At 40.5% G+C, this 280,692-nt stretch overlaps 6 protein-coding genes across 24 annotated transcripts in view; 5 read left to right on the top strand and 1 right to left on the bottom strand.

Moving 5' to 3' along the window:
- Positions 1 to 37,787: 37,787 nt before the first annotated feature.
- Positions 37,788 to 112,892, bottom strand: kdm6a (lysine (K)-specific demethylase 6A). Of its 3 annotated transcripts, XM_086050862.1 has the most exons (30): positions 112,370 to 112,892; positions 112,149 to 112,212; positions 105,865 to 105,973; positions 105,738 to 105,787; positions 101,433 to 101,491; positions 86,306 to 86,426; positions 71,548 to 71,602; positions 71,102 to 71,136; positions 68,561 to 68,654; positions 63,058 to 63,184; positions 58,215 to 58,313; positions 57,586 to 57,805; positions 57,202 to 57,342; positions 56,433 to 56,525; positions 56,255 to 56,332; positions 53,014 to 53,121; positions 51,899 to 52,282; positions 50,663 to 51,492; positions 49,616 to 49,745; positions 49,385 to 49,490; positions 45,849 to 46,054; positions 45,668 to 45,720; positions 45,521 to 45,589; positions 44,264 to 44,412; positions 44,065 to 44,179; positions 43,796 to 43,983; positions 43,573 to 43,714; positions 40,117 to 40,243; positions 39,872 to 40,042; positions 37,788 to 38,614 (listed from the first exon to the last, which is right to left on the bottom strand). In XM_086050862.1, exons 1-30 carry the CDS (start codon positions 112,543 to 112,545, stop codon positions 38,588 to 38,590), a joined length of 4,326 nt encoding a protein of 1,441 aa, XP_085906988.1. In that variant the 5' UTR covers positions 112,546 to 112,892; the 3' UTR covers positions 37,788 to 38,587. The 3 variants fall into 3 exon arrangements, with proteins under 3 accessions (XP_085906988.1, XP_085906989.1, XP_085906990.1); XM_086050863.1 differs by lacking the exon at positions 57,202 to 57,342; XM_086050864.1 differs by lacking the exons at positions 86,306 to 86,426; positions 101,433 to 101,491; positions 105,738 to 105,787; ... (1 more) ...; positions 112,149 to 112,212; positions 112,370 to 112,892 and adding an exon at positions 78,375 to 79,610.
- Positions 112,893 to 113,376: 484 nt separating this feature from the next.
- Positions 113,377 to 121,562, top strand: fundc1 (FUN14 domain containing 1). The gene is made up of 5 exons (XM_086050865.1): positions 113,377 to 113,673; positions 114,129 to 114,282; positions 118,108 to 118,183; positions 119,535 to 119,663; positions 120,892 to 121,562. The coding sequence occupies exons 1-5, from the start codon at positions 113,655 to 113,657 to the stop codon at positions 120,967 to 120,969; spliced, it is 456 nt and encodes a 151-aa protein (XP_085906991.1). The 5' UTR covers positions 113,377 to 113,654; the 3' UTR covers positions 120,970 to 121,562.
- Positions 121,563 to 121,782: 220 nt separating this feature from the next.
- Positions 121,783 to 142,125, top strand: efhc2 (EF-hand domain (C-terminal) containing 2). The gene is made up of 15 exons (XM_086051738.1): positions 121,783 to 121,905; positions 124,971 to 125,159; positions 125,237 to 125,387; positions 127,516 to 127,739; positions 127,870 to 128,121; positions 130,251 to 130,358; positions 130,461 to 130,599; positions 133,399 to 133,564; positions 133,915 to 134,057; positions 134,176 to 134,372; positions 134,457 to 134,590; positions 136,213 to 136,407; positions 139,326 to 139,418; positions 139,513 to 139,612; positions 140,574 to 142,125. Exons 1-15 carry the CDS (start codon positions 121,864 to 121,866, stop codon positions 140,694 to 140,696), a joined length of 2,256 nt encoding a protein of 751 aa, XP_085907864.1. The 5' UTR covers positions 121,783 to 121,863; the 3' UTR covers positions 140,697 to 142,125.
- A 7,303-nt stretch (positions 142,126 to 149,428) lies between these two features.
- Positions 149,429 to 174,802, top strand: ndp (norrin cystine knot growth factor NDP). Its single transcript, XM_086052614.1, has 3 exons — positions 149,429 to 149,654; positions 166,311 to 166,769; positions 173,944 to 174,802. Exons 2-3 carry the CDS (start codon positions 166,560 to 166,562, stop codon positions 174,166 to 174,168), a joined length of 435 nt encoding a protein of 144 aa, XP_085908740.1. The 5' UTR covers positions 149,429 to 149,654; positions 166,311 to 166,559; the 3' UTR covers positions 174,169 to 174,802.
- A 7,800-nt stretch (positions 174,803 to 182,602) lies between these two features.
- On the top strand, positions 182,603 to 235,095 carry maoa (monoamine oxidase a). Its single transcript, XM_086052241.1, has 15 exons — positions 182,603 to 182,727; positions 202,878 to 202,972; positions 205,025 to 205,162; positions 222,206 to 222,310; positions 222,391 to 222,482; positions 223,125 to 223,266; positions 224,998 to 225,147; positions 226,862 to 227,021; positions 227,110 to 227,206; positions 228,647 to 228,700; positions 228,785 to 228,842; positions 229,706 to 229,803; positions 229,877 to 229,988; positions 232,817 to 232,879; positions 232,962 to 235,095. Exons 1-15 carry the CDS (start codon positions 182,673 to 182,675, stop codon positions 233,115 to 233,117), a joined length of 1,575 nt encoding a protein of 524 aa, XP_085908367.1. The 5' UTR covers positions 182,603 to 182,672; the 3' UTR covers positions 233,118 to 235,095.
- Positions 235,096 to 269,236: 34,141 nt separating this feature from the next.
- caska (calcium/calmodulin-dependent serine protein kinase a) overlaps positions 269,237 to 280,692 on the top strand; it is a 135,257-nt gene continuing 123,801 nt past the window's right edge. For 14 of the 17 annotated variants that reach the window (XM_086051244.1, XM_086051234.1, XM_086051229.1 and 11 more), the window contains exon 1: positions 269,237 to 269,959. In XM_086051244.1, the coding sequence (XP_085907370.1) occupies positions 269,901 to 269,959 (59 nt within the window). In that variant the 5' untranslated portion in view covers positions 269,237 to 269,900. The remainder of the gene's footprint in view (positions 269,960 to 280,692) is intronic. The other 3 variants (XM_086051241.1, XM_086051239.1, XM_086051237.1) reach the window with 1 other exon arrangement.

Here is a 280,692-nt window from a genome sequence, read left to right as displayed (position 1 = left end):
TCTATCCATACAAGAAAGGGTGTTTTCCTGTGTTTAATCTTTTTTTATTATTATTATCAATATTATTATTATTATTATTATTATTTATGAACAACCCCAATGCGCGATTTGTTATTCTATTTTGTGCTTTTAAAACAGGGAATGTTTTTTGCTTTATAGCAAATTGAATTGTAGCTTGCTCTCTGTTAAAACTAAATTTTAAAAATGCGTCTTATGCATTTGAGACTTATTGCTGTACCAAACCCATAACGAACCGTGACCCCCATGCTGAGGTTACACCCCTAATATATATATATATATATATATATATATATATATATATATATTTATGTTGAACCTTGACCTCAGGCTGCTATCGCAACTCCACTCGGCACTTCCAGTGGAAAAAAACGGGATTGTTTCATGTGGCGGCACGGCAGAGGTGTCAGCATCACCAAAGCATGGAAAGAAAAGTCAGAGATAAGACATAGCTAAGAGATTAGAACCTTTATCTCTCTCATTCCTGTGAGCAAACTCAACCTCAGCGATCTGGTCGAGTTAATATCACACCTGAACCTGCAACGCTGATGATATCTTTAACACAACAACATTGTAATGCATATTTTCTTTCTTCATATTATATATAACCATGATGTATTTTTTTTTCTTTTTATTGAAAACATTGACAAAAACAATGATTTTTTGGGGGGGAAGGCAAAACAATATTTGGGCATTTTATGGGACAAAAACAAACACTTTAGAGTGCAATAAGATCGTGCTGCAATGAGAAAATGGTTTTGCAGCAGCGATTATTATTATTATTAAACATTTGCAAGTAAAAGACCACTCGAGACAAATAATGTATTTTACAATGGTGACCTGGCCAAGGAAAGTGAAAAGCAAAGTGATTAGCAGCAGCAAAAGCACTCAATCATGCTATAACAAAACATACATGACAACGGTCAACAGGAAGAGATTCATGCTTTTCATTTGATAGTGACAATTAGTAAATGTTTGATGCTGATAAAAGAAACAGACAAGCACAAAGCCTAGTTGTATCCCATTCAGTATTCATTTCCCCCTCCAGTTATTTGGGGGCATCATTGCTCATTGCAAATTAACAAACAACTGAAGGACAAGCAGCCGTGTTGGTCATGTTGGAAATTTCTGAATCGTCATAAAATTTTAGTAGTTTCTTCTTTGGCTCAAAGTAGTTTTAGCGCGATCCTGCTAACAAACGCTAACACATTCGGCTCTATGTTCATAGACAGCGCATCTGCAGTGCAGCGCAAAAGACAATGGATCTCGATTTTTCATATGAGCGCAAGGCTAGCTCTGTGTGGCCGGTGCACTAGAAAGAGTGTCTTGGAGACGCGTCTGATTGAATGACAATTTGGTGATAGAAAGTCAAGCTAAACCTTAAACATGCTCAGCCCACACCTAACATGATCGGTGCATGACAGACAGCTGGTCTAATGCAACATTTCATTCATAAATATGTGAACAGAAGGCATCAATGCCCCTTAATCATTGTATTGTATTTTTTAGATCCTCTCACTGGGTGGCATTGTCGGGGGGCGGTCACACAAACGATTAGGGGTGGCAGGGCGGTCTCCAAGTGTCCACTTCATGGCACAGATGTGCTTCCACTATGGCAAGACTCTAGTGTGCGACCAGCGTGCCGCATTTAAAGGGAATGAAAGGAGCCGATTTGATTGGCCATCATCAAAGTCAGCTGTAACTACTCCCACATCGGTGCAGCGCTCCCTCTCGGTGCAGATCCACCGACATGCGCTCGTCTGCAAAATTACCAACATCGGGTCTAACCAACCTCGGCGCAGAGTTACGCCACAATTGTGGCTGCACAATTTGCCTCTAAAATTTCAGGTGCTGACGATTTTTTTTGTGTTTTGTTTCAGGTCAACACCGTCAAGTTTTTCCCAGAAGTTACATCAAGATAAACCATTCTGGACACCCTGTAGGAGAGGTAAATATTCAACTATGTCCTAGTTTTGTCCTTTGTTATTGCTTTTAAGGTAAAAACAAAAACAATGAATATTTAATGGGTTTTTTCTCTTTATGCATTTCACATACTAAGAAGTATAAAGAGGTTTTAGAGATTCTTGTTAAATAGGAACTACATCTTCCAAATTTTATGAATTTGTTGTTTTTCTTTTCATCCAAAACCTGAAGGAAAAAAAAATGTATGTACATTTCTTTCATTGCATGTCAACCTTTGATAAAAAGCATGTATCTTTTATTTATTTTTTTTAATCCATACGATAAAGACAAATATTTGTACATGCTAAATAAATAAAAGACCCATAATTTTGTTTGACAACGACTAAATAGATGCCAACCTGCATAAACTTGCTGTTCAGTAAGAAGCAAGTAATCGCTATATTTTTTTTTTCATTTCGATCTAAAACATAAAAAAAATACTCATAGATCTCTGGAATGCCTGCCCACCCATCACGCGTGAAATTACACAACAAAGTCAATTTTTTTTTTTATTGCCTATTTCCAAAATATGTCTGGAAGTGACCCATTTTGTATTGCCTCAATTTTTATCATATTGCGCTTACGCCAAGTTTGTCCGAGTTTCGAGAGATGGCCCTTCTCCATGAAAGTACTATCATGTCAAAGTGAAATGGTAAGCAGAGCTGCAATGTTAGCATAAATTGACTAAACGCGTTACGCCATACCTTAGCTTCCAATAACTGCCACATACTTGAATGTTTCATGAAGCTGGCGTAGGAGTGTCGGCATTTTTGTCGACAAGTGTAATTCGACAGCTTTGTGATGAAGTGCTGTCTCCACAAATGAAAATACACTTTGACTTCATCTTCATGGGGGCTTACTTTTCGATTCATACTCAGGACCGCCCGCTCCGCTCAAAACATCCTAATTCCAGCGAGGCAAAAATATGGTTGCTGTAATCTTAATCCTTGTGGTATTTTGGTATTCGAAGCAGAAAGTCACAGACAAGTTATTAGAACACCCGGAAACTGTTACAAATTGCAAAAAAATGTCTGCTTTAAGTGACTTGGAGGTATTTGTTGACTATAAATAAAATAATATAGATGGTTTTCATTGTACATGCACAGTAAAGCCCCATGTTTAGTGTCTACAATACAGAGACCATATAGTTTTTTTCATGTAGTTTTACGCCTCTCGCACACTTTGGACACATTTAAACTCATTACGACACATTTCAACATGTCCAAACACGGTTTTCAAAGTATTCCTTAGCACCTGTTCTCACTGTCATGCTTTCATGAAACTTTGAGGAAACAAAAATACTCTCTCACTCCCACACTTCTCCAAAGAAGGGGCGTGCTTGCTTCTCACTGTTGATTTGTCACAGTTGAAGTTTACTGTAAAACTGACACATGAAACACAAGAGAATTAAATATTATTTATATTTAAACACCAAATTGTTCAACAGTTAATGTCTGCTAGCTTAATGCTGGCATATAATATGAAATATAATAGATTGCGAACGGAAATGTTATGTTAATTATGAAGCTGCTATTATTATTGTTGTTTATTTTATTCAGCTTCTCTTTTTTCTTTTATTATGTTTCATGTGTTTGAGTAGACCTCAGCGCTACCCAGCACGTTGTGGTAGGAAGTGGTACTTCAATGACCTCAAAAGTCATACTTGTAGTCTTAAATGTAAAATCTGCATTAAAAAAAACACCAAATCTGCACCATAGCGGAAGTTGACTGTATCTCTAAGAGAAACTATTTAAAAAGCAAGCAAAAAACAGTGACCTGTGAGAGTCCGCTGTTGAAGGCGTTAGCTTAGCCTCTTATGACATTCCATATCAGCCTTGAAAGCTTTTTCGGATATTCCTACATGAGGCATTAGCGTGGCGCACAAGTGCAGCGTGACAATGACAACGTGACAGAGGGAGAGCTTTAATGGCTGGAATGTGGCGTTTGGGGCGAAGGCCAGCACATTTCGTCCTTAATAAAAGCAACATTGGAGTCAAGTGACCGTCAGCTGGCCGCCATGTATTTGATCAACGTGGCATTCGCGAGCTCTCAGGTATGCGGCGTTGGGCTCCTCACCTACGTGTTCGTGTGATATTTTATTAAGACCGGCTCAGTGCTTCCATTATGTGTCGTAGCTGGAGCCGGCATGGCCTCGGGGCTAATGGGAAAGAATGACAGGAATCTGCGACTGATAAAGCCATGCTTGGAGATGTTCGTCAGCGGATAATCTCCCATATCCTTCCCCGCCCTCGGGCTGCGCTCCATGACTTGTATTAAAGGGATGTCCCGTGCTCTTCTCCCGCAGACGGACTCAGCCCCGGATCACTTTGCCCACGGCAGCCGTCACTTGCTCAGTAGGCAGTGTAGATCCTGTGTAGCAATCAGCAGCTACATCTGGCTACTGGGTCTCTGGCGGCTCTGCCTACTTCCCGCTACGTTCCACACCCATTGGTCGCTCGGCGCGTTCCGAGCCTCCCAATTGGCTGCACCATCGGAGAGGCGGAGGGGGGGCTTCATCCTGTGACCCCCGCAGACAGGATGTTCTCTGTCACAACTCCACAAGGGGCCCTTGTCAAGGCTTTTGTGCTTTTCCACCATCTTTCTTTAAAGGCTTCCTGTTTGGCCTCCAGTAGCTCATCGATTTGCTTTGTCCTGAACCTGGCATACAATGTAGATTTCTGTGTGCTACAATTCTACAGCTACATTGTCTGCTGGGTTTCTGGCTAGCAATATAATCAGCAACCGATTCATGAGCCTGGATAATATCACAGATATGCACAGGAGGTAAGCTTACTATGATGTAACAAAATCAAACAGTCCTCTAATAAAAAGAAAATATTGCACATTAATTGTGGCTTCTGGTTTCATTTCTTCGGGTGAAGGTATTTGCTCAGGCATTGGCCTTATAATTGATTCGTTAATCATTAAGAATTATTTTGTATGTGTGGATTTCAGAAATGAATTGAGTGGACTACAGCTTGGTTTATGCTTGGCGTTCGCATGGCTCCATGCGGCAAAATGACATCATTTTAGCAACCACGCCCCTCCGCGTGACATCCACATTGCCCACATTTTCTGCACCGCGCACCTACGGAATTTTAACCGATGCGCATGGTGCGCCAAAACATGGCATGATAGCAAAAGTTGTTAGAAACAACAGTCTTATCATTATTTTGTTAAATGTATGTCGACTCTTCACCCCACTGTTGTTGTCGATAGTTTATTGAAAATAAAAAAATGCATAATTGTTTGCTACTTCTATCGTGTGAAGTGTTGTTCATATGCCATAAATGCTCTTCACTGCCTCCTATAGCCTGGGAGAATATTGATTATAAACAGTGGGCACAAGCCGCGCAGCATGAAGGTCTGCAAAAATCCAGCCGGATTCCGCACATATAATTTCCGTGCGGAACGTACTTGCGTCAAGCAAAAACCAAACCAAACTTATTTGCTACATCCACCCAATGGCAAGTGCTCATCTAAGCTAGGTGCTCAGAACATTCAGTATGAAATGGACCCATCTCGAGTTAAAAAAAACTAAGAATTGATCCACAATTTTCTCTGTCGTTAATGAAGGAAATTGCGATTATGTGGAATTGATTATAATTAATTTCCTTCTTGCTACAGTGTATCTGATAACCTTCTCTTCAGAATGCTGGCTAACTAGTAATTAAACCAACCCTGTGAGCTTGATTTATTCTACGTGTGAATTAAAAAATAATATTGATAACAATGTATTTGCTTGTGCGAACACAGGCACAAACTGGGTTGAGCGCGCAAACAGTGATGTTTGACTCCATTTCGCCAATCAAACACAGCCGGGTAGTAACATGACCTCTTTTGTCTCCATTGGACCCACGTACACTGAAATAAATGATGGTTGAATTTATTCAATTTTATTTGTCAAGTGGTTGCATACAACAAAATCATCTGTATCCAGGTAATTTTTTTAAAGATGTATAGTCTGCTTAAAAAAATCTGGATTCAGATGATTTTATTTCGTGCAACCACTTGACGAAATACATTTGTGTAGAAAAGAGATTTTCAAAGTGACTCGTTTACTGTATGGCAGATACAACAGTGGCGTGCATTTCGCAGTCTGAAAATCACAACGCCCCTGGCCTCACATCCACACCTAAAAATGTCAACATTTCGCGCTCCAAAAACTCTACTTCAAACTTCACTGAAAAAAATGATATGCATTGTTTACTCAATTTTATTTCTTCAAGTGGTTGCTTGAAATATAATCTATTTAAATTGACTTTACTTAAAAAATGTATCTGGATCCAGATTATTTTGTGAAACCACCTGACAAAATATAATTGAGTAAATTCAACTATCATTTTTTCCATTGTTGATGAGTATTTAGTGCTGCTGTTCCACAAGCGTAAACAAGGAATGTTAATTTAAGACCATTACTTGTGACTGAATTTGCCTTAATCTCTTTTTTTTTTTTTTACTATGATTTAATTTATTATTGTTATAGTTCTGTCATGTTTGGTCTGTTTTTGTTTTGGTTTTTTAGTTTCATGTTTTCCTCAGTGTTTGTGTGTCTGTCTCGTCATGATTATTGTGTCCACCTGTGTGCCTTGCACTCCCTACTGTTAGCCAATCAGCTCCCTCCTACCTTGCGTCTCTTGTCCAGGTGTTTCTCGTTGTCTCGTCAGTATGCCTGTATTTAAGTTCCTAGTTTTCCTTCATTCCTTGTTGGGTCAGTTTCTCTGCTTGTCCTAGTCTGTCTGTGGCATGGTTGAGTCTTTGTCAGTGTGTAACCTTGCGGTGTGAGTTCCATTTCGTTATGTTTCATGAGTTAAAGTCTAGCTTCCCACTTCCTGGGTCTCATCCAGCCCTGCTTCTCCAGTCACGTCCAGTGCTGGAGGTGAAGAAGCAGGCCGGCTTCTTCTGTCCCAGCGTATTAAACGTACCTGAATGCTCCTACCATCTCACTCTTGTGTTTTTGGGTTCCCCTTGCCACTTCCTGACACCCAACCAAGTTTAAATGATGTTTTCGCACAATATATATTTTTGCATATTCCGATTTTTCTTTCTATTTTTATTTCCATTATGATATAAATACATACATACATTATGTATACCGCTTATCCTCATAAGGGTCACGGACGTGCTGGAGCCTATACCAGCTGTCTTCGGGCAGTAGGCGGGGGACACCCTGAATTGGTTGCCAGCCAATCGCAGGGCACATAGAGACAAACAAAGATCCACACTCACAATCACACCTTGGGGCAATTCAGAGTGTCCAATCAACCATCCATGCATACCTTTGGAATGTGGGAGGAAACCGGAGTACCCGGAGAAAACCAACGCAGGCACGGGGAGAACATGCAAACTCCACACAGGGAGGCCGGGGCCGGGATCGAACCCACGACCTCTGAACTGTGAGGCGGATGTGATAACCAGTCAACCACCGTGCCGCGTAATATCTAAGAATGTAATTGTAACTAGAGCTGTGAGCAGCTATATAGGGCCTTTGAAACCCTGGCCACGTTGGGGTACCTGCAGATTGCGGTACTTGCAAATAGGACAAAAACCTTCTAAAATACAAATGATTTTGCCAGGTCTTGTGTGTGCAAAGTCTCATGAGTATGCACCCAGGTTTAGACCGTCAAAAACAGCATCATTTTTCTTTGCAAACAGCGCATCGCCACGGCAAAAGCATGTAACGAAATACAAAGCTTCCAACAACTTGTCATCTTAAATATGTTTGGATGAAACCAGAGGCGGAGCCAGAACGTGGCTAATGGGTGGCTCTGGAAAAATCAGGATGGGCCTGGATATTTCTTTCACTGAGCACAATCCTATCCCGACACATCGTATATTAAAATAAAATGACAAACTGAATAATATGAAGTTCAGATCTTCCTTAGACAAACACAATTATGTCATTCTTAATATTCAATAAAATAAAAAAACAACAAAACAGGGATTCAAAAATAATCTAATTAATAATTTACTAACAGTTTAAAAGTATCTTCTTTTCATGAATTTCACTGTGTGGGCAGTCTGTCACTCTAGGTGGGCCTGGGTGTGCACAGGCTCCGCCCCTGGATGAAACACTAAAAGTTTAGAGATAATTGGATGAATTCTGGAGGAGGAGTTAGTTAAAACATGACCTCTATATAAGGCCAAAAATGGTGCAAAGTTCCAAAATTAAGTCAAAATAGCGGACTTCCTGTTAGGTTTAGCATGTGGCTCCGAAGACTTTTGTGTAGGTCAAATTTTACAAATGTAGGTGAAACGCACAACCGGGACTGCTTCGTTAAAAATTTGTAGGGCAGACCATTGAGCCATTTTTGGAAAATCACTTAAGAAATCTCTAAAATTTAGATTTTTAATCAAGTCTGACGTGTGTGCAAAGTTTCATCAGTTTCCACCCCAGGGTTGAACCCTCAAAAACAGCATGATTTTTCTTTGTAAACAGACCGCAGCCACAGCAACAACGTGCAACGAAATGAAAAGATTTCACCAACTTTTCATCTTAACCGTATTTAGATGAAACACAAAATTTGAAGAGGATTGGATAAATCCCCTCGCAGTAGTTCATTACAATATGACAAATGATCAGCTCATCAGCAAGCTCTGGAGGAGCCTGATAACAATCCTTATCATTTGAAACAGGAAACATGCTTTCTCTCCCCCCCCCAAAAAACATTGACAGAAATTTTCAGTTAAAAGTAACATGCCAAATTAGCCATTTATTTTGTTAGAGGTTCTTTTTTTCCCGCCAAAATTGTTGCTGCCTTTGATGCTCAAATTTATGTTGCTATAAAGTCCTCTAAGGGTCACACAAAATACATAACAAAAATGACAAAACATGGCGGATGGAACAAATGTTTTTTGTTGTTATACAGTGTTTAATGATTTTAGTAGAATACTGTCATAAAAACAAGGAGTGCATCTTGAAGTGTTTTCATCCGTACTGTTTCAGTTTGTGAGCTATCGCCATTTTACTGTTTTGAACAGGAAGGAGGGATTTCAAAGAGTGTATATTTTTCTATTTTGGAAAAAAAATCATTTTAAAATTGATAGATTGATAGATAATTCCATTTCGGTATGCAGCAGGTCACACTGACAAGAAAAAACGAAACAGTCACTTGAACCCAAAACAATAATCATAATAATATTTAATAATAAAAATAATATGGGCAGTAAATTTTCATTAAATGCATCAAGTGCACAGACATAATACAGTGCAGATCATGAACAGTAGCTACGAGCTAAAGTGCAGTGCATGGTGTTTGAATAGTGTTTGATCAAGAAAAAAAAATAACAATGACTGACTACTGCTTAGCATATACACAGCAGCTGTACTGATTCAGGTTGCTACAATAAAAATAAAATAAAACAATTCACAGCACCAGTAACTAGAAAAAGAAAGAGACAACACAGACTGCCTCCTCCTTTCGGCAGCGTTTGGAGCCCGAATGGAGAGACGCACAAAGGCAAACTTGTATCTGTTTTTGGGTAGCTGAATGTTGAAAATTTAATTCACGCTGTTGAAATTAACCCCACTTATGCCCCAATCCTAGGTAGAGAGTTCTTGTCTTTGATAACAACAGGTTATGCAAAAGGAAATCACCGACTCAATAAACGCACTATGGCTGCACGGTGATCGATTGGTTAGCACGTCCGCTTCACAGTGCAGCGGTTGTGGGTTCAAATCCGGCCCCGGCCTTCCTGTGTGGAGTTTGCATGTTCTCCCCGTGCCTGCGTGCGTTTTCTCCTCCCACATTCCAGAAAGATGCATGGCCGCTTAATTGAACACTCTATTTTGTCCCGAGGTATGATCGTGAGTGTGAATGTTTGTTTGTCTGTGTGTGCCCTGCGATTGGCTGGCATCCAATTCGGGGTGTACCCTCGCCTACTTTGGAGAATGGATGGATGGATAAAAGCACTATCGAACATTTTCATTAAGCTTTTATCTACCTGAAATTCAGTAAGATTCCGTAGACCGCTGATTTTTAATTTTTTTTTTGCAAATCATCTCACGGTTTACATAGAATTTGAGTTTGTCATCAATTATAGTGCCGAGATATTTGTAGTTGTTCACCAGTTTGACTAGCTGGTTATGAACACTACCTGAAGGATTGGGGTTGAACGTCTAAAGTCAATACAAGCCTCCTTTGTGCGTACAGTATTTGTTAGTGTGACGGCTACGGCAGTCATTTAATTTTATAGAAAATGTAAAGAAGTGCAGATAAAACACAACTTTGAGGTGAACCCGGTTGACGATGATAGAGGGCTGGACTAAGTTCCGGTTGTTTGAAGAGCTTCTACGTAGTGATGTATTAAGCAGAGCTGAGCACTTGACCCTTTTTTGCCGGTCCATCCGCCGCCCACAACCTGGCCTTGTTCCGTCATCGTCCCTCCGTCCTTATTCGTAAAAATAATCATCCTCTGACCCGTCTGTCCTTGTCCATTTTAAAGAGATTCCGCCCTTCCATTCCATGCGTTATTTTGCAATTATTTTTATTGCAAAATAACGCAATGTTATTTTAGGAGGAGAACGAAAGACTTCCACTTTCAGGTTGTAGCTTTAAGTAAGTACGGCGGTGCTTGCATGAGCATGAATGATAGCTTGGAGAGATTTTTGCACTCTAGAGATGTCCTAGACAAGGACATACTGTACTTCTCATGCAAAGGGATAAGTTATGTACTGAATGTTAACAGTCAACAACTATGCCCGTGAGTACAATGTTACTGTAGGGAATGCACATGAAAAAGAAAAAAAAGGACTCCGGGGTTGTGCAGGCCGTTGAAGGCGGCTTTCTTTTAAAAATAATCCACGAATCCACATCTACTTGACCCGGTTAGGGACGATCACAGGGAAGGACGAAAACCCACTTCCGTCCTTGCTTAGTGTGTCCTTAGTTTCGTCCCTGGGACAAAATGCTCATCTGTGGTATCAACCATTACTGAAACAAACATTTATGGCAATAGCAATGCTTTTCGTTAAGGATAGTTGTGACACAAACCATACATTTGGGCTTTTTGAGGTTTTATTTCGATTTTTTTAAATAGCGTGCTTGCCGCACGCATGACCCACACTCCAAAGGTTTCCCACCATTGATCTTAAAATTGATTCACGTGCCATACAAAGATGGCAGAAGGAATAGAAAGAAGTGTGGCAAGGAAGGAGCACAAAGGCGGGTGGTTTTCTGTCAGGAGGTTGCCACATGCTGTCACGTTGGCTCCTTTTTAGCACCGCGACAATGTCTTCGCTGCACACACACGCACACACACAATAACTCACTAGCTTTTGTCACATACTTCTTGACATAAAACTTATGGAAGTTTGCCTTTTCCCCTTAAAAATTGAAACTTTTCATTTCACTTACATGCCAATATAATCTGGTGTTTGTTTCATTGTCTTCCACTCGATGGCGGCTTTAACTCTCCCAACCGCCCCCCCCCCTCAAAAAAAAAAAAAAACACAAGACAACAAGCCGAGACCACGTGCGCTGTTGGCCACTGAGCAATAAAGGCGAGCGAAAGAAGAACAGACGATGAAAATGAATCAATTCAGCAGGGAGTCAAGTCAGCACTCTACCTGTAACAAAATATAGATATATCACAGCACAGGCAAGGAAACAAAATAAGGACAACAATTTTGAGATATGGAAGCTTGTGAGGCTTCTATTTAAAAAATGGAGACTCCAATTATTCTGAGGAAACAAAAGGTTAGTGAGGTTATAAGACCTTTATTTCCCAAAAGACAACCCTGAAATTTTTATTTCAAAGAGACATCCAGTTCAGTGAAACAAATTTATTAATATTAGGTGTGGGAATCACGTTATTATCACGATGCAGTGATTAAGAAAGAATGGATGAACTGGAAGGCAGCTGGTGGCATCAAGAGGTGCTGGCTTCCTCTCACATTCCTAAAACATGCATGTTAGGTTCATTGAATTTGCAACTGTCCAGTGGATGTGGTGTCAAAATGGGCCTGGCAACCAGTCCAGGATGTCCACCTCCTCATACTCAAAGTCAGCTGGCCTCGGTTTCAGATCACCTACCACACTGATCAGCTAGACAAGATGGTGGCATGGATGGACGCACTGGAAGGAAACATCTACTAAAAAAGCACCATAAGCACCAAAAATGTCTAACACACCACAAAAAAAGTCATACACAGGCAAAAATTCTCACTTATACGAAAACCTTCTCACACTCACCAAAAAAAAAGAAAATAGTCAAGAAAACAAACTGACATGTCCTTGTCTTTCTCCACTTTTTCGATGATAATGATGATGATGATTAAAATGGTCATCGGTGAAGGCTTTAAGGCGGTCGTTTGTCTTTGTGACGTCCGCGTGTGTGAAGTGTGGCTGTGTTTGGAGGCCATTTTGTCTCAGATGTACGCCGCCGTCAAGGCCACGCGCTGAACCAACACAAGCATGTTGCCGTTAATGTTTGTACACTCAAGGTCCTTTTGGTAAAAGGTCACTTTTACATTGATGTTGTTGCTATGGTTACGTGGCCTGTCGTTTTCTATCATCAATGATGGATGATTTCTAAATAAATAATCCTCTATACTGTATCATTGTGAATAAAAAGGGGATACAAAATAGGTGTACCTTTCACAATCAGACAGAAAATTAAGTACAATCCTACTTCAGTCATATCAGTATTTTAATTGCTGATATTAGCATTTACATTGCCATTGTCTATTTTCTACACTCAAGCACAGAGAGGTTTTTACTAGGCTTTACGTGATCAGGGTTTTTGGGTCGATCAGAAGGTTTGAAAAAAAACAACGCTCGATCAGCGATTCCATTTAAAAAATGCTGATGAATTAATTAAATTAAATATAACATTCCGTTTGCGTTTCCGACTACCAACTTCGGCAAACTACCACCAGAAACAAAATGGATAAACCTGTGTGCCTGGAAGTTCGCGTAACTTACGCTGAGTGAGGTGTTAAAATTGAATTAATAACACACAAATTAGCTATTTCTTTTCTGGCATAAATCAAATGTTTTGGGGACTTTTTACCAGTCAAAAAAAAAAAAATTTTCACAAATGATATTACTTTGTGATTGGGTGGTCGAAGGCGAGGAGGCGGAACTTCTATCTCTTCCGCTCACACAATACATTACAAGACTAAAATTTGATTCACTTTCGGGCTGACATTTACACTACGGCATACTGAACGACTCCGGAATGAACGAGGTTGTTTGCTGTAAATTATGACATGACAGTTGATCAGCAATTTTCCATAAAATGCAAAATAGCGACCGATTTCGATCCACTTGATCAAATCGGTTTAAAGTCTAGCTTTTAAATTCATTTCTGGACTAGCATCACTTGTGAATTTCAACATTGTCAACAGCGTGTTACTTTCATCAATATACTTTTTCTTTGAGAGCACCCCAAAAGAAGACATCTATTGGGGTGAGATCTGGTATTATCTGCCATGGTTATCTAAAAAGAAATATATGTACTATATGGGCCATTCTACTGAATTGGTTCAAATTCAGAGTTGGAAATGTGTGAAATTTGTATTTTATTTCAGTAAAACCTTTATTGTATTCATGTTGCACCATATCTAAGGGGCACAAATATAATAAAAGTACAGTCAATTTTCAAATAATATTTTCTAGCTTTTCCCAAATATCTTGCCTGTCCCTAAAATGTGTCACTACCGAAACACACAATTACAGAAGAATAAAAATAATTCTACTAGCCGATTCACAATTCTTTTCCATTCCTCCCTCTACAAAGTATTTTTATAAATGAATATACATGTTTTTGACATCAAAATCAATCTAAATAAGTTTTTAATAGAATTTAATATGACTTTTACCAAAATAGATCAAAATTTATATGCTATTTTTCATTGTAAAATGTAGAACATTGATCATGTTGACTTCAAAAGTCGTCATTAATTAAAACAAACATACCCTTAAACAATCATTATCAAAAATTGTTGGTTGATAATTCAATCCTTTTTATTTTTGTTAAAACATCAGTTTTTTCGGTAGTGACTGCAAAATTTCAGATGTGGTCTTTTCCTCCATGCTCTTCTGACTTTCCTTTGCTCTTTGCTGGATAATTCATTGGTAGACTTCAGCTTTCCTTCTTCCTTCCATCTCTTATTTCTTTCTCTTTCCTTTATTAAATATTCTTTGGATTTCACTGGGTCATTGTAACCCTTCGCCTGTACTCTGTCTCTGCTAGGCTTTTGGGCATTTTGGTGTTTTTCCCTTCAAATTAAGATAAAATATGAAATAGAATATTGTTCAAATCAGAAAGATCTATGCATGACATATGTATCTATGTATCATATTATGTAAAACTTACTTTATTCAAAAATAAACATCATATTGTCACTACCGAAACCATTATGTCACTACCGAAACATTTCGGTAGTGACCGTTTCGGTAGTGATGTTTTATGATAGTTGTTGACAATACTCAACAATGCTAGGCACAATGTGGCTACCACAAACAATTTTGAGCATGTGTACAGAGATAGAAAACAGTACATTTAGCATTAAAATCAAAAGTGCTCATTTTATTGCCGAAATGAGGTGTTCGGTAGTGACGGTCCTGAAAACCACATGCTGATTTTCAGACTTTGGAGGGCACATAACTTAACAATGCTTGCCAACTAATTACTCGCCATATGGCCAGTGATGAACATGAAGGTAATGTCTCTTACTGGTGAAATTTCTGGGGATGTGGCTAAAACCAAGCCCTGCCTACAGACGAATACTTTTTGCGTTTCGGTAGTGACATGAAAAGTTGGGACAGGTTTTTTTTACACAAAAACTTCTAATTTGAAAAAAATCTACAAAATCAATGTAAATCTTTCACAATACATTTAAAAGCAACCAAAATGTTCTATTAAAGTCAAGTATTTTGTAAATAGGAAAAAATGTTCTACATTTTTTTTTCATGAATTTAAATTCAGGAGTAAGAGATTGGGACAGCCACCTCCCAATAGGAAGTGACATAGAAAAGATGACTTTTTATACATTCAGTTTAATAGTATCTCAATTAATGCCTTGTGGTAAAATAGATCATAACAAGATATGACTAAATATGCAAGGTCTGAACACTTCATTGCTTTTTAAAATTGGATTTTCATTGTGGGACAGCAATTTCAACCAATTCGATAGAATGGCTCATATATAATGAAATTATAGTAGTAAAGAAAGTAAAAAGTAAAGAGCTCAGTATAAGCTTTACAACTATATAGCTACCTTTGCACCCCATGTCTATATGACAATATATGGTTACGGTAGATATATTTGACATATTATATAATAAATAAAACATACTTCATTCTTTAACATGATGAAATATTGAAGAAAACATGACCGTCTGGATGAATAATATGTATCATTAAGTGTGCTTTCCTTTCAATAAAATCTCATTACATTTAAACTCCCTACGATACAATGGAAAGGAGAGTATATAAATAAAAAAGAAGAAATAAATGAATACGTCTCTGTCAGTGTTAATCAAAACTGAGCGTGATTTTGTTTGTCAAGGCCAAAGTTGGTTTGTATGGTCTTGGAGCGTGATGATAATGTTGCGAATGGTTGGACTGAAAAAAATAACATATAGTTGTTATTCTGTATGGAACTGTAATTGCATACATTATTTATTTCATTTAAAGTGCTGCCTTGAGACATAAGTTTAATTCATCCCGTGACTGTGCTCAGTATTCAAATCACTATTATCACAAATCCTCTTTCTCCATAATCTGATACACAGGAGTGCAATAAATAAAGGTCCATTCACAAAGTTCAACTTGAAGGACCTCAAATGTTCCAAAAGTATGTTATCGAATGTGCAAAACATAACATAACATAACATAAGCTATCAAAAGTATCGATACTCCATCAACGTATCGAAACTTGGTTTCGGCATAAAAAATATCACGATACATCGCGGTACGATACTTTTTCCCAGCCCTAATATGTTTTTTTTGAGTGACAATACAGGGTTAAGATGTCAGATCCTGCCCCTGTCCTTGAAAATATTCAGCAAATAAAAGGGGAAAAATGTGTGTGTGGTAAAAATAATAAACATATTTGACCAATTATCTAAACAATCATCCGTATCAGTGAGTGAGTGTGCTACATTGATGACGCACAATTACTCATCAAACGTTGAATAAACATCACTTTTCCACATGATCAGCTCGTGCCTGCGTGCGGGCATTCATCTGCTTCACTTCCATCAAATCTCACCAGCAACGGCAAACTCATGGCGAGGAAGGCAGATGACGGCACGTCTTCATACCCAACAAACGGACTCACCTCACAGGTGTCAAGACGACATCGACCCAAGACGGCAAAAGCATAGCGTTAAAATGAAGCCAGATCACAGCCTGATTCGCATTTTGGGCTCGTGGTTGATTGCATGCCTTGTTCTTGCTCGACATTTGGCAGCGGTGGTATGTACAAATTCTTTGTTAGATTTTTCAGGTATGTGTACTTTATTGGTGCCACCATGATGTAGGGGTTAGCACAACTGCCTCACAGTTCTGAGGTTGCGGGTTTGAATTCAGGCTTTAGCATTCCTGTTTAAGGTTTGCATGTTCCCTCTGTACGTCTCTGACAGTGTCAATGAAATGTTTGCATCTTAACACTAATGGCTAATATTTGAATGTTCTTCTTGACTGATGGTAAAATGAGAACTGTCATGTTGTCATGCATTGTATGATTAATCATAGCGGTCTTCATCACCGTGACAGACTGCTCCAGGTGACGTCTGGGTATTTCTATGGAGGTTAAACGTCACTGTTTTATGACAACCCCCCCCCCCCCGGCAAAAGCTTCCCTGTGGGAACGCGACCCCCCGTGCGCCGAGGTCGACACCGCGCTCCTCGGCTCGCGTTGTGTTTGAAGCCGTGCGGGGAAGTGCTGATGCCGCGAGAAAAAGAGAGAACCAGGCTGCACGTCAGCTGTCAATGTTAGACAGATGGACGGACAGCCATGACCTCATGTCATGTGACACCATCGGGTTGTCATGGGGACGCATCGCATTGACTTCACAATGAGTATGTGTGCGTGTGTTCGTGTCTGGGCACGTGCTTCTGTGCTAATGCATCTAACATTGACTTGTTGAACACCAGTTAGCTACTATGACTTAGAACGTCACTGGATGATAGCAATGATAAAATTGAGCATGATTGTTGTCTTATTTCATTTAATCATGTAATTTGATCAGAATAAAGTTGCAATTTTGCTTTTAGAAAAAAAAAATCATAATATTCTGAGAATAAAGTAAAAATTTTGCAAAGGTTAAGCTATTATGTGGTGATGAAGTTTCATTTATTGACATTTAAGTTATAATATTCTGAGAAAAAAAATGTTTTTGGACAAAAATATAGTCAGAATGTTGCAAAATGAAATATCAAGTCATTATATAGAAAATAGTTCTATGGTGGGTGAAAAAATCTATCTATCTATCTATCTATCTATCTATTGGCTACATCATGCACGGACCCCAGTGAGTATACAGCGTTCCCTCACTTTTTGTGGGTGATTCGTTCCAAGCTCATATCTCTCCCAAAATTGTTCATAGATAACGCTGAATCAATTTCCCATACAAGGAGTCAGTACCATAAAAAATGCAAAGATCCCTCTCAAATGCTTTGGCTCATTTACATTCACTTAGTGCTTTTGCCCAAAATAACATGTATGGTTCAGCACAACAGCAGGGATCACCCGTAAAAGCTCATATCTCTCCCCAAAACAGTTTACCCATGTGTCAAAACTTAATTCCTTTCTCATATAAATACTCACTGTCCCCAAAATGCATCGTTCCTTTGGCTTGTGTAAGCACTGCAAGTCAAAATGCCTACATGATTTGTCACAATGGCAGGTCTAGCTAACAGAATACAGTGATGTATAATTACGAAAAAGAAAAAAAAAAAGGATTTCACAGTAAGAGCAGCCTTCAAAGTTTGACGTCACACACAATGCACTCATGCTGCCAAGGAAATTGTCACCATCTTTATTCACTCACATAGAGTAGCTTTCACAGATTACTGTAGAGAACATTAAATGAAAATAGATAGACGGAGTCCTGAAACATGACACGAGAAACAACTTGTTATATTGTGTTTTATTTTTGACGGGGCAAGCAAGACATCAAGACAGTAAGAAGTGGTGGGGAGGAGAGAGGCATGAGATAAAAAAAAAAATATGTGAAATATATTTGGGGGGGAATTAGTTTGGGGGGGGCACAACATTTATTTGAGGGGGCCAGGCCCCCTTCCTAGACTCGGCTATGGTGCATATGATGATTTGCACAATGAAACAGTTGACATGTGGGAGAGAAGCAGTAGACTGATAATCAACTAAGTTTAGATCAGCAAGATCTATTTATTTGGAAAATGTGCTAAACGTGGGCTCACCGCGCTACCTGTACATAACCATTTGCAAAAAAGACACTTGAGGCAAATACTAAGACATTTGCAATTTGATGAAATCAATGAGAAATGACACTCTGTTATGAACAATTTCAAGGTGGTCTGGGCATTTGTCCGTGTTATATTGAGAATGGCATTTCTGTTTCAAGAAATGAGACAAAACAACGGAGAAAGAAATGCAGCAGATTAAAAATGTAAATTTTCAAAAATCTCTTCTTAATTTCTACAGAAGAAAGTCAAGTGGTAAAAGAAAAACTGTTGGGACTTTGCAAAAAGTAAATCAAAATAGTGCAAGGACAAAAAATATAATAATTGAAGAAAATAGTCATAATTTCAAGAAAATCAGTCAACATTCCAAAAGTCATCATTAATGAGAAAAAAATATTTTATTTGGGAATAACTTGTAATTTGGCAAAAATCTTATTGATGAGGGATAAAAAAAGGCTTCTGTAGTCTGGATTTTCCAGATTTTTTTTCCCCCTTACTTAAATTAGCCTTTTAGCAAGCTAATTTTCTATCGTCTTATGACACAATGATTTTATGACAAAAGAAACCATTTAAATTCAGGAATGATTTTTCGGGAATACTTTAATTTCCTGTTCAGAATGTTTGGTTGTGGTCATTTACGCTTTGAGGACCAAAGCGCTCGATTTCTTGTCGCCGCCATTGCATCGCTTTAACCTCACGCTTTTCTTTGACAGCTCACCGGCTTCCAAATGAGAGTCTTTTTGTGTGTCTGTGTGTGTGTGTGTCTTTGGTTTGGAATTTGTTGCCTAGCAACAGTGCACACAATACAACATGCTTTTTGTATGAAGACACCGAAACAGTGAGAGTGATGTGTACAAGCGTGTGAATGTGTGTGTCCACTAATAAGCTGAGCACAGTTTTTCCACTGTTTTACATTTGCTTCGGTTACATGTGGAAACCTGTCACACATGCACAAAGACACACACACACAGACACACACACGCATGGTGTAAATTCTTCATTCACAGAGGACAGCACTTCCTGACGTTGCATAAGCGCAAAAGAAGATGAAGAAGCTGAATGGAAAGTGGTGATAAGCAGTTGGCTGTTGTGTCACAGGGACGCAGCCAGTGACCATGAAAGTTCCACGAGTGTTAGAACTGGGAAAACAGATCCTGTTAGCACATCAGCCCCACTCTGAGGGTGCCGTTATCATTGGTGAGCGGTCAGGGCCAGCAAGCCTTTCTCCTTTCGCCCTAAACACGATCAGTAGTACGGACCTGCATTTACAACCTACCCATGAAACTGAGATATGCGTTTACTCTCAACAGTCTAATTTATTTATTTCACAGTGGTTCTTTTGGCTACACAAAAAAGAATAATTTTATGTCCATTCAAATTTCAGCCTCTACTGTATGTGTTGCCATGTTAATTAAAGCTTTCAGGGTGGAGTGGATGGAATAAAATCTATTGTCATTGCACGTCATGAGTACAACGAAATTCACTTAAAGCGCTAATCAATCCAAACACATTCTCTTCAGGAATATGCTTCCAGCAGGCCCGCGAGTTGAAACACAGCATTCTGAGTAATATTGTGTTTGTGGTATATGAGTTAAGCAGCAAAATCCACCCCTTTTTAGCCATCTCAGGGGGCGGCCATTTTGTCTCTTCTGTCGACTGAAAGTGACATCGGAAATGTTCATGGTTCAGATAACGACCAATCACGGCTCAGCTTCAGAAAACAAGTGAGCTGTGATTGGACGTTATCTGAGCCCTGATGTCATTTTCAGTTGACAGAAGTGACAAAATGGCCACCCCCAGAGATGACTAAAAACAGGTGGATTAACTCTTATTCCACAAACGCAAAATTTATGAGAATGCCTTGTTTCAACTAGTGGGCCTGCATAGGACATATTCTTGAAAAAAATATGTTTGGGTTGACTTCTAACATAGACATATTGCTCCATCTTGTGACCAGTTATCGTTTGTTTGTTTGTTTTTTAAGACTCGCTGATCGGTCACCTGTGAATGGCCTCAAAAACCCTCCATCCATTATCTATACCGCTTGTCCTCACAAGGGTCACGGGGAGTGCTGCAGCCTATCCCAGCTGTCTTCGGGCAGTAGGCGGGGGACACCCTGAATTGGTTGCCAGCCATTCGCAGGGCACACAGAGACAAACAAACATCTGCACTCACAATCACACCTAGGGGCAATTTAGAGTGTCCAATTAACCTACCAAGCATGTTTTTGGAATGTGGGAGGAAACCGGAGTACCCGGAGAAAACCCACGCAGGCACGGAGAGAACATGCAAACTTCACACAGGGAGGCCGGAGCTGGGATCGAACCCACGACCTCTGAACTGTGAGGCAGACATGCTAACCAGTCGACCACCGTGCCACCCCTCAAAAATCCTGAATGGGAAAAATTGGAAAACCTAGAAAAAGTATTACATCAGTTGTAAACTAACATAAGAAAAATGCTCAACTGGATGTTGTTCAAGAAAATATGGAAATTAAAAGTCAGATATAAGATGTTTATGATATGGACGTTCAGAAAAAAACATACTTTTTAAAGTTATTATGAGGCGGGTAGCAAAGCGATGAGAAAATTAGCATATAAATTAAAGAAGCAACAGGCTGTTTTGCTGGGGTTGGATGCTGAAAAAGCCTTTGACTCTGTCAATTGCTCCATTTTATAGCAGGTATTACTGAGGTTTAGATTGAGTGAAAATTTTGTGAGAACTATACAGGCACTATATGATAAACCTTTGGCCAGAGTAAGGCTAAATGATGGTTTAATGGATTCTTTTGGTTTAGAAAGGGGGTGTCGACATGTTTGCCATCTTTATAGAGCCCCTGAGTTAATGGATAAGGCAGAACGACAAGATAGTGGGGACTGCCCAGGATGATCATAAGTTATCCCTATTTGTAGAAGATATATTGATATATCTGGCAATCATCCATCGACTTCTTTCCCGGGATTGCTTACGACCCTGAGTGTATACGGAGGATTTTCAGGGTACAAATTTAATACCCACAAATCCCAGATAGTGTTATTTAAGTACACTCCATTAAATGACTTCATCATTTTTATGAAGGATATGTAAAAGAGTAAACATCCGTAAGCACACTTGAACTTTACTTTCAGCGTAGCCACCATTAAAATCAAAGAAGTCAAATGAGAGAAGTGTCGATAATAAATACAAACATAAATAATTAACCTAAATTTGAACATTAAAAAAAAAAAAACATTTAACTTGTCAAATGAACCATATTTTCGGTCACTAGGATTATTCATCAAAACAAATGTCTGACAGAAAGGCAAATGAATAATACTTAAAATATATAAACTGTAAAACTCAAAAATTCATAATTAACATAAATTTGGACTATTAACATTGCATCATCAAAGAGAGGAGTAACATGTTCAGCACTTTAGATTGGTCAATAATTTGTGTGTGGATTGACCAATGTTTGTGGAAAAATACGAAATGTATCAAATTATGACATAGGAGGTTTTGGCCCAACGCCAACGATAATTGTCATGCAGCCTGTAGGTAGTAAGTTTTCCTAAAAAATTGTTATCATGATACAATGCACTTTTTTCAATGAATAATTGGAGCATATTCAATGTGACGCCCTAACTCTACTCTGAGAGAAAGGCAGAGCAGGCTGCCTTTCTTTGAATTTCCAAACGTTTTGTTGTCATATCTATTCAAATCCCCTGTTGGCCCCCAATCCTGGCATCTTGCTTGTATAGCTTCAATCTTGCCCTGCCTGACGCTTTGTGTCCCCAGTCGGAGTGGCCAGAGCATGCTCCAACACCTCCAACAACGCTGTCAGTTTCCAAACGAGCAGAGCTCGCTTGGAGTGCATTTCCAAACGCTCCCTTAGTATCGATACTTTATGAGTGAAGTCATTATCCAACTGATGCTTGTGAGAGTATCGATTGTGGCTACCTTGGAATCAATACATCCATCACTACTGCACACATTTAATAATCAGCATCCCTGGTGAGTGTGCTGTAATAAAATGTACATTGCATTTTGGTTGAGTATTGATGGTTTTTACATATTAAAAGGTAACTTCAGTCCGGTAAATCCGCAATAAAGTCTGAGTTAGCAAATGCACGCCAGCGCCAGCGTTCTGCTTTTCCTTGTTTGCCCAAGACTGATTTCACGTTTACGCCGCTACCGCTACAGACGAGCTTCTTTCCCCTGCGCTGTTAAAGCCCAGGAGTAAGCGTTTCCCACTTCCTGCACTACGCTGAATCAGCCACCAAGAATGTACGAGCACTGACTCACACTTCCTCCTGGACATGACAGCGCTTCCTCTCGCCTGCCAACTGATTTAGCCTCTCTCTCTCTCTCTCTCTCTCTCTCTCTCTCTCTCTCTCTCTCTCTCTCTTCCATCTCCCTTTCACTCCCCCGCCTGACTTCCTTCCTCAAACAGTTCACGAGGCGACCCGGAGTGGAACAAGTGACTCCCGCCTGTTTGCTGACGGGCCGCAGGCCGACGGAGCGGAGTGTCGTGGTTAAGGGGGGAATCAGTCACTCGTCGCGGTCATTGAGCGACTGAGTCATTTGAATTTAATTTGTGCCGACTATATTTAGCTTCCGTCTGACCTGATGATCATTCATAGGGCGGCAACAGATGGCTCTCTGTTGTGTCGCACAGGCAAACAACCGACACGCCGCCGACGTCCACCGGGTGAACTTGAGTGTGGCCTTCATTGGGAAGCACACAAACAGAGCACTCAAATAGTTAATGTACAATGAGGCCATTGATACATTGATTGTGATACCATAAGTTCCATTTACCTGGAAACAGGGGATGTATTCTAAATTGAAAGTTGTGTTAATGGAAAACATTTCAACAGTTTTTGATGTTTACAAAAACGTGTGTACGTTTCGTTGGAAACTGAGTTGTCTTTACTATTAAAGAAAACACATACGCTGGGTTCGCGGAAAAAAACTAGATTGTCTTGTAAGATTACTATATAGCATGGATGTCTTATTTCTTGTAATTGAGATTATTACAAACACACGTATGTTATAGTCACTGAAAGCTGAATTGTCTGTTGTTAATGTAAACATGGATGGTATATCCATTAAAGAATTAATTGTCGTCATTGTTCAAGACAATATGTATGTTATCTTCATTGCAGTAGTCTTCAGTGAACCTAGGGTACATAATTGTCTGAACAAAAAAACTAAAAATGTTGTTAATTGATGACTAAATCGAGAATGATAAACTGGAATGAACACAATCCAAAATTAAAGAGTAACAAGGCTTTTTTGTGTGTGTTAGGAGTATAAAGTAACAATGTTTGCATAAAAATCAAAGGAGTAGAAGTACAAAATATGCTTAAAAATAACTACTCCAACTCAAGTATAGATACCCTAAATTTCTACTTAAAGAAAGGTCAAACATATTTTTTCAAGAATATACTCTATGCAGGCACACTAGTTGAAACACGGTACTTCGGTTAATATTTCGTTTGTGGAATAAGAGGTAATCCGCCCGTTTTTAGCCATCTCCGGAGACTGCCATTTTGTCACTTCTGTCGACCGAAAATGACATCACAACTGCTCAGGGCTCAAGTAATGTCCTATCATGGCTCAGCTTCAGAAAACAGGTGAGCTGTGATTCGACGTTACCTGAGCCCTGAGCAACTGTGATGTCTTTCTCAGTCGACAGAAGTGACAAAATGGCAGCCCCCTGAGATGGACAAAAACGGGTAGATTTTGCTGCTTAATTCATATTACACAATTGCAATATTAATCTGAATGCCGTGTTTAGACTAGTTGGAGTGCATCGATCGTAATACTGTAAAGAAAATAATTGAATTGACTTCCACTGTAATGTTTATGCAACACACCCTCATAAAAATGAAAGCTCTCCTTTGTCTCAAAAGAAAGTGGACCATGTGTCAGACAAGCTTTTTTTGTGTGAGGTCAGTGGAAAGTTTACTTTGTGACAAAGGTGCGCTGCTGTGCTGATTATGCAAACAGACCACAGCCAGCGCACACACGCACACGCACACACACACACACGCATGCATGCACCTGACCTCCGTGTGACGTTACATGTGACAGGTGCCTGTGTTGATAGAGCAAGATATGAGCTCAACAGGATTCTAGTGTGTGTATGTGTGTTGTTTATTTACACAAAACAGTGTAGTTGTTGGAGAGTGCATCACGGGAAGCTCCTGATGATGTCACACCACCATGAGCGAGGAAAATGTTGTGCAACACGTGCGTCAGAGAGGACAACAACAGGTCAGCGGCGAGGGTCTGGCTGAACCTCCGACGACCAAACAACATCTGTCAGAAGTAGACGACAGATCACGCAAGTTTTAGCCACTTCATGATAGGTGGAAAGTACAGACCTGTTACCAGACCGCCGCCTTACGGGAGGCACATAAAATGCTACGGGTGGGGTCATTTATTATTTTACCTTTTACTTTACTCGATTTTTTTGATGATTCTATACTGTATTCATGCAGCACTGATGCACACAGTCAGTAGTCTTAAATGGCGCCCTGTACGACACCCTGTGACAAGTATTACTACCATTGACAGCATATACACAGACCCCACTTGGAGTGTATGTGAAAGCCGCAGCTGTATTGGATGTGACAAAGTGAAACGATCTGTGAAGATGCCTCATTCATTTGCTCCTAGGAGATAAATCAACAAGCCAGAACTCATGGGATTAGGACTGAACCATTACATTTGATTATATAGGACATTCTACCACCATTTTACTAATATAACTAGTCGACATAACATGGCCACATCCAATATGGCGGATGCAGTGCCATATCACATTGAACAGGCCACCCGGCTCAGAAATAAAAATAAGCCTGAGACGGCTAAAAAGGGGTGGATTTTACTGCTCAACTCATATTCCACAAATGCAATATTAATCAGAAGACCGTGTTTCAACTAGTGGGCCTGCTGGGAACATAGTCTTGAAAAAATGTCTTTGGGTTGATGTCAAAGGGGTTTGTGGCTGTGTTTTCTTTTCTGTGTAAAACTTTGAATCGTCGACCCCCATTATAATATGTCCCCTTCACTTGCCATACTGTGAGTGTGTCGGTCAACCACAAAGTTCTCTCACTGTTTACAAATTGGTTCATATTTTACAGACATGTCATGCTATTATTACACAATGACACACAAAAAAAAACTTGCAAAAATGCGCACGACTGCTGTGTGTCAACATGCATTTAGCACATACAGCAACCTCTTGTATGATACTCATACTCATGATCATCTTGGTGTGAATGTAGAGGCTTCTTGTTTTTCTATAATGTATCTTGTTTATCTAGGCCTGGACCGCCCATAGAGACGGGTGGGGGAAAGTACCACAGTTTCCAGCAATGCCAGATAACTAACTAGATGACCAAATGTGATTGTAATGGTGACATCTCATACTGTAGTATGTAATCGAGATGGGTTATAAGGCTGTGGCTCAAAACCCGACTCACCAATGTAATAATTTAATGCTATATTAAGTGTATTCAGATGAAATATGTTTCCAAGTTGTAAAGGTTTAAGGTCAGTCAGTATCTTAAAGGGACACTTGGGTGAGCTTAACATTGGCACTTACATAATAGGTTTGCATGTAAAAATGACATCAGTCATTTATATATATATATATATGAGTTTTTAGAGGAGTTTTGTTAGTTGCTATTTGTTTTTATTTTTCAAAAATGCATCAACCCATCCATTATCCAAAGCGAGCACAATAAAAATAAAAACATATCAGACTCAGAATATAAAAAGTTCTATTAAAATCTCAAATTATATCGGCAACATTGATGTGAATCCGGAATAGATGTGTTTTTAGTTTAGTTCTGTATGCACGTACAGCAATACTGAAAAAAATACATTTCATTTTTTTAAGCATTTTCATTTATTTATTTTTTTTATAACATTGTTTTTTTTTCGTTTAGTTTAAGTTATTATTTTTTTTATTTAATTTTTGCTTACTATAATAAACGTGTTGTAGACTGACTGTCTTTATAGTTTTATATGTTTTGCTTGAAAGGAGCATTGACAGATCTGAATCCGGACATCTGAAATGGGGAGATTTGTGAAAACGGAAAAACGAAACACAAATTTGAAAACATTGTAAAAATGAAACAGTTTTGGTTGGGGAGCATCCTACATTGTGATCTCCACAGCTCACAGTTAGCTTATGCTTCATTACTACAATGTGTCAGCGAGTCGTTGGAGTAGCGGAGTTTCCCTGGCAGTCCGGCCACACCAGCACCTGCCTGGCACGTTTCCGTTACTGGCTCATGTCAACAACTTTTATTTTTTTCAATTTAAATATACGTGTGAGTCAGATCCTACTCATCATCTTCATTATCCCTTATGGTGACCTTTCCCCTACTTTAGTGCTGTTACTGCTGGTGCCACGTTCTCAACTACACAGACATGTTGGCAAAAAAAAAAAAAAGAAGCCGCAGTGGGCTCATTTCACCACTGGTTCAAATGAGCAACATGAGGCTGATGAATGAGTGAGTGAGTCAGGAACACTTTTATAAGGACATGGAGGGTGGTCGCCATTTGGAACATTTTGAAACATGCAATTATTAGTCATGTGAGCACACAGTATGTCACTGCCACCATGTGGCTCACCTCCAGGAGGCTGTCACCTTCTCATACATTGATGTCAATGTGCTGTACTGTGTCGGTAGTATTACATTCATATACTGTGCTACAGCTGAACTACATTTAATTATGTAACAGCTCTTCGATCTTCCATACACATATTTAGAAATACATTTTTTTTTTGTACTTACACTTATTGGCCACTTCGTTAGGTATACCTGCGCACATTCCATCCATGCATCCATTCATTTTTTATTAAGCTTATCCTGTTCAGGATCGTGGGGGATCTGAAACCCATCCTAGCTGACTTGGGAACAAAAAGTAGACTATTCCCTGGACAGGGCACATATTGCGAGAGACAACAATTCATACTCACATATAGTCGGGGTACACCCCGAATCGTTTACCAGCCAATCGCAGGGCACACAGAGATTGAACAAACAATATATATATATATATATATATATATATATATATATATATATACCCGGTTTAGGTACTCCATAATACCTAATAACTCATGTAACTATTTGTTTTAAGATTTATTGATGTATTTATTTTATTATTTTATTATTTATATTTATGTATTTTTCTCACATCAATTTATTTTTGACTAAAAGACAGGAGGTTTACAGATTTGTCTTCCACCATAAAAGCAGGTTGCTATTATGCAAAAGATGCGGATGTAATTGCTACGCAGTGTTATGTTTTTCGAGGTGCTGTGGAGGCGAAGATGGAAAATTAGTCAAAATGCCAAATTCAATTAAAAACAGTGTGAGAAAGTGAAAAAAAGACCAATGATAAACATTCTACAAAAAACTGAATGCCACCCAAGGCAGGCAGCTGATTGGCTCTGCGACAAGCGGATCCAGAATTTTAATGATAGACACAGGTGAAAGATGATTTATAAAGCATGAGGGAATTTCAAAACAAAACAACAAGGCAGCTCGATTGCAAGCGGAGGACCACAAATACCACACTCAATGAAAACATTTCCTTCTGCACATTTTCATCACATGACTCACATTTCCTCGAGTAAAGAATGCATCAATTCAACTTTCAACTGGAACTATTCAAACACTAAAAAACATGTGACCATACCAATCATGCCAAACATGAATACATTTTTATTGGATGACTGCATAAAGAAATGCATGCACATGGGGAGTATAGTAGGGGAGTATGCACAGTATACAGTATAGTATAATAGAAGTAAGTACAGTGTTCCCTTGTGACTTTGCAGTTCGGTTATTGCGGCTTCACTCTATCGCGATATATTTTTTCCTACATTGTGTCCTTTTTAATGCTAAAAAAATGAAATGAGAGCCGAAAGCATAATGATATTATTTATACAAATAATTATTATATGGTGCTAATTCATTCTTACACATACAAAGCAGGCAAGCAAATGGCACAAACTGAAATGTACAATTACAAAATGAGAACATTCCCCAGTGAGCTGCTGTAGGCCACAGCTCACTCCCAGATACTCGTATGTAGACTAACTGGTCAGGTTGGGCCAACCCGACTCCAGCTCCTGGTGTCACTCACTAAGCCACGCCCCTTAAAAGCAAACATCCAACACACTGCTTCGGTTTGTACAATAGCTACACTTAACAGAATCAGGTTATTTCTTTACATTCTCTTTTATTAAGTTATGTATTTATACAATGCATTATTTTTTATTTCATCCGATATTATTAGCGCATCCATCCATCCATTATCGATACCGCTTATCCTCACAAGGGTCGCGGGGCGTGCTGGAGCCTATCCCAGCTGACTTCAGGCAGTAGGCGGGGGACACCCTGAATTGGTTACCAGCCAATCGCAGAGATATTATTAGCATTATTATTATTGTTTTTTTTTTTTTAATGTAACCAAATAAAATTTGGGGGCGGGCTGGAGCAGAAACATGGCCATAAGACACTCAAATAACATAGCCACGTTACACAAAGTATGGCCACACACTCCAGAATCTGCATGATACAGGAAAATAATATATCATCGCTGTCCTGTGAAAAACGCTTTTGTCCATTTTTTTTTCATTTTTTTAATGTAGATTTTTATGTAAATGGGGTTTCCGCGTTACTGACATCCCATTAACGGGAATTTTTTTTAAAAAATTGACCAAATTGGACAAGTGTTTTTCACAGGACAGCGATGATATGTCAATGTTTATTTGTTAGTTTCTTGAATGAAAGTGTATAGTATATACTAAACCCACAAAACAAATGCAGTTAGTCATACTGTCTTCATGAGACCTCCGTAACATTCTTTAACAATTTAAGCTTCTTTTTCTCTCTCTCTCTCTCGCTTAATTGTGAGTGCGTGTGTGCGCGTGAGTGTGCGCGTGTGAATGTAAGAAGATCACAAGATGTTCATCAAGTTAACTCCATGCTTCCTGTGACTCACAGCTCCAACAGCTCTTGGACTCATCCGCAAGGAATTTGGGGGACTTTTACCGATGTCCGTGCTTCATTGGCACACACGCACACACACACGCACACACACATACACACGCTAAACAATGAGGGTGGCTGAGAGGGACACTTTGAAGACATGTCGGCAGTCAGGACAGTGGTACATGCTGCTGCTTGGCAACAGCAAATCCTGTGAGACTTCAGATCAGTGAGCAAGTGAAGGACTAACTCCACAAGTGTCATTTTTTTTTGGTATTCTATGGTACCAGCGATGCTCGAAAAGAGGGAAAGTGTGATGATAATCATGAAGCATGAAGTGGAACGTGGGGGTGCGTTTGGTGTGATGTCGCAAGTCGATTTGGTTCCTCTTTAAAACACATGCGACGTTGGCATGTTTGTTTGTGCTCCACATTGTGTCACTGTATAGTTCATGCATCTTTTACAGCTGACTTTGGACGATAAGCAGGAAACACTCTGGACTGGTTGCCAACCAATTGCAGGGCATGTATAGTTAAACAAGCATAACACTCACATTTACATGAGTCATCCATGAACCAAACATGCATGTTTTGGGAATGTGACAGTACCCATAGAAAAGCCACGCAAGCACGGGGAGTACATGTAAATGATGTTCGTGCCGAGATTTAAACCCAAGACTCGCAGCCACCTCGCCAGTTCTGAAGTTTCCAAAGATGTCGGTTGGCCTTTCAGGGACCAAAAAGCATTTTGTGTGTAAAAATTTAACTTGTAATGAGTTAGTCAGTTATTAGTAACATAGCCAGCAGAACCAGTAGGGGAGAGTGGGGTATTTTGTGCCAAGGAGAAAGTAGTGCCACGCCTGTTATTTAGACAGCCGTAGAAGAAGTTGGTCATGTGGCCACATATTTTTGAAGAGGCATCCATTTCATTCATCCTGCAAAGAAGGGATACACATGGCATGATAGGTAAGCACATTTAAAGCGGAAGTCAACCCACACATTTCTTTCCAGAATATATTCTACGTAGGCCCACTAGTCTAAACATGGCATCCTGATTAATATTACGTTTGTGGAATATGAGAAATCCACCCGTTTTTAGCAAGCTCAGGGGGCGGCCATTTTGTCACTTCTGTCGATTGAAGGGCTCAGGGCTCAGATAACAACCAATCATGGCTAAGCTTCACAAAACAGGTGAGCCGTGATCGATATCGGAGCCCTGAGCAACTTTGATGTCATCTTCAGTCGACAGAAGTAGCAAAATGGCCGCCCCCTTAGATGCATTTTGCTGCTTAACTTATATTCAACGCAATATTAATTAGAATGCTGCATTTCAACTAGTGGGCCTGCACATAATATATTCTGGAAAAAATATGTTTGGCTTGACTTCCGCTTTAAGCTCAGAATACATTTTTTGGACCTCGAAATTAACATTTCTATGATGAAGGTTTTTTCATTGCTGTGTTTGAACAAGTAAAGAAAACTTTGAAAACAGTTCACACATTTTGATGGTTTAGGAAGCTACATCATGAGTCGATACAATTAGCAGGATGCTAGCTCAAAACAGCTGGGGGATGTATTACTTTCAAAATGGTGGGCTAGGGGTAATTTATGCCAAAGGACCAGGGTCAGGTTGTGCCAATGACATAACTTCCCCCAACTTATTATTATTTACTATAAATTACTTTATTGTATTTTATTGAGGATAAGTGGATTGGATAATGGATGTTTGTAATAATGGTTGTTATTGTACATTGTATTCTTATATTTGATCACTAAAACTATGTGCCGTTCTTAATTTTAGACCAAAATCCATCATGCCACAGAGATACAAAAGGAAGACAAACACGGTTTCAATTCCTCTTGAGGAGTTGGAAAGAGCAGTGAAAGAGGTGCAACAGGGGAAGCCCATATGTCAGGTTAGAAAGGAGATGAACATCTGTAGTATGACCAGAAAAAGATATATATGGATAATAAAAAAAATAGGCTTGGTGGTACAGCTAGAAGGGAGCACAAGTTCACATTCCCCTGCAGCATTGACAAGTGGAATGTCTAGTAGTAGGCAGAATCTGTGACGATATTCAGATGCAGATGCAGTTTGTTGCTCATTTTGGAATATTCATTTTGTTATGACCATGTGCTCATGTGGCGTTAGACCTTGTTGCAGCAAATTGGCCTTTGATGATGATAACACTTTAAATAAACATTTAACAAGTACTTTTGTATTGAATTTGTCTTGCTTTTATATAACATTATCCTTTGTGAGGTTAAATGTATATTTTTTCCTTCAGTCATCAACAGCACAATTTACCCCAGTGATTTCTGACTAATGGCACAATTTACCCAGCACTCGGGGCAAATTGTCCTCAAACAGTTTCAAACAGATCCAAAGTGGTTGCTCCCAGGGATTCTCAACATCTTAATCTATATGTATACATATTTTAGTTGGAAGCATTCCTGTGATCCCCTTGCGTAAAAGGCGCTTTAAAAATGGGCACTAATTAACCCACTCTCCCCTACTGATTAACAATGTGTATAAAATATTGACCATAGGTGCTATATGATGAAATACCTTGACTGGAGGCTGACATTGTTGAACAATTCAACTAAATTGTGGAGTGAACAGGCTGTCATAATAATGATCTCAAGTATGCACTTTCACGAATGAGTCAGAATATGTAACCGTGGTGGATCTAGACGCACATTCCTGCACGATCCATCACTTCCACAACTGTGACTGTGGTTTCCTCGGCTGAAAAAAATAAAAATAAATGAAAAGAAGCACTTGACGGCATGCGACTGAAGAATGATAACTTTGTATTTCCTCTTCGAAAATCAGACCGCATATGGTTTTTTTTTGTGTGTCTTTTCTGTCAAATCCTGCCTGACTCATACACTTGAAAACCAATTGAAGAGGGAGTAACATAACACTATGAGTCAAATGAGTGACTAACACAACTGGAATACACACCTTTCGATGGATGTGTGTGGCATCTCCTTGATAACTACAGTGACATCTGCTGGTTCCACGGTCCACCATGTGTACACTATGTTATCAATTATGGCATGTTTACATTGGTGGTCATTATTTCCTACTTCCTGTGCTATTCCACACATGGCCTTCACCTGTCCACACATACATCCCCAAGCTGTTCCCTGTTTCCTGTAAGAAAAAATCCCCCCATTACAAAGATAGCAAATTAATTCATTAAAAACAAAAGAATTGTATTTAACAAATTCTTTATTATTAGGAAAGCACAGTGGACTTACGGTGGTTAACGCATCTGTCTTTCGTTAATTTGTTTTTCTTGTGATTTTATTTTGAATCTGATTTACTTATATGCTTATATTCATTTCTTTACCTGCATTTGCATGCGTGTACGTATGTGTGTGTGCGTATACACTATACATGTACTGTATAATTTTTTTCTTGCCCCACATTTGTAGCTAGAGTAACTGTGTGTGAGCTGGCAATGATGAGTTTTGTTTTGTTAATATGTCGTATAACGTAAATATTTCTTTACATGTCTGCCGCAAAGTTGAGAGGTCCTGGGTTCAAACTTTGACTCCTCCGGTATGTGTCGTTTGTATGTCTTCCATGGGTTATCTTCAACTTCCTCCTCCAAAAACATACATGGTAGGTCCATTGAAGTTTTTTTAACTTTCCATAGTTATGAATGTGAATGTGAATCCTTCGTTATCTTTTTTTTTTTATTGATACTTTCAAACATTTACAAATATAATTGTTGTATAACAAAGTGAACATATCAGTGTAATGCAACATATAAAAACATGAAAAGCCAACATTAAAAAAAATATTACAAGGCACAATAAAAGTTGATTCGAGATCAATCAGAGAGAATCCTTCTTTTTCTGCAGTGCACTGGCCTATACGACAGGGTTGGCACGTTTTGTAAAACCCATGGGACCTCTTGTGGTCAAACTTCTTTTCAAATGTAAATGTCATATGAGCAACTAACACCCCCCAACCCCCGACCCAATTTGAACTGATCCATGCGTCTATTTAATGTGATCGGCTCAGCCGCTCAGACGGCGAACATTATTGTTATGGGAAAAACGGAGGACAAAAAAAAAAAAATATGAATAAGTGCTGCTGCTCGGACCCGTGTCATCCCTGGCCTGACTGCTCTCATCACGACAGAAGAGATCCGTCGGCTTTGTACATTTGGCCGCACCCTCAAATAGTTTTAGCTTTTTTTTTGCCCTCCGTTTATCTGCACAACATATCTCCTTTTCTGGTGGTTTCTGTCTAATAATCATCTTTGCAATTGCAAATGTTATCTAACTTACTTTTTTTCTGGAAAAATAACGGTCGACGTCTGGGCGTCGGAGCCAATCACATTCAGTAAACACACAGGTCATTTCAAATTGGGGCGTCCGTCTATCCACCTTTTTGTCCAGTCCGACGACTGGTCCGCCTATCATTTTAAACGGGCTTCCATTAGCGTTTCCGTCTTCCAACTTCAATTTCCCCCTCTGGGCTGATACTCATTCTTGAAAATCGTCCCCCCACCCCCCACCCCCAAAAAAGTGCCTTCTCGCTACTTTCACGTTAATGGGGGAAATGCTTTAAAGAAAAACTGGGAACATTCAAAAGGGAGCACACATCGATTAAAGTCAAGTCTGTCAGCTCACCTGTTAGAAGGAGTGCTAATGAATGAAGTGTCAAGTGGGTGGTGGTCGCCTGCGGGCTTGCCGAACAACCAACCATCCCACACTTCATTTTTTTAAGATGCACAATGAACGTGGGCACAATGCATGTCCACAAAAATCACACCTCAGGTTTTGAGAGAAAGGAAAAGGAAGCGTGGGATGTAGCGCTCACCGCTTCTGTGAATAAAATTATAATAAGTCAGTCAATCAATTGAAACATTATGCATGCATATTTTACTCAGGTGCTCTTTTAAAAGGCTTGTCAAACATACCACATGTCATGTCTCATTTGTGCTTTTCTTGTTGGATGAAAATGGTGTGGCGTGATTAAAATAAATATAATACAATTGTTACAAAATGTACCGACTTCTATGGTGTGTGTGTTTTTTTTTGTTTTTTTTAACCATTAACGGAACGTAGTATCCATCTACCCATTTTATACAGCCCTTGTTGCCAGTGAGCTGGAACCCATCCTCACTGACCTTGGAGGAGCAAAGTTACACTCTGAGCTGGCATGGCACCTTCCAAACCGCTTATCCTATACAGGGTCGCGGGGAGGTGCCGGAGCCTATCCCAGCCATCAATGGGCGAAGGCAGACTACACCCCGAACTGGTCGCCAGCCAGTCGCAGGGCACACACACAGACTCCGTCACTGAGCGGGAATCGATCCCACGCTGCCCGCACACAACTCAGGCGTGTGTACCACTACACTATCAGTGACCGCCACTCTGAGCTGGTCACCAGATAATCACAGGACTATAGAAGCCCATTCCCGCCAGTAAAAAAAAAAAAAAAGTTTTTCTTTGGAAGAAGCCCATTCCCGCCAGTATTTTATTTTCTCACCAGTGGATTTTTTTTTTTTTTAGTCCCGCTGGTATAAAAAAAAAAAAACGTTCACGTGAAAGTCCCATCCACAGGCAATCACCGCTTGAGCTACAGAAAGTCGCACTCAAAGGGCATGCAAATGTTTACTTCATTAAGGTATTATTTTATACTCGTATTTGACAATGTGTGTTAAAATTGTGTGAGGTGTGGTTTTATAGGCCTTTATGCGATATAGCCCATTACATTGAAGCAAAGCGTTGCACGCACTAGGTGGGTATACCTACGGTCTCCCCCTCCCTTTTTTTTCTCCACTGGTGGAAAGGGGCTTCTGCAAAAAAAAAATTAAAATCCATTGGCGGAAACTTGGCTTCTGCAATATATATTTTTTTTTTTGACTGGCGGGAATGGGCTTCTTCCAAAGAATTATTATTTTTTTGACTGGCGGGAATGGGCTTCTTCCAAAGAATTTTTAAATTAATTATTATTATTTTTTTTTTACTGGAGGGAATGGGCTTCTTCCAAATAAAATCTTTATTTAATTTATTTATTTATTCTACTGGCGGAAATGGGCTTCCATACAGGACACATATAGTCTAGTCTAAAAAGCAGAGGTGGGCATTCTTGTCGGACTGGCGGACCGGCCCATAGTCCGTCACTGGCGGACGCCCGTTTTGCTTACGATTGACGAATGACAGGACACTTTTAAAAAATGACACATTAACAACTGATGGAAATGGATTTTTCAGCCATCAGAGTAATCATCAGTAACCGTGTCAAGTACCAATGGATCTCTCAGTCCGTCACTGACAGACGACTGTTTTGCTGATGTGTTTTTTTGGGCGGCGGGGATGGGTGGGTGTACGGACTTACGGAATGACTGACGGACCGATGGACTTCTGACTGACCAACTTAACTGACAGACTGCCTGACGAACTGACCAACTGGCTATTACAATTCGTTTCGGTGTCTGACGGATGACAAATGATGGACCGGATTGGACGATTACATGGACGGAAACAAATGGGCTTCCCACGATGCTTACTCAGACTATTTTTTTTAAGTTTCTCATCTATCGTTTATCGCCTAAAAAATGGACATCCGTCATTGGCAGATAGGCGGACCGGTCCGTCACATAGGCAGAATGCCCAGCTCTGATTATTGTTGTAATCTTGATTTCTGATGTTTACGCCACACTAGTGGAATTTTGTTAAACTGTTGTTATGAACGCTTAAAAGACTGCAAGTCAAAGCATTAAATAAGTCTAATTGAAGTAGATAAATAAATTGTCTTTCATATTAACTCATGGGTCATTTGCCTTAGCGAAAGCCTGACCTAGAAGACCAAAACATTTATGGATAAAAAACTTAATTTTCAGTCGCCGATTTGTGTGCAGGCAGTGTGAGTTCAGATCTCACTCAGGGACTGTGTGAATGTAACCAACTATGATTGACTGTTCATCTCTATATGTGCCCTGTGAATGGCTGGCAACCACTTCAATGGCTAATCTGCCTTTTGATCAAAGTCAGCTGGGATAGGCTCCAGCACCCTGACCAAGATAAGCAGCATTAAAAATGGATGGAAGGAATTCTGACATTATAATACAGATTCATTTATTGCTTGTGTTGGTTAAAAAAAATCATGCGAAGAGGACCTTGGAAAAAAAAATGCAGATTAAATCACAATTGCAATATTGAGGGCTAAAAACATTTGCAGTTATATTTCTCAATATTGTCAAGCCCTACTAAATAATGTACAGTATTGACTAATAAAAACGACTTAAAAAGAGAACTGCGACAAAATTATTTTGGAACATGATGGACACGATTGTTGTCTCCCTCAAGGTTTATATCTTGAATTTAGGTAAAAGGGTGTTCAAACTTTAATATTTGATGCATACAATTTTATCAAATTGTATGACTACAGTTCTATATGGCTTTTCAGTCTTATGTCACCTGTATTGCATGATTTATAGGTAGAATTAGTAGTATTCTCTGTTCCTCTTTTCGAAACTGTCACTTGTATGACTTCCTCCTTTCATCTCCTGGACATTAGGAGGTTATAAAATTGATATTGCCCTTTGGAGCAACGAACACACAAGGCCAGGATTAATAGAAATAAAACAAAATAAAAATGAAACACAAGACATGAGAAAATAGCTATTTCTTCCCCCCATTTTATTATTTTCACAGCATGCTCGTGGGCTCAATTCCGATGAAACCAGCGTAACCGCACGCACCCCAGAAGCATTTAATGAGGATGTGCATGCTATTTTTATGGGACTCTTGGCATTTTCAGAGATGGGAAGTAACAGTAAAGTAAGTACAAAAACTTCATTGCAGTACTTGAGTATTTTTTCCAGTACTTTGTAATTCACAGAATATTTTAGAATACTTTATACTTGTATCCTTTATATTTTACAGCTAGTATCCGTACTTTTCAATCGATACATTTTCAAAACAGACTTTTGTTTTACATGATACATGGCGATTAAAAAATAAATTAAACCAATGATCATGGCTCCGCCAATCACATGAAGTGTTACACCCGGTCCCGGACTTCCCAGCTCTTAGCTCTATCTCAAGTATGTATGGCTTATTTAATGACTTTTTTTGGTCATTGTTTTGAATTAGATGTCCTTTGAGGTCCCTATAGTTCACAAACTAAGTGGATATTACAGAATGTGGGGATCTTTCACAAAATAGTATCAGATCATTTTCCTTTAAACAAAGACACACACACGCACGCACACACATATTTACACTCACATCGATATAAAAAATTAAGATCACAGCTGTCAAACGTATTCAAACCCGGAACATCAACTGTAAGGCATATGTGCTAACCACTACTTCACTGTGCTGCACCTGCAACTATAATAACTCAACAAAAAAAAAAAAATCTCAAATATAAATAGAAACAATTTATTTATTGACGCATAAAACATCCTTCACACAACAAACCCAATTGAAGATCAGGTCTCTGCACAATGCTGTGAGCACTTATTTCTATACAAAACATATTAGGAGCTCTGCTTGAAAAAAAAAAAAAAAATCACAAGGCTCCTTTAAATGTAATGGCAGGTATTCTGGAGGAAAAAAAATGACAGCATTCCATCAACAAATATTTCCAAGCAATAAATATGCATTTATAAATAGTGTACATTTACATCAACATAATTAAAAACAAACAAACAAACCAAAAAACATTATTCAACTATGTGCAACTCTTTTTCTCTGTGACCTGGCCTTGAGTCTATAAATGAACATTGTTCCAGCAAAATTACCGGTATATATAAAAAAGGGAAATGTCGCAAAGACTGCATCACTCAACTGTTCACATTACAAACATGTTCTTTTGTTTTAACTAACGTATAAAAGATCAGCTAGGTGATGGCGAAGGGAACAAAAAAATAATCAAGAACAAAAGAGTCAGTAGTCAGATGATTTGAAACCATGTAATATGTACAACGCTTAGATTTGATGCTGGGAGTCCAGCAGTGGAACAGCCTTTAGGAGGAGCTGCCTTCCCTCTCCAGTCCACCGGGGGGAGGCCAGTTGCATAGACGCGCAGCTTACGCACAGCTAGCTGCCTTGGGGGAACGCTACAGAGCGTGCTTTAAGAGGACTGACGGCTTACTTCCTAAATGATGACAATGAAAAGATGCGTGGGGAGTCCTTTGTGGTTGAAAAATGTCCATAAGATCATCATCAAGACGAGGAAGGCAAGGGACTCGCCTGTGAAGATAAAACGGCAACTCATCACTTCAATGCTCGAAGGCGTGATTTCGAAAAGTGCACAGAGGCAGAAGAGATTGGAACTAAATGGTGGATTTGTGAATGATGTAGATCTGTGACTTTAAAACCTCCTGGGCCCAGGGACCCGTTACAGGGGAGACATTTTTTTTCAAGCCCCCCTGATAACGACCCTAATCATTTGAATCACGTGTGTTGGAGGAAGGAAACTTCTAAAACAAAGGACAGCGGCTGTCGAGGACCGTAGTTGCTTACACGTACTCGAATCCAATGATGGCACACGTGTTCAATGAACATGGCGGCCAGCTATGTTATTTCTTAAATTGTTTTTAAAGTTATCAAATGTACATGAAAAATAATGAAGTATCAAATTGGAGCCAAAATATTCACTTTTTACTGCTGCAAATGGTGGACTTATGTGAACCACCCTTTTAATTAACAAAGATGAAAACAAGAGACATTTTCACTACAAGTATAATTACTTTTAGTTTATTGATAAATGTAAAATGTAGTTTCAGTTAATTTTCGTTTTTGTACAAGTATTTACGTTTTCATTTTATTTTATTAAAAACATCTTTTCAATTTTAGCTACAGTCATTTCGCTAGTTTTAGTTGACTATACAGTAGGGCTGCTCGATTACGAAAAAAAGATCAATCATGATTATTATGGCAATAATTGAAATCACAATTACTTAAACGATCATTTTTTTTGGGGGGGGGGGACAAAACAAGAAAATGTGTCACTTTAAAATATTTAAGACAAATAAATGTAAGTCAGTTCCTTTTGGACCAAACAAAATTTATAACATTATTATAAAATTAAAAAAGGTGAAAATGTATTAATTCAACTATGATTTTTTTAACAAACAGTGCGTTGGATATAAATGAATATTAATAATAGATTTTTACGATTATGCCAATTTTGTTATCGTGGAGTGTAATAATCCTAATTGTAATTGAACTTGGATTAATTGCACAGCTTTACTATACAGTAATAACCTTGGTGCCAACTCACGCCCAGAATAAAGCCACATTCAGTGCCCAATTCTAACTTTTTGGTAAATGTGCTCCTTTTATGTACTCAACCACATTACAAAAACAAATGTGACGTCTAATGTTAACCGCGTCTTCGGCCTGTGTTCTAGAACCAGGTTTGAATTGGTTCTGAGCAACAGTTCCAGTGTAACAATATGGCCCCAAAAAAGCGTCATGAGAAAGTGACCATAAAGAAACACTTACCAGAGTGAAGTGGTCATAGACGTGCATGAGCTCTTCAACTTTGTATTGCTCCAGCACCACAAAGTTGTCCAGGTTGGGGCTCCCCCTACGGGCACAGTCCTGGCAGTGCACCACATAGGTTTTCCTGCTGTTGCTCTCGCTGGTCACAAAGAGCAGGTCGTACACTTCCACCTGTGTGGACAAGGAGACACCAGTATGAGCCAAGCAGACACCACAGTTGGAGGATGAAATACAAAATGGCCTACCTCACAAATACTGCAGTAGTGCGCAGGCTCGTTCTGGGTGCGTCCATGCCACACCAACTCCTTCCCGGCAGCCAACAGAAGCTCTCGCTGCATCTGACACTGCTTCAGAGTCCGCAGCAAGCAATACCTAACATGGACACATTGACTCGGGTTACAAATATCATAAGGCAGCTTAAAAATGCAGTCCTAATGATATACTTGACCCTGATTTCAGACTTTTCTTTGGCTGTTTATGTAAAGCAGAAAATGGATTTGCTGCGTTGAATAAGCAAAAAGGTGCTTCATATTTTTTGTAAGCAGGAAACATTTATTACATTTATGGTAAGTTTTAAATTACTATCCAATCTATTTTAGTACATCAATGGCAGTGAATGAGGTTTAATTAAAATACATGAACAATTATTTATTTACCACAGTATACCAGTAAATAACACAATTACGGAATAAAGAATTTAATTCCCAGGTCGCCCACCCAGCTCCAACCCCCGCTTCCTCCCACAACTGTTATATAAACTCAGATTTGTGAGTAAGACAAGCAACGGGGTACTGACTTTTAAGAATTATATATTGTATACTAGGGATGGGACGAGATCTCGTGCTACGAGATCTCACGGGATTAGAACGCCACGAGATTTCTCGTCCCTGCACAGCACGGGATCTATTTTCTTTTGACAGTGTTTTGGAGTCCGGGTGAATATAGCAGATGTCCTAAAAGGAGCAGTCACCGAACGGGAACTTCCGAGGCCAAATCACCGAGTCGCTGTTGTGACCGACAACGCTCGCAACATGGATGTGGCGATACGTGAGGCTGGCTTTGAGCCACACATTTAAGTGCTTATCGTGCAGGCAATGAACGCAACGCTAGTGCAGCTGGTCCAAAGTTGGCCGCATATCATGTTTGTTTAGACGTGTCAAGCGTATAGTTTCTTTTTTTCACTGATGCTCAACAGCAGCAGCACTTTTGACGACTAAATAAAGACAGCTCGAGCTACAATTTTATTTATATAGCGCATTTCATAACAGCTAGAGCTGTAACAAAGCACGTTAAAAAGAATACAATAAACAAAAAAAAACAATAAGAGGCAGTGATACATCTATTAATAAATATAATAATAAATATGAACAAATATATAAAATATAAATAAAGCCAATAAATTAACATAAAACACTATATACAATTGAGTTACTGCCCCACGAGCACAGTTGGATTTTGTCAAAGTATTCAGTAAGAGGAAGGACCTCAGCTTTAGCTGTTATCCCAGCAATATTTGAGAGCATGTAACAAAAGTGACTCCTGTTTGCATTTGCACTTTAGAGCTACATGATTAATTTTCTTGCAGTCTGTTCGATAAAAAGCATTTTGAAAACTGAAAAAATTACATTAGGTAATTTTTTATATTCAATATTTAGCAAAAATCTCATCTCATTCTCGCGGACTCAATCTCGTGAGACATCTCGTCTCGTGGGATTTTTGTCTCGTCCCATCCCTACTGTATACACAATGTGAAAGAAAGAAAAAATGTGAACCCTTTGGAATTTCTTAAATTTCTGCATAAATTGGTCATAAAATAATGTCCAATCTTCAGTCTAAGATAGTGCTGTCAAAACAACAAAACAACATTATTGCACATGCAAAGTTTGGTAAAAAGCACTTGGGTGTTCCACAGCCCTACTTGACAAGATATGCTGTGGACAGGTGAAACCAAAGTTGAATTGTTTCGGGGGGGAAACACACAACGACATGTGTGGGGGAACTATGGCAAAGCACAACAACATCTCAACACCAATCCAACTATGAAACATGGTGGCGGGAGCATCGCGGCCATGCTTTTCTTCCTCAGGGCCGAGACAGCTTGCCATCATCAATGCAAAAATACATTTACAAGTTTATCAAGATATTTTGTAGCCATGTGTCCAACAGCTGAAGCTCAAAAGAGGCTGTGTGTTGCAACAACACAATGATCCAAAACATAGACAAGCAAGACCTCAACAGAATGGCTTCAGAAGAAGAAAATAAGTAGTCTGCAGTGGCCAAGTCAAAGTCCTGACCTCAACCGGTTTGAGATGCGGTGGCATGACCTCAAGAGAGCTATTCACACCAGACATCCCAGGAATGTTGCTGAACTGCAACAGTTTTGTAAGGAGGAATGGTCAGTCCAAAATTCATCCTAATCATCCTTGTCTGATCTGCAACTACAATATGTGAACGTGGCACCCAGACTCTCATATCATATTATTTATTCAAACGGGAAGGATTTCACCTGACCCGCGTCACATACAGGCTTGCGGCTTCTGATGCGCTGCGGACCGGCTTCACTGTATTTAACTTTTTGAATGACCATAGGAACGAGTGTCATGAATACAGCCGTTTTTGCGGCGCGACCCCCATCTCGCTGTTGTTTTTTTCGGTGACCGACTTTCACCTAGCTATCGCTAACAGCTAGCCACGGAGGACAGCATTGCTGGCCATAGGGCGACATCCCCTGCATCTCCCAAACACATAAAAAAAAGGCCTTCCAAAGGCTGCACCTCATTGGCAAATTGCCCTCGTGTGACAAGTGTGACTGAGAAAGGTTACGGGACCTCACTGCGCAACTATGGCTGCATTGTTTTGGGGGAAGAGAGCATCTACCGGTGTTTAAATGAAAGTTTTTAAAAACCCATCTGTGCGACCTCTGTCTTTGCAAATATCCCATGTTATAATGTGGAGATCCGCGGCTGATAGTCCCAAGCGGTTAATGTATGTACAGCTGCTAAACTGCTAAACAACTGCTACATTTAGTTGTTGCAGCTTTTAATGAGGTGAGTTTTGTAGTCCGGAAATTACGGTATCGTGCTGTTTTGTATCAGCACAGTCATGCAAGGTAGGTTTACCTGCAGACAGACAGAGAAGTTTGAAACAACCAACTTTTGTTGGCACTTGTTCCTATGCTCATTAAACTTAACTCAAGATGCTTACTACCGCTTTACTAGATCCTCTGTATTCGCTCCCACCAAGCCAAATATGCTATGCAAACAGACTTCTGCATTTCAGGTAGCACATGTGCACACTCCAACCACACATAGCTAATGAATATTCAGAATGAGGGAGGACTCGGGACAGTGTCATTGGTTCACTGCGACATGTTCGGTAATTTCATCGGTCAGAAGTGACAAGAATGGTAAATCTATTCACAGCTCGTTAGTAAAAATCCATAAGTAAACCGCTTCATATTAAAAGCCGCTAGGTTCAAAATTTGGGGAAAAAGTAGCGTTTTATAATCTGAAAAGTACGGTAGTTCAAACGACAGTTACAGCATAAGTTTAAGCACCTGAGTTTCAAACCTTGCAACAAATGAATGAATTCCAAGTACCATAGGACACCGCAGGCAGTGCAGTGAACACACCACGCTCAAAAATATCACCATGAGCTAAAAAGAAAAGAAAGGTTTTTTGAGAGGAGAAGCAAGTTCTCACTTGATCATCTCAAAGAGCTTGTGGTCGGACACTTTGATGTTCCTGGCCAGGTTCCACGAGAGATGGATCATGGGAACAATGGACTTGACACTCTGCAGTTTGTTCCACTCGTAGCGCTCTACTGCCAGCTTGAACTGATGGGCTGGCGACGAGAAAAAAACCTCAGTTTCAGCCTCAAAACATCAGCACAATTGGGAATGACCAGTCCCTTTGTTGTACTCACCCGTGAGGGGTCCCACATTCCACGCAATGTTGTTGCACCAGCCAATAGCCTGTACCCAGTGGATAGCGCCCGTGTTGAGCCACACCAGGTCGCCGGGGCGCTGGATGAAGCGGTACACAGGCACATTGGTCGCATACAGGTCTTCTAAGTTCGGCCACCAGGAGCCCATCAGGAAGTTGATGTTGTTCCTGTCACAGTACCCCCCCAAAAAGTCAGCATTAGGCTGTAGATCAAACACCAAACAAGCATTAAATGATCTTCTAACGCACTTTTCGCAGAAGCTGTTGATGACACCCCAGTATGGTTCAGGCACAGCAAACCACTCGCAGTCGCCAGGGCCAATGTTGATATTCACCGAACAGAAGTTATTGTTCTCTTGGTGACCTAAATAACCACACGGACGCTTATTATTAGCAAAAGTGACCAAAAATGCCAAGTGGTGATCTATTATCCCAGTCCCATGTTTACCTGGTGTCCTGCTCCCGGGAACCTTCATGTAGAGCTGCACCGTGTTCATGCCCAGGATGGTGTGTCCCACGTGGCTGAGCAGGTTGCCGGCTGATACCACCCGGGCGAAGGCCGGCAGCTTGGTCAGCTCCTGGAGCTGCTGCTTCCACCTAAAACCGAGGGGAGCATTACAGAGAGCATGAGGAGACGACAAATGCATGGCCAGAACGACCACAATGTATCCCACCTGAAATGTTCGGGATCTTCTCATATGAACACTCCAATGCGCAACCAAAAGATAGACCACTTAGGGTGTGATCGATTAATGTTGAATAGAAGTCAACTGAAAAACTTTGTTGGTGTTTTCATTGTCGATCTTTATAAAAAAGAAGTTTTACAACACGCTGAACCATATTTACAATTTCATATGAATTAATGGATTAAATTTTGATGCTTGGGGTAAAAATGTTCCCAATTGCATGCCCGACTCGCCAGGTCACATTCATTTCAATGAGAGATGTCCAGCCGCACGGCATCTTGTCGCCGGGCCCCGGCAGGGCTTGGGATGCCGGAGAGCGAGAACGACAAGTCCTTCACTCAGCGAGGTGGCCAAATGAATGAGACCAAGCTATCTATTAAGTATGAAAGAGCGCTGGCAGCGAGCTTTTGAGTGTCGCTCGCAAAATCACTATTGCACTGTGTCATTTACATATGGTTCACTATTGATGTAAAATACAATATGTGTGGTGTAATGTATATTTGACCTGACGGCCAGCTATCTCACCGTCTTAAACCCAGAAATAGATTTTTCGTCTATATATGAAAGCTTCTGTACATTTGACGGGCTGTACTTGGTGATGTCGCCACATCATGCAACAGCAATTCATATTCTGAACCGCCGGAAAAACTGGCAGAGATTCGCCACTCGTGAAATAATATGTCAGAACCCCACATGCTGCAAGTGTACAGGCTTGCACAGTTCAACTGATCTGGCACCCATCCCGCCCGCACCTGTTGTAACGGAAATGCAAAGTAGGCGGTGTGGTGTGATGCCTGGCCAAGCGGAACAGTGTGGTGTGGGGCTAACAGAAAAGCTGCATTAGAGTCTTCAATAACATACTGTAGTTACCGATATGTACAATTTGAAAAGTGATCCAAATAAAATTGTTACCTCTTCTTAGGAAGTAGAAAAAATTTTCACTGCATTCCAGTGAGATACAATACACAGTATTTAACATCTTAATTTCATTGTTATCATGTATGCAATGGTCCACATACTTCTTTTCATCCGAGAGGTCTATGTTGGTGCCAAACTTGATGTGCTTGAAAGGACATTTCCTCCGCCGACTGACACAAGAGTAACAGCGTTAGCAACAGGAACAAGAAAATGGTTGATTCCATGAAGGCCGGCAGAAAGTCACCTACCTGTCAGATGAGGCTGCATCTGCTTCCATCTCCTTCTTCTTTTCATTCTCCTCCTATTTCAGAAATCAATGTCAACTTGAATGTATACCGTGTGGACAAAAGTATGTGTCCCAACACGTGGCCATTCCACCTACAGGAAGTGAAAATGGAAGGCAATTTGGACGTCCTCATTACTACTGACCCGTAGCGACTCCTGAAAAGACGAGGCCTGGTACTGGGCGTACTTGATGATCGTGGTGTGTGAGCGGCTGCTCTCACAGCGCCACATTTTGCGGCTGCCGCTGGGGTCCCAGTTCTCATCCGTGGGCTGGGCCAGCTGGGTGCGCACTTCCACCAGATGGTCGGGATTGGCCTCCACAAGTGTCTTGGTGGAGAAAAGGCCCAAGTCTGCGCAGAACGGAAGGAAAATGGAGGCACAGTCAACCATCGATATCTGTATCTCTGAGCTTTAAAACACAGTTTGACATGTGATTGACATTGCTTTTGTACAACATCAATTTATATATATATTTACATTTTTGTGTCATAAATTGATTTGCGCATATTAATTAAGAGGCGGGAAGTGTCAATCTTCTAGATTAAAAGAGGGGTGCATAACACGGGTTGTCAGTCTAACAAAGGCAACAACAAGCCTCACAAATAAACTGTCTCAGTGCTTAAGCTGCCAAACTATAGAAATTCACTTCTAGAACAATTTATCTGAAATTCTGGAGTAAAATCAAGACAATGCAATTGCCTATATTATATTCATATTAATACTTAAAAGAATAAATCAATCACAAAATTATTAAAATACTTACCTAGTACTGACATTCCCCAAATTCTCACGATGCACAGGGTTTTTTTTTTAACTCATTTAATGCCTACCTCGTAGTAACTCGTTTTTTATAATCCAATCGTTTAGCGCCACCCACAGTTTAACTCGAGAAATGCGTGTTTTCTCTGCATTTGACACTGAAGAGCCCGATGCAGTTAACCACAAAGTTTCAGGCTTGGGAAGCATTGTAATAATGTGCAATTTCCAGCAGATGTCATAAGTGTCGTTTATCAGATCATAGGCAGTACTGTTTTGAGGCTAAAATATGCACACTGAGAAGGAACTAACTGTTGCTGTCTGCACATTACTGGATATGATAGTCTCGATGCCTATGTCCCTCACCGCTGATATGAATCCATTAAGGCTAGTGGCGATCTGGATTTAGTTTACAGTTAATGTCAGACTCATTCGCTAGCTTCCACTGCGCATGTGTGAGCACAACTTTACTGGAGTGGACTGGCTGAATTACGCCATGTCTCCAATTAGCATATTTTTACACATATATTGTACTTGTACATACATACATAATTATATGTATTATATGTATATAATTATATTGTACAGATACATATATTGTATCATATTGTACACCACTGTGTTTAGCACACCTCTGGACTTAATAAAAAAAACTGTGGGTGCTCTTGAGAAGGCCTTGATGGACTGGTGTGACTGAGATGTTTGTCTCTGCACGAGTGGACACTTTGCAAGCTGTACTATGAACTGTAATGTACAGTTTTATTTACCAGTCAAACATGTGGAAACACTGGTATGCCTGTCTTTTTAATGTATGACTGTTTATTTTTGAATGTGTTTGTGTTTCTTTGAAGTGGACATTGAGTCCGGAATAAAATTGAACAGAAAATATCACAAATAACTCTTAAGTATTTTTGCCCCTTTCCAACCTGTTGGAGCGATGTGAATCTTGTTTTTTTTTTTTTTAACATATCCATATAATCAGTGCTAATGGTATCAGTGATTGTCATGGCGGCCAATCCGTAACAGTTGGCAGCTCTGCTTAAGCCTGCACTGTTCTGCATATGAAATGCATACAATCATGGTAAAAAAAAACCCCAAAAAAACCATCATCACTGTTCGTTCCCCTTTAACTGTTTTTCTCTTTATTTTCTCTTCAAAACAACACTTCGACTAAGCATTACATTTTGGCTCACTATCACCATGACAACAACTTCGTGTGGCTGCACACTGGTGACAATGACGAAGCGTTTTGGGCCGGAAATTCACAGGTCATAGCAAAGCCCGTAATGCATGTTCCACTGTACAAATGAGCTACACATTTCATGTCATGAAGCATGGTTTCCTGTCTTCAATCCCAAGTTTGGGTTAAGGGGAAAAAATGGTATGTGAAAATGTTGTCAACTGGTTTCCTGATCATCAAGGATACACACTAATTTTGGGCAATGGGCTAAAATCATGACTTCAGTATTCTTTTGTATTAGTTTGTCATTTAATCTGTCAAAGTTAAGACAATAAAGTGTATATTTCAGGAAGTTTGGGTCCTGTGGAGGAGCCAAATTGTGTCTTGAGGTAAAAATGTTTGTGAGACCCCAATTCTGATTAAAATAATAAATAATGAGCAGCACGGTTAGACTCTACTCTTGATTATTTCTGACATGCAGTAACATTTGTTCCCAGCAGGTGGTACTGTTGCCAGATGTGGCAAATACAACCACAGCACGCCATTTGAGACTTACTGCAGTATCCGCGAGGATAATACACTGGAGATCAACATTAGAGAACAATCTACAATTTACGAAATTTCAAGGTCACTGCATAATCATATTTGAAATTATCCAAGATGGATTAAAAGAGCAATATTTTAAGTATATTTAAAAAGTAACATATCCTGAAAGCACAGTATAAAAAACTCAAATACAATACAATTTTATTTATATAGAAAAAGAACACTGATCAACAGAGAACACTTCAGGACACATCCTTGTTATTGGTGTTAATCTGGAACCTGGTGTTAATTTCCTTGCTGACCAGACAACCCCTATTTAAGTGGCAGCCAAACTTCCAGTTTCTCTGACTCTATAAGATGGTTAGCCGTTCTAAAGTGACCGAAACCCTCCAGCAGCACGTTGTCCAGCTGAAGGCTAATTGGATGACTCTGTCAGCCATAGCAAGACAGTTCGGTCGTTCCAAATCTGTGATTTCAAGAATATTGCATCTTTACAACATCACAGACTCATTCAAGTTCTCATACAGTTACATGGCCGAGTAAATGCAAATGTTTACAAGAACCTTTTTCAATGCCATATGGTTCCTTTCCTGCGTTCATCGCCCAATCAGCTGGCAGTGTTTATGCAGGACAATGCTCCCTTGTCACACAGCGAAAGAGGTGAAACAGTTCCTTGAAACTGAAAACATTGAAATAATGAAGTGGCCTGCCCCTCTGGAAAATCCTTGGTGACAAAGTTATGGCCAGTCACTGAACTATGGAAAAGACTGGAATAAAAGTGGACCAAAATCACACCAGACCAGTGTGAGAGACTAGTGATGTCCTGTGGCCGCAGATGTGCTGGAGTCAAAGCAAAGGCCTCTACACTTCCCATTAATTGCTGACTGTTGTAACCTCCAGAATTTTTTTGTTATAATCTTTTCCCATGCTACGGTCATTGTTGTTCTCTAATTTTGGTCATTGCGTTTTCTTCTAAACAACGTTTTTTGTTCAAATGCCTTGATTATTTTGTGAAAAACTGTTTTACTTGCATAGTACAGCCATAATAGAAAAACATTTCAACTGTAGAGGAGTGTCGATGACTTCATTCCAGAAAAAAAATGTTCTCTAATTTTGATCTCCAGTGTAAATGATGCAAAGAGTAAAACAATTGAGAGGATTAATGTCATTTTTTAAAAGGCATCAGGTAGTTTCCTACCCAGTTTGAGGGCTCCTGCCAGGCCCCTGATGACGGTCACAGGGTTGGCAGGGTTGGTGCAGAACTGATGGAGAGGAGGGTAGAAGGCGTCCCTCTTGTTTTCCAGCTGTATCAGAGAGGAAGCATTAGGATTAATCACTATTTAAGACCCCTTTCAGGGAGGCTATCGGGGAGCTGTTTCGCAAACATTACAGCACAATATTGTGCATGTGTCTTTTGATCTTGACTCACGTAAATACTGGGTGTCGGTGGGTTGAGCTTGTCCTTTGGCAGGGGAGGGGAGGGTGTGCTCGGGGGTCGTGGCGGCGGGCACTTGTCCAGGATGATGCTGCTTGTCGATAGACCATTCTTGCCCAGGTTTCTGTGGCGTGGTGAGTCACGTCATTAGCTCAAATGTGAAGTTGCCATGAGTGAGAAACCAAAAACAGCCCAAATATACGAGATAATATTTGGTGAGTTTGGAAAAGCATCATGAACGCCACGTTAAAGAAATAAGAGTGAATGTCACATTTCTAATTTCTGATGTATTAATTAGCCAATAAATGACTTATGTCAAAAAGTATGATGAAGGTATGACCAAGTAGATGGCGTCAGGCTGTATGGATACTGTATGTTGTATTAAACTGCTATAGGCTTTGAACTTAAGTTATATTTATAGTTGAAACATGAAGTTTACATACACTATGTAACAAAAAAAAAGACATCCTCCCAAGAAATTCCAGTTCTAGGTCAATTATTACTGAAATTATTTCTATTTGCTGAATGCTAGATTAAAGGGGACAATTTTTTTTTTTTTTTTTTTTTTTTTTTTTTTTAATCAGAGGTTTATAAACAGTACAGTACAATTTCTATGCCTGGAAAAATCCAGATGCTGTCATGTCATGTCATGTCTTTGGAAGCTTCTGATAGCTTTATTGACAACATTTGAGCTAGAAACACACCGGCGGATGTATTTAAAGGAAAGTCAAAATAAATTAGCCAAGATATCAAAAAGAGAATTGTGGATTTGTACAAGTCTGGTTTATCCTTGGTTGCAATTTCAAGATGCCCGATGTGCCACGTTCATCTGTTCAAAAAATTAAACGCAAATATAAACACCATTGGAATGTGCAGCTATCAAACTGCTCAGGAAGGAGGTGGCTACCGTGGCCCAGAGAGATGAACGTGCTTTTATCCGAAATATTTGTATGGTATGTGGAAGAATAAATGCTATATTTGCATTAGTTCAGGTCTAAACATGTAACCACAGATGGAGTGAGAAAATAGGAAGCATTGTACCTGCACGCTTTGAGCACCTCGCTGGAGCTGGGGTAGATTGAAACAGAAGACCAGGGAGCCAGGTCAGCGGGGGCCAAGTGTCTATGCAGGACACCTTCAGGAGTCCCCACTTTTTGCGGGCTGCGAGAGTCCTCCTTCCCATTCACTCTGGGCCCCTGACTGTCGGTCTGGCTGTTAAGGCAGGAGAGGCTATTGTTGGAGTGCACAGCGGTAGTGGTGGTGGTGGACATTGGCGAGGATGCTATGAAGTGGTCCGACACAGCATTGGCAGCATCCGCATGGACGTTGTTGATTTTCTCTGAGAAAGGCCCTCCGTGGTTACTACAGTTATTATTATCGTCATTCGTGGTGGTGGTGGTGTTGGCTTTTCCCTTTAGCAAGGCTGAGAGTGGAGGATTGTCTAGAGCGGGCGCACCAGGGGCCGGAGAGCCAGGTCTGTCCGTCACCCGCAGCTGGACGTGATTAGTCAATCCCTGTGCGGGAGTGGAGCCGGGACTTGACGTTATCCCTGCAGCGGTGGTGGAGTCGGGACCTAACGGCAGAGTGGCAGCTGCTCCCGTGTTACCCCTGGAAGGCGCATTGTCTTTGGTGTGGAGCCCTGAGGTAGTGGTGGGGTGGGGAGGCGAGGACAAGTGGTTGGGGGTGGACCTGGGAGACGTGGGGGATAAGGAGGAGGCAGAGGACGAAGCAGTGCAGGGCCCAGAAGAATGTCCCACCTGATTGAGAATAGCCGAGGAAGAGAATGAGGTCTGAGGGAAGGAGGAGGAGGAAGAGAAAGGGGGTTCTCCATTGGGACCTGCCGAATGTGAACCTGGACCTTTGTGAAGCCCCTAGACAAAGAAGAAACACATTGAATCAATAGCAAAATAGAAAAAAATCTCTCCCTTGCGTTCTGAAAACATGAAGTGGTTTGAGCTGCTTTTTTATGACATTTGTTTGTGTCCTTTCGACGTGTTCAAATTGCCATTCAATGTTTTACGGGCAATTTGTACTGCCTATGAAATGTCTGGAGCATTTCTTTAAATGCGGTTTGTTATGTTGCAAATTTGCTCGCTTATGTGGGGTTCCGTTGGGGCTCAGTTAGTCTTTTAACAAGTAAGGAGTGTGATCTTTTATCTGCTCCATGTTTAAAGTAGCCTGAGACGACATTTGTCATGATTTGGCGCGACATAAATAAAATTGAATTGAATTGAGAAGTGTCCTAAAAGGGACACAAAAAAGACAATGGTGGTTTACCTGAGTGTTAGCGTTGCTATGCGGGCTCCTCCACGTCTCGTCTGGATGAGCGGGACTCGCGCTGCTGGTGCTGGGGCGACTGACGGCTGTGCAGTTGTGAGGTAGAGAGTTCTGCTGCGCGTAAGGCACGTTTCCATTGCTTGTGCTGCCACCTCCAGACACCGCCGCGTGATCCCCTCCAGGGGAACTGGTGTCGAGCGGCCCAGATAATGGACTTGAGCATGACCCGTTGGCCGTGGGCTGGATGACACACAGCGGTCTGATGGTTGCATGATTCAGGGGGGAGGAGCGGGGGAGGCCTTCGTGGCAGTTGGGGGACTTGGCCTGAGGACCATTGGGAAGGCTGGGCTGAAGCTGGGCACCCACCATTGCCTGTTGCCTCACCTGACAAGGAAAGAGTGAAAGACTGAGTTCTTTCTAGCTATCTATATATATGTATATATATACACACACACACACACAAGTTGCAGGCCCACTAGTTGAAATAAGGCGTTCTGATTAATATCGCGTTTATGGAATATGAGTTAAACAGCAAAAGTCAATCGTTTTTAGCCATCTCAGGGGGCGGCCATGTTGTCACTTCTGTCGACTAAAAATGTGAGGTCGGGAGGCCGGGAGCTCATAACCGAGTTTCTACCACTAGAGCCAGGAGCGCTGTTGTGTCTTTCGACTTTTACAGCCGGGAGAGCGTTTACGTCATTTTCTTTTTTTTTAATCCTATTCTCGGTCTCTTAGCCCAAAAAATGCATACGAATATACACGTGACGGTGTCGTGAGCCCTCTGACGATGTTCTAGAATTTTTTAGAGCAGTATAATGGCGGACGCAGATGATCACGGGAGCTCATAAATAAGTGACAAATGAGTGGCAATGATATAGACGACGCGCTTGTGGACTTTGAACCAGTCGAACGTGATATACCTGAATGGTTAAGATATACTTTATGTTTATGGATAAGCACTGTAGGCCTTAATGGGTAACTCATATATATACACAAATGCAATATTAATCAGAATGCCTCGTTTCAACTAGTGGGCCTGCATAGAACATAATCTTGAAAAAAAAAGTTGGGATTGACTTCCCCTTTAACAATATTGCAAAAGCAAAAATGTGTACCTGCTGCTGATGCTGCTGCATGAGTGAGAACTGGTTCTCCAGCTGATCCAGCATCTGCACCTGGAGGGGCTTGAGGATGGCTCTGTTGGTTCGCAAGTGTTCCAGAAGCTGCATAGAACACATTTTTATACCTTTTCACTTAAAAATCTACACAGACATCATGTCTGAAGAGCAAATAAAATTAGATATTATAGTTTGAAAGCGTGCAATGTTCTTTCTTTAACACTAGGGGGCCCTTTATCAACATGGTCAATAGATCATGTGTCCTCAAGTAGAGAATAGAGGTCCAGGTCAGGAAAATGTGACAAACAAAACGTATAGTGTGCATTATCTTCCATCCATAAATTCACTCTTAAAATTTTTGCTGACAAATATTCCATTCATCAATTTTCTATATCCAGGATTCCTACAAGTTTCTTCAAGTTATAAGACTTTTTAAGACCCATTTAAGTCGATTTTTGGAAAAAAATATAGAAGCAGAGGCGTGTGTGTCCCGTATTTTCCGGACTATAAGCCGCGACTTTTTTTCCTAGATTTTGAGCCATGCGGCTTATAGTCCGGTGCGGCTATTCTGTAGATTTTTCTTCCACCGCTTGGGCGCTGTAACCGGAATGACAGTACAATTCAATACAAAACATTTCCCATTAACTGGATGTGACTGCAGGTGGAGGAGTTCAACAGGCGAGGGCGCCATAGACTATTATTGCATTAGGTGCAGTAATGCTTTGATTTTATGTTTTCCTAGAGGTCCCTGAAGTGCACATGAATGCGATTGGCTGATGTTACGTCTGTTCTGTTGTTTCGATGTGAAATGTTATTGTTGATTTAGCACGTCGTGTGTTAGATTGGCTGACTATTAACATAAAACAAGACAGGTGCATATGTAGAATGTAGTAGAACAATAGATGGTGGAGTCTGGTGGACATTAGCTGACAAACTGGAGCGGCAGTCGGCAGTGAAATGAAGATAAGTACTGTTTATTTTCTCTTGGTTCTCTGTTTTAATCAGCAACGTTGCTGCAGTGTTAAAAAGTACTGTTAGGAAAGAATCTGCTCAGGAAAATACGGTGTGTGTGTGTGTGAGTGTGAGTGTCACACACACCCCCACGCACACGCACACACACACATATACATAATATATATATATATATATATATATATATATATATATATATATATATATATGTATATGTATATGTATATGTATATATATATATATATATATATATATATGTATATGTATATATATATATATATATATATATATGTATATATATATATACATATATATACATATACACATATATATATATATATACATATACATATATACATATATATATATATATATATATATATATATATATATATATATATATATATATATATATATATATACATATATATATATATATATACACACACACACACACACACACACACCGTATTTTCTGGGCTCTAAGCCGCACCGTTATATAAGCCGCACCCACTCTATCTTTTTTTCTTTTTAAATATTTGGGAAAAAAACTTAAATAAGCTGCACCGTTATATAAGCCGCAGCAGATCTATCTATATCTATATCTATATATATATATATACCTCCACACACACACACACACACCCACCCACACCCACACCCACACACTTCACAGCCATATGGGCAAAGACAATAAAAAGTGAATTTGTGTTAATTTATTTCTTGAACGTGGAAATGTGGAATGTGTGCAGGATATAAGAATGCAGTATATTGAGTATACTACTCACATGACACCACCACCCCACAGACAGGGACCAAGTACAGGTGTGAAAAATCAAAGAAAGTCTCAGCCGTTTGACTAACAATTCAGTTGTTTTTTTGAAAATGGGTTGCATTGTTTTTAGAAAAAAAAAAAAAAAAAAAACTAAATCTGAACTCCATATATAAATGAAATTAAGATCAGGAACAATCAACTCCTTTCCTTAGATATTCACGAGAGATCGAAGCTGAGCTGGAATAACGCTAGCAGATAACTGGCTAGAGTTAGGTGCTGTTGCTTTGCTTACATTAACAGCTTGCTGGCTGCCTTTAGCTGCTGCATCCTCAGGCTCGTAAAGTAGCTGACTGGATTAAACAGGCAGATTGAAAAACGTATGTGATGGAGGAAGTTTGTTCTTTACCTCTCATTGAGGTTATGTGCTTTGATAACTTGGCATGGGACTTGAGCATCTTCATGCCCATTGTCCCCAGCTGAATTATTTTGTTTGGCTAGGATGCAAAAAGCCTCAAACACATAGCTATCAACCAGTTTGAGGCAAAGGTGAAAGGATTGTTTATTCAACCAAGCTTTGTTGAATTTACATTTCCCCATATCTGTAATAAGTAGTGTGCGGCTAGGCTAGCTCAGGGGCTAAAGCAAAAAATAAAATGAAATAAAATAAAAGAACTTCACTGAAACTTACGCTTAAAATGACTGTGGTCAATTAAGCAACATTTTTCAGTGCAGTGGGGTGCACACGGACTCTTTTTAAACAATATTGTTTTTTAAAAGGCAAATTTTGTGCATTCCCTTTAATTTTAATGGGTACAAGGTTCTCTATAGGGCTGCCATGATTAGTCGACGACAACGTCGACGATCAAAATCGTCGCCAATTTTAATCGTCGACGCGTCGTTTATTTATATATTTGGCACATTTTTCTTCTTTCGTGACTGCTGCGTCTGGCTCTTCTCCCGCTGACTATTTTCCTATCTGCAACGCACATGCGCAGTGGTGGTAATCCGGGTGATGTAAACAGAAGCATTGTGGTTAAAGTAGTGTAAGCCTTACACTGTAAGGGCTAATTCGTGTTGGCAATAGAGTCCGAAAGTTACGGCGCATTTCACCAAATATAATCAATACAATGCCAATCTGCCTTTCATGGCAGCACGATGGGGTCAGGGAGTAAAAGTTTAGTTGGACTCGCCGACGGATGACCGTTTAAAAATAGAAGTGGACCGGCCTATAGATGGGTACTATTCCAAATTTTCTCTACCCACAAAAAGCTGCTCTGGACAAACCATTTGATTTACTTAGTTTGCATTGCCCCTTCTCCACGATTCATCTGTATTTTTTTTGTGTGCACCCATGTACAGAATTAACGAAATGAGTGGAAAAGGCTAATGCCACCGAAGTTGTGCAGCTTAAATTGAGAGCGTTCCATCAGAACAGACTACTGACGACCTCTGCGATTGAATGTACAATGATTTAAAACACACGTTTCCTACCTGAAGCTTCTGCGGCGTAAGGTACCAGCTGTGGACCGGATGTTGATTGGAGATGTTTGCACACGAGTCTGCAACACTCTGCACACAACCAAAGGAAGAATAAAAAGAGGAAATCCATATATTCGCTCAAACTGCAATGTGTGCGGGCTGTGCCCTTATGTGCAATTCTTGGCATTACTCTGGCTGGGCTGGCAGTACGTTTCTTTTTGGCAGGACTGGCCTGTAGGTCGCTGTGATTGCTGGTGCTTTGGGCTCCCTCCCCCTTACAAGCCTACAAATCCAGCAGAGAAACAGCTTGTGATGATGACCATCTGCGTTTTGGCAGTCAACCTTAAACCCCCCCAACCCCAAAAACAGTACCACTGAAGACATTTTCAAAAGAGAAGGGGGGGGGAAATACACATGGATCCTCTGCATACACCCACTACATTTACATGCTTTCAAATAAAGAATGTATGACAACACTCTGATTAAAATACAGCTTGGTTTCAAATTAAAACTTAATCAGAACTATTGATTAAGGTCTTAATCAGAGTCTCCATGATGTGCTTGTGGAACGATGCAAGAATAATATTGCATCAATGTGCAAACATGCAGTCGGGTTTGGGCTGGGTTAACAAGTCAAATACATTATGGTCTGTCTCAAAAAAGTACAATGAGATTCCATGGGCGATAAATATGTCTTGCATAGTCATTTCAATGCAACATTCGTACATCTTTGCATGAAGTGCAGTGGGCCATAATATGATGATGCTAGTCACGCTCCGTCAACGTTTTGACTGCTGACAAACCCTTTCAAGATCAACACCTCACTGTCCCCTCTGAATCTGCACCTCATTCCATCTTTCGGTTCTCACGTCCATGCCAAGATGCAAAGTAGACTATTAGAGCTACTCATTTTGATTCTCTGAATGGCTGAGGTCTCTAGTAGGAGCTGGATCTCTCACCTGCTGTGCCTGTGCAGCGTTCAAGGCCCCCTGCCTGGACGTGAGCTCAGCAGGGATGGGCAGGCTCCACGCCTCCTCAATACTAGGGAGCATTTTACTCTTATTCTGCAGACTACCTGGCTGTAGGTTACACAATTGAGCCTAGGAGAAATTGTGTCAAGACACGTTTTAGTGCAGAACCACCAAGACAACACAAAATTGGGGAGAACATATCACAAATGTTTTATGTAATGACGGTGTTTGAGCATTACAAAAGCACAAAATTATGAAATAATTCATATCTCAGTGATAAGATATGAAAATGATTTCAACACTCATTCACCAAATGACTCAACGACATCTAACAGGGTTGCATACAGCTTTTACTAAAGGAATACAATCTACCTGCAGCAGCTTGATGCGTTGAGCGAGCGCAGCAGTGTTGACACAGGCCTTGCTGCGCGTGGCATTGACGTAGCACTTGATGGCGTCATGTGGCTGTCCGCAGCTCTCATAAAGCGTGCCCAGGTCCATCCAGGCGGCGCCGTGGTTGTGGTCCAGTTGTACAGCGCAGATGTAGGCCTGCAGCGCATCCATAGGCTGGTTCTGCTGCTGATAGAGCACCCTAAAGACAAACACAAAAGGATGAAACCTCTGCCAGCTTTTTGGAAAAGATGATTTCCAGAATACTTAATTGTGTTTAGTAGAATTTCATTTGAACAACTTTTTCCCCCTTGTCTTTTTCTGTATGAACATTATGAAATGGGAGGGGCACGAAGCCAACCCCGCAGTTTTCTGGTTTAAGACGTAGTATCAGAACCTGGCAGGATGACACCTGTGTGTAAGATTATCATGATGTAATCTAATCATCTGAATGCGGGATACCATGTCACTATGTGAAAGCACACACACTTGTTCAGGAAATCCCTTGCTTCACCATCTTCAATATAAAAAGTAACTTCCTGATTTCCTGTCATGGGTCCTATGCAATAATTCTAAATCAAGGACGGTATAGATTGTTTATTCTTGCTCACCCTATGGAGCACCAGGTGTCGGCGCTGGCCTCAGACTTATCGATGGATTGACGATAGGAGATGAATGCATCCTGTACTTTGCCAATACTGGAGTAGCACCTGAAAGACAAAATGGAGAAAGATGATGAGTGACAATGATTTATTCAATAAACCATGAAAAATACATTAGCAATTGGCTCACTTAGATACTATAAAATATAAAATGCAAATATTGAGCTTTACCATTTGAACAAAATTGCACTTTCAGATAAACTCATCATGTTCTGGTCTTTCTATTCAAAGTGTCATTTTAAAATACATTTTCAATGTGTTTAAGTCTTTTCTCCACAGCAACCCTGTTTTCACCATTGGGTCTGACAGCTTGTTTTGAGTTCCCAGTTTTCCACTGCTTCGTTCAAGTTGTATTATACTACCTAAAAAATATTCAATCGCTTATTTAACGCTGGCATTGATTAAGATTAGTACAAACACAAAGCTGGAGGCAGCCGATTACTTCAAAGTCTGTGATTATGTGAAGCCCCTACCGTGCAAAAAGCCTTTGAAAACGTCACAAAACCAATCGTCTGCCCTAAAACATTGTGAATTGCTCTTGTGAATTGTTTCAGCCTTTTTACTAAACTTAGTTGACGGTGTTTAGTACCAAGGAGAAGATTAAGTTTGAAAAGTAAACTATCAAAAAATGTATATAAAATAACTAATGTAGCGGCAGTGCACAGGATTTATGGCTTACAGTAGAGGTGGGCGATCGTTATCGATATCATCGTGAATCTTGCGTTCACGATGTGTAATTTTACAGTATCGAGTTTTAATACTGCCTCTGACTCGAGTCAGTCGATGGCCGCAAAGTATGAGGAAATGCTGAAAAATCAGTGTGCATTGACGGCAGAGGAGGAGGAAATGACAATCATTCGCCGATTCAGCGGGCAGAACCCGGTCACGTGACTCTATCCGCACTGCAGCCGAGCTGTTATCTCCTCATTTCGTGGTGGAGTGTCTAGCGGGGCTTCTTAGCGAGGCGCGAGTCCGCGTCGTCCGTAGTCTGAAAATGGTTTGGAGTTGACTGACGTCTGTGGGAATAACATTGTTAGATGTGGCAAAACGGTCACGGTGAAGAGCAACTCTGTTGCACCACGAGTCATGGATTACGAGGAAAACGTGGCGACTGCGCAAGCACGCTCAACAAAAGCTTAAACACACACACTCAAAAAACAGTCACCGAGTTGAACCAACAAATATAAACGCACGCACGCACGCACTTACGCACACTCAATACTTTAGCGAGCAAAGTCAAACGTGACATCCTGGATGATCGGTTCAGATTCAGTTTATACGCTTTTAGTCCGCATCATTCATAACTAGGCTTGTCAAAAATATCGATACTTGGGTACTTACTCAATACTAAACATTTTGAACGGATACAATACTAGCTTGCTGTAGCATCGATATTACCGATACCAAACCACTGACTTCGATACCAACAGCGCTTTGGTCTGCTGCTCCCGCACACACTGCCGAAGCCTGCCCCGTGCAACCGCCCCTCCCTCCCTGCTCTGCCGAGTGCAGACTGCTCGTCGACTCCCTAGTTAGCCGCGCGCATGAGCTACAAACAAAGTACGACCGATTAAAAAAAATAAGTGTGCGCCCCGGGCTCCTGCAGCCGAAGCTGTCTCGCAATAGCACGGAAGCTCGCCCCCACTCGAGCTGCAGTGGTCCTTTCGGTCAGCCCCTCCACTCACTTCGTACCGGCTGGCAAGCGCGGGCCACTGCGTCGGCTTCTCTGAGCGTGTGCCCGGCCCTTCCCCAAATCCCCCCAGCAGCCGCCGCGGTGGCAGCGGCCGCCCATCGCAGGGTCGCTGATCCTGCTCGGCTCATTCGGCTGACGCCGAGCCATAGAATGATGCGTTGCGGCTCATGACCCAAAGTCAGAATCCGCTAAGTACCTCTAATGGCAACATTGAACCAACAACTTCAAAACTCAAATGCACATATTCAGCTAATATTTAGTTTATAGCATACGCAGCTGCAGCATATACAGAAACACTGTACATACATATGCATCATATGTTTACATAGACTGCTTGGATTAGATAGACTTCCTTGCTTGCCCATAAAATGCAGCGTTGTGTTTGTCATATATATTTTCCTTTCTAAAGCAAGACAAGGTTAGCCAAGTGATCAGTAGCATGTTTTCAGTAACAGCTGCATTATTGTATTATCTTGAGCTTCTCAAAAATAAAGCTCTTGTGAAAAATAATACTAGATAATAATGCAAAAGAATGTATTAAAATAAATACTGGTTAAAAACAGCCCTTTGCGTAATCCATGGTAAAGTTCACAAATAGTAAAAAGTTCAAATCGTCCAAATTCGAACGATGCCCAACCCTATCTGCTACTGTTCTGGACCGCCAATAACTAAAAGTATTTTAATGTATTTTATTTTATTATTACTATTATTATTATTATTATCTGTGACTTGTTGGTTTGCCTTAATAGATAAACATGTGGGTCTAGATACTCAATTTACAGATTTTGTTGTCAATTTATGTTACTGCAAGTGGTGGGTGTTATTCTTTTTCACTACCTCAAACAACTTGAAAATGATGTGCCATTGGTGTTGCACAGTATGGTTATTTCTTTTCACAAGTTCAGACAATTTACAGATTAACAATTGGTTTTTTTGTGTGTGTTTTGTTCTTTGCACTACTTCTTCCTTTGTTTTGCACTACCCCAGGCTCAGACAACTTAAAATGTGTCATTGGTTCCAGGCATTGACTGTACAGAGGGTTGTCGAAATTAAATACTGAAGTTGTACTATTTTTTTGCACTACCTCTTAAAAAAACTATTGTATTAAAGATAATTATAGTTGGTATAGTTTTAGGAATAGTTTTTAGCGATAAAAAAGTTTTACAGTAAAAAAAAAAAAAAAAAAAAAAATAGCCTGTGCTTTAATTTGTTCCGTGTGGTATCGAAATGGTATCGAGTATTGATACTGAACTGGGTATCGGTATCGAAGTTGAAATTCTAGTATCGTGACAAGCCTATTCATAAATAGCCTGGATTCCTGTGGCATATTGAACAAATTATGGCGGTTTATTAGTGTGACGCCAGCATACACCCAAACATGAATAAAGTGACAAGTATACATGTCACAGCGATGAAATTGTGGGAAAATGCACTTTTCTGTAAATTGCAGTTTTGTTATTCAACTTTATTCTGAATACGTTGGCCAATGTATGAGAATGGGTGTTGTCATGACGACATCTTTGTTTCTCTCGCTTGGTGACACTTCGTCACACGTCGCATATCAAATACTTTTTTTTCTCATTTTGATTGCTGTAGTTAACACCATTTTCTCATTCTTATTGCTCTAATAGTTGGCAGTGGTAGACCAGTACTTACTGCAGCTCAAAATGTCACATCATTATGGAATAACAGCAGAGACATTTAAATGAGATAAATATTCCCCAAAATCAATGTAAGTCTATATATCATGTTTTGTACTTTATTCTTAAATATTGTCATAGAATATCATTATGTTTTGTAGTCACTGTATTTAGCAATTTAAAAGAGATGTTGTTCACAAATGCTGTCTATCCACAATTGGTCTGTGAAGTGAGTGCAGATTTAAAATATTTTTTGTAGAATATCGTCAAATTATCATTATTGAGTTTTTTGAAAAAATATTGAGATTTTTTTTTCCCATATCGCCCACCCCTATCTTACAGGTAGGTGTAAACTTCAAAATGTAAAGATATTGCATGAATACTGCTTATGTACATGACTTTATAGCTTCAACGCACATATAAACTCAAAAATGTGCAACAACAACAATCTCAAAATGTGTCAACAATAGTGCACAAATATTGCAAAAGAACATAACATGTCTATAGTTTCAAGGTACATGTAAGATTGAACATGTGAAATAATCATATCCATCGATGAAGAAGAACACTGACAACCAAGTCGCACTGACAGCTGGCTCACGTTTAAGCGATTTGAGAAAGCTCAGTTTTGTAAAGGCTGTGGTTTAATGGTCATACATAAGGGTTTTTCCTGCGTTCAAAATTGCGAGCCTGCCGCCTCCAGCTAATTTTCTAATTGTGTGCCCGCCCTCAGCAAGAGCGATTGATATTGCTCAACACAGCGTCAGAACGCAGGAGAGGACGAGTCGGCGATGTGAGGGTACTTCAATCCATTTCCAATTAGGAACGTAACAATGCAAAGCCAATGTGTACGTGATTGAAACAGTATTTTTTATTCCTATTTCAGGTGTTGTGGCAATGTGCCCCTAAAAAAAAATCTGTATCCCCTGGCCGCGGGACACTACTATGTTTGTCTTAAAGACATGAACAGTCTACACTTTTGTGGTTTTGATTTGCAGTTATATTAACAAAGTTTTGCAAAAGAGTGGTATATTCATCCATGTGGTTTTCAGCACATTATTCGTTTAATTTAACACGTCGTTTGTGCCGAAACAGGTGGAAAGCTATGCACATTTGCATTTGCTATATCAAAGTTTTACAATCAAATCGTTTTTAATAACCATAACGTATTTCAGCAATCGAACACGATATAAAAGGGAGAGGATCGAGGAAGTGGGCTATGTTTCATTAAATTTAAGTGGCAAGGTACAGATAAGTGGTCTTCCGTTAGACAACACATTGACTGGTTATTTTTTTTGTTGTATTCATGTATTATGTGAATTCAACCAATATATCTATCTATCTATGTATATGTACATGTAGAGAGGGTGAGAGTGAGGGAGGACAAGAGCGAGAGAGGGCGGGCGAGAGAGAGAGACAGTGAGCAAGTATGCAAATATTGATGCAAGAATTCTGTTACCTGCCAAGAAAGTACCAGGACTGGCCAGAGTTTGGGTCTGCTTCTAGAGACTTCTGTAGACACTGGATGGCATAGCTGTCCTTGGTGCCTTTATCCCCAAGCTGCTCCACTGTGTGATGCATCCAGCCTACAGGAGAACAAACAAAACACCTTAAAATCTTTGGGCTTAAAAAAAATGAACATTGTTTGATTCGAGCACCAGCATATTTCGAGCAGGGTGGATTTGACAGCAATCAAAAAAGCGGCGTATTCCTCAGATGACGGCTGGACAATTAATGGAAATTTAATCATGATTTTGATTTTGGCTTTTCTCTATCTTTAAAACGTTCAACTCAAAGAAAACCGATTAATATGCAGAATGGCGCAGTGCGTTTCTAAGTTCCCAATGTTGTTAAAGTACTCTGAATGCACCATGTAGCTTGCATGTAGCTATGTGATTCTGCCATCCCCAGGTGTCCTTTAAACTGTTTAATGGTATCCCAGTTGGAGTTTACTGTAAAACTAAACACGCAACAAACAAAAGACACCGATTGTATATTTAAATACAAAACATGCTTTGTTCATAAAACATTGCATGCAATTATGCTCAAGTCAATGCAATATTCCATTAAAATGCTAACGGGAAATTTGCATAGACTTTTGGAGTGATATTCCTACCAAAAAACAAATATTCACAAAAGCTCTGGAAACACATACACACATTACTCAACGGCAAAAATTCTTCCCTACGACGGTGGCCACTACACCAAACAGACGGCACATTCAGACGCCACGACGCTTCACGACCTCCGACGTCGGTTTGGTGTATCAGGGCCTTAAGGGAGATGCTTAGTCATTGCTTGAATGTGTGTAAAGATTCAAGGCAGCAAAGGTGTGGATGTCGGAGAACTAAAATACAAGAAGCTTGAATTTAACATATTTACAAGTTCATTTTGTACTTGACAAAAAGAACAGAATGTTCAAGAAAAAGTGTAAATGTAGGGATGAATCGGCATGCGGCTATGATAATAGTTTTGAGGAGCTGAGTTGTAGTAGTTGAATCAATCCTTTCATGCATGAATTATTATTTGATGATATGAGTTATAATAAAGATTTTTTTAGATGAATTAATATAGGCGAAAGCAACTTTTAAATAGCTGTCAACTGTAGTGACCACTGTATTTGAAAGGGTTACATTTTTAAAATCAATGAATAATCGTCTTATTTATCGTGATTTCAATCAATCAAATTAATCGTGATTAATATTTTTTCCATCATCATCCAGCCCTACCTCAAAGTCGTATGAAATAAAATAGCATTAACAAACTAGAGAATGCAATTTCTGGAGAAATTCCGTGTGAAGGCGAAGACGCCGAATAAAAACTGCGGAATGTGTTGGAATGACACTGAATCAAGTGGGATGAAGTTGAATGACCTTGAATGATATAAAAAATGCTGAAGGGAAGCAAGATAAGAGGAAGCCTGGAAACAATGAAAGAAGGAAGTCAGGGAAAAAAAGTGAAACAAGGAAGGAATGGAATTGAACCCCCCTACGTCCTGGTTGGGAAACAACCACTCTACCACTGAGCCATGCAGCCTCCAATATAGGAATGTGAGTTGAATGAGTGAAATTTTGTGAATGGCACATTGGGAACAGTGAATTTTTTAACAAAATTGCAGCTTATTTAGGGCCACCTGGGGATGAGTATTCCAGGTGTGGTGAATTGTTGTGGCTTGTTGAATGTGTCATTGGGAATGAATGGTGAATGTTTAATGGGTTTTTTAGGTTTGAATAATTTGAATTTTTAGGAAATAGGAATTGTGGGTGATGTCGAATGTGAGTTAACAATTAAAGAAGGAAGTCAGGAAAAAAAATTGAAACAAGGAGGGAATGGGTGGGGATCGCACAACCTCCTGGTTAGAAACGACCACTCTACCACTGAGCCATGCAGCCTACGATATTGGAATCCTGAGTTAAATGAGCTGAAATTTGTGAATGTGGCATTGGGAATTTTTTTAATGCGTTTAAATGTTGAATAATTTGAATTTTGGGAAGTAGGAATTGTGGGTCATGTGGAATGTGAGTTGAATGAGCTGAATGTTGTGAATTTTAAATAGGAATGGTTTAAATGTCAAGTGTTGAATGTGCCATTGGGAATGAATGGTGAATTTTTTTATTGTTTTTTTAAGGTTGAATAATTTGAATTTTGGGGAAGTAGGAATTGTGTGAGATGTGTAATGTGAGTTGAATGAGCTGAATTAAGTTCAATGATGTCTATGAAAATTTGTGGAATGAGCGGGATTCAATCCAACGCAGCAGATGGGGAAGTGTTGAATGGAAATTAATGTTTTTTTGGGGTGAAAAACGGGTAATTTTTGGGAAACCGTAAATGTCAGGGGTGAAAAAAATGGACCTCCGGAAGCCGTGAATTTTTGGAATCCATTAAAGGGACGGTGGGACGATGGCCACGTTTTCACTCACAAGTTCATTTTATATATTTTTTGATCAGGAAAATGAAAAGAGTTGTCATTTTCTATTTTATCATTAAATTTGGGAGAAATTAGGAAATAAGTGACTATGAATAACGCCCCTTGTTAATGAGCAGAATGGCCGCGCCCCCTACCGTTCTATCCTTGTTCGGCCGGAGTCACGGGATGAACCGATTCCAAAATCTCCATTGGAAATCATTGTACTTTCATTGCTTATAACGTCCAAATACGGCAATCAATTGGTACCAAAATATATGTGGACATCTCTACTAATGCCCACTTCAACATATAAAAAGGATTAACCTCTCCGTGGCTGATTTATATGAGAATGAGGAAATGTGGAAGTCAGCAGAGCTACATAGACTGGAACCAGCGCACACTGCTTCTTTGCTTAAAAAAAAAAAAAAAAAAAAAAAAACACTGCCTCTTTGCTGATCACAGTTAGGACGGGCGAGGCATTAAACACCAGTCAGGATATTTACAGAGACTGAAGTGGAAATGAGACGTGCACATTTATTTGGATGAGGAGTGCCCCAGATTTTCGGCTTACAACGCGCCGTCCAATTTGGAAGGTAACAGTCGAAAGGGCACGTTCCAATGCGGCCACACTCTCGGCTGTGCAGTCAACCTCGCTGGAACTTTTCGTTCGCTGTTCGATGAGGGCTTTTGTCACTCTCAACCCGCTTCACTCGGGCAGAAGGGGGCTGCAAGCAAAAAGCAGAGACACCGCGCGCGACTGCTTGGGAGGCGACATGAAGACGCAGGCTCATGATCATCTCCACACGAGCTAATTTTGCTGTGCTAACGCCTTTTGTTTTAACGGCCTGAAGCTAGTTGTTGCTATTCCCTGTCCCAATTCTACCTCTAACCGGGGAGGGAAGCTGGGGGGCTCCAATCTGGCTGCTGCTGCTGCAAGCCACGTCTCTCTCCCTCCTGAGACACGAGTTTAGCGTCACTAAATGTCCGAAATATAACCAGTCGGGGTTCGTGTGCGCATTCATGCTCTTGTCCACTTCAGCTTGTGAAAGTGGAGGAGCAATCGCCACGGTATTCTTGATTTGGTGGAGGTGATCATGATGAGATCACGTTTTATGTCAATACATCCAAACTATGGTGCAGAACACTTTTATACTTTCACAGGTTGAAGTGGACAAGAGTAGTAATGTGCATTTTCATTTTGGTGGCGATTGGACACCGTTTTAGACAACAGAACTGTCAAAGCGAGCATTACCACCACGCCAAAGGTGAATGGTGTAGAGTAACATATGTGTGAAAGCCTTCGCCTTCACACAATAAGCCCTCCTTTCATGTCTAACTACACTGCAGGTACAAGAGTGCTCTTAATGCAGACAGACCACTGCCCCTTCATAATTACTACTCTACACACCTGTGGCGAGGTCCACTGATCGCCATGACAACCCAACCAGGCTAGACTGGTAATGTTTTACTACTGGGGGTGGGGGAGGCTGTTGTCCGTCTATGGTACGACTGGGAGAAGAACTTAGAATGTTAATATGGTCATCAATATAAAATACTAGATCCAGGCTATAACGGATACATAAAGCTTCTTCAGTTGCCTTTAATCCTGTCAAGTTACAGTTATTCTGCCATGGAAGAAATAAAAAAATACATATAAAAATGATGGAAACATCACTAAGCAGCCTTTCAAAATGGCTTGACTAAAATGCATCAAGTTATTTTATTTTACATAGATTTTGTGAAATAACCACAGAAAAAAACGACTTTATCCGTGTGTCTTTTAAACAGAACCTAGCAAGAGCGCATTGACATAACCATGTGTTATTTTAAATGTATTAAGGGATCACAGAATCAGATAATTAGATGATGTCAGCACCAGCAGCTGATGTATGCAATTAAATACGTATTGTTTTCAACAGGGCAGGAAGCATAAGAGAGACAAATGCACCGGCATTGTGGAAGTCCAAAGAAAAAGCATTATCCTGCCTCCCTGTGACACTTCTCCGCCGACCCAAACTAGATTAGAAAATGGCATGTTTTAATTTCCATCTTTTAAATAAAAAACAGGGCACTATTTCAAATTGACAGTGAAGAAAATACACATAAAATTAAATACTGGTTTGGTCCGTACCGTCAGAAAATATGCAAATATGTTGATCATTGATTTAACACAAAGATAATCAGTCAGTCTTAATAGACTACAGAAATAGGAGACTTACTGTTAAAATTCCGAGGAATTGGACAATTTTAAATTAAAGGATGTCTCGAACTGATTTATGGATCGACGGCTTTGGCAGTAGTTTTCCCAGACCGGCGATGAAGCCCCCGGCATAGAAAATCAGCATTATAGACGTTCACACTTGATTTGTTTTGAGGGATGTCAAATTCCTTGTTTTGAACTTTTGTTGCTAATTGGAGTTCAATATACTATATATAATAAAAATATCAGTGCAATGGGGCTGTGTGCTGCAGCTTGGACTAGCAGATTAGATGCGCGCCAGAGTGTGTGCGTAGCGGCGTACATGCAAAAAAAAAACAAATTGGCACGATATTAGGGCACACTTTCTGCCTCTGCAGTCTCTGACTGGCGAGTTTGTGGCCCAATGACATTTTTAAAAATAATAATTACAATGAAATTAGAGGGGTAAGATGGGGCTAGAGAAGGATGATTTTAAAATGATCCTTTTAATATTTTGTCAGGTCAGTCACACAGTTTTAACAGTGTATGACATTTTTTTCTAACACTGAAAACTACATTTAAATGTCAGTATTAAGTTGCTACTCACATAAGTGTCTGAGTGAAACCTATGCCATGTTCAAAAATGTTTGTTTTGGACCAATAGTCATTAAAATAAAACATTTACATCACAACTGCAAGGCGTAATGGCATTATCAAGTATCGGTAAATGGTAGGTGTGAGTGCTCAAATTTAAGCACTTGTTCTCGTACACGGTCTGGCAGTGGTGCATCTCTGCTCCAAATAAACTACCAAAGCGTCACTTCCTGAGTGCCATCCACATGAATGAAGTAGTCACGATGATCCAGTGACACTCACCAAGCTGTTGCAGTGTGCTCGCCTTCACCTGAGCAGGAAGATTCTCCGTCTGCAAGAGGTTTTCGTAAGCTTCTTTCGCTGCTCTGTACTTCTTCTGCAGGAAAACAGACAGACACACAGACGTCGATCTAGTCAAGACAGGACGGTGTGTTTTATGGCACGAGGCGCACAGACAAAAGACCTCCTCACACTTGTAATGACCGTCTGGACAAACACAAACTTGGGAGGGGGAGGGTCAAAGAGGAAAGGCCAGACTCAACACGTCTGGACCATTAAAGTGTGTGATTCTGTCGGGTGGCCACTACAGCACCACTGCAGCTGTGTGTGTATGAAACGTGAGATGCTGTTTGTTTTGACTCTATGACCTTATTAACCTGGCGCCTGAATTAAACCAAAAATAGCATGCATTCAAAAGCATCTGCTTATTGACTAAAGTGGGGGAAAACAAAGATGAGCCGTCTGATATTCAGCCCAATTTTACCTCCTCTGAAGTTAGCAAAGGTCAGATTATCTGATGGATTTAAAGCACAGGTGTGAAACTCAAGGCCCATTGACCACATCCAGCCTGCCATGCCAAACTAAGGCCTTGTCTACATGTAGCCAAGGTATTTTTAACAATAGAATATATCCCGCCCGCCTGCGTTGGAAAACACATCCAAAAATCACACAAAACTGCAAAAGTGCATTTTCAAACGCATGTCAAGCCTCTAGGCGGCAGTAGTTAGCCAAATACTGTCCATTCCGAAGGAACTTCCATCCTTTGACGTCACTTCTACGAAATCGAAAACACGGCGCCAGGCCCGCTCGTGAGGACCGATAAGAGGTCAGAACTGCTTTTAAACCTTTCAACGAGAAGCAGTATTTGGTTGCGGACAAATAAGTAAGCAGAAAGCGCCTTGAGAATGGCTATAACCAATGCGTCTCCCTGTTGACTCTCTGGAAACCACAAGTCGCGCAAGTGACGTCAGAGCATTTTTGTCGCACAGTGACTACGTAAATCTCCGGGTCTAACTGTCCACAGCCAATCGAAGATTAGGAGGTATCCGAAAAAGTCCACTGTGGCCGGAGTTTTGTGTTTTCAATGAAAAAACTCCGGGGATGTGTAGACAAGGCCTAAATGAGTTTTGGCAGAGGTCACCCCACCAACCTTTCCTTTTAACAATTAAAGGTTTCAAACAATTTACACCAACTCGGCTTTACAAAGGCTACAGGCAACCAACTCGTTTGACTTTTCGTTGAAAAATGTCCATACTTTGGACTTTCTTGCCCGCTTTTCAGCTGCTTCGTGGTGCCGCTGTCCTCTTCCCCGCCCTGAACGCATGAACCGGTGGCGCTGCCATTTCTGCAGTTCCCCTTTCTTTTCTGCTGTGGTATGGCTTGCACGAAGACCACATGTCGGAGGTTGTCGCAAAGTAATTTGCCGACACAAGTTTCCTTTCCACGTCTTTCTTGCACCTCACGTACAGCTTTGGAATAGCAATCTTGGAAAAGTGCTTTTGGCCAGGTACAGTGTAGCGAGGGTCAAGCACACGAATACGATTTTTGTATCCAATTTGTCAACTGTGTTGAGCGGTAGCATGTCTTAGGTTAAATGATACGCCTCTGCTTTAGTTATGTCCTTATAATATTTTGATGCTTTGGCGTAAGGAACTGGTGCCGAATAGCTTTCTATTTTAGCCTGTTTCATCTTATTTATTGCTCCACTTTCACCGGCAGACGTTGATGCCTGTTGCTTGATGTTGCTGTGCTCTAGTGGATGAGATCGGCTCAGATGGTAAAATAAATTGGTCGTGTTGCCACCACTTGTCGGGACAACCTTGCATAGTTTACAGACGGGGTCAGCCTTCTAACTCAAGTCGGACTTAAAATACCCAAAATACTGGCAAACATGCGACGTGACCTTCCCTCTCTTATCAACGATTTCTTCTTCTTTTTTTTCTATCAGTGCACCGTGCAGGCCGTTTTTTGTTTGTTTGCTTGTTTGTTTTGAGTCAATAGCTCAGCGGTGCATGCGTGAGCTTCAGGTTGTATCTCCTAAAAGGGAGGGGTATTTCCTTATTTGGGGCCGTGATAGGTCGAAAGGCTGAGGGTCCGTCTGCTCCGTTGGTTTATTTTATTAGACCGATAATATATCGATGGCATTTTCTCTTGATATCATTCCTCTGGTCATCGCGATACATATCGATATCGAATTATCAGCCCAGCCCTACACGACACCATCACGTGTATATTCTGATCCACGTTATTGGCTAAGAGACCAAGACCCGGATAAAACATTTTTTTTTAATTAAAAAAGGAAGTGGCGTATAAGCTTTCCCAGCTTTAATGGTAGAACGACGCAACAGTGCTCCCGGCTCTAGTGGTAGAAACATGGTTAAGTGCTCCCAGCCTTAATGGGTTGATTACAAAATGTAAGCCTATTTAAAAACATTCAAGGCACACAGGACAACACCATATTATCATGTAGTGACCCTACAGAATAGCATTTGGAGATTACAAAATAAAAAAAATAATTAAAAAAAAAGATTATTTGCGACTTACCTGGATCTCATACAAATGACCAATGTGGAACTGAACTGTGGGGGTAAAAAACACAAGCAGAACAAATGAATTGGTATTTTCTTGTTCAAAATCAATATTACAAGTTCACCCCATAGACCTCCCATTGGGTACAAATTGCATCCAGCATGGAGGACAGATGGGAGGGGGGGAGCGGGACAGTAGAGTGTATGTGTGTGTGTGTGTGTGTGTGTGTAAATGTGATGTGAAAACGCAGTCAGCATGTGCAGTGTGCATTTGAGGTCTCGCAGCTCTCTTCTTCTGCTCGTCTCCTAGGCAACACCATTTTTTGGGTGTATACGGCAGCAGAGAACAGAATAATTTCCTTACTTCTTATGTTTTCTACATGTCACCTAGGTAGGGAACGCTGCATTGATTCATTTGTTCGTGGCAAATTTGCAATAAATGGTAAGTGGCTAGCAACTTACTTTCAGCCTTGGACAAAGTGCAGAGGTTCGAGTCGATCAAAGCCAGCTGAAAATGCTGCAGAGAAAGGAGGGGGGGGGGGGCATTTAAATTTCAGTCAATCTATTGTTAGGGTACCAACTGCAGTGTTACAAGACCTAAAAGGGTGAAGTTAGACATTGTAGTTGATTGGTATAAAATCAGCGCCCTTTTAAATTTCCATGTTAAAATGTCTGAAAAGTATCAAAATAATGAATTTCAACCACACCACCTTTTTGCACCATGAAGCTAGGGTACCAACCAGGGTGGAATAGGTGGTGGGGGTGGTGGGGGTCTGCGCTGGGGGCAAATACTTCAATCTTCACCTTTTAGAATTTGATGTTTTGAAGAGTACCAGAGTACCATACATGAACTATAGAACTACACCAACATTTGGTCATCTTTAATTAGGGTATCAGCTGCTTAGCTGCAGTAGTTTGGTATCTTAATTAACTCATTCACTGCCAGACATTAGACCGTCTTTTACCCTAACGTTTGAAAATTTTTGGAAAAAAGATATAAATAAATTCCTAGGATTAAATGGCCGGACTGTAAAAAGACAAGTAAATTTGTCAATGGCGATGAATGAGTTAAAGGTCATTGAAAACCTTTCTGTAGCCCTGTAGAACCCCCTTTACAATGCATAACCATAACCACTAAATACAATTCAGAATGTGGTCTTATAATGTCCCATGCTGTCGACTCGTGTGTTTCAAAATCCTCTTGTTCCACACATCGGTCGCCATTGAATGTGCTGTGTTGTGTAGCGCATGGAAATTGTACAGTTTATGGTGTAGCGAGCGGTTTCGCTATATCTACATCACTTCTGGTGGCTTGAGCCACGATTCCTCGAGCTTCCATGAGGTTTGGAAACACTCGGAATGAGTAATTAAAACCTATTTTCTAATCGATCTGTGGTTGACAATTTACAGGAAGTGACCTGTATTAGACCTGCACGATATGTCGTTTGAACATCGCGATTGCTATGTGCGCATGCGCGATAGTCACATCGAAGGACATGCAAAATTTTAACTTTTTTTTTTCTTAGAACACGCAAACTTTTGTTTTGCTTCATAAAAGCAGCAAGCTACTCCATGTACACACAGCCTGTCTCGCTCACCCCCTCCCCTCTTGCCAATCAGTCACCGGCCCCAACCCCTCCACTCTCACAGCCACTGCCGTCTGCTCTGAAAACACAAACAGGCGACATGGAGGAGGAGACGACGGCGGCATAAGTGGCAGTGGATTTAGGCCTTGTCTACACGTAGTCGGGTTTTTTTTAACGTTTTCAAAAACCCCGGCCTTAGTCCACAAAAGAAAATCAACATCGGAAATATGGAAGATTCAGAACAAAAAAAAAACATCCTTTGCCCACAGTGCCTCACCGTTGTTGCTGCAACACGAGGTAATACAACAAACCTGGTTGACCATTTGAATCGCTATCACAAGCCCCTGAATGACTAGTTCAAACTAAGAAGTGGGACCCGAGGTGAAACTTCATCTACTCAAACAATTACAGACGCCTTTGCCAGCATAACACCTTATGATAAGCCCAAACAGTGTCGACAAATTACGGATGCAATAACTTTTCACCTGGCGAAAGACATGGAGCCACTCAACACCATCACGAAAGAGGGGTTTAAAAAAATGGTCCACACGCTCGACAAATGGTATTTTTAATATTTTTGTTATTTGTTTACAACTTTGCTGCAGTTTCACAAAGGTTTTTTTATCTTAATGTTATATTTTTGTAAACAACTTAGGGGCTAGTACACCTGGTTTTTAATTTTTTAACAATTTATATTTTAGTTTAAAGATGTTTATAACTCTGCTGCTGCTTTAGAGGTTTTTATTATCTTTTTTTTTTTTAAATGACTCAAGGGACTAGTGCACCTGCTCTTTCATTTATTTTGTTTAAAATATGTTTAATATTTTGTTGCTGTTTACATTGAAGTGTGAAATACAATGTTAAATGAATAATCTATTATGTTACAAAGACATGGCCTCCGTGATATCTTTGATATACAGGAATCATCATTCACAGATGAACCCCCTTAGTCTGCATTAAACAATATTATATGATTACAATGGTGTCATGATGCATTAATCAAATTATTCCTAAACAAAACTATTCAAGTCACCTGGTGAAAATTCTTCTATTTTTAATATTGCAATATATATCACAAACCCCGCAAAAATCGCAATGTCAGTTTTTTCCAATATCGTGCAGCCCTAACTTGTATGTATTATAAAATCTATTACCAAGGAGAAAATGAATTTTAACAGACTCTGAAAAATGTTTGCACCCTGACCTTTAAGGGTGGTGCAAGAACCACTGGAATCTGTTGTTGCTTGTCAATGGATAAGCACATTCTTGCATTACCAAAAAAAAAACTGTTTAAGGGTACCAAAATAACCCATCGGAACTGAACCAAGTTTTTGGCGAACTACTGTTGGGTTACGAACCACAGTGGTTATAAAACAGTGGAGCTAGACACACTTTAGTCCGTCGTTTCATTTTCACGTTAAAAGCTTTTTAGTATACCACACAAGTTTGCTTACTGGTTGATAGATAATGTTGCCTCCAATAAGAGTACGAATGATCCCAACATTTGGCAGCGCCCTTTTAGGGTACCGACTATTTGACATTTTCATGTTAAGTTAAAAATGTAATCTAATCCAAACCACAGCAATTCTTGTCACCTGTTTTTTGGGATACCATACCAAACACAGTGTTAATACCAAAAAGCGGTCTTTTGATTGGTTAACAATCAATGGCTAAAAATGAATAACTGACCCAATCTAGACCAATTTTTGTCACCCTTCGGTTGAGGAACCAACTACAGTGATGCGATGCTGAAATGGTGCTAAACATACTTCAAACACATTTTTAAAAAGGGCCAAAATATATTAATCAACATTTCTTACGAAAAGTAAATACACCCGAGTTAGCTAATAGCCAGTTTTCATCGGTAGTCCCTTTGCCAGATGTTAATAGACACTTTACAATACAGATACATAACAGACAGACCAAAAGGCATCGTACCATTACTAAAATCACAAATGTCGTTCTAGTTGAATAAAGATCTACAAACACCATTCAACATCTTGTAGAAAGTCTTCCCAAAGGGTGGTAGGAAACTCACGTCACGGTTCACCTGTTTACTGAATTTGCTCATGTGATTTTCACAATCTGAGCCCTAAAGCACTCTGATGTAATTTTCAGTTGACAGCAAGTCAACCACCCCCTGAGAAGGATAAAAAAACTGGGTGGATTGTGCTGTTTACTTGATATTCCACAAATGCAATATTAATTGCAATGCCGTGTTGAGACTAGTGGAGGTGCATATAACATTACTGTAAAGACATTTTTACAAACCAAATCAAACAAATTTTAGATATTTTTGGGCGTGCGGGGGGCACAATTCCATCCATCCGTCCATTATCTTTATTGCCTATCCTCACAAGGGTTGCGGAGTAGGGGTGGGCGATATGGGCAAAAAAAAAAATTTCATTATTTTTTCAAAAAACTCAATAACGATAAAATTCTACAAAAAATATTTTAAATCTGCACTTCACAGACCAATTGTGGATGGACAGCATTTGTGAATAACATCTCTTTTAAATTGCTAAATACAGCTTCTGCAAAACATAATGATATTCTATGACAATATTTAACAATAAAATACAAAACATTGTGTATAGACTTACATTGATTTTGGGGAATATTTATGTCATTTCATTGTCTCTGCTGTTATTCCATAATGATGTGACATTTTGAGCTGCAGTAAGTACTGGTGTACCACTGCCAACTACTAGAGCAATAAGAATGAGAAAAGGGTGTTAACTACAGCAATCAAAATGAGACAAAATGTGTTTGATATGTGACGTAGTGTCACCCAGCGAGAGAAAAAAATGCCGTCGTCATGACAACACCCATTCTCATACATTGGCCACCGTATTCAGAATAAAGTTGAATAACAAAACTAATTTACCGAAAAGTGCATTTTCCCACTCATCTATCACTGATATGTAGACTTGTGACTTTATTCATGTCTGGGTGTATCCTGGCGTCACAGTAATATGCCGTCGTAGTTTACGCAACATGCCTAGGGAATACAGGCTGGTTATGAATGATACGGACAACAAGCGTGTAAACTGAATGTTAACCGATCATCTAGGCTGTCACGTTTGACTTGCTCGCTAAAGTACTTAGTGTGTGTGTGCGTGAGTGCGTTTATATTTGTTGATTCAACTCGGCGACTGTTTTCCGAGTGTGTGTGTGTTTAAGCTTTTGTTTAGCGTGCTTGCGCGGTCGCCAAGTTTTCCTCGTGATCCATATGGCTCGTGGTGCAACAGAATTGCTCGTCTCGTGACCGTTTTAGCACATCTAATAATGTTATTCCCACCGACGTCAGTCTTGTCAACTCCAAACCATTTACAGACTACAGACGACGTGGACTCGCGCCTCGCTATGAATCCCCGCTCGACACTCCTCCATATTTGAAACAGCTCGGCTGCAGTGCGGACTGGTTGACTGGGTCCTGCCCACTGATTCGGCGAATGATTATCACTTGCTCCTCCTCTGCCGTCAATGCACACTGATTCAGCATTTCCTCATACTACAGCCATCGGCTGACTCGCTTTTCAAGGCAGTATTAATACGCAATGTGAAATTACACATTGTGAAAGCAATATTGACGATGATATCGATGACAATATATATCGCTCACCCCTACGCGGGGAGTCTATCCCAGCTGTCAACGGGCAGTAGGCGGGAGACGCCCCGAATTGGTGGCCAGCCAATCGCAGGGCACACAGAGACAAAAAAAACATACGCACTCAAAATCACACCTAGGGGCAATTTAGAGTGTCCAATCAACCTACCATGCATGTTTTTGCAATGTGGGAAGATACCGGAGTACCCGGAGAAAACCCACGTAGGCACGGGGATAAGATACAAACTCTACACAAGAAGGGCCAGATTTGAACACAGGACCATTGCACTGTGAAGCGGACGTGCTAACCAGTCGACCACCATGCCGCCGGCATCAATTCCTCAGACTTTTTAATTTTAGTGTCCCTGCACCAGTTTGTCTTTAAAAAAAAAAAATATATTATTACTGTGTTTTCTTTAAAAATATACATATCTTATTACTGTCACCATTTTATAGATTAAACATACTAAAATACGGTGGGTGCATGCATTATAACTATGTATTTTAGTGTCTTGGACCCGACCACCCACTCAGCACCTAGGAACACATGCGTAAAACTAGGGGTGGGCGATATGACGAAATTAGCTCATTAAGTAGTGTAACGTGTTCACAATCTCATAAAGCCGAAAGATCGTTTGATCGTCTACATGGCACATTCTAAACAGTTTAGTTCCATGGCGGCGCAAAGCCGCTGACGCGTATACCCATCCAACCAATCACAGCACGCACAGTGCACCATACGTGACACTCCCCGCCTCCCTGTTTTTGTTTGTATAGCGGGCAGCAATAGCGGAAAGTCACCACGAAGCAGAGTTGGTCCCGAAATGAAACTCCACATCCACAGTGTCGATTTGGTTTGGCTTTTCCTCGGAGGAGAAAGCGCAAACCAGTTATTTGCAACGTTTGCAGAGACTCGGTTTGGACGTCAGTGAAGACAGCCAAAGCAAACGTAGATCAGACCATTGGTAGCCAGAGGCAGCCGCTAGCTCCAAGCTAACACAACCCACGGTAACACAGTCATTTAACAAGCGCACTCCATATGAAAAAAACAAGCAAGCAGTAACTGAGGCAGTGACTTATTACCTTACTGAAGACATGATGCCCATTAAAACAGTGGAATATGAAGGGTTTAAAAGACTCTTCAAAGTACCAGACCTGCGTTACGAGCTGTGTTTTTATGTTTACATTATGTTAACTTTTATGTTTACATTCTCTGCACATTTTGATAAAAATTGTCACTATTCAAATTAAAACCCGTTCAGAAAGTTTAGCTGTCTTAAAATGTCATTGTTTTTCTTTTAGTTTTATATACACTTTAAATATGTTTTATATGTTTAACATGAGGGGAATGGTCAGAAATGTGCAAATTAGTCTTAAAAAACGATGTAAAAAAAAAAAGAATCATAATAAAATCGTGATCGTGATTTTATTTTTAAAAGATCGTGTTATGATATTTTTGCCATATCGCCCAACCCTATGTAAAACTAACAAAAAGTAATCCAGTTTGATTCCAGTGGCAGTACTTCAACTCCCCCTTGGGTATTCAACCCGTTGTAAACATATTTGAACCAAGTATACAAGAGAGATGGGAGACTTTTGCCCGTAGCATGTGGGCGGAGAAAATCCAACCTACCAAGTCGGGCATGGGGGTACAAGACCGCGTTTGTCGCTGCTCACAGCTTTGATTTTTAGACTTGCATGGCGGCGTGGATACAATGCTCTGGGAGGGCCCATACATGGCCCACATGCCGTAGGCTGCCCATCCCTGCATTAAACAGACAACGCAAGCGTGGTGCTGTATCTGGGTCAGTTGGAGACAAAATAGCTTGTACTGGCTTAATGTTCACACTCAATATTCACATTTCCACTCTGAAATGCAGATATTGAAATACCAAGCATTGTATTCACAATAAGGCCCTACAATATTTCAAGAGGCAGTGACGGCCACATCGACAAGCAACAGCCTGAATGCATGAGGCCCGGCGGCGCCTGGCATGTGTGCACACAAATGCGTGCACGCAGCAGCTTTAAATAAAATGCCTCATAGACTCAAAATATCACTTGTCACAATCAGACATGCACAAAAGTGTTACCTGTTAAGGCGGGTCGTCAGCCTCCTCCTGGAAGCCCTCGCGCATCCTCCTGCGGCTCCCTCCCGTCCTCACCTTCCTCCTCCTTCACACTTTGGCTGATAATGCGGCACTGACTGTTAGCTTGACATTCCACCTCCCTCCTCATATCTTTTGCCTTTCTCTCTCACTCTCCCTTTTGCTCACTGCTGTCTTACTTCCCTTTGCCCCCTCCTCCTCTTCTCGTCTACTCTGGTGTCAGTGATTACTATTCAGCAGACGGCTGCAGTGGTTGGTGCAGCGAGAGAAAGAGATGACACGTAATATTACCTCAAAGCGGCTGCACCCGCTCCAGCGTTATCTCCATTTTACCTAGTTTTTCTTTCAGTTAAAAATAAATTACTCTTCAAACACCATCTTTTCCCAAAGAATAAAATAAACTGTGAACCTTATGCATCGCATTCTTTACATTAACTGTCACAACCACTACTACAAATGGAAACCCATAAGACATAACAAAACACAATGCTGTGAGGAATGCACAGTAACATATCCCGAGACCAAAACCTGAATTACATCTCCATTCCAGAAGCAGAGTACACTGACACATTTTGGATGCAGGTGCACCGTTTAAAAAAAAAAAAAATTTTTACTTTTAAATGGTTCATTCTTGCCAGGATGGCATCCAAGTACTGTGGCCGAAGGCAAAAACCGCAAAGGCTTTCACCGGTCTTGGTGCGATTAACTTTGGCTAACTGGGACTTCTGCCCCCTTTTTGAGCAGCTAGCTCCTTCAGTTAGATGGCAAGCTCTCGTCAGCTTTCAGGCCACCATCTCGAAAACTGAAAAACTCGCAAATTGCCTTTCGGCTTTAAGTGCATCCTGGATTTACCCTGGGTTTTCTTCTTCTCTCACCACCACCAGAAAAAGTACAGCACAATTGCTCTAAAAGCCAAACATGCATACATTATTTGTAGGGGTGTAACAGTACGCTAAATCACTTTTCGGGTCGGTTCATTTTTTTGGAAACTTCGGTATATTTTCGGTACAAAAAAACAGATTTTATTTTTTAAATATTTTTATTTTGAAAAGATGTCAAGTAAACTGTACTTTTTTTTCCCCCAAAAAATAAATAAAAGTGAATCATTCGGGTGATATTCTAAGAAATTATACCAGAATAAAAAATAAACTAACAATGAAGGTCTCTTAATTTTGTAAATTATTACAAACTGACACTGAAATCTTTAAACACTCAGCAGCAACAGCCTAATCCTGAATCCTAATAATTATATGTGATATGTTTCCCAATGCAGTATTTTGAAATAACTGGTAATTTTCTGTGATCTTTTTTCCATTTGTTCCGAATACATATTTTGTGTGTGTGTGTGTGTGTGTGTGTGTGTGTGTGTGTGTATGTATATATATATATATATATATATATATATATATATATATATATATATATATATATATATATATATATATATATATATATATATATATATATATATATATATATATATATATATATGTATGTATTAGGGGTGTAACGGTACGCTAAATCACATTTTGGTTCGGTTCATTTTTTGGAAACTTCGGTTCGGTATATTTTCGGTACAAAAAAACAGATTTTTAAAAAATGTTTATTTTGAAAAGACGACAAGTAAACTGTACTTTTTTTTCGAAAAAATAAAAGCGAACCATTCGGGTGATATTCTAAGAAATTACACCAGAATAAAAAATACACTAACAATAAAGATCTCTTAATTTTGTAAATTATTACAAACTGACACTGAAATCTTTAAACACTCAGCAGCAACAGCCTATGACACATCTAAGTATTCAAGTTAAAGCCAAAGCAAAGTGCCATAACAGAACATATATACACTTTTTGTGATGAAAAAAATACAAACAATAACAGTTACAATTATTGCTAACTATATTAAAACTTTTTATAATGAAAAAAATACAGTAACTTTAAAAGGTCTATGAAATTGTATACACTTTTTAGGCATTGAAATCTTTGAATGTTCAACAGCATATTGTAACGAATTGGGTTATCTGAGTTGTGGTCGGATTTGTGTGTTGCTGAGTTGTGATGTTTCCGAGATTCATGAATGCATCGTGTGGCAAGTGAGTGAAGCAGCGGAGAAAGAAGAGCTCGAGCAGTTGTACTTGGATTAATAAAAACGTGATAATTAAACCAGGTCTGACGGCGTGTTCCTGGAAGACGCTACAATATGATAAATCTTGCTATTTAAGTTTGACGTTTTTGCTACCTCGTCTAAGAAACATTCACAGTCGGCTGATGCCGCCGTGCATGTTAGACGTGCTACCTGCCGACCATCTCATGTAGCAATGTCGCCACACAACTTTCGAACTTAACCACGTACCTTTCCCCATCGGCGATTTTAACAGGAGAGCCAGAATGTTCCCAAACAGGAGACCAAAGTGTACGGGGGGACCTTCGAGCTCTGGCTCTTTTCTGGCTCTCACTGTTGTCCCGCCACTCTCCTCTCCCGCATGCAACAGTCAATAGCGCCCCTGCGTAAGCTCGCGCTAATAAGTGGACCGAACCGAACATGCCATACCGAAACATATTAATACACCCACGTGTACCGTTACACCCCTAATTATTTGATGCTGGCGAAAATTAGACCTAGTAGTAATGTGCTCTGATTTCACTTGATCAATGTTCAAACTCTTGAAAATGTTTTACAAACTCAAAATTTTGTAGGCTGTAGTGTGTTAACTTTAGAGGTTCTACTGTAATAGGGCACAAACTTGTTGCCTCACCTCCCATTTTCTATATTGACAGTTGCTAATGGAGAGGAGTCTCTTTAGTAGAGTACAGTGAGGTCATCAGGCAATATTTATAACATCGTTATCCAGTGTGGTTTTAAATGTTTCCACAGACTGCAGTTGACAACTTTGCATTTGTTCCTGCGGGATCAGTGACAAACTACAGTAGTTGTACTTATAATAAATCAAATACATAAATACAAATAAAGTACAAATAAATCCCTGCGCACTCACTTTGCCCAAAAGCCCATGAAGTAGTCATTCCCTCTTGTTTCCATCCAAAGTATTCATATCCTCTGTGCTGGGCAAGTGGACCATTTGTGTGCATGTGTGTGTGGCGAGAAGGCGAGTGATGTTGGTAATGAGCCAGAACTCAAGAGGGAGGGCTGCATCCAAAGCTGAGCGACGAGATGCAGCACGTGCTAACATGCTTCGCTCAACGAGATGCAGCACGTGCCAACCTGCTTCGCTTGGTAAAGTGCAGCCCAGGCGTTTGCACAGACACATTTCCCTGTGCTAATATATTGATTAGGTTTTTACAGGTAAAGGTACGGCTATGCAGACAAAGCAATTGTAATATTAAGTCTATGTGTTTTGCGTATTTTCTGGTCCGGAGCAAAGCAGAAATGAAGAAGCAGCGTTTTACATCTCACATTTCATCCTGGCACACTTGGTACACGTGTGCTAGACCCAAAATCCAACAATTAAAATGCTCACTATTGAGCTGAGGTTTCTTACTTAATGAAAAGGGTACTCATTAAAGTGTTGTGGAAATTCTTTTAAGTTAGTCCTTTACCGAAATGGCAATGAATGAGTTAAACAACACAAAATCTGTTTTATTATAATGCTCAATCATACTTTAAACGCAGAGCCAAACAATAATAATCTCTCTCTCTAACACACACGCATGCGCACAAATCTAGTTTTTAATAGACTTCAGACCTGATAGAGTGTGAAATCGAAAGCGGGAATTTTATAAGGTTTTATGTGACGCCAAAATTGAAGAGCAGACAATTAAACACTCATCAGAAATGCTGGCATGTGGAGAAATGGGTGTAGATCGATCACATGTATTTTGGAAATGCATGTAGATGAGTTGATGAGTCAGGTTTTGGGATATTTTGTTGCATTTAATCATGATACTATGTATCTTGAGAACTTTCAAGACAATACTATATTGAAGCAGGAGGAATATCTGGCTAAAATAATGCTTGTGGCTGCAATTAAAATTAAACAATTAACAATGAATTGGGGAAGGACGATGCTCCATAAAAGTAACAGTGGCTATTAGGGGTAAAACGTTTTTTGTTTTCGTCCAGTACCGTCTCAGTAAAATGGCGAGTGCAGGAAAAAGCATGGATCTAGGGGGCCCCTATAAAAATCAGCCGTTTGGGAACATTTCGGCTTCCGATTTGAGTATGACGGCGATGGAGTGCGAGCGGTGGAGCGAACAAGAACTGTGTGTAGGCGTTGTTCGACCTCCGTGCGGTATGTTGCAGGTAACACTTCAAGCATGCTAATACATGTAAGGCGGCATCACCCCGATACAGTTACTGGGGGTAGAAAACAGACAGAAACCCGCTCAACACCAACAACTTAACCCCGCTACTTTTAAGCAACCTGGAGAAGTGAAAGCAGACAGAGCCAAAAATATTAGTTATTCCTGAAGCAATCAGCATTTACATAGCAACATCTATGCGCCTATATGCTTTAGTCTAGGAGCCGGGCTTCAAACGTTTATTAAACATGCTGGAGCCCCGTTACAATGTTCCATCACAGGCGCATATTAGCAAGACCGTGGTCCCTGTCATATGCAATCGCACAAGAGCCATGGTGGAACATGAGCTGTCCCATGCTGCTCTTATAATGAAGTTAAAGTTACTTGTTGGCAAGTGCTACCTGACTTTATCTGCAACCTCATTCTATCATACAAGAAAGGGTGTTTTCCTGTGTTTATATATTTTTTAATCATCATCATCATCATCATTATTATCATTTATGAACAACCCTAATGCGCAAGTTTTTATTCTATTTTGTGCTTTCATAACAGGGAATGTTTTTTGCTTTATAGCAAATTGAATTGTAGCTTGCTCTCTGTTAAGACTACATTTAAAAAAAAAAAAAACATGACTTTTGTGAACCGTTACACCCCAGGGGATATGTACAATGGAAAGACTAATGCACACTGACACTCAGAGAACCACAAATGAATAGGGGAGAAATGGACGATTCGTGGATAAACTCTATTGACAGATTGCTGATGCCCAGGATTGTATTTTGTTTTATTGTTATTATCAATATGATTTATGTACTCTTTGGTGTTGTATTGTTGTTTATGCAAATGTTTGAAAAGTAATAAAACGGCAAATGGACAAACAAAATCAACAACAATTGAGGATCTCAAAAACACGTGAAAATCACAAATTTGACACAAATCTCAAAAGGTTATGCCTCCGTGCCCTTGACCATCCAATCACAAAGTAATAATGTACTTTTTTCTTTTTGTCTGAGTGTTTTATTTACGTCATAAAAAAAGAACTAGCTACAGCATGTGTCTCATTTAATTTTTACATCCCTTTAACTCAAAATAGCTTTCATCACTCAGCGTATTTGCGTGATCTTCCAGCCACGCACATTCAGCCAATTACAAATACAACCAGCAGGCTGGTGTGTTGACCCAACTAACAAAGAAATAGCTTAGTTGTTGACAGACACACAAAACGTTTGCTAAATATGAGATATGAGGATATGAGATATACCGCTCTCATACCGAACGCGGGTTGAGGTATTCACATGACGCGATTTCATAAAGTCAATACAGTTTCTGAATCTGTACAGTTACACTGGAGCCAAACTGCTTTGAGGATGTGCTTACTACATCACATAGGCGCTAGGTAAAAAGTGGACAAACAATGTAGCAGGAAAGTCATCATTGCGGTCTGAGGGCACAGAGAACTGTACAACACAGCCAGCTTCCAATACGAGGCAAAAAGGAGCAGGCGTAGGCTACTTGGCGTAACTGGTAAATAAGTGTGTGGACTCGTTTACAGCTGTTGAATCAAGATAGCAAAAGTTTTCGCAAAAGTCCTGGCCACATGAATGACTGTTGTTGTTCATGCATTTCTTTTTCATTACCAAAGAAGGAGAAGATGTAAACATGTAGGCATGTTGGCACGGTGAGTGAAAGCAGGAATAAATTTGTTGTCTCCGGTGCACACAGGATCAAATACTTTAGGGCAAAAAAGTTGAGAAGATGTGAGCTATATAGTCAATGACATTAGCCTTTTGTTCTATCAAGTCAAAGACCCTGACAAGCCAGCTAGTCAATTGCCTCAAAGAAGAACAGCACACAACATGAATCTGTTATAGAGCTGAATGATTTATCATTTTTGGATCGAAATCATGATTCAGACAACGTGATCATGTGACCGCCAACGCTGCATTTTTTTTGTAGCATTCCTGACTGACCTAGAACATGTTTTATTTATTTATTTATTTTTACACATACAAGCTGTCTCCCTCTCCCGCCAAACTAAGATGCATGCTATTCATGACAAGTCACACACACAAATCAGCTCCGAGCTGGTTCAAGAAAATCCTTTAAAAAAATGCCCATCCTCCTTATTTTGGCGGCGGCTCGCAAGGGTAGAATGCGAGGTGCTTGTCTACCTATCTCCACAACAAGGCACATACATCTACGCGCTTGCTTGCTGCTACGGCTAAACATTATCATCCCCCGGTGCAGATCCTCTCCTCTAAGTAACTACTCCTCATTCGTTCAAGGTCACAAAGACATTCGCTAACATCTTGCTCAAGTTTTCTTGAAACGCCCAGTTTGTTCATTCCTTTCTCGGGGCATTGGACAATTTCACATTTTATCAGCAGAGGGGGCCTTCCTTATCCTTGTAATGCATTTTAATTGTGACTTGCTGTATAATGTGGAACAATTTACATTTAATAAGGCTCATTTAATCAGGCTTACTTGCTAATTACTGTTCAAAATTTCCTTGCGACAATAGTGTGCGACCATTAAAACTGCTGGCCTGGAACCACATTAAAGCGAAGGGCAACCAGCTATGAACAGCAAATTAACATGTTCATCATATAATGTCTAGAGAGATATTAATAGAAGAGTATAAGCAAGCACACATTATCAAAACCCAGAAATTAAACAGTTATGTCAGCCAGGACGAAGAGTGTGTTATACTTAAATAGGGATGTAACGATTAATCGAAAATCAATTAAAATCCATTTAACCCGGTTAATCGAATAATTGGTTCCAATTAAGATTAATCAAACTCTGATATATCAGCACTCACAAGCCCTATGGCGCACAGAGACAAGCACGCTAGCAATTTAAAAAAAAAAAAAAAATCTAATCTAATAAAAATATCGGGAACTGAAAATCGAATCGAAGCTTGAGTGAATCGTTACAGCCCTATTGTTGTATATCAATTATTTAGAATATTGGCTATAATTTCTAACATCAGCTTCTGTATCGGTATCGAGGTACAGTATGCAGGTATAGTATCGAAGTCAAATTTTTTGTACAGCAATAAAACTACTCCAAACCTGCCCCAACTGCATTTAAATAATCTAAGTCCAAGATGACAATGGCGTAATTTTTTTTTTTAGTCAAATTGTAAACTTGCTGATCCAGACTCAATACAAAGTCAAATGGTGTCGAGTGCCAAGTCCAAATAGTGACTCCTAAATCCTACGCACATACTGCAGCTGTCCATTGTCTTGGATGACTGGTGACTTTGCTTTGCTGCTTTTTGTGTCTGGAGGAGAAAATGAGGCCTGAGATCACATAGCAGGTAGTTCCCGACGGGATCCATCTAGACAGCTCTCATTGAGCGTCTGGACATCTCGCTACTCAGTTGTCAGAGGAAGGTCACAGAGGGGCTTCCCTCAGATAGACGAGACAGGTGATCAAACGACCTTTGTTCATCTGGGAGGTGTGATGAGGTTGGACAAAGGTCTCTGGGACTGCACTCCAGGTCTCCATGTTTTTAATCACATAACCAGACATGCAAATGTATAGACAAAAAAATTCCACACATTTCTATATAAGGGCAACAATTCTCAAATGTTGGCGGTTTGCAGCAAGGATAGAAAAAATTATGTATAAATATAAGACAGCGGCTATACCTTTAAGCTGGACTCGTGGTCTGTGTTGACTTTAAACATGAGTCCCAGTCGCAGGTGAATCTCTTTAACTCGGGAGAAACTGGGGTCAATGTAAAGCACCTCCTGAAATGCCTTGATTGCCCTGCAAAAGATGATGCATGTTGATTAAGAACTGGTAAACATGTCGCATGATCACATTTGCATACCGATGATACAAGGGCCAAAACATACACGTCATGGCAGGGTTTTTCCTGCGTTCAACATTGCGAAGCAGCAGCCTTCAGCTAATTTTGTGCCGCCCCCAGCCAGAAAAATTGGTATCGCTTAACACAGCGTAAAGCTCCAGTTGTGTTGATTGAGTGACTGATGTCCCTTCAAGTCCCTCTGAGGCAACTATGTAATTTAAGAGCAATTACAGCGTTGCACCACTATATCAACAGCAGTGCACCGGAAAGACCTGAAACAACTACCGAAGAACAAACAGATTGAATTGTGTTTTTTCCCGGCTAGTTGGTGCTATCGGAGTCTTGATTTTCGGATAGTACAAACAGGTAAATATTGCCTGTTCGGCTTTTTTTTTGCATCCAAGCATGACATTTTTAAAAAATGTTTCATTCGTGTCAGAGTAACATTTATCATTTTTAGCGTTGCAGATATGGCAGGCAAAATCAGCCACAACTTTAAAAAACAACCTAACAAGAAGGAAAGTCAAGAGTCTTGGTGAAAAATAGCAGCGAAATTAACGGAACATGTGGGAAAAATGTCATAATTCATGGCGGTGACAAGGTTGAAATTTGTGTCAGGTCTGAAGTAGCTCACAAGGGATTTGTGTTAACGAGGTTCAGAATGCAGGAGAGGACGAGTCGGCGAGGCGAGGGTTAGGAGCATAACAACACAAAGCCAATGTGCACGTGATTGTAACATTTTTTTTATTCCTCTTTCCAGATCTTCTCAAAAACAAAGACTGTGGCTTTGACAAGCAGTGGCTGAATCAATTTACCTGGTTCAGGCAGACTGAGGAAGGCATGCAGTTTTATTTATGCCAAAAGCACTGTGCTCCAACACAGCAGGCAATTGTTGCCTCTCTAGTGAGACAGCCATCAAACAACTACAGGCTGGACACCAAAAGACACGAGGTGACGGCCATTTGCAAAGCAGCAGAAGAGAAGAAGCATATTAAAGATGGTAGTACCTATAAACACTCAACTAATAAAGTTACCAAAACTAAAATAATATACCGTATTTTTCGGGCTATAAGCCGCACCCACTCTATTCTTAAAACATTTTGAAAAAAATAAATAAATAAATTTAAAAAGAAAAAAGACAAAAGAAAAAAAATAAGATGCACCTTTATATAAGCCGCACCTATCTATGTTGAAAACTTTTAGATTTACTGCATTTACAGAATGATTATGAACTGTAAATGTACATGTGTGTACCTGGGCAGATTCTTTCCTAACAGTGCCTTTTAACACTGCAGCAACGTTGCTGATTAAAACAGAAGAGAACCAAGAGAAAATAAATAGTACTTATCGTCATTTCACTGCCGACTGCCGCTCCAGTTTGTCAGCTAATGTCCACCAGACTCCACCATCTATTGTTCTACTACATCCTACATATGCACCTTTCTTGTTTTGTGTTAAGTCAGCCAATCTAACACATGACGTGCTAAATCAACAATAGCATTTCACATCAAAACAGAACAGACGTAACATCAGCCAATCGCATTCATGTGCACTTCAGGGACCTCTAGGAAAACATAAAATCAAAGCATTATAGCACCTAATGCAATAACCTAGTCTATGGCGCACTCGCCTGTTGAACTCCTCCACCTGCAGTCACATCCAATTAATGGGAAATGTATTGTATTGAATTGTACTGTCATTCCGGTTAGAGCGCCCCGAGCGGTGGAAGAAAAATGCACAGAATAGCCGCACCGGACTATAAGCCGCACGGCTCAAAATCTAGGAAAAAAAGCTGCGGCCTATCGTCTGGAAAATACGGTAGTTAAGATTGCAATTGTTTGTTTTTTTTTTAAGGACGACATGATAGTCATATTTTTATTGGAACTCCTAACTTTAAGTGCGTTCCCTATAAAAGAAAGTGAGTCCGTTGAATTTACGGAATACATGCATGTCATGGTGCATGGTCATGATGGTGCCACCTGTCCCTCAATTTGAGCCAGGAGAAACCCTGCATGGTTAATGCCCGAATTAGGTGTGCAATTATCAGGTATCAATAGATGACGTGGAGGCAAAGCAAGGAGGTAGCGGTGTTATGTTTTGGGCTGGAAAAATGAAGCGGCTTAAAGTTGTCAAAATGACCTCTGCAAAATATGAAGCGTTTCTAACCGACCACTTCCTGTCATGTTATAAAAACAACAGCGAATATGTTTTTGGGTTCAAATTGCTTTTTGTCATGATCTCCGTGCAGTGCCAGGAAAACGGCAGTTCTTATAGAGTTCTTAACAACCCTTTTGTTTGTTTGTTTTTTTACTGTTGTGCATAATTTGGAACATTTTGAATAATTGGCAGAAAAATACTGTTGACATCATGGGTGGTTTTGATACTGTATTTAAAAAAAAACAAGCCTCCAGGTTATTATAGAGCAATGTTGTTGATTAACAAATGTCTTCAGTGTAAATTGTATCGGCCATTTGGGAAAATGAACAAATACTGGATACGCATAATCATTTTGAACACAGTGTAGGTATCAAGACCTCATGATGTCAGCATTGTCTGTCTGGGTAAGTGCCAGGATTTAAGGGCCAAATCTCTGAGGCGAGAGGCTTATACCAATGCTATGATATGCTGATGTAATATGAAGACTGGGAGATTGATCAACAAGCTGTCACCCATTTTAAACACAGAGATCCGGCATTTATCTTCCTGTACTAGGAGAGTACTATGTGTACTCTTTCATAATTGCAATCATCTTATAATTAGGGATGCTCCGATCGATCGGGCACCGATCATGATCGGATGATTTTCGTGAAAAATTACGTGATCGGAACATTCGATCAAAGCCTTTTATTGCCGATCAAAACATCCAATCACCCGTAGCTCATGCTTGGCTGCCGCGGGACAAAATGGCAAAAAAAGTTGATTTGTTTAATACGCAACGACGTCCCTCCATCCAACAGCATCACTCGCGCCGCCCTGCACGCAACCGTGCCCGCCCGCGCGAGCTACATTGAGCTTTGATCGAATATTCTGCCCACCGCAGTTGGTGTGAACATAGTATTGTCTGCTCTGTGTGTGGAGTTTGCGTCTTGTAATACTGTATATGCCGTGAAAAGGTACCTCGCGCAGGGAGCCTGGCCAAAAGTTTCAACACAACCAAATTAATCCGACATTTGAAGAACAAGCAAATAGGACACTATGGTGAGTTTACGAGGCTCACTGCATTGAATAAAGTCAAGGCGGACACAGCGCAGTATAAGTGGCATTATTGCCACAGGGAGACGCATTGTAGGTCACTTGTGGGCAACAGACCCACTATATCATTTTATAATTCACAAAATGATTAACAGTGACTTTTTTTCTCGTCGACAAATGCACAAGATAGTTTGTCTATGTACAAGACAATAAAGTTCCTGAGTCGTTTCAATCTAGGAACTCGTTGAATAGTTTATTCAAGTGAAGCCTGCATGTGACTATTTTTTCTACTTTGATTATATTCTGAACAGGGATGGGAATTTCGACTAATTTGAAAGTCGACTAGTCTCAAATTTTATTTGCGACCCGACTAGTCTATAAGCAAGAAAACTTGAAATTTAATACATATTGAATTCAAAGTGTAAAATGCAAATGTTTTGTGTATTTACAGTAGGGGCTATTTTAGCCCAAACATTCAGGACAGTTTGTCAATTTCAATTCTATTGATGTAACAACAACTGACTGAATAAAAGTGAACAATTGAAAGAGAAATACATTTCTGATACATGAATTATGAATAACGTAATGAGTAATGGTACCGACTCCCAGTCCAGCAGGGTCTCATTCGCCATATGTTAGGTGCATTATCATGCACACAGGCGACGGCTTTATTTTCTAGTGCCCACGTACCCATCACACACCGCAGGAGAGCAGCCAAGTTTTCAGCTGTGTGTCTTTCCTCCAAGGCGCATGAAGCACACACCTGCGGAAATGTCCTTCGTCCACATACGTTATACACGTTATAGTCATGTAAGATTCGGTGGCTATGGACGTCCATCCGTCTGTAGTTAAGGCATTGGCCACATAGCCGACCCGCTCAAACGCTCGTAGTATCTACTCTTTCATTATTTATTTTTTTTAAAATTTGTCTTTATTGAACATTTACACCAGTTTTACAAACACTATATATCCGACAATATTTTTCTTTTTTATGATATAATCCCCCACCCAAACCAGCGAAAAGGTAAAATTAAGTAAATTGAAAATAGAAATAAAGGATTTAAAATAAAAAAATAAACTAGTAAATCAATAAATAAAATACTAATAAAATTTAAAGTGAAGGAAGACAAAACGTGTTATTTCCATCCTCTTACATTTCAATAAGTTTCTTCAGCTCTTGCCAATGAATGCCAATGGAAGGACACCCCCAGAACACATGATAATGGTCTGCTTTTCCTGTGCCACATAATCTCCAACATTTTGTATCATGATATTTTGTCTGTGACTGTGTCCTGAAAAAAATCTTACAACATTTTCCCACCCGTGTTCCCTCCAAGATAAAGATTAAGTTGTACTCCACTGCTGTTTATTTATCTCTTCCCATTGCTTCTCTCTCCCACTTCTCCTTTATATACACTGTATCATTCCCCTTTAATTCTTCAACTCCCGTATAAAGTCTGGAAATGAGATGTGTCCCCAGAGTAGACTTCTGTGCTGAAGTGAGCATTCCAACAATGTTGGACCCCCTCCCCTCCAAGGTTGCCCCCCTTATTTGAGTCAGATAATGCCGCATTTGCAAGTATCTGAAATGATCTCGATTTGAGAACCCATATTGCTCTTTCAACTCTTGAAAACGTTTTATGTTTTCCTTATTTAAGAGTTCCCAAAATATTGTAGGTCCCCTTTTCCAATTTTTAGAACTCCCATTCTGTTAGGAATAAATTCAGATCATACCCAATCTATCTTTGAATCTTACTTTGGGTTTTCAAATTGTTTCTGGTCAGGTTTTCAGACCAAATGTTGAGTGATAAATTCAGCCATGGGTTTGAACCTTCCTTAATATGTTTTCTCAAGTCCATGTCCACTATTATAGCTTGTATAGAGATACCATCGGTTGTGCTTTCTTCAATATCTTTCCATCTAGCTGAGTAAGAGGGATCGCTCACATTTAATAATATCTTTAATTGAGCCACCTGATGGTAGCTCTCTAAGCATGGGGGTCCCAGTCCTCCTTTATTTTTAGGTAACTGCAACGTTCTGTACCTCATTCTCTGTCTCCGCCCCTGCCAGACAAATCTTGAAATCATTTTATCCCACTCCCTAAATTCCCCTCCTGTTACCTCCACTGGCAGACTCTGAAACAGGTACAGAAGCCTCTGTAGTATATTCATTTTAATCACCTGTACTCTTTGCGATATGGTCATATAGGGTATCAGATTCCATCTGGAAATATCCAATTTAATTTCTGTAATCAGCAGATCAAAGTTAATGGCTTTCAATTGTCCTAAATTTCAGGGAAGATTTACTCCCAGATATTTGACTGCTTCTGAGTCCAATTTTATCTCATAATTGTCCATAATCTCCTGGGATTGGTCTATAATTGAAAGTGATGACCTGGGTTTTTTGTATATTAATTTTATACCCTGAAAAATGCCCATAATCCATAAGGGTTGACATGAGTGCAGGAAAGGATGTGTCTGGGCTGGATAAGTATAATAATACATCGTCTGCAAAAAGAGCTATTTTTTGTACCCCTCCCCCCATAGCAATACCAGTTATATTCTCATTTAGTTTTATCCAACTACTAAAGCGGTTCTAGAAAAATTGCAAAGAGTAAAGGACTCGCTGCGCATCCTTGTTGACATCCTCGTTCCAGTGTAATAAAGTTCGACAGACTCCCATTAACCCTAATCCTGGCTGTAGGTGTATTGTACAAGGCCTGTATGGTCTAAATAAAGCTCCTGTGGAACCGAAACCTTTCCAGCACTTTATATAGGAAATCCCACCGGACCGAATCAAATGCTTTTTCCGCGTCTATTCCTACCACTATTGCCTCCATCCGATTTTGTATCATATGGTGCAGCACGTGGAGGGTGAGCCTGATATTATCCTACGTCTGTCTCCGTTTTATAAATCACGTCTGGTCCAACTGGATTATGCCTGGCAAAATTATTTCTAGACGTCTGGCTAGGATGGCTGTGAACAATCGCTAATCTTGTTTAAGAACACTGATGGCTCATGGAGCTAGAGCATTCCTTTTCCTCTTTTCCCTCCTTCGGAATCACCGATATAATAGCTTCTCTCCATGAGTAAGGAATTTCTCCCTCCTTTAACACCCAGTTAAATGTTTTGTGTAAAAGTGGTATCAATGTTACCCTCAGCGATTTATACCACACTTCGGTATATCCATCAGTTTCGGGGGATTTGTTAGGTTTAAGATTAGAAATTGCTCTGTTTATTTCCTCAACTGTTATTTCAGCCATCAAAGACTCATTCTCTTCTCTTGTTACTTGGGGTAAATTTAATTTTTCAAAAAACTGGTCCATCTGGAGTTCATTACATGCTTTTGATTGAGCATATAGATTCGTATAATAACTTAAGCTTTTTTGTGTTTCCTTAGTTTTAGTCACCATTGACCTTTTTAGTGGGTCTCTTATTTTGTAGATTGAGTTTTTCGCCTCCTGTTTTTTTAAATTTATATGCCAAGCATTTTGTTGACTTACCTCCTACTTCATAATAGCTTTGTTTTATAAATACCTTTTTTTGAATCTCCTGCATATATATGTCATTTATCTCCTCTCTTTTTTTTTAAATGTCTTCATTTGTGCTCTCCTCCAAATTCTCCTTATGCTCACGTTCTAATTGTTTTAAATCAGTGTTCAGAGTATCGAGTTTTAACTGCCTTAACTTTTTAAGATATGCTGATTTAGCTATTAACTTCCCTCTCAAAACAGCCTTACATGCATCAGTCTCCAGATTGGTTTTTTTTCTCACTTTCCAGGCGAAATGTTAGATAAAGACTGTGGTCTGAAAGATCCATACCCCGATATCACATTTTTCGACTCGATACATATCCTGAGCATACATCACGAAGTAATCAATCCTTGAGTATGTATTATGTGGTGATGAATAATAAGTGTAGTCCTTATTGGACTACACTTCCATACATCCACCATTCCCATTTCACATAATAGACCCTTTATTTTTTTTTGCTAGTCATATTTTTATGTATTGCTTTTCCAGAGGAGTCTAACTGTGGGTGTAGTCTTTGGTTCAAATCACCCCCAGCAATCGGAGTACCCTCTGCCTGTGATGTCATCAAATCAAACATCTGTCTGTAAAAATTCCACCCTTAGCCTGGTGGAGCATATCGTCGCTGTCATGTGAAAAACAATTCTCAATTTTTTTTAATTTTCTTATTTTTACCTGAATCATGTTTCCGCGTTACAGAAATCACATTAAAGTGAAAATGAAAAGTTTCCAAAATTGGAGATAAGTGTTTTTCACAGGACAGCGACGATATATAGTATATATTCTTTCATTTGGTTATGGCTACTCTCGAGTTGGGGCGTTTTGTTTTGCGACCTACTCAAGCTCGATATACAGCATAATTTTTTTTTCTAACCGTTTGCCCTCAACAAAAGAAAGCGGCAGCATATCGCGTCATTTTACAAATTGGGTAATCTTTGCTGTGCGGTGAGCATCGCAGCGCGTGGCTGGAACAAACGCTCTCATGCTTGTCTGACTCGCCCCGCCGCCATCAACCTGCAGGTTCACATCGAGATTTACTTTGGATGTGGTTTCTCATCGCGCCGAGAGAGTGGTTGTAAGCGAGTTTATGCTTACAAAGCCTACAGACGACCTTGTTGTCATCTGCTGCATCAAAATACTGCCAAACGGTGCCGTTGTTTTTCGTGGTAGCTTTGACAGAATTTACTTTTCTTCCCCAAACTTAGTGTCCCCGCCCCCTACTATGTATGCCTGTGGGCGGGGAGCAATTCTCTCTCTTGGTGCTCAGCTTGTTCACAGAGGCCGAGGCGTGAGGAACAAGATGCGTGATTTCCTAATGCAGCGTTTAACCGACTAGTAAAATACTTAACGTTTAATAAATCGTAGACGGTTAAACGGATAAACAACTAGTCGCACACATCCCTAACTCTGAACCCTGCAATGTTTAGGTGGCATGTTATTTATTTGATTTAGAGGTGGATGGAGAAGAAGGAGTGGAGGGAGAAAAAGGCAAAGATAACTGCTGGCGCACAGACACGATTGGGACACTGCGCATGCTCAACCGCAAAGAATGCTGGTCTATGAACCACCGCAAATACACAAGCAGAGGTAAACAAGCTCAGAGACGCATACATATACACACATATGTATGTATGTATGTATGTATGTATGTATGTATGTATGTATGTATGTATGTATGTATGTATGTATGTATATATATATATATATATATATATATATATATATATATATATATATATATATATATACACACACATATATACATATATACATATGTGTGTATACATATATATATATACATATATACATACATATATACATATATATATACATATATATATATATATACATATATATACACATGTGTGTATACATATATATACATACATACATACATACATACATACATACATACGCACACATACATACATACATATATATTAGTCTTGTCAGAAGTATAGATACTTCGAAAAGTATCAATACTTACACGCCGTATCCAAATACCATATTGATATGTCATGGTATTGATACTAACCGCGCGCACTTTGCAAGAAGCGCAGCCTTCCCGGCAGAGAGCCAATGGCAGTCAGGAGAGTGGGGCTGCGAAGATTAGCCGACTAATCACGATGCAAAATCATCGACAATTGATTTTACAAGTGGACGCGTTGTTTATTTATATATTTAAATGTTTGCCACTGTGTTTTTCTCTTGAAAATGCCTCGTCTCCCGCTGGCTTTCTGCAATGTACATGCGCAGTAGTGGTAATCCGGGTCATCCGTGATGTAAAACAGAAGCATTGTGAGTAATTCGTGTCATACCAAAGTCTTTTTAGCATTAGCAGCAGAGTCCTGTTTTGCGTTTGTTTTCAGTGATTTTTGAGGACCCCCACCCCAAAGCATCTCAATAGGCGTCAATTATATTTGTATTTTTGGGCCGGCGCAGTCCCGATGTCCAGAGCTGGGCATTTTACTAAAGATTGGGCATCTGATATTCGTCATCTGTCTGCAGCGTGGTTATACTTCCATCTTGTGTCATTCGCCTTTTTTTCCGGGGAAGAAAAAATAGTACGCGCCTATCGGCTGGTCCGCCTCAGATTTTAACCGGCTTCCGTCAGTGTTCAAAAAACGTTCCTAAAAAAAAAAAAAAAATGGCCCCACCCGCCCCCACGCGCCTTTCATGTGCACCGTGTACCACAATCTGCGCTCCGCTTGTCTGACTGGAATCTAGAAATGTTGTGTGCCGATGAGCTGCTTGTCTGACAGAGAGCCTTTCACCACAACACACTGCTTATATAGAGCTCTCACCTTGCACTGTTTGTTCGTGATTGGTGGCCCTCATCAGAGAATCACCATCCAATCAGTACGCTGGTGGGAAGGCTCCTGCACACAGTGCGCACTGATTGGATGGTCGATTGTACACCGAGGGCCACCAATTACGAACAAGCAATGCAAGTGAGAGGTCTATATAAGCAGCGTGTAAGTGCTCCCAGTCAGACAACCGCCTCATCAACGGCACACAACATTTCCAGATTCCAGTCAGACAAGAGGAACGCTCATTGAATTTGAACAAATTTGAACAGAAAGATTGACTCACGGCCGATATTTGAACAGAAAAAGTGACTCTCAGCATCATGGAAGCCTGTCTACAGCCTGGTTCATCACTCAAATCTGTCCCCCAAGCAACAACAGCTCACTATTGTTCCTCGCCTCGCTCGCTGCAGCCATCGAAGCCTTGCCACAAAAAATAGACTAAAGACGGACTGCAGATGAAAGACGGATTAAATACATGGGCTTCCGACTATGCTTAGTTCATCTATTCATATTTTTTTCCCACCATATGTCAACTGTCAGCAAACTGGAGTCTGTCAAAGGCGGATAGACGGACCGGACCGTCACATAGACGGAATGCCCCAGACGGAATGACCAGCTCTGCCTATTTCCTGCGAATAGGAATAGCAGCAACTGTATTGCAAATCTAAAGCACAATTGTAAACATTGCACTCATACTTGTACGCTCATATCAGCATATTTTTTTTATTATTAGGGTTAGGGTTTTTGTTAACTTAACCGCGTTTCTACCACTAAAGCCGGGAACGCTGTTCGTGTTTCTCCCTTTAAAGCCGAAGAGCGTATACGTAATTTTCTTTTTTCAAATCCAATTATCGGTCTCTTAGCCAATGAAATGCATCAGAATATACATGTGACAGTGTCGTGTGTTGTCGGAGCATATCCAGAATTGTTTCGAGGAGTAATGGCGGACACCGTCGATCGCGCGAGCTCTGCTATACGTCACGGCTGTGATATAGACGACATGCTTTGGGACTTTAAAGCCGTGAAACCACCCAAACGTGATGATGTATGGTTAAGATATATGTTTCTAGACAATGACGATTTCAACGTATTTGTAAGAGAATACAGCATGGTAATTTCCACTCGATTTTTTACATGTACAAATAGTGCTTCACTTGCATCTTTGATTGAAACAGTAACGATTAATAAACTTGTGCATGTGTGAAAGCCACATCTAAGCTATCAAAATTCTTTTGGAATTATGTTTCTACCTGCTACAGGGGCTGAGATATTATTTTGTAGGGGGCGAAAATGTCAGGTTTTAAAGAGTGACTCCAAAGACAACCGTAGGTTTTAGAGAGATGTCTCACATGGGGCTTCAGGTTTTAATGGATTAACTCAATTGACAGGAATTGGTGGACTTTAAGGGTAAGTGCTGCATATCACTAGCGTCGGGCCACAACCTTGTAAGTCACAATTTGGTGAATTTCATATCTTTTCAAAAACTACTGTATACTATTGGATAGTCCCCACGTGTTGGTGTTATTTTTACACATTATTGACCAATCTAAAGTGTTGAAAATGGCTTGCTCTTTCACAAATCAACGCTAATGGTTGAACAAACGATTATCCTTACAATAACAAAACAACACACACACTAAAGCACCAACACCCTGGAGCTTTCAAATAAAAAACCTCCTTGCTTTGGTCGCTGTAACACAAATAACAGCGTCATGTTAGCTGGAAACCCCTCTCAGGCAGCTCACACACACACACACGCACACACACACACTTTGAACTCATTGCTCCCATTCCCTCCACCTCCTCTTCAGTGACCCCTCCCACTCCTCCATCGCTATGCTCTGCTATCGCCCTCTCCTCCCACGCTGGCAGAGCCCGAAGAGAATGCTGGGAAAGCTCAGTGGTGTCACCAAGTGTGAGGCAAGACTGCAGCTAAAAGAGGAATGACGGTTATGGTCACATTGCAAGAGTCAGCTTCAGCTTTTTGAGATTGGTCAGTCATTGTATGGCATGAATTTCACAATTACAAAATGTGACAGCTTATCTCTGAAACTGTGATATTCAACACTGACATTCACACAAACCAAATAGGCAAATAGCAACGTTGTCGCCATTGCTGCTATTACCTTCCTAGTACTTATTGCGATATCATGCCGTTGACTCAACTCTGTCTTTACAGAACAGTGAAATGCAACAACAGCCCCTTTTACATGGCCTATTCAATGACACAATGGTGCAGTGGGTGGAGGCGGCAAGCATTCCACCAATATTCCACCATCAGATGAAGTATCAAAGCTGTAAGAGAGCTGGAATGGCACCCGTGTAAATGGTCAATTCAATTATTTTTACACATGAGCCTTAGTCCAAGTCTATTTGGTTTTGCTGATACAGAGTCCCGATCCGATACCAAGGCAATGCATTAAATTATCCTACCTTATATTTTCATTGTATACTGTTAGCTCCAACATCAACATAACACCATCCCGAAATCATGTTCAATCACTAACTTAACTCACCCCCAAAAATATTGGTAATAATTAATAATAACACAGTGCACGCTCGCCTGCGTTCATGGCTAGTGGATAGCAACTAAAGGCTCGTGACAGTTGGTATACTACTTTTCAAAGGTGGTTTAATAAGCGAAAATGTGCATACTTACCATTGATGGTGACGGCCAGACATAGTCGTAGTGCCTACCGAAGCGATACAGCACAAACTAGGTTCAACCTACTCAAATAAGTCGCAGCAGCAGGTAACCCTCTACTGGTGCTTCGTCGTCACAACAGGTCTGCGGCTTATTTTGTTTTTGTTACTAAACTGGCCCCAGGGCTGAAGTATTAAAAACGGCTCGATAAGCTCCATCCTTCTCTGTTCTGTTAACGGTCTTGGAGAAATTACTCAAATTTATACGTTATTTTACACCCTATCGTCTCTGATCTCATTTCTAACTAACAGTAAAATTAACATGTTCACCTAACATGCATGTTCACAATCGGAGGAGAGCCATCTCTCTCCACTGCAGTGCTGTACAGGATGTGTGATACGACATGATACGTAGTATTATACAAAAACGTCAATCGTTCCGTATAACTATATATACAGTATAACGTTTTTATTATGTTATTTTGATGTGTGGGATCGGTATTTGTGTAACGGTGGTTTCGCCGGTCCGGGCCCTACCTGCTTGGGGCTTTGAAATCGCGCCGTCGGCTTGGGAGCACGGGCTGCGAAGTCAGCAGCTTTCAAGGCACAAAGGAATGACGTTTTACTCTCGTGCACTTATTAACCCATAGCATCCAAGCGTTCCACTCTTTGGGCATAACTAACCGATTTCCACCTAATGAGACCATTACACTTATGTATAAGTTTGGTTAGCCTTGGTTTGAGTGATTATGCCTGAAGACTGGTGAGGGACGGAGGGATGACGTCGCAATGTCAGTGTTCAAAGCACCTTGTCACAAGTGCGATCAATCATAAAATCAGAGTTGGGCATTTTAATCAAATTTGCCGGTCCGGCATTCGTCAATCCGTCATTTTTTCAAGCCGAACCAAACTGTAATCGTCTGTCTGTCGGTCCTTCATGTTAACCGTGCTTCCGTCAGTAAATGTCAAAGATCCGCCAAACCTTTAGACAGGTGTGTGCCTTTCCAAATCATGTCCAATCAACTGAATTTACCACAGGTGGACTCCAATTAAGCTGGAGAAACCTATCAAGGTGAAAACATGATGTACCTAGGCATGGGCCAATTTCTGATTTACCTCAATTTCAAAAAGTCATGGTTTCAATAATATTGTCTCTTTATGGTAATGAGCTCAGTTTGTTTTTGAGGGGATGTCTAAGCAAGGCCCAATATGACTGACTCATTCATACTTCGATACTTTTGCTCACTTGAAAACAAAAAGGTGCGCTGTCCTGAGTTGAACCTTTGTCTCATATTCATCTTGTGATTGATCTAAAACCAACATGTCTGCAGTACACAACACAACACATACAAAATGAATGAACCTTGCCATTCCAGTACTTGTGGAGGGTACTGTGGGTACCTTGGCTCAAAAAAGGTTGTTTTTCCAAATGATCTAATCAATACCCTCCTGAATAAAATACCAAGTTATTAAATAAGTCTTGCATAGACTAACGTGTTTATATAAACGTATAACAATTTCAAGCGAGCTGTGATCTTTCATCTTGGGATTGCAGAGATATAGCTTTGTTACGCTGGTCTCAGTGTCAAATCTGACACTGGAAACGGGTATCTGGTGCCAATCTCTAAGTTCCTGGCGGGTATAGCGAATGTTCGCATAACCAACGGTGCATAAACAAGCAATGGAATAGTACAATAAGAGCATTGTTGTGCTGTTAGCTGAACTCATGGTTGTGCCAGCTTGCATTCGCGCCACTTGGCTATTATTAACACTACTATGCACTGCTCTGCTTCATTAATAAACTAAAAAAAGACTTCCACGTTCCTATGAATCGACAGGATACATGCAAACCGAATTGAAACAGTCGAACTAAACGCTAAAAAGCTGTTCCATCCCTAGTGTGTATGCAAGCGTGAGTGTTCACATTGCATAGTAGCGAGCAAGATGATTGACAGGAAAGGGAACGAAACAATGCGATTGAATGTTGTTGTGAATGAACATTTATCAAGGCCCCAAACAAATCGAGTTCATTTTTGCTCATGGATCAATGATCATGACAGGCCTAATAACAGTATTTTTTTCTTTTTTCATATAAAAAACAAAATGCACTGTTCCAAAATATTACGCACAAATTATTTTTCTGCCCTTGTTCCTCGCTGTAGTGCCATGGTCCCAATGCTGCCTTTATAAATATTTTGAGGCTAGCAGCAATTGTGCTAGCCTGACGCTAGCAATGTGAGGCAAACCAAGATGTCATCACAACAAGCTTTTTTCCCCCCCATATACAGTATGAGAGGCGGGCACACGCGAGTTACAGTGGAAGGCCCTCCGGGAGGCACAGAATTTCTCAACATCCACACCGCAGATATGTTCGCCTTTGTCCAGACAAGAGAGTGCTGGCCATGGTTTTTGCTTGAATCACCACAACATCCTTTTTCAGGTGGTTTCTATAAGTCTTTTGGCCCGAAACCAAAAATGCACATTTGGGTCATTTTTGGCCCAAGATTTTAAGGGCCATCTGATCTGGCCACCATTAATGCTGGACCCGGAATACATTACTTTACATTACTTTGACACTGCTATGATAGCATACATGATAATTTCTTTGTGTCGAGCGGTTTACCTCGTCATATTGAAACTAGCTAATGTGTCACTTCAAAAGACACTGACTGGCCCGACAAGACACTTTCATATGGCAAGATAAATTTGCAGTATTATACTGCCGCTTGTTCCCAAGATTAGTCAACAGGTTCATAGACAAAAAGAAAAAAAGTAGTTAGCACTTACCACTGAAATGCATTGTAATGGAAGTAGACCAAGCCGAGCCCGTATAAAAAGGCAGCATTCTGGGGGAAATGCAAACAAAATATTTTAATCTAATTACGTTTAATTTGGTCCCACTTGAAACAAAAAAAACATAATGTGAACATTTGTGGTGATAGTAATAATTCAGCCACACCAGAGTCCTTAAGTCTTTTTTGGGTGGTGGCCCTGTTGTGCCACCTTGAGCCATGTTGTGTTGGCCCTGACAGAACTGACAGTGACCCCATGTATTCATGAAAACCTTGAAATGATTATTTCATACTTTGCATCTTTATACTGTATTATTTAAACCTTTGAAGGAAGGCTTCATTCATTTTGAATGTGTGGCTTGATTGCTAGTAATTGATTAGTTTAGCTTGGAAAAATGCATCTATTGATATATTTCACCTTTATGGCAACATTTTCAACACATGGGTTCGTCTATGTTGGGTCCAATGAGACGTAACGTGAAGGGGTGTAACGATTCATCGAAATCTATTTCAACTGCTTAAAATGTGTATCGATGGAAAAAATTAAAGGATCGATTCGCAACGCAATGTTAACCATAACCGCTCTCTCATGTCTCTGCTGTAAACAAACTCATACGCACAGGGCTGCCAAGATTAGTCGAATACTCACAACGTTGACGATCAAAATGTTCATATTCGATGCGTTGTTTATTTATATATTTAATTATTTAGTGCTGTGTATTTCTCTCGAAAATGACTCGTCTCCCACTGGCTGCATGCCTGTCTGCAACGCAATGCGCAGTAGTGGTAATCCGGGTCTTCCGTGATGTAAAACAGAAGCATTGTGGGAAATTGAGTTTCGTGGCTAACCCGTGTTTGCGAATGTCAGTCACAAAATTACTTAATACGATGTAAACCTCCCTTTCATATCTGCTCGCCGGTGATAAACGAGCGGTGGTTGTCGTAAAGTGCGTTATAAATACAGTTGAGTACTATCATCTTAATTGTCTTTATTATTCATTTGTACATACCTTAAAGAAGATGTATCATGCAGAACCAACTTTTTTTTTAACATTTAGCTGTGTTAAAATTTCCTCACCAAAAACAACCCTAAAGTGGTGTTTCCCTCCATTCATTATCTTCGAGCAATTCTGCTCCTTCCTCCTCTCCTCTCTAAAGCACCATCCCCGCCTGACCGACGAAAACGACCGGGCATGACATTGTTATGTAACAATGCCCCGTACGGCCCCTGCCGAGTAAAACCACGCCCACTTTCTCCAGAAGCCAGCAGCACTCGGCCAAACGCATATATTTTTGCTACCTTTGAAATTTCCCAACAGTAAATGTTGTCTTCTTTTGTGGGCATTGTTTGGCAATTTCCACATGCACACCTACAAATTGCAGCGGCTCCATGACTACCAAATTATAATGAAAATTAAACACCAAATGACATTAATTTAATCTTAATATTTACCAGTCAGAAATCTCCCGCAAACGTCTTCAGGGTTTCTGTGGTGCTTCGTGCACTTCAAATTCATGGTCGGACTGTGGATCGAGAACGCAAAGCTCCACAATACGTTCTTCCATCATCTCTTTATTATTTACCTATTGGTGGGTGTTGTGCGCGCTGTCTGCTTTGGAACGACATCATGAGAGGCATGGCACCCACACGGGGAGAGGTGGGCTTCTAGTGAACCGGGCGTCTTACTTGCAGGTTAAAAAAAAAGAGCCGCCAAAATAACTCATCTTTCATCAGAAATTTGATCGCCATTGTGCTAAAGTTAATATATCATCATGGACAGTGGTACCTCTACTAACAAACGTCTCTTCATACGAAATGTTCAAGTTACGAAACGCCTCAACAGGATAATATTGCCTCTTGTTACGAAACAAATTTCAGGATACGAAAGGTAAAAATACAGTAAGGGCTGCTACTCGCAGCTCCAGAGTTTCCTGAATGCAACATACTCATAGCTGCTCTGCCATTGGCTATTACCTAGCATCTTCCTGGCATCCCATTGACTAAGAGGGACCTGTACTGTATGTGTCTATGTGTATAGATAGACAGGTAGATAGATATACAGTATATGTGATAAATATGTCTATGCAGGGTCCTCGTCATTCGCCCGTCGGATAGTTTTACGTGAATTAGAAACGAGGAAAAGAAAAAAAAGGAGAAAATCGTTTTTTTGTCCATACAAACAAAGCAAGAGATAATAGAAAAGTATGAAAAGGGATGCGTTTGGTTGATCTCACCAAATAATATGACCGTAATGTATCGACAGTCGCCACGTTATTAAACCAGTTCTTTACAAAACGCCAGGCAAATACCACTTCTGAGCGAGAACATGAACCAAAGAGGGCAAAAAGCGATGACGACAGCAATTAAAAGGTAAACGACCATCATTTTTATTCTTTGTTTTCTACATTATGCACAACTTTCATTTATTGTGCAATCTAATTGTAACATGTATTTGTTACATGTTTTGGTGCATTTTTATGCTTTATAAAACATTTATGTCTGAATATTGGGGGTCTTGGAACGGATAAGGGCATCTACATGGAAAACACGTCTCTACTTACAACATTTTCTGCTTAAGAAATTTCTTCCAGAACCAATTAATTTTGTAAGTAGAGGTACCACTGTATATGCCTATAGTTAACTGTAGAAAGCTTAAAATAGCATGATACATCTCCTTTAAAGAATTTAAGCTGAAAGCTACCGATGGTCATGTAAAAGCAGCTGCTTGCTGGTACGATTATGCCGCGATTTACATATGATCCGATTAGTCGACTAATCGCGACTACTGCTGGTGATTAGTCAACTAGCAAAATAATCAGTTGTGACAGCCCTACTTGACACGCTTGCACCAATACCATTGCGTCTTGCGTTTGTGGATAGTTGCGGCACCACACTAGCGCACAAAGATAAGCATGGCAGCGATTTAAAAAAAATCGAATCAAAATTGGGAACTGAAAATTGAAAATCGAATCCATTTGACGCTTCAGTGAATTGTCACATCCTAGTAACATGTGTAAACTTACTACCAGACAGTAGACACACATTTGGCGAGGAGGAAAAAGAAAACCAATGCCATAACGAGGGGTCGCCAGAACAGCAAACAAGGTGCACATTGGGATATGGGTTATGATACACTTTTTACAAAAAGTGTACTGAAAGACGAAGTCAACCCAAACATATTTTTCAAGAATATGTTCGATGCAGTCCCACCAGTTGAAACAAGGCATTCTGATGAATATTGCGTTTGTGGAATAAGAGTTAATCCATCCGTTTTTAGCCATGTTTGGGGGCGGCCATTTTGTCACTTCTCTCGACTGAAAATGACATCACAGTTAGTCAGGGCTCAGATAACGACCAACCAGCCGTGATTGATCGTCACCTGGGCCCTGAGCATTTGTGATGTCATTTTCAGTCGACAGAAGTGACAAACTGGCCGCCTCTCAGATGGCTAAAAAGGGGTTGATTTTGTTGCTTAACTCATATTCCACAAAAGCAATGTTAATCAGAATGCCGTGTTTCAACTAGTGGGCCTGCATAGAACATATTTTTGAAATATTTGTCAGCTGCAACTCCGGATCCACTCGTTCTCCAAAGTGTATTGTGCCATTGAAAGACTTTCACATTAAAAGTGGAATTTCACTCTGTAGACTCATTTCAGCGCATTGGCTGGAAACAATATGGCTTCATTCGTTTAGGATCAACGCGAGATGGATTCCATTTAGCATAGTTGTGTTGTGTTTATTATTGTGCAGTCTTGTCCAACGTTTACACAGTTATCTAGTGACATGTTCAATGAACATGGTGGCCAGCTATGTTACTTTTAAAATGAAAAATAGTACATCAAAAAGATGAAGTTATCAAATAATTATCTACAAAATATTGACTTTTTAGTGCAGCAAATAGCATACTTACTGTATGTGAAGTATCCCTTAAAAGTAAATATGTCTGTGTGAATTACTTTTTTTTTTTTTTTTTTGCATGTCATGTTTTGTTTTTCAGGCTCTTTATAGCTTGTTCAAGCCCCTCCCTCCACTCAGAAGGGTTGGTCGCAATGTGCAACACCCCTTTTTAATTTTTTTTTTTTTAAAGTTGCTCTGTACAGGAATTAGCGCGCATGTGCAAACAAATTGGTCATACTCTAGAACCCAGTGATACCACATTAGCCATAAAGGGAAGCTTTCTCACCTTGGTAGAATCTTAACAGTATTTAGACACAGCTCTGTAGTTGGAACTAAAATGACCTTCAGGGAAATAAACTCACACATTGCCTTAAGATATTCAGTAGTTCTGTAAACTCACCTTCCAGTAGTCCGGCTGTAAACTGAAGTAACGCTGGTATGCAGATAATGCTGAGAATAAGGAGATGGAGGTGAATACACAACAATCAATGGAAATAAAAGCAGAAAATATTACACAAAAAACAAACCTTTTGGATAGTCCTCCAACAGGAGGTGGAAATGGCCAAGTTGACAGAAAATGTCAGGATCTACTTTCCCTTCTGCCTTCAGGATGAGATTGCTATAGCAGCTAACAGCCTGGATAGGAGAAAAAGCAGTAATCTTGTTAGCGGACCTAACTATGAGATTGGCAGTCATAAACACAAAAATGGGATTGGCAGTCATACTCATGACTCAATGGCAATTTCAACTGTATATGTCAGAAAATGACGCAATAGATATAAATGAATATCTAAAAATGAAAACCAGTTAGTTGTTCATTGTTAAGTGGAAACATGAGGGTTGTCTGTACTTATAACCAATATATATATTTTTTTCTTTTTAAATCCTAATATCTGATTATTAGATAGAATTTTCAGTAGGATATCCGAATACCAAAATATTGGATAGCTGCAGCCCTAGAGACTACTGATCACACTACTGGTGTCACAATTTCGTTTTTTTTTTTTTTTCAAACAAACCGATATCGATCGAAATTATGTCACAGTCTAGATTACTGAAATCAACGGGAGGATCGACAAGCCTCCCCCTCACTTCCCCACAGGTTTGTATACATCAGGGAAGTGTACAAAGGCATGATAATGCAGCACATTCCACACACATACAACCACCCAAAGTCTCCAAGACTCTAAAAAACATCTATCCATCCATCCATTATCTAAACCGCTTATCCTCACGAGGGTCACTGGAGTGCTGGAGACTATCAGCGGCCTTCAAGAAGTAGACGAAGTACACCCTGAATTGGTTGCAAGCCAATCGCAGGGCACATATTGACAAACAAACATTCACACTCACAATCATACCTAATATATACCATACCGTAATAAGAGTTAAAGAGGCACTTGGATGAGCGTAACATTGGCACTTATATAATAGGTTTGCATGTAGAAATGACATCAGTACCAAAATGCCGCCCCACCAAAAAAGACTGTAGTGATTTAAGAGCTTTTTTGTGATTAGATTTACGACAAATTGACCCAACCCCTTTTGAAACTCGACATGTTATTTTTTCGGTCTCAACGGTCTACGTCACAAAAGGGAGACAAGTGTGGTAATATTGCTCGCTTTATCAGTTCTGTTGTCTAAAACGGCAACCGATCGACGCCAAAAGGCAAATGCACATTACTACTCTTGTCCACTTCAACCTGCGAAATTATAAAAGTGTTCTGAACAATAGTTTGGATGTATTGACATAAAACGTGAGCTCATCATGATCACCTCCACAAAATCAAAAATACCGTGGCGATCGCTTCTCCACTTACACAGGCTGAAGCGGACAAGAGCATGAATGCGCACACGAACCCCGACTGGCTATATTTCGGACATTTAGCTACGCTAAACTTGTGTCAACTCTCAGGAGGTAGACTGCGACTGGCAGCGGGCAAGCAATCAGGCAAGCATGGATCTTTATCCGCCCCACCTTGCCTCCCCGGCTAACAGTAGGATAACGGCAAGGCTAATAGCTTCAGGCCGTTAAAACAAAAGGCGTTAGCACAAGAACATTAGCTCCTTACTGTCCGGCCAGCCTGCCTATTTATGTCGCGGAGTGCCTCCCAAGCAGTCGCATGCGTTGTCCGACACCGCCTGCAGCCGCCAGCTTCGGCGTGAGTGAAGCGGTGTGAGAGTGAGGTAAGACCTCATCGAACAAGCGTCAATGTTAAGTGAACATAAAGTTTACCATTTCGGCTGTTACGTTCCAAACTGGACGGCGTGTTGTAGGTCGAAAAACTGTGGCCATTCCTCATCCAAATAAATGTGCACATCCACTCATTCCCACTTCAGTCTCTGTAAATATCCCAACTGGTGTTAAATGCCTCGCCCGTACTAACTGTGATCAGCAAAGAAGCAGTGTTTTTTTTTTGTTTTTTTAGCAAGGAAGCAGTGTGCACTCGTCCCAGCCTAAATCTATGTAGCTCTGCTCACTTCCAAATTTCCTCATTCTCATATAAACCAGCCACGCAGAAGTTAATCCTTTTGATATGTTGAAGTTGTCATTAGTAGGGATGTCCACATACATTTTCGTGCCAATTCATCGCCGTTTTTGGACGTTATAAGCAATGAGAGTACAATGATTTCCAAAGGAGTTTGGAATTGGTCCCTTCAGTGACTCTGACCGAACATGGAGAGAGCGGTAGGGGGCGCAGCCATTTTTCTCATTAAAAGTAAGCGGTTTTCAAGTTGTCACTTATTTCCTAATTTCTCCAAAATGAATGGAGAAAATACAAAATGACAACTCTTTTCATTTTCCTGATCAAAAAATATATAAAATTAACTTGTTAGTGAAAACATGGCCATCCCGAGTCCCGATCCAACCATCCCTTTAATCCACCCGTTTTTAGCCATTGTATCTCTGGGGGCAGCCATTTTGTCACTTCAGTCAACTGGAGTGACAACACAGTGTCTCAGGGCTCAGGTAATGACCAATCACAGCTCACCTGTTTTCGGAAGCTGGGCCGTGAATGGTCCTTATCTGAACCCTGAACATATGTGATGTCATTTTTAGTCGACAGAAGTGACAAAATGGCCACCCCCTGATATGGCTAGAAGTGGGTGTTTTTTGCTGCTAAACTCTTTGCTGGAAAAAAAAAATTCTTGAAAACTCCTCATTGTCCGACACCGCCTGCAGCCGCCAGCTTCGGCGTGAGTGAAGCAGCGTGAGAGTGAGGTAAGACCTCATCGAACAAGCGTCAATGTTAAGTGAACATAAAGTTCACCATTTCGGCTGTTACGTTCCAAACTGGACGGCGTGTTGTAGGTCGAAAAACTGTGGCCATTCCTTGAAAACATTTTTTTTCAAGAATATGTTCTATGCAAGCCCACTAGTTGAAGCAGGGTATTCTGATAAATATTGCGTTTGTGGAATAAGTGTTAATCCACTCGTTTTTAGCCATCTCTGGGGGCGCCCATTTTGTCTTCTGTCGACTGAAAATGACATCACAACTGCTCACAATGACCAATAACGGCTCAGATTCAGAAAATAGGTCAGCCGCGATAGGTCGTTGTGAGCAGTGGTGATGTCATTTTCAGTCGACAGAAGACAAAATGGTCGCCCCCAGAGATGGCTAAAAACGAGTGCATTTTGCTGCTTAACTTATATTCCACAAACACAAAATTAATCACAATGCCGTGTTTCAAGTGGGCCTGCTGGGAACATGTTCTTGTAAAAAATGTTTGGGTTGACTTCCGTTTTTTTATTTTAATGACACACACCACGTTCGCTAATCAGCGACTGGCTTTGCAGATAGCAAACGTAGCATGAGTTGAAATGCTACATATACATTCCAATACTTCCCTACTACTGTCCATTCCTTTTTTCGCCATTTTGATTGTATGTGCGCAGTCCCTCGCCATAAGTAAGAAGGAGGGCACTGTCTTCTTATTGGTTAATGCTGAAAAACAATTGAAGGACGACGTAGGACATGTCACACTATGCGGCAAGTTGAACAAAAATTCTGACATGCCAGACTTTCGTGGTGGTGGTCATGAAGCGTCTCAGATGCCAAACGACCAATCGTTAAGAAGGTCACACGACACTGGCTGCGATGCGTAAAGACGACTCAAAATCGGCTTCGAGACACTACGTTTTATCTGTGACATGTCTGTCGGCCCAGATTCGGACTACATTAATGTAGCCTGACATCTGCATTAGAGTGGCCTCCATAATTATTGACAGACAGTGCCCTTCTACTTATGACAAAAGACTGGACGTGGCACGCAGAAGGACACACACAAAACTGCGAAAAAAAAAGCAACGGACAGTACTTTAGCTGCTCTCCAGTGGAGCTATGATATGGAGGAAACATTTGTGTCCAGTGGTTGTATCTTTTATTTCATTGATATAATAATTTAATACTTGACTTACTTTATGAATTTCTTTGTATAAATAAAGAATAAAGTTATTGGAAATAAAAAGGTACAAAGTTAAAAAGAGTGTGCGCATTCAGTCATACATTTGTGTTGAGTTCATTTTTATGCCACTCAGTGGCATTAGGGAATCTATGGAACCTTGTAAATATACACTTGAATTCATCTAGTTCTGTATTGATGGTGGGAGTTTCTTTGTTCAGCTAAAATTTAAATATGCACAATTCATTTTGAAGGCAGCATTATTTCTAAGGACCTGCTTTGTGAGTCGTGTTATTTATTTAATTATTTTTAATTGAAATAGAATGTGGTGTTATTAAACAAATTTGTGAGATACTGCCCTCTCCCCACCATCCAGAAACGGGCCAAAAGTCTTTTTTTTCTTCCCCTTTTCTGTTTTTTGTTTTTTTTTAACCTTTTCTGAGCAGACAATAAACGCACATGCACATAAACATAATGCCTCCATCGACATGACTTTGACAGGTGCTTGTCCCGCCTCCCCTGCGCCGATGGAGTGAAACTTGATGGAAAAATGCGACGATTGGGTGGGGTCTGGTTAGTGACTGACTTGCAGTGTGACATCTCACCTGGGCCAAGACACAGAACGATATTTATCTGGTAGTCTGACAGTGCGACCATCGTGAACGATTAAAAAAATCATGTGGTCTGAGAAGGCCAATATAATTTGTGTTGCGAGCCAACATTTGAGTTACGAGCAAGCTTCAGATATGCTACCAGTCAAGGTGAAGTGAGAAAAAAATAGCGTAATTAAGGTACTGTAATGCCCCATGTGGATAAGTGGAGCCACAGTCGCCAATGCACTTTGATGCACTTTCAGCCATTTACTGTATGGCACAAACTGTCAAACACAATGAGAACACCCACAAGAAGAGACTCAGACTCCACCTCTTGACAGCCATCAGTAGGCCATGCCCCTTACGGCACACATTCATCACAGGAATACCAACAGTAACTGGACTTTATAAATTATAAACAGTTTATGTCTTTACATTAGCTTTAACTATGTCTTTAAACAAAACATACCCTTTTTATTAACTCATTCACTGCCAGACATTTTCAGACGCTCTTTTACCATAACGTTTGAAAAAAAAAATATTGTAAAAAATATAAATAAGGTCCTGGGATTGAATGGCTGGACTGTGAAAAGACAAGTACATAAGTCAATGGAAGTGAATGAATTAAACACAGACTAATTTAAAAAAAAAAAAAGATGGGGGGTGCAAAAGATTAATTGCATTTCAATTAATTTCAATGGTAAAAATAATTCAACCAAAAATGAGAATCGTTAATTGAGTATGGTATCAACACACTATCATAGTTCACCATCCAACGAGAAGCCCACAAACCACATGTTGAAACCGAACATCAAGCAGACACCCAGCCTGCATGCACATTATGGTTTAGAGTACACATAACAGCACTACGCTATTCTGGCTGGATGCCAATGATTCGTGCACCAATCAAGATTTTATGTTATAATATCATGATCTCATTTTCTTAATTAGCTAACGTTATTAGAACCAGCTAGCGAGGCTGCCGGTAGTTAGCTTGGAGGGTTCGTTACTAAGTACTATCAACCCGTCACCACCATCTTGCTTCCCATCATATGACCGTTATTTTTGGCAAGAAGTTCAAAATTGCGTTGGCTTTATGTTTCTGTTCATAATGTCGGCTAAGCGTGTGTGTTGAGGAGGCAGAAATGCGCTACACACCGGTAGCGGCTACACGCTAGCATTAGTTAGCTCACGCACGAACATATATGAGCTGAGAACTGTCAACTTTCCGCGTAGCTATTATTTTATTTTGTAATTTCCACGAACATTTACATTTAGATGCTTTTCATCACACTCGGTCTGTGATTTACAGCCAAGTAGCGACCGTTGGTTGACTTCTAATCTAACAACACGCGAAGTGCTGGCTGTGGATTTTACATTTGCTTAACATGTGTTTGTCCCTCCATTACAATATATCTTGCGAAAGAAACATTATCGCTTTGGATGCTATGTTGAATGAAACTTAAATGTGGAGATCCATATTGCGTATCGTTTGCTACCCTGTGATTGTCACACTATTAAACGTGGCGTCTATTTAAAAAACATGCGGCCTTTAATAGTAATTGCATTGAGTTAGCGTTGTGGAGAGCTGTAAACAATCAAGAAAACGTGCTTAGGGTGATCTAAATCGTCATTTAATAGTCAAAGTTGGGCATATTCACGTCTGTGCACGTCGCTGCTAACAACATTAGCCGCATTAGCAACGAGTGGCGTTGAGAGGTCGCTGCCACTTTATCTCGGGAAGGGATGTGCACTACTAACGAGAGGAAATAATAGAAAAGAGGCGACTGTGATGTTGCACTGTGGTGGCATACCTTTAACAGTAAGGCCTTCGTTCTGGCGCCATCTTCTTGAAGCCTATGAAATCCAAACAGTGAACTGCAAGTAGAGGACACAACACAGGCGGTTCCGTATATTACTTGAGGGGGGCATTCGTGTTGTGTTGTTACAAACTGCGTAAAGCTCACGCACAAGGAACGAAGCGGATATTTTCCCCAACAACAACAATAAAAAATAACACCACACTAGTTCCAACCTGTCAATTCCGAGCAGGCTCTCCTTCTCTTGCGTCGTAAGCGTCGGAAAGTCCTCCTCGGTTTCACTCGCTTTTGCCGACGCCATTTTCTCCTCGTCATTAGCGGCGGCGCTCAGACTCCGCGCAGCAGCCGAAGAGGAGGCGGCAGCGACGAGCGACACTTCGCACGATTTCATGGTGGACAAGTTGAAACAGCAACGGGGACCGAGCCCGGCTGGCGAGACGACACGAGCAACGGAAGAGTTGCACACCTTGTTCGCAGCAACTCGCGCGGGGCGTAGCGTGTTTTTCTTTCCAAATCCTCAAGGAAACGAGCCCTTCAAGTTAGCTTCCACCCGCTTCATTTTAACAGGGTGATTCCCAGCGCCGATGTGTGCATAGTGTGGATGCAACGTTGGCTTTTTTTACGATTGGGTTTAATTTGATAATATCGTAAACTTCCCCAACCATCGGCTCAAAGTTGTTGTAATTGTGTCACACTGGCAAACGCACGCCGCCGCTGTCGGCACGCCCTCCGCGCACCTCGTCCAATCAGCAGCGGGGATGTGCCGTCATGTGACTGTCCCCGCTTGACGTTTGGCGAGCACGCGGACGAACACGCGCGTGTTGGCAAAAAAAAAAAGGTGTCCGGCCCTCGGCCCCCAAAATCCCACGATTGGCTCCAGCCTTTGTATTGTGATTACGTAATCCTATATTCGGGTGTCTAATTGGTCAGAATAGCTGTCATTCAATGGGGGCGAGAAAAGGGGAAGTTGCGTTCCGACCTAGCAACCACTGTAGTTTTTATGATTGGCGGACAGATAAGCGGTGACGTAATTAACAACGCAATCAGAATGATCCGAAATGCCAAGCTGCATTTTATCTGAACGTTTTACTTGTCTTTATTCTTAAAATAAATGGTCCATTTCAATTACAATAGTTGTTGCATGGAGTGAATCAAACAAACGTGTCACAAAATAACCGAAAGCCTACATTAACCACAATTCATCTGGTTGTAATGTGACGTCAGATGTGACCGCTTCCATTTAATTGGGGCTTGTGTTTGTGAATTTTTGAAAACTTTAAGCTCTTCTCTTTTGTAACATGGCAGTTGTAACTAAGTAATAGTTATATACGAACAACACAAATTCACTGGACTGTCAAGTTATATTGATATTATTGAAAGCTTAATGACTCTGTGTTCAAAGTTAATATATTTTCTAAATAACGAGCCCCACTTCCCCCTAGTTTGAATGTCAAAAGTAGTCCAAGTGACAACGGACGTGAATGCACCTAAGAATCCAAAATGGCGAAGCACAACAAGGGTAAGCAAGCCGTTAAGCTAATTTCCAGTCTTTTAGCACATACACATGAAAATATAACGCTTTTGGGTGAAAAGTTTATAACTGTATGATTGGCATGGTCATCTGATCATCTTACATAATGTAAAAATCCTATTTTTGGAGTACGATTATGCCCTGTTGGCTAACTTTTTAGCCGTACTAAGGATGCTAAGCAATTGTATTGACACCAGAACTCATAATTTCAAGTTCAGAATGTTGTGAAATACACACGATATTATACTCATTTGAATCGTGGTAATATTCTCTTTGAAAAGGGAACGTCACCGTGTGTTGTCAAGTCACGCCATAAAGATTCAAGCTTAAAACAACCTTTGGGGCTGTTGCGTCGTGCGAGCGTTGATCTTAACTGGTTATACCACGAAAGCCAGTCATTGCCGTGCTGACTCATGTTTTGTACACGTAATTCATATTTGCAGATCTGGAAGAGGAGCTCTACGACAAGGTCGTCGATCTGACCGAGTACGCCAAACGGCAGCGATGGTGGAACCGCCTGTTTGGCAAGACGTCTGGACCGTTGGCAGAGAAATACTCCGTGGCTACACAGATAGCTATAGGAGGAGTCAGCGGATGGTAATCACGTTTATTTAATTCTTTTTCCATCTTTCTTTCTTTCTTTCTATGTCATGTCATTGAATGCCATATGTGGCTTTGTCGATCAGACCACATATTTAAAAAATGTAATAGCGGTACATATACAAATAAAAGGGACTTTATCCAGCCAACCATTTTCTATTCCGCTTCTCCTAATTCGGGTGACTGTTTTGGATGAGAGGCAGACCCGCCGGGACTGATTGCCAGCCAATAGCAGGGCACATAGACACAAAACCATTTCCACTCACATTCACACCTATGGACAAATTAGACTCTTAAGTTTACCTAACATGCATGTTTTTGATGTGAATCAAGAGTACCTGGACAAATAAACTAAGCAAGCACATGAAAAACGTGTAAACTCCACACGGACGGCTAGAGCCAAGATTCGAATCCCTGAACCTCAGAACTGTGAGGCAGATGAGCTAACACCTAGTCAACATTGATGTATACTTCGACTCTGTTTATGTGACAATTGTTGTTATTATAGATTAATAAGAGCCAATGCAATATGTGTACAACATTTTGCCTTGTGAGATAATAATCAGTTTTGGATTACACGATCAGAGAAATTATGAAACAATATGTTCTGCATTGCTTTAGTAGTTTAGTGTTTACTGTATGTGCATCAAATGCTGTTTTGAATGTTTTGGTAATAGTGAGCAACAGGATCAAAATATTAGAAACCGCTATCTGTTTGCTGTCCTTGTTAATGTACCACACTGACACGGAACGAGGTGAACAAGTAATTGCGGCCATACTCTTGTCTTACTGTCTTACTTTCTGATTACTTCTGTGAAAGCGCACACACATTAGATTCTGTGTAAAAAGCAAAGCCACACCAATGCATACAGTAATAAGTGGTGATGCTGAAAATTTGTTGGATCCCTCTGTAAAACAAGAATGACAATTAATAGAGTGCATTGGAAAAAAAATAAATACAAATCTGGAAAATTTCCACTCCTGCCCCATCCCTTGAGTTATATAAATCTTAATGGAATCTCAGGCAGTGCTGGGCGATATGACTGAAAAGTATATTAGAGACCGATATACTTTTTTCAGGGCCGATACCGATTATTAGTAGTCAAGGAGGCCGATCACCGATATTTGGAGCCGATATTCATTTTCAGTAAAAAGGAAAATATTGGCTTCAAAATCGTAAGAAAAAATTCTCTTAACTTTTTTGTAACATCTTTAAGCATGTTTATTGAACAATGTTTGCATGTTGATTTTTTTTTTTTTTTTTTCGTATAATCATTACAAGAAATTTTTGACAGTATACATCTGTTATAAAATTCGAACAAAAAGTTCAGGGAGTCTTAAAAAGGATAAAGGAAAACTTAAACAATAGCTCCATTTAGTTTTCTACAGTAAATGAAAATTTCAAAATTACAGAAATGTTAAATGTTCACGTATCTTTGTTTTGATTTCCACAGTTTAAATTGATTTATTATCGCCCAGCAGAGTTTAAAAAAAAGGCCGATGTCGGTATTCGTCAGAAAGCCAAATATCGGTGCCGATAATCGGCCGGCCGATAATCGGCCAATGATAACGATATATATTGATTTGTTTTCTCTCTTTATTTTTACTATTGAAAATAAGGACCCAGATAAAAAAGGCTGAATTTAGGTTCTTTTATTTTAAAACCATACTTGACTAAGAGGTCAACGCAACTATGAAAGAGTGAAATAAACTGGTCAATATAAAGATTAAATAAATGTCTTTTCAAACATAATGCACTTAGTATGGCTGGGCGATATGGATGAAAAACTGTCACAATCTTTTTATTTCATCTCAGTTAATAATGGTAATTATTGCTTTTGTTTTACAAAAAAAACAATATTTAACTGTTTTTGTATACATCGTTATGTAGCGTAATGTGCAGTTTGTCCTCCACCTGTGCATTGTAAATGCTTATTTGCATTAGGTGCTACCCCAAAGCAGTATTGTTGACACACATACATTAGCCTTCATTCAGTGTTCACATAATGTAAGTGAACTAATACTCTCCTGCAGTGTACGGATTAGCGGTAACCAACCGTTTTAGGACTACTTTATCTTTTTAGCTGACTCATTATTGCCATAATCCATTCATATTTTACTAGCCTGATTTTAACTTGATTGTGATGCCAAATGTCGGACGTGGCTAACTAGCGTTACCACGTCAAAGACAGGAAACTCCTTTACTTGTATGCCACGTCTCCATCCGGAGGAGTTTAATCAGTCTTGGATGCTTATTAATATCATTTTATTGAAAGAGTTGTACTGGGGGCGGCTGGTTGGTCGACTGGTTAGCACGTCCGCCTCACAGTGCAGAGGCCGTGGGTTCAAATCCGGCCCCGGCCTTCCTGTGTGGAGTTTGCATGTACTCCCGAGTCCCTGTGCCTGTGTGGGTTTTCTCCAAGTACTCCGGTTTCCTCCCACATTCCAAAAACATGCATGGTAGGTTGATTGAACACTCTGAATTGCCTCTAGGTGTGATTGCGAGTGCGGATGTTTGTTTGTCTGTGTGTGTCCTGCGATTCGCTGGCAACCAATTTGGGTGTCCCCTGCCTACTGCCCTAAGACAGATGGGATAGGCTCCAGCACTCCCCGCGAACCTTGTGAAGATAAGCGGTGTAGATAATGCATGGACGGAGTAGTACTGAGTCGACTGGTCATTTATTTGAACAAACATACTCCACTTGCTCACTCCACACAAGTATGCACGCATGCGTCATTGTGTTCCGATGAAGATTTTATTCTGAACGAGAGAGGTGGTTTATGTCGATTGTTCATCCGATGGGCGGGCATGAAAACAATTATTCCGACATTTCGGAACAAACCGTCTTTAACAAACCGCGTATACCTGTGACGTCAATATATGTGTTTCGGTTATTTCCAGAAGCTAGTAGAAGCAGAGCGAGTGAAAGACTGAACTGGTACATTTGCAGCTCCGTTAGAAAGTGTTAACTCGATGTAACAGCGCAAACGGGATGAATACACAAAATAATGCTAATGCTTAAAGTGGAAATGGACGGAGCTATGTTTTGTTGACACGGAAGTAGCTAAAGGCTCCTACTACTACTACTTACCAGTATATTTGGTCAATCTGCGCATGTCAAAATAATTTGTTCCGCTCAAAAGTGTGATGCATGAACACGCAAGCCCTAATCGGATCAATATTTTTAGTCAGTGAAAACAGTGCATCCGATCATAATTTTAGTCCGAACTCAGATTGGATAAAAGAAATTGTGTCCATGTAAACGTAACCAGCGATAGCTCCAATGACAGCCGCATGTCCGCCAAACTAGAAGTCTGTCGTTGTACCAGAACTGACCACTGACAGGCAGTATGGTGCCACAAGGGTTGCAGAGTGATGGAAAACAAAGCAGTAGAATAAGCTAGGCTGACTTTGATTATCTTGCAAACACTTATTATTTTTATTGTGAATTGTTTGGGATATATGTTTTCCACTCAGCACAACCGGCTGCTCCTTAATTTCTGTCCAGGTCACTTCTTAATTGGCTAATTGGCTTAGTCACAAAGTGCTTGGGTTGACCACATATATAAGTAGTCATGATCTTTTTTATTTGAATAAGTTTTCATTCATGATTGTCATCCCGCCCATTTTACAAGCAAATTGGTGATTAAAAATCACTATTAGCTCCACACCAAAGGATAATTGTTCAGGATAATCTTTTAACTATCCAATAATCTGGTCTTCGCTGGTTTTGATCGGAAGGGGATAATCAGGCTCGAATTAAACTTGATTCATCAATGTACTCCGCTTAAACTTAACAAATATCCTGTGCTTCATGTCAGGTGTGCAGGCTATCTCTTCCAGAAAGTTGGCAAAGTTGCTGCCACTGCGGTGGGTGGAGGACTTCTGTTGTTACAGGTAGGAATTCATTCACTGTTCAGAAATCGAGTTTTTCATGGGAATTATATGGAAGATGGATCGTTCTCAGAAAACATGGTCTGCCGATGGCTGAAAATGTTGTCCTATTTTGAGAGTCGGTATTTTTTTTCCCTTTTAAAAATCACCAGATTTGACTCAATACAATATTGCATATCGTCGCTGTCATGTGAAAAACACTTATCTCCATTTTTTTTTTCATTTTCTTATTTTTACATGAATGGTGTTTTCACAGACATCGCATTAATGTGAAAATTAAAAACGTTTCCAAAATTTGAGAAGGGTTTTAAACAGGACAGCGACGATATATAATGCAGAGATGAAATAAACAACCTTACTACAATTTGGGCTGTCATTTGTGTGTGAATGTATTTTGAGCAGTGAAAAATAACCGTCCCGACTACTTCCTGTTGACACTCCTATGTAAATAACAGCCCTTTACAAAAATGCATAACTTTCAAAAACAGTTGTGACCAATAAATTGGCAGAATTTAAATACAACACATTACTGTTTAATTGAGTTCTACGCCACTCATAATGTGTCGCCAGAAAAAATGCAGTCACGGTTGGTAAATGTTGAGTCCACTAAGTACCTCATAACTGTACTAACTGTACTTGCTCTGGAACTACTTTGGAAAGTAGAACCAGAAGTTCAACAGTTTAACTTTAAACACTGTTAACATGTTTAAAAAAAATAAATAAATCTTTGTTTATTCAGCGACAACTGAATAGTTCATGCGTCGAGCCTGGTGTCCAGTTTAACTGGTAACAAGTGGACAATAAAATAGATGTATACATTTTTTCCCACACTAGTTGCACTGATTCGGTGGATTGGCCCATATAATAGACCATGTAAATATATATAACAACTAAGGATGTAACGATTCACTTAAGCCCCAATTTGATTATCAGTTCCCGATTTTCAATTCGATTCGATTTTTTTTTTTTAATCGCTACCATGCTTGTCTCTGTGCGCTAGTGTGGTGCTGTAGCCATCCATAAGCGCAAATGCGAGTGGTGCCCAATACTTCTATTTGTTTTCCTCATTTGCTAGCTCTTGGTGTTGTATTTTATCAAATAAATTTCCCCCCAAAATATGACTTATACTCCAGTGCGACTTATGTTTTTTCCCCTCTTTATTATGTATTTTATGGCTGGTGCAAACTTGTGATCTGGAGCGACTTATAGTCCGGAAAATACGGTACATCATAACAGGTTTTGCACAAGTTCAGTTTTTGGCTTTAACAGTCACACTCCTGCACTGTTTAAATTATTTAATAATTTTTTTGCTGAGATCCACCCACATGCATTTTCTGACTTGTCTGCCCTCTAGATAGCAAACAATAGTGGCTACATCCAGGTGGATTGGAAGAGAGTGGAAAAGGATGTGAATAAAGCAAAGAAGCAGATCAAGAAGAACACCGATAAAGCAGGCCCAGAGCTGAACACGTTAGTTGAAAGGGTGAGTTCTGAACAAATACGCACGCGGAAAAACATCCGTTTTTTAACGTGTCTCACTCATTAAGGTGGTTCACTTGCTAAATTGGATGTGGAGCAAGCTTCCACACAATCATACTCATGCTCAGCTTGCGGTTTGTCTTATGCAACAGCGTTACAACAGGATACAGTGACAGCACTTTTTTCAACACACCTCCAATGGATGTCTACTTTTCCTATTTTGAAAAAAAAATGGTTGTCACGGTTAGGATCTCATTACTTAAGAGGGAAGTCAACCAAAACATTTTTTTTTCAAGAATATGTTCTATGCAGGCCCACTAGTTGAATATGTTCTATGCAGGCCCACTAGTTGAGGCATTCTGATAAATATTGCATTTGTGGAATAAGAGTTAATCCACCCGTTTTTCGCCATCAGCTCAGCTTCAGAAAACAGGTGAGCTGTGATTGGTCGTTACCTGAGCCCTGAGCAATTGTGATGTCATTTTCAGTCGACAGAAGTAACAAAATGGTCGCCCCCACAGAGGGATAAAATATTGGATTCACTATTATTCCACATACGCAATATTAGTCAGAATGCCGTGTCTCAACTAGTGGGCCTGCATAGAACATATTCTTGAAAAAAATATATGTTTGGGTTGATTTCCTCTTTAAGGGGGGGTTTGCAGTTTTGAAACTGCTATTAAGATTTGAATGAATCCTCACTTCACACTGATCCCTACCCTCCTTGAGTCTTTGACCAAAACCACACCCCTCACTGTCGTGCCCAAGCACTATTCTCAACACGCACCATTCTTAACATGGCCTTTCATAAAGGTTAGGAAGGCATGCGATTATGAAAGTGCATAATTGTAATAAATAGTCACAGACAATGCAGTCCAGCTTCAACAAAATAGCAGCGCTAGCATTATTATGCTAGCATTTGTACAGTGAACAACCCAGCGTTAGCCACGGCTGATATGTTGGTAGCATGATCTGTCGTAATATTGTTACTATGACACAAAATGTTTAAAGGTTTAATTTGGGGAATGTGAAATGAGAAAGGATTGATAAACGTACGTGTCGAGTCAACTGTGTGTATATGTCTCACGAAGAGGAAACAGTGACTTCAGTTATTTGGTTCACATAAATGATGGTTAAGCTTAAGAAACAAGCTTGAGCATCTATAGTCGATTATGATTCCTTAGTGTGGTGTTTTGGGTTTTACAAAAAATTCTGATACCTGTCACTCTCAGTCCACAGAGTTTGTGAAGAAAAACATTGTGGTCACGGGCGGCTTCGTCGGAGGTTTCCTACTCGGCCTGGCATCCTAGGCTCGGACGGATGACTGAACACTGCAAAATGTTTTGACGCGTTGGGAAAAGGGATAAGCTGTTGCTCGGTTGATGATCAATGCTCTGACGACATGTTTCCAGTAATCTCATAGCTGTCTTTTCTGTATAGGCTGAACCCATTTTCCTCTCTATGTAAAGATACTGTACCTCCACTTGAAGAAGCGCTATCATTATGGGTCAATACACTCAGTTCTTGTACCAGGCCAAACGATTGCACAGCAGGGGTGTCCAAACTTAATCATCATGTGAGCCAATATTAAAAAAATAATAATGTGTGGGTCCTCTCTTTGGACACTCCTGTAATACAGATATTAAAGAGGAATACCATGATAATGTTTCAAGTTTTTATTTATTGTTACCACCAGCGAAAGGTTTTCATTGTGGCAGTGCATTGTGTCGATCAAAAGTCAGAATCATTTGAAGTGAATTTTCATGCTGATTGGTGTGGAATCATTTTGCCCCGCATTTTCTTTTTTTATGCTTTTTAAATGAGCAATAAGTGAATGCGAAATGTATCTCAGACTGCTCATTAGAATGTATGTTTGAACAAATAAAAGTACATTTGAACATTAGTTGAATTAATGTTTTTTCTGTTGGTGTGGAGTTTATTGTAGTTTAGACAAAACTTTTGCTACAACCGTAATTACAGTTGAACATGAGTTGAGTTATTGTCATTGTTGTGTTGATGCTGTGTGGGTTATTGTAGTTCAGAGGAAACTGGATACAAACGTAGACAAGTTTTGTTTATAGGTGCCTGCTAATGGAAACCTATTCAGGTAACCATGGATACTGTCAACACTGGGGGATACGCTGCGGGCAACTGGAAGCACGTTTTGTGAAGTAAAAAAAAATAATTATTGCACAAATTACGCCATGGCGCTACCCTTTCTACCCGGCAATTCTCCAAATATACACGTAAGTACTGTGACGTTTATGTGGTATGTCTACTGTGTGTAGATGTACGTGTAATGTAACTGGATTTTTTTCGAGACAAGCTAACCATCCGGAGAAAGTTACTGCTGGCTAACGTATTAAAAATTACATTTGAGTTGATAATCCTCTGGCAACACGAGTTAAGTGTACCTCTGGCAACACGAGTTAAGTGTATTTACTAATGAGTCACTTCACATTGTTTGATTTAAAAACGTTCAGAAAAGTGAAAGAAACACTGGGGGGAAAAGTCTTGGTAACAAAGTAATAATTCAGTATATTTCAAGATATCTTGAAAAGAAAAGAAAATTAAGCAAAACAGCATCAATTACAGTCAAAAGTTTGAACTTTTCCATTCCATTGTATGAGCGTGTCTTAATATTTTTGACTTACTAAATCATTTGTTCTCCAATTTACAAGCCCCAACTAAAATAATCATACTGTTACCAATCGGATCCTACCACCAGGCCTATCACTAACGAAAGAAGGAAGAGGCTTTTTATTCCTAACAAGGTCAGTTGACATTGTAAGCCACTTACACTGTTTGAACATGAACACTGCTCTTAAATATACAAAAGAAAAAAACGTATTATCCATCCATCCATTATCCGAGCCACTTATCCAAAATACTTAATTCAACAATGTTGAATAAGAATTGGACCTAATTGGTGTTTGAAAAGAGTTCATAAAGGTTAAGAGCAACATTTGATTTTACTATAAATTTAAATACACATTTATTAAACAAATGTATTGTCCTGGATTAAAGATAATTGTCTCTAACGTGCTAAGTTTGAACATTTAATTCAGGGATTCTTTCATGTACCACTAGAGGGAGCCAGTTGCACCAGTGCTAGTTGTAACATACAGAGCTGCGCACTTAGCCCTTTTTGTCGTTCCGTCCTCTGTCCGCGACCTGAGTACCCTTCCGGCCTCGTCTCTTCGTCCTTATTCATAAAAATGATCATCCTTCGACCCCGTCCGTCCTCGTCCTTTTAAAGCAGTTCCGTCCTTATGTCCGCCCACACCCACCAAAAAAAGAAAACGTCCATGCATGACTCTGCGAGAGAGATGCTAACGACAGGTTTGTTTAAGGCTCATTATCTGGCTAATTTACTATTCAAATCCGCTCACCCACTTCTGGGTTAACAAACCGCTTGCCAGCACACGTTCTGTATGTGTGTAAGGAGACGAAGTGAGCGAGTCAAGAGTTGAAATGTAACTGCTTTATTTAACAGCAGTTGTTTATATGTCAATGTAGCGGATGTGAGAGAGGTCAGTTTTTGAACGGATGGGCGGAGACGCCCAGTCCAGGGAGCACTTCAATTGATCTGCCCTTCAGAATGCTGATTGGCTCGCTGGTTTCCCCTCCGCTTCTGGAGCGCCGACTGGAACACCATCAGCCCGTGTGTGGAGAAACAAATCGTGCAGGAGCAGTTACGGTGCTGCTACATGTGAATGCTCAATTGAATCTGGCGGCGCGATTCAATTGAAGTCAATGTAGTTAGCGCTAGACTCGGCGGGTCTTGCGTGGAGAGCGTAAAATGAAGGAAAACATTATCGTTGTGGATTGTGGACATCCCGAGCTATATGACATAGCCAGCTACCACTACCGGGACAAGAAAAAAAGATACCAATCTTGGACAACCGTGAGCGAGGACCTTGTTATACCTGGTATCTTTTTACTTTCTTTAGTTTTTTACAGCTGTTGAAGTACACGTAGTTGGGTAACTAGTAGCGCGTTTGAAGCGTCCAGAGGAATTTTTGTCGTTTGCCCATTTCGGCGAGTTGGTTGGGATGAACTTTGGCCGCCTCGCTACGACTTCACACGCATGAGGGACAATTAGTGGGTCAGACTAAATCCACATCCGCCCTTGCTTAGTCCGTCCCTTTTTTAGAACTTGTCGTCCATCCGTCCGGGATGGAGGGATGGACTGTTCCGCCCCCCGGGACAGAATTTCCCAGCTCTGGTAAAACTTACTAATCTAATTGATCTACAGTACAATGTCTGTGTCCGAATGTCCGCCCTTATCCCCTAACCCTGCATTCACCATATAGTCCCGCACTATATGTAGCATTGACACTTTATAGTAGTCCCCTCATTCTGTTTGGCGATTCGGACAGCCAGCGAACTACTTGCCCCCATTGCATATCAGTTGACAACCATACATGTCACGACACATTGCCGCATTAGATGTCCAACTATTGTGAATAAAAAGATAAATAAATTTAAAAAATGAAATTGTATTTTATTTCCAATTCAATAAAATGAATTATTTCCTTGGTGTAGCCTATAGTTACCATATTGCTTTGTTGTTTTCCTGCTCGCAATGCCTTGTGGTCTTATGGTCTATATTAACCTGTTGAGTGAACATGTGCACCACTTTTCCAAGTGCATTGTGGGTAATTTTGAGTGCCCTACATTTATTCCCCCCTGGACATTACAACACCCCTACAAAATGGCGTAACCCCAATGCGATATTTAGGCAATAGTGTGCACAGCCTATGAATTATAGTACATCATGTACTGTAATTCATTGTCACTCTGTTTAAAACCTTTTTACAAACTTTCCTAATCACGAGCTTTTGAACATTTTTTATTGTTACTTGGATGTACAGTACTTTAATTAACATCTCACGCTACAGAATGAAAAGAAATGTTATTTGTATATCCTTTGATATACAGTCCCTAGTACGGTAAATAAAAATTAGGGATATTCAGCTTTAGAAATTTCAGGATGACCCTAAAATGCATTATAACCTTAACAGAGCTTATGTTGACCACCAAACTTCTGAATGCAAATGTCCAATTGTTCAATATGTCTGTACAGTGCTTTTTGCACAACTTGCTGTCCTCTAACAAAACGCTGAATGTCAAAATTCACAACTGGTGGAAGAAACAGAGCGGCATAGAGTTGGATGTCATTGGAAATGTATTCATCAATAAAATGAGAGAGTGTCCACAAACTGTTTTGCTTGGTACTTTACCTCTTTACCTGTTGTAATTCACCTGTCGTCACACCTTACTGTATATTATGTTCTTTGTGTTCCAGCTGCTGAAGGAGAAATTCCACAAATCCCAACATTTTGACTACTCGAGTGGGGAGCCTCTGCTGGCCGGAATAGAGAAGCCGGGCATTGGAGGCGAGCTGTTGCTGGGACAGCGAATCAAACCAAAATCATCTGTCTATCCCAAAGTAGCAACCGGCGGTTTGCCATCATGGGTTGCTTTTGACAAACAGGTGTGCATCCTTATTTAACATCATAAATTCAAGTCATAGTTCCAAATGATAAAATTCCAATCGTTTCCACTGTGTAGGCGCTGTGTTTTGAGGCGTACTTCCAGGAAGCGGTGCCAGAGGCTCCCAATGTGACAAACAGAATCCGAAAGTGTAAAATCTACTTCTACCTGGAAGATGATACCATACAAGTGATTGAGCCTGAGTACAAAAACAGTGGAATTCCTCAAGGTGAACCAATTTTACTTCCATGTCCATGGGTAACAAATAAATCTAATGATATTATATATACACACAGACCCGTCACCAGAGCCCACCCTTAATGCACATGGAATGAATGGGGGGACCTAATTAATAATAAAGAAGTTGTACCATGCTATTTTAAAATTTCTACAGTTTTTGGCATATACATGATGATATATTACCTTTAGCACAATTTTTTAATGAAATATGAGTTATTTGGTGGCTGTTTTTCTAACCCGAAAGTAAGACGCCTGGTTCACCAAAACCCCGCCTTTCCCTGTGTGGCTGCCACGCCTCTTTCATGACGTTGTCCCAAAGCAGGCTGCGCGCACCGCCCACCAAACAGTAACTGCTGGCTTCAGGAGAAAGTGGGCGTGTGTTTACTCGACAGGGGCGGTGCGGGGGTGCTTCCTCACATTGTGACATCACAATGTGAGGACCCGGACGGTGCTGGTGCTCAGAGGAGGAATGAGCAGGAATGCTTCATGATAGATGAACGGAGGGTGTTTTTGCTGAGGAAAAAACATTTTAATATGGCTAAAAGCTAAAAAAAAAGTTTATTCAGCAGGATACATCTCCTTTAATACCCCACAGACAGCACTTACTTTGCACCGTATATTCACGTAGCACTGCCGCTCCCAGTCAATACTCTTGAATGGCGCCCTTTGCAACAACGGCAAGCATGTATTATTTTAAAGAGGAAGGCAACGCAAACATTTTTTTTTTCAAGAATATGTTCTATGCAAGCCCACTAGTTGAAACAACAAATAAATATTGCGTTTGTAGAATACATGTTAATCCACTCGTTTTAGCCATCTCTGGGGGCGGCCGTTTTGTCTTCTGTCGACGGAAAATGACATCACAACTGCTCACAACATCCAATCACGTATCAGATTCAGAAAACAGGCCAGCCGTGATTGGTCGTTGTGAGCAGTTGTGATGTCATTTTTAGTTGACAGAAGACAAAATGGCCACCCCCACAGATGGCTAAAAACGAGTGCATTTTGCTGCTTAATTTATATTCCACAAAAGCAAAATTGATTAGAATGCCGTGTTTCAACTTGTGGGCCTGCTGGGAACATATTCTTGAAAAATATATGTTTGGGTTGACTTCCGCTTTCACATTTGCAATACACAAAGACACCTTCTTGAGTACGTCGGCGCCGCAGCCGTATATATGGGATGTGGCAAAGCAGGGGCGGCGCCATCGGTGGGCCTGGGTGTGCACAGATAGATATAAAATTTTAATCTTTTGTCAAGAATGAACATAACATGAAGAGGGACACAATCATGAAGTGGAATGAAATTCCTAAGATTATTTAAAAACATTTTTAGAAATAAAAAACTGAGAAGTGGGGCGTGTTATATTATTAGGCCCCAACTCACTCTGGAAGTTCCCTAAAAAATTCTGAATGATCCAATGTGGACCTAAATGACTTATGATGATAAATAAAGTCCACCGGTGTGTAATCAATCTCTGCCTAAATGCACGTGCTCTGTGATAGTCTCAGTAGTCTGTTTAAAGCGCAAATAGCATCATGAAGACCAAGAAACACACCAGGCAGGTCTGAGATACTGTTGTAGAGAAGTTTAAAGCAGGATTAGCAAATAAAAAGATTTCACAAGCTTTAAACATCTCGCGGAGCACTGTTCAAGCAATCATATTGAAATGGAAAGAGTATGAGACCACTGCTAACCTCCCTAAACCCGGCCGTCCCTCTAAACATTCAGCCTAAGCAAGGAGAGAAACAGATCAGAGATGCAGCCAAGATGCCCATGATGAAGATAAAAATGTCTGGAAAAGCCGACAACAACATTAGAATTTTATGTAAGGTAATCAGAGGCACTTTAAATCGTGGCAGGTGTATGCTGATTCCCATTTAAGGTGAGTATGAATGTGATTGTTACTTCTGAACACAGCCACATACCCAATTGGAACAAGGTGTGTGCACTTTTTTAATCACATAGTTTCAATTTTTTATTTTTTTTAATTTTTACTTCCCACTTGAAAAAAAGAATCAATTAACCTGTAGAAGTTTTTATTTTTATTTACAGTATGTACTAAATGATGTGCGTAGTGATTATATTTGATAATATCAGTTTTTCATGTTGGTAGGGACTCTGATTCGCCGCCAACACATCCCATTGCCAGCACCCAAGCAGGAGCAGTTCTACAACGTGTTCCACTTTAATCTCAACCAGCAGATGGTGCTATTCGGCCACACGTTCACAGTGACCAACTGTGACCGGTTCACAAGGAACTTTCTCACTAAATGCGGGGTGATACTCAATGACCCCGTTGCTGTGCCTGAAGACCCTTACCGTAGCCTCCGGGAAAAGGTGGCTCCCTTTGCCATTATTATTGTTTTTTGTTATTGTTGCTGTTGTTGTTGTACTGTCATTATTTTTTAGTAGTGGTTGATTCAGTACATGCAGGATTTACGGAAAAGTTGAAACACTGTTTTACCAGATGGAGAAAAGTATGAGTCCATTGCGGCCATACGAGAGGCGAGACACTCTTAAACAGTTCTTGGACCACGACTGCAAAGTCCTGCGCTTCTTCTGCTTCTGGGATGACACCCAGGCCATGTACGGGGATCTCAGAGAGCTCGTGTTACACTACTTCCTGGCCGACGACACAATAGAAATCAGGGAAGTCATCCCACCAAATTCCGGGAGAGTCACAGCATCCAAATTCCTCCGTCGCAGCAAGCTACCCAAGGTGAGGTGTTTGAGAAAATGATGAGTGAAAAATACAAAAACATCCAATCTGTTGATGAAAATTGATGGATGGAGCATTCCAGAACACCAAAATGTACTTGTACTTATCAATGAGAGTAGCGATGTTGCACATGACATCGCCGAACACAAATGCACCCTAATGAGTTAGCCAATCATTGTTATAATATTAGATTATTATCAGAAGCTAATGCTGGTAACACTGTTAAGTAAATTTGTGCTAACACTGCAGCCCTGCTTACATTTTGGCTTTGACAAGATAGTACTCCTGCGAACTGCACAAAAGTGGTTGTGTTGCACTTAAGACCAACTTATCTTATAAATAATAAGCAAGATTGTTTCATAACAGTGGGCCAGAAGTGCCGATAGGCTATCTTAACAAACACATACACAGAAAGTGGCAGATAACTACTTGGTTTACTGTTGTACTTAGCAGCCAGGGCAAAAATGCATCATTTTTGTAGCATGAACTTCCATTTCTATGGTTATCATCACATTTTCTGGTGTAAATTCTGTTCCTCTGCTATTATTATAGTCATGTTATTGTATTGAGCAGCGAAGGACAAAGACGCCTGTGCTGCTTCCTCAACAAAGATATATGGTTAAGTTAACATTGATTGCAAATTTAAGATCTTAAGTCTACCACCGCAAGTTAGAACAAATTGTAATGTCCCCACAGGTGGGCAAGGATAGATGCAGCCACCAGTACACTTTCAATCACTTTATTCAACAAACAGTAACAAAAAATGCAAGCACATTCAAAGTAGAGCAGTAACGGCAAAGCAAATCACTCAAAATGTTCATCCTTCTGGTTGGCTGATCTCTTCCCATCATTCTAGACCTCATTCACTCTGACAGCCCAACTCCCCTCGAGCATTTTGACTCTACCAGCAGAGTGCCTAATTCAACTTGAAAGACAGTCAGGCCTTCGTCATGTGTGTGCGCTTTCACTCCGCTAACTTTGTTTGCACCGACGTTTGTTATTAAATGTCAACAGCCCTCCAAAGGTTGACCAGACTCTGCCATCCAATGAAAAGACAGCAACGCATCAATTATGCACCTTAATCCCCAACACACTTGATCATTTCATTTTGGGTGGCACGGCGGTGCAACGAAATGGATTAAAAAAAAAAAATCACATTTTGTAGGTGTTTGTCATCCATTCATTTGTTGCAGCACTCACTCTCATTAGTGTCGCAGGTGAACTTGACGGGGGGTGCACCCTTGGCTGGATGCCAATAAAGCGCAGAGCACACATAGGCAAAAAATGTTCACCCTCACATTCACACCTATGTACATTTGAATCAGGGACTCTTATTCTGGTTAAAAACTCAGATTTTTGTATTTCTATTTTTTTTTTTAAGTATACAGGGACAGTGCATATTAATTAAACAGTTTCCCGTGAATATGCCTAATTATAGCCAATGGCTAATTTGCATCTGTTGTCCCTGTGGTAGGTTGATGTTATAACATCATACGTCATCATAAGTTTAAAATACAGTACAATTTCAGAGAAGAAAAAAATACATTAATGGACAGCCATAAAAGCATTGAATAAGACAGAGTATGAGTATGATTTGTAAAGTGTGCCGACAAAGCGGATCTGCCTCACAGTTCTGAAGTCAGCTGCCAGCACACCCACAAACTTAGTGATAATAAGCAGTACTGTATAGAAGACGGATGAATGGATGAAAGGCTTGCAGGTGTCACCCCCCAAAATTGACGGTGATCCTTCCATGAAATTAGGTGGTTATATTCGACATAACAGGACACATGTAAAGGTTCAAGGCCCGATGCTCAAGATTGAAGTCGGCCATTTTGGTTTGAAGCAGCCAATTTGGGGCCGAATTCCTACTATGGAATTCACCCAAATGACCCCTAATTGGAAGCAAGTATACAAGACAGGTCTATCCCAACCTTTAATGAGCCAATGCACACATTTTACATGAGAGAATATTCCACAGCCCTACCATAATTGCCATCTAGTGAAAAAGCATTTTATTGTTCTGCCTCTCACTGCTGTATATGTCGCTGGCATAGATGTGGGCATTATGGTGTCAAAGTTGGATGATTTTTTTCCCGCTTGCAGCTTTGATTATCATGTCTCCACAGCATGCTTCAAACCAGCTGAATCTACCTGGAGAGTTGACCAACCGCTCTGTGCTTAATGTGCTGGCCTCCACCAGACAAGGAGACCGCTTCATATTGGACAGCCTCAAAGTACAGTACATCATCATTCCAAATGGCACTATCCTTATAGCCAAACTAAATGACATAAGTCATAATAATGTATGCTCCGCCTATGTTTACATTCCCCTGCAGACGGGAGCCATCCAAGAGGAGTTTTATAAGGATTGTGATTTGACAGTGGGCGGCGAGTTGAATGTGTGGGGCAGGAAAGTGATTATCGCTGACTGTGATGACTTCACTAAAGACTACTACCGCAACAAGTATGGTATAGGTAACCAAAAGCAGCAATCTTTCATTCATTGCCGTCTGTTAGTTTTTTGTCTGGCTTTTTCTATTTGTAATGTCTATATTTAACCACGCGGGGGCAGTAAGCGTAAATACATGCAAGTCACACGTTCTACGTTCGACTCTTATCCTCTGTGAGCAATTGTGCATATTGTTAGAAGCGTCAAGAGTGTTATATTGTGGCTCCCCTCAGTTATTATAGTACTATTTCTCCACAATAGACCAATGACAGAGAACAGAGGAAGAACCATTAGGCAATGTATTTTGTGCCACGGGGTCCTTCTTAGGGGCATTTTAAAAAGTAGGATATTATGATGCCTTGTAATTTTCCACTTTTTTCAATGAGTAACCAAAAGGCCAAGGCTTGAAATAACGGTTGCTAACCAATGACTGACTTTGGCATTTGAGGGGCAATTGACTAATTTTGAGCATTTTTTATTTTTTTACGTTTACCCCACTGACCTGAAGCAAGGGTTTTATTAAACAATAAAAATATGACAATGCAACGGGGAGGTTGAATGTAGGCCTGTATCTTATGCCGGCTATCAAATATTTCTGTATATGAGTATCCTACTGAAAATTCTATTGAATTTTCATTTATTTTCAATAATATTTTTACTTAATAACCAACCAATTGCTTTCCTGAATGTCTTTATTTCTTAGATTCACATTGTGGATAGCAGTAAACTGTACTTTATTGTCTAGAAACGTTTTCAGTGGGGCCATTTCAAACAAATTTAAATTTAAACTTAGGCGTTAAATTAAAAATAAATCAATAAAAGATCTTAAACACCCTTTGTGCAACTTGACTTGCACAGCTAGCATTTTAGCATGCAACATAATACTACAGTAGGTTCATGACTGTGCGTTTATGATCTTAGACCAACTAACATATATTTGTTATACGAGTAGAAGTTTTGGAAATTTTCCAACTAAAATGAAGACGCCACAAGAGTTGAAACTGTTAACTATATTAATGTTCTCATCAATTTCAGTTGGTGTTTAGATGATTTACTTGTTATATAATAATCCTCAAGAATAATTCTAAGGACTAGCACAGGAAATATGAGAATTTTCTTAAAACTCACACCTTTTAGTTGGAGACATACAAAACTAAAAATCTATGGTGGTGAATATCAATAGGCTAATTTAAGATGTCAGATTATTGTAATTGATATTGAAAGCAGGACAAAGTGACAAAGTAAATTACATAACTCAACTTTTGAACTTTTTGAACATAAAGCGGAAGTCAACCTAAAGGTTACTTTTCAAGAAAATGTTGTCTGCAGGCCCACTAAACGAAACATCGCATCCTGATTAATATTGCGTTTGTGGCATATGAGTTGAGCAGTAAAATAAACCCCTTTCCATGCCACTTCTGACATCACAGTTACTCAGGTCTCTGGTAACCAAGCGTGGCTCAGCTTCAGAAAACAGGTGAGCCGTGATTGGTCTTTACCTGAGCCCTGAGCAACTGTGATGTCATGATCAGTCAACAGAAGTCACAAAATGGCCGCCCCCTCAGATGGCTCAAAATGGGTGGATTTTGTTGCTTCACTCATATTCCACAAACACAATATTAATCAGAATGCCATGTTTAGACTAATAAAGGCACATAGAACATATTATTGTAAAGATTTTTGGGGGTTGACATCTAATTTAAGCACAGGGGAGGTTATCTTGGGTCCCAAATGACTAGCTACGGCCGTGCGTTTAGCCAGTGATGTTGCAAGCCGGCTGACATACACAACGCGTAATTAGCAGCTCATGTATTGACGAAGTAGACAGCTATCGCGAGGACTAATGTGAATAATACAACATATGACCATCGACACGTCATACGTTTATCGAGGTAATATGCTTCAGTTCAGCGCAAAGACAGGCTTTATACAAACAGGGTTCTCTTTCTCGATTATTTATGACGGAGCCTGCTGCGTTCCCCACACGGAGGAAACTAAAGCCCTTGGTAGCGGTGGCCACTCTGATGATTTACTTTGAAATATTCGTAAGAATCACAATGCACATTTGTATGAGATGCCGCGCAGGCCCAAAAATATCACCTCATTTACCTCTCACACACACAAAAACTCTCGTTAAAACAAAAATATATATATTTTCCCCCAAAAAACCCTCTCTGACAGGCCAAAAAAAACGCATTACAAAAAACACTCTCACACGCATCAAATGTTATCTAATCGCTCCTACTAAAACAATAACCCTTGCAATCTTTTCTGTTTTGTCTTAGCTCAAAACTGACAACAAAATGCTTCTCAAATGTTGTTTAGGCGTAAAAAACAAAAGTCAGACAAATCCATCTCCTCCGTTGTGGCTGTGATGTGGCAGTATTGTTGGATCTCCGCGTAAAAGAGACTTGATACTACATTTGACCTTTGAAGGTGTGATATTGGCAGGACAGTGTTTGTGTGTACACTGACCACAGCCGCCATAATTGAGGGCATGGAGTGGCGGGGTTTGGGGGAGGGCGACCATGACAGGCGAACTGACCCCAGCAGGAGTAACCCAAGCCGGGCTAGGATGAGTCTGCTACCCTGGGCAGAATGTTGGGGCTCTGCTGCATTAGTCACAGTAGTAAAGCGGGCAGGGTGATGCATGGTGATGGAAGTTGCTGTCTGACTTCTAGCAGTCACAGGTCGTTGCGGGGTTAACGTCCGCCCAGGATGCCATGCTCCCTCACGGATGGATTACCTCGAAGCCTCTGATCATTTCAGCGCTCCTCCCAGGGTTTGTCTTCTTTTAAGTGTTTTCTCCTTCTTTCCTCTCTTAGAGGACTTCAACCCGGTGAAGTACAAAGCTCCCGTTGCTCCCAAGCCCCCCAGGCTTGTACCTCCTTATAATGGCTTTGGCTCAGAGGAGGACTCACTAAGCTCTTGCCAGCGCCTGCTGCCCAAACCCCCACAGAAAGATCTCCATAAATTCATGGAATATGACAGGTTGGATAACATTACACACCACACTATTTGTTGTTTCCTACACACCACATTCTGGCAACCATACAGTATATCAGCCATTTGATTTGGTGGACCTCTCAGGACACACCTTTTGCCCTTGTTGACACAGACTAATATTAAAGTGTCACAAAACAATAGTGACAAAGTGTTGTTTTTTTATTTTCACATAAATGCATATGTATATTGTCAGACAGTGTGGGTACTGTTCCGCCACAGTGACAAACCTTTCTAGGTCCCGCATTTCAAAAACGTGCTAGTTAGCTTAATTGCAAACTCAAACTCTCCAGGGTGTGAACATGAGTCAAATGTTGGCTTTTCTTATTTGTTCACAGATGTGGCCTTGAGAGTAATGTCCTCAAGTACTATGCCAAGATGGTGACCGCTAGTCAAGTGGATGGCGACAGGGAGTTCATCATCTCCTTCTACCTGAGTGACGACTCTGTCAGCGTGTTTGAACGCATGCAGAAGAACTCAGGTTCGGACCGTTAGCCAGAACATGAACTACAAACTGACAGTGAACATCAGGCTATGTGTTGGGTTGAGTTCTTGCGAGACTGCAGCTTCAGACTTTTCTCTCCTTCCTGGACCATTAGGTGTGCTGGGCGGCATGTTTCTGGCGCGGGGTCGCGTCAAGAAGCCCGGCCAGGAGTTGTTTAAGAGCGAGCCCTCCGAGTACTTCACCGCCCAAGATTTATATGTCGGAGCGGCCCTCTGCCTTAACAACAGGCTATTCCAGCTGCTGGATGCTGACGAGTACACCTTCAACTACATGGAGCAACATGCTGAGCAGGTTTGGAACAAAGTACTGTATAATATTGAAATGATGACAGCGCAGTCAATTAGTTAATGCCATATTGTGTGTAACTGCCTTAAGTTCCCCAAAGCTAATATTGGCACCATCCTGGCAAAACTACGGTCAATTCCGGAAGAGAAGCAGCGTGAGATCAAGAACTTTCTGACGCTTAATGATCCTACGAACGCTGGATTTGTCAGCTTTGAGTCATTCAGGTACCATTTCAGTTACAGGAGTCTTTTACACTGTTTGACAAAGCTGCCATTTCAGTGTGTTTTTTCTGGGTACAGTATAAACTGGATTCTGCATAAACGTCACTGAATGGGGAATGGCACAAATCTCTGTTCCACATCATTCCCAAAAATGTTTGGTTGGCCTTTAAACAAAACACAGAAAGACAAGAAAAGAGAAAAATGTCACTATTTAAAGTGGATGTCAACACAAACATATGTTTTCAAAAATATGTTATATGCAGGCCCACTACTTGAAACAAGATATTCTGATAAATATTGTCTTTGTGGAATAATAGTTAATCCACCCGTTTTTAGCCATCTCAGGGGGCGGCCATTTTGCCACTTTCTGTCAACTGAAAATGACATCATAGTAGCTCAGGGAACGACCAATCACGGCTCACCTGTTTTCTGAAGCTGAGCCATGATTGGTTGTCTGAGCATCTGTGATGTCATATTCAGTCGAGAGAAGGGACAAAATGGCCTCCCCCAGAGATGGCTAAAAACAGGTGGATTTTGCTGCTTAATTCATATTCCACAAACGCAATATTAATCAGAATGCCTTGTTTCAACTAGTGGGCATGCTGGGAAAATAATCTTGAAAAAAATATGTTTGGGTTGACTTCCACTTTAATGAGCATAAAGTGATAAAATCGTAAAGTTAGAGTATTTACCTATATAAGTAAAAATAACAAACTAAATAAATCAAATCTAGTAATAAAGGGAGAAAATGACATTATTTTAGGACAGGGGTGTCAAAGTGAAATGGACGGAGGGCCAAATAAAAAATGTTGCGTCGAGTCGAGGGCCGCGCTGAGTTCATTGACATTTTTTAAAATGTCCAGATTGGCTCAGGTCCGTCGCGCCTGCTGATGTCACGCTTTATATTTCTGTAATATATTCCTTTGCCTCTATTTTTGTCACCCCCCTGGCTGTAGTGTTCTTATATTCGGAGTTACTAAATAAAAAATAAAATAAAGTACATTACTGCTACTTTTGCGTGGCAGCTCGTACGTTACTTCCGCTTATGACCCGAGAAGAAGCCGCTGCCCATCTTGTGAAACAATATCAGTGGAACGTTTGCGTTTCTCCTGCCAAACTGGAAACAATTTTCTGGTTGACTCGGGCTGCAAAATTGTGTGTACTGTACATAATGTGAAGTAAAACGGAGAGGATCATGATTGGTATGATGTCTCTAGCTGACTCTATTTTAGAATGGCAAGGTATTATTGTGGGTGCTCCTGTCAGAAAACACAGGCCCGTATTCCACTTGACACGTTTATTTATTGTGGTCTGCAACAACACAGACAAAGAATAACCTAGCAACATCATCCAATGCATATCCATTAGTTAACAATATGCCTAAACATTACAATTCACTGTATTAAGAAATTAATCAGCCAAACAATACATACAATACACATTCACACGTTTCATCACTAGAATAGTTAGCGTACTAGCCGAAATAATTAACTAGTTGTGGACCTTCCTGCTCTTAACTGATAGATAATGTCTCATTACTTTTTCCATATAGTGAATCTCTGGAATAATGGAGTCTACATTAGAAGTTGACTGAAGCTATTTTTCTGTGTTTGACTATATCACAGGGGCCTGCTGATGGCAACAGAGTGCGGGCTGAGCGAGCATGAGGTTCTGGTGCTGTGCCGATCTTTGTCTGAGCACCAGCAGCCTGAAGAGGACGTTGGCCTGATGTTGGCTGTGGCCCAGGACGTCCTCAAAAAGAAGGACTTTGACCAGATCCCTGACATGACCCGAGTGTTTGAACACCACGACCTCACCAAGTAGGGAGATGCTCATATTTTGAAAATACGGGATATAGATTTGCATATAACAGCAAACTAGCAACTCTGTAGCTTGAGGTGGGTATATTGCATTTGATACCTGGGCCTTCAGAAGCGACTTACCTGAATTAATATCAACCCTATCACGTTACTATTGCAGAAACCATCAATATGATACATAAATATAGGATAATGGCACACAACTGTGACGCAAACGTCATCTGGAGCAGTTCCGAATAAATATTTATCTAATACCATCGCAGAAACATTTTCATTAATTGAATTTATGTACCGGTAAATCACACTCACCAGAGATGCTGTATGTTAAATGTATTCATTTATGCATGTGACTTCAGATGTCTTTAGCTCCTCAAAGTTGGCTGGAACAAGTTTTGCTTCGACTAACCAATCAGAGCACAGGATAGCTGTCAGATGGTCCCTGGCTGTTCAATCTGCTCAGTCAAAGAAAGAGTGCCGTTGCCCAGCATAGTTTAGGGTAGATTAGATTGACATGGCAACACATAAAGACTGCAATCTGATTGACCCCCCCAAAAAAAATCTAACATCCATTTACACACCGAGAAATGCTCTGACATGAGCAGAACAGAGTATTAGGAACACGTATTACGGAACAAATATCATAATGTAGGTTGTAAATCTCGGTCAATGCTTCTGATAGTGTTGACCGTCCACTACTGGCAAGCAGTACACTCCGTTTTGCCTCAATTGCTTCAAGACGCTATTAATCAAAAATCAATTCCATGACTATTCCACGATATTTGTAACTATTAATTACTAGATTTCAAGCTGTAGTTTCAACCAATGCATCATCGTTAAGATTTTTTCATGCTGTCACACACGCCAAGCCGTGCACTCCCCATGGTTCTCATGGCTGTAGCTCTTCACAGACTCACCCAGGTATTTAAAAGCCTGGGATGCGTCGGTAACGCGTCAGCCTCTTGGCCCGCATCTTTGAACAGCGCACACAGGCGCTGATTTGCGACTCCTCAGTGAGCATCCAAGCATCTCAGTCCGAAATCTCCTAGTGTGAACGAGGCATAAAATACACTGATAATGGATTAACAAGCAAACCAACACATGCGCACACACACATAGGCGTCACACAAGGCATCAATCGTGCAGTCAGTGGCCCCCAAATCTCAGAGCAAGCTTTAGTTCCAGCTTTGGGAGTGGAGCATTGGAACCAGATGGACCCTAAAGACAAGAAATGGCATGTAGTATGGAAGAACACACACACACACACATGCAAGCTCTATGTCACCTTCCTCATTTCCTTTCCTCCCTTTTAGTGCACTAAATCACTAGATGTCAATCTTTAACCAAAAAAAAAACACACCAAAAAAAGGAGTCCCACCGTCTCTCAATGTAAAAACAAAAATCATGACGTTAGGTGAATAAAGTTCATCCTTGTATTACGGGGGGAAAGCCGGCGGAAATAGTTCTTACTTTGCTCGAATAAAGTCTTAATTTTTCAAGCAAAAAGTAGCTGAAGTAAAAGTAAGAGTAAACAAGTTAGAAGAAGAAACTTGAAATGAACAATGACAAGGTCAAGCAGCCGTTTTGTTCATACGTATTTGTGTGTTGATTGTTCGTCATGGCTCTAATGAAATGGTATGGCAGGAATGGGACTCTGGATTTTGTGGCATCACTGAGTGTGAAACAACTGGCAGTCCGGGACAAGCACCCCTACTCCACATATGCCATTTTACACTAGTTAAATTGGGCATTATTTGTTTATTTTAAATGGACTATTTTTGTTTGCATACTAATAGTTACATCTCTGCAGTGCCTACCCACCCATCACGTTTGAAATTACACAACAAAGTCAATTTTTTATTTATTGCACATTTGCAAAATATGTCTGGAAGTGACCCATTTTGAATTGCCTGAATTTTTATCATATTGCGCCCACGCCAAGTTTGTTCAATTTTCGAGCGATGGCCCTTCTCCATGAAAGTAATGTCAAAGTGAAATGGTAAGCAGAGCTGCAATTTTAGCACGGATTGTCCAATCGTGTTACCTTACTAGGGTTAGCTTCCAATGAATGTTTCACAAAGCTGACAAGGAGTGTATGAACATTCCTGTTGATGAGTGTAATTCGACAGCTTAGTGATGAAGTGCTGTCTCCACAAGTGAAAATACACTTCATCTTCATGGGGGCTTACTTTTCTCTTCAAACCAGGGGCGGAGCACACACAGGCGCACCCAGATTGACAGACTGCCCACTCAGCGAGATTGCTGAAAAAAATATATATACTTTAATTTTTTTAGTAAATTATTATTAAATTATTTTTTGAATTTGTGTTTCGTTGTGTTTTTTATTTTATTGAAAATTAAGACCGGCATAATTGTGGTTTGAACTTCATACTATTCAGTTTGTCATTTTCTTTGAATATACAATGTGAGGGGACAGGAAGACTGTGCTCAGTGAGTGAAGTATTTTGGCCCACCCTGATTTTCCCAGGCCCACCCATTAGCCACGTTCTGGCCCCGCCCCTGCTTCAAACTCTTGGCTGCTTGAGAACAAGTAGGTGCTCGCCTTGTTGAAATGCCCTGGGTTTGCCCCCAGTCGTCATGTTAATGAAGGCCGTGCTCAGCAGCGGCCCAACTGTAGACGAGGATAGGGTGAGCAGTATCTTATTTTCATGAGACAGGACCACCCGCTCTGCTCAAGGCATCCTAATTTCAGTGAGACAAAATTATGTCTGCTGTGGTCTAAATCCTTGGGGTATTTTGACAAAAGCAGGAAGTCACAGACATGTTATTAGAATTCCCAAGAACTGTTTCAAATTGCCCCAAAAATGTGTTTAAGTGACTTGGAGGTGTTTATTGACTATAAATAAAATCATTTAGATATTGATTCCTCTGTAAATTCCTGTATTCCTTTGCTTCTTCAGAACAGGACGTGCGTCCATCAAAGAGGCGACGACAGTCTGCAGAACCTTCCAGCTCCCCCTCTCTGACAACCTGCTCACATGTCTGCTCCACAAGTATGACCTGTCTATGTTAAGGCTGGATTGATTTGATACAGTTCTCGGATCTCATTTGTACTTTATGTTGCGGATGCACGTGTGTGTTGGAAAGGTTTGCAGATGGTGACCAGATAGACTACCACGCCTTCCTGGCTGGTATCAACTGGCTGGAGCATCCTGCTCCCCCGGTGATGCCTGACGACATCCTAAAAGTAGGACAAAGCTTGGTTAATGAGGCATTTGCAATCACATACATTCAGCTTAATGATGAGTTTTATATCGATTACCGGTAGTTTCTTTTCATTTGTTTCGGTGATCATCCGTCAAAAAAGTCTTCATGTGAAACCAGTCCCTTGCGCAAACAAAGATCAGCTGTATAGTGGCACCCTTGCATTTACCTATTTACAAATTATTGTTATTATTATGTTATTTTGTTTTGTTTTTTTCAATTCTAATTTTGTTTATTTTGGGGTCAGTCAACGCCAAATGTTAGTGACAAAGGCTTATTTGTAGTATATCAATCGCTCATTCATAATTTTGTTGGGTAGACATGGGCTGATATCAGATTCTGATGGGATGATAACCGTGACCAAAAAAATTGCGGTATCACAGTATTAAAATTACAGCTCTAAAATGTACTTTTGTAAACTGTTTGGGTAAATACAAACCTGAACAACTGTGATGTCATTTTCAGTCAACAGAAAGTGGCAAAATGGCTGCCGCCTGAGATGGCTAAAAATGGGTGGATTTTGCCACTTAACTCATATTCCACAAACACAATATTAATCAGAATGCCGTGTTTAGACTAATGGAGGCGCAGAGGGCATATTATTATAAAGAAAACATTTGGGTTAACTTCCACTTTAAATGGAATAGGGCGACAAACAAACCAAACAAAAAAAATAAAATAAAAATGTGTTCAGGTGCCGAATGGCAGGTATGCGGGTGTCCACTATACTGTACTACATTCCTATACTGTATAAACAGAGCGTTGGCCCCAACTTGGGGAATCTTAAGGCGTTTCAGAAAAAGAAAAAAGTTTTCAGCATTGTGTGTGGGCGGAGCATCCATCCATCTATCCATTATCCAATCCGCCTATCCTCGCGGGCTGTGGGCGGGGCATGGTGGCAAAATAAAGTTATAATGTCTTGATTTGTTTTCTGTCTTCTCCAGTTTGACGTAAAGCTTCGGTGTGATGCCAGCAGAGTGAAAACCATCAATTACTCCTCCCTGGTGCAGGAAGTGTTCCCCGGCGTCTCCAACACGGTCGATCCGGAGAGCGCGGCATCAGCGTAGATGAGTGCACTAAATAACAAACGACGCATGAGCGCGGTAAATTAACATCCAACCTGTGCGGTTTGGACATTACACACATGCATAAAAGTGTGTTGACTTTAAAACGGAACCACATTTCAAGTCAAGGCAGGTTACATAATGACTACAGGTATTACACTGTAGCTTCCAGCACTGAGCAAAATTTACAATATAAAATTTGGCTACAACAGAGGATCTCTGTTGTCAGCTCACAGCTGTGGAAACAACAGGTACGGATGAGACACTAAGTTTTTTTTTTTTTTTCAGTACAATTGACATGAGACCCTTTTATGTTATTTGTGTAATGTCTCTAAATCAGTGGTTCTCAAACTCTGTGAACCATAGCTTGTGGGTCCGCAGTGTCCTATGTGGGGCCAATTGAAACCCCTGTTATGATTGTGACCTTTCATCACCTGACGTTCCAAAAGAAAGAATAAAGAATAAGGCCTTGTTCTGACTGCCAGCCGAAATCCCATTTTACCCCATCCAAATTCAAACTGGACTTTTGTAGTCCGAACTGTCACAAAGCACATGAAGTCCAATTTTTGTGGGACTGATTGAAGCCACATTCGGGAGGTAGACTCATATCCGATTTGGACAGTATGCGTCTCAGTCTGAACTGTTCAGACCACACAAATCCCTTTTGACTGTCCGTGAGAGACAGTCAGTTTAAGTGCGCAGCGATAATGAATGAAGCACATAGAAGAAATTGAAAACAGCAGTTCGTGGACAGAGGAGGAAATGCATTGCCTTATCGGTCAGTCGGGAGATACCAGCAAAGTTCGAGGGTATGTATCGAAACAAGTCCATTTATGAAAGTATTTTGTGTGTTGCTGATATCGCAATTATATGACGTTGAACACCACGTGTGCCGGACCACACTTCCATTCCGACATTGGAACTCTTGGGTCAATGATGTGGCCCAGTCTGAACAGGACCATATGTGATTTAGACACTTGCTAAAAACTGTGTGTACAGTCAGACCTAAACATCGGATTTGAGGAGGAATCTGATTTGAATCAGATATGCCTGCAGTCTGAACGCAGTCCAATTGGCATAGTATAAGAAAATGTCCTATTTTTTTTTTGTTGCTTTTTTAATAGAACAAGTGGTGTATAATTTTTTTTTAAAGTGGTACCTTAACTCATGAGTTGAATTTGTTGTGACCAAGCTTGAACTCAATTTACTCATAAAAGAAGCGATAGTGTAACTTTCAACTTTTTTTCCAGAGAATAGGCAAATTTTTTATTCTGTGGCATTTAGACATAGTTATGTTGAATTAGCATTTGCTAAGTGAGGGGGTTCTTGGAAAAATCTTTACACTGTAAGGGGTCTGCGGACCAAGAAGTTTGAGAACCGATGCTTAAACATCGGAGTGGAAGCTCATTTTGTGTGGAAAGCTGATCATATTCGATCCACCTTGTTATTCATTTTGGATTGTAGCATTTTGCTTGAAGTGTTAATGGATGCACAGCTCCTCTTTGAACATGTTAAATGTTTGAATGAGAATCGCAATCATTAATAAAGTTCAAATGATTACCAAGACGACTCAGGATTTTTTAGATTTTTTTTAAAAATGTTTATGCTGTTAAACAAACAAGATTAACCAACCCTTTTTTTCCTCAGCGAAAACAGGGGGTGGGAGTAGAGGGGACCAAGTCCTGACGCGATCGTGCAAACGGCAAAAATCGACGCTCCCCACACTAAAAAATGTTGTATAATTTCAGTATTTCATCTGTAAGGACTTTTTTATTGCAATGATTGCAATAGTTCAAGAACTTTTGTGGACAAATATAAAAATGGCATCTGGTTATTGGCGAGACGCTTGTATGTACAACAGAGTTCAATTTCATCTTGATTGTGATTATAATGACTATAATAGATACATGAATACATGTAAAAATAAATATATATACAGCGTGAATTGCAAAAAGCAGTGTTTGGTTGGGGCATCAACTAAACAATGCGGAATGCGGAAGCCGTGCGGCATCAATGCCGCCCCTATTTACCGTGCATTTTAGTTTTTTTTAATTAGACGATAACGAGTGAAAATAGTAAGGTTCGCTGGATTACGTTGGCTTGTTTGCTTAATTTGGATAGATGAGATGCTTTGTTGCAAAAACACCCCTCAGTTGTGTGTCTTGAGGCAAGTCCGTTTCATTTTAATATGCACTTTATAGACACGGTTAGTTAGCAATGAATAGGCTAATACCTTCATTTCACATCAAAAACTGTTTGCGGCTCTCTGTGGAAACTGGGTCGAAATGGCTCTTTGAGTGTTAAAGGTTGCCGACGCCTGGTCTAGAGTAAACAAAAATTTCCTTCAGCTAAACCCCCAAAAAACTGAGTTTTTTTACAAAAAAGGTTTGCTATTAGAGAACAACCGGAGTCCAGTGGCGGCTGCTGCTTATTAAAATGAGGGCAAGCTGAGCTCCGGCTCACACAGATCATCCGATCATCAAATTTTTTTTTTTCCTTTATTTTTCTTCGTTTGGGCGCGGTGCTTTTAGAGGACGCTGAGCTTCCCATGCAGTCGCCACTGAGTCCAGTCGCCACTGTCTGAGTCACTAGGTCCTATTTTAGTTTTGAGCGCAAGTCTAGTGCAAAGCACAGTCGAAATATGCGCATGGGTGGAACTTTCTTCTTTCTTCAACTTTTGGTATTTTGCTTGACTTTGCGGCAGTAGAATTAGGTTAACGGCGTTTGCGCCATTGTGGGATGAAACATAGTGTCATGGCAGCCATTCCTCGCTGCATCCCCAGTTTGCATCAAAATCAGGGGAGTGCAAAGCATACGCCCGAATACGACATGCTTGAAATGCAGAAACAGAAATTAGACTTGCTGAGTTTATGCATGATATTGGCACTTAAACTGTAATAACTCCCGTTTTGGATGTAGTCGCCACGTGTGTGAGATATGGGAAACTGGAAACCGCCTTGCATTTCCCAATTGTGTGTCCATGTGTGACGGATGTTTGCGACATTGACCGAACCCTGACGTGAATACACATTTTCCTCCCTTTGCCAACGGTTGTAAATATTTTCCCCTCAGTGGGATAGGGGCTTAACTGAACTCCCTCAAAAGAGCATCAAACAGCTGCAGCTCATTCAGAAGGCAGCAGCTCAGGTTATTTAGCTGTAGAACAGGTTTTAAAATTCTGGTACTAGTCTATAAATCACTGAATAGTTTGGGTCCTGAATACATGAAAGAAATGGTAATTGAATGTAAACCCTGCAGTAGGGCTCTGAGATCTGCAGAGTTGGAGTTAGTGGAGAAAAGGCTTCAAAGTAAACATGGTTAAATTGCATTCAGATGTTATGATGCACACAAATGGAATAAGATGCCAACAGAAATGAAGTCAGCCCCGACTGTAATAACTACTCCCCCCCATACTTTTGATTAAGGTCTTCTAAACATTTAATTTAAAAAAATCCTTTTAGACTTATTTCCTTACTTTTAAATATTTTTAAAGTTTACTATTAATGTGTTTAAATGTTGTGATTGTACGTTGATTTTTGTAAGCTACTTTTGTTTTCACTGCTCTGCTTGCGAATGTTGTTGACTGTTGTGTTTGTAAATGCTTGTAGGTGTTGTGTTTTTATTTCTTGTGTGAAGCACATTGAATTGTCTTGTGCCTGAAATGTCCGATATGAATAAAACTGCCTTGCCTTTCTGCACATCACATTATGGCGAAAAGGTCAATAGAACATGGATGAGCAGTTATTTCATAACTCCCCCCCCCTTGAGACTTGGAAGAGAACCTTCATGTGATTTATCTTAACAAATACTCTTTCCACTTCTGTTGTGTACATGTTTCACACTGTGTGTGGTGATACAGAGCACCATCGTTCCTCCTTGGCGGACATCTGTCTAGTTCTGACATGTTATCTCCTCTGGTTTTTGTTGTTGTTTTTCCATTCCATATGTATATAAACTGTCTCTCGTCGTCCGGCAGCTGTTGTCTCATATTAGACTGAATATATTACAAATGGCAGTATTAATCAAAACTGAGTCTTATTTTTGATACAACTCTTTTACTGGTGTACCTAAAGAGCCTTTCCTAAACCACGCTCCCTCTTTAAACGCCGCACAACTTCCCTCTTTCTAAAAAGCATTGCCAATATTGATATGTTTAAAGCGGAAGTCAACTCAAACATATTTTTTTTCAAGAATATGTTCCCAGCAGGTCCACTGGTTGAAACACGGCATTCTGATTAATTTTGCGTTTGTGGAATATAAATTAAGCAGCAAAATGCGCTCGTTTTTAGCCATCTCCGGGGGCGGCCATTTTGTCATCTGTTGACTGAAAATGACATCGCAACTGCTCACAACGACCAATCACGGCTCAGATTCAGAAAACAGGTCAGCCGTGATTGGCAGTTGTGAGCAGTTGTGATGTTTTTCATTTTTTTATTTTCGGTACACAGAAGATATCCCACAATCGCAAAATTACAGAATGCCGTGTTTTAACTTGTGGGCCTGTTGGGAACATATTCTTGAAAAAAATATGGGGGGTTGACTTCCGCTTTAATCAACAAAACATTAAAAAAATGCAACACTGCAATGTGCCATTAAAGTCATCAAATGGATTTTGTCTGAATATGTTCCACCGATTCATTTCTGCCACTTTTTCCTGAATGTGTTTTTTTTTCAATTATTACACCAGATCAGCTTTACACTTTTAATGGCGCGCAACCCAGAGAGGGCACTCGCGCGCACCGCAGTTTGGGAAATTAAAAAGTAAGTCAAAATGCGTCCTTGAAGGTGGTTTGTCTCCTGGCAGCAGGCTCCTTCCTGCGGGCCCACCCTCTTCCCGCCGCATATGGGATTCACATTTGGCTGACTTGAGCGTTCTGTTAATGTGATATTATGATGCATTGTCTTTAGCTATATACTTGCTTACCGTGTGTGTGTGAGGGTTACAATGTTTTAATGTGCTAATGTCAGCAGCAGCCATGTCTGATGATGCCTGGAAGTGTCATTAGAACCCAAACTTTGCTTGTACAACTCCACAGGAGGCTATTGCTTTTTTTGGTTGTGGGAGTGTGACGGCCATCTTCTCATGGCTGTAAATCGCCTCAACTACCGTCAAGCTACTGAAGGTGTGTGTGTGTGTGTGTGTGTGTGTGTGTGTGAGGCAAGTGAAGGTGAGAAATTTGAGGGTCAGCCGAGGTCATTCAGGTAATTGTGCATCTTAAACTTTTGACCTGCTAAGCTCCACTTAGCACAGCCCCTTATTTCCCCCGAGCATTTGGACCTTGCATACCAGAAGATGCTCACAAGTGTGTGCTTCCATCTCAACAAACAATTGTGCAGACTGTTTTAATGACCTACATTGAGCGCAGTTTGTTAGTTATTCAGACAACATACTCAAAAATGACACAACTGATTTCAATAAAGTTTTGTGGAGCGGTCGCACATCAAGACGCCACTCAATTTTGGTGAGAATCTGGATAAAGGTACTTGATACAATCATTTATTTATTATATTTTTGGGATGTTACTGCCCACTTGCAATGGGACTATGTAGCAGAAGTTGGACCTGCATTTTAAAATCAAACAGGTTAATTAAATTTAAAATTTACTGTGAAACCTCAATTTGACAGACTAATAGGGGGTTGGGCTTGTACAACTTTCTGTTAATTTGAAGTAGCTCCAATATTGATTTGTACAAGTTTTGTGGCCTAAAAATGCCCAGTACGGTATATTTTGAAAATAAATATAAAAAATCTTGGACAATGGTGTGTGGCTGGTCCTCTTTTTTTCACCTGTTACAGATGGATGCCATAGGTTTGACCCAAAGAAACAATTGTATTCTGTACGAAAAATTGCAAGTTTGAGAGAGGACACGCTCCTTTTGAGCTGCGTGCCTATGGCAATGCAATGCTAATGTCCATGTATTCCATGACCTTTTCTAGGACTGTCGTGCCCGCCAAAATGGCCGCCATGTTTGTTCATACTTTGCCTTTGTCACCACTGCCAATACGGGCACCCCGTAGGCACGGTGGTTAGCCTGCCCTAGTCTACTCTATATTTGCGACAACAGCAGCACAACCTCGAAATATGTTGTCTGTCTGTTGGATGTTCCACAGCGCCATTTACTGGCACTGTGGCCAATTGCGGCCAATTCTGGAACTAAGAGACTTTGACACTTACTGTACAAACGGGTGTTTTAAGTGTACTGGACACTTTCTTTTGTTTTCTGTCTGTTGAATTCAGAGTCCATTGGTTCTGTGTCCATTAAATCAGGATCACACTGTATACATAATCAAACAGCAATAGTAAATTATTTCATAGATATAAAATCCCAACAGGCAGCACGATGGCCGACTCATGAGTACATCCGCCTCACAGTGCATAGGTTGTGGGTTCGACTCTGGACTCTGGCCTCCCCGTGACTCCTTGGATTTTCTTCTGAAAATTAATTCGGAATCGCTGACGGAAGCCCGTTTAACCGGCCTATAGACGGTTTTGTATATATATATATATATATATATATATATATATATATATATATATATATATATATATATATATATATATATATATATATATATATATATAAAATAAATAAATATTATAAAATTTATATATATATATATATTCACCAACACCCCAAAATCATCAGAGATACAGTCTCATCGTTTTGCCTTTGTCACATGCTAACATACGGACGCTATCACAATATGAAATATTCACCGTCACTACATTTGCTTCGTGATGATGTGACTTATGAGTCTGGCTGTGCCTTCTTCCTCCTTTTCTCATCTTCTGGATTCCCTCCGACGCACCTACAGATTGCCAAACTTTGTCTTATTTTGGGAAGCAAAGGCCACAAAGCCATCCAGAAATGCAGACAAAAGATATAATAGGTAATGCGATGATTTGGCCTACAGCGCAGTTAAGTGTCATTCATTACGAACATTTATCATCTTTTGTCTCATTTTTAATTCTTCATCTTTAGGGTGTCTCTCATCACATGGAGCCATGTGAGGATAACAGATGAAGTCATTCCATTTGGATGTCCTGTGGGCATCATTCCCGAATGCACATTGTCATACGCACTCAGAATACACTTCATTAGGTATACAGTAATCCCCCGCTATTTCACAGTTTAGGCTTTGCAGCCAAGATTACTCGCTACTCTAATTTGAACACATATTTTTTTATTTGTGAATCCCGTCTTCACCATATCGTGGCATCCATTGAAATGTGTCTTCTGAAGCACTGTAAGCACGGTATCTTCAGTACAGCGTCACTCACAAGAACACTGACTATGAAATGAGTTACAGTTATTCTATTTATGCAGGTGTTTTGTGTCTAGAATGTGTTTAAAGAGTGTGGGAGTTTCATTTTGGGACTAGAACAAGACATGTTGGGGGGACATAGGTGGGGATGTCTCCCCGTTTGACTCTGCTTTTCACGTGTTTATGGGCAAGACACTGAACCCCAAGTTGCCTCCACGTAGGCATTGTAAATGAGAAACTGTTCTCGATTGATTTACCTGGTTTAACAAAGAATAAATAAACAAATACCGGTAATCACCTCAGCCTTCTGTCTCCCACTGCGAGTTTTGCCTTGACCGTTCCTGCATTCTGTTTGCCTGTGCCCATGGCTTGGTTTGGTCAGGTGTTGTGCTACAAACACATTAGCATTACTAGTTTACCTGTTGCGCTAACAGTGGATTGCGGACATTAAACGTGACCAACGATTACTGTGGTCTACTTTGGGTTCGACTCCTGATTTTTGACATGGATTGTGCGGCCATAACTACTATGAAGTACTCGGGAGACCAACTGGGAATACCTGGTGCCATAAGCTTACCTATAAGCCTGTGGGGTGGGAACGCAAGTCAGCCCAACTCTAACCCGGATAAAATAGGGAGTCAAAAATTCATCCAAAAACGGCAAACCCTGAATATTGAAGAATCTGGGAAAAAGATACAATATATATTTTTAAATTAATTCATTCATTTTAAATTGCAAATTTTTTTGGGAGGTAAATTCATCTACTGTAAATGGAAAGCAAATCAGTTTTGGTTATCAACATTTATGGACATTTTTACAATCCATGTTGTTCATGCAAGAGAATGCCTGGTGGTATACAATATCATCTAAGACCATTTTTGGAGACCGCTATTTTATTTAGGATCTCATTAGACTCTGCAGGTGTACCTAATATTTTGCCTGGTGTGTAATTGTTCACGCATGCTCCTAAAATGAAATATCCACTCAGTGAAGTTGACCCCTCAGGGTGTAGTTTTACGACTACTATTCAAGTTTTCATGTAAACTCGCAGGTGGAGGACTTGGAAAAAGAAACTGGAGTCAGGAGATCTCGTCAATGAAGAATTGAAATTCCCGCTTCTCCTGCCACCCTTCACCCATCCCACCTGCTGGAGTTAAGACTACGAAGGACCAGTTGTTTTTTAAATAAACAAAACACTTTTATAACCCTGACCTCGTAGAAAAAAAAAAAAAAAAAAAAAAAAAGACTTTTGCTCTCCCTCTCTCTCTGTCTCTGTCTCTCTCTCTCTCTCTCTCTCTCTCTCTCTCTCTCTCTCTCTCTCTCTCTCTCTGTCACTCTCACTCTCCTGTTGGCTTGGAATGACCATTTGCCACCCCGGGAAGCATGTCACAAAGCATCAGCTGCTGTGTCAGAGGAGAGAGAGCGATTAAGAGAGAGAGAGAGAGAGAGAGACATATGACTGGCAGTGTCACGGTCCACATGTGGCTGGCAGGCAGGAGCAGCATCCTCCTCGACTGACGCTGTAGCCTTCTTTCGGGAATGAACCGCGAGAGGCGGAGAGAGAGAACGAGGAGGTGAGAGAGAGTGGGAGAGGGAGACAAGCAGAGGCACACGAGTAGAGAGGAGCTGAGAGGAGGAACAAGAGTTGGACACTTCCAGTCTTACATGGACGGGATACTCGGTCTCTTGTGAAGGTAAGACTGTTGTTCTTCCTGCAAGGTTAAGACTTCTGTTTTTCTCACTTTAGATCGTTGCTATCCACTAAAAATCCCGTATCGCCACATTTTGTGCAGTCATGACATAGAAATAATTTTGTTGCTGTACTTCACTAGATTTGTCAGGATTTGTCATTTTACTTTTACACCCTACATTTGAAAATAGATATCTTTACATTCTACTCCTTAACTTGGGTTTTTGCTCATATCCAAAACACAAAGACACCTATTTTGTTTTAAAAAAAATGGCAGCATTTCAGAAATTTTAAGTTTTTTTATTGGATGAAATGTAATAAATGATCTGCATAAACCAAATGAAAAGCATGTATCTCCAAATTTTGTGAGCGTTCTTTTTTAAATCGGAAATGTGAAGAAAACATAATAGTGTTGTTGTTTTTTTTCTCACAAAAAAAATACTAATAGTACTTACAGTCCATGTCATTGGACAGTGACCATGCATTGTTTGTAACTTGCAAGTATCGACAACTTTGTCTTCATATCCACAACATGAAGGCAATATTTTTGTTGTTGTATCACAGAGATTTGGAGTCACATGGTTTTCATTAAATGACAATGGACGGTATTCATGAAGCAAAGAGAAAATATCATTATCCAAGGAAATGCCTTTATCTCTGTATTTTGTGAGTTTTTTCTCCTTGTTTAAATCAATAATGTGAAGAAAACATAATTAAAAAATATTGAGTTACACATCATTGCAGAGCGCCCATGTGCATGTTTGTTACTTTTGCACAATAGTAAGTTTGAAAACATGCATATGGTGGCTCTGAATTGATTGAAGAGCAAGAGCAAGTCCTTTTTTACCCCCCAAAACTACATTTGTTTTTTCACATTGCAGATTTAAAAAATCTCTTTGCATTTAGTTTTTTTATATATTAAATGTTAATATATAGTGAAATGTAATGTTGTTTGTTGACAAAAATAAAATCAATTACATTGGACTGCAATGCAAGTTGCTCTTTCAATCTTGCATACACAGCAACTCGTTTGCTGAAATGGCTGAAAAGTGCATTGTGACTATAGTTCTCTTTTCCTACATGTGAGGCCATTACAGTGAGTTAGTACAGTACACTATAAAAACCCATAAAAAATTACCACTATCAACTGAAGATGTTCGCAATACAGCAGGAACTTCTGCAACATAGATAGGGTCCCCCCCAAGATGTGCGAAATAGTGGGTATCCGACACAGAAGGCCTAGAGAGACCAATGCCACTTCTCGCTGCAGCCACCGGCAGCCATATTGCGTTGCCACTTGCTAAGCGCGCCTAACTTGAATATATTGATTTCCCTGCGCCGTTTTCACATTATTTTCTGTCTCTATGGCAAAAATGCCACTGTGTGAGGTGTACGGTTGTACCAGTAAGTATGGGAGAAGCGCTACATGGACATTTCATCAGTAAGAGTAAAGGTAAGGTATGTCCCCGAGTGCTACTCAAAACATTCGTCTCATCATGTTGTCGTAACCATCAGCAATGAAATGAAAGCAAAGCTCATCAGGCATTCCCGAAGCTGATCTTTTTACATGGACTTTGGCGATGCAGATATGCGTATGGTGTCGGGAAAGTGCGAGTGGTTGCAATTCGGTGGAAGTGATGTGCGGCAATAATGAACCTTCATTCAAACACCTGTTTGCCTTGGCCGAGCTGGACCGTCTAATCAGGCATTGACAAGGAGACGCGTGAGGATAAGTGCAGGTGGCGGCGCTCGCGTGGAATGTGAAGTTAAGAGTGGCGAGAATGACCTTGGGGGTGGACGTCTTGCAGGTGCGCGTGTTTACGCGCTTCACATTCTGATTGACTTCTGCTGACGGACCACCGACGCTGCAGAAGGAGATAAAAAAGGACTTTGGTAGAATAGGCAGGCGGCTTCTCGCTGAGAGAAATGATCGTTGTTCAAATCTTAAAATGGTCTGGCCCCACTTTACCTCTCTGAGCTTCTCCAAGCCTGCACTCCTGCCCGGTGCCTCAGGTCAGCTGACCAGCTGCTCCTGGAGGTTCCGAAGTCTAAATAGAAGCTCAGAGATGAAAGGGCTTTTTCCACCGCTGGTCCCAAACTATGGTATGACCTCACACTGCACATTAGACAAGTCCCTTCACTGACCATTTTTAAAACCTACCTTAAAACCCATTTTTATTCCTCGACATTCAACACAGCATGAGGCTTCAGCCCTTAGTATAGTGTCATTTGTGTTTTAACTTTGTTACTGTGTTGTTTTTTTAAATTATGCTATGTTTAATTGTCTTATGCTGATTTTCATTTTTTATTGTCAATCAAAGCATGTAGAAAGTAATATCCAGAAAAGTATCAATTAATACAATCTTAAAACTGCTGGGTCAAAAGTAATCCAAATTATATTTATATGTTGTCATTGTATTTCAACGTTTTTTTTTTTACATCATGGCCAGCTAGGGGACTACAGATGAAAAATAGCCTTTTGGCCAATTCTGGCTTTTTGTAACCATATTTTTTCGCGTGTTATGTGAAATTGCACTGCCCCCTTTCAAATAAACCTATCTATCTATCTCTTGGGCAAAATAGCTAACCCAGTACCGGGTCCAAAAGGGACCGAACCAATGCTGAGTCATTTATACCCAGAGCATTGGGTTGAGGATTTGATCCAGCACATTCGTTCAAGATTTCAAGATAAAACAAATTATATTTCCAACATTTTCAAGAAGAGCAGGCAGCCCACTCTTTTGAACCGCGATCCCTGTGTCCAAAATCAGCAGTGTTAGCCATTGAGACATCCAGCCGTCACCAACATTTTCTAAGAATGTTACATTAAATTAAATGAACTTCCACCTCCGTACACAAAACTGTCAAAAATGGTGACCTGCTTCAGTTCTTCTGCCTGCCCAAATCCAATGTTCAGTGCATTCTGCTGCGTCAAAGTAATTCACTAATTCTTAGGTAACACTAACTCAATCCGTGCAAAATCCACAGCTACTCAGCAAATGTGTTAGGAAAACTAAACCAGCATTTTTTTTTTGTGCATGTGTATAATTCATTTAAATTAAGGCTGCAGCTATCGAATATTTTGGTATTCGGATATGTGACGTCAGAAACACCGTAGCGATTTTGCCAGTTAAAAGAGCACATTTGAGTAAGCCTAGTTTGTTAAAAATCGACCTGAGATGTTGCCACAAAGGGTGCAGTCACTTTCTTCCAATTTCCTTGAAACTGCCTTTGAATAGAAGTCTGATGGCTATTGCCAGCCCATATGGGGAGTTTGAGGGTTTCAAAGTGTGGCGTTTGCATGTTCTCCCTGTCCTTGCATGGATTTTTTTCGGGTACTCCGGTTTCTTCCCACATTCCAAAAACATGCGTATAAGGTTAATTTAAGACTTTTAACTGTTCTTTGATGTAACTGTGAATCGATGGTGTGGCGAGCCTCTCGCCCGAAGTCATTTGGGATAGGCCCCAGCACAGCCGCGACCCTGATGACTATAAACCATTTAGAAAATGGATAGCTCACAAAATTATCAAAAGGGTAAGGATGTGCATCTCGCCAATAAAAGACGATTCGATGTGATTCAAAGACCGTTTGATTTTAAAGTGGATCAATTCAATTTGGTTTGACTCAGTGGGATTAGGATTTGATTCCATACGGTACGGCTCAGTTCAAGAGGTATGATGGGTTAGGGTTTGATTTTCTTGTTGTCATTTTACATACATATGAATGTACTTCTCAGTACTGTAAATGTGCCATTTCCTTTGAAGATATATCTCTTCACTAAAAGATGATTCAAATGTAGCTTGAGATATAGGTTCGATTCGATGCATCTTTTAAATCAAAACAGATTTTCTGAGTAGAATCATTTTTGTTACACCCCTAATATAGAAGCGAATAACCCCCCAAATTGTTTGAAAACCCCCACCGACCCTGGCCTAGCTAAACATGCAACGAGGAATTACTGGAAAACATCAACAATAGCAGACCAATATTAAAGTCGAGGTACTAAAAATAAAATAATCTAGACTCACAAAAGGAGATGGGACAAACAAACAAAAAATGTCTATACACCACAATAAATATTTAAAGCTACAGTAATAGAAAAATAAATAACATTTGTTCAAATAAAGGAATAGTAGATATAAATGGAAAAAGGCAAAAAACAAAACTTTTTTTTAATGCTTCACTTGTTTGCATGGGGCAAGAAGGCCAAAACACATTTGTAAATGTCCCTATCTGTGTGGCCTAAAATGATTGTTTTCTATTATATGATATTGTATAATGGTCACAAGGTCTCACTAAGCGATGCTCTGCAACAACTGCAATCTTGGAAAAAATAAATAAATAAAAACTCCTTTCCAGAGCAACAATCTGGTCTGGTCTGATAAAAATTTACAACACGGCTACGATGCCTTTTGCTTGCTGGAGGTTGGACGCTGAAGTGATCCTTGATCTGGTTTCATGCTCTGACTTTGGCCTGCGGCTTGGTATGTGTTATTAGTTGTCTTTTTATAAATACATGAGAGAAATACTTGAGAAAAACTGAGGAGGTGTAAATGTGGGATTTCCTTCAAATGTATATCTCTCCAGTAAAAGATGATTCACCATGCATCTTGATATATTTTAAAGTCACATCTTTAAAATGAAAACTGACTCACATTGTTTTTTGTTACACGCCTAATTAATGGCATTTCAATTAAGTCCTGTTGGGAAAATTGATTTGATGCAACAGTAAATTCAGTAATGAGCTTGGTCAGAGAATCAATTAAACTTGTAAGTCACTTCACCAGTGTACGTACTTCAAATTTGGAATAGCAAGGACAAGATTGTCTTTGAAGGAAACCTGCAAATTACCCTAAAATGGGCACAATGGAGTGTTCCTGCATGGTTTCTTGGGAATTTTTAGTGGGTCGGCTTATAATAGACGTTCCTATCCCCACATTTCAAGGTCCTCTGTGAATTTTGATTTGGGGTCCCGTGGGGCTACAGAGATCATTTTTAAGTTTGGATATAAAAAAACCTAAAAAAAAAACTCAACTTCTTTGACCTGTAAGTACGGTAACAAAGCCGGTTCATCAACAGGGCCCAAAATAGTGACATACAACACAGTGTATATGCTTTATGTGTGGAGTTGGCAGTGATTCAGAAAAAAATGTCATGCTAACAGACGCTTAGCTCGCAGGGATGCCTATTGTTTGTCTTAGCAGGACTTGGGGAGTTGAGGGGGGGTTATATTTAGTGAGGAGCTTAGCTTTTAGGAGGTTAGCATGTGGGGAGGGCCACTGTGTACAGAAAGACTACATTTGCGTGTGTGGGTGGGGGGGAGCTGGCGTCAGTGGACAGTTGAAGAGCTTGGCACTCCACATGCCAAACCGTGTGTGCGCGTGTATGTGTTTGTGTGTGTAGGACAGGTCTATGGGTCTGGACAATCCCCCCCCCTCCCCACCCCACACCCCTCCCTCCATCCCCGCTGCCTCATTCCAGTCAGGAATCTGCCCTTTAGTTTATTAAAAGCTGGTGAAACAATGGGAGGGAGGTGAGGTCGGGAGGAGGAGGGGGGCGAATAGAACATCATGACGTAAACGGAGGCACGTTGCGACAGGGGAACAAATCATACAGCAGGGTGATGGTGTCCTTGGGAAAGACAAGCAGAGAGGTAAAAAAGAGGTGGTCTTTTAAGGGAGCAAATGGCGAGCTGTCGATTTTCTGCCTTCAAAGATAGTATCAGAGCTGGAAAACAAGTGGGAAGTGTCACACTCAGTCATGTAGTGTTTAAAGCAATTGTTGCTGTTCGACAAGGTATTATATCGTCACCCCCCTAAAATAATGGCCTAAGTCATTTTTTTTAGTTTAACATAAAAAACTGAACCAAACTCTGATTAGATTATATTTATTAATAATTTCATTTTAGGCATAGAAATTAGTGATCTGTGTAATTAAGGATGACAACGATTTTAGCAGAGTTGGCCAGCATCCTGAAATGTTTAGCACAAAAAAAAAAAAAAAAAAAAAAAAATATATATATATATATATATATATATATATATATATATATATATATATTTTTTTTTTTTTTTTTTTTTTTTTTTGGTCAAAATATGATTTGGGCTAGTATTTTACTGTAAGAGACTGACAAAGTCGTTTAATGTATGCCAAAATTTTGCCTCCACTTTTCTTGCTTCTGTCACAGCTCTGACACAGTAATTTGGAAAGGGCCTTTGTATGAAAAGGGGCTATTATGTTTTTGGTTTTGCGAGATGATTTTCTAAACCGCCAGATACCCTGGAAAAATCTTATGCAAAAAGCATTAGGGAGAGCTAAATCCTTGGTGAAACTATTAATGAACAGTGCAGAACCAATGGATTATCTACTCTAATTTGTGCTGTATACCATAGCTGTAAGTAATAGCATTGGTAATTGCCAATTACCTTGTGTCTGTAAGGTTTATACCCCAATTTATATAAAGTGAAATTCCATGCTAATGCCTAAATTGTAATTGCTATTGTTATCTATGAACTTCCAATTGTACTGTTTTACAAAACAATCTGAAAAAATAGTTAAGTATTCCATGGACAGAAAAAGTTGAGTCACCCCATTTCAAATGCTTTTTTTTTTGGGCAACAAAAATGACATAAAGATAAATCATTTCAAAACTTTATCCACCTTATGATTTCTAATCAGATGAAAAAAAAGTATTTTTGAGACTCTCTTGAGACTCTTTTTATAGCTGAAGAAATGTAGTGGTACAAGTTATATAGGTCACCTCATTATGGAGGAAAAAGGTTTCAAGGGATTTATCTTGGACGAATTTTTTATTTATTTACTTGTATTCCTGCGAAAGGAAGATTAGTTTTAGTCGTGGAGTGCTTGATTCATTTGTGGTCTCAGAGAATCCCAGTAAGCCTCCTCTAATTTGCCTATAAAAAGATTTTGTTAGAAAAGGTATAATGTCAAGACCTAAGTAACATTAAAGCACTTCATGATGCTGGATGTGCTTTTCTTTTCTTTATGACAGGTGGTGGAATATAATTGTTTCACCCTGTACATTGGACTGTGCAAGTCAATTTGGAGTCTCTGTTCTTGGTCTTGCGACAGACAAGACTATTAATAGTGCAGATGATTGATAGAACACAAGATGAATTAGCTGTCTCTGCTCCGTCCAAAGTCTAAAAAAAAGTCTTAATAAAGAGGCGCAAGTGAAACACTGACATTATGTGTCTAAATGGGACATCATGACGCCCTTCTCCACACACACACGCACACATACACACACATACACCACACTGGTGCGGCCATATGTCGTGTGCAAGGGAAGTTCGCACTGAGCGCATGGATTCGTTCCACACAGCAGGGCGCGCATATAAATATCCGCGGCCCACTTAACTTATGGCTTTTGTGTTGTCACATTTGCAAAGCTGCACATGTCAAAAAGTAAGTTGTGTTTGCTGCGGGGGCCCGTCCACATTGCTGGGATGCTTACTGGGTGGCACGTGGGGCCGGCGCGGTGTGTCGGATCTTCGCGGGGATCCGCAGCTTTATCGCACGGGTCGACTGGCCGGCAGCTGAGTACACTGAGTGCTCGACCGAGGATGGACCTGGTCTTTCAGGCTTTGACCCTTTTTGTGCCCGGTTATTAGATGTTCATGCTGCATGGTGAATCATCAAAGAGTCTACCACATCCCATGACTCCCAAACCACAGACTTATAAATGATGGACTAACATTTGGCCCCTGGCGGCTGAAGCCAGGGGCTGTTATCAGTCCATATTTTACACTAGGATCCCTGTATGGAGTAATAAGAGCCTCTCAAAGGACGAACTTGACTGTTTGCATCAACCATTCAGAGTATATTATCTCAGTATCGTGAATCGTGACTTACAGAAGTTAGGTTAACATTTCAGAGGTGAATTTTTTTCATTTCATTGTTGATGGTTCTGACAACATGATGGAGATGAATGTTTGAGTAGCACTCGGAGATATACCTCCTAAGAGAACATTTATAATCACATTCTTACAGGTGAAATGGTACAACTGTACGCCACACACATTGGCATCTTCACCACGGAGACAGAAAACATGAAAACGCCCCAGAGAAATCAATGTATCAAAGTTTGGCGCGCTTGGCGAGTGGCAATGCAAGATGGCCGCCGGTGGCATCACATCCTGCTACAGCGAGTAAGTGATGTTGTTAGTCCATCATACACTGAAAAAAGTTTGTTGAATTTACTCAACTATATATCGAAATAAAAGTCTAGTGGTTGCACAAAATGAAATCGTCTGGATCTAGATACATTTATTTAGTAGATAGTCTACTTTAAAAATGTATCTGGAGCCAGATGATTATATTTCGCACAACCACGTGAAGAAATGTAGTTGAGTAAATTCAACACATCATTTTTTTCAGTATATGTAAGTCTGTGGCTAAATCCCCCCTCATCTGTCTCATATACTGTGCCGGGTTCTGATAGGGAATCAATAAGCCAAATTTCCTGAGTGGAGTTTTTGAAATGAAAAGGCCTGGTAGTTGCCCAAAAAGGATATCTTCCTATTTAATTTCGGGCTTGGGTCTTTGAGACTTTTTTGTGCATATGATAGACATTCCCACCAAATTTTGTGTCAATTGGAGCAACCGTTTGTGGCTTCTCTGTTAGCACCGCCTGGTGCTCTGGACCTAAAATTAACATAGAGCAAGATGTCTGATGTTCAAATCATAGGAATTATCACTGTCACAGTGATATCTGCACTCCCTTATCCATGGACTTGTAGCATCTAGTATTATGCCTTACTTACCCATGAGGCCAATTGCATTTCTAGCGAGTTGCACTCGCTAACTGGTAGATGACCGACCCAAAATACTAGTGGTCAACTCTGTAATTCTTTGAGGCATTTTGGAATGATTATGACTATGACTACTACTCACTTTTATTTCTGAAAAGGTGGGTGTGAAGTCAGGAGTCGCAAACAAGGCAGGCAGATTTGATGCTGTAATGTTTCTTGCAAAGTCTGACCATGACTACTTCTACTATTGCAACTACTTCCATTACCCAACCCCACAACCCCCTCGCAAAAATGTGCCTCCAAAGGTAAGCAGGGTGACTTGCATTCCTGAACAAAAAAACGTTTTACTGGTTGACTGTTACACTTGATTCATTTATGAGTTCTTAGAGAAGCCCCTTGAGCCACCTCAAATTTCGCTATAAAAAGGTTGAAGATGGTAAATCGTCAAGAGCTCACTGAAAATGAAAGCACTTCATGATACTGATGCCGTCTGAGAAAAATAGTCTCAATGGTTTCGTAAATTTGTCAAACACTGTATATGCAAGACAATGTTACTACTTCGATTGCTCATTGACCTATGTGTATTCAGTATGACAATTGTAGAGGAACTGGCTGGTGGGAAGTTCAGGATTATTTCCAGCAAAAGTATATTTACAATATAAACTATTTGTGCCAGGGTAGGGGGGAAAAACTCTGGAAAAGCAAGGCAAGTTGCATTCCAGCAGTTGTTATTAGCGCCCGGCTGTGTCAGTGTGTGGCGTCTTTCCCACCGCAGCCTCCCCGTAGAGACGTCATCGTATCTGCTCGCCTTTGGTTTAAACCAACTTCTCATAACTTGGTAAGCCCTAAAGCTCCTCAAATGGAGGGCTACAAGGATGGATCGTCTTGCAGCTTTGTGGTTTGGCTCTCCTGCTACTTCTTAATAATGCAGAGACAGGAGACCACCCTTTGGCCAGGTTTTATTGAAAGAAAATGAAGTGGGATTGGAAAATGCAAATTTTCTGTTTGACTTACGATCGGGATGTGACAGTTACATATGTTTCATGTTGTTTAACGAGGCCATTCGCCGACGGCCCTCTGCCTTTTGGTTGCAAATTAGTTCTGGGGTTCCAGAAATTTCACGCAAGTCAGTTTAAAGAACAAACAGAGAATGTCTTCAATGATGGGCTCGTTTCACGGAATCATTCATGTCGTATTTTGTTTCAAAGGAAAGTAGCAAAGAAATGCAGAATGCTTGGAGAGCTGGGAGATAAGAATCAGCCTGGTACACTTGAACAAAAATGGACTCCCAAACAGACCCCCCACCCTCGAATAAAAACATATCATGAGTTACACTGAATTCCTGACAGTCCACTTGGAAATCTCAAGGTCCAACCTCAGAATGCTCCCGTCAATTGTAAACAAACAACATGACTGGCAGACAAGCTAGTACAGTTTTCGATTTCGTCATGACAAACTGGTAAAGATGACAACTACCTGTAATCTTCTAGTCTTGATCCTCAGTTTTAGTTAGAGTAAACTGTCCCAATTTTACGGTAAGGATAGCTGACTTTAAATCACTTCTTTGAGGAAGTGAAGAATTTTGGACGAAAGAAGCTACATTAGGTTGTTTTCGACATCATTTTCATTTTTTGGGAGCTAGCTGCATAGCTATAAATTCCAAATAATGTAGACATGTACAGTTTAGCTATCTGTATAGCTATAAATTCCAAATAATGTAGACATGTACAGTTTAGCTAGCTGCATAGCTATAAATTCCAAATACTGTAGACATGTACAGTTTTTGTTTGTCTTGTAGTCACTGAGTGCAAAATGGTAAATATTAGACCCGTGTGCAACCTGATTTTGTTACATTATCTTTCCCTGTGTTCTTTAGAACAGCGGTTCTCAAATGGGGGTACTAGTACCCCTGGGGCTACTTGAAGGCACTTCAGGGGGTACTTGAGATTTGAATATGTTTAAAAAGTAGCTGCAATGCAAAAAAAAAAAAAAAAAGAGCTTGATCACAGCAGCTGCCTCCTTGCCACCAAGAATGACAAAGATCCTCAGGAAAAATAAATACAAAAAGACTCAGTTCATTGCAACAATGAATGTTAATTGTTGACACTTGGTAATGCTGTCAGTCTTGTTTTTAATTATTAAATTGATATTTTCAGACAATATATTTCCAAATTAAGTTTAAGGTTTCTTTTGCAAAACAGATTCTTACTGTGATTGCAAAGGAGGACACTATATTGATAATTATTCTTGTGTGCACAAATCTTAATAATTAAGTTAGTTCTCTTTTTTAAGTTAGATATTTTCATTTCAAAATAGTTCTAGATATATGACTCCAAATGGAGTTCCAAAGTTTAATAAATCACACAATGATGGCATGGCACGCTGTTTTAAGTCTTTGTGCTTTTTCATCCAAAACTGCTTTGCGCTAGTTAGGGGGTACTTGGCTGTAAAAAATTTCACAGGGGTTACATCAATGAAAAAAGGTTGAGAACCACTGCTTTGGAAGACTACCTGCAATTTTAGTGATTCCAAAGTGAGATATAAATGTGCTCTTTGTTTTTTACTTTAGTCAAAGGACCCAAAATTAAAGCCATCTGAATTAAGTAAAAACATTCGATCCACATCTGCCTCAGCAACACAATCTGGAGCAATTGATTAAATGTGGTGTTTTTCTTGGTCCAGGTTCTTTTTAAGCTATTTCTGTACAAAACAACACTGTACCCATTCATTCATTTCCTTTGATAGGGCTACAACCGCAACACACTGTTGCTGGACACACTACAAACATGATAAAACACAACTGATAGCTAGTTTATCTCTCAGAACTCCTTACGGAGTATGGTACTTGAAGCTTGAACAGTGTAGTGACTGTTGTCTCCCACAGTTAGATTTACTTCAACTTTTCTCAGAACATGGACTGCTGTGATTTGCATTGAGATTATGGATTTTCCTTTACCTTGAATGTTCTTGTGTTGCTTCATTTCAAGTAGCCATTGAGTAAATGTGTTTACTTTAATTGAGCCTAGTATTTCATGGATTATTCAAAATGATCAATAAAGAAAGACTTGTTATTCTGCCGCCAAACTAGCACCGTTTAGAAAGGGCCCAAGGTGATCACGTTCCAACAAAACCAAGTATGAGGAGGGTCCAGCTGTTGTTTAGGAACAACAAGGCCACCATAAATCTGAGTTCAAGGCGGAAGTGTGAAAAGATGGGGAGGGGAAGCTGCTCCCGAGTTGCCAACCTCACCAATATATAAGATAACCAATTTACAAACATATTTAAAGGGATTTAGAGACACTTTTTTATAGTACCTGTATGATGTTAAGCGTAGTCCTATATAAGAATACATTAGCCCTAGCCAGCAAATGTTAGCTTACGTCCATCGATATGCATAATAATCGAAACATGTTTCGTTTTGGGCATAGTAATGGGGAGTTAACATATTAAGATAAATAAAAGTAAGTTTTCAAAGATATTTTGAGGAAAATAAGCACTTAACTAATGTCCAGTCAGACAACTATTAATTCCAATAGTAATGAATTTAATATGTGTGTATATGGAATTTCAATAAATTGTCATGTGTCATCTTCCAAACCGCTTATCCTGTACAGGATCGGGGGGAGGTGCTGGAGCCTATCCCAGCTGACAATGGGCGAAAGGCGGACTACACCCCGAACTGGTCGCCAGCCAGTCGCAGGGCACACACACAGACACCGTCACTGAGCGGGAATCGATCCCACGCAGCCCGCACACGACTCAGGCGTGTGTACCACTACACTATCAGTGACCCTTCAATAAATTGTTTTATTATAAAAAATTCAACATTTTAATTCCCCAATTGTAATAATATATATCTTATAGGTACATAAGTAGCAACTGATCAAAACAAAAATATTCACTGCTTGATATAAATATGTTACTATACATTAAAGTAATATGGAATACAATTAAGGTTAGCAAGTTGCCGTGTTCCAGTTTCTCACATGGCCCCTTTCGAAAATTACCGGTAAGTGGCATCCCTGGTTTATAGAGAACAGCAGAATACAGGTCGCTGCCATAGGAACTGACATAAACCTGTATCAATGAGGAAAAAAATGGAAGCTTTTAAATAAGAGTAAAAGTGGCTACGTTTGAGGAATACATGATTGAGCATAAATTATTGAGGCAATTTGAATGCACAGTATTTGAGTGGATGGCAGTTGTAGTTTTGACTTACCCCAATGCCACGTTGAACATATTTGATCATTGAACATTTAAAAATGTTTAGTTTAGTGAGCTAAAACTAATTACAACAGTCAACAGTCACAGCAGAGGTCAGCGAGTGCTAGCCCAGCATCGGAGTACCGTTTGGTTTCCAATTCTCTCTGCTCGTAATGAAGCTGTCATCTGTCATCTTAATGAGAACTTAAAGGCCATAGGGCACATACACAATATACACAGGGTAAGGAGTAGGGATCAATTAAAGCTCAGTAGGAAATTTCCATGCATTCCCTCCTGAGGTTTAATGCTAATTTACACTCCCAAAATAGATGCATTTGTTTTGAACATTGTAAACATCACAAAAGCAGAGCAAACTTAAATAAAACTCATTTTCAATCTGATCAAAGATTTGGCTGTTTTCACTTGTTTTTTAAATTTTTTTTATTTTTTATTTTTGGGGGTAGGAATGGGGGGTGGCAGTGAAAGTTTAGTCGGACTCGCAGACGGATGGCCGTTTAAAATTAGAGGCAGATTGGCCTATAGACGGGTACTATTTCTTCCACCCTAGAAAAAAAGGCGAATGATGGATGACGGAAAGGTACCCACGCTGCAGAGGGATGACGAATAACGGATGCTCAATTTGTAGTAAAATGCCGAGCCCTGAAATTCTCACTTTAGAATTCTGACTTTAATTCACACTTTAAAGTGAGAATTCTGAGAAAAAAAGGCAGAATTCTCACTTTAAAGTCAGAATTTTCTCTAAAAATAGTCAGATTTCTCACTTTAAATTCTGAATTTAAATCTGAGAATAAAGTCTGACTTTATTTTCTCAGATTTCTCACTTTAAATTTGGAATTCTGACTGAAAGTCAGAATTCTGAGAATAAAGTCGGACATTAAAGTCAGAATTCTGAGAAAAAAGTCGGACGTTAAAGTCAGAATTCTGAGAATAAATTCTGAATTCTGACTTTAAAGTCAGACTTCTGAGAATAAAGTCAGAGTTCTCACTTTAATATGAGAATTTTTAGAATAAAGTCAGAATTCTGAGATAAAAGTGAAAATCTGGGCAACCTTTTTTTTTTCTTCACTGGCCCTCATCCTCTTCCGTAAGTTAAAGTTAGATGGGGTTTTAGGATCACGATAATTGGATATCATTGCCAGTAATGTGGATGACTATAGGTATGATCCCTCGGGAGCTTGTGAAGTGCTATTGTCGCTTTTATTTTGGTAGATTTCTCCTTCCTGTTTTTGTTCCCATTTCTGTTGGCTTCATGAGACTCTCAGATAGTGTATTGACCAATATACATAGCCTGCCGTGTATCGAATATATATTATATATCCTATATATATATATATATATATATATATATATATATATATATATATATATATATATATATATATATATATATATATATATATATAGGATATATATATATATATATATACATATATATATATATATATATATATATATAGGATCACAGACACAAAAGCTACCTGGATGACCATTGAGTTCTATACTGAAAAACGCTAGCAAGGTTAACGGCGAGAGAAGAGTTTTGGTGTAGGGTTTCGTTAAGAGGTAACAGCGTTGAAAGTGCTGATTGGTGTTGGCTGTAATCTATCTTGCAGCTCATGTTGAAACATCCGGGTAAGCGCTCATTTCAACAGACTGCAAACCTATTCTGTTTTTCCCTCAAGCGGATGGCGTTTGAATTGAAAGATTTGGGTAACGAGGTGTTATTACAGTTTCATGTGAACTCGTTTGAAGGGGAAAATCAATAAATTTGCAGCAGGGAGTGTTCATAAAAAAGTAAAATGATATGCTTTGCCATTCAGGTGCCAAACACTCCAATTCTCCGACTCTGTACAACTTGATACGTTAAGCACATTAGCACAGGCAAACGAAAGACACATAAGCTTGATTCTTTACCACTATCGTTTTTTTAAAAAGATCCCTTTAGAGCAACAACCTTGGTGGGTTGGCCTGCAGAAATCAACATGATGTCAAGCAAATGCCCTGAAATGGAAATTATTGCGACATAGGAAGAAGGCACATCATTCTATCATACCAAGGGCTCTTAGAACCACGCTGAAAAGGGGAAAAAAACGACATTACGTGAAAAAGGAGTATATTTTTTAAGGTAAAAAAATTATATACTGATATAGTCATCAGGTAATGTAGTGTATTTTAAAAAAAATATTCTCATAAATATTTGACTGTTTATCTAGAAAAGTGACATTTCAAAGACCTGAAGAGCAGATTCATTCTAGAAAAGCAGCAAAAAACAACCATTATCAATGACTTTTTGAAATTCAATGAATGAGTTAAGATCAGTTATGACAGTTAAGAATGTTACTTGGGAAAAAAATATTTTTGGTGGGACCCAGTTTGACCATAGAATGGACTAATTCCATTTCCATTGTTTCCTATGGGAAACATAGATTGTAAATTCAAACTAAACCTTAAACCTCAGTCATGATGTGCCCCCCCCCTTTAAGAACCTTTAAGAAGACATACATGCAGCCTACTTCTTAATTCACAACACATTGCCTATTAGCACAACAGCCTCAGCTGAACTAACTGCAGCTCTTAACGCTATTGTCTGGAGGACAGTAAAACTGTGATTTTGGAAAAAGAACCTACATAAATACATGTGAAAATATGCTGCCTGACTCGGTGGAGGTTTGTTGCAGTCATGAGAGATCTTGTTGGGAGAGCGATTTGTTTTAATGAAAAAGTCTTCCCGCGGAGAGGAAAGGGTCTGGCTGCAGGCTGTTTGCGCATGGCTTAGGTTTCTCCGCCATAATAAAAAAGCACGGACGTGAGCGTCAAGGGGGGGCGTTCGCCTACGGAGACGACAGGTTTCACGATGCGTCGCAAAGTTCATACATAGTGCAGTCGTCACTTAAGAGAAAAAAAAATCGAGTAGAGCAGCTTTTCAGTAGTCTTGGTGGTCATGCAAAAAATGAATGTTGTTGATAGGTATGCCTATAAACAACTGTTGTTTATGACTGTTCCAAGTTAAAGCCACCAACACCGAATGGGGGGGTTGAAATAGACCCACAAATCTACAAGCATTAGAGGTAGTATCAAAGGCGTAACAGAGGAAGAAGAGCCGTTGTGTGAAAATGTGTCCCTATGTGACAAATATTATAGGTCACACCAGACACTGACTTTGGTGTCATCTAATTATGTGTGGGCTGCTGTGTAAATATCTTTTTTTCTTTAAATGTGGTGTGTTTATCGCTTTCCGCCTACAGCCTCGATACCCATTCGCCGTCCGTTTATCCGCCAAAAATAGTACCCGCCTGTCAGCCGGTCTGCCTATGACTTTACATTTTACATTCTGGATCTAGAGTTATTTTTGCAGAACTTTGTCCCTTTTGGTTACAATTTTCTTTTTGGGCTTAGAAGCCACTTTAACACCCCACAAAATTGCTGCATCAGAGCTGTGAGAGAGAAAGAAAGATGGTCAAATCCCAGTTTGATGAAGCTGTGTTAAAGGAGCTCTAAATACCTTTGCGTAGATGTGTCGTCGTGTCTGACTATTTTTAAGTCAGGATGCAGATTTTCATTTGACTTTTGACCCATATCTTTCTTTAATTTTCAGGTCAAAGTCTTTCCATTCCAAGTTCTAATGGTCTACTGTAACTGAATTATCTTTGTCCCCAACCAGACTGTGGGTGATCAGGACGATTGAAGATGGCGAGGCCCTATGAAGCCAACCCTCTTCCAAGTCCGGCTCTACAGCGCACTGAATTTGAAGATCCATTGTCCAAGTAGTAAGCAGTGAGTGAGGTCAAGACATCATCATTTATGACGCCCTGAAGTCCAACTTATGCAGAAAACTTGCCGGTGAACCTTTGACAAACAGAACAGTGTTGGAACGCCTTGTAAGGTCCCAGAGCCTGAGGGTGGTCCGACCATGAAACCTTCAATCACTGTGGCCCCGCCTTCTGGCCTCCTGCTGGTCCTTATGTGCTGCCCTCTGCTGGGCTTGGTGCAGTCCGCCAGCAGCAACAAGGCCAGGGACAATGGACGCCCCTCCCACTTGAGTGACTCAGACCCGCAGCGCTGCATGAGGCATCACTTTGTTGAGACAATCAGCCACCCAATTTATAAGTGCAACTCCAAGGTAAGACAAAAACTCCAGTTGACTTTTCTCCACTGTGGTCACCCGTTCCTTTTTGGTAAAGTTGTTTAAGATAACATAATCAGAGCACTCTGGAAAACGTTTTGTTCCGAGCAAACGATATGCACAATCAGCCAACAGGAGCTCCTGGCAACAAGACCAAGGGGCACTGAATTTGTATAAAAAGGAACATATGTTTTCTGTGGATTTGGTTTTATGCTCAATCAGGGGGTGAAAAGAGGGCACATCCAAAACTTATTGGCTTGGATTTGTCTTAGCCCTTCCCAAATGCAGCTCCCTATGCAGTAAAAAGGCTGAAACACAACCTTTTGAGCAACACCTTGTAGACAGTCTGGAAAGTAGATTGTAGCTGACAACCAAGGGTATAATAAATGGTTGCTTACTCACCTCACACCACAAAGGTCTCAAATTTGATCCCGTGCATGCGTATGTTCTTTTTTGGGGTACTCTGGCATCCTACGACAGTCCAAGGACACACATTAAAGACTCGAAAGCCCCGTTCACCGCTATTGAATTAACAACAGACAAAAACTGTCATGTTTTGAGTAAAAACTTTTAAAAGTGGATTTCAAAGTGTAATGTCTTGAAAACACCAGCATTACTAAATGTTCCAACTTTTCTGAAGCAGACAACGTGTGCCAGCCCAGTACGTCACGTAACAGAATACGGCTTGATTATGAAGTGTGGATTTACCGTGAAAGTGAGACATACATTACTCGCGTAACTAAATACATACGGAAGAGCAGGGGTCACCAACTCCGGTGCAGGATAGGAGCCCTCGAGGACCGGAGCCGGTGACCCCTGCGGTAGAGTATGAATAATTTGGGTGAGAGCAGGAGGATAAGCCATTGTTCTCAGCAGGGGTAGCTTTTGCTAACTTTTTTGGCTGGCTGTGAAACTTTTCAAATGCCCCAAAGACAAAAAAACGTCACTTCTATCTAGATTATTTTTGTGTAAACTTTGCATTAATGGATAATATCAGAGTGTATCGCGGTCTGGATTGAGAATGACAATCACTTCTGGTTACATCCCAATTCTTGAACCTTTTTAAGCGCGTCTAGAGGTCCTTAGTGTAGTGAAAGACATAAAATGATTTTTAGAAAACCTGACTTCCTATAAGTTGGTTTGTTATTTCCCAGTGCTATTTGGTTTCATCCATTACCATTGCTTTTGTTTCCCATTGAAAATCCTACCCAACATCTCCCTTTCCCATCAAATAGACTAGAACAGTCTGCTTGATAGAACTACAGTTTGGTTATATAGTGGTTATAACCCAACGTCATGGTAGCATATGCACAAATAAACATAATAAAAACATCCATCTTCTAAACAACAGAGACAGCATAGACAATTAAATATGATATAAATATGCTGCAACAGTAGTGTGTCCATCAATAACTAAACAAAATAACTGATGACAGCCGCCACTGTAGTAATGTGGAGATAACCTTCATTTAAATACGTGGGAGGGGAAAGTCAGTCTGCAAACTTCACTTTTACTTAAAACAGCATGCGGATGTCTCTCGCTATGTATCGCATCTTATGAGGTTTAACAGTTGAGCAATTGGATGCAGAAAGATAAAGCAAACACAATTGAGGCCCAACCAACAAAATTGGACTGAGGACAGTTTTGTTGCACAAAAGTCAATGGCAATTTTCTTGTCTTTTATTTAAATGCCAGCGCAGTTGTTGGTCGTGCGTGAGCGATCAGGCGTCAGGTCTTTTTTTAATATTGTTGTCTCTGAGTGTGTTGAGCAGGTGGCCCGAAGCACAGCTCAGCTGAGGCGCGGCGGCACACTCGCAGCAGGGGTTGCCCATTTTCTATAATGGTACTCTGGTAATTGGCTCACAGGCGACTCTTTTACACAATCCACCTGCACAATCACAGCTCATTTTCTTTACTCATACATGCGTAGATTTGGCTACGTGTGTGTGCCATCGGCTGCTAGTTTTGTTGTATAGTATATGAAATAATTAACATAATACATAAATCTACTTTGTATGGCCATTCATATTATTTCCCATTAAGTTCATTATCTTGAGCTAAAGAGGTAAATTGTCAGAAATCAATACATACACTGTATATACAATGACTGTCTACTCAGTATTGTTTCATGCTCATATATGCAGCAGATGGCACTCTGGTTGTTGCAGTGAATTCGTTATTTACATATTTTAATGCATACAAGGGAAGGAGTAGTGATTGGGCAGATTTTGATGGACATGTTGGTGAGAGCAACATCAACAGGGTTGACGAAGAAGTGATGCGCAGGTTTGCTAGCCAGGACAGGAATCTAGAGGCACAGGTTGTGGTAGAATTTGCTAACGGATGCTAATGGCTATTGTGAGTACTTTCTTCCAGAAGTGGCACGAACCTACGGTAACCTACATCAACGGAGGTATGCAATGAAACAGCTTGGAATAGTGGTGTGTAAATATGATGATGGTGATGAAGACAAAGGCAGAGCAGAGAACCATGTGGTAGAAGCTGAGGAAGGAAGAGTCTTTCAGAGAAGAGTTGAGACAAAATAAATAAATAAATAATAATAATAATAATGTGAATGAAGTGTCATGCCCAAGGACACATGAGCGGGTTTCCAACAGCCAACCCTTCTGCGCCTCCTGCTACTCTCTCAGTCTCTGCCTGAGTGAGTGACTCAGGCACACTTTTAGCCCCTCCTGGCAGAGAGAGGGCGACAGGAGAGTGAGAGAGCGGCCGGAACCTAAAGCAATATAGAGCCAAACAAGAAGCGGAGCGCGGTGTGGACTTTTTTTTTACAACAACAGAAAAGGGCAGTGCCAAGTGTGATTTTTGTAATAAAGTGCTCCGCTACTGTGGTAACACCACAAATTTACACAAACATAGGAAAAAAGCTCACCCTACATCGAGCAACAAGCTACAAGCGAAGTTGAGGGAGGAGGAGGGGGGAGATCCCCAAGCCAGAACACCCCCGCATACACAAAGACAACGTACTCTGGCAGAGGCTTTTCAGCCCAAAAAATCAACAATAGTTGTTGTAGTAGAAGTAATTTATTTTTTATAGTGTTAAAGATTTTTACATTGTATTGTTTGCTCTATTTGCACTTTCTGACTATTTTCAAAATATTGTGCAATGGAAGGTATTATAGTTGTCAACTTGACATTGTTATATTTGTATTTCCGTTACATTGCTACTTTTTTTGGTTCGACTCTCTTGACTTTTGTTCTGAAACAGTTGTTGTGTTGCAGAAGTATTTTATTTTTTTAAACTGTTAAAGTTTGCATTGTAGTTATTGATTAAAAATAAAACATATATATATATATATATATATATATATATATATATATATATATATATATATATATATATATATATATATACTCAAGGGTGGCACGGTGGACGACAGGTTAGCACGTCTGCCTCACAGTTCAGAGGTCGTGCTTTCGATCCTGGCTCCGGCCTCCCTGTGTGGAGTTTGCATGTTCTCCCCGTGCCTGCGTGGGTTTTCTCCGGGTACTCTGGTTTCCTCCCACATTCCAAAAACATGCATGGTAAGTTGATTGGACACTCTAAATTGCCCCTAGGTGTGAGTGTGAATGTGAGTGTGGATGTTTGTTTGTCGGTGTGTGCTCTGCGATTGGCTGGCAACCAATTCAGGGTGTCCCCCGCCTAATGCCCGAAGACAGCTGGGATAGGCTCCAGCACGCCCGCGACCCTTGTGAGAATAAGCGGTATGGATAATGGATGGATGGATATATACTCAAGGGGGTTCATAAAATTTCCAAAAGTATCGTTACCGTATCGATATCGGCCGATACTTGGTATTGGATCGATACCAAAATTCCCAGTATCGCCCACCCCAAGTAAACAATGCCAGCGTCCCATTTCACTTGATCCTGCCATGCAGCTGGGGGCCGGGCTCAACAGGTTCTTCAGTGAAAGGATTTTCAAAAGGTTGAAAAGGTCATTTTGAAAACATAAGTATTTACAGTAGTTGTAATTGTATGTATTGTTTTGAAAGCACTGTTATACTAAAAATCGAGTTCTGCTTGTTTGTTAATGAATAAACGTTTAATAATCAAATCTCACTCCTTGTTTTTTTTCTCCTTTTCTTCCTTGGAGCATGGCAAAGATTGTTAAAACAGAGCAATTGAGAATACTTTTGTTGGTACTCTGTAAACAGTACACAGGTTTATGCAGTAAATAAACAAGTTATTTAAATAAACATATTGCTCCAACTTGCGATCGGATCAATGCCCAGTTCGCTGATCGGTGATGGGCACCAAAAATCCTGATGATGTAAAGTCTGTTCAGAAGCTGCAAAACTGCTGAGCCTGAATAGATGATATGTTGTGCTAATTCTTGTTGGTATTTCAAAACTGTTTACACAAGTGTAAAGGTTCTCCCCCGGCTCCTCACCTTTTGCCTGCACTAATAGAGATGGCAGAGGTGGAGATGTAGATGTTGAGGTTCTTTTGAGGAGTGACAAGGGTGAATGTGATAAGAAAATGAGCTCATCAGTGGGACAGCCAAGGTTAGATGTTTTGGAGACAGTTGAGACTGTCGTGAACGCCGTTTTTGTTGATCAGATTTTTTTGTATTTGGTTTTGTCTCATTTTCTTGTGGTTCATAATGATAATAATACATTTAATTTGTAGAGCGCTTTTTTGGTGTCCTTGCCTCACCGCTTCCCTGCATTTGGGTCCTCAACCATGCCAAAGCATAACAGAATATATTGTCTTAAAGGGAAAAGTCAACGCAAACATAATTTCTTCAAGAATATGTTCTATGCAAGCCCACTTGTTGAACAAGGCATTCTGATAAATATTGTGTTTGTGGAATAAGTGTTAATCCACTCGTTTTTAGCCATCTCCGGGGGCGGCCATTTTGTCTTCTGTCGACTGAAAATGACATCACAACTGCTCACAACAACCAATCACGGCTCAGATTCAGAAAACAGGTCAGCCGTAATTGGTCGTTGTGAGCAGTTGTGATGTCATTTTTAGTCGACAGAAGACACAATGGCCGCCCCCAGCGATGGCTAAAAACGAGTCCATTTTGCTGCTTAATTTATATTCCACAAAACGTGTTTCAACTAGTGGGCCTGCTGGGAACATGTTCTTGAAAAAAATATGTTTGAGTTGACTTTCACTTTAACTGAGTTTGAGGGTATCTGTTTTTGAGCTTGCTAGCTAGCTATAATATTATCCATCTATCCTTCAATTTTTAAATTATTCTCACTAGAGTCACGTGAGCTAGACCCTATCACAGCTGACTTTGAGTTAGAGCCTGGGTATACACTTAACTGGACGCCAGCCAATTTTAATTTTAATTACTTTTCAATTGAAGTAATCGGTAACGTAATTAAGTACATTTTAAAGCAAGTAATCACTAAAATATATAAGTTACTTTTTTTTAAGGTAACTGTGGCAAAACTGAAATCCACAGAAGAAAAGAATTGTTGCCGTTTCACAGCCTGATCCTCAGCCCGTGCAAAGACAAACAGTCTTAGTGGCGACGACACGCCTGCACCGTGTCTGTGTGTGTCGTGTGTGTGTGTCCCAGACAGGCTTGTGGCAAAGTGAGTACATGGGTGGCGACACAGCAGCTGACAGACAAACATGACACAGGAGTCTGTTTAGGGAGGCGACAGGAATGCAGTGAGCCACAAAGCAGAATATCGGTCTGATGGACAAGGCACACGACTTGACAGACTCAGCTGGAGTCGCGAGCCGCGGCCAGGAGATTCCGATTTGTTATTCCAAGAAGCCATTTCTTTTTCTCATGCTCTTGAGCTGCATTCGAGTCGGCTGGGAAATGTTGAAAACCGCTTGAAGATAAACAAAAAACATGGCTGACAAGCATGATAAGCTAGTGTCTGTTTTGACTTTCAGCAGTCCTGATAACAAACCTGGACATTGTGTATCAAGTTCCCACCCTTACCCTTAAATCCTGATGCTGTAAGTGGGAATTCATCCCACAGATCTGCACTATAGTCAACTTTGTGAACAACTACACTAGCAATAGACCCCGCCCCCCTCCCAGTGAAAGCCGCTTTCTCTGCAGGACCGAGCAGACATTTGAAAGCCGCTTAGTGATGCTAACTTGTTGTCACCTAAATTCGCACCAATTACGCATGTTACGAAAATTGTGAGAGTAACATTTTAAATTACTGTACAATATCTTATCATTGTACATTATGAAAAATATGTCATGTCATCTTCCAAACCGCTTATCCTATATAGGGTCGCGGGGAGTTGCTGGAGCCTATCTCAGCCGTCAATGGGCGAAGGCAGACTACACCCCGAACTGGTCGCCAGCCAGTCGCAGGGCACACATAGACACTCTCACTGAGCGGGAATCGATCCCACGCTGCCCGCACACAACTCAGGCGTGTGTACCACTACACTATCAGCGGACATGAAAAATATGTAATTCCTAAAATATAACGAGAAAAATGTTGTAATTTCTTTGCAGAGAATGAGGTCATATGTTACAAAAATTTGACTCTTGTGAGAAAAATGTTGATGTTATGAAATTGTAATATAACCAGAATACAATTGTAATAATACTATAGAGGAAAAGTTGTTATATTACAATATATGTTATATTATAATTTATATTATAATATGTGGTTTCAAAAGTGTGCACACTGTCTTATAAGTTACTGATCTGATGTTTTCAGAGTTAACCAATCGTATTCAAACTCATGTTGAATGGGAGTCAGCACCCACCTTCCACCATTTAAAGTGCCTCTGGGTAGTTGTTCTAGTAGGCTTTCCCTGATATTATCTTAGTTGTTTGTTTTCATTTCCCCTTTAAACGTGTTTTCATTTGTGCTGTACAGGTAATTGGTCACCTTAATGCATCAAAAAAGAGGAGAGAATGTTTAAATGCTGCTTATTTTATTTTTATTTTTTTTGTGTATTGCTCCATTGATATCAAATATTCAAGGGATACCTCGATTCGCCCTCTGAATGTTCCGTACTGAAATATCTGAATACATGTTACATCTGAAACCTGAACACATTTCAATAAATTGTAGACCATTTCATCCCTTTAACACTGCCATTAATCCTTCCCATTGCTGATCAAGAAAAAAGTTGGTGATATTTCCCACTTTTCATTTTTCTGGACAGCACAGTTATCAACTTATTTGTGTTCCCTGATCCTAGATGGTGCTACTGGCACGCTGCGAGGGCCACTGCGGCCCGACGACGCGCTCGGACCCGCTCATCTCCTTCAGCTCGGTCCTGAAGCAGCCCTTCAAGAGCACCTGCTCCTGCTGCCGTCCGCACACCTCCAAACTCAAGGCTGTGCGCCTGCGCTGTGCCGGTGGCTCTCGCATCACTGCCACGTACCGGTACATCCTGGCCTGCAACTGCGAGGAGTGCAGCTAAGCTGAGCTATGCAGTTTTTGGGGGGGAGGTCGGGTGGAGTCATTCCCTTTCTCTCCTGGACCCTGTAAGACTCTCGTGTGCCAACCGGCTTTTATGGGCCACCTAGAACTTGAACTGAATCCAATGTTCTCCATTATTCTGCATGACAACAAAACAACTTTTCTTGTAAAGGAAAATAAAACAAAAAAGTCGCCCCATTTGAGGCTCAAGCTTTCATGGATTGTTCCCCCAAACCCTTACCCCTATAAATGTGTATCCATGCAGGCTTTCATCTGGTGGTGTAAACCACAAGAGGCATTGGCAAGCAAAGACGTCAGGTGATCCATAAAAAGAAGAAGAAATAAAAAGGCATACAAAAAAAAAGTCCGAAGGTTGTGTCTGCATCAGGGTGTCAGTTTTGGACTCTTCACAGACTGTGTGAGGTGCTTGTTAAATGTCGTCTATTTGAATCTAATGTTCCCTTAATATCACGCCGGATTTATACAAGTGACCTGTATTCTGTCACTCGGAAGAAACTTTACACTTTCCTTGTGGAGTTCCGGCTAATCTGCTTCGAAGAATATGGAATATCTATCCCTCTTGTCGCATTTGTGGTTTTCTCCCTCCATAAAACATTAAAGTAACGTTTTGTCAACTACATAACTGTGTTTATTTTAAGCTCATTTTAACAATATAAGTGTCATATTGTTTATATAAGCATTTTTAACATTGAAGAATGACGTTATATTATAACGTCTTGAATAGGAATTAAATAAACACAAAGAAAAACGTATTTTATAATGTTTCATATTGATACTCAGTGTGAAACATGGGCCTGTTTGGATAAACGTACGTCACTAATTCGCTTGTCTCTAAACAGAGACAATTAGCTACCTACTACCTGCTGCTACCTGCTGGTATGGAAGAGTACTACAATGTAGTAAAGACATGATTATGCTGCCATGCGCTACACCGCACAGGCACACAAATTAGATAATTTCCCACGGCACACCCTGACAATATCTCGCGGCACAGAGAGTTTGAAAAACACTGCTGTATAGCACCTTAACATAGTTATTTGATATCTGACGAAAATATACGTACATCATCTTGTCAAGAGACAAATTAGCTATTAACTAACTTACCAGTTTTGTGCTAAGTAGCTAGCTAACCATACAAGCTAGGTAACCATCTGCCTTACCTAGCAACTAACTCCTGTAAAACGTATACAAGTAGCTAAAACGTTTACTTATTTTTACGAACCTTTTAAGTTAGCGTACCTGCTTTGGAGGCATGAGGAGGGATTAATTGAAGTAAGACAAAGTTGTTGTAATGCAATTAAAAGTGAAGGAAGAAATGAGAGATAGCTTGTTAACTACTGTTGTCGTGTTACAAATTCATCTGCAGTTTGCAAACATTTATGTATACTGTATGCTGCGCATTTTGTGGGATTAAGTCACTTTTAGGCAATTGAATAGCTCCCATCCAATTATTCAGACCCAAAATAATAAGAAATAAATCAATAAGAAATAAATTGTTTTTAAAGATGTACAATATACTGTGGTTATTAAATAATTGGTTCATTACATTAGTCAACATTTTAAAAGAATACTTTTAATAAGCTATTTAATTGCCTATATTTTTTAATCTTAGCATAATGTTCCATAGAAAGAAGGGAGTCATTTTAGTGAAGTCATTTCAGGCTTCTTGCTGCCCTCTGCTGGCTGTATAATGCGCACACACACACACACGCCCCCCCCCCCAAAAAAAAAAAAAATATATATATATATATATATATATATATATATATATATATATACATACACACACACACACACACACACACACACACACACACACACACACACACACACGCACGCACACTAAAAAAATACCTTTTTTTTAAAGTTGGTGACAGGTGTCGTTTTTGGATACGTCACAAGGAAGCAGTGACAGCCCCGACGAAGGCTGAACTGACAGCTGAAACTATCAGCAGAGAGGAACAGGGAATCACATTTTAAGAGCAGTATTACTGTACTGAATGTGTGCAATGGTTCGGCCACATATAACTGGACCTCAGTTTCATTAATTCGGCTAAAATTTCATGATGGCACTTCAGCGCTCCTAAAAGTAGCAGAAATAAAAAAAGTAAAGAAATCCGGTTTATCAACACGCTACAATATCTTTCTTTTTTTAATGTGGCAATGTGGAGTGCTGAAGAAACACAAACTGCAAATACCATAATTATGCAGTACAACAGCGTATGGCTCGAATGCTGTGTATGCAGCTGTTCAAAGTCATACCAAATTACGTGCTTGTGGTTATTGTCATTCAGTTACAATTACGTGTTTATCGTTCACATTTGTTGTTTATTAGTCCTCCGTAAGTAGTCGTGTGTTCTGTTTAGTCACTACTTGTCCGTTTGTATTCTGAGTTGGATCATGCATATGCTCAAAAAGAAATACTTATCCTTAAAGTGGAAGTCAACCCAAACATATTTTTTCAAGAATATGTTCTATCCAAGCCCACTAGTTGAAACAACGTATTCAGATAAATATTGTGTTTGTGGATAAGAGTTAATCCTCACATTTTTAGCCATCTCTCATTTTGTCAATTCTGTCCACAGAAAGTGACAGCACAACTGCTCAGGGCTCAGGTAACGACCAATCACAGCTGACCTGTTTTCTGAAGCTGAGCCGTGATTGGTCGTTACCTGAGCCCTGAGCAGTTGTGATGTCATTTTCAGTCGACAGAAGTGACAAAATGGCTGCCCCCTGAGATGGGTAAAAAGGGGTGGATTTTGCTTCTTAACTCATATTCCACAAACACAATATTGATCAGAATGCTGTGTTTCAACTAGTGGGCCTGCTGGGAACATATTCTTGAAAAAAAATCTATGTTTGGGTAGATTTCTCCTTTAAATAAAATGTAATACTTCCAGTCATCATCTGCAAAATTTAGGTTTGCTGCAATATCAACACAACCTTACACAGGTATTGCCTTACTGACACCTAAAGTACATCCTGGGAATTTCTACCACAGAACCATATTCCTCTTTAAAATAAACCATCATTTTGCCAAGATGACAAGTATCCAGTTCTTACAAATTAACACAACATCAAAGAAATTAGATGTCTTAATTATTCTAACATTTACGGAAAAGCAAGATTTTTCTTTGCATTTCATTGTTCTTGCAGTATGTTCATATTTTGAATACAGTATACATATTGATATTGCTGATTTTTTTTTTTTTTACAAGAGCAATGTCATGACCCTGTTCAGTGTTGATGTATTTATTTATTTTTTTCCTTCCAGCTGGAGTGGTGGGTGGTTCCCTCCAGCTGCACACCTGCCTCTCATTGTAATCAGCCAAGTTTAAAAGGACTGCCAAGCCGTTTGTGCCTCGTTGGTTTATTCCTCTGCTTGCTCCTGACTAAGTATTGAGTTTTCTAGGCGTTCCTCTTGTTCATGCTGTGTACTTTGCTCTCCTTGTTTTGACCGTTTCTCGCCCTTGTAAATATTGGGTTTTTGTTGTTAATAATATTCTCGGTTTAAATTTTACGCATTTGGAATTATGGCTTTTTATGACAAGCAACCTTCGTTTCAAATTTTCTTTCTTGCGGGATTGTATTGTATTCTTGTCTTGGCACGACAAGCAATTTTTGATATTTTGACCCTTGCCTTTTGCAAGGGTCTTTTGTTAGTCTCATTTTTCGTTACAAGCGCTCTTGTTTGAGCTTTGTCAGTTTCGCAAGTTTTTGTGTAGTCGTAAATAAACTATTTTTCTCAAAATTTATCTGGGTTTCCTGATTTTTTTAAAATCGCAACAAGGATTATATTCTGGGTGGGATTAGGTTGGTGCGACACTGCGGGCTAGGGGGGCTATAGCCCCATCAGATATCTGTTTAGCCCCTCCAGCATTTTACTTGATATTTTAAAATCTATTTGCAAATTACTTTCTCAGCCCTCAAATGTATCTGTCAAGCTCTCCTTTAGCCGTGGAAGAGAAAAACGACGCTATCCCTGAGGTAGATTTAAAAAAAAAAAATTATTTATTTTTTTTTTTGGCTGTGATTTGCCAGCAACCAATCCAGGGCGTACCTACATTTTTGTCCAAAGTCAGCTAGGTAAGGCTCCAGCCCAGCCGTTAATCAAATGAGGATAAGCAGTACTGTATAGAAAATGAATGAATGAATGAATGGGTGGGTGGGAGGTTGAGTGACTGATATTGGAATACTGTATTATTGTAGCCTGTTCATTTCAATTGACATTTTTGTTAAAAAATGTTGTTTTGATCTGTTCAAAGATGGTTATCCGGTTTGGCCCAGGACAGAGCTGTGTTTTTAGTTTCTGTGCGATTGAATTTGACATTGAAAGTTATGTATGCTAATTAGCTCACAAACTCAGCAAAACCTAGTAACTAGGCAAGGTAGCTATACCAAGCAAATTAACTGAACTCACTATCAACAATACAGTTAAGAACATTAATAGTATGTTAGTTATAACAATTAATACACACAATTTGTTAGGTTGTTTGTTAGCTTAGTCATTGTGAGACTACATAGTTTACTTTGTACTGTACTTGGGATCATTGTACCTTGTACAGTATTGCAATTCAAAATCAAAACATAATACAGTTCTGTAATATGATCATTGTACTATTGAACATATAAGGCAATAAGGCCTGCTGCACTCTAAGTGGACAATCATGAAAAAATTGCAGCTGGCGACTCTTGGTCACACACCGAGCGAGACCACCAAAAAAAGCTGTGCCTCCTGTATTGAGGCTCCACTCCATTTTATTTTTTTAACCACAAAAAATGGTCGTGATTGACGTGACAATCCACACTTTGCTTTCCAGCTACAGGCACACTGAAATTGTCATAGTTGAATGACTATTATTGTATAAAACAATGTGTATATATACATTAATGCATAATACTCTCTTGATAGAGCTTGATGGTACCGCGGCAACAACAGAGGCCAGGTCTAGACAGGGGCAAGAGAGGGCCTGGCCCCTCTCAAATAAATGTCCTGTCCTCCCCAAACTAAATCCCCCAAAATATATTTCACATTTTTTATTGAATGAATGAATGTTATTTGAACAGCCTATTCACATACACACATGTACATTTTCCATACAAATAAAAATGTACCCATGTGTATACATATATATGCACTGTACATACATATATACATATGTACTGTATATACATACACATCTTACCACTGAACCGAGTAATGACCAATCAAAACCACTATTTCAATATACAAAAATGACTCTGGTATATTAAGTTTGAGATCTCTTTTGAAATGTATTATCTCATGCTTCTCTCCTCCACTCCACTTTGTACTGTCTCATTGTCTTGCTTGCCCAATCAAATATAAAATACATCAAGTTGTTTCTCGACTCCAATCCATCTCCCCTTTTCACTCTGCTTAGAGCATCGGCCTGCTGCCGGCTCGCTGTGAGGGAGCGAACTGAGACCCAACTTCCAATCCAATTCCAAACGTGTTTAGTGTACCTGCATCCAAGTGAGGGATGTTGTCAGTTAGACATGGTAAAAGGTGCTGGAGCACAATGCCTCTTCAACATTTGTGCCTGCCACCTCATACATGCCTATCATACATGCCTTGTGCCACAATCAACCAGCTGGGCCTCGCTTAAGCTTTAGTACCCAGAAATGTTTTTTTGTTTGTTTGTGAAAGCTTAGGTGCTGTTACATCTACAATGTTGCAACACTGACACCAGTGATCCATATTTTTAATCGTAGCAAAACCAGTTGCCGATAGTCGATCACAAATGGAGGTTAGTTGCCAAGAACCACACAGGACAGTGCAACAAGTCAACTTGGTCACATCGCTTGGTATGTGCGGTTCACTAACATATGAAATCACGTGATGGTATTAAAATTAATCCATAAACTACTAACTTACAAGTAAATCCCTTTATCCTTCAAACGCTGACGTCAGTAGTAAATCATAATCATCTAAACTGCAGAGAGGATTGCGGTTTTATCACTTTAATATCACTTTTAGTCACTTTAATTTGTGACTTTACACAAAGTGTGTGGATTTACAAGTGCATTCATAGCTCATGCTGTATTCTGCGGATCAAACAAATCTTTTTTTGAGAGAACGCAATGGAAGGAATGACTTCACTTCATCAACTGATTTGTTCCTTTCTCAGTTCAGTTGAGCTCAGCCGCATATTGATTCAATTTTAGATATTAAATAGATTGCTCCCATCCATATAGTAAATATTAAGCAGACCCAACATTAATTAATCACTTTTTTCCAGTGAATGTGTTTCATGGCCAAATAAGAGTAATTTGGCAAAAATTAACTTAAATGTTAAGATCGTCTAACATAAACCCTGATTTTTTTTATTTGATTGAAATATTTAGTTGACTAAGACTAAACAATCTGCCAATATGTGAATATTCAAACATCAACTTAATTTGATTAATTTTCACATCGACTGTTTACGTAATATCTTTAATAGTAACAAAATAGTAAATATTAGTAAAAAGAGATTATTATTATTAGTAGTAGTAGAAGTAGTAATAATAATGACACATATGATTAGTATTATTAGTATTGTTAGTATTATTAGTATTGTTAAATATTAAGTAATTTGCAGAGCTGGGCACTTGACCGTTTTTTGCCCGTCTGGCCGCAACCCTTGACCTGGGTACCCTTCCGGCCGTGACCCCCGGCCATATTCATAAACATTGTTGGACCCCCGCCCCGTTCCGAAAAAAAAAATAAACCAACAAAAAAACGTGCATGATGCCCCCGCAGGAGAGATGCAAACGGAAGAGGTTTATTTAAAGACAATTAGTTGGCTAACTTACTATTCAAATCCGCTGTGGACACGCTTCAAATGCGCCACTTACTCACGTACTTACCCAGTTGCATGTACTTACTTCCATTGCGAGCCCTGGGGTTAGTTTGGACAAGTCTGCAAGCATTCAACAAGTTACTTATTTTGCACACATTCCTCCTTCACACTTCCTAACCTTCAAAATAAAAGCATGCCAGCACAGCAGTTTTGCTACGGCGTATTTCCGGAAGTAGGAAAGTGCATGATGTGCCAGTGTCATACTTGAGTGCTGCGCTTCGCTTGAATATACTCCTGGACACAAGTTGTTTTGAAAGAAGCCTAAATAGAAGCCTTTCACCGAGTAGGCTGAGATGAAATTTGGCCGCCTCGCAAGCACGTCACACGCATGAGGGCCGATTAGTGGGCCGGATAAAATCCACTTCCGGCCATGCTTAGTCCAGCCATTTTTTTTAATTTGTCACCCCCCACCCCTCCGCCCCCAAAATGGGCATCCGGCCGGGCCGACTGGTCCGGCCCAGGGACGGACTGCCCAGCTCTGGTAATTTGTCAGAAATATTGTGTCTTAAATCTTGAATTGCTCTGACATGAACATAATTTGATCCAAATATTCAGTTGATTAATACTCTTAAGATAATTTTCTGCCAATCAATAATTACTTAAATCAGAAGTCAACCCAAACATATTTATTTTAAGAACATGTTCTATGTAGACCCACTAGTTGAAACACGGCATTCTGATTAACATTGCGTTTGTTGAATATGAGTTAAGCAGCAAAATCCAGCCGTTGTTAGCCATCTCTGTGGGCGGCCATTTTGTCGCTTCAGTTGACTGAAAATGACATCACATATGCTCAGGGCTCAGATAACAACCAATGATAGCTCAGATTTAGAAAACAGGTGAGCTGTGATTGGTCGTTACCTGAGCAACTGTGATGTCATTTTCTGTCTACAGAAGTGACAAAATGGCCGCCCCCAGAGATGGCTGAAAATGGGAGGATTAACCCTTATTCCACAAACTTAATATTCATCAGAATGCTTTGTTTTAACTAGTGGGACTACATACAACACATTCTTGAAAAAATGTTAGGGTTGACTTCCCCTTTAATTCTTTATTTATTTATTTATTTTTTTCATTTCTCTCACATATTGAATACGAATTCCATCCAACGGGTATTTATTTATTTTTGTTCCGTCCATATAGTTAATATTAACTATTAGATCCAACGTTCATTAAATGTACTAAAAAACAGTACATATAAACACAAAGTTGATCCAACCTTTACCTACAGTAATTGTATTACTTTGATCCAAATAAATCATTTATCAATATCAAGTGATTTGGCGAAAATGAAAAATAAGATGTTTGTAATAGTAATAGTAAGTATTAAGTTAATTTAACTTAACTTTTTTCCAAATGTTGATCATATCTTAAAATATACTTCAGCCAATATTTAAATATTATCTTAGCTCTATTACGTTCCGAAATATTATATATGACGTTAATCCAATGTTGACTTAATACAGCGCTTACTTCCAAACGTGCTGTGGGAGGAGTCTCTTGGGGGGTTGCACGCCCACCCGCCGGCCAGCTCCCGCCCACACATGTCTGTTTATAATACAGATGCGCCCCTGCCATCAACGCGACAGCAGCAGGCAGGACGACGAAAGCATCGAGCAGAATGACGGCGCCCGGCAACACCTACGACGTGATCGTGGTCGGCGGAGGAATATCTGGTGAGGAACGCGTCACTTTGACAATTATTGCTGATGTTTCAGAAACCTATTGTTTACCTTAGCAACAATTCGCAATTTGGCTTGAGCGAGGACTGATGGGAGTGTGGAGGAGACAACTGTTGCACCGTCTGCTCTGCATACTACTGCTGCACCTCCCCCAAACACATGTAGATGTCATTTTATGCGCCGTAATAACGCCGTATTATGTGTGTATGATGTGTAGTAGCAATAGCAGAAGAACGGCTCCTGTTGAGTAAGAGCTAATCATTCACGCACAGCAGACTTTGCATTACATAAGAGCAGGAGGAAGAGGGGTGGATGGGTGGTAGCCTCTCTGCTGTCCGTTGGGTTGCTTGTTTATTAATCAAACAGACTTGTTTGTCTTGCCCTGGAGAACATTTTTTCAATAAAATAACCGCGGTGTGCAAATAATACCATAAGTTATTCATGCGTGAGCTAAGTGAGAAGTGGTGACTTGAGGTCATGTCAAAAGCTAGATAAATGAATAACAATCAAAATGTTTTTGTATTTAAATTACTGTTGTTGTTGTTTTACAGTAGTATGTTTTGAAATATTATCTTATGTTCCGTATTTATTTTGTAATTTTTAATTATTATCATTTCACTCTAGTGTCTTTGTAATTGTATTTTGCTTTTATTTTGTATTTATATTCATTATTTTATGTTACTTTTATTTTATTGTAACAACAATAAACAGCAAAAAAGGTAAGGACATTTTTGTAGATTGCTTCTTTAGTGGAACAATGCTTATTGGCAATGAAACTTATAGGCTACCATTGGAATTGGAAAGGCTGTTTATTACCCTTACACTGGTGACACATTTGTAAGGAACATGCATTTGTGCAGCAGAACTGAGTATATGGGTTGTGCCCATGAGAAAAAAAAGTGCAAAATTTCCTCTCCTAATTCCGAACGTCTTATTTGGCTGTTGCCATTGACTCTTGTGGGTTGGATGATTGAAGTTAGAGCCATTTATTCACTTCACAACAATCATTGGCATATGGAAGAACTGTGCACAGCTGTGACAGCCTGGCACATCCTCCTCATGACGATCACCAGCCTGATCACACAGCTGCATCCCATTCTTCAAGTAAAAAAAAAAAAAAAAAGTCTGCTTTAGTAATAATAAAATAATGCTCTAGTTTTCTTTGGATGCTGTCAATGGTTTTAAATTTCAATTTAACAATATTATTATCATTGTCATTATTATTAGTAGTAGTAGTATTAGTAGTAGCAGTCGTAGTAGTAGCAGCAGCAGTAGTCATAACTGTATTATCATTATTATTATTATGGTTGTAGAACTTCACTATACAATTTCTAAAACTCACGAAAGTTTTCAATTTAAAATGTAACTACACGCAGGCCACGCCATTAGATGATGAGGAACATGAATCCATCAATCCACCTTCTTAATTTATTTACTCAACTACAGATGATGGTGTTTGTGCTTTGAAACAATGTAGCTAGCACTAAGGGTGGTAGTGTTGCTTCTCATAATATAAACGTGGATGCACACAACATTGCGGAGCGACCACTGGTCAGAGTCTACAGGCATGGTATTTATTCTAAATATGCCACAAACAAAACATCATCCTTAATATAAAGAAACTCAACTCACCTCTTGTTCAGTTGAAAGGTTTTTTTTGCGTGTCTCAGTGGGTGCTGCTGTTTTTGGCTAACAGTAGAATTCAAATGGGCTAAGAAAGTCTATCCTTTGATGTCCGTGTCTATGTAGTGACAGTACACCTATTGTGCTAATGGGAAAATGGAGGCCTTTATTTGAGCAAGGCATTTATTTAAGTGGATGGTGCGCCTAGCAACTACACTGAAAAGAATGATGGTTGAATTTACTCAGTTATATTTCATCAGGTGGTTGCACAAAATAAATAAGCAGGATCCAGATACATTTTAAGTAGAAGTATAGTCTGCTTAAATAAGGTATCTGGATTCAGCCAATTATGTGTCATGCAACCACTTGAAGAAATAAAATTGAGTAAATCATGCACAGCATTTTCTTCAGTGTAACTGTGAAAAGGTGTCGACAGTATTAGCGTTCACTGAATAAAATGGAATGTTGAATTTACTCAATTTTTTTTTCATCAAGTGGTTGCACGAAATATAATGATGATGATGATTTTATTTTGTGCAACCAACTGATGAAATAAAATTGAGTCATTTCAAAATCCCATTTTTTTCAATGTAGGAGCCATTATGTGAGGAAATACGCCATACCAGTACCAGTATCAGTATCAGAACTATATCATCAATACTGGAAGATTATAGTTAAAGTCTAAAGGTTGCAATTTTTGCTTGTGTATTGGTAGATTTTGTGCCGTATGGTTTGATGAACTGCAACTGGAGAAATGCATACACCGTGCTACACTGGGGGAAAATGTTGTGCATCATTTACTCGATTTTATATCGTCAAGTGGTTGTACGAAATAAAATCATCTGAACACAGAGAGATTTTTAAGAAGATTATACATCATCTTTAAAAATGTGTCTGGATACAGCTGATTATATTTTGTACAACCACTTGACGAAATAAAATTGAGAAACTCAACCATCATTTTTTTCAGTGGATAGGAGTCATGCAGGCTATTTACTGATTCTCTAGACAATTCTTCAGAATGACAGGATGACAAAACAACAGTCTGCTCAATTTATGAAATGGGTGTCAACTTGGTGCAGCAGAAGACTATTGATCCACTCTTCCATTGTCCCCACTGCAAGCCGGTCAATTATTTTGTTTTTTTACTCTTTGAAACTCATGTAATGAAGCGAGCTGTCTGTCAATACACTGAAAAAAATGAAGGTTGAATTTACTCAATTATTTTTTTCAGTATATGCACCCGCGCCTCAAGCCCTGTTTTCGATATTGGTTTGCAAGATTTGTGATCAGACACTGAGTAATTGGTACTAATTATTTTTAATAATTACGGTGATGAATCCTGAAATTGCAAAATCTGAATGAATTTCCATGATCTTTAACTGTTTTTTTCCTTTAGATCCTTTAGATTTAATAAAATGCCTACCTCTGATTATTTGTGATGATGGACGATACTGCAAAAATGTGTTTTACTGGTATAAAACTGAGTAAAATATCCTTATTTGTAGTACTACAAATACAAAATACTTAATTATAATAAACAGTAGCAAAATCTTTCCCACCTAAAATGTCATGTGTGGATATGGACATAATTATCACTCCACACCACTTACAACAAATTATTTAAATAAAGGAACTAGGGAAATTAAAACATTATTATGTTTAAATGACCTAATAATCAAATTTGAAAGCCTTGGAATCACATAAATATCCGTCTGTATTTGATGATCAACATTGACTGCTATTAATCAATATCAATACCAAACTGGTATTGACGTTATCGATATTTTAATTGGTCCACCAATTTTCCTTTTTATAGCCCAATATCGATTCATAAAACCTTAAAGCGAAAATCAACCCAAACACATTTTTTTCAAGAATATGTTCCCAGCAGGCCCACTAGTTGAAACACAGCATTCTGATTAATATGGCATTTGTGGAGTAAGAGTTAATCCTGCCTTTTTTAGCCATCTCTGGGGGCGGCCATTTTGTCACTTCTGTCGACTGAAAATCACATCAGAACTGCTCAGGGCTAAGGTAACAACCAATCACGCCTCAGCTTCAGAAAACAGGTCAGCCGTGATTGGTCGTTACCTGAGCCCTGAGCAATTGTGATGTAATTTTCAGTCGACAGAAGTGACAAAATGACCCCCCCCCCCCCTCCAGACATGGCTAAAACAGGGAGGATTAACTCTTATTTCACAAACGCCATATTAATCAGAATGCCTTGTTTCAATTAGTGGGCTTGCATAGAACATATTCTTGAAAAAAATACGTTTGGTTGACTTCCCCGTTAAATCGATGTGTAACCCACTTAAAATGTATGGTTGGAAAACCCGTATGCTATTTATGGGTAAAACCTCATTCCTCCACAGGGTGGCGCATGTAATTAATTCTTGGTCAAGAAGACACCGGTCAGCATCATGATCAAAAGAAGCAATTTCCCGTGAAAATCGTATGAAACAGTGATTAACTCACTCATATCAGTATCTAATGAGCTGCTTGCTTGTTACGACAAAGAAGTGTACGCATATATTGACAAGAAGCTGTTTTCCATTGAATAAGCCCTCATGTCGAGCTGCGGTAAACAAAGCCTCTGCTTGTTACGAGGCTAAGCCTCAATGCTAATGTTTTATAATAAGCTTTTTTAACTTAACTATGTCTTGGTAGAGAACTTGGTCAAAACCAATCCCTGAAGTCCTCGAAATGTTGCAAGATGCTAGTGATAATCGCGAGTGGCTAACTGCTATGCTAGCAAATAACCGCTATGCTAGCAAATACATTAATTTGTTGGATGCTCGTGAAGGTAGTTCAGATAAAATGCTATTATTGATGTTAGCTCATTTATTTTGGTCATATAAAATTGAAAAATGCACATGGTTCATTGAAAATGATTCATTTCAGTTAATAAAATACAGAATGTAAAATGCTGCACTACAGAAACATTTTGTAATGCCTTATATATTGTATTGCCTGTGATGGTTATACTCAACATGATAGATACTTTAAGAAATAGAAAGATACTTTGAGCGATTGAAGACATTTAATTTGAGGATATATGACAAACATAATAGATTGATACTGATCATATATTTTCTGCACGGTCTAGATTGTTTTTTTTTCCTTTGGATTAGAATTGATATTGGATTCTGAACTTTGAGTGGTTCAGTGATGAGCCAAAACCCAGCACAAAGACAGTGGACGGAACAGGACTGTGGTTTTACCATGGCATCTGGCCTGAGAATGTCAAACTTTACTCATTTATTCTTCTCATTGACACAGATAAGACCACAAAAAAACTACCCTGGGAGTCGCAGAAAAATCGGAACAGTGTATACACACACACATAGACATGCACGCACACACACATATAATTGATAACATGATAATTAACGGTATCCATCTCTCTGAACCTAGATCAGTGTAAGTGTCATTCATTAGTTTTGGGTTTTGAGTACCACTAAGGGTGCTACAGATCCTTTTATGTCATGAGTTTACAGTGTGTTTTTGACACTTTATTTACGCAGCCAGCCTACCTTGTGGTGGGAATTGATTTAAATAATTATTGTTTTGATCAGGTCACGTTCAATAAAACATACATGATTAATGTAACTGCATTGGATTCAATTCAATGTAAATATTCATAGTTTTTACTGATAAACAAGGTTAGAGCAAGAAGTTTCTCCTATTTTGTAGCATTGATTCTCCTGAGAATGTCTTCCATATGAAAGTAAAATTGTTACGTCGTGAAATCCTTAACTGAATCGAAAATCGAAGTGAATCGACTCAAATCGGGCCCTTGTGAATCGAATCGAATCGATTTTGGAAAGCTGAATCAATACCCAGCCCTACCCACGAACTAGTCTTTAGCACAGATGAAACGAAGCACATTGCTTTGTTGTAGGGGTTGTTTTCAGCATTGGCATTCAGAGTCCACAGATGGTGGAAACGTCTTCTATAGTACTTGTTGATTCATTTTGACAATTGGAAACAGTTTGAAAGCACATTGGCGTTCCACCATCCACATTACATAATAAGCAGTCAAGTTGCTCTGCTGGGTTTCTTCATTTTTCTTAGCGCAGTGTTTGGAGAGACTTTCGCAGATGATTAATGGTTTCAGGCTGGTCGATGGGAGATGCTTTCTTTGTGTTGTCGGCTCCTCTCGGCCGACGCCCTCTTTGTGCCGGCTTCAACTGAGCGTTCGTCTTGTCATTCAGACAGCGACATTTAGGTCAGTGTCACTTCAAATTTTAGTCAAGTGCACACAACAAATGGTGGTGAAACAAGCTAATTCAATAAGGCTAGCGTCAACCCACTTGTGTGTCACATTAGGCCCTTGAAATGACATCATTTGTTTCCACGTGTAAAACCGTCATGGTCCGCTCAATGACCATTTCCCTTTGCACTTGAAATGCAATTGTCCTTTTGCTGCTGCAGACTGCCACCCATAGCCAGCGGTCCCTTGGGGGGAGGAATGACTTTTACGAGGCAACATTAAAGGCTTGTGATAGCCGCTTATCATAGTGAGAAGGAGGGGCAAAGAGGAGGAAGTAGAGGGAACTTTGTCTTCCTGCTTTGTGTCAGCAGAGGTAAATCAAATATGGGCAGCTAAGAATGTGGGCAGGAAATGGAGAAGGAGTGTCAGAGGGAATGTGAATGTGGGAAGAGGGTGAAAGTAGGGGTGTTCCTCGACTTCCCTTGCGGGGCCCAGCCAAGAAGGTCACTGGAGGCCCCCTAACAAACAAAGACCAGGATCATGTTGAATAAGCCAAACACCTATTTTAGTAAATAATTGACACTTAAAATGAATAACAAATAACATAGCTGGAATGTTGTTGGAATGATCAAAACACAACCAAGTGAAAAATAGGGAGTGAATAGCACAAATGTTGTTTTTTTTACCCTCTGTATTTGGGGACCTCTAACTTAGGTGCGAAGTTCGCATCATTTTATTGTCACTGTTTGACAACAAACCTGCTTGGAAGGCAGACTCCCGGGGCGTCATTGCAGTGTGGTACACTACGTGCCTGAGGGAAAGAGCCAGTTTCGCTGCCCCCCAAAAATTTAATTGTTGACAAGGGAGGCTATTTTCAACGATTAAAGGTCAGGTTGCAAACATTTTTCAGAGTCTGTTAAAATTCATATTCTCATTTTATTTATAATGCTAAGAATACTGCCCCTTCCCCAAAAATGTATTAATAACAACAAGTGAAAGTTTAAAAAAAAGGGCATTTATCTTCAGGTACATCACTCCTGACATTGACATATTTTCAGCAACAATAACAGTAGTTGATGATATATATATTTGGTCAGAGCTGGGCACACCCTTCCGGGGCCAGAATGGTCAGACACCCATTTTTAGGGGTGACTTGTTTGAATAAAAGGGCTCGATTAAGCAAGGGCGGAAGCGGATTTTAGTCCGGCCCACTAATCAGTCCTCATGCATGTGACATGGTCACGAGGTAGCCAAATTTCATCTCAGCCTACTCAGTGATTGTTTGTTATGTCCTCAGTCATAGTTTCATAAAATAGAATGCATACGTGTCCAGAATTTAGTTCAGCACATTCATGGTGGAAGTGAGAACAAATCTAAATGAAAAAGTAGTGTTTAGAAATATGGCAAAGTCATATATTTTGTGTCATGGTGCTATATGAATTGAATGAATAAGACACCAACGGCAGTCTGCAAAGTGGTGTCAGTGGCAATCACTCCGATTGGCTGTCAGACAGGAAATACAAATCAGTGCATGAGATAGATACATTTGTAAAATATTTCAGTTCTTTAAACCAAGCATTGCTTCCTTGCGGTCATCACCAGACAACTGCCTCACAATTTCACACGGGCTGTGATGAGTTGTGGGTCCATCTTGAAAAGTGTGTTGAGAGATATTGACCTCTTAAGGAGAGTTGCGCTCAACAGTTTTTAATCTCCAAGCAAGGTAATCATAGAAATGTTCCTGTGGATTACAGTAAACACATAAAGTTAATATGGAACATTATTTGGAGAACGCACAGTTCTTGTGAAGTATCACATCCTACAATGGCAGCAGACTAATGCCTTTTTTTTTTCTTTTTTTTTTGCGATTCCAGCACTCGTCCTGTCCAACACACACGCTCAGTTACAAGCAATTCGTTTTCAAAAGATTACAATGTGTGAAGTACTTACCAAAACAGTGTGATAAATGAAGAAATCCAAATGTCTAAAGTCTCGTCCACGTTGACCACGATGCTGCGTGTGTACACATGAACAGTATGTCGGTGGCTGTCATGGCCGCCAGTCATACTTAATTCAAGTGTACATCTGGCACCTGTGTATGGGCCTGTAAGGTTGATTTTTGAGTATAAAACATTAATGGCATATAACCCAATATATAGTTAATTTGAACCAAAAATTGGGTGAATTTATTAAAAAAAAAAAAGAATTTTGACCCAACACAAACAATCCAAAAATTGGGTTAATGAAACAACCCAATTGTTTTTAGAGTGTACAAAGTAATGTGTACAATATAGTATGTAAGATAAGAGAGCAGAGTCCATTCATGGAAATGTTATGTTTTCTTTTGTTTTTACCTCCATTTGGAGACCTTTGGCTGCACTCTGTTGCACTACATGTCCATGCAACATTCCATCACTTTTCCTGGTATTAATTCAGTGTGCAATGACAACACTCCCCAGTACCCCTGAAGAATTTGCTTTGCCAAATAACTGTCAGCAGCTTACTTTTGAATATTGGACTGACAACTTTTTACCACTGCAAGTTGTTGAAGGATGATGATGGAAAACAGTTGTTGTTCTATTGATCTTGTCATCAAATTCCACATTGTTCTACTGGTCTTTGTGTTTCTGCATGTCATGATTTCAGTGGTGGGTTGTCAGGGCCAGCAAGGGCCTTCACTGCTGAACCTAAACACAATATGAAGCACTGACCTATATTTGAATCTTCAATTGTAATACAGTATTTTTTCATGAATTTAGATTAATGTATTCCTAATGGTCTATTCTGTTCACTTCCTAGCTGTATGCTGCTACTTTCAGAGGCCAACAACAGTCACCTCAGCATTTTTCCATCCTTTGATGGTTGCTCAGAACAGGCCAAGTTTGACTAGCAAAACATGTCTGTAGCTATCTGTATTCTATTCAGTTTATCAATGTGTTTTAATGTCAAGTAAAGTCAAATGTATTTATATAGCCCTTAATCACAGGAAAGTCTCAAAGGGCTTCACATATGCACCAGATCATATACACGACATCCCCTGATCTTAACCCCCAGGAGGGCAAGGAAAAACTAAAAAAAAACCATCTGCGGAAAAGTGAGAAACCTTGAGAAGGAACCACAGATGGGGGAATCCCCATTCCAGGATGATCAGGCTGCAATGGATGCCGAGTGGGCAATATTGAACACACATTATAGTACTATACAGTGTTTGGTAGCCCTTTGCCATTCCATCTGGCAGTTTTACCTGAACGAAAGGTGCACCAAAGTAAATTTGATGCTGTTCTTGAACCATTTGGAGTATCGGCATAGTTTTGGTCTCTTTTTGAAGATAACACTTTGAATTATTCTCCTCAGAATCGCTGTAAGTGCTACTGGCACTGAATTATGGAAGTTTGAATACATAAAAGAAGGCCGACCCACGGACGACCCACGGCCTTCTATGTATTCAAACTTCCATAATCGTGGTGCAGACAGACAGATCCACAGGTCGGGTGCCCTGTGAGCGGCAGAAAAAGGCAGGGACCTTGGCGGTCCGATTCCCGGCTACAGAAACTAGCTCTTGGGACATGCAATGTCCCCTCTCTGGCAGGGAAGCAGCCTGAGCTGCTGTGCGAGGCTGAGAAGTTCAGACTAGATATAGTCGGGCTCACCTCCACACACAGCTAAAGCTCTGGTATCAGTCCTTTTGAGAGATTTTACTACATTTTTCTGGTCCATCCTTTGTCATGCGCCAGTGCCCATGGTACTTGTCCAACATTCTTCAGTCGGTCGTTTTTCGTGACAAACTGAATTGTAATCGTCAGTCCCTTAATCTGTCAGTCTGTCAGAACTCCGTTGGTCCGTCAGTTGGTTCCCCCCCAAAAAAATGTCAGAAAAACGGGTGTCCAAGACGGACCGTCACTGACGGAGTGTGACGAGTATTGACGGATGAAAACCAAGTTCCGTCATTCGTCAGTCCGTCTATTTTAAAAAGTTGTCCCGTCATGCAATTGTCAGCAAAACGGGCGTCCGTCAGTCTGATGGAATGCCCACCTCTGGAAGTGAAGTAACATGTAGGAAGTGGTGGAGCCACTGGATTATTGTTTATTGGTCTACATGAGATGTTGAGTGATTGAGAAGTACAGTCCACATTTTCAAACCGTATCACGTTTCATGAAACAAAGTGATATATAAGAAGTGGTGAAAGTTACTGATTTGTTTGCATTATGCACTTTTTATGCAGCTTTTGCTTTTACAGTAACGTATGTACTTATGGCAGAATAATGGTGAATTTATGGTGAACACTTCACTGCGCATCAAAGGACCTAGTAAGTTTATACCTGTAATTGTAATAGATAAACTGTCTTTCATATGAATGAATGCTTCATTTGCCTTTACTTTAGTATCCCATAATGCATAATAGATCTTAAATTGTTTGTTGCACTAAAGATTAATTGTTGAAAAATATATTGGAAAACGATCTCAAATCGCAATCTCAATGTTTGATTTTTATTTTCTTTTTTTGGGGGTTGCAATTAGATTGTTTTGCAAAATCATTCAGCCCTAGTGTTGTACTGTATATGTTGCTGCCCAGTCCCGGCCAGTGCCCCAGTATACAATCACTGCCACTCCAAGCCTGGATAAAATAGGAGGGTTGTGTCACAAAGGTCATCCAGTATAAAAATAGTGTCAAAAAATTATGTGCGTGACTCGCTGTGATGACCCCCGTTGAGACAAACCCAAAGTTGCAACAATAAATGTAAAAGGGTGCCAGGATGAAAGCGCCTGAAAATTTGAATTCCCTCCTAATAGGCTGCAGGCACAGCTCGATACCGAAGCAGATTGCAAGCTTGTTCACGTTTGTTTCTGTGCCTTTGCATTGATTTCATGATTTGTGCTAACTACCCAGCCAAACCGAAAGATGAAAGCTATTACTATCATTTCCGTCTTTTTGTTTTGGTGCACATGTAATGTGCCATTTGAGGCAAAGATAGCTCAGCTTCCTAGTTGCTCTCAGTGTTTTTTTTTTTGTTTTTTTTTATGGAAGAAAAGAATAATATGAGCTTTCGAATCAAATCAAACAAGCTTTCTTATCAAAGGAAAATCCTAATAGGAGGCTACTTTTTCTTTGGCCGCCTGATGGCTGCGGGCATAAACAAGCGATGTACAGATGCTCTTTGTTTCCAAAGGCAGACAATGACCTTTCCCAGCCCGGCACAGGTAATAGCTTCACTTTAATAGCGTCGTGGATTTGCAAGGTCCACTGTGCCCACGGCTTAATGCGTTCTCTAAAGCCTGGACGGGCTGAGTGCGTTTGTGTAAGAATGGCCCACTAGTTGGTTTAATGCAGCCCAAACTATCTTTAAAGTAGTATAAATATTTCCAGACTTAGTGTGGCTTTGTGGGATTTGGAAGCAGCAGAAGGGCTGAACATGAATTTAGGCCATAGGCTGGGCAAAAGTTGTAAAGGTAAACAAGAACAACTTTTTTTTATTTTGACTCTTAACTCATTCACTGCCAGACATTTTCAGAGCCTATTTTACCCTAACGTTTGAAAAAATTTGAAAGAAATATAAATAAATTCTTGGGATTGAATGGCTGGACTGTGAAAAGACAAGTAAATTTGTCAATGGCAGTGAATGAGTTAATCGGTCAAACATTGAAATTCAGACCAAAGATTTATTTTTAAATCATTCTTTCCTCACTGCTGTAACACGGTTGATCTGATTAACATAGTAGCGCATGTAAACAGCAGATCTGAATTTATCACGTCATATGCAAACAGGTGACCATAGATCTTCATTCGGATTGATTTCAATCAGAATGATAAAAAAGTCTCCATGTAAACCCGGCTACTGAAGAACAGAAGGCTCAAAATGCAGTAACAATGCATTCTTAATGGTCTCAAATTAAACTGTTTATGCAAGTTTCCAGGACCAAACTGTAAAAGAAAAACTATCAAGGCTACCATAGTATTTTCCTACTGGAAATCATGGAAATAGGTTCGCACATCGTGGTTAGCACATCTGACTCACAGTTCTGAGGTCGGGGGTTTGAATCTCGGCTCAGGTGCTGAGCAACTGCTACACCATATAAGCACTGCACTGCAGAAAATGAATGGATCACTGCTCATGTACACAAAATATAAGACATTCAGTCATTAACGACTACATATATACTTAACATAATACTTAAGATTGTACTGTCACACAAGTGTTAAAAGAAGTTCTTCAAGTTAACCACATTAATCAAAGACATACCAATGAATCAATCTAAACTTAACTGACCAACGTGAGTTGTGTTTGTCTTATTCAGCCTTTTTTTTTCCACATCAGCAACAAAACATTCTAGCTAAATTTCGATAGCTAGTGATGACACAAATGGTGACGCTGGAGTTTCATTGCTTTAAATGTGAGTTTGTATACCTTCCAGTTTGGTCAAAAAGCGTATAAAGAAGTTAACAACCATAAAATGAAAAAACAACAAAACTGTATTCCTAAAATTTGGTAAGAGAAGATGTCTGTGGTGACACTATTAGAAATGTGACTGCTCATTTCGGGTAACTTCCGATCTCTCCATTTTCTCTTCTCAGCGCCTTTTGAGGTTATTGAATAAGTTCCATTCAATATGCAAATAAAAAAAACATCTACCCTCAAGATTCTCAAGCCTCTGCTTAAACTCTTTCAGGCAATAGGGTCTTCATATTCAAATGTACTTGCATGAAAAGTGGTTGTTTCAGTCAGGATTATGCAAAATATATTTTGCTTAACAATATTTAAGTCTTCTAGAGCCAAACTTTAATTTAGCAAATTACTTGTTTATTCCCACAAACTCCTGTTTAACCTCCGCTGAAGTTTCCAAATGTGAAAATCCATGGACTTTTGTAACCCTAAGCATTCTTAACGACTAGCCACTATATATTACCCGCACATTTGACTTTGTGAGTTTTGTGTTTTTAGGAGCACAATTCCTACTTCACACGAACCAGTAACAGCGCTGATGGTGATATACACTCAAAACAAATCACTATTAATAGGCTCCTCAGTCCTCATCTGGCATTCTCCACTACCACCCAACCAGACACTCTGAGTGTGTGTGCGTATTTGTTTTCCCACCCCCGAGTTCCTTCTGACTGAGGTCAGAGTGAGAAAGGCTGCCATAGTGCGAAACCGGCCCCCTTTTCTCCCATCACATGATCACCTGCTGTCTGACTTGTGGTGTGTTTCTCATGCGTTCATCACTTCGGTTACTAAAGGTCAACACATTTGAAGTTGGAATACGAGTCAGTTAATCCTGCTCCTTTTAATCCTATTGTTATGAGAGTAACGAATGAGATTGAAATGAATGGTCAAAACAAAAAAAGGACTGGAAGGACAAAAGTGCAGGAAAGGAGCTGATTGGTTGGGCACAAGGGGAAAAGGGTGAGGCTGACAAGACTAGAGAAGCTTACTAAGTAGAAACGAGAGTCTAAAATGACACATAAAAGATCATAAGGAAAGGACAAGTTTTAACTAGCATTGATCAATATAGCTACTCAAGATTGAAATATCAACAGGGACTGACCTTATATTTGTCCGTCCATAAATTGAAACACCTTGTTGATGGGGGTTGATACAAGACAATTGGGCTGTACCATTTCAAATCCTGGTTCAACAGCAAAAAAAGAAAAGAAAAGAAATGAACCATTGACAATAGTGAGGACAATTTTAGAGTGCTATATTTGTGTTAATTTGTCCTCATCCGTAGAACAGGTGACATTAGACAATAGGACTTGTGTCATTTTTTATTCTGGATAGACACCAACAGCAAAAACATTTCTTTAACAAAAGTAAAAAATAAAAAGAAAAGATGGCATTTGTTTGTCTAACAACATGCTAGCAGGCCACTATCTAGTTCACAGAGGATGATTTAAGATGAGTTATATCATTACCAGAAATGGCAAAAAAATCCTTTAACAAAAGTGGAAAAAAAAGAACAGTAACCAGAGTTTTTCCTGGCTCAAACTGAGGCAGAGGTGGTACCATCCTGAGCATGCACCATGACGTGCATGTATTCTGTAAATTCAACTATTAACTCTTAACTCTTAATTTTGGATTAAGCGTTCCAATAAAAATATGACTATTATCATGTCATCCCATTAAAAAAACAACAATTATTTCTTAAACTTACCTTATCTTACCCAGGGGTACGAAACTACGGCCCGAATACAGCCCACCTTCACCTTTCGCCCGGCCCCCTGAACAATACCAGAGACACATTATGATTTTTTTTCAGTCTGGCACCGTGATCCAGACTAATACACTAATAGAAAATGACATTCTATTCCAATTGAAACTTGAGAGCCGCATCTGAGGCTGCCATGGTGCTCAACTGTCCCGTTGGTTGTGGCTCATTCTCGGGGAAAGCGGTCAGGCAGCCACCAGAGCTCTTCGATGCCGAAGTGTGATGTCGAACGACCTGTGCATTTTCCTTCCATATGACCTTCACTGCTGGATACTATAATCGTGTGGATTTAATCTACACTGTCTACACTGGATTAAAGTACAAATGGATGAGTTTGAGCGACTTTTAACTTCAATAGCAGGACCTACGTGGATTGTTATCGGGTCTGTCAAACACCGTAGGTGGCGCAGGCAACGTAAACAAAATTGGAGCTGCCTAGATGGGCTACGCAGCTAGGCTAAATTAAATGCTAAACACTCAAACTCCGCTGCTGAGGCACTCTCTATCTCCTGATGTCAGATCTGTAACACACAAAACGGGTGATCTGGAGCAACAATGAGCGGGAAATCTATAAGTTCAGAACTATTGCATTTGTTAATCACGGAAACCTGGCTAGACTCTCAAAATCCCCACGCATCAGTGCAACTGTACTTCAGGCTAACACGGCACAATGTGAAGTTTCATCACCGGATTATGATGTCCAATAATACGCAGACTACAACTAATGACAACTTTATTGCACGCTTGCGGCCCTGGTGAGGATAAGTGGTTCAGAAAATGGATGGATCAATAGCAAACGCTATCACACTGCACTGTGTCATTTCTGTCATAAAAGTAATTAATATGTGTTGACATACAGCCACGGCTCGTTGAAGCACAGCTATATTGTCGGTGATGTTTTTCATCATCTGTTTTCATCATAATCATTTGGTCATGGAAAATGTTTTCACATGAAAATGACCATTAGCACTAAAATGATTGGGGGCCTGCATTTATTTAAAAATATATGTGTGAATGTAAATGTGTGCATCTATGTGTGCAATGTGCATTGTTGAACAGTCACTGCTAAGTGAATAAATCTGCGAGTGATTTAATCTTTGAATGATTAATATTGTAGGCTCAAGAGTGGTTCATGTACTCTGGTCTCTGTTTGTTATGCCTAGGTTGTGGTGACATCAGAGACAGGCGACGTAGAAAACAGTGCTGTACTGTGTGTGTTCTGGGCGAATGCAATAAACGGACGGCGCTCCCAAATCGGTCCCAGGATCGTATTATTGTTATTGAGATCTTATAAACCCCTAAACTTGGGCATTAGATTAGTGACAGCGATGGGATGGTCTCCGAGAGAGTGAGGGGATTAGTCGCGTTGGCGCACGGGAGCCGCACTCTGCAGAGGATCAAAAGTCAAGGCGCGGTGTGGAGTTTTTATCCGCATATTGGAGATGGAGTCCAAAATTTCCGTTAACGCCAACAAGACCCAGATGTCATTTACGGCAATGCAGGGTGAAAACGACAGCACGGGTAGTGGACTCATGCGCAGTAGGTGAGTCTAAGACAACCGCCTATGGGAAAGGACTGGTGGAGGGTGTTGAGGTGACTGTTGTGATTAACTCTGGTTCTAACATTTTGCTGATCTCGGAGGAGTTCAAAATGTCCCTGCCAGGGCTTCGTGATGAGGTATTGAGTAAACGATACACTGTTGCACGTACAGTGGAAGGACAATTGTTGGACTCCTTAGGTACAATGACTCTTCCTTTACAGATGGGGGCAGAGCCTGGTAGCCAGTGGTTCATGTAGTGCGGGGGTCCACACAGAAGGTTCTGTTGGGTTTTTATTTCATGTCAACAGACTCATGCTGTTATGAATGTTGGTCATTGTCTGTTCCATGTCAGTGATGTGGATATTCCTCTTATACATGCCTCTTATTCATACCTGACTGTTCTAATATCTCTGTGTCCTTTGATACAACTGTTCCACCCTGCAGCGAAATTATGGTTCCTATTAAAGTGGGCCTCCCACCCAGCACTCTGCCTCCCATGAGGTCCTATCTGGACCCCGTCGAGTTGAAATTTCGGGACACCCTGGGACTGGTTATTGCACGAACGGTGGAACCAGTGGACAATGGATGCACAGTGGCAAGGGTGCACAACCTGACCAGGAGGAACTGAAATTGCACTCTGGGAACCATCTAGGGGTGGTCCATCATGTTGAAAAAGACGATTTATCCACCCCTATTGAAGGCCGTGAGCTCCCACAGGTAGCTGCTGCACTACTGGATGTCCCAGGCGGCATGTTGTCTGCTGAGCAGAAGCAACAACTGGAAGATTTGTTGGAGAAGCACAAGGAGCTGTTCCAGACCGGCCGAAAAGGGACCGGGAACATCAACCTGATCCAACATCGCATCGACACGAGCGACCATCCCCCGATTAAGAAGCGGGTCTACCGTAAGTCTCCAGAAAAAATTATGGAGATGGGGAGACAGGTGCCACGCCTGTTGACCAACGGCATCATTGAGGAGAGCTGTAGCCCATGGTCCTCTCTTGTGGTGCTCGTGAGAAAAAGAATATCACCTGGAGGTTCTGTGTTGACTACAGGGTTCTCAACTTTGTAACCATAAAGGACTCTCATCTGCTGCCACAAGTGGACGACACACTTGGACGCCCTCACATGGGCCACCTTGTTCAGCACCCTGGATTATTTTTGACGGCTACTTGCAGGTGGAGGTTGCGCCAGAGGACCGTGAGAAGACAGTGTTCTCCACAGGCCAGGACCTCTACCAGTTCAAATCCATGCCCATGGGCCTTACTAATGTGAAGGCGAACTTCCACAGGGTCATGGAGATGGTGATGAAAGGGCTCCCGTGGCATGTCTGCATGATCTTTACAGTATGTCTTTTGATTAATAACTCTCTGCACTGAGGGAAGACTGTAAGCCAGCTGGTCTTTGCTCAGCCGCTCAGGTTGTACACATGGAGCGGGCAGCATGGGTCTCCTACACGAGTCAGGCACTCACGAAGGCAGGGCGGAAATGGTCTACGTATGACCGGGTGTTGTGGGCGATATTATGGGCCGTACGCAATATTAGGCACTACCTGGGCCTTCTCCCATTCACAATTGTGACAGATCATCGGCCACTGGTGGAGCTACGACCATTGGCCATAGAGAACGACACCACAAGGCGTCATAGTCGCTGGGCCTTGAAGTTGGACCCGTATGACTGGGAGATCCCACACCAATGTAGAGGCTCTATCTCGCTGACCAGACTCGGGGGCGGAAGACGGTGATGCTCTGGAGTGGGCCACTCTGCCTCCTAGCACGATAACAGACTGTACCCAGACGGAGGGAGTCAGTGGCCCAAGGGCCGTGTGCGCTGATAACACCCCTCGCAGTGTTCCTACTGCCCGGGCAGACTCAGTGTCCCGGGTTTCACTGGACAACGATGCTGTCCCAGCGACAGAACTAGACTCTGGTCCCAGGCCATCAAAGTTTGGGGACCCCTGATCTAAACTCTATTATTTTAGTTTTTGTAACTTTATTATTTGAGTGTTTTTTTGTACTACTGTTTTTGATATACTTCTCCTTCTCTTCTGCTGCTTTGTAAATGGTCATCATCTAATGTCTTCTTAATGTGTCCAGCCTGTAGTTGGTTGTGATTGTCTCACTAGGGAGGCAGCAATTGCCTGCTGTGTTGTGCTTTTGGCATAAATAATAGTGCATGCATTCCTCAGTGTGCCGAGGCAGCTAAATTGATTCAGCCACTGCTTGTCAAAGCCACTGGCTCTGTTTTTTGAGATCTGGAAAGAGGAATAAAAAATAATGTTTTAATCACGTACACCTTGGCTCTGCGTTATCTACAACGGCGTATTAGTGTCACCCGATAAGAAAAAAAAAAGACAAGACGAGATTCAAAGTCGTCATGACGAGATTAATAGTCATCATGATGACTGAAATTTACCGAAACATGAGTGCATTTTCCCACTCATTCATCACTGTGATATGTAGACCTGTGACTTCATGTTTGGGTGTATCCACAACCGAGCTAAGTGACCGGTTGACTTCATGTTGCCACGGATGTCCAACTTCAGTATTCCCTCGTCAACTATTGCGATGACGACGTCATCATGACATCTTTTAATCTTGTCGCATTGACTTTAAATTTATCATGACGACTTTAAATCTCATCATGATGACTTTAATACATCGTCATAGTTATGCTCATAATTGGAAACGGTTGTTGTCACCAACATGAATTATTACATATTATTATTTGAACAGCCTGATATGTTCATTTTTCTGCTCTGTTTCACTTGGACTCTTGACTTTCCTCCTCGCGAGGTCTATTTTAAAGTAGTGACTGATTTTGCCTGCCATATGTGCAATGCTAAAAATCATAAACGTTGCTCTGACACGAAGGAAACATCTTTTTTTTTTTAAAACAAACACAACTGCTTGGATGCAAGAAAACAGCCAATATTTACCTGTTTGTACCATCCGCCAGGTATTTGCTTCAGGTTTTTCCAGTGCACTGGTGTTGATATAGTGCATTCATAGTGGTGCACCGCTGAAATAGCAGTTAAAATATGTAGTTGCTGCAGACTGACATCAATGGCTCAATCAACAAGGCTTGAGCTTTACGCTGTGTTGAGCGATATCAATCACTCTGGCTGGGGGCAGCTCCAAATTAGCTAGAGATGGATGCCACGCAACTTTGAATGCAGGAAAATCCTTGGTAACACATTGCAGGAAAATCCTTGGTAACACATTTGTGTTTGTCTGACAAGATGCTAGCAGAACACCTAATTTTCCTGGATTGACATAAGACAATTGGACCACACCATGTTTGATTCTAAAGTAGGCAGACAATTGCATTGTGAGTCAAATGGCAAAAAAAGGTCATTGACTTACCCTAATAAAAGTGGAAAAAAAAAAAGAAAAAGTACTTGCATGTTTTGGGGTTCTGTTTATGCCCTGCGATTGGCTGGCAACCAATTCAGGGTGTCCCCTGCCTACTGCCCAAAGACAGCTGGGATAGGCTCCAGCATGCCCCGCGACCCTTGTGAGGATAAGCGGTATCGATAATGGATGGATGGATGGGGTTCTGTTTATTAGTCAGCAGGCCACTTTCTAGTTCCTGGAGGATGATTTAAAGGGGGAAATCACCCCAAACCCATTTTTTTTTCAAGATTAAGTTCCCAGCAGGCCCACTAGTTGAAACACGGAATTCTGATTAATATTGCGTTTATGTACTATGAGAACGCTCAGAAGGCGGTCATTTGACTACTTATGCTTTACATTTGACGATGTCACCCCGCCATATCACCTGCTATTTTGGCAGGGAATGGCCAATTTACAAATTAAAGTCATCTATTTGTAGCCAGAAGATCACCCAGATTTGTCATTCAATAGTTGTTGCAAAAAAAGTTGTAAAACCCCTGGACGTTCTAGTGCAGCAAAATCCACACGTTTTTAGCCATGTCTGGAGGGGGCCATTTTGTCTATTCTGTCGACTGAAAATGACATCACAACTACTCAGGGCTTAGGTAACAACCAATCACGGCTCAGCTTCAGAAAACATGTCAGCCGTGATTGGTTGTTCCCTGAGCCCTGAGTAGTTGTGATGTCATTTTCGGTAACATATTCTTGAAAAAAATGTGTTTGGGTTGATTTCCTCTTTAAATCATCCTCCCTGAACTGGAAAGTGGCCTGCTGACAATTAAACAGAACCCCAAAACACGCAAATACTTTGTTTTTGTTTAGTTTTTTCACTTTTACTAGGGTAAGCTAATGACCTTTTTTGCCATTTGCCAAACGAGTGGATTAATTCTTATTCCACAAACGCAATATTTATCAGAATGCTTTGTTTCAACTAGTGGGCTTGCATACAACATATTCTTGAAAAAAATATGTTTGGGTTGACTTCCGCTTTAATACCTTGCCTTACCATTTGGTGGGGTTAATAAAATTTCTGCTTCCTGGATCTGTGTTCAAAATCCAGATAACCCCTCCTTCACCCTTTGCAATTAGCAGAGGTAATGATTGACCAGAAAACTAAGCAAAAGGCAGACAGTGTTGTGGCTGATTAGGTCGTCTTTTCCCTTTTTCAGGGTTGAGTGCAGCCAAGCTGTTGCTGGAGAGCGGACTGAGTCCTGTGGTCTTGGAAGCCCGCGACAGAGTTGGCGGCCGAACGTTCACTGCACGGGTAAGAACCGATAGTGGTGAGATGATATTATCAATCAATCAATCAATCACATTTTATTTATATAGCACTTTTCATACATAAAAATGCAACTCAAAGTGCTTTAAAACATTTAAAGCAAAACATAGAATTATCTTCAATCAAAAGAAAAGATAAATTATTTAAAAGTTGTTGAAAGCCAAACTAAAAAGGTGTGTCTTGAGCTTCCTCTTAAAAATATCAACAGTCTCTGCAGACCTGACATCCTCTGGCAGGCTATTCCAAAGGTGAGGACCAAAACGGCTGAATGCAGCCTCGCCATGCATTTTGGTCCTCACCCTTGGAATAAATAAAAGGCCGGCGCCAGAGGACCTCAGGATCCGCGAGGGCTGGTATGATAAAAGCAAATCAGATAAATAAGATGGCCCAAGACCATTAACACATTTATAAACTAATAAAAGTACTTTAAAATCGATCCTGAAACACACAGGGAGCCAATGCAGCAATTTCAAAACTGGCGTAATGTGCTCCCGCCCTCTGGTTCTCGTCAGCACCCGAGCGGCTGAATTCTGCAGTAGTTGCAGTGGTGAAATGCTCTTTTTCGGGAGGCCAGAGAGCAGGGCATTACAGTAATCTAAACGACAGGTAATAAAGGCATGCATCAGCACTTCCGTGTTAGCCTGAGAGAGAAACGGGCGGACTCTGGCGATATTCTTAAGGTGATAAAAACCAATCTTGGTTACATTTTTAATATGAGGAATAAAACTGAGCTCAGAGTCAAAAATGACGCCATGGTTCTTCACACAGTGTGAGGGATTAAAAATGTGTAGTTTTGGTAAAAGCTTCTCTCTCTGACCTTCGGGACCGATAACTAAAACCTCAGTCTTGTCCTGATTGAGCTGTAGGAAATTATCTGCCATCCATGACTTGATATCTAAAATGCAATTTAAAAGGGTATCAATGGGTCCTGTGTCATCAGGAGACACGGCAATATACAGCTGCGTGTCATCAGCATAGCTGTGAAAGCTGATGCCGTGTCCCCTGATGACATCCCCGAGGGGAAGCATATAAAGATTAAAAAGTAGGGGGCCTAAAATCGAACCTTGAGGAACCCCACATTTAATTTCATGAGTTTTAGAGGAACAAGTATCCATACTTACAAAGAAATATCGGTCTGTGAGATAGGAATAAAACCAGTCAAAAACAGTACCAGAGATGCCCACTAGATTTTTAAGTCTATTTAATAAAATTTGGTGATCTACTGTATCAAAAGCAGCGCTTAGATCCAGTAGCACCAAGACTGTGAGTTTTCTCACGTCTGCAGTGCACCTAATATCATTTAAGATCCCTAAAAGAGCAGTCTCCGTATTGTGGTTCATCCTAAAACCAGATTGATATTTCTCCAAAATATTATTTGTATTTAAAAAATGATTCAACTGGATGAAAACCAGTTTTTCTAAAATCTTTCTTAAAAACGGTAAGTTGGATACGGGTCTGTAGTTATTAAAAACGCTCAGGTCAGAACCGCTCTTCTCCAGAAGGGGCTTCACCACCGCCGTTTTAAAGGCAGCGGGGAAGACGCCTGTCTGAAGAGAGCAATTGACTATATTTAAAATTTGTTCTTCAAAAAATCCATAAAATGTCTTAAAAAGAAATGTGGGAATTGGATCCAAAAGGCAGGTTGTTGGGTTTACCTGGGAGAAAACTCGAACAAGTGTCCTTGCATCAACCAGGGCAAAACTTTCCAGTGTTTCCTCATTAGCCTCAAGACTTTGTTACTAACATGAAACACTTCTTACTTCCATTGAAGACCATAAAGCTGTCAGTTTAGCTTCATTCATTCATTTAGAATCTTAAAAGTTATTTCATATTTGCTTCAATTTTCAGGATAATATTTGTTTGTACTGTCTATGAAAGGGCTAGTTACCAGCATTACAACTGCAAGAAACCCTCACATATGTAAATGTAAGGACTGTGGAATGGCACCAAAAAAACATGCCTCCATCTGGCTGAGTCATTGTTACGAAAATTAAGTATTCACTGTCATAAATGCATTTATGTTATGTTTTATTTTAGAATAAGGAGACCAAATGGGTGGACCTGGGTGGGGCTTATGTCGGTCCCACACAGAATCGCATCCTTCGATTGGCTAAGCAATACGGTGTCAAGACGTACAAAGTCAACGAGCAGGAGCTGCTGTTGCATTATGTCAACGTGAGTATCCAAACATTCTTAGTACTTGGTGTTTTTAGGGGATGATATTTTGGTAGTGGTAGTGGTTGCTAGCATTTAAATTCTTGGGTCACTGTCGAGCATTTTCAGTCAAATTCTGAGTCTGGCCCATAATCAACTAAGGCATAAAATCGTCTTCACATTAGCACCACACACAGATTATTTCACCAATAATTCAAAGAGTAAATACAATTGAAGGACTCTGGAACAAACTGAGCATTTGCAGACACAAGTGCCATGTCTGTACCAGGAAGAAACTTGGAGGAACGAGGCTGTTACTGATCAGAAACAGACTCGGCCTTCTCGTGCTAAGCCAGACCAGGCAGGTTTGAATGGGAACAGACATAAGGAAAAGAGAGAACAGTATTAGCCCACAACACCAAAATTATGTCAGAGTTCAGTGTTGTTTATGTAGTGTGTGGATTAGAACAGCAGTGCTACACCATGAGGTTGAGACATGAGCAGGCAGGACATGCCAGGACAGTATGATACAGGACAGGTGTGGCTATGCTGTGTCAATTACATGTCAAGAATATGAGTGAAAATACAAGGTCTGTTAATCGCACAAAAAAATGCTTTCGACATAACAGGGCATAGGCAGTGATTATCCAGCATCAAATTTCAGATTCTGGTCACGGCTGTGGCGGCTGGTCTTTCTTACACCTGTAGTGTCTTTCATACTGGCAATGTAACTGGCACTTTCTCGACTTTTTTGAAACCCGTCCTGGACGCACGCCCGTTTTGTGGACGGACAGACGGAGGATGAAAAGTCTTTTAAAAAGGACGGACTAAGCAAGGACGGACGTGGGTTTTCGTCCATCCCTCTATTCATCCCTAACCAGGTTAAGTACTGATTTACGTGTTGTGTCCTTTTAAAAAGCAAGACCACTGTTCCACCTTAATTAACTGCCTGCACTTTTCATGTGCCTTCCCTGCAATAACATTGCACAGGCATAATCTGCCCTCTCGTGGTTCAACACATGTAATACCATGAATTATGCCATTTCACTGACTGACAGAAACACGCCCAGCCTGTCCTGTATGTGTAATCCGAGATAATGTATGTATTGGGCGTAGGAAAAAGGTGGATAGCAATTTTGTTTTGTGAACTAACCTTATCCCTATGCGTGCGAAGTATGTCCTTGTGTAGGACATCTTTAGACCATAAAAGTATCTGCGAGCGCCACGTACACTTAATTGACCCAGAAGTGGAAGTCTTTCCTTTCCTCCTAAAATAACCTTGCGTTATTTTGCAATAATTATTTTAATGAGAAATAATGCAAAAAAAACTAAAAAACGTATTGCTTTATAGTACAAAGGTGTGGCAATAAAACGCAATCGTATATATAAACCATATTGCTTATAAAGCAATCTTAAATATTCTCGTGATGTCCACTTTTTTATTTGAATTTTTGGGGGGGGGGCAGGAGTGTGTGAAATTGATGGAATGTAAGGACGCAAGCGCTTTAAAGAGGACAAGGACGGACGGGATCAGAGGTTGATTATTTTTCTGAAGACAGAGGGACGAGGACAGAAGGGTACCCAGGTTGCGGACGGGCGACTGGCAAAAAAGGGTAAAGTTTCCATCTCCAATCCTGTGTGTAAGGGAACGGCAAGTGAAAAATGAAGCCAACCTAGGAATTTGTCTGCCCGACATTCCATCAAAGGCATACCAGAGATCAAATGCCACCAGCTACGATCAGACTGCGAAGAGCCGAGACTCAATACCCACTAGTGGTGGAATGGATCACATAAATCATGGTTTGGATCGGTCAAGGATTTTGAGTCACTGATCGGATCATTTTTCGGAACACCAAAAAAAAAAAAGAAAAGGAAAAAAGAATCAAAAATAACTTTGTCTTCATTTATTTTATCAAACGCTTTTGCATATAAAAAAACTAAATTTCAACTCCTACAGTAATGTCTAATATGGCCATTTAGGATTTAAGAACAGAACTTACGCAATATAAGGCAGGATGCATTAGTATTTTATATGTGGTACAACACAATGTATAAAATGACAAGTTATCCTGCCAGACATTTTGAGCTGCATGTTTTCTTCAAATTAAAGCGAAAGTGTTATATAAAATAAGACACAGTTATTTAAATGAAGACACAGTTTTATGTAGCTATTTTTTTTTCATAATGAAAAACCTCGAAGTGCAATTTAAAGGGGAAGTCAACGAAAGCATATTTTTTTCAAGAATATGTTCTATGCAGGCTCACTAGTTGAAACAAGGTATTCTGATTAATATTGCAATTGTGGAACATAAGTTAAGCAGCAAACTCCACCCGGTTTTAGACATCTCAGAGGGCGGCCATTTTGTCACTTCGACACAAAATAACATCACAGTTGCTCAGGGCTCAGATAGCGACTAATCATCTCTCATCTTCAAAGAACGGGTGAGCTGTGATTGGTCATTCCCTGAGTCCTGAGCAACTGTAATGTCATTTTCAGTCGACAGAAGCCACAAAATGGCCGCCCCCTGAGATGGCTCAAAACAGGTGGATTTTGCTATATTCCATAAACGCAATATTAATCTGAATTCCAAGTTTTAACTAGTTGGCCTGCATAGAACATATTCTTAAAAAAATATGTTTGGGTTGACTTCCACTTTAAGAAACATTCCCTTCCTTTAAACATGGAGAGTGCATTACGAAGTAATCTAGGTCAACAATATTGAAAATGAAAAAAAAAGTAAGCCAAGGAACAGCTGTTGATCTACCAGTCGGGCACTTGTTGCTACTGTTAACAGCTAGCTTCTAGCCACTAACACCGGAGACGTATGCCGTATACAATGACGCCGTAATTAATTAGTGGTTTGTTAGCGCACAGGCAACTAAATCCTGGTTCAACTGTTAGGCCTCTGATGCACCTCTTTACCAGGAATGTAGTGTGAAAGTGGTGTAGCTACGTCCACATCCCACTTCAGTACGTGACACACAGAAAACAAAACCAACTAACAAACAACAACTAACAACAAAAAAACAGAGAAACCTTGAGCCTTAGATCTGTGAGGCAGATGTACTTACCATTAAAACCACAGTGCTGCCCTTTCTCGTAGAAATTTATAGAAAAACTGGACATTTCTTTGAGCCGCTGCGCTCAAATTGTGAATGTTACTTTTGTAATCCTGCAAAATTACCGTATGTACATGATCCAAACTATACCCTCCGTGAGCCATCAGCTTATTGTGGTGGAGGGTGTGTCCCAATGATCCTACATTCAAAACATTTTGGAGTGATATTTACTTGAATAAACCTAGTACTCCGTACCCCAGACAACATTTTTGTAGTTTCCTTTTGGTGGCATGGCTTAGTTTTTGGTGTGAAAAAATGTTACTAGGTGTTTACTGGACTTGGAGAAGGTGGTCGAACGTGTCCCCTCAGGGAGTTCTTTTGGGGGTGCTTCGGAAGACCTGATAAGACCTATATGACTGACTGCATACAGTGAGGGTTGGACTCCACCAAGGCTGCCCTTTGTCACGATTTTGTTCATAACCTTTACTGACAGATTTCCAAGGCGTTGCTTTTTGCAGATGTGATATTGTTGGCTTCATCTTGCTGCGATCTCCAACTCTCACTCTCCCGAGTGGTTCGCAGCTGTGTGTGAAGCGGTTGGGATGAAAATCAGCACCTCCAAATCTGAGACCATGGCCCTCAGTCGGAAAAAGAGTGCCCTGTCCAGAACGGGTATGAGATCCTGCCCCAAGTGGAGGACTTCAAGTATCTTGGGGTCTTGTTCACGAGTGAGGGAATAATGCAGTGGGAGATCGACGTGGATTGGTACAGCGTCTGCAGTGATGCGGACTCTGTTATCGGTCCATTGTGGTAAAGAAGGAGCTGAGCCGAAAGGCAAAGCTTTCGATTGACCAACCATTCAACATTCCTACATTCACCAAATGTCATGAGCTGTGGCACGATCCCAGATACAATCGTCTGAAATTAGCTTCCTCAGCACAGTATCTGGACTCTCTCTTCGAGATAGTGTGACAAGCTCAGTCATCCGCGGCATGCTGAGAGTAGAGCCGCTGCGAGAGGAGGTGTTCCGGGTATTTCAATGGGAGGAGGCCCTAGGGAAAACCAATGACATGCTGGAGAGATTTGGGACCCTACAGTATTTCCGTTTCGAGCCCAAGTCGACCACAAAGCACAGTCTAACTGTGCACATGGGTCAAGTTTTCTTTCTTTTGGTATTTTTCTAGATTTTGCGCCAGTAGAATTGGGAGCGTTTGCACCTTCGGGCCCCATTGTGGAATGGAACCAGTGTGTTTTCTTGGCCAATCCTCGGCGAATCCCTAATTTGCATCAAAATCAGGCCGGTACGAAGACCACTCCCGAGTACGTCGTGCTTGACATGCGGAAGCATAAATTGGCACCAAAACTGTAAAATCTCGAAGTAGTCGGCTGTGTATGTGACAAGAGAAATTGGAGACCACCTTGCACCTCCTGCCGATCGTGCGTCGGTGTGTAAACCCACCCAATAGTGACGGGGATACTATTAAAACATTTTTAAGGTGATAATGATTATAATTCGTTCAATGAATTGTTTTCTACAATCATTCAGCGGGATTGTCCCACGCTGGTGTCATATTTATGAATGAAATACCATAAGGTCCACCACACACGTCCGCGGGGCGCTGAATCTGTCTCTGCCTCGATTAAATACACCAAAATCACATTAGACCACCTGCGCTGTAAAATAGACCACAATTTAGGAAGTCTAAAATGTAGTCTACTTTTTGTCACCGATTTGCGAGATGCATTGGTCTGCACGGAAGGTATGCCCAGTTGGGCGTTGCGCGCCTACTAAATTCACAAACATGCGTACCATGGCCCTGGCATGATAATTAAGATGAGCATGTTTTTAAGCCTAGCGCAGAGTACTTTATGTCACCAAATTATCAGATGCGTCGTTAGCGAGGCTGCATTGTGGACCGACATGCCAAGGCAGGTGCAACACGCCCCAAACACGCTAGACTAGACTTGGCTGGCATGAAAAGGAAGTTACACCCATTTTTACACCGAGCGCACGGGCGCTAGTTTACCAAAATACTGCCCTATGTCTCCTGACTGACCTAGGAACACTTTGGAATTCCCTTGCTAGAAGATCTGGTTGAAGTTGTTGGGGGAGAGGGAAGTCTGGGCTTCCCTGCTAATGCTGCTGCCCCCGCGACCAGAACCCAGATAAGCAGAAGAAATGGATAGATGGATTCACACAATATGAACAAGATTTTTTGGGATACAGTATGTGGCCATACCACATTCAGGAAATTAAGGTAACAGCTTCCACTCATCTTGGAATACTGTCTAAAATGTTTGGCACAAGCACCAAACAAACGCTCCATTCGAGTGCATCCCATGTGTACTTGTATACTAGTGATGCTAATCTTTGCCTGGGGGCTATGATACAGTTAGTTTTTTTATTGTGTTTGAAAGGATTGCTGAAAGCACCCAAAGAAGAGAGATGCCATCTTTCTTTGCTTTTCTTCCATATCTTGTTAGCATTGAGCGCTTCGCTGTCTTTAACACTGTTTTATTCCTCCACATGATTCGATTTCATGCTGCTGCCATGTTTCTGCCCTACCTCTAAATCACATGACTGACTCCAGCATGTGCATCTTATCTGGTTTTAGGCTATGTTGTTCAGGTCAATGAATCATAATGTCAGAGAAAGACTTTGAGGATATGGCCATGTACACCACCAATCAAACTAAGCATCACAATTAGTATCGACACGCTATTGACATGACCAACCGTGCGAGTTCATCTCCCCTAACGGCTATCACAGTAGCATCCGCTGTCTGGCTGGTTTCCATGACAGTGGGCTCCATCAAAAGTGCATTGCTGTCACACAGTATGTTGTTGTGTATGTGTGCCACAATACGAGGAGTAGAGATGTTCTACATACATAGTAGTAAACAGGGTAAGAGTAGTAATAACATCATGTCCATTTTTACAGTAGTTATTTACCATTGCTAGTTTTTGTTTTTCTGCATGTAAATATAATTGCTTGTGTTTTTGTTGCACTTTTTATTTGATTGCATATTCGATTATACAATGAAAAGTAAGGCTTTCTACTTTAATATGAATCTGAAAGTAGCTTTGAAATACTAAATGTACAAATTTTTTCAAATGTTAAAATGCTTTTTAAATAATATGCCATTTTAATATAAATATATGTTAAATAATAATATTAATCATACTAACAATATTTTTATTCTCATATTTATGGCAAAAATGTGTTCTCTTTTGGATTTATTTGTTTTGTTAGGTGTTGAAAATTAATTAAAAATGCGTTATTACAAAACTACAATTTACATAACTATTATTGTCTTTCCACTTACCGGTATATTTCATTCATGTCCGCAATGCACACATGCATTCTGTTTGCTCGGACTGCAAATACTAAAGGTGAATAAATCTAATATGCAAAACAGTCCCTCACCCTCCTTATTGTTACTCATATTTGAAGGAAATTCACCCAAATATGTTCATCTTTTACTTAACATGAAACATAAAACTGCCCTAAATGTCCCTTATTTAACAACTGAATCCAGTCATTTGAAATATTTTTCTCATGTTTGATTACATTCATATGATATTGTTGTAACCCTTGTGAGGATAAGCGGTATAGATAATGGATGGATGGATGGATGGATATTGTTGTACTATAATGTTTTTTGTTATTTGTTGTTGTTTTGACACGTAAATCTTAGTCTGCTGTCTCTCAGCAGGTTTATTCTGAAAGGCATGCCCATGTCTCTTTGTGGCTGTTCTTAAAGAGACACTAAATTACTTTTACAACTGCCAGTGACCTGGAAGGCAGTCGCTGCCTTAGAGGTGCGGTGGAAAGTCAGTGGACTAATAACGGCGCAGCGTGTGTGCACAGGCATTGTGTAATCAGGGGCTAGCCTTGCTAGCGTGGCAGCATCGCTAATCAGCTTTTCTTTGGCAGATTGTAATCCAAAAGGCCAGTGCTTGTTTTCCTTATCAGCAAGCTTCTGAGCCCTGTGGCCATTAGCACTGCAATCTTTCATGTCACTCATTAGCCAGCAGACTTTTCATTAGACATTTTGTCACCTTATCATATTTTTACAGTAGGCTTTATCACTCAAACAGTGTCATACGGCTCCATTGCACCATCATTAAAACATCTGATTATTAAAAACTAGTCTGCTATTTATTGCTATGTTATTTGTGCTCCTTAATTCCTTACTGATAAAGTATTCCTGCAAAGAGTGACAGACTCAAATGTACTTTATTTAATAGCACCTTTGGACTATTACTGGAATTCCCAACCAAATAAAAGAAAACAAACTAATATTTTATATAACTCCCCAGAACATTGTGATCATGTCTGAGAAAAATATGATTTTATTGCAAACTTTTTCTACTGTTGTGTGAATGATTGGGACACTGCCTTATTAGCGGATGACCGTTCTTTACGGAAATGTGATATTGATGATTTTCGCCAATAAACTTCCCATCTTCCTTTGCATTCTGCCAATTGTGTTTTGGTGCGGTTTGTTGGCCACTTCATTCGGTACGTAATCAAATGAGAGTGGTATTACTCCTGCTTGACAGCGTCAGGCAAGTATTAAAGTAGCAATGTGATACTGATTGTGTTTTGCGTGAAACAGCTCCCCTAATATTTTGGTTATCTTAGCACCACCTACGTGATGCAGACGTTGAGTCAATGTCATCTTTCCAACCAAGCGAAAGGTGAGTGACTGCTCTCTAATGTAGAAGCAGATGCTTGTGTGCATCGTCTCCCCCTCCCCCTCACACGCTCGCCTTCCCCGTGTGTTCGCTTCACCGCCATTGCTATGGAAACGCTTATGAACGGTTGTTTGTGGCAGCAGACATTTCTGAACACTGGACCAAATTACGAGAGCACCTTTTTTGCGATATGACATATTTGTGCGGTGCTAAGTTAGTATCCTGAGATGGTAAAAACCACAATGGTATTAATACTGTATGTTAGAATATGGATGAGTCTATCGTGAAAAGCTAAGCATTGCCACCATTTAGTGGTTCGTTAGTGGTGTATTTACTCAAAGACCAATTAATCCCTGAGTGTGTCGTCCACTTGCTACCGCACCCCAAATCGACACTTCCTTTTTTTCCCCATAGGAAAAAAAAAAAGTGATGTATTTTATTTACCTTTTCTGTTTTTTATGACCGGCATCTGTCATGGTAGATGTCTTTGCAACACACACCTATTCCATAACAAACATGACAATCAAGGAAGCTGACATTTACATTAACAGTGGCGATCAAAGACAAATGTGGACCGAAAATAAAAGGAAGGTGTTCCCCCCCCGCAAACACAGTAGGAGGTTTAAGAGCCAAACCCGGTCATGAAAGTGAAAATTTGTGAGTAATTGACGCCCCCTCAAAAGGTTTATAATTGACTATACTGTAAATACCACAAGATGGCAATTATGCACTAATTTTGTCTAAATGAAGCTCCTCGATTCTCTTCAACATACTGTAGTTCATACTGCCACAAATGGGCACAAAAATAATACATTTGTTGCTTTGACCTGCGCACAAATACAACAAAAGGGTGATGGTTTTTTTAGTGGCTAACGGAGGATAGGTTTGGGAAAAAAATATCAACCAGGATTATGAAGTGCTTCACTGTATTTCATAATTCAGTTAAATTTGTTCCATGACCATACTCAAAACACTTGTAACTTAAATATTTCTCCACTGAAATTAATGTAAATGCCATTAAGCCATACAAACACCCCCCAAAAAACAATCTGAAATTGTTTTTTAACAAGAAAATTAATACCCTTTAACAGGGATGTCATAACTTTTTCGTTTGAGGGCCACATAGGTCTACAGAAAAATGGAACGCAAGGGCCACTTTAAAATTGTTTCACTTTAATTTATTAAACATGCTGAAATCAATCAAGCAAGCATTTATACATTGTTTATTTTCTAGTTAATTTTAATGAACTGCTACATAACAGCATTCTGTTTAAGGTTGTAAGGCGAACAGTTAAGGATTTTTCAAAGTTCTGGGGTGGCCACCGGCACTGTATCCCACTAGACGAGATCTATCCCTGCAATGAACAGCAGCCAAATGTCATCGCCACATTTGACCATTTTAAAACAGTTACTTGAGGATCAATAATGTGATATGTTCATAAATCAGACTTTGACACGAAGCATTAAGTGGGAGCAACATTTTTTTTAATTCATTACAGTGATTTGAAGAGGTATTGTATTATTTAGTTAGTTATCTAGAAAATATCTAGAAAAGGTCTACAGCAGTGGTTCCCAACCACCGGTCCGCGACACAGTGCCGGTCCGCAGGCCATTTGGTACTGGGCGGCAGGGATACAGATGCAATGAAAATAAAATAAAATAGATATTGGAGCATATACATCAGCCCCAAAACACCACCACGGCACCATCTCATCCGTGGGACACATTCCGACGACATCAAGTTCACACATCTTGCATGCACAGGCTCAGGCAGTAACGAAATACATTTACCGGTGTTACATATTCAGGATTAAAAAAACCTCCTGTAACTGTATTCCATTACCGTTGAAGAAAAAAGCACTATCAGATTACAGGTACGTTTAATAAAAATGTACAATTTTGCAAGATTTTATTTTTTATGTGGGGAGAGAGACGGCACAATCAAGTTCTCGCCGCTCAATCTTGTTTGCCAAACAAGATCTCGCCGAGTTAAGTGGATAACTGGTTAAAATATACCTCAATGGTCGTCCCATGTGAGGCGGCACGGTGGTCGACTGGTCACAGTTCAGAGGTCGTGGGTTCGATCCAGGCTCAGGCCTCCCTGTGTGGAGTTTGCATGTTCTCCCCGTGCCTGCGTGGGTTTTCTCCGGGTACTCCGGTTTCTTCCCACATTCCAAAAACATGCATGGTAAATTGATTGGACTCTCTAAATTGCCCCTAGGTGTGATTGTGAGTGCGGATGTTTGTCTCTATGTGCCCTGCGATTGGCTGGCAACCAATTCAGGGTGTCCCCCGACTACTGCCCAAAGACAGCTGGGATAGGCTCCAGCACGCCCGCGACTCTTGTGAGAATAAGCGGTATCGATAATGGATGGATGGATGGATCATCCCATGTGTAGGTTTTTGTTAGCCAACAATTAAATGACTGAGGCAGGTCAGGCCTGCTTGGATATTGTGTTGGTTCTAGTGCGTGCGGTCAAATTTCAAAGTTGACTCGAAGGGAATGGATGGTGACTGTTTTGGATCGTATTCAATGCAGAACTGTCTCATTTTAAATACCATTTACAAAGAAACGTGAGTTGTCAAAATCATCCACACTGGCTCATGTAGGAGCGTTAAGAGCTAGCATGCTAGCCTGACACCTGCACCTAACCGGGGATTACCACTAATGCGCATGCGCGTTGCAGACAGGTGTACAGCCAACGGGAGACGAGGAATTTTCGAGAAAAAAACATTTTGGTAGACTGGCACCCGTCCGAGCGGTGTAAAACCGGGTGTAACTCAATTTTCGTCTCGCGTCTTGTGTTAATCATTAACAAACTGTAATAACCTTTCCTTCAATGAACTTTCTTTGTGTAACCTTCTAATCTAAGTCAAAAGTCCAGCCATTGACAATAGCACAACTATAATAATAGTCATAAAGTACTAAGAACAGGTATGTAAACTAGAACACATTTTGGAATTAATCTAAATGTGTTTTGTCAATTATTGTCAATATTTCTTAGACCTACATTTGAAATGCATGGGTCATTCCAGAACTCTAAGGACAATTTTGGCATCAACATCTTGAAAAAAATGGAGCATTTGTTTTATAATTTTTTTTGTCTGTTTAAAAAAAAAAGAAACAGGTCATAAACCATCATGCCATTTATTTATACATCTGAACTTTAATTTGTTCTATCAGTCAGTTACAGTTGCTCAGGCACTTGAAAAACAAATTCCAAAATACATCTACATCTGGGCGGCACGTCCGCCTCATAGTTCAGAGGTTGTGGGTTCGATCCCGGCTCCGGCCTCCCTGTGTGGAGTTTGCATGTTCTCCCCGTGCCTATGTGGGTTTTCTCCAGGTACTCCGGTTTTCTTCCACATTCCAAAAACATGCATGGTAAGTTGATCGGACTCTCTAAATTGCCCCTTTTTTTTTTCTTACAATGAGTAACTGTGTCCCATTGGTTTGAGTGACACACCATTACAGCTGAAAAGGTTGAAAAACCTAAAAACAAACCTGAAGAGAAGAGAATCCTGCTTTAGGCCTACCCCAGAGTCAGTGCAATCTGCTCAATAATATCATTCCTGCTGTGAGCTCACTTTTTTCCTCTCTTCCTCTTGATAGCTTTAGCAACAGAGTATTTACGTACTATACTTCAGAGCAGAATTAATACTAATGGTACAGTGGTACCTTGAGATAAAAGTGTGGTTAAACCCCACATGTTTCCCCCCAAAAATTGTGTTAGTATGGCCGCGGAACAAATTCCACTCATCACAAAAAAATGTCCTCCAATTCTAGAATGGCCCTGAAAATGTACTCTAAGTGCAGGGGTGCATCTATTACTCACTTCAAATGTTCTTTTCTGTCTCCTCCAAAATTTACAGAATGTGCTACGTCATGACCACCACATAGTGTGGCGAAATCAAGCAAGTTGTTAAACAACTATTTTTAATACATAAGCAGGTTATATTTTTAATGTAAAAGCAAGCTACCAGGGACGTGTGGGTAGGGAAGGCAGCAGAGGCAGAGACTCACTTACTCGTGAAGAGTAATAAATAAAAAATAGTAATAATTAGGGATGACGCCATGTCATGAAACCTCTTAGCCAATGTGGCTAAACGGAGCAAAAATCTCCTAGCTAACACTTATGCCATGTACTCATGGCAGAAACATTGTAGCCTAAATGACACAAAACGCATTAGAACGTCAGGAAAGATGTGGGGGATTTTTGTCCCGGATTCTAGGCATAACTTGATGACTAACTGCATGTTGTAGTGGTAGAAATTGGCCAAGTTATCACCAGTAAGGAAGCTGTTCCTTCTTTGTCATCTTACCATCATTCCAGCCCCTCACAAAAAAAAAAAGGAGAACTGGGAGGGTGAAAACGGGTTTTACGAAATAATTACGCAATTCGGGACCAAATTAGAGAAATCAAAAACACAGAAATGTCTTTACAAGGTCTTTGATGTTTAAGACATGTTTGTTTTTAAAGACATACAGTATTGGGGTATGATTTTTATTCAACATTTATTTCAACACATTTAAATTAAATGTAATCATTACTTTAGTACATTTTCTTTAACTTTTATTCAAGCCAAGTGTGAATGTTTCAACTATGCATAATGCAGCTATGGCTTACAATAATTTAAAAGAGGTACGGTTTATTTTAGGAATAAAATCCCTGCCCCATTTTTATGAAAACCTATGCCCACTATGTTACTGTATTTTGATGATGGTCACTACGGTGGTACTTGTAAAACGAATTATCTTTTAGATGATCATTGCTGTAAAAAGTTTGAGCACCGCTGCCTCAGTTGAATGAGTTTTTGACGGGGCAATTTTGACAGACGACTTGGCCCTTCTCTGGAGTGGCGAATACAGGAAATATAGGGAGAGCCCAAAAAACGGACCCAGAAAGAAGATTTTTATTTGGAAATTTGAAATGGATTTCTGAAGAAGAAGAAGAAGAACAAGAAGGCATTTATTGATCCCACAATGGGGAAATTTTCAGTGTTACAGCAGCAAAGGTATAGGTCACACAGAGATGGCGGCATAATGTAGCCATTAATGTACAACATTAGCAGCAAACATTCGGAAACAAACCTATGTAAATATACGCAGTATCTATGTATATACACTTACACCCATGTATATCCACACTTACATACATCTACATATACAGTATGAAGAAACACTCCTATAGCCTGTAAATAGTACAGAGGGAAAATAAGTAACAGTGCTGCAGTGAAATATAAAGTACAGCATTGGATAAAAATACAGTAGTGGGGTATGTTGAGTATTGCGCAATATAAGCTCAGGTGCAGGACTGCACAATTACCCTAATGTCCGCCAGTTTGTAGAGACTACCCAATGCTCTTGTTAAACAGTCTGATTACGGCAGGCAAGAACGAGGGGCGGAATCTCTCCTTTGTACAGCGAGGGTGTAATAGTCTATCACAGAAGGAGCTATGGAGTGCTGTTAGAGTGCCCTGGAGGGGGTGGGCCGAGTTGTCCCGCATTGATGACAGCTTAGCCATCATCCTCCTGCCCCCCACTGAGTCCACCGAAATTGCCATTGTGTATAATGCTTCAATGTGATGTTCTAAACTCTATAAACTAGTTAGACCTCAAGTTGCATTTGATTCTGTATTTTTTTTTTTTTTTTAAGATTTATGTCTATTGAAAGTTGGGGCAAACACTCCAACATATACATGTACATTTAACATACAAATGATGTAATAATATTTTTTAAAAATAATTGATGTCATATGATCCTCGGTTGACTTCACCACCCCTCGCGTAAAGACAAAGTCCAACGTTAATGGCAGTCATGGCCTTAAAACTTTCAGTGTTTGCATCATGTATGTGCGTGCATGTGTAGGTGTGCCATCCAGACAATCAATGATAGAACCAGTCTTTCATGTTTAAGAGCACTTCCGTCCACAGGCAAGGACAGTGCAGTAATCCAGTATTTGTCCAAAGGTGAAGTTCAGTCAATGAAACTCATTTGGGCACAACCGTAGGTACATTAGGCTGCAGGTCAGTACCCAACTTACTTAAACAGATGCGTGCTCCCTATGTAACAATTCATTCACAGTTCCTAGATGTTAGCTTGAATAATAACTCCATTTGTATTTCAACTCGAGACCTTTTTATTTAGCAACCGCTCTCTTCACATTCATTACAACAACTGAACTCCCCCCAACATTGTCCTCTTTATCCGCATCATCAACACAGCACTGCCCCCTAGCTGTGTGGCATGTAAAGGTTATGACTTAAAATAAAACAACAATCTCAGTCTCTTCTTAAAAAAAACCCCAAAAAAACCTATTGCTCAATTTAACAAGAAAAAAATTAACATCACATTTGAAATGACAGTAAAAATGAATGTATGGTTTGCCTTGTTTTTTTTTTTTTCTTTTTCCGTAAACATTGGACTGTTGAACTAACACGTAAACAGTATGTTGGGCTCCCTTTTTAGTTAGACAGTCTGCCAGTTGATCTCTGGTGTCTGACCACAGCACCTGTCTAACTCTTTTTGATTGGATCAGCTCTTGAATCGAACTGATTTCCAAGCGGAGCCTTTTTTCAGCAGCAAATTTAGTAGACTTGCATCCATGAGTGAATGATTATCGGTAACGCAAAGTATTTGCACAGGTCGATCAGTACAACCAGCATAGAGTTCAGAGAATAATGTTGACAGAAAAATGGCATTGTCAATTCCCTCTGACATAGCTCACAGTCTCACCTGCTAGTGTACTCCTACTGCAACCAACTTTAGGCTATTATCTTTCCCAAAGTGTTGAAAGTTCAACTCTTCTTACTCGGTCTTGAGTTTGGATACAACTCTGTTTGCTTCATGAATTGTTTGTATGGTAGCACATTTGAGATTTTATGCCAGATTACTGGCATCAAACATGGCATCAGGTCTGCTCTGTCTTGTAACCCACAAAAGTTGCCCTATTTTTTAGCTTAGCTGAGTTCTCTCATCAGTAACAGGTTGCTCAGCTGCTTGTGATAGTGTGAGATGTATTGGCTGTAAATGCTTAATGTATGTGGCTTGGTGTATTTTCACTCTTTTGTCAGACGTTACAAAATCTACACCCACAAAAGAAAAATTATCATGAGCTTCACGACCAACACTGAACTTGGCTTTGAGATGTGCCATGACTGTCATTTCCAACATTTGAGACCCACCCGATATGAAATCATCAACATGACAAGCAAGAACAGCGGTTACATTTTTGTCATTTAGAAAACTGCTGGGTCAACCTTGGATATAGTACATTCTGCATCAATCATTATATCCAGGGGTGCACACAATTTTTTTCATGCGGTACTCACATGAGTAGCAGGAGATTGTCTTTTGGTACTCACTAGTGGCCCAACGGATCACATAAGTGACGGTTCGGATCAGTCATGGATTTTGAGTCACGAATCTGATTGTTTTTTGTATGAGAAGAAAAAAAAAAAGCTAGATAGAACTTTGTCTTCATTTATTTTATAAAACGCTTTTGCCCCCCCCCCCCCCCCAAAAAAAGAAAAAAGTAAGTGGTACAGTGTATACATTTATTTCAAGGTATCCTGCCAGACATTTGAGCTGAATGTTTTCTTACACTTTTCTTAGACTTTTCTTACACTTTTCTTAGACTTTTCAGCAGTTTAAGCCACCTTAAGCACATTACAAAGTAATCTAGGACCACAATATAGAAAAAGTAGTTAAAAAAAAAAGCAAGCCACTAAAGGGATAAGTCAACCTAAACCTAATTTTTTTTCAAGAATACGTTCCCAGCAGGCCCACTAGTTGAAACACAGCATTCCGATTAATTTTGCGTTTGTGGAATATAAGTTAAGCAGCAAAATGCACTCATTTTTAGCTATTTCCGGGGGCGGCCATTTTGTCATCTGTCGACTGAAAATGACATCACAAGTGCTCACAATGACCAATCACGGCTGATCTGTTTTCTGAATCTGTTTTCTGCTGCTAGCCACTAACGCCGGAGACTTGTGCCGTATCACACAACGACAGCGTAATTAACCAGCGGTTTGTTCGTGTCCTAAATTAGCGACTGAATATGATTTCGAGACAGCGTTGCGTTGATGTTGGTAGCAAGCGTTAAAACTGCGTTGAAAACAGAAGTCAAGTTAGCCGTTACGCCACCACGCAGGCCAACTTCAAAGTAAAAGTTCACTAAGGCTATTGCATTGGCATTAATGACTCAATGTATTATTTGGTTAGCTTTATTTTGAAGTCAGCCTTTTTTCGTTTTTTTCACCAACCATTCTGCGGATCGTGCCCAACCGAGGCTTGATCCTTTCCAATCGAAGATGATTCGTTGCAGTGCACCACTAATGTGTAAAGGTACGCATATGCGCGTCGTGACGCAAATGACGGTACGCATTAGTGATTTCTGTTGCACATGCGTACCTGCGTACCAGTTATGTGCACCCCTGATTATATACTTCACTCTGTTGTGAAGTATATAATCAGAGCCGAAATATGCTGCGCAACCCATTCACTTTTCGTGGTGCCTTCCAGAGCAGGTGCTTTGTCAATCAACACAGAAGTTAGGTTGAGATTCTGTCCGAATACCAGCTGATGTGGACTGTAGCCATGGAGACTTTGCATGCAGTTCTTTGCCATTAAAGCCCAATCCTTTGCAGTGCTCCAGTTGCACCCAGTACTTGTTTTTACTTTCACTATAATCTCAGTTAGGGTTTGATTGTGTCGTTCTAACAGCCCATTACTCCAAGGGCTGTAGGCAGCTGTTGTCTTAACTTCCATGTTAAAATTTTCAGCCATGTCTCTCACGTCTTCATTATTGAACTCCCCACCATTGTCACTGAACAGTTTTTTACGGGGGCCGTGCACACCGATCCAGTCGTGAATAAAATGTTTCACTATCTCAGAAGACTTCTTGGTTGTTAGAACACTCCCTGCACTAAACAGAGTGGTTGATAAGTTAAGCAGTTAAGCATATATATATATATATATATATATATATATATATATATATATATATATATATATATATATATATATATATATATGTGTATGTATATATATATATATATATGTGTGTGTGTGTGTGTGTGTGTGTGTATGTTTCTGCCAGACAGCAAACATATATATATATATATTCAAATATATATTTTTAATATTTTTGCACAAATGATGTCCCTAATGTTGAGGTCTGACTCACAGTTGTCAAACGTTTTTGGCAACCTGCTGGCTTTTCATAAAAGTGGCACTGAAAGGTAACATGAAACAGTGTGAGAATAAATCCAAAAATAAACTCCATTGTGTCCTTTAGGGAAAGTCTTCCACCTTCAAAGGTTCTTTCCCACCCACTTGGAACCCCTTCGTCAAGTTGGACTTCAACAACCTGTTCAGGACCTTTGACGAAATGGGCAAGGAGGTAAACACTGGACGCACTCGTGTCACCTCTATGCTCTTCTATTCTACATTCAATTTTGACCAATTGGTTTCTCCTTTCAGATCCCCAGAGAAGCCCCGTGGAAAGCCCCCCATGCTGAGGAGTGGGACAAGATGAGCATGCAGCAGCTTATAGAGAAGATCTGCTGGACCAGGTAACACATCAATTGGTTATATTTGTATTTCAAGTCCAAATATAGCTCAACAGACTGTAGGCACTTTATATACACTTTATTAAATGTTTTGGCAAGGTTAAAAATAGTATCGCAACAGCTAAAACTATCATTAAGTATGATAAGGTAAACACTGTAAATAGTAAAACAACAGTTAAACACACATACTGACTTGAACACCCTCAGGTGACTTACAAATTATAAAATAAGTTAACTATCAACTACTGTTAAGATGTAAAATAATTACGCATCTCATTTTAACTTTTTTAATTGTCATACAAGTGTAAAAAGAAAACGTAAAAACAATCACGCGTCTTACTTTAATATTTTCAACTGTTGGAAAAGTTAACTACAGTTCATATTAACATGTAACCCTCGTTAATATTCAGTCAAAAACAATCACGCATCTCACCAACAATTTTAACTGTGATTTGGCGACGGCGGAATGTGAGTCCCCTCACTTCACGTCAACTTTCCGTGTATAGTCATACCAACTCCTTCTTCTTGAATGAGTGTCGCAAAAAAAATAAAATAAAAATACCCATACAAAAAGGCCAAGAAAAATGAGCATAGCTTACAGTTACACCATTTAAATGCAAAATGGCCTTTGCCTTGTGTTTGAAGTACCGCCCGTCGCTTCGCCAAGTTGTTTATCAACGTGAACGTGACCTCCGAACCCCACGAGGTGTCGGCCCTCTGGTTCCTGTGGTACATCAAGCAGACGGGAGGAACCATGAGGATCTTCTCCACCACCAATGGAGGACAGGTATGATGCTTACCTTATGAATATACACACTTTAACTGTCCTATGAGTATATTTCGATTGAGCTCTGTGAGCTATTCCTAGTAACATGCAACCATGCAACCGTCCAATCCGAGCAGTTCTGTCGACCTACGTTGTTAGGCCAGCTACAATTTCCATTCATCATGAATTGTGCATGATTTGTGTTGGTGGTTTTAATGTTACACGCAGTTTTTTTTCTATTTTTCCCCAATGCATGTCAATGCGCCTCAATTATATATCGATTTTGCTCTTCGCAGGCCGACCCGGTCCCTATCCTCCACAAATAGCGGGGTCCACTGTAAATATGATAGATTACAGCCATAGGTTAGTTTCCATCTGTAGTCCCGGGTAGCAAGTTGATGTAACATTTCAAGTACAAACACTGTAAAAAGAGGATTAAACAAACAAAAACAAGACATACAAACTATAGTGCAGATATAAATCATTGTATGGTAGGCGACCATCCAGGATACTGTGCAAACGAGTCCTTACTTCAAAGTGTTGGTGCCTCTCATGTAAAGTTTTATTATAAGATAGAATCAACTTTATTTATCCCATACAGGGAATTTGTCTCAGGCACATATTCTGCCTTGGTTGCATTACATTATGGGTTGTGTCAGGAAGAAAATCTACAGCAATGAGCTTCCCCCCCTGCTCGCATGGATATTGACCCCAGCAGTCATCCAATAACTTAAAGCGGAAGTCAACCCAAACATTTTGTTCAAGAATATGTTCCCAGCAGGCCCACTAGTTGAAACACGGCATTCTGATTAATATTGATTTTGTGCAATATGAGTTAAGCAGCAAAATGCACTCGTTCATAGCCATCTCTGGAGGCGGCCATTTTGACTTCTGCCGACTGAAAATGACCTGTTTTCTGAATCTGAGCCATGATTGGTCGTTGTGAGCAGTTGGGATGTCATTTTCAGTCTACAAAAGACAAAATGGCCGCCCCCAAAGATGGCTAAAAACGAGTGGATTAACACTTATTCCACAAACGCAATATTTATCAGAATGCCCTGTTCCAACTAGCGGGCTTGTATAGAACATATTCTTGAAAAAAAAAAATCGTTTGCATTGACTTCCTCCTAAAGGACGGTCTGGCGGGCGAGGGGAGTGGATCAAGGGCCAGTGGGCTGGCCTGTTTGAGATTTTTTTAACAATTTGTTAAATTGTTTAAAAGGAGACACGGATGTTGGGACAAGAGACAATTTGAAACAGTTACTTGTAGATATGTGCCATCTATTGCATAGATCAGTGGTCCCCAACCACCGTTCCACAGAAAATACACAACCACCATTTACCTCAGATTAAACCCTGCACTCCCTCCAACCCCAGCATCGGTCCCCCACTGGGGAATTCCTCGAATTGTGACTAGACGTCAGCAGACTCTTATATATCGTCGCTGTCCTGTGAAAAACACTCATCTCCAATTTTGGAAACTTTTTAAATTTTCACTTTAATGCGATTTCTGTAACGCAGAAACATGATTCAGGTAAAAATAAGAAAATGAAAAAAAATGGAGATAAGTGTTTTTCACATGACAGAGACAATATGCAAACATGCATCTGCATCACACCCCAAAAGTTGACGATTTTATTTCTGGTCAAATGTGAGTTTATTGTCCTAACAATACAACATTTATTCTCAGAAGATTTCAACTTTATTCACATAAGTATACCACATTCTAATTTCTCTCTCCATTCCCTGCAGGAGAGGAAGTTTGTGGGCGGGTCAAGTCAGATCAGCGAGTGCATGGCCAGAGAACTAGGCGATCGGGTCAAGCTGCAATCTCCGGTCTACAGGATTGACCAGAGTGGCGACATGGTGCTGGTGGAGACGACGGATAAACAGACATACAGGGTAACAAACCTTTTCCCCATGATGTCACACTTACTTCCAGGTAGCAAAAGACTGTGCTTTCTCGTATGGCACCACGAGTAAACAAATTTGACTAAGGCACACAGAGAAACTGAGAAAACAGTGTGTATGGCTTGCATGATGATTACTAGTACTACTGACATAGTTTCAATTCATGAAGTGTCAGTGGAAAAGATGTTATGAGAGGTGAATTGCTCCAAAGCTAGACAGACGGCGAGCCATAATTTACAATTCAACATGTAAACTGCCTCAAAAACAGGCATGTTGGAAGTACAGATCGTGTGCTGTAGATTACTCAGCTTGGTGTTCTCTCAAACTAAACCCACGGTTATGTTAAAGCTACTACTGTATTCTTTCCAATGGAAACTGCTGCTTGCTTCCAGCCTGGACATAGATCTTAATTGTATTGACAGTGGAAGTTCGATTTAACAGACATGGAACCAACGGGCCGCGATTCAACAGACAGAAAGCAGTCCACTCAAAACGCCCTTTCAAAAGTAGCTGTTTAAGTCTGTCAACTCCAGAAGGCACCATCAACAGACAGAGACTGGTCACGTGTTCTGGGTTGCACTGCTCTACTGTCATAGATAAAGAGACTTACAGTCAACTACAACAGGCTAAAACATACATCAATGTGGCGGCTATGTTGGCAGGGGTGACTTTCCTCTCAAAAGCAGTGTATGGATTTATGTAGCAGCCATGTTAGCAAGGGCGAGATTCTCCTCAATTGTAATGGAAAGCATTAATGGTAGCTTACCCGAGCTGTAGGCATGAAGCCCAAAAGGAGCATGTTGTATCAACCTATTCACATCTATGACTGTTGTTTTTACTGGAGACACTAATGCACATGTCTCTCGACCATAGTATTTTTGGTACAGTACCCATTTTTTTTTGTAAAGCCCTTATCTATTTTACCTTATCATAGCAGAGGTGAAAAAGGGAAGTGCTAACATTGTGGCTATTGAAGGCGTCCAGATGCATGCCATTATCCTCCCTCCAAGCACCAACATTTTTAGGCTATGTAAAAAATACTAAACAAATATTTTGTACTGTATTGGGTGTTTTTAAGCCATGAAAATAAGTACTTTGATGTCGTGGACAATTGGCTGTAACAGATAACACCTTTGCCCAATTAGTCCGTTAAATTCAGGTTCCACTGTATTTGTTTTACAGCTAGCTAGCATTAGTACTGCCTAAATGGGAACTGACATTAGCCAACAGGCTAGCCAACATGTTTTATCGAAATTTTCCAAGAAAGACAGCTCAACCAATCTTTTTTTACATACCTGTGAGAAAATGTCTTCCACAATTGCGATGATGGAGGTTTAGTTCCGAGTGGGTCCCTTTAGGAGTGGCTTCTACACCAACGCACAGTCATCTACTTTCTCGATTTATCCTCCTCACTCACAGGTTTTGCTGGATTCATTTAGATTTTTTTAAGGCGAGCCAAAACCCTGGAAGTGATATCTGACAGTGCAACGCCAAACACATGAACTTTCGGTCATCGTTTTCAGTTCAGGTCAGCGGCAATTACTCCTTTTTGCCACCCACCTGGAAGAAGACTGGCACCTAATGTTTACAAACATTATAAAAGTGACTGTATCTTTGTGGTCCTGACACAGAGAAATTAGAACTATAAGCGCAATAACCATCTGTTGTTCTGTGCTGCCATCTACTGTTTTTTGTTTTTTTACAGGCTAAGTACGTGATTTTGGCCACCCCTCCTGTTCTAAACCTAAAGATGCACTTTGAGCCTGAGCTGCCCCCACTGAGGAACCAGCTAATTAATCGTGTACCCATGGGCTCGGTCATCAAGTGCATGGTGTACTACAAAGAGAACTTTTGGAGGAAAATGGGTGACTAAAACAACGGAGGGAGAACTTTTCATCAGCTTTGTATGCGGGTTTTTTTCTCATCAATTTTGGGGGGTGTTGTCTTTTTCAGGTTTGTGTGGTAGCATGGTGATCGAGGACGAGGGGGCGCCCATTGGATTGACATTGGATGACACAAAATCTGATGGCAGTGTGCCGGCCCTCATGGGGTGAATACACTGCTCAATGGCGAATTTTAATCAGAGATGACGTTATGTGTCCCTAAATGTATTTTTGACATTAATTTAAAATCACTGTACTTTTTTCTATCACGTACATTTTTGGAGATTATTGCCATTTGTTGTTTTTAGTTTGACCTGTAAAATCGTGCGCAATACAGATTTTATTTTTATTTTTATTTAACTTGTATTTAACCAGGTAGGTCAGTTGAGAACCATTTCTCTTCAATTACATTCTTGCCAAGAGGCAGTATAAGAAGCAGTTACATGAAAGTGATAAGAGCAAAACAATAAAATGAACATCATCTCAAACATAAAAAACATAACACAATAGTTACCAGAGGTGGACATTCCATTCCATCACTGACGGACACCCGTTTTGTTAAATTGACGGACTAAGCACTGACGGAAGTAGATTTTTGTCGGTCAGAGTAATCGTCACTAACCACGTCCATCAGTAAGGACTGACCGTCCATGATGGACGCCCATTTTGCTAACGTTTTTTGGGGGGACCGACTGATTGACAAACAGACTTCTGACAGACTAACCGACGTACTTAACTTGACTGACAGACTGACCAACGGACGATTACAATTCGCTTCGTCACGAAAAATGACGGACTGACGAATGATGGATGGATATTCATGCCACTGACGGAGGACGAATGATAGACCAGCAAAATTTAGTAAAATGCCCACCTTCTGATAAATACAATGATGAACCTTGAAAGTAGCAAGGAAGGTCAGCCCTAGCAATATAGCACCCTAGGCCAGATTTTATCTGCCGCAAACATCGACAACATCTCCTTTCATCTGTCTAACGCATGGAAGGTAGTTTGGTGAACCTAAGCAAGCTACGTTTGCTCAACAGTTTAGCTCACCAATCGCTGGTCAAATACTTCATGCCAGTTCTGCATTTAATTAAGAAGTCAATAAAGTGATAGATTAGAGAGCGTGCAGACTGTAATCTTGAAACTTGACCATTAAAACAAACAAAAAATCCAATGTCGTATACCTTTCAGTACCACAGTCCGCAATGACATTGTCTTTTTTTTTTCGCCAATCACCACACTGTGTGTGTATGTGTGTGTGTCTATTGTTTTGTTTTTGTTTTTTAAAAACAGTTGTAAAGTGATAATTACAGTAATTATTTGTGATAAAAATATCAAACCCAAAAATATTTAACAATGGAATGAAAAACAGTAAGCACAGCCGTAACTGAGGATGCCATCTTGTGCCGTGTGACAACACATTGTCACTCTGCTTTACAGACTACAGTACTTCATTCCTTCAATAGCTCTACCTAGCTCCATTTATAACCTCAAATGGTCACTTTGGGACCATCATGAACACAGGAGCCCCTACATTATAGAGTGTACAATTGACTATTAAGTGTGACTTTTAAGATAATGTATCCTATTCTTTCCGACAGATTTATCCTGGCCCGCAAATGCAGGAGGCTCTGTGGGCTCTCCAAAGAAGAGAGGTATTGTTACCATAGGGACCAAAGATCAACACAAACATGTATAACACTTTCACTTCCACGCCAAAAATGTTCTCCCCTATTTAGGCTCCAAAGGATCTGTGAGAGCTTCTCCAGAGTGCTGGGCACTGAGGAAGCTCTGCATGTGAGTTTGGAATCACAAACACAAACACGTGGAAGTCTTCCATCATGTACAGTCTATGTAAACACTCTGGGCTTGATTTTACTCTAGGTTTGTACCCAAAATGAGACACAATCTTGATTGCTTAGGCAAACGGTTGTGCGAGCTGATCAGCTAACCATGGGTACCCATGACTGCATAAACGCACACAATTGACGCACAGAAATGTCAAGTTGATTGGGTGGATGGGTCATGACATCATGACTTTCGAAGCAAAACAACCCACCTGATGAATCAATACCGGATATAAATAACCCAAAATGGATTCAACATTTCACAACCACAACGGTAGATGAAACAAGGCAACATTTTTTTTTGTGTGTCGTGGGACAGGAAGCAATTCCCTCCTATTCCATTGTTCGGCCACATTTGATGTGCGTTTGTCCCGTTTCGCTATGGCTGTCATGGCAAGTTAGGGTATGGTGGCCATTTTGTTGCATTCAATCGCGGCGCATCCAGGCATGTAACAGTTAATGAGCACATGTGGTCTGAGATGGCTTATTGCATAAATTTAAAAGTGCTCACGCTCGCTGCCCACAACTCTTCTAAAGCTAAGCCATGTGTCAGAGAGAGAGAGAGAGATCGAACTATGGCAATGGGAGCTCACCTCACTGTGCAGTCTGTATATGAATGATGGGCTCTTTTGCATGTTTCGGTACAAGTGCTGGATTAGTGAACCACTATTTGGGGTCTTGGCAAAAGATTGCAATCGAGTAAATCACACAAACCGCAACCACCAACAGTCTGTTAAAGAGCGAGAATGAACATGCAATTTTGCACCTGCGATTTGGTATCTACGTGAATCAGACCATTCATGTGTGCACCAGGCGATCCACTACGAGGAGAAGAACTGGTGTGAAGAGGAGTACTCTGGAGGGTGCTACACGGCCTATTTCCCCCCAGGCATCCTCACCCAGTTTGGAAGGCAAGTACAGTGGATAAACAAGCTGTGTCCATGGGGAATCGCGGTTAAAGCTTCTCCATGTCTTTCCCTGCAGGGTGCTGAGAGAGCCGGTGGGCAGGTTGTACTTTGCAGGCACCGAGACCGCCACCGAGTGGAGTGGCTACATGGAGGGTGCTGTCCAGGCTGGAGAGAGGGCAGCCAGGGAGGTCAGAACACACACACAAGATATCAGACTATGTTGGAAAAATGGAATACACGTTGTATGTGATAGGTTTACTTGTATTTTAGCTTGTTTAGGAATGGCTCCAGGTGGCCCCAAAATGGTGGCATTTTGCTCCTAAAATTGGAGACAGCACAAGTCAATTTTTCATCTACTCATGCCTGTGCCATAAGTAGATTTGCTGATTTATTTTTTAATTACTATTATTGATTTTTTTTTTTTGTTGACAAACTCCTGCTTTATATTTTTATCAGTAATATAGAGAAAAATATGAGCAGAGTGAATATTTACTTTGCAAGTCGACTTAGAGTATGCGGCCCTAAAGTTTCTACTTGCTCCCCTAATATTTCAGGTAGGGGCTACTTTGCTTCCCAGTAAAAAATAAGTTCATTCTGAGCCCTGGGTGGATTCAGTGTCCTCAGCCTCCCCCAGTACGTGGTCGAAGTTCTGCTGGAGTTGGGAGTTGAAGCTCCTTCTCACTGGAAACTTTGCAAGACATTTGCAGCCGACACTCACAATACATACATTTGGGTTTGCCAGGTCAGACTGGCATCTTACAATCTGATACATCATACAATCTGATACAATAAAATACCATACAATATGGTACAATACAATATGATAGACTATGCCAGAAAAATCATCCATCAACATACCGCGCAATGATGCGATGCGTTACCTAGTAGTACAGTCCTCGACATGTTTCTTTGTACGGCATATCAGATGTCAGTATTAATACATCATTTCTAAAGGTATTCTTCCTTGTTCAAAAAGTAACTTTGTGACACAAACCAGCACAAGATATAAATCCTAAATCTCAGTAAGACAAAAATGATTTTGCATGGCTTGACAGAATTTCCTTTCTTTTCTGGCTTATGCTGAGCACCTGGTGCCATGCTAACATCATTAGCATCATGCGATACTCTCTAGCCTCCTCTCAATAACAAGGTTGGCTGGCACTCCCTCACTATCTCCAGAGATCAGCTTGGCTTTGTTTGCCTCATTGGAAGACTTCCGCCCTACCTTAATTCACTTTGATGCTGGAATACTGGAACCTGAAAGTCACTTGTGAATGGATCCTCTCATGTCTCATGTGTCCCTCACACATCCCGTAAAAGACCCATTTCAATTTTAGGCCGCCACATACTTGCAATAGGCTTTGTTGAAATACGATTCCCTTGTTCCACAGTTCTATTTTTAAATAATCGTTTTGCCTCTTTAGTCATGTATAAAAGATGCATACATCTTTTGATGTTACAGTATATTTGTAGCATCCCTTCTCATTTTTCTGACACTTCTGGAAGAGAGTGTCTCAAGTGTGCCTTCCACAAACACTGTTTGCATTTTGAATGAACACTTGTTTGCAGATTTATCACACAAGTACAAATGTGACATGAATATTTCACTATAAAAGGGAACAAGTTGCCAAGTCACATTAGAATTACCACTGTCTGGATGTAGTGGCACATTTCAATGATAAATTGTGTTGTGGTTGGTGGTTTACCAACATTTACCATAGGTGGTTAAAACTGTAGCAGGAAAACGACAGTATACTGAACGCGACGATTAAGAACTTGATCAATGTTTTCGGGAAAAATGAAAGGAAATGTCTGATGGTTTTTTTTTACACTTCTGTTCCCAGAGGTGGGCATTTTACGAGATGTTGCTGGTCTATCATTTGTCAGCGGCCTGGGTACCCGTCCGTCATTCGTCAATCCATCATTTTTCGTGACGGACTGTCTGTCCGTCCGTCAGTTGGTCCATGATTTAAGTCCGTCAGAGGCCCGTGGGCGGCCAGTCGTTCCCCCCCAAAAAACATCAGAAAAACGGGCGTCCGCCAGTGACAAACTGACGCGCCTAGTGACGATTACACCGACGGGTGAAAACCCGCTTCTGTCATTCGTCAATTCGATTTTTAAAAGGTGTCCCATCATTCGTCAATCATCAGCACGTCCATCAGTGTCAGACTGACGGACAGGTCTGACCACCTCTGTCTCTTCTATGTGCTAAATAAACCACATCATGTAGTCTGTGTAGTTCACTATAAAACGTATTTAATTGAAATACGATATATTAAGAAAATTGCAGCACATATTACCTTACATTATTTTACTTTCTTTTATGTTCTTTTGTCTTTTCTGACCGTTACGTGATGTGACGTTACCCTATGTTACTTTACACTGTGCGATGTTACCTTATCACATTACCTTACATCGTTGCCTTACATCATGTAACCTTAAATTACATTGTTACATTACCTTAGGTTGCGTTACCTTACATTGCATTAGTACACCTGAAATTATTACATGAGGTTATGTTACCTTAAATTACATCCATTTCTGTTATCTTGCATTCCCTTCTACTACTTTCTTACATTACCTTATTTTAATGTATTTAAAAAATATATAAATTACTCATTCGACGGCACTGCCACGCAGAATTTATGATACATAGTCATTTGCGCCCCTGAAATAAAACAGAAAGTGTTTTTAAAGAGGAAGTCTACCCAAACATGTTTTTTTTTTCTACAATATGTCCTATGCAAGCTCACTAGTTGAAACAAGACATTCTGACAAATATTGCATTTGTGAAATAAGAGTTAATCCACCTGTTAGAATTGATCAGAATACCTTGTTTCAACTAGTGGGCCTGCTGGGAACATATTCTTGAAAAAAATGTTTGGGTTGATTTCCTCTTTAAGTGAAAAAAACAAAAGAAGCAAGTAAAAGGAAAATAAGATGTTGATTTTTTTTTTTTTTTTTTTAATAACCCACTGCCCCTAATGCACAATGGCCACTATTTACTCTGCTGCAGATTTTGTGCACGATGGGAAAAATCCACCGCAGCCAGATTTGGCAGACGGAGCCTGAGTCGGAGGTGAGTAGAGCCTTTCGGAAATTTTACTACACATACTTAAGTGGCAGGTGACTGAAGCCCCGCCTCTTCTCCATCCCAACAGGACGTGCCTGCGCTCCCCTTCGTCACCACTTTCTGGGACAGGAACTCGCCTTCAGTAGGCGGCCTGGTCAAGTTCGTGGGAGTGTTGACCTTTGTTTCTGTCGCCACAGTGTCTGGGGTGGTCGCATACAAGAAGGGCCTCATCCCTCGGCGTTAGATACCAGCGCTGCCGTCTCATCACCGCACTTGTGTACTTACTTACTGATCGCGGCTTTCCACGTGGAAAGAAGTGTGCTGACTGTTGATTCTTAGCTACATTTTTTAAAACTATTCATATGATAACCTGAATAGCAAAGCTACATGATTACCTCTTATCATGATAACGTCCATCCCTCTACACACACCATACATCGCCACTAATCCTCCTTGCCTTTGCCAATTACGTGACTTATTTTAACCTGATCCTGCTCAAATGTGCGTATGTGAACCTTTGGTGCACTTTGTGGGCTTTTCGTGCATCTTGTGAGTGCGTTAATCTGTGTGCGTGTTTACAAAGCGTACTAACATCTGGTGATTTTAGGTGCTGATTTACTGTGATGATGCAGCTACTGGGCCATTGCAGATGGTCACAGTGGAGGTTAAACCACAGGTCTGTTGTTATCCTTTTATTCTAATTGTCAATATGTACTAATGAAAACAATGCACTTTCAGCCACCAATTTCCAATTGGGATTGTTATCTTTAGGGCCCAGAGTGAGCTATCCCAGTTGCCTTGCCACCTTACCTGGTCGCCAGCCAATCGTGGGGCACATATAGACAAGCAATCATTCAAAAACTGAGATTCAAACGCGCCTTTCAGCTAACCACTATCCCAGACTAGCCAATCAAAGCGCAGGATTGGCTAGCAAAAAACAACAACACAGTCTGTCCCATACAGGGGCTAACCCATGGCGATATAGGGGGAAAAGATTAAGTGAAAATAATTTCTTGCAGGGACTTGAGATAAGATAAATACGAGTATTTTTAGTTAAATGCAGCAAATGCTGTAAGGCTGCTTGTTAATGTTGCGTTTTAGTCGATGTAATGCAAGCATTTGAATGTATTTCCTTAACACGAATTGCGTACATTTTTTTACTCATCACTTGTTTCTTCTGCGTAAGTGGTCTTTTTTTATGGTATGCATGAGGGCGCTTCTTATTGTGTTTCTTTAATGTTGTAACATTAATAGAATCGGACAACTTTTTTCCACAAATGTATCTTATGTATCAATATGAAGGTTTTTGTTGTAATTGTCATAAATCTAAATTAGGAATAAATGATGGGTTGTAGTCACTTGGATAAACAGTCATTGTAAAAAAAAAAAAAAAAAAGCGTTGTCATATTGTACAATTAGTGTGCATGTGTGTGTATGTGTGGGGGGCAGGAGGGTTGGCCTAGGTAGGGTGAATTCATAATTTTCTTGTCCCAAAGTACAATGTATGCTTGTGTCAGTGAAGTTGTTTGTTGTGCCTTTATGGGAAAATTGTGGTGTTTTACTTCTATTATTTTTGGATTCTCTTAAGTGCCTGTGTGAATGTAAATTCCACACACCCCTTCTTGCCCCTTTCCCATTTGTCTACACTGAAGGTCAGCGGTCGAAGAAGGAGTTAAATAAAAAGGCCCTCAGTGTCTAGGGACTGCATTGGGAATGCAACCCTCCCTTAAAGCGGCCGTTTACAATTTTCAACTAACAACTAAGAAAGATTTTGTCATTTTAGGTGCTCCTTTCAAAGTCCAAAACACTATCACATTCCTATAGAATATAGAACTCAGTGGAAGCTTTAGAAAATTACATTATTAGCCCCTTTCGCACTGCCTGAAAAAGCCGGTATTTTTCTGTGTTTTTTTCTGTTGCTGTCCTGTAAAGTGTGTTTCTGTCAGTCAGCAACTTTTGATATTCATAGGTATTATCAGACTTGTAAAAGAGGCGAACAGTGTCTGGTAGCCCCTTTCACACAGGTTGCAAATAAATATATCACACTACGCCATTGCGTGAAATTGTTGCAAAATCTCGATGTAAAACCTGTTTTTACAATGCCAATGTTGTGTTACGGTACTCTTCAAAACACCCTTTTAGATGTACGTATTTGATTGCTCAAAAAGAAAGTGGTGATATTTACAGGAAGAAAAAAATGGTGAAATAAATCTTTTACTGCTTTTCTGTGCTTTTCTGACACTCGCTTTAACATCATAAACATTCATATTCACAGAGAAATGAAATAGGAAAAAAATGTATGAATAAATTAAGATAACATGACTTCATGTAATGGATGGATGGACAATGATATATGTACTGTACTGTATCACATATATAAAGCATGTATAAAGAATATATATATATATATATATATATATATATATATATATATATATATATATATATATATATATATATATATATATATACAATCATACATTGAGTTACATATCATGATACATTATAAGTTATTTGCACATTTAATTAAAATATTTTTTTAATTGTTTGATTCCGTAGGGGAACAAATAAATAGGTAAGGGTAACCTCCTTGGCAAAGGTGAAACTTGGTCAAATATTAATTTGGTATTATTTTAGTCTTTTAACGTTTGATTGAATCTAGCAGAATGAAAAAAGGTTGATTGCTTATTCGAACTTCTAACATAATCCCCCCCCCCCCCCAAAAAAAAAAATATATATATATATATATACATATATATATATATATATATAATATGGCATTTGGAAAATATTTATATGTATATCATTATATATTTTTATTATTGTTGTTATTATAATTATTACTTCTATTACTACTACTAGGACCATTGCAGAGGGGGGTCCTCTGTTTACCAGGTAGTTACGTTTCTGCGGCGAAACGTAACCCGAATGTCTGAAAACCACTTCTAAGACATAAATTCAAAACATTTGAGTGAAAATTAAGTTAACTGAGTGTGTATTGTTCAGTCGAGTGAGTGAAAACCTATTATGCTGCACAAATGTGCCTTCTATGGCGCAGCATAATTTCCCTTCAAACGACAAATGCATGTCGTAAGGACCGACTGCACCGTATGACTGACTTTCTAATTGTAGTTATACTTTTGACCACTAGAGGGCAGTTGACGGTCACTTAAAAAAGTCATGGTACGCATCCTTTAGTATTCATTTTCAGACCCTAAATTCCGTTTTAGCCCTTCTAAAAGCAATAATGGTGGTTTGTAATGAATGATAATAAATATGTGTTTAGGATGCGTCTTAAACTAGAATGCTTGCTCACGTAGCAGTTATTTGTGGTCTTTATTTGACAACAGAATATTGCTAATGCTCCAAATTGTTCCTGAAATTCACCTTAACTGTCCAGTATTATAAATATTTCACACCCACTATAATGTGTATTATAAATATACACATTATAACCCTATCATAATGCATTATTTAGATTTGTGAAATAATGATGGAAATATTGTTTAATAATATCCTGAAAACAGCAGCACAGAGCTCGAGGTTAGCACGTCTGCCTCACAGTTCAGAAGTTCGGGTTTGAATCTGTGGATGGGTTTAAAAACTCACCTATTTGCTGTTTTTGCTCAGCCAAAGCACTATTTAATAATAAAGGTATTGCTTTGACGCTATCTTGTGCCACATAACTGTTGAAGGGAGTTGCCGAACTTCATGTAGTTCTTTGTCACCATTCTGTGGCATCGCAGACGTAAAAAAAAACAGTGACCAATTATTCCCCGATTTTCGCTGTTCACTATTTCAGAACAAAGCTTGGTTCCTCCCTTGCATGTATTTGCACACCGTAAATGTGACTGACAAGCAATTTTGGGTGTAGGCCTATCCCATGCAGGTTTCACCCAAAGTCAGCTGAGATAGGCTCCAGCTGACCCATGACCCTAATAAGAACAAGCCCTACAGAAAATTGATAGGGATGTACCGTATTGGCCCGAATATAAGACGGTGTTTTTTGCATTGAAATAAGACTGAAAAAGTGGGTGTAGTCTTATATTCGGGGTCTAGACATTATACCCATTCACGACGCTTGATGGCGCCGGATATCATTGAAGCGAATGCTGAACTTGACTCCGCAGGCCAAAACAACCCCTGTCACGTGAGGATGACGTGCTATGGGAGGAGCCAGAGGATGGGATTAAGGACAGCGACACTGAGCACAGCGAGGCAGATAATTGTTTGTGAGGAGTAATGTTCTGTCATGATAGATCTCATCTACTCTCAAATTAAACCACTTTGCATTATTTTATTGCAATGTTTTTCCTTATTCAGATTTGTTTCAAGACTACAGTTAGTTAGACTTCACCTTGATGGTTAATGCAGTTATTGCAATTTTGTTATTTGATCACAATAGATTGGTATATTTACATTTCAAAAACCAGAAGCCATTTATTTACGAATGTGATTGCACTTTAGTTTACATATTTAAATGTTGAGGTATTGAGATTTGAATGAGACAAAATAACATGCCTTTTTTCTCAAATATATTGTTATAATCATTTGTTTCAGATGTACTGTAATTATTTTCTGTATAAAAATTAATTTGGTGTTCAAAAAACTTTTTTCAAACTTGGGTCTTGAAAAAGAGGGGGTCGTCTTATAATCAGGGCCGTATTATATTCGGGCCAATACGGTATTATTCCTCAAAAGTGTATACCAGTGCGCCCATAGAAACCTCCCACCAACTACAGCTTTATAAATGCACTCCCACAGCCACTATATATTCCTATTAATTCCCTGCACACATTCCTATTAATTCCCATGGAAAGTGTAAAATCCGGGCATCATCCCTGCTCATCATGTTTCTTAGGATCCCCTCTTATGTTTGTAGTTGTGGCTGTAATGAATGCGCTGCGGCTTTTTGAATGCGGAGCAGGTTTAAATGGTGTTGAATGTGCAGAAGCTTTGCTACTTGACATATGGCACCTTAATTGCGCTGATCACTGCCATCTTAGCGCACAACCCCGTCGGCTCGTCCAATCACGGATTCGCATGGCGCACTTAGTCAGCGCCGCCACTTTCTAATGCGCTGTGACATGTCAGGCTTGCTTGCTATCATGTACACACACACACATATACACACGCAAAAGTACCTTTAGACACACACACTCACACTGGCCTCCCCTTATTAGACTGCAGCCCTGCTCCTGGCCTCAGTACACTTTGCTGTTATATGAAATGTGACACTGTCAATTTGCTTCCCAATCCATCACAATGAGAATTGGATTCAGAGATGGCAACAGTACATGGTTGAAGAAGTGTGTGGGGTGGACTGAGAAAAATCTGCCGCTACCACCCAACTGCAACCGCACCGCCCAAGTGAAGTGTGCCGGAAAATGTTCCAAGACTCGCAATGTTGTTAAATCCATCCATCCATCCATCCATCCATCCATCCATCCATCCATCCATCCATCCATCCATCCAATTTCTTGAGTGCATGAACCCTTCAAGGTTGTAAGTGAGCTGGAGCCTATTTCAGCTAACTTTGAGTGAGAGGTGGGGTAAACCCTGGACTGGTCGCCAGACAGACGCGGGGCACATATAGAAAAACAATCACACACACACACCTAAAGACAAGGTGTCTGCATTGAAGGAACCCAGCCTGTTTGTGGGATGTGGGTCGAAAAATAAAGAAAATCCATGCAAACATGCAAAGTCCTCATAAGAAAGCCAGAGCTGAGATTCAAATCGTGGTCCTCGGAAATGGATGTAAGAAAGGAAGTACCGGTAGGTATATTTTATTTATATACGGTACATTATAGTAAAGTGTTTCACATCATTTAAGAATGAAGCCATAGATTTTTTAAAATACAGGATCACAACATTTTACATGTTAGCTAGTACAAGAAAAACGCAAATAAATGAAATCAGCCATCCATTCATCCACCAATTCTCTCTAACGGCTTATCCTCATTAGAGACGCAGGTGTCTGGCGGCTATTCCAGCTTTGAGCCAGAGGCTGGTTACATCCTGAACTGATTGCCAGCCAATCAAAACATTCGAAAAAAAATAAAGCAGAGCTGGGCATTCCGCCTAGACGACAGACCAGTCTGTCAATAAGCCTATGACGGACACCCATTTCGCCGGCGATAAACGATAAATGCGATATTTTTTATGGCATTTCACCCGTCTATGCACTCGTCTATAAGCTGACATTGATGATTATTGTTTCGTTTGATGCGGGTAAGTTTGTTGCTTGATTCGGGTATTTTACATCAGGCATGTTTTTGGTCAGACAATGGGTCCAAATAGCGTGCCGCGTGACGTCAGGGTCACACCATAGACTATAGATGCGCGCTCGCAGACGACTCCTGTTAGTGCTGCTTGTGTTCTGCCCGTTTATCTCAGAAAAAAACATGCCGAGGAAACACTGCTGCTATGGAACTTGCAGAAACAACTCCAGACACTACAACCATCCACATATGAAGAATGCATTCTTTATTTGTTTCCCGAAGCCAAAAACTCAGAGGGATAAATGTGAATGATGGCTCAACTTGTGCGACGTCTAAATTTAACGCCAGCAAGGTGAAGCCTTTTCACTTCATATGTAGTAAACATTTTGTTGGGGGCCATATGGTGTTACAGAAGACCACCCGGCCAATCCCTTGCTTTTAGTTTTTTGTTTTTGGGCACGAGCATGTGAGGCTTTGTTAAGCTCTTTGGGCAGAAGGATGTAGATACACAAAATAACCGCGATAGTGCACTATCTGTTACAATATTACGTGTTTTTCTTTTTCTTTTTTGGGTGGAGAACGGGGGGGTGTATTAGACTGCTAGATAGTCACAGTTTGTAGTCGGAAATGCTAATGGAAGCCCATTTAAAATCATAGGCAGACCGCCCCATAGGCAAGAACTATTTTTTTCTGCCCGGACAAAATGGCGGATAAACGGACGTCAGAAGGGTCCCCGGCTGTAGGTGGAAGCTGATAAATGGACCACAAATTTTTAGTAAAGTGCCCAGCTCTGAGTAAAACAATGTAATCTGACTGGACTGTCTGCCCAAACAAGCTGAAAAGCAGAGGGTTTTACCACTCGTCCTGCCTATTTCATAAATGTTTGATAAATTAGTCCAGAATGTCACATTTATTCACCATTGCAGTGGCACTACGTTCCCATAATCAATTAGATGTCGTCACATCTGGGGTGTGTGATGTATTAGCAACAACTGGTTTCAACACAATATAGTGGGACAAGTGAGTGACAAGTGTCTTATGAGTTAGCGTCATCAGCCTCATTCACAAAGGGATCCTGCCAAATTGCCTCATCAGATCCATAACAGGAGATCAGCTGTTTTCCCGTCTGAGCTTATCTCACAGAAGCCAGCAAAGCGGGATACTGCCACGACGGCACTTTCACATACACACGGCATCCTACAAACAGACAATTAGTATCAGCATCAGAAGCCAGTGAACCAGCAATTTTCCGCTATGAGCAGAAGTACTATTTGACTGTCACTCATTTTCCTTAGGTAAACCGGGGATAATTGTAACATGGGGCAGTTTTAACAGTCGCAACTGCTCCAATCGGGAGAAAATTAGGAATCACTCGATTCACCTTGCACGTTTAGTCCTTAGATGTGGAAAAAGTGCTGTCATGAAGCAGACTCAGAAGAAATTGTGAGCTTTTAAGGTTTCGAAGGCGAGTGACCTCCAAGCGGTCATGAGTTTTGATGGCTGTCACAAAACTCAGTTGAAAAATTCAGCTGTCACGATGTGTGATCTCTGCTTTTAAAGCAATCAGTTATCCAATGGAGGGTTTGGCTTCCATGCAGCGTTCTGGTTTTAAGAGTGGTTATAAATTTGAGGAAAAATTCAAATGTAAGAACCTGTGACGTCGGGTTTTAAAACAATCAGAGTTTCAAAGTGGGGTTTGAAAGGTGATCTTAGCTTCGGGGCAGTGTGCCCATTTTTAAGTGTGGCTGTAAAATTGAATGAAAAACAACATTTCTGAGATTGTCCCAGCACAGGAATTGAGCAGAGGTTCAAACGATTACAATTTTTAAACTATTCTAACCAACAATTTATTAACTTTGTTAATCACCAAATTTTTCATGATTAATTGCAATTAATCACATATTTTTTCAACTACAATTTTTTACAAAGCTTGGAACCGATATTTACTTCAGTAAAATCTTGGAATTAATACAGCAAAAGATTAAACGTCTGCCTCACAGTTCAGAGGTCGTGGGTTCGATCCCGGCTCCGGCCTCCCTGTGTGGAGTTTGCATGTTCTCCCCGTGCCTGCGTGGGTTTTCTCCGGGTATTCCGGTTTCCTCCCACATTCCAAAAACATGCATGGTAAGTTGATTGGACACTCTAAATTCCCCCTAGGTGTGATTGTGAGTGTGGATGTTTGTCTCTATGTGCCCTGCGATTGGCTGGCAACCAATTCAGGGTGTCCCCCGCCTACTGCCCGAAGACAGCTGGGGTAGCCTCCAGCACGCCCCGCAACCCTTGTGAGGATAAGCGGTATCGATGGAAGGATGTATTGTATTGTATAAAACACAACAGTTGAACAATACACCAAAGACATATTAATGTTGCGGTGTAGCCTCTGCACCCGACTTCCACTGGATAGGTGAGAGCCTTCCATCCTGTTTGAGAGCACTCAGCTGCAAGTTCAGCGTACCTTGCCTTCTTTATCTCAAAGGCAGCCTCCATCCCCTCTTCCCATGGAACCGTCAGCTACACCATGATGACAGTCCTCATCGAGATGGACCAGACGACGATGTCTCGTCTAAGGGAAGTTGAAGTTACTTCGTTTGGGAACTTCAGCGTGCTTGTCGAAGTCGGCTCTCATGTCCCATTCTCTTCCAGGAGACATGAGGGACCACTGTTTGGAGCTGCTGCTTTGGGTTTCTCCCCCCTGCCAGACAAACTGGATCTGCCGCTGTGATGTAATTGGGCTGGTTTTGTTTGCTTCCAGTCTGTATGCCTCCAGGATTTGGGCTAGCTTACGCAGCACTCGATCATGGCGCCATGTGTCAGTGCCACTTTGCATCCAGAAAGGATGTGCTGCAAACTTGGGCTGTTGGAGTTGCAGAGATGGCATGTCTCCTCTGTGCCATACCAGTAGTGAAGATTCCAGGGACTGGGAAGGGTGTCATATGTAGCCCGGATAAGGAAGCTCAGCCTTGCTTAGGGTGTCTTCCACATATCTGCCCACGTGATGGTTCTGTTGATCGCAGCCTCCCACGTTGTCCAACTACCTTGCTGTTGCTGGCCCACAGCTTTGATTTTGTAGCCTTCCTCTTCTATCTTTACGACGTCGGAGATCACAAGATCTTTCCTTTCCTTCCTCGTTGCCTTAGACCACATCTTGGGTGCCGGTCCCCATCCAAGGCCGGTCCTGCCTGGCTGTAGGAGCCGAGGCGATCTCCTGGTGTTTCAGGCGATTGATTGCCTGGTCTACTGCCTGTGTGGCATCCCACTTACGTCCTGTGCGGGCTTTGGCCTCGCTGTTTTGAACCACCGAGTCAACACACACGCACACACACATCTTTATTTTAGGTGTCAAAAAGTGTTTGCGGCTCCAAGTGTTCTCTTTACCGTGGAAACCAGGTCGAAATGGCTCTTTGAATGTAAAAGGTTGCCGACCCCTGCCCTAGGTCAAATGAGCTCAAAGTTAATAGACAACTGTCAAAAATGTTACAATTGTCCCCAATCTTCCTTTTCCATCATACAGTGGTTAAATAATTTTCACAGTTGCACGACAGTTAATAATGTTTATTTGTGATATGTTAAGGCCAATTAAAGTAACTTGATGATGACAGGTTAACTATGGGTGGATTAACCTCACATTATTTGTTTTGTGAACACTTATTTTGAAATACAATTAAATGGGACGTTATTCAACGTCCAGGAACATAGTGTGTTCTGACAGGCTCTGCTGCATAAGAAAGTGAGGTCAGACAGAGGTAAAATGTTGAAAGGTTAAAGCAGCGCAGAAGCATCAAGGCGTAAACACAGATGCTCAACTTCTCTTTTAAGCAATAAGTCTAGCCCCCTGTTGGAGGTAAAGCACTTCGATTATCGCGTAAATGACCCGGCACCTTTAGTGCAACCTGAAACTACACACGAGTAACTGCTGCAATTTCACGTCTCTCCTGTGAGGTGAAAAAAAAATAAAATAAAGACACACAAAACCAGGCCAATTTATGATAGCAAATGAGGTAGTCCATCCAAAAATACAGCATCTCCTCATGTCGTGATCTTTATGTACTCAACTAAGTAGGGAAGGCTTTTATTTGTGCATTTTGGAAATACTTCCCTGTGATCCAAATGAGGAGAAGCAGCGTAGGAAACGGATGGATGGGAGACTGTTAAACAATAACTATTCATCAATCCATTTTATATAGTACCTGTCCTTGTGACTGGTGGTCCAGTCAGTCACAGGGCACACACGGTCAACTATTCACACTTGCATTCACACATTTGTATCACTAAAGCGAGGCAGAACGATCACCCTGCTTTTGGTCTGAACGTAACATTAGTCTTCAATTCATTTGTCTGTCTTTGTTCTTTGTTTTTAAAAACTTTGAAATGTTTGTTTAATCGTGTAAAGCACATTGAGTTGCCTTGTGTATGAAATGTAATATAAATAATGCAATAAATGTGAGAGATACAACAGAAAAGGGAAACGCCACACTGAGATTTGAAGGAAGAACTGTGACACAGACATGTTAACCACTACGTCACCGCAGTTCCACAATAATACTACAACAGCGGTACCTTGAATTTTGTGTCTAATTTGTTCCGTGATTAAGTTCATAACTCTGTTTAGTCATATGTAAGATACAGTTTCTCCATTGAAATGAAATGCCATGAAGCCGTTCGAGCAACCTCCCCAAAAAAATCCAAACATCCATTATTTATGTCGCTTAATCCTCACGAGGGTCGCGGGGGTGTTGGAGGCTATCCCAGCTGTCTTCGGACAGCAGGCACCCTGAACTGGTTGCCAGCCAATCACAGGGCACACAAAGACAAACAAACATCCGCAATCACACCTAGGAGCAAGTTAGAGTGTTCAGTTATCCTACGAAGCATGTTTTTGGAATGTGGGAGGAAACCGGAGTACCCGGAGAAAACCCACGCAGGCACAGGGAGAACATGCAAACTCCACACAGGAAGGCCGGAGCCGGAATCGAACCCATGACACGTTCCTTCCTGCATATATTTAATTAATCGACCCATGTGGTCCCGGTCCATCCCTCGTTGGCGACAGCCAATTGGCGTCGAGGACATCATCTTCACGTCGCACGCTTGCGCCGCACGAGCAGACACGCTGCCAAACAAAGAAAAAATATCAAACAAAAACAACTGACACACACAAGCACAGCGTGGTGATCGGTGAAATGAAAACAATATGTCATTGCGTCTGTGGGATCGCAAGGTAGACAATACTGTTTTACATGTTATATTTCCTTACTCGGCTGCGTGTCAGGAGTGCGGCACCTGCGTGTAACGTGGCACAGGTTAATCCGTTCTCGATGCCGTTAGGCTGACTCGGACCACGTGGGTCAATTAAAACTGAATAGGCAGCTCTTTGAACAAGGTTGTTTTAATCAAAATTTGTAGACAGGAAGTCCTCGCTTATAAACCCTTGGAAATCACATAAGATTCATCAAATGGAGTCGTGTATGTTGAGCAACCCAATCAGACTGCTTTGAGGCAGAGCGGTTTAATTTCGGTTTGGCAGCATGTCAGTCTCACTCCTCCCTTCCCCTCTCTCTCTTTTCCTCCCGTCTGTCTGCCTGTCCGTTTGTCTCCCACTGTATACCTCTCCATCACTGTTGCGGAGTGATAAATAACTGAAGTAAATAGCAAAGCTACCTGAGTCTGCAGAGGGAGGAAGCGCAGGCGGGAGGGACGCAGTTGAGAGAGAGGCTTTGCAAGTCTTAATCCCCAGAGCGGAGTGAGCGCAGTACGTCAGGAAGTCAAGCCCTGGAACTCAAAATAGTCTGCTGCCCATCTAGGCAGGTAAATGGTTCTGTGCAGGAATGCAGGTATATATGTCTGATAACCAGCAGTCTCTGTCTTATTATCTTTGTCAAGGCAATATACTTTGTATTTGATACCACTCTTGCATCTTTAGATTGTGCAGGTATACCTCATGTTGTGATTTGTGAGAGGAAATTCAGTCGTTGCAAGTAGGCTCCAAAAGCAATTTTGGAGCAATTTTGGAGTGCAACCCGAAACATTATTGAAAAATTAAAAATTCAAACGGGCGTCACGGTTGTCGACTGGTTAGCACGTCCGCCTCACAGTTCAGAGTTTGTGGGTTCGATCCCGGCTCCGGCCTCCCTGTGTGGGGTTTGCATGTTCTCCCCGTGCCTGCGTGGCTTTTCTCCGCGTACTCCGGTTTCCTCCCACGTTCCAAAAACATGCATGGTAAGTTGATTGGACTCTCTAAATTGCCCCATGGTGTGATTGTGAGTGCAGATGTTTGTTTGTCTCTGTGTGCCCTGCGATTGGCTGGCAACCAATTCAGGGTGTCCCCCGCCTACTGCCCGATAGGCTCCAGCACGCCTGCGACCCTTGTGAGGATAAGTGTTATAGATAATGGATGGATGGATAAAAAGTCAAACAACACGCGGGGCTCTATTTTCATAGACAGGCGTGCATGCGCTTGCTGTAAAAATGGATTTATCTTCAATTTCGTGCCTGCAGCAAGTCTAGTTTTCCATGTTTGAGACCGTGTTGCGCCTTGCTGAACATTCCAGCGGACAGAGCTGGTGCACCCCCAGAGCACCTGACAATGTGGTGACAGAAAGTAGACTGAGCAGATGCATCTTCATTTTCATTCCGGGGCAAGCCAAGCATGTTTGTGAATTTTGTAGACCGCGTTACGCCTTGATAGGCACTCCAGTTTATTTTATTACACACCTCTGGTGCATTTGGCAATTTGGTGACCAAAAGTAGACTACCTAAAAGCAGGTCTAGCTTGTGGTGGAGGGGGTGTAACACGATTTGGGTGGATTTAAACGAGGCTTAGGGAGACTGATTCTGAGCTCCGTGGACTCTCTGAATCATTGTAGGGATCAATTAATTGAACAAATTATTAGCATTATCATCATAAAAACATTTTAATAGCACAACCTGACCTCAAACGACTATGCACACATTAATTGACGCAGGCAATTATTGGTGCTTGCCCTCACATGTACTACACATGTACTGCATATGCTGACATTCAATTGTCTGTTTATTTAATTCATGTATGTGATATATTGAGTCTTTTCTATTTAGTCAAGTGCTTGGTGGCTGGGCCACCTGTACCTACTCATAGTCCCTGGGGCTAACTATCAAATATAGGCCCCCCTTCCCCAACTCTAAAGCCTCTATCCGACTTAGGGGCGAACATTTCTGATAGTTGGCATAGGTAGAAAAATGCACGTTCACGTCAGGGTTCGTTCAAGGTCGAAAATGTTAGCCAAACTGTCGTCAGATGTTCACAGGTACTTTTCTTCGCAAGGGACAAGAAAAATCAGTAAAGCTGTCGGAGAAGTTTTTGCGAACATTTACGACATTGAACGAACCTTGGCGAAATTTGACATGAACGCAACATTGGCTGCCTTCGAACACACTCACAATTGCTAACTTGTTTTCTGAAGCTGAGCCATGATTGGTCGTTATCTGAGCCCTGAACAAATTTGATGTCATCTTCAGTTGACAGAAGTGACAAAATGGCCGCCCCCTGAGCTACCTAAAAACGGGTGGATTTCTCATACTCCACAAACACAATATTAATCAGAATACCTTTTTTAAACTAGTGGGCCTGCATAGAACATTTTCTGGAAAAAAACATGCTTGGGTTGACTTTAAGTATTGAGAAGAATTGTCCATAGGTGTGAATGTGAGTGGAATTGTTTGTATACATCTGCCCTGCAATTGACTGGCAACCAGTACCCGGCCTCTTCTTTTCATTCAAAGTCAGCTTGGACAAGCCCGATGGATGGAGTGATGTTCAAAGCCTTTCGTAGCATCTGTTTTAAAAAAAAGACCACCAATCAGCAAGCAGATTGCGCTGCAGGCCTTTGGACATTGCTGATGCAAAGGAGGCAGCCTCAGGACTTGTCATCCCTTTCTCACCCATTCATGGATGGCAGCCCTGCGCTCGTCTCTCAGGCCTGACCCCATTCACACGCTCCGTTGGCCACCAGAGCCCAGGAGTTGATGCCTTGTCGGGAACGGGACCTCACTGCTACCTCGGATGCTCAGTGAGCACATGGAGAGTAAACGCCACATAGAGGACATGCAGGACGAGCAAAATCTTTGGTCATTTCATGCCATGAATGTAAAGTACTGGTCCACTGCCCACAATTGGCTAGTGACCATTCTAGGCTGTATCCCGCCTCTCGCCCGATGTCTTGGGTAGGTTCCAGCTCACCCATGACCCTAATGAGGACAAGCGCTTTGGAAAATGGACGCATGGATGGATGGTCCAGTGCCTCATAAGACCAATCTGCTCCTAAGGCGTCAGCAGTGAATCACGGTACGTGCACAGGACAGTCCAAACATTTAGTGCTTCAAGGCAAAAACTCATCTTGGCCACTCGTTTTCTGTCAAGTGGAGTGTTGGAGCATCATTTTATTGGAAATTAGCTAGCAATAGTTGCAATGGGGACAGCTTGAAAGTCAAAAATTACCATCTCAAATTTGAAAAAAACAACCATATGTGTGATTCTTGTTAATACACAGTTTACGGAAATCATTTCATAAAGAAGTCACTGATGACAATGTAGCGCAGGGGTGTCAAACTCATTTTTTGTCGGGGGCCACATCATATTTATGGTGTCCCTCGCAGGGCCGTTATGATATGACTGTGAACCCATATAAATGTATGATCGCCTTATATGATCACATACACACAACAAATTGATGGCTATCTAATTTTAAAACTAGAGGCCGGTAAGTGATTGTTTGTTCAATTATTTTTCAAATTTATTTTAAAGGGGAGGATTGGTAACAAATAACATTCCATACCTGTCAACCACGGGGTGTACTGAATTTTACAAAAGTTTTCATTCGCCCTTACATGTCTGTACTGTATATAATTTTACACATTACACATTATTTTCGAATGGCTGCTGTCATGTGAACAGAAATCAGCGATGTATGGCGTACATGTCTGAAAAGGTGTTTCCAGCTGTGCAAATTATGTCGAAAGCTTACAACTTGACAGGTATGACATTGTAGTATCTCATATCTCAGTGTTGTTAAAAGTGAAAAGAATTTTGCGGCGTCGAGAATGACAACTTTACCGATACGACGTCACATGCAGGTGCCGCACTCCTGACACGTGATCGAGTAAGTAAACAATAAAAAAACTAGAGCTGCAAGCAGCTATAAAGGCAGCCCTGGCAATGTTGGGGTACCGTCACGTCAGGATGCTCGCACATCGGAATTGAATAATTGAAATTATCATGTGGCTCAAGTTACAGCAGCTTTTGTAGTCAAGGTGAGTCCAAACTGTAAAGTAAAATCAAAAATGTATAATTTTTCTAGGGGGTGGTAGCTAGCCATCTTTTAAAGATTGCACAATTGAATAATTGATTATTGATTAATTTACCAAGCCTTCTATGTGTGCAAAGTTTCATGAGTTTTCGTGCATGTTTGCATTCTCAAAATTAGCATTGTTTTATTGGTAAACTGGGCGTTACCATGACAACAGCTGTTTGCGAAAAAACTCAAACTTCGTGTTTTAACATCATGAAGGCCTAAACACTCTTCTGAGCAAATATGAAGGAGATCTGGCTAACCTGCCAGGAGAGAAACATGAAAGAATAAAACATGTAATTCATTCAGCCAGTAGGTGGCGCTCCCACCACGATGAAAAGTTAATTCGTAGATGTCTTCAGGTGTAGACTCTCATCGAATGTGTGAAATTTTGATAAGATATTATCATGTGGATCACATTACAGCTGCTTTTAAAGTCAATGTGATGCCGAATTGTAAAGTCGAGCGGTCGCTGCTCGGGCCCTAATAAAAGGTTTTGGTGTACCTTGCGGTCCCACGGACGCAATAACCCATATTAGTGTCCCATATTCTTTTTATTTCACCGATGACAATGTTGTGCGGGTGTGTGTCTGCGTGCACCTGCGTGTGACGTAAAGATTACATAATCGACGCCGATTAGCTGTCGCCGGCAAAGGACGGGCCGGGATCACATGGTTCGATTGAATATGCAGGACGGAAAACAGGGACGGAGGGCCGATGCCCAGCTCTGGAAACTGGCACTTCACACTAACCAGTAGCCAAGAAGTAGCTCACAGCTTCAAAAAGGTTGGTGACCACCTGATGTAGTTTTCATTTAACCACAAATGAATGTTTCGTTTTTGTGGAATGTTGGAGGAAGCCGATATACCCGAAAAAACGACCGGGAAAGCATGCAGACTTCAGGCTAGAAGGCCAGAGTACAAGTTCAAACGCAAAACTGGTGGACTGTGAGACAGATGTGCTAACCACAAGTCCCACCCTCGGGTGTCTGTAGAATAACAGAGGAAGACTCTGGTCACATCTTTTATGCTTTTTCTTCCCTCCTCCTCTTTCTTTTCCATCCTTCAACCTCCCAACCACCCACGTACCAACCCCAAGGTGTCTCTCAGACCTGACATTCAGATTTGGCCAATGAAAAGTTGCACAGGGCGTGAGGAGAAAAGGACTAGAGAGGAAAAAAAAACAAAGAGGCCTGTCAGAGTAGAGAGGTCACGACGAAGGAGAAAAGCGTTAATGAAAGCACAACAAAGGATGACGAAGCGAGCAACTAAGGATTGGAGATAAGAGAGATAAAGGGAGAGTTGTGTTTGGGCTTAACACCAACCCTCCAGTCTAATCTCCCACAGGGACAAAGAATTCTTAACAAGGATCCAGCGAGAAGGGGGTGCTCGGTCCGTATCGTTGCTCACATGTCGATACATTGTTTGTGTGTTGACTGATGAAAGACAAGAAAAGTGCTGGCTGCTAAGCACACATCCTCTCCACAGGGGTCTAATTATCTTCTTCCTCCAACCTCATGCTGCAAAAAAATTCACATATTCCTTCTGGCTTATCCAGAAAATATCCACAATGATATCTGGATGGTGATTTTCTTCCTCTGTACATGAGTGGTGTCTTGTGGCCCAGGATAGGAATAGAATAGAATAGAATAGAATAGAATAGAATAGAATAGAATAGTCAATGCACACAATACAAGTTAAGAGCAACGAAATGCAGTTTGCATCCATCTAGAATTGCTTTATATTAAAATAGTTTATAATAGTGCTATATATTACATATGTACACAGTATAAGGACTATAATCATGAATATGTATATGTTATTATGGCTAGGTTCAAACCGCAGGCAAATGCGACCCAGATCAGATTTTTTTGCCCATATGCCACCTGTATCTGATTTTTTTATAACAGTCTGACCGGCTCAATTTCGATTTTTTTTCAAATGCGACCTGGGTCGCTTTCATATGTGGCCCTAGATCGGATACGTATCCGATCTTTTCCAACGCATCCGCGGTCTGAACAGCAGGTCGCATATATCTGACATTGATGTCATCCGGAGCCCAAAATGCGCTCCGCACAGGCAGAGGAAAGGTGCTGGCAGCAGGGGGATTGAATCTGCTAAATTGTTTTGAGTAACACTATTGACTTTATATTTTACTTTAATTTAATCCCACTTGAAACATGAAGCATAAAGTGGACATTTATGCCGATCGTAGTAATTCAGCCACGGGTCAGATCAATTCATTTTTCACGCACGGCTATGACGTGACGTAATCGTCACCCCTTGATTTTCCCCAAATACTCTATTCATTTCTGCCTCCTGATCGCTTCACTGTATAAATGCCGCGACACGCTCGACCACACTTACTTCCGCAAACACAAAGTCGGGAGTGACGTCGACTGTCTCTTCTGCGCGTGCGGGCCACTTTAGTGACGCATGTGTTCTTACAGCAGACAAAGACCGAGGTCGCATTTATAATGTAAAGGCTCTGATACACCAAAACAACGTTCACCAACAGTGACAGTCGCTTACCCCCTGTGGCGTCCGGCCGGCTGGCGCCACGTCACGGTGGCAAAGCACACCGCAACGACAGACAGCGACGCTGACCATGAAAGTACCTTCTGCGCATGCATAGCGTGTAATACCCTTCCATACCATCGGCGGCGGTAGTCCCTATTTCTCATTATTAGAAAAATCCAACCGGAAAGCTGTTGGCCGGGGGCGGATTATAACAACGTAAACAATGCATTCGGCTATATTCTTCACTCACAATGAACTCCCACGCGAAGTAAACCCTCACGTTCTTGACACAGTATTGTGAAATACTTACATTGTCAACTCTCGCACTTGTACTTGTAAGAAGATTGAGGCAGCGAAGGCGTGCTCACTGTTTATCCGCATTTGTCACATCCCGTTGGTGCTCCAAGCGTTGATTTGCTAGCTAACAGCCAATCAGAGTGACCAAATGTCACGACTGGCGACGGCGATTCAGCATGCGTAAACGCCCCCAAGACGCTCAGAGACGGGCTACGACACTACGACGGTGGTCACTACACCAATCAGACGGCGCTTAAAGACGCCACAACGTTTCACGACCTCCGACGTCGGTTTGGTGTATCAGGGCCTTTATATGAACGCTTACACAAAAAATCTGATTTTTAAAAAAAAAATCTGAATTGAGCATTAAGACCTAGTGTGAACCTAGCCTATGTTAGTATACAGGCTATGAACAGGTTATACATATGACTACAATATGAAGGCTGTAATAGTGTAAATATAAGTATATGATACATAGATAGATGGATGGATGGATGGATGGATGGATGGATGGATGGATGGATGGGTGGATGGATGGATGGATGGATGGATGGATGGATGGATGGATGGATGGATAGATAGATAGATAGATAGATAGATAGATAGATAGATAGATAGATAGATAGATAGTTATAACAGGCTATAGCTACAGGTGTAAGTCTTTACAACAGGCTGTTGAACTATAATTATCAATCAATCAATCAATCACATTTTATTTATATAGCACTTTTCATACATGAATATGCAACTCAAAGTGCTTTAAAACATTCAAAGCAAAACATATATAATTAGAAAAAAACAAAAAAAACAAAAAAGAATTATAGCCTATGGCATGGTTAACTAGACAGTATTTACAGTAGTGCAGTTGAGATCATTTACAGAAGTACGAGCATGAATTGAGCAATAATTTACATTATTAGAGTTGAGCAAACATTTACAGTAGTGCAATGAAATAGGTTTTAACTTGGTTATCGGATACAAAGTGCAGTTAGTGGTGCCTTGTATATTCTTGTTGTGCGTATGGGGGTATAGTCCGTTGTTTCAGGTACGCGTATGGATATGCGTATAGGTATAGTTATGCGTATGTTTTGTTGTTCGTATAGGGATATGGTCCGTTATTTCAGTTATGAGTAGTTGTGGTGTAACAATCTATAAGTGTTAATGTGGGTCTTTTGAATCGCTCTCAATAACAAGAAATAATGTAACATCATGACGATAACTCACAACGCAATAATCGTAATAGTTTGCCATTGTCGCCATACAGTAACAGTGCAATAAGTGATCTTAAAGCAACACTGTGTCATATAGTATGTCAGTTTTTGTTGATTATGGCGGCGCCATGTGGACAAAAGCGGTAGTGTTTTGGCAAAAATCAACCACATTTCCCATGAGTGCCAGCGCGTAGTGTCGTGAAATCCTGAGCCGTCCTTATAGCGAAAGGAGGAAGTGAGTATGCCGTAAAGCAATTCAGGACATTTGTATTTTTTTTGTGTGCAAGGGTTGATCCCATCCTCCTCAAAGTTGCTTTGTGCCAGTAAAAATTATACAGACCCCCTCAGGGCATGAAGTACCATTCAACTACTGTACTTGTAAAGCAATGTTTCATCAAAAGAGTTGTGAACATTTTTTATTAAGGTTGATTTCTCGCCCAGTGCTGCTTTAACTGCGTATTCCAATGTCGATGTAACATAGGTTAACTTAATAAGCTACATATGTCAGCATTTTTGGGGTGGGAATAAAACACATTTCATGTCAAACTAATCAAATAAACTACAGCGAATGGAGACAAACAATGAAAATAAATTCTGCATATTCAAATATACATATCCAGGAGATGTCCGCTGATAGTGTAGTGGTACACACGCCTGAGTTGTGTGCGGGCAGCGTGGGATCAATTCCCGCTCAGTGACAGTGTCTATGTGTGCCCTGCGATTGGCTGGCGACCAGTTCGGGGTGTAGTCTGCCTTCGCCCATTGACGGCTGGGATAGGCTCCAGCAACTCCCCGCGACCCTGTATAGGATAAGCGGTTTGGAAGATGACATGACATATCCAGGAGTTCAGTCTCCTTAATTGCCAGCATCTTCCTCTGGTGCTTTGGCATCACTACCCGAAGACTAACAAGATCTTGGCTGCTTGCTTGTAATGTATAAAACAAAAGTAAAAGTAATAAAACGCAATACTATTTCCAGACCAGTAATCAGGTTTGAAATTACTTATCAAAGTCACTGTGCATCACTGCATTGTGACGATAGTGCAGCACAAGGACAAGAGAGAGGTACTCTAGCTTTGCTGAAGAGCTTTATTTTCTGAATAGACAATATCATACAAATGCAACTAGCTTGTTTGCAAACCCCAGTTCCAAAGAAGTTGAGACATGATTGTATAAAGTGCAAATAAAAACAGAATGCAATTATTTGCTAATCCTTTTCAACCTATATTGAATTTAATACACTATAAAGACAAAGTCGTTATTGTTTTTGGGCAGATATATTATGAAATAATTTGATGCCCGCAACACTTCCAAAATAGCTCGGGCATGAGCAATGGTGATAAAGGGGAGGGCGGGTGGAGCCGGGGAATGGAGGGTGGTCTGTGGATTGGTGCTGTGTGGTGCTCTCTCTCTCCTCTCAATTGAGCTATAGGATGGGCTCTGTTTGAAACCCAAATTATTATATAGGGTGACCCGAAAACAAAACAGGATTTTTTTTAATGCGTTCGTACATGAGGACGTTATCTACAGAATGTAATTTAAAAAAAAAAAGAAAATTCTATCGTTGTTTCTTAAATGGCATGTTTAAAGTTTCAATTACTACGAATAAAATATTTTTCTTAAATCACTCTTGGGTTTGCTGGATTGTTAAAAAGTTCCATTTTTTCGAGTGTCACCCTGTATTATGCATCAATTTTCTTTCTTTAATATTTGTTTAAAATTGTTTTTCCACTTTTTGGGTTGTTTTTATTGTTAATTTCGCTATGATTACAGTTTTGTTTTTTTTTTTTGTTTTTTTTTAGTAGCTTACTACAATTACTGTGTAACATTGACCGATCCCACATTAAGATAGTTTCTTTCTTTCTTGCTCGATGTTGCCTTATTCTGCCTTTGCATTTTTTAACAGGCCTTTTAATTTGAACTCAGCCCACTATCATGATTTAGAGAGACCCACAAAGCACTGTCATGTGTCATTGCCCTGTGACTGGCTGGCGACCAGTTCGGGGTGTAGTCTGCCTTCGCCCATTGACGGCTGGGATAGGCTCCAGCAACTCCCCGCGACCCTGTTTCGGATAAGCGGTTTGGAAAATGACATGACATGACCACAAAGCACTGTCTTCGCAGAACTGCATGAGGCAGTTCTTCTGTGTTGTTTTTGCTTGTGATTTTAGTTTTGTTTGTGTCTGCAAGTGTTAATATAAAAAGAAACGCATTGGGTAAGAAAAGGAGACACACACACGCATGATCGGGAGGTGTAAGGCAGTCTCCAATGTCCCACATCACACACACGGCCGACTGATTCATCCAAAAGGTGCGATATTGCAGTTTACGTGCCAATGTTATGCGAGTGTAATTTCTGTTTCCGCATGTCCTGATTTTGATGCAAATTCGGGATGCCGCGAGGATTGTCAGGGAAAACACTATGTTCAATCCCACAATGGCGCACAAAGAAAGGCGCAAACACCCTGTTACACCCGATTCTGCTGCCACAAAGTCTAGCAAAATAACAAAAGAAGAAAACTCCACCCATGGGCACAGTTAGACTGCGCTAGACATGCACCTGGAATGAAAATAGGGCCCTCAGTGTTCATGAAACTTTGTTACTTTACTCTGCATACATACAGTGACTAAAAAAATAAATAAATAAAAGATAAATCCCTTTCCAATTTAGCTTTACCCATCTGTCTAGCATACAAAATGTATATTTGATAGCAATTGAGACCAATTCATTTTGGAGGACATGTGGGAATGGCCCAAATGACGCATAGCAGCTTCAAACCAAACCATGAATTTTGACTCATTTTTTTCTGTTGGCTTTGGCTTCAAGAGCTGAATTTTGGAGGAGATTGTGTCACATTGGAATGTTCCAGCACTGCTATTTAATGCTGGTGTAATCGATGCTTTATAGCGGGGGTCATCAACCCTTATGAACCTGAGTGCTACCTACTTCTTGAGTACAGATGAATGCAAAGGGAGACCAGTTTGATACACACTTCTGAAATAACAAAATATGCTTGAAATTACCTATAATATTATTGTTGTAATAACAATGAGTGTTATTCATTTATGTGAATACACTGATCATGTTAATGATTTTTCCGAGTGACTGGGAAACACATGAGTATCAATATGCAGCACTTATAAATGATCACTTCTATAAAATCCAGGAAATCACAATGTCCCATCACCCAGTTACCTTTTTTTTTAACATGTCATGTGGTCCTTGGGGACTAGCTGGTGTCCGCGAGCACCACGTTGGTGACCCCTGCTGTATAGTGTTCCGATATTTTGTCCCGCTGCTCATTCTGTTTGTTTGTTTTTCTTACTCTATTCTATGGTCCATTTGTGTTGGTAATGGTATCAGTGGACACCACCTGGTGAGTTTGCACTTGCAATGAAGCTCCAGCAATGTGGTCATTCACATGAATGACTGGCCTGCATCTTTCCTCTCCGGAGTATGCTCGGCCAGAATGCAAGAAAGCCTGCTCCGTGTGAGCTGGCATTGACATTACATTGCATGCCCATGTGTGTGTGGGTGTGTGTGTGTGTCTATGTGTGTTTGGGGGGGTTAGGAGGCACTTTTTCCAGGCGGTCCTAAGAGATAAAGCCCACTGAGATGCTCTTATGTCAGCACACACCAACAACACTGAAATCCAATCCGTGCTTTCTGCCTGCACGTCTCCCGTCTTTTGAAGTTCCAACTTGGAATATTTGAGCGTGGTGAATCGCATGAGCTGCTCTGTTTCCATCAGTGGCCTCAATCGACCCCCCCCCCCCCACCACCACCACCACCACCACCACTTTATGGTTTTCAGTCCTCTGACTGGCCACTCTGCAAACAATATCCCATGGGATTGTTAAAATGGCATTGCTATTCAAAAACACACACAAGATAAAATCGGAATGTTCTATCATAGCACACATTGAGTTATGGATTGACATATTCACATTGAGGGACATCCAAACACTTGATTATACACTCACTGGACACCTTATTCCAGTGGTTCCCAAACGTTTTTTGCAGCACCCTTCCTTTGGAGATGAAGTTATTGCTGGCCAAGGACCAAGGCCATCCAGCAGTTTTTCTCTTGTGCTTGTCCTCATTTGAGGCGCAGATAAGCAGGATCAGAGCTGGGCATTTTCCCAAAAAATTGAGCGGCCATTATTCGTCATCCTTCTGCAGCGTGGGTACCCTTCCGGTGTGCGTCATTCACCTTTTTTCTGGGGGTTAAAAAATAGTACCCATCTATAGGCCGGTCCACCTCTAATTTTAAACTTGCGTCCGTCGGCGAGTCCGACTAAACTTTCAATACATTTAGTCATAAAACTGTGGCAACAAGTTACAAGGACGGTTGAGATTTGCATGGTATCAGCATGTTGAGTTTATTAAAGAAACACAGCGATATATAAAAGGATGTAATTCTGGCACACTTGAATCGAATCCTACAAAGTTGACCAGGTGATGTCGGAACCGTAAAATACAGTATGACAGAGTTATTACACATTACGTGTTCAGTGTCAACAAATAACCAACCTTGAGACACGTTAGAAGATGGATGAAGTCATGGGAGGAGAGGGTTGCTGATATGATGTTTCTGGGGGGTGAGGTGCAGGAGACGTGTGCCTCATGTGCCTGTGGCCCTGAGGCTTAGCTCATGGCAGATGAAGGTGATGAGCGATGCGATGAGCTCATCTTAAGCAGCCCGCTCTCCAGAGGGAATATGACGAGAGCAGCGCTCAGGCGGTTGAGCTCTCGCCGGATTAAAAAATTCCATCTCATCCCGACTACTGTTGGGTTTATAGAAATGTCGGCGCTAGCGAGAATCCTCCTTCGTGTTTGCCACGGGGTGCTCTTCCTCAAACATGTTTTTAAGTCAACGTTGACGCTGCTGATGAAACAAACCTTGGATTCCGTTGGATTCTAAATGGCTTACTGTAAACTGTTATCCAATTCCAAATGGTTTGTTTGACCGATTCAAATAGGGCTCAACAATTCATTGAATTCAAAATTACATCACAATGTAGTGGAACGTTATTTTCAAGTCGCAAAGGCTGCAATTTGGGGGAAGGGGTGGTGCTCTGCTTCAGTTTTGTCAGCCATATGTATATGTTATCTAGCTATTAATTTATTTGTATAGTGTCAAGATAACTTTAGTGCTTCAGAAGTGGCGTCCAGATTTACATAATCATTATTTCATGAAACATGAAAAGCTGAAGTGATAAACCCGTAGATTTTTGTCATCATCTGATTTCTAATATACTGATTCATATTTACACCACAATTCCTTGGTAGAGTTTTGTAGAGTTGTCATAGTGAACACACTTAGAAGACTGCAAGTCAATATGCTTAGTAAGTTAACAACTCCAACTGAAGTAGGGAAATAAACTCTTTCATATTGATACATGGTTCATTGCCTTGATTATAGGCTTAACTTTTAAAACCAAAATATTAATGTAAAATAAATCTGATATTGTTTATTTTAATTAAGATTCATTTATTGCTTGTGTTTGTTAAAAATACAATTGCATGTTAAATCGCAACAATGCAGGGGGTGTTGCATCATTTGATTACTTTTCAAAATTGTTCAGTACAAGTTTTAAATTTGAATCATCATTATCAGAGCTGGGCGCTTCACTATTTTTTGTTGGTCTGTCCTCCGTACTCTGTCCGCGAGCTGGGTACCCTTCCGGCCTCGTCCCTCCGTCCTTATTCAAAGGATTATCATAAGGATAATTATCATAGGGATAATTATCATCCTCCGACCTCGTCCGTCCTCATCCTTTTGAAGCGATTCCGTCCTTAGATTCCGTCGTCCGTGCCTGACATTATTTAGCTGGCTAATTTCCTGTGCATATCCATTCACACTTAGCACTTAGTTTTCAGTGGGTTTTTTTTCCCGAGTGAAATGGGCGTCCACTAGAGGCCAGACTATGCCTGTGAGAACAATACTGCAGGGAGGGAACGCACATGAAAAAGTGCACTCCAGTGTTGTGCACTGTCAACACGTCAGGCGGGACTTGACCTGGTTAGGGACGATTAAAACGAAAACCTACCTCCGTCCTTGCTAACTCCTTTTTAAAAGACTTCTCGTCCTCCGGCCGACCGTCCACAAAATGGGCGTCCTTCCGGCCCCGTTCCGTCCCTTGGATGGAATGCCCAGCTCTGATCGTTACCACCATGCTGTCACTATTTTACTTCCCATGTTTGTATGCTCATCATGTCATTGAAGACCATTTCCTCAGCATTTTCCCTGCAACCTCTGCCTGAGCACATTATGAAGCACCGCTACGGTATATGACATACAATGAGATACAATGCAAGACCAGTTGCTGTTGATTGTGTTGATTGCAGTGCAGAGCATCATCCTGAAAGCTGTTTAAAGGACATCACCTTATGTCCTACCAATAGGACATAAATGTGAGGTCATATAGTTGAGGGTTTTTTGAGACGTTTGAAGGGTGTCATTACCGATGTTTGGTGCATTATTTTGAGAGCTGCCAGTTTGAGAAACTACTGCTGTTATAACAAATAAGGTTGCATTCTGATACTCTTCATTTGCTTTCAGCGGAAACCCCTCTTTGTGTCCACTATGAATTCTAAGACTTCATTCAATTTCCTTAAACTTATCTGTCTGTGCTGAAGGGCAGATGAAATGGTGCATAGACCTTAAAAAGCTGTTTTTCATGGCAGCATTTGCACATTCGGAGCTTTCCGCATTTGCACTTTCATGTGCAGAAAATCGTCAAGGTCACAACACCTCTCTTGTGCGAACTGACTCATGCTGGAGTTGAAAGTTGTTTGCTCACAATCCAAGAACATGATGAAATAGCAGCAAAAGAGAAACTCTCCTCTACCAATTTCACTTCACGACTTGAGGTAGGGAAATCACTGAATGACGCACAATGTTTAGCCCAATGCGTTTCAAATAATGCTGATAGCATCGCAGAATATATTTGATGAAAATACATCTGTAACACGTTACACTACGAAATCAGTTAGGGCGTGGACACAATATTGTAACATATTATCCTCTTTTTGTTTTCAAAGTAGCTTGAAACATTGATTCAATATTGCTGTTGTCTGATGCCACACACCATGGCGAGTTTTTGTTGTCTTTTCATGAAGCACATTTTAAAGTTAATTTAAAAAATATATTTGATTCAGGTGTATCATAGTTTGTTTCAGTTCAATTCACCATAGAATCATGTGCAAGTTAACAAAGCTGTTTTATAATAAAACAACTGTAAATATAACAATATTAAATGTATCAAATGTGTTGAAGTATTGCAAATGGAGATGAAAAGGAATGACATTTTGTCAAAAGTAATGACGCAAATTGGATGTTTTACAGTTGAAAATATGTGTTGGGTAATACATTCCTATCGGGATAAATAGTGTCACACCCCCAAGTTTCCGCTGCACTGGGTGTCGGTTTTCCATTACAAAAAAGTGCTAGGGTAAAAATGTGAAAAAGCACATTTTTTAACAGATTGCAGGTAGATGTCTGTGACATGCTTTTATGTCTGTGACATGCTTTTGATAAACTAAGGAGAAAAATGACAGTGCTGCACAACACCAATCAATGCCGAGTAAGGCTTTCATTACTATGACGACCTGAGCAAAGCAAGGAGGTTGTACGAGGCAAGTGGCCTTTACTTGCAGAAAACGTAGCACAGCAAGTGGAATAAAAGCTTTTGTTTTCCTAAGCGAGTCGTGAAAAGAAAAACATTTTCACTGGCAGAAGCAGCAATTCATACACTCATCCAATAGCGTTGCTGCGCATATGTTGCATGCAACTGACACGTCTATACCCCCCTCGCTCAGACTGTCAACAATTTTCTCATTTGTCAGAAGCAAACTCTGATAGCCAGTGCTAATCTGTGCATACAGAAAATCTCAATGCTGAGCTAATGGAATTTTAGCTTTTATAGACATCGAATCTACCCCATGGCGCAAACAAACGATCGGGGTTGGGGTGAGGGGAGGTCTCATAGTGGCAACTTCACATTGCAGATGTGCTTCCACCATGTTGAGAGTCAAGTGCATTACTAGCACACCGCATTAAAAAGGGGCTGAAAGGAGCTTTTTTTTGATTGGCCATAATTGAAGTTGGTTGTAACCACTTCCACAGCCCGCAGCCCTCCCTCTTTCAAATCCTCCGGCCTGCGCTTGTCTACAAAATAACTTGTCCAACACGCATCCGTGCAGGAATACAGTATGCCATGTGTCATGCAGGATTTACACCGGTCGCAAAAATAGACATTGCAGTCCAGCCAGTGCTTGAATTTAGCTCTGGATCTTCGCACAACCTGGCTGTCATGTTATGGTCGTAGGATTATTACATAAATTAGCCGACTTCATTCACCAAATTCATAACGGCTTGCTCACAGCTACATTTTCAGAAATAGGCAGATAGCAAAAGATTTCCTCGATTGTAGTGTTTTGATATAAGCAATTCAAAGAATTTTCCAGAATACCTCCCCTTTATCACATCGGTCAGAACAAATCATGCTAATATAGAATGCTTTTCATACATGAAAATGCAATTCAAAGTGCTTCATGTTATTAAAATCAACCCCTCGTTCACCACCACCAGCCCAACACTCACAAGGACGCAAAAACACAAATTAAAGGTAAGAATTTCTGTTTCTGTTTGTTTTTGTATATTACACACTTTTTATTTAATAACAACACAAAACAAAAAAATTGGTGTTTTTTGTGGGGTATGAAACAGATTCAAAGCATTTCCATTCATTTCAATGGGGCAAATTGCTTAAATTAAGTTGTGACCTTGGTCATGCAATGACTTAATTGCACATATCAAGGTACCACTGTACCTCAGTGGATACATTTCAATCGAAAGGAGACAAAAAGGACCCTAGCATCAAAGTGAAACTACAGCTAACTGGTGAAACAAAGCGAAATGTAATGCAGAGTCCAGTTCATGCTAACATTTGCATGTGCTGTAAGTTTATTTTTGACATTGCTAGCACATGTTTCGACTGATGCAAAAATGACACAGCAACGATAAATCTGCAGTGGGTGGCCAAGAATTTTTTACGCCATTCATGAACGCTTGGAACCGTGGCTGATCAATAGAAAAGGTAGCACCTTTTTGTGCCAACAGAAAAGGGAGCACAGTCGGTAAAGTGCAGAGGAAAGGGGACATAACATCACGAGCAGACATGGTTGTGTGTGCGAGAGCATTATCCAGAAGGAAGAAGGAGGCCGCTGCTTTAAAGCAAAACATAGCATTTACCATTCATCTCATAGCCCGCTGCTCTCCATGTGCCTGATAAGCACCCTGCAGACAACTCCTGTGCTGCAGTCAGCCAGACAGATTAGCTCCCCTTACTCACACATATTGTGGGAGTGTGTGTGCGCAAACCTGCCACTGCAAACCAAATGATTCACATATATTCTGACTGAAGTCAATTGACAATGAGGATCCAATGAGAATCACTCATAGGTGTTTTCTGTTATTAGGCCTTCCCCAACAAGAGAAGACACAGAACGCAATTAGTGACATCCTGAGTGCTAAAAGGTTAAGTCAACCCAAACATATTTTTTTTCAAGAATATGCTCTATGCAAGCGACTAGTTGAAACAAGGCATTCTGATAAATATTGCGCTTGTGGAATAAGAGTTAATCCACCCGTTTTTGGCCATCTCTCGGAGTGGCCATTTTGTGACTTCTGTTGCCTGAAAATGACAGTACAACTGCTCAGGGCTGAGGTAACAACCAATCACGGCTGACCTGTTTTCTGAAACTGAGCCATGATTGGTCGTTACCTGAGCCCTGAGCAGTTGTGATGTCATTTTCAGTCAACAGAAGTGACAAAATGGCCGCCCCCTGAGATGGCTAAAAAGGGGTGGATTTTGCTGCTTAACTCATATTCCACAAACGCAATATTAATCAGAATGTCGTGTTTCAACTAGTGGGCCTGCTGGGAACATATTCTCGAAAACAATATGTTTGGGTTGATTTTCCGCTTTACGTCAGACAAGGCGCGCAGCTGGACACTTTTTGGGCTGTGCGGATCCTCCCATCGTCTTAAGTATGTCACATACATATCTTCATATACGCACTCTGATTGGAGCAACCCTTATATGAGGGTGATCCCTGTCAAATCTCAACTGGACTGCATTCTCCCAAAAACTTAAGCGTGTGGGCAAAAATTGAATTTTTCACTGTATTTTTTATTTTATTCAGTGGTGAGGTGTTCGCTGTGTTCCAAGGGTACAACAACAACAACTCACTGGGAGAAGAAAAACATTCCTGTACACCAATTGACTTTTGTTACTAAATGACGGGGTGTTTTATAAGGATGGAGAGCGTTAAAAAAACACACACTTAAAACCAAAAAAACTTATTTCTGAATACAAATGAATCCATCGCCCCTTGTTTTGTTGTATTGTCCAAGTTACGCAAGCATATTCAATGCCCTTTTCCTGTTTCCACAAGCACTTCGTTGTCCTCTGCCTACTTAAGACCAGGCCATTTTCTGAAAGTGACAGAAAAACATTACACAACTTGCCATATCATAAGATATTACCTTTTTGGAAAAATTTACACGTATAGAATACCTTAAAAAAAAAAGCATCATAGACTTTGTTGAGAAATTATTTGGTTATACTTTTTAAAATTATTTATTTTATTTATTTTATTCACTATTTATATATTATTTTTATTATTTTATTATTTCCTAGTCATTCTTAAGAAACAAAATAGATGCAAAAAAAATCAATGCACCACACCTTATGGGCCCTATTTTCATGCCCGGTGCAAAGCGCAGTCTCATGGGTGGAGTTTTCCTCTTCTTTTTTTGTGGGGGTATTTTCCAAGACTTTGCACAAGTAGAATTGGGCGTAAGGGGCGTTTGCATCATTGTGTGGGATGGAATGAAGATGACTCCCGACCAATTGAAGCGCCTCCCCTATTTAAATCAGGGCGGTCGAAGCGCACACCGTGCTTGATATTGCGGAAGCACAAATAGCTTTGCTGGTGTCCGTGCCTGAAATTAGCGCGCCAAAGTGTGTTTAGTGTGTGTATGTAAACTGCAAGAACTTCCATTGCAAATAATGTAGTGGGCCGCATGTGATGTGAGCAGTTGGAGACCGCCTTGCACCCACGACTGGGTGTGATCACAGATACTGTAAATATGAATATATTTTATATTATACTTTATACTTTATATTAATAAATCGCTACAATTTCTTACATTCTCAAACTATCACTTAAACAACTGTTTTAGGAAATGAGAATGTTTCATTACCGGTAACCTACTTAAAGAACAAGCCGCTGCTTCCAAGCAAACAGACTAACAAACATTTCAAGCCCTTCAAGTTTTTTTTATAATTATATTTAACCAATTGTCTATTCTTTTCAAATCAGTCATGATGAAACCCGTCCCCTCTAAAAAAATAATGACCACGCAATCCTCTTACATTGTGGTCCTTAATCAAGAACAAACTGACACAAACACAGATAGGCCATGCCATGTTTTTTTCTCTTTTTTTTTCTTCTGGTCATCTTATGGGTGGTGAGTGCACATGTTGCAAAACGTGAGAAATTCAGTGTGCGTGCGTGATTTCGACTTGAAGTGACTGCAGGGTGAAGAATAACAGGTCCCCTCACTTGGTTCTCGCAGCAAAAAGGATGATGAATTCCACACGCAATAGTTATCATACAGTCTCTCGGGGTGGTACAGTTTATTCTCCACATGAAAAATGGAGCAACCTGCTCTAAACTCTGCCACAGGGCTGCGCCTAGGTAGTACTCCAAAAACCAAAATGGACAGAGGATATCATTAAGCAACATGAAGATGTCCTTTCATCTGCACCGATTAGTTTCTTGAGGCAGAAAAGAGCAGCTCTCGTGTGTTATAATTTGTCGTAGATGAGAGCCCTCACTCAACGAAACATCCCACGCACTGCTTATCATAGCTGGGCATTTTACTAAAAATCTGTGGTCCGTTTATCGCTTTCAGAATACAGCCACGAAAATAGACGATTATATAAATGGGAAAAATTGGCTTAACTATGCTTAGTCTGACTATTTTTTTAAGTTTCCCGTCTATCGTTTATTGCCTACAAAATGGGCATTCATCGTAGGTGGATAGGCGGACCGGTATGTCACATAGGCAGTCTGCCCAGCTCCGCTGTTTATAAACTTTGTATGGGATTTATGAGAGTATACAGCACCCTGAGAACACGCACACATGGCCACACACACACACACACACACCCACACACACACACACCCACACACCCCCACACACACACATACACACAAACAGGGCCCACCAGCGGTGTTGAGAATGGTGTGTTAGCTGGAGATAAGATTTTGTCTGATGTTCCAATTCCTGTGATTCCTAAGCCAAATGGGCTTCTTCTTGGTAGTGCCTTGCAAGGAGGTGTTTGGACTTGTATGATCCTGTGGAAAACTAAAGACTGGGCGGCATCCTAAAAACCCTCTATATACAGTGGATCCCGGTATCAGACATTTCACCCTGACTGTAATTTCGGGTGGAAAAAAGTCAGAAAAAGATTTTTTCATCGGCACACCAAGTCAAAAAAACAAAAAAAAAGAAAAAGAAAAAAATGTCATTTGACTAAGGCAAAGTCATTTCAGAAAAAAAGTGGTAAATGGCTTGAATGAAGATTTTATCCTTGTCCTCCACTGCCATAGTTTCAATGTGTTAAGTGTCAGTTGAAAAGAAGATGTCACGTGAGGTAAATTGCTCCAAATGGAGACACAGTGCCAACCGTAATTTCCATGTCAACAGGTAAGGTGACTAAAAAAGATGTGGTGGGAATTCAGACATACCGTAGTTAACATGATCATTGCGAATCTGGCTACTTAATTCAGGAGACAGCAAAAAAAATAATAATAATAAACCTTGGTAGACATGGTAGGCCAAAACGCTCTGATACTAGCATAATTTTTAAATGAGCCTATACACTCCCAATCAGTATTTATATCAATGACTGATGCATCTTGACTTACAACCTGGTTGTAAGATGGTCGATTTCCCTGTTATCTAATTAAGAAGGCTATGAATGCTTGAGCTCTACTTTTCTGTTGCTCAGATGAATGGCACACACATGCTCTTTTGACCATGAAATGGATAGTGGGCTGTCGTCTACCTGTAAACTAGCCATTATATTTTCTAAACTACTCAAAGACAACCCAACCAAAATATTTTATACAGACCATGCTGTGAGAGATGATGGAAGTTTGGTCCCAAGTCTGTCCCTTAAGAAGTGGCTACTGCTTTAATAGACAGACTCGTGATCTTCTCTGTACGCCTTGTTAAACTGGAACAGTTTTTCTATGTACTGTAACAGGGGAGGTTAGAATGCTCTCTTTGTGGTTGTATTGTGATTTATATTTAACGGGAATGCAGTCGGACTGAACAAGGTTTTAGAGGGGACGGACAGGGGGGAAAGAGAGAACAGAGCACACAGACCAGTGTGTGGAATTAGAAAAAAAAAAAAGGGGTGTATCTGGTGCAACCTCAAACACAAGACATATTTGTCATTGTTTTCATTTCAGGTCAGTGGCAGTCACATTTCTGCCACCCATAAGTATTCTGCACTATATTGTTCACAAACATGATGGAATGTCTATACATGTATTTCCAAAATGGAAGACGATTCCTCAGGCCTCGTTGACTTCCAAGTTGTTCTCATCAATCCATCCATTGCCTGTACCGCATATCTGTTGGTTGTTACCTTACCTCGGAGGCAGGTGTGCAGGAGTCTATCCCAGCTGTCTTTGGGTGATAGGCGGTGTACACGCTGACCTGTTTGCCAGCCAATCACAGGGCACAAATAGAGAAACAACGCAGAGATGGCTAAAAATGAGTGGATCAACACTTATTCCACAAACACAATATTTATCAGAATGCCTTGTTTCAACTAGTGGGTTTGCATAAAACATATTCTTGAAATACAAATGTTTGCGTCGACTTCCCATTTAAGGGCTTTTTTTGTGATTAGATTTAGGACAAATTGGCACGGGCCGCAAATGCAAACATTTTTTTTTTCAAGAATATGTTATTTGCAAGCCCACTAGTTGAAACAAGGCATTCTGATAAATATTGCATTTGTAGAATAAAAGTTAATCCACCCGTTTTTAGCCATCTATGGGGGCGGCCATTTTGTCACTTCTGTTGACTGACAATGACATCACAACTGCTCACAACAACCAATCATGGCTGAGATTAAGAAAACAGGTCAGCCGCGATTGGTCGCAAGCACTAGTGATGTCATTTTCAGTCGACAGAAGACAAAATGGCCGCCCCTGAGATGGCTAAAAACGAGTGCATTTTGCTGCTTAACTTATTATATTAGATTAATATAATATATTATATTATATATTATATTAATATTCCACACACGCAAAATTAATCAGAATGCCGTGTTTCAACTAGTGGGCCTGTGGGAATATATTCTTGAAAAAAATATGTTTGGGTTGACTTCCGCTTTAAAGTATTTTTTTATTTAGCTTTTATACAAAATACAATTGAATTGTATTGTTAGTGTACACCGTTTTTAATGTTAATATTCAAACTGTGCTTAGTGTTACAGTACAGTGGCTAGCAAAAATATTAAATATACCTTTTATTAATAAAACCTCTTCCTTGTTTTTGGTGAACATGTGGGCCTACTATGTGATGTACTTCAATGTTGGTCCTCATCGTGGTACTTTGAGAGCCAAGTATTTCTTGGGGTGGTACATGGTGTAAAAGGTTTAATACCATTGTCCTAAATAAAACATACAAGCAGTTGGGGTTTCAAGGAGGGAGCAACAATACCAACCCTAGCTGCTGTGACGCTTGTTTAATGTACTAAATAGAACAATATTTTTTTTTAATCCGTGAATAAAATAAATTCACCATCTTGGGTTGACAAAGTGCTCAATTATTCAATCTGCATCAATTAGGCAATCATCTGGCACTATATTCAACCCAACAAAAAACATAAAATATGAAACTGCATTGTACAACATAGACCAGTGTTGGCAACACAGTCCCCTCAGACAATTAAACTGCATTTCAATTTTGTTTAAAACATATTGGGTTTTTTTTATGGGTTACCTTGATTAGATGAATAGCATTCAAACACATTGAAACATATTTAAAGACAGGGATTGACTTGATAAATTACATTGTAGTTTCTGCCGTGCAATTTTCTTGGATGAGATCCAAATAGATCATTCACAAAACCAGTAGGGCCACTTCTTCAACCGCCAGCTTCGCAACTGAATGGTCTCAGGGAGTGATTCCCAAACAGGGTGCGTGAGAGATTATCAGGTGTTGTCCCAATTTCACATATCTTGTCAGAAAATTCATTTCGATTAATTAAGAATATATTTTTGTTTGTCTATACCAACGATGTGTCGTGACAGGCACAGTAATTCAACTCTCTTGCATTAGATGAGAGAGGGTGCAGTGAAACAGGTATACCTCTTCCACCTGTTGTTATTCATACAACAGAAAAAGTCATGGTTTGTCAGTGTGTTCAACTAAACAAGCCCGGATTTTACACTGAGTAGATTTGTGATTTGTTATTTCAGTTATAATATAATTGTTTTCTGGTGGTGTTTTTCTAATGCAAAATTGGTGCCTTAACTTAATAAAATTTGGGAAACACCGGTCTAGGGGCCTTAAAAATTTCTCACCCATGTCCCGGCATTAAGAAATACCTTAATACATAGCAAACTTTGCACGGATCTGATCGACTGGATTGGATTCTTTATGCAAAACCGGTTATCGGTTGTAATTTCATTTTTTTGCAGATTAATCGATGATGTCATTGACTGCATGCGCAAAATTAGACATTACAGTAAACACAATCTTGGTCACTCCAAGGGCATTTTATACTGCCATCGTTAATAATCTAAGGTTGCTCATCATACACAGTTGTATTTTGTTCTCCCCCCACCCCAATATTTTAAAATAATTTGTCTTTTTAAATTGAATTTTGAATGAAGAAACCCTTCAGTTAACCTCAAAAGCATTTTTTGGGGGGAAATTTAGAAGAAGTCAAGGACAGCACAATGAAAACTTGCAAACTCCACACAGGAAGGCTGGAGCCCAAATTCGACCTGGAACCCAACCTCAAAGTTCAGAACACTCGTCCACCATCATGATGTCAACCTTTGTCATTTTTACCAAAATATAAAGTAAATGAACGTCTCAATTAGATAATTTATTAAGGATGGTGGCATCCCGTGTTAGGTTTGCTTTTTCTTGGTAGATGTAAGATGAATGCCATTACATTCGATTTGTACCTAAAGATAGGTTACATGTAACATTTCTTTCAGTATTCATACTGTATTTGGGTGTAGGACCAGTGGAAAAAGTCTAGAGGAAACTGTCTTACTGCTACTCGCTATTTCCAAAGTAATAACTGATAAGAAGAACATGAAGCATGAACGATAAAAAGCGAATGTAAAATATGGTTATGTGAAGGTGTGTAATTTGGAAGTATGCCTGCAGTAGTTACGTTAAACTGTGAAATACATTTTACATTTGACACAATATATGAAAATATACAAATCATAACACTGACAACATGAGGATATTTTTTTATTTGAATGGCGAGGTTGTTCGCAAGTCTATGACACCACTAGGACTCCCCTAACCAATGAAAAAGTCCTGAGGAAACTGCTGCCGTACCGGTCTGTCACGTCGCCATATTGGCTCTAACTGTTTCACCCGGCCTCAAGGAACTCTGGGAATCCTCCCTGAGCCAACATGGAAGACGGCGGGGAGCAGTTTCACAACCACTGGTGTGGTGGGCGGAGCTTGGCTTTCTGGATTGCTCCGTGGAGCTGAACGGAAGACATTGATGTGGAGAAGAAAACACGAACCAAGAGAAGTGGAATGAAGTAAAGCGTGACGTGACGAGACGCTTTTGGATTGTTCCCCGACAATTTAACCGTCGCGAGAGAGAGGAGCGACGCTGTGCAGCCACGTCCCGGCGGACACGAAGGTTGTCAAGCGGCGGCTTCTCGGGATGTGAAGCTCATCGTAAACACACCTGGACACAAATTAAAGTGGACGCACACAGCCGGCTGGACTGATTGTAAGGCTGAGACTAGAGTCGTTTGCTTTCTCACTCCGGAGTGTGCCATCGGGAAAACTGGGAAAGGCGGGGCCGGACTAGTGGTGGTCTCCCACACCGGGATTACCGAGCTCCCCCTACACCGCTTCGTACCCAACGACGCAGCGGAATTACAGGGGGGAGCCGGGGGTGGTCGGGGGAGCTTCCACGGACGCTAACCGGGAATTATCCACCGACGACACCGCCGCCGTTGGGCGCGGGCGACGTTTGTCAGTCATTCCTGTCAACGGTCACCTGGTCGTGGCCCTTTTCCCTCTCTGTTTGGAGTCTAAACCAGTATTAGTCGGGATTTGCACCTTCCCGGTGGAACTGGGACTATGGCGGACGACGACATTCTCTTCGAAGATGTGTACGAGCTCTGCGAGGTGATCGGGAAGTAAGTGTTTGCATTGCCGCTGTTAGTCCCGCATTTCGCTTTTCCAATTAGCGAGCGCGATGCAGCGCTCATATTGCAATGTGCACGCTTTTAATGTGGCGTCATTGTGGTCGAATCAATAGTAGCATCGTTGGTGTGTATGATATGATCCCTTAATCTCTCCTGTGACGACCTCTGAACTCGCTTGTAAGAGGGCAATGTATTTGTGAGACACACACCAATAAGAAATGTCATGGAAAATAGTTGTAGCATTCCCACTTTTATTGCCAACGTGGGTTTAGGATCCATTACGTTTGCACCAGTGCACAACGTGATTCCAGTCAGTTGGTAACTTTATGCACAGATTAAAGGGCACGCGTGCGCGTACACCCCCACAAAACACACACACACGCGCGCGCACACGCTCACGCTCACGCACACGCGCACGCACAGACCATCCTGAGTCATGCACACCGCACACATCTGGTCATGTTTAGGGAGTGACGGTTCAGGTTCATCTCGGCCACTTGGAATAACATTCAACCCGAATGTGTGCACATCTTTCCCATGAGATGAGCCGTACATTAACACTGCAAATGACTCCAAGTCGTACTGCATTTTCTGCGTCGACGTTGAACTGCTAAAGAACGGAGGGAACGAAAGTCGAGACATGGCAATTAGTCTCCCCTCCGAGGTGGTAGCACAGCTGTAAGGAGGCGGGATGGCGTCTGTATGCAAGGGAATGCTGGACAGGCGGGACAGAAGTGTGAAGTTTCACTTCTCCCGCCCGCCCTGGTGTGTTGAAAGCAAAGTCCACTTGGTTTGGTTGAATTCCAATTTTAATGCCTGCAGCAGTGTTTGTCAACCTTTGTTGAGCAGCAAAATCACAACTCGCATAAGAAAGAAAAATCTCACACCACACCAGAAACGAAAATGTCACAAAAAGTGGATACACAGGTTGAAGAAAGAAATGTACCTTCAGCCAAGGAGGAGAAGACTATTTTCATTGCTATGCCTATCACGTTACCTCACTGTCATGGATAGATAAGCAAAGATACATTATTATCATAAACAAAACATTTTCGGACTGAAGTGGCATGACACTGGTTGGGAAGCACTGGCCTGCAGTATATGACGTCAGATTTTAGCGGGACTGTCTCTTTCCGTTTACATTTCAAGTGACACATCAGATATGCTGTAGTTACATTCACCAAACACAAGGCACAACACGCATGCGCAGCAGCCCACATTTCACCTAAGAGATGACACAAGCGTTAACGCGAAGCAGTGACAACACCGAGGCCAACATCCATCCATCCATCCGTTTTCTATACTGCTTTATTCATCCTCTTCGGGATCGTGAGACGCTGAAGCCTATCTCAACTGACTTCAGGTGAAAGGCAGACTATACCCAATACTGATCAAATGTGAATTACAGGGCAAATATAGAGACAGACCACCATTTACTCATTCACACTATCACTGAGTTGGAACTGAACCCACGCTAAATGCACCGAAGTTAGAAGAGTATAACACGACATCATCAGGGATCACACGCAAGTCAACAGTGATAAATAAATTCTACAACACAAGATGTTACCTCCATTTTTTCCATGGAAAACACTTATTGAAAGTATATCCCTGTTATGTATATATTTTTTCCCGCCTCCCTCAATTTAATTTCTAATGACTTCAATTATACACAGATTTTCTATTTTTCGTGACCGATCCGGTCCGTACCATCCACTGTATATAGTTCAGTTTATGTCTGGAAGGGATTTAGTGGAAAATATGCTGGTAGTATCTGTTAGAAGTGAAAATTGCAATTTCTGTATAGATTTTCTGCCAAGTTGAAAGTAGTCAGTTTAGCAGGAAAGATGAAATAGACACATTATTTGCTTCAGTGGGCGGCATAAAATCATGCCGTGGGCCAGGTCTAGCTCCTGGCCTTGAGTTTGATATCAGTGGTCTATGCTTTAGCAGTAGTTTGATGTTCTTAATTGTGTTTAATTGTGTAATTTTGCCAGATGTGAGTGTGTATAGAGGTCACATTGATGGGGTTTATTTGATCTGTGTGTTTACAGTGCACAATAATTTGCACAAATGGTTATCTCCTGTACATTTGAAAAAGGCCTGATACAGATCAGAAGATATCCAATTCATTTGTTTTTTCTCTCGTCCATATCCCGATTCAATTGTGCCATTCAAGAGCAAAAAATTGTAATTGTCTTCTTTGAACTATGCAGTGTAAAATTGCAACTGCTTTACAATACATATCGCAAAAGACGCTGGTAGTGACTCATAAAATGATCTGATTGTCGCTGTGTCAAGGTGCCCATGTATCCCACCTTTGCTGGATTCTTTGTAAAAGTCAACAGCAGATAAATGTCTGGTCTTCGATTTTGACTGATGTGCCAAATTTGCAGTGTCGCTGTATAAAGGCCTAGTTAGACCAAAAAGACGCTGGCCAACAGTGACAGACGCTTACCCCCTGTGGCGTCCGGCCGGCTGTCGGCACGTCACGCTGGAGAAATACACCGCAAAGACAGACAGCGACGCTGACCATTAAAGTACCTTCTGCGCATGCGGGAGATGTAATACCCCTCCATACAATCGGCGGCGGTAGTCACTATTTCTCATTGTTAGAAAAATCCAACCAGAAAGCTGTTGGCCGGGGGCGGATTATAAAAACGTAAAAAATGCATTCAGCTATATTCTTCGCTCGCGATGAACTCCCACGCGAAGTAAACCATCACGTTCTTGACACGGTATTGTGAAATACTTACATTGTCAACCCTCGCTCTTTTTTAAGGTTAAGATTAAGGCAGGGGAGGCGTGCTCACTGTTTTTCCGCATTTGTCGCATTTGCCACAATCAGAGTGACCAAAGGTCACGACTGGCGACGCCGATTCAACATGCGTAACCGCCCCCAAGACGCTTACAGACGGGTTACGACACTACGACGGTGGCCACTACACCAAACAGACGGCGCATTCAGACGCCACAACACTTCACGACCTCCGACGTCGGTTTGGTGTACCAGGGCCTTTAAAGAGGCTGATGATTCCATCAAAGTGCGTGCTGAAATAAACGTGCCTTTCACATTAGCAACATTTTTCCACCTTTTCTATCACAGGATGAGGGACAAAGTTGACCCTGCCAAATTCCAACTCCAGAGACAGTACCACAGCTCTACGAGGCAGGACAGAATTGTGGATTTTACACAGTCACTTTTCTTTTAGAAGCAATTGTCATCATAAGATGGCTCCGACTTTACCTGCAAAGGGGGCTTGAGATACGAGTGACCTGACTGAGGAGTTCTTGGAGATACGAGCTGTCATTTGACAGACTTTTAGCTTTGTCTTGCGAGCGCAAACTTGAGATACGAACACTGTATGGTCGCAGCAAACTCAAGTCACTTCACCATAAGCAGCTTTTTGGCAAATAATACGTTTAACGAAAAAAGAGTCTTCAAGCTATTTTATGCTTGTCACATCTGAAATTTTATGTTAAATTAACATAAAAGAGATTTACACATTGTATATTTAAAACAACCAAACTATGTTGTCTTAAGAATGGCCCGTTAGCTTAGTGCTAACATGTAATGGAAAATGTAATTGATGTGCTAACGGTTAGCACCAATATTTTCAGTTTTATAATCCCCTTAAGCAATTGATATTTGAACACAAATGATACATCACATGTAGACAGATAGTAGGGCTGTTCCATTTTGCCCAACAAGAAAATCCAGATTTTCTCTCATACCCAATTTTACGATTACGATTTCTTTGTAAAATAAAAAATAATGAAAAATGAAGTATTTTGAATGTCTTTTATTTGAACTTAATTCTTCTTTCTTTTAACTCAAAGTGCCAGTCAATTTAACTTAATACACACAGAACAATCCATTGGGATTAACAGCATTTTACTTGCACAATAGATTTCAGATCTGTTCTTAATTAAACCAATAATGAAAGTAGAACGTACATATAACATCTGAAACGAAATCATCAACATGAGAGAAGGTAGACCGTGAAGTCTGTAAACCAAACAGTCTGTCAGCAAGTAATTTTGCCAACCAGCCTTTCACCTTTCTGTGTTATATAGTGCTACCTCCCACCTGACCACAGCGGGCACACCAGAAGGAGCAGCACACCAAATTGGATTACAGTATTAAATAATGAGGCACAACCTGTTTTATGCTCTTATTAGCACTGTTTTTAACATTGGCGTTCCAAGTCCACAAACAACTGGAATGTCTTCTAAATTGGTTTAGGTTGTCGGCAACATGTTGCAGACGTAAGACATAAGAGACATAGACGTAAGGTAGGGGTGGGCGATATGACGATATTAAATCGTTAAGGACTTTAACGTGTTAACGATCTCATAAAGCCGAAAGATCGTTTGATCGTCTACAGGGCACATTCTATACAGTTTAGCTCTATGGCGCTGACGCATACCCGACCAACCAATCACAGAACGCACAGTGCATCATACGTGGTACTCCCTGCCTCCCTGTTTGTTTGTAATAGCGGAAAGTCTCCACAAAGCAGAGTTGGTCCCGAAAAGAAACTCCATCCACAGTGTCAATTTGGTTCTGCTTTTCCTCGGAGGAGAAAGCGCAAACCAGCTATTTGCGAAGTTTGCAGGGACTCGGTTCGGACGTCAAATGGCAACACGACAAACCTGTTTAATCACTTGCAGAGACGGCACCCAAAAAACTACGCCGACAGCCAAAGCAAACGGTGATCAGACACATGGTAGCCAGAGGCAGCCGCTAGCTCCAAGCTAATACAACCCACGGTAACACAGTCATTCATCAAGGGCACTCCATATGAAAAAAACAAGCAAGCAGTGTAAAGAAGTAACTGAGGCAGTGTCTTATTACCTTGCTGGGACATGATTCCCATTAAAACAGTGGAAAATGAGGGCTTTAAATGACTCTTCTAAGTACTAGGCCCGTGTTACGAGCTGTGGTTTTATGTTTACGTTATGTTACCTTTTATGTTTTCATTCACTGCACATTTTGATAAAAATTGGCACAATTCAAATTAAAACCTGTTCAGAAAGCTTAGCTGGCTTAAAATGTCATTCTTTTTCTTTTAGGGTTTTATATACATTTCAAATATGTTTTATGTGTTTAACGTGAGGAAAATGGTCAAAAATGTGCACATTAGTCTAAAAAAAAAACACGATGTAAATAAAGAATCATGATAAAATGATGATCGTAATTTTATTTTTTTAAAATTGTGATATTATATTTTGGCCATATTGCCCACCACTAACGTAAGGCTATGTAAATGGAACAGCAAAAACTTGAATGTGTAGTGTGAGCAACTCAGTTAGCTTTTGCAGTCAGAATGTAAAAATGCCACTTCTGTATTTGAACATGCACTAGTAAAGCAGCACTGCTTAATTCTAAGCCACTGCTACCAACGACACTGCTGCAGTGTTCTTAGAATTGTGCGTGCAATTAATTCGAGACATTTCCTCGCTGCTGTGCTAATGCCACCGGGATGACTAATAACCCAAATTGGTTATAAACGGCTGTGTTTATTTTTTGACGGCCCATCCTCTCCAGGCGTTTATTCCCTTTCACATCCTTTGAGCTCACCTTTTTTGTATTGCAAAATAAGCTTCAGTACCTGCGCTACACCGGGGGAAGTAGCAGTTGATATCACAGCGTTTCACAAACCAGCCGAGGAATGAAAGACTGTCAAGGGAGACGCTTGCTTCGTGTTTGTACACAACAGAGGCGCTTGAATGAGCGCAATGGAACCGAGTCTGTTCCTGCTTTAAGCAACGCACGAATAAGCGAGCGTCATGCGAATGAGGCCCTCCTTTGGGTGCACAAACCTGACAGTCAGTCAGTCAAAGCCTGGGTGACTACTCGCGGGTCTTCTAGACAGGCCGAAAAGACCAATGCTGCATGTTTAGGCAAGCCTCAAAACGATGTCTTAAACACGCACCTGTGGCGAGCCACAGAGATCTTAGCAGCGCCTTTTGTGTAGGACGTTTTGGATGTGTGCACCGTCAGAGCTCACATGGGCCAGCAGAAACACTCAAATACGAGCCAGTTGTACAAACACACATCCGAGTTCTCTTACTAATTTAAGTGAATTATAGCCTGTAACCTTCCAATACAAGTCAACTAGTCTATTTCCTGCCACAGCTGTACTCCTTGTGCAGTATTTATTCTTGAGAGGCAGAGTGAGACTACAGCCAACGTGAAGTAGAACACCAATTTTATAAGACCCCAGTGAGGAAATCTCACATTTCCTCACCTCTACCAGCGTTTGAATGTGTTGGTAATGTATTTGGTCTTTTCTACTTCAAATAAACTTTGAAAAAGGTGTGGTCTGTTCTCCTTCAGATGCTAACTGAGTCTGAAGTCTTGCAAGACTGCCCTAAGTTCAGGGCTTTGTGTGAATTTAAAGATATGCTTTTCCAAGTGCTTCAAAACTTATGGAGTTCTGTAAAGTTACAATGTAGATAGTATAGCCCCCTGTAGTGTGCTTGGGAAAAAAATAGTTCTTCAAAGCTTGTGTAGAAATTGCACATCTGCCTCAAAGTTGGTGACTCAGAGAAGAAAAGCAAAGGATCAAGCGAGATGGGAGCAAGTAAATAGAGATGTGAAGACTAAACAAGACAAGAATGAGGCCAGTCAATTTAGGATGGACGGTGCATCAGAGTCAGTGAGGGGATCTGGAGAGTTTAGGGAAAGGTGGTCCATTAGCTTGACTCTCACGTCGAGAGACAGAAGATTCTTCTGGACCGTGCTGTCTTCTGGCTTATTCTCCAAAATAAAAGCATAGTGTAGGGGCCAAAAGTTCATTTTATTCGATTGGCGACAATCATTTCTGCGCAAGCCACCCAGGTTCAATTAGAATGCAGTTGCCACAAGGTTGATGCCGCCAGCCACAAACCCATTAAATTATTACGAGGCCAACATCTGTCTCCGCATGCTGCAAATGGAGCCAAGATAGCCATCTCAATGGACACCCTGAAGATTTAGCAGTAGACGCTGTCCTATCATGTACTATATTTCTACAGAGATGATTTACTCAAGTAGGAGGACACAGAATTTCCCTTCATTTGCATACTTCCTGGCACTGGAGTAGGCTTTACAGAGCCTGGATGGATGTCATTAAGTATCTTAAGTGTATATATATTACTTTGATTTCGAGTCGATTTTCGATTTTCTTCAAATGAAGCTTCAGTGCATTTACAACATACATTTACAAACATGACAGAAAATGACATCATACCATCAAATACATTAAAACTATTACTTAATGCAAGTACACTAAAGAGGTTTTGTGAGGGAAGCCGTCCTTTTTCAAGATTTTAAAAGGGTTCAAGTAAGGCAAGACCTACTGTACTACTTGCCATCATGTATAAATATTCAATTAAACAATACAATACTATTCATTCTTCTCTCTGCTTCTTTTCATTCAAAATTTGCATTTTCATGTAAACATGCTCCTCTATTTAACAAATAAAAAAAAAAAAACTTTTGCAAAGCTGATTTGAATAAAAATAATTTTGAGGCCTTTTACTGTGTAGATCTCAAAACTCAATACTCTGTGGTACAAAACAGTACAAATATAAGCAAATAACATTGCTGATACTATAAGTATTATACTTTTGACATCGTTCCCTTCGTCAAGGCTGATGTCACGCGTCTTCCGATATTCGAGCGTGTGCTAAATTGTTAATGTAGCCGTCGTCTTATTTTATGTCTGGATACGTATTAATTGTGATACACATTGCGTGTTCATAGCTGCTGGTTCTCCGGACGAAACGCGGTTCTAGCCGGACTTCTGTGAAAAGACCTCTGTACACCTAAGCACTTATTTTGGGTCTTTCCCGACTCTGCGATTAGCATGCTTAGCGACTCCTCGTTCTCCTCCTTGGTGAAAGCGCTACACGCCGCTACCTTTTAGTAGGGTCGTTTATTTGTCACCACACAGCTCCTTGCTGCTGCTGCGCACGGACCTACATAAGATATAAATAAATTCCTCTCTGCTGCGGAGGAAGCAAGGTAGCTTAGCGGCTAGCACTGCCAAGCAGCCGCGAAAGACATGACTTTCGGGAGTATGGGTGACAGCGGGAATGTGACGTGGACGCAATGGGTTTTTTTTTTTTATGCCAGCGCCACTTAGGCGCTGATTAGTGTGACCGTACGTTCCGTACTATGGAATGTTCCACAGTAGCCGCTGATTGATGAGCGTGGGTCTGTGGAAAAAACGCAGATTTGATCTTGAAATCGCCTTGTCCGAGAGTCCCAAAACGATAAATCATTCAGCTCCACTGCATAGAACATATTCTTGAAAAAAATGTTTGCGTTGACTTCACCTTTTAAGTGTAAATACCTAGATCAGCTTAAACTACTAGAAGTATTTAGTGAACTTTGACATTGCTATCGTTAGTTTCAGCCCGAATATTTTCCATAGGCTGTGGTCTCATACAATAAGAAAAATGAATCATACGAGGAGATCAATTTGAATAAAATCTCAAGCCTAAGTAATTTAATGTCCCCCTCATCATCATGAATCCACATTAAGAGGGAGTCTGCTGAATAAAAAAAAAAAATAATAAAAAAAAGGAAAATTCAAGTTCTTTGTAAATCTAAGGAATGCAAATATAAAAAGCTTGCACAAGCCGGATGATTCAGTCCAAATGACGTTGATGCATTGTTGAATGTTATTTACTACGCCTGACTGAAATTTGCATGATGACTGTTGATGAGTGCTGGGTTGGGCTCTCCTCATCAGCTGGTTTTGTCCGTGTGCTACATAAAAAAAAATGCAGATGACGCCAGGACCAAAGGCCGGCTGAGCATTCTTTATATATTTTGAGGACAAGCTTGATGTGAGTTATTAAAATATACGGAATAGGAAATCATAATCACGCCCCCCCTAATATATATATATATGTATGTGTGTGTATATATATATATATATATATATATAAAATTGGACTAGTGCGTTGTGACTGAATGGGGTCCCAAGCCTTGTGGGAGATATGCATGTTGTGTTCTCGCCTCCAGGGGGTCTTTTTGGTGTGTGCGTGTGTCTATGTGTGTGCGTGCATGTGAACAAGCAGCATGTGCAATATAATCTAAGCCACTCTGTTGGACTTCGGAGGGTGGGAGAAAATGTGCTGAATGGCTGGTTCCAGCACGCACAATTACACATATAGCAGCGAGATCTCACACTTGGCCACTTAAAATATTTATGCATTCCCATCAAGCCGGAACAAACACCCCTGCTTGAACTTTGCTGTTCTCAGTGGTCAAACAAACACATACACATTAGTCTGGTCAAAATGTGTTACAGTGGAATCTTCACAGTTGGACACAATCGTGTTTGTGAAGTTGTTCTGACTTCCAAACCATTTTCAGTAGGAAAAATTTAAAAGTAATTCATTTTTGTTCAAGGATCAAAGTCTCACTTTCATAAAACCTTTAACTGAACAGGAATGTTTTAAGGATCATTTGAACATACTTAACTGTCATACATGTGTAAAGAGAAGTCAACTACTGTATAGTAAAAGTAAACTAAATTAAAACAACTCACTGTGTGTTGAACTGTTGACAGATATCCAATCAGCCATCATTGTAACTAACCGCATTCAAAACTGGGTGGCTATAATTCATCAGACGTCTGCAAACACTCTATTGCCTTACTTGCCGTGCAACAAAAAAAATAAAAGCTCCATGCCCGCCTGATGGCTGCCTGCTGCCCGCTGCCAGCCGCCGTCTGCCTCCTGAGAGTTGACACGAGTTTAGCGAAGCTATAAATGTCCAAAATATAACCAGTCGGGGTTCGTGTGCTCTCGTCCACTTCAGCATGTGTTAGTGGAGAAGCAATCGCCGCTGTATTTTTTATTTTGTGGAGGTGATCATATGAGCTCACGTTTGATGTCAATAAATCCAAACTATTGTGCAGAACACTTTTATACTTTCACAATGGCAGTTTTGGGGGATATTTTCTCCATTTATTTATAAAGTATTTTTTCATAGACCACACGATTATATGTAAAAATCATGAAGAAAATAAAATGAAACACAATGACTAAATCAGTGATTCCCAACCTTTTATGAATGAAAATTACTTTACTAAAATGAAAAACCTTGCCTTTGTTAGAGCAGAAGTTTGATGCCCTTTACACCACTCGAGAGTGTGTGCGTTCAGAAAGGCAGAGCACGCTGCCTTCTCATTAATTTTCGAATGCAACCTATGTTATAAAGCAATCACCAACTTGTGCCTGAACTGTTTCCATATGTACTGAGACATTGGGGTCTGGTGCCGTATTTTCCGGACTATAATTCGCATTTTTTTTTTTTCCATAGTTTGGCCGGGGGTGCGATTTATACTCTGGAGCGATTTATGTGTGAAATTATTAACACATTATATTGTATCTCTCTCCATTTCAAAGTCAGCAAACAAGACACCAAACAACCACAGGAGGGCGTTCTAAGGCTGCATATAAACCTGCATTAGATATTGACTTTACAACGGGCAGAATAACATGTATAGTGTATATCATTTCACATCTTATTGTAACCCGCATAAAGAAACATAAAGATAAATCCTAAAAGCTATTAAAATGCATGAATAATTTAAACGGTTAAAATCTAACATTTTGATAAATAAGTAATTAAAATAGTATGATAAAGACAATTTGACTGTCTATCAATATACATCTATACAAAATAGTGTACTTGCTTTAAGACACTGGCTGGGGTC

Source organism: Filicampus tigris, chromosome 14 (assembly GCF_054856515.1).
Source record: "Filicampus tigris isolate MCC_2025a chromosome 14, RoL_Ftig_1.0, whole genome shotgun sequence".
Classification (NCBI taxonomy): Eukaryota; Metazoa; Chordata; class Actinopteri; order Syngnathiformes; family Syngnathidae; genus Filicampus; species Filicampus tigris.
Note: the sequence above shows the minus strand (reverse complement) of the source record. Positions and strands in the feature narration are given on the sequence as shown.

Coding starts and splice junctions, on each gene's coding strand:
- kdm6a (XM_086050862.1), bottom strand. CDS start 112,545: ATGAAATCGTGCGAAGTGTCGCTCGTCGCTGCCGCCTCCTCTTCGGCT. Junction 71,137..71,547: donor CACTTTGTCCAAGGCTGAAA/GTAAGTTGCTAG, acceptor TTACCCCCACAG/TTCAGTTCCACATTGGTCAT. Junction 51,493..51,898: donor ATAGCAACGCTAACACTCAG/GTAAACCACCAT, acceptor TTCTTTGTCTAG/GGGCTTCACAAAGGTCCAGG.
- fundc1 (XM_086050865.1), top strand. Junction 114,283..118,107: donor ATAGGAGGAGTCAGCGGATG/GTAATCACGTTT, acceptor GCTTCATGTCAG/GTGTGCAGGCTATCTCTTCC. Junction 118,184..119,534: donor GAGGACTTCTGTTGTTACAG/GTAGGAATTCAT, acceptor TCTGCCCTCTAG/ATAGCAAACAATAGTGGCTA.
- efhc2 (XM_086051738.1), top strand. CDS start 121,864: ATGGCGCTACCCTTTCTACCCGGCAATTCTCCAAATATACAC. Junction 121,906..124,970: donor GCAATTCTCCAAATATACAC/GTAAGTACTGTG, acceptor TTTGTGTTCCAG/CTGCTGAAGGAGAAATTCCA. Junction 134,058..134,175: donor ACGCATGCAGAAGAACTCAG/GTTCGGACCGTT, acceptor CTGGACCATTAG/GTGTGCTGGGCGGCATGTTT.
- ndp (XM_086052614.1), top strand. CDS start 166,560: ATGAAACCTTCAATCACTGTGGCCCCGCCTTCTGGCCTCCTGCTGGTC. Junction 166,770..173,943: donor TTTATAAGTGCAACTCCAAG/GTAAGACAAAAA, acceptor CCCTGATCCTAG/ATGGTGCTACTGGCACGCTG.
- maoa (XM_086052241.1), top strand. CDS start 182,673: ATGACGGCGCCCGGCAACACCTACGACGTGATCGTGGTCGGCGGAGGA. Junction 227,207..228,646: donor AGTGTGCCGGCCCTCATGGG/GTGAATACACTG, acceptor TCTTTCCGACAG/ATTTATCCTGGCCCGCAAAT. Junction 229,989..232,816: donor GAGAGAGGGCAGCCAGGGAG/GTCAGAACACAC, acceptor ACTCTGCTGCAG/ATTTTGTGCACGATGGGAAA.